A 288,358-nucleotide genomic window follows, 5' to 3' on the forward strand; every position below is an offset into this window, starting at 1 on the left:
GATTGAATTTGCATCCTCCAGAATATCAGGAATCACAAGCATGAGGCCCAGTCCCACTTTGAACTCTGAAGCTTGTCTTCTCTCAGAATCTTCCAGACAGCGCCCCATGTCTGGACAGTTTGAGGAGTTAGTTCTCCCCTTCAACGGTGTGGGCTCTGGGGATGTAAAGCTGGGCTTCAGGCTGGGCTGCAAGTGTCTTTATTGGCTGAAACACCTTGCCAGCCCCTTATTTTGTTTTCTTAGTAACTTCTTTTCCTTATAAAGGCGATGTATGTTTTCAAATTTGCATAGGAATGTAATATAATATTTAATTTAAAAAGATGACTCATATGACCTTATAAAGACAGTAAAATTTAACAATCAGAAAGATAAAGTGGGGTAGTTGGCTAAGTCCTATAAAACCAGCCCACAAGGATTATCACTATTTCGAGGCTAACTCGGGTTATATGGCAAGTTCCAGGGCAGCCTGGTTAAACACTGAGACTCTCAAGAGTCCAAATAAACAACAACAAAAGGGGCGGGTGGAAACTCAGGGAAGTCAATGTGACGTGGGCATGGTAGGCCAGCCAGGGAAGGGCAAACTTCCTTCTGTGGTCCAGCTCTCCAGGGGCCGAACAGGAACTTGACACAGGCATGTGGAGAGCTGCGTGGGGAGCACAGGCTTAGTACCTATCAGGCTGAGCCATCCAGAGCCCCGACGTGAGTGCCTCCCCGCTCACTCTCGACTTTCCTCCAACTGACTCTTTGCGGTGCAGAAGCACAGGACCCGCACCGGGGGACTGGAAACACCTTTACTGCGATGAAGGGAACTTCGTGTGACCACCTGCGGCAAGCTCCTCGCAGGGATGCACCCAGAGCCTCTTCGTTCCTTCCCGACCCTGCGGCCCCGCCCTTTCCAGGTCGCTCGCCATTAAGCCCCGCCCCTTCCCTGCACTGCATTTCCCGAGTCCTGAAGCTCCGCCCCTCTCAGCACAAGCTCTCCGAGGCCTCCCCATCCCAGGTCCCCGGGCCGGGCGTGCAGGGACCCCGCTCTTCTCAATTCACGCACCCCATCTCCCAACCACACGTCTTGGGGCCCCGCACCTCCGTTTCTTCATTCCTAAGACCCCCGTGCATTCCAAGCCCGCCCCGCCCTCCTCCCTTGGGCTCCGCCTCTCTCAGCCTTCGCTCCTCAGGGTCCCGCCCCTTAAAGGGCCCCGCCTCTTGCCCATGAAGACCCGCCCTTTCCCTAATCGCCCCGCCCCTCTCCCACTAAGTCACGCCCCCGCCCCGCCTCCCGCCCCCTTGGGCGCTCCGTAGAAGTGACGTGGGCTGCGGGCTGGGCACTCAGCGAGGCTCCGGCCAGCGGGCGGAGACCGATCCGGGATCTGTCCCAGCAGGAAGCGAATCCCAGCGGCCGACGTCTTCGGTGCTCGCTCTCGGCCGCGGCGTCGCGCTCTCCCCTTGCGCCCGCAGCCCGGCATCCTCTCCGCGGCCGCGACCCCTCGCACCTGCCTAGCTGGGTGAGTGTGGGAGCTTGCTCGCCCGCCTGTCCCTGCCGCCTTGGCCTCTGCTCGGCCGAGCGCAGACCTGAGCGCTGGTTTCCCATTCCCGGGACACCGGGGCGCCTGTCATCTGACGCTGCTGCGTCCCCGGTCCCGGGAGTCCCACCCCGACATTGCGAGGTGGTTTTATTTTCTCCTTTGGAAGCACACTGAAAATTCTACATAGACTAGTTTGTTGTCAGAAGTAGAGATCAAATGATGCTATTAATAATTTAGCCGTGTCGAAGACCTTGGTTGCGTTCTGCAGGGCTGGAACTTTAGTCCTTGAGCGGTCTAGTATCTTGAGTGTGAGTTTTAAGGATGGGTTGCTGAAAAAAAAAAAAAAAACTTCGTTAGTTAATTCCAAAACGCTTTAAACTAATTTAAACACGCTAGCTCTGGATTGTATTTTTAAATAGGAAATAATTTGATAAGGCCATTCTTACATTATATATGTCAGGAACACAGAGTTACATTTATCTGGCAAAAAGTATGTTGGGCAGGGATATTTAAATCCTAATGTAGAGATATTGTTGGGGCGCTACCCAAATGCTGTTCCAATTTCATATGTGCTGAATAAAAGCTTCGTTTGCTCTTATGGTACAGTTGTAGGATGTTCGAATATTGTCCCCTTAAGACTTTCAACAGCCCTTGAGGCTCAGCTGTAACTATCTGCACACCATAAAATGTGAGTCTTAATGGTCATGGTACAAAGGTTGACCACCGAACAGCAGCATTTCTGTACAAATTAACTCAGCTTCAAGATGTCTTTGGCTTGTGGTTTCCTAACTGGGAAATGTTTAGTGAAAAAAAGTTACCTCAGTGCCCTCTAGCATTAATTTTAGAAATAGTCACAAATGTTACAAGGGAACCAGAGGAAGAGCCAGGAACAATGCAGCTCTTCAGAATAGCTCATTGACTTTTAAATGTCCGCTCATTTTTGGTGTTTTCCGTTGTGCAGGAGTAAACATGCACAGTGGTAACCAGAAGTCATTTTAGTCTGATGCTCATCTGCCCATAGTGTTTTCATTTTGTGTATGTGATCTGTTACCTGTTTTTTTTCCTTCTTTTCCAGTTATGTAAAGTTACCTGTAAATGACAGGGACCTAATACTACCAATAAGCAAAGATTATTGGGATGAAATGTATAGTTAAAAAGCTATGCAATATAGAATATGCATACGCTCTTTATCACCGAGACACATGAGCAAAAAAAGTGAACAGCTATGATATTTAACGGAAAATACCACAACATATTAAAAACAAAGATGGTAAATTACAGTCCATAGGGGCTTATCTGAAAGGGATTTTCCCCTGTTTATGCGATCAAGTTTTAAAATAACAGTGGCCAGGAAATCTGAGAGAGGCTGAAGGCTCTTCTCTCATCCTGTTGTGGCTTTGCCTGGAGTCTGTGATGGATCATTTATTGTTTAGACAACTGGCCTGTATCTGGGTTCAGAAAAGCAGCCGCCTTTAAACAGTTTTAAAGATTTCCACCACCCAAGGTCTGAATAAATATATAAGCACTCCACATTAAAAAAAAAATTCACTAGTTTTTAACTTTCTCTTGGTACTTAAAGCTTCACTTAGTAAAAAAGTCAGGTTTGGGAGTGTAATTCAGTGGGTAGAACCCTTGTCTAGTGTGTGTGAGGCCCTGGGTACTAAATTTTTTATTTTTCTGTAAAAAACGTTTTAATAAAACATCTTATTTAAACATAAAGGATTGATAAAAGCGTTACAATTTGAGTCAGTCTCACACAGCATAATGGGGATTCCCAGAAAGAGATATTTTGTATCAGTTTCTGAACCAGCAATTTAATATTGGTGTGACACACACAAGCAGAAGGTTTGATTTACAGAATCATTTTCCGGGTTGATGGTCTTGTTCTTTTATAAAAGAGAAAACAGGCTCAGGGAAGGAAATGCTTGCATGTGGCTTTGGAGGGACAAAGTCCGGACTCTGCATATACTTGGTAGTCTTCTGACAGTGAAGTCCCCCGCCCTGTTTTGCCAGAAGTTGCTTTGAATTTCTGTTCACTTGGTGAACCAGTGAGAGACCTTTGTAGAGCTGGTCTGGAGGTTTGAAGATGGTGAGGGTCTGTGCTTGGAGTCTGGAACGAATTGAAAATTCTGTGTCTTCTTTCTCAAGGCCTTGAGCAGTGACCTGGTGCTATGGCATCATTTCTGGTGTAGTTCCAGCATGTAATAAGTATTATGTGCTTTCATCTTGATAGGCTTATAGGAATTAGCACTGCAATCTAATCCTGGATTGATTTCAGTATAGCTGAGCAGTATATGATGTTTCTGTTTAGGATAGAACTTCAGTGTTTTTTTTTTCTTCATGTGAGCTAGATTGTTGCTCTAAAATACAGCGGCTGTCTCTTAAATATTATTCAGTTAACTCTAATCTTAGGGAGGGAAACATGCTTCAGGATTAAGATATCCATGCCTGTGAGTTGGCTTAGCAGGTAAAAAGACTGTCTGCATCCCTGGTGCCCTGAGTTTGAGCTTATGAGAAACAACTTCTGTGAATTGCCCTCTGACTTTCGTACATACGCCATGTCACATAGCCATAAACAAATAATTGTAATTTAGGAAATAAAAAAATAAAGATTAAGACATCCTCCTACCTCCATCTCCTGAATGCTGGGATATATATAGGCTTGCAGCTCAGACTAGATGCTTTTGGTGCTGTTATCAAACCTACCTCCATGCTAGGCAGGAAGCTACATCTTTAGTCCAGGACAAATTTTATTTGTCTGTCTGTCTGTCTGTCTGTCTGTCTGTCTGTTGTTGTGTGTATATAATTTGTGTGTACACATGTGTGGAAGCCAGGGGACAGTTTTGTGGAGTTAGTTTCGGTCAAACTCAGTCATCATGTTTGCATCTCAAGTGTTTTTTATCTGCTGAGTCATCTTGCTATGCCCCCCCCTCCCTTTTGAGGTAGGGTCTTACTAGTAGGTACTAGTCTACTAGGTAGGTACAAGTCTCACTATGTAGCCCTGACTGGTCTGGAACTCACTGTATAGACCTCTAACCCACAGGGACCCATTTATCTCTGCCTCCTGAGTGCTGGAATTAAAGGTGTATGCCATCACACGTAGCTTATTCAACGTTTATTGATCAAGATGATTCGTGGCTTTTTAAAGAAAATTTGTTTTGTGTGTGTGTGTGTGTGTGTGTGTGTGTGTGTGTGTAAGCATAAATAAATATGGATGCATGTAGAGACCAGAAAAGGGTATCACACCGCATGGGCCTGGAGCTAGAGGTGATTGTGAGCTGTCCGTCTTGGGTTCTAGGAACTAAACTTGAGTCCTCTGGAAGAACAGCAAGGGCTTTTAGCCTCTGAGCCATCTCTCATACTCCCCGAACCTCCTTCCTTCCTTCCTTCCTTCCTTCCTTCCTTCCTTCCTTCCTTCCTTCCTTCCTTCCTTCCTCCCTCCCTCCCTCCCTCCCTCCCTCCCTCCCTCCCTCCCTCCCTCCCTCCCTCCTTTTTCCTTTCCTTTCCTTTCCTTTCCTTTCCTTTCCTTTCCTTTCCTTTCCTTTCCTTTCCTTTTTCCTTTCCTTTCCCTCAAGCTTCAAGAGTATCCCTTGAGCTGTATGTAATACACCTTAAAGGGATGAAATGGCAAGATTTTTTTTGGATAGATGTATAGGGAAACAGGGACAGCTGAACTGGGGCCACATGTATAGGGGGTTTTCTTATTGGAACTCTTAGAAATTTGCATCCAAGGATACTAATATTCTAATGTAAATTAAAAATCATCCAATGGTTTAAATATGAATCATTAATGTTTGATTGGTCAAACGCTTTGTTTTTCCTTTGGGAAGAGGTGAGGGTACAGATAATTAAGAACTAATCAGACTTACATAACTTAGTTTTTAAATAACTTAGTATAAAATAGCATATTATTGAGACATTAGATAATGTTTAGAGGTACCAGGAACTTTTGTATTTATAACAGTATGCTTTTATTTGATAGATTTTAGTAGGCAGGTGGAAGCATAAATATTAGTGTAGCAATAACATGAAGGTTTGAAAAATCACCACAAATCCACCAAAATTTTCTCTGTGAGTACCGAAGCCTAGGAAGTAAACCCCACGTACAATTCTGGCATCTTTAGAAATCCTGTTGCTATTAAATAGAGAGGAGATAATTGGCTGTGCAGAAAGCATGCGTCAGGTGAAACCAAAACACCAAAGCACATTCCTTCAGTGTATATTCACATAGGGCGAATACTAATATTCATGCTGACTAATATGCACCAGGGAAGCTCCCGGCAAAGACACAGGCATCTTTTGTGTGTGTCTGTTACGTCACTTGTTATTGTATTTGAAAGTAAACAGGGATTGGAGAGATGGTTCATCGGTTAAGGGCACTTGTTGTTCTTCCAGAGGACCAGAATTCGGTCCCCAACATCCTTGCTGGGTGGCTCACAATGACCTACAAATCCAACTCCAGGGCATTTTGTGTGCCCTCTTCTAACCTCTGCAGACACCCACACATATGTAGCATATACTTACACATATACATATAAACAAATAAAACTTTATTTTTTATTCTAAAGAAAGTAGTCAGCTGATTAACCTTTACAAGGTGAACTCTTTGTTTGGCAGAGTTTTGATGATAATAGATCTTTGGATCTGGGAAATATCAAGATTGGCAGATGTATAGGAATGTACATTGAAATCATACATTTAAAATCTACAAAGAGACCCAGTGGCAGGGCCTGTAGTTCAGGTATATGGGAGACTGATGAGGCAGGAGATAGAACTCGTGGTTTTACAGCCAATCCAGACACTATGACAAGATCCCATCTCAAAGAAAAAAAAAAAAAGTCTAGCATGTATGGAGTCCTGGACCCGATTTCTAGCACTGTGTAATACCAAATATAGTGGTACTTGTCTGTAATCCCAGCACTCAGGAGGCAGAGGCAGGAGGATCCTTGGGAGTTTGAGGTCGGCCTTGAACCCCACCCAGGTTAAAATCTGACGGTGTTAATGTCAAAAGGAATACCTTCCTTTGTGTCAATATCATATGCTGTCTCCCTCCTCCAACACGTATGGAAATAATTTCAAATGCATTTTTCTCTTAAAACAACTTGATAAAACAGGCATAGCAAATTTATTCTTGTTTTGCAGGTATGAAAATTAAGATTCAAAACCTTAAACATTACTTAATGTCCTTTAGAAGCATTTCTGAAGATGGATCATCTCTGTATTCCCAAGGTGGTAGGCTCCCCGGCAGCATTTCTCTACTCCCTAATGTTAGAATTAATCTGTTAGCAAGTAACTTACTTCATGTTGTGATTTTAATCCAGACACTTCGAATTCTGAAAAATCAAAATCAAGGTCACTAAATTTTGTTCCTTTTTTTGATAGAGAGAGAGAGAGAGAGAGAGAGAGAGAGAGAGAGAATCTTGCCATGTAGTCAGGCTGGTCTCTAATTTTCTAATTTACCAATCTCCTGCCACAGTTTCCTTTGGCACCACTAGGCTTTGTGGTTGCAGGCTCTATTGTGTGTGTGTGTGTGTGTGTGTGTGTGTGTTTTGTTTGCCTTTTTGTTTGTTTGGTTTTTGAGAGATAGGGTTTCTCTGTGTAACCCTGGATGTCCTGGAAATTGCTCTGTGGACCAGGCTGTCCTTGAACTCAGAGATCCACCTGCCTCTGCCTCCCAAGGGCTGGGATTAAAGGTATGCGTCACCACTGCCTGGCTCTTTTGTGTGTTTTTAATGGCAAGTAGATGAACACAAAACTTTAATACTTGTGCTATAACTACAGACAGGTTGGTAATGAAATTTGTAGTTAAAGACTTTTTCAGGGAAATAAACAACTGGTTAAACAGAAAGGAGAAAAATGTTCTGGAGAAATTTTGAAAATACCTTTTATTACTTACTGTATTGGTATTGATCTAACAGTTGTCACTCTTTGGGTAAGGAATCTTTGGAGACTGTGTCTGTGTGTGATGGTTCCCATATGCCTTCATTCATTTGACAAGTGTTTGCAGGGCTAGAGAACCTATTCACAAATTCAGAGCACTCACTGGCTGCTTTCTCAGAGGACCCGCATTGGGCAGCTCCTTAAGTCCTTGCAAGTCCAGTTCCAGGAGATCCAGTGCTGTGTTTGGCCTCAGGGCACCTGCACACAAATGACCCCCCCCCCCCCCACACACACCTTAAACATTTGTGTGTTTACTAGCGACCAGGCAGTGCTCTCAGCCCCGGGGATGCGATGACTCTACTAAGGCCAAGTCCTTGTGCTGAGTGACATTTCATTGTTGTTTTGAATTAAGTTAATTATAGACTTTTCATTCCAGTATGTAATCAACAGGGCAGACTCTAAAGTTGGGAAATAGACAGTTGTCAAGGCAGTGTAATTTGAGGGCTACTGAAAGACTTATTTGCCCTAAAATATTCTCCGCCTGGAGACGCCCAGTGCGCCGGATTATAGCAGTTTCATCTCTCTGCACATAAATACCAAGATGCTTCATTGCTCATCATAGTGTCAGGACACAGGGCCCGTGTGTTGGTAGAAGAGGAGCTGGTGTCATTTAAATTGTAGCTGTTGCTTATTGGGCTTAACTGTGTGCCAGGTACTATACCACAAGAGTAATCGAGTCATATTGGTTAGTCACGGTGTCACCATTGGGCTTGGCACCGTGACTCGTTTTACGTATTGGGAAACTGAGACAGAGACACAGAATTTGCTCAAGCTCACAGCCAACATTCAGATCCCCTTAGTGTGCAGTAGGTACTTACGTGGACAGAGTGCTTATACATAGCTCTGGTTCTGTTGTGGCAGAAGGTGGAAAGGAAAAGCCTTGGAGAAGTGGACGAGAGTGGGGAGAGGAGGAAGTGGGGAAAGGTAGGAGGGCATTCCTCGATAACTGCTTGCCCCTTTGGTAGGTTTGTACCTTCCTGTGGAAGCTCTGGGGCCTTTAGACATGAATGTTTATGAGTCTCCTTCACTGGTAAGAGGCCCTAGGCACACCCAAGAGGTTTTTTTTTTTCCTAATCATTAACTCTGTCAAATTAATTTATTTGGGTTTCAGTTTTCTCATTGTAAAATGAAGGCCATGCTCCTTATCTGGAGTGCCTGTTTATTTATTTTTTTTGTTTTGCTTTTTAATTTTTTTTTGTTTTTACATCCCACCAAAATTTCCCCTTCCTCCCTTCTTTCCAATTCCTCCCCCCACCTTCCCTCTTATCCCTCACTCCTCTCCACTCCCTCCTCTACTGTTGCTCCTTAGATACAGGAAGGCCTACCATGGATATCAGCCGGCCAAGGTATATCAAGTTGTACTGAGACGAGGCTCCTCCTCCTTTTCTTCTTCTTAAGATTTTAATTGACTTTGCCTCTGATTCTTCAGTTGCCATCAGTCCAGATACAGAATGGTTCAGAGTGTCCCCGTCTCGACCATCATCTCCCTTTCTTTGGTCATGTGTAATGGGGACTTTTCACCCAAAAGAGTAAGAACGGAATGTGCTAGAGAGTTGGGTAGAATCCTGAAGGTGGCTACTGTTCATTTTGAAATTTAGCTGTGCAACAGAATTACCCTGGGAGCTGGTAAAAACACAAAGAAGGTGAGGGCAGGGCCCAGTGTCAGCTTTTAATAAGCTTGCCTCTGATTTACAGGCATACCAACATTTGAGAAGTGCTGGCTTACAGCTTTTCTTCTCCCTCTTCTTAGGAAGGGCTTCAACAATGAAAACAACTGGTTTGGATTATGCCGGAGATGTGGGGAAGAAGGAAGTGAAATTTCCCCTACCAGAATCCTTTCGCTGATTTTCTTTTTTAAATCTTACTTGAAGCTTCCGGCATTTATATTGGGCCAGAATAATACAGTGTTAAATTTCATAGCTAAATTAAATTATAGTGACTTTTAGCTTTAACTGTTTTTGTTTAGAAGCGAGTTAATATGTCACTCTTCAACTGTCATAAAAATAGCAGGAATAAATATATGCTTGTATAGATCATAAGGAAAAAGTTTTAAAAAAGGTTTAGCTAGATTTCTTTCGCATAAACTGCTCACGAAGCAGAGTCAGTGGTGCTAGTCACAGCAGGCAAAATAGTAATAGGAAAGAGGACTCTCCTTGATGATGCAAATGACAGCGGTGTTTGCAGCAGTTAGGGAGCAAACAAGGGTAGCTAAGCATTGAGGGACTAGCAGCGAAGGTGGCCATTCTCTGGAGATCACCAGAGCTGAGAGCTGGCACTGTGGAGGAGGGCCAGTGGGAGCTGTGACTTTGAGGCAGAGCTAGAGGAAGGGAGGTCCCCTCACTTCTGCCTCGGGCCTTGCCAATGACTTCTATTGACAGAACCCAGCTGGGGAGCCAAGTGACTCTCTGCAGGCTGATCCTCCCCACAGTGACAAGCCGCTGTACAGCTGTGGGAGGGCAGATGGAGAAGAGCTGGGAGATTAATTAGAACCCCTGGGAACTGGAAGCATTCTCTTGGTGAACTTTAAATAACTTGTTAGCATTGTGATAGGTCTGTAAAATGCTTGGGATTATTTGTATATGACATAATAAAGATGTCTTCAGTTCTCATTTAACTAAGCATCTATCTGTCTATCATCTCTCTCTACCTAGCTATCTACACAGATTATATTTCCCAGTGAGAAATATAATCTATGTCTGTTAAAGAATTTTCATTACTATACCATTTTTCATCATTTGGTATTCTTGGTTTAGTTGAATAAATGGGTTTCAGTAAAAATATATTTAAATAACCAAACAAATTATTTGCAAAGTCATTGCACTCTGAAGCTTGTATTTCTTACTTACCAGGCTAGTGTATGTTTGTTTGATGCTGTGGGACAGTGGTCTGTTCTCTGTCACTTGTATTTTAAATAAATGCTGATTGGCCAGTAGCCAGACAGGAAGTATGGGTGGGACAACCAGGCAGGAAGTAGAGGCAGGGAGCCGAGAATTCTGGGAAGAGGAAAGATTCAGTCTGCAGCTGTCATCCAGACACAGAGCCAGCAAGATGTGACTGCCTCATGGAAAAAGGTACCAAGTCACGTGGCTAACAGACAAGAATTATGGGCTAATATAAGGTATAAGAGTTAATAAGAAGCCTGAGCTGCTAGGCCAACAGTTTATAATTAATGTAGACCTCTGTGTGTTACTTTGGGACTAAATGGCTGTGGGACCTGGGGGGACAGAAACCTCTGACATCAGTTTGAGTCAGGGTTTCACTGTGTTGCGGGGACTGTCCTGGAACTTCTGGAGTTTCTCCCTGCTGGTGGAGATCACAGCTGTGAGATGGCTTCACCTGGACTTTTCTGGTAGCAAAACAGTTGATGTAGTAACAGCTACTAGAAGTAAAGCAATGAAAAGTTATCCCTCCTGCTGACTCCAGCTTCACCAGTGTCTATTCTTTGTGTGTCCTGGAGACTGAACCCAGGGCACTTGCTAAGGGCAACCGTTACCCCTAGCCAGTCTTAATCCTAGAAAAGTCTCTTACTTTGGATACATTGACTAGAGGCACTAAAGAAAGTTTGTCTACTTAAAGAGATAGTACAAAGGCTCTGAGGATATAATCAATATTTTCCTCCAAAATAACAGATAGTTCACATTTCCTTTCTTCTCTCAAGGAGTCCACTGACAGAGAAGCTCTGTCCAATAGCTTTCTCAAAAGTGTATTAGATACTTTTCATAAGGCCGTGACAGAATGCCAGACAGAAGCAACTTAAGGGAAGGGTTTATTTTGGCTCACAGTTCGAGGGGAGACATTCCACTGTAGGGAAACTGTGGTGCTGGGAGGATGAGGCAGTTGGCCATGTTGCTTCTGCAGTCAGGAGTAGTGGGATGGGTGTTGGTGCTCAGCTGGCTTCCTCCGCTTCCCCTTTAAATTCTGTCCCAGACTCTTGTTCATGCAGTCATGCTGCCCTGTTTGTAGTGGGTCTTCCTTCTCCATGAAACCTTTTAGAAATGTGTGTATGTGTCTGGGAGACGTGATTATAAAGGAAGTAATAAATTAAAAAAATGTTTTCCTTTACTTTTATGTGTACGTGTATGGGTGTTTTGTCTGCATGTGTTTTTGTACACCACATTCATCGTGTGCACTTGGATCTAGAAGAATGCATTATATCCCCTTGGACTCAGTTTACAGATGGATGTAAGCCACCATGTGGGTGCTGGGAATCGCACCCTGGTTCTCTGGAAGAGCAGCCACTGAGCCGTCTGTCAAGCTCCTGATCCAGTAATTGTTTAATGAAGATTAGCCATCATAGCCAGATTGCCTAGTATTGAGAAAATTTATCAGACATTTGGCTAAAAGAATTTTGCATACAAATAAAGGCTACCTTTGATTGAGGTTTTTAAAAATACTTTTGTCAGCTTTTCTCTTCTTTTTTTAAAACTCTTTTTTCTATGGTCTGTGTGATCAAAAGGAGAAAAAGGTTTGGGATCAGCTCATTACTGGAATATTCAAGTGTTTTCCTTGAATGTGGTTTTCTTTTTTCCATTTTAAAGAAACAATGTCAAGTGTTTGTAACAACCCCTAAAAATCTGCTTTATTTTAAAAAAACATTTTTGCTATTACACTTATTTTGTTTGTGTGTGCAGGAGTGTATATAAATATATGTGTGTGTTTGTATCGGAGGGCAGTTTATGTGTGGGACCCAGGGATCAAACTCAGGTTGTCGGTCTCAGCAGCTGGCACCTTTACTCGCAGTAAGTTTATTTCAATTAGAATTTGATATTCCATTTAGTAATAGATTCTAATTTTGCCCTTCTTCTCTATCCTCCCTCACTACATTCCTTCCTTTTTTTTTCTTTTTTTCCTTCTCTTTTAGCCAGGAAGGCCACATAGATTAGGAATTTAGAAATAAACTGTTTATTTGGCAATTTTAACGAGCTGTTAAAAATAGAGACCATTCATTGCTTGCTGCATGATGTTGCATGGGAATGCAGGCCACTCTTTACTAAAGGCGTGTTTCTGGATCTGGTCCATGATGCATGGACTTTGGTCCTTCGGGATCTTTAGATCCTGGCTCCTTGGCATACCATATTGAAATGGATTTCTATGTGCCTTTGAAACAGAAGAACACAGGAGAGTTATTGCTTACCCAAATGAAAGACTTTTAGGCTCCTGGGTCAGCTTCAGGACTTATAGGCAGCACAATTACACACTGCAGAGTGGACTTCACTGTGCTCGCATTTATTCTTACAGCTGAGCGCTGAGGCCTGATTGACTTGCTGAGGGACAGGAGAAGTGAGGCGTAGAGCTACACATGCCTTCAGCCGATCTGGCTCCAGAATCTTTGTCTAATTACAATCTTAAATTCACCTTTCTTTGTGTTCTTTTAAAGACACAGAACTTTGAAAAATTCTTTAAGTTTTTAAAATTTTTTTTAGAGAGTGTGTCTTACTGTGCAAATCTAGTTGGCCTAGAACTTAATTATTTATCAGCCTGGCTTCCAACTCATAGAGATTCTCCTGTCTCTGTTTCCTGAGTGTTGGAATTAAAGACGTTTGCCCTCTCACCCCCAGGGTTAATTTGTTCTTTACACATACCCAACAAGGGATAATCAAATAGATTCCTGTGGCTGCTGCCCACCTCTCTTAAGTACCCATGTTCCTACTGAATCTGAACTTCCCCTCAGGTTTCCACTGCCTCCCAGCTCCAGCCTCCACTGCCAGCTGGTGAGATAGGGGAGAAGTGGGCGCACAGAAATGGCGCCATTCCTCCCAAGTTATCAGTTTTAATATGTACTTGGTGTATCTCCTTTAAACAGTTGTTTTCTTGTTTCTTGTGTGTAAAGGAAATGAATTGATTTGTGATATTTGCTACTCTGGGAGGAGTCTCATTTATTCCAGGACTCAGCGGGGCTGAAAAGATGGCTCTGCAGAGTGGGAAAATGTGTTTGCTGTGCAAGCCTGGTGACCCGAGTCCCATCCCTGGAACCCATGTGAAGATGGAAGGAGAGGACCCACTCTCCAAGTGCCTTCTGCCTTGCACCTGGCACCTGTATCCACCTTTTAAAAAAGGTGACTTTTTGAAAAGGGACTCAGTGGTGATTTATTTTGTAAGGGGAAGAACCTTTTTGAAAACAAGTCATTGTTTTCTAGACTATACTAATAAAATACATTTTCACACCTTATTTTTGTATAATCACAGTTCTAGCTATATGCGCATTTGGTTTAAATGTGCCAAAATGAAATGAAAAAATATGCTTTTCATATTTTTCTTGAAGAATGGCTGGATGATACTATACACTGAAGCGCACGTCAGTGGGCTTACCTATGGGAAGAAGCCCTCTTTTGAGCAGCAGTGTGAGCTTCAGCATATGACACAGTAGTAAGTTACTTTCCTGTTGTGAACTTCCTGAGTTTTGGGCCTACAGGATGGCTCAGGAGATAAAAGAAAGCCTGACAACCTGAGTTCAAACCTTGGATTCCATTCGGAAAATTGGGTCCCAACAGTTGTCTTCTGACCTCCATATGTTTGAGGACACACACACAAACACAGAGGTTAAATAGGCCGGGCATCATGGTTCTCACCTTTAATCTCAGGAAGCAGAGGCAGGTGGATCTCTGGGAGTTCAAGGCCAGCATCATCTATATAGTGAACTCTGTAACAGTCAGAGCTACATACCAGAGACATTCTGTCTAAATAACAACAACAGTAGTAGTAGTAATAATAATGCCCAAGCAAAAATAATAGACAAAACAAAGTGTTTTTTAAAAAAATTCATAAGGTATAGAGTTCTGCTTTTTCTAAAGCCACTGTTTCCCATGTATGAAATAAATTTTCCGATACTGGATAAGTGTTAGAAAATAATTTATTTGAAGTTATCAGGTTGAAAAGCAAATAAACTGTTGTCTGGAACGCTCTTAGATAGCTGTTGGTAGAATATTCTCTGTACCTAATATCTTGCTAACGAGGCCTTGATCTAAGATTCATTGCAGTCTGTATTCTTCCCTGAACTCTTCACAATGCCTCTCTGTAAGCTGTTAATTAATAAATCCTGTGGCCCCATTGAGACGATTTTTCTTTTGGAGTTCTTTGGTTGTTAAGCAGACTCCCCCTCCTGCCCCCTTGCTGGCCTCTAGCTTTGCCTGTTTCTCCTTCCCAGCCCATTGCTTCTCATCCTCTTGGCAGTCAGCACTTGGCGCTTTGTTCTCTCACCCTCTTCTTGTGGTCGTCATGTTAGCCTCATTGCTCAAACTCTCATCTTTATGTAGAATTTTCAAGAATTTATTTTGGTATCATCTCGACAGTATTTTCAAGCTGATGAGTTTTTAAAACCTTACCCGTTCCCTTCAGGTTACTCTTCTGTTTCTTACATGGCATCGCTCCAGCCCCAGAGCTTCTGTTCAGAACTCACGTTTTACCCCACCCTTCCCATCATCAGTTGGTAGATTTCGTGGTCGCCCAGCACTGTTCTGCCTCTGGGAGATTCACCGTGTAGCCTGATTTTTTCTTTGGACTGTCAGCTCACAAACAACATGGAGACTTATTATTAATTATGAAAGGTTGGCCATAGCTTAGCCTTGTTACTAACCAGCTCTTACAACTTAAATTAACACATTTCTATTAATCTATGAATTGTCACGTGGCTCATGGCTTTACCTGTCCTCCAGCATGTCTTGCTCCCTTTGCATCTCCTGGTGATTCTACCTTCTGCTTCCCAGCATTATCTCTGCCCTGAAAATCCTGCATAGCTATTGGCCATTTAGCTTTTTATTAAACCAATCACAGTGACCTATCTTCACACAATGTAAAGGAATATTCCACAACACCCCTGTTGGTTCTTTCTCTCAGATTGGTTTTATCCTTATGTAGAGGGTTCTACATCTAACAGGAACTGATGATGTCAGTCCCTTCCCCAGTGGCCGCTCATTAACCATCTTCACAATCCAGACTTGGAGGAGCTGGGTGTTGTCATGACTGATCTTGGGTGTCCGTTCCACACATCTGGGAAGAAGGAACTTCAGCTGATTAGTTGCCCACATCAGATTGGCTTATGGTCATCTTATTTGCTAGTAGGTGTAGGATGGCCCAGCCCAGTGGGGCGATACCATCCCTGGACATGTGATAGACTCTATGAAGAAGGCAGCTGAAGGTGAGCCTGGGAGCAGACCAGTAAGCAGAGTCCCTCCGTGGTTTCAAGCTCTGCGCAGTGTCTGCCCTGGGGATGATGGTCTGTTACCTGTACGTTGACGGGAGCCCTGTCTTCCTCAAGTTGTTTATTCCAGCAACAGAAAGCAACAGTAGAACAGATTTCAAACCCTCTTTGTTTCTCCGTGACCCTTGATCTATTGTTCCACCAGAACATGCCTCACACCTCTGCCTGTGTTTGTCCTAAACTCATGGACCTGCTCCCCAGACATGTTGTTTTCTTATTCTTGTTCAAACTGACCCTTTGCATCTTTTAGGACTTGCTTCAATTACTTCTTTCAAAGTAGCCTTTTGGGTTAGTTCAGTGGTAATGTGCCTGCCTAGCGTATATGAGACCATGGGCTAAATACCCAGTATTGAAACCAGGTAGAGCTGGTAGCGTGCACCTTTAATCCCAGCACTTGGGAGGCAGAGGCAGGTGCATCTCTGTGAGTATGAGGACAGCCTGATCTACAAAGCCAGTTCCAGGACAGCCAGAGCTGTTACACAGGGAAAACCAAAATAAAAATGAAAAAAAATGAAGAAAAAAGAAACTCCCCATTATTGATAAAACCCCCCAATATCCTTTAAAAGCTTATGTTTATAAGTATATTATATCATCAGTGACAATTATGTAACATGTATTTCCAATCACTCCCTCACTTACTAGATTGTGACTAGAAGGTGTGAGCCACCTAGGTCTCAGGAATCTTTTCCACTCCTTACAAATTATTGAGGACACCACAAAGCTTGTAGACTGTCTAGTATTTACTGCATAAAAAGCTAAAACTTAGAAAATTTTAGTTTGCTAAAATATCAGTAATAGAGTATATTGATGAAAATAACATTTTAGGAAACATGACCTCTAGGAAATGGAGGCGATGGCCTTGTCTTCCACCTTGGCGAGTCTCTCCGTCTCTCCGTTAGTGTAAGAGAGGCTGCTCAGGCTCTCGGTCGGCTGCAGCGCACTGCTTCTGTGGATGCATTCGATATAAAGGAAATGCAGCCTTACACATGCACACCGCTGGGAAGGGAAGGTTTTCACTTCTTTGGAGAGCTGCTTTCCTTTTGCTCCTTCACCAAAATCTACCCCGTGCTAGCTCGGTCCGTTCCGAGAGGGACTCCCGGAAGCAGCAGTGACCTCTCTGTGCTCACCACAGTACTGCCCACTGGTCCGTTTTGCACTTGGAATGCTCTTTTCCCCCGGGGTCAATTGCGCTGTGGATGCGCATCTGGGAGCACATGTTGTACTGCGGCATGTAGATTTTTCTCAGTTGTCTTGTATGAAAAACTGCTGTTCACTGCCTGGAATGCTTGAATTTGTCATTGCGAGTGAACATAGTCAGCTGTTTTTCTGAAAGTGACAGACTTTACTCAGGACAAAGAGCAGGACAGTGAAAGAATTCTAAGATTGCCAGGTATCAAGGTTGACAGGACTGACTTTCTTTCTTCCTTCCTTCCTTCCTTCCTTCCTTCCTTCCTTCCTTCCTTCCTTCCTTCCTTCCTTTCTTTCTTTCTTTCTTTCTTTTGCTAGTCAGAATGGTGTTTCTTGGTATAAAGAAAGGGCAGTTCCCGACGACTCCAAATATCCGCACAAATCCTTTCCCCAAAGCAGATGCACCTCTGCGTGCTTCCCATTTCAGCCTATGGATTAGCAAGCACAGGTCGGGATGTGACGACAGTTTTCACTGCTTCCCAAGGTCATTCTTAGACAGCATGGTGCTGACCACTGTCACAGTATTACCACCCCAGCTGCTACGTCATTAGTCCAGAAGAAACCCCAGGGAATGAAGACAGTTTGACTTTGCCGACTCCGAGGCAGTTATACACTTGAATGGTGGCTGTGTCCGTGTGTCTGAAGACTAGCTGTGTGGCCCACAACAGTGGGCTATGACCCCTTGCCTCAGAACTCACTTCCTTTCTTCTCAAGACATTGAAACAGAGGCTTACAGTGGCTTGAGGATGGCCAGTCGCCCAGTGGGGAACTCACAATTCATTTGTTTCTGTCAGAATATGTAGTTAAAATACTTTGAGGCAAAATAACCATTGTGGTAGGTCACCTCTGTAATCTCAGTACTTGGGAGGCTGAGGCAGAAGGATTGCTTTTAGTTCAAGGGCAGCCTGAACTGAATTTAGAGGTAACTTCAGACACACTTTTTATGAAGCTGTAGCTAAGACTTCCTTCCTGTGCTGTAAGGTAGCCAGTGTCCAGATCCCTCATGGGGCAGTCTTTTGACTTCTTATCTACAGCTCCAGGGTCAATGTCTACGTTCTTCCCTTCTATCTTGCTGATGTGAACAGCTTGCTGCTTTTAGGTGAAAGATTAAATGATAAGCTTCCGGGATAAATGGACGTTTACTGCATAATGTCTCCTGTAGAAAACATCAGTGTACACCTAGCAAAAGCAAATGCCATCAACTGGGTGTTTAAGAGAGATACGTATGTCAATACATAAAGGTGAAAATTATCTGAAAAAAATTGTTTTTCATGTTAGAGATTTAACTCAGGGACTTGCAGGGCTTAGCACTCTACCAACTTAACCCCCTCACCGAACATTTTAAATAAAGATCTTCTTTTTTGTTGAGGATTTAATTTTATTCATGTGTGTGTACGCATGCATGTGTGTGTGTATGTGTGTGTGCGTTGTGTGTGTGCACACGTGCACTTGGGTGCCTATGGAGGTCAGAAGAGAACACAGGATCCCATGGAGATGTAGTTGTAGGCATTTGTGGGCTGATGTGGGTGCTGAGAATTGAACTCAGATCATCTGGAAAAGCAGCCAGTGACTCTAACCACTGAACCATCTCTCCAACCTCAAGAGAATATTCTCTAAAAAATCATCTTACTGTTGAAAGTTTTTAGTATATTCTGAAAAGGAAAGATGAGGGTATGGCCCGCTGTGTTCTCCTTACTCAGGTTCAAGTTACCAACTTGATACAAGCTTGCTTTATTTTTTTTCTTAAAAAGATTTTTTTTTAATACTTTGTTGCCTGATGATGGCGGTGTACCGCTTTAATTTCAGCACTGGTTGGGCAGAGGCAGACTGAACTCTGGTGTTTGAGGCCAGCCTGTTCTGCAAAGTGAGTTCCAGGACAGCCAGGGCTACACAGAGAAACCTCGCCTCAAAACAAATAAAGTTCTTTGACAGTTTCATTTGTGTAAATAGTGTATTTTGGTCACTTCCACCCCACATTACCCTCTTCGACCCTCTCCCACTGTGGCAGAAACTCTTTTTACCCACAAATCTGCCTTCTACTTTCATATCTTTGTTTCATTTGTGACCCACTGCTGACTGATTGGGATGTTTTCATGAACATGGGTGGGGTTGTTTACTGTACTTGGTACAACTTCCCAGTGGCTACACCACTGAAGATAATGACACCCCCTCTGCCAGCAATTGTTAATTACCAAAAGCTCGTCAAGGAGGGGTGGGGCTCACAAGTCCCTTCCCTATCTCTGATGGAGTGATGGTCCCATCTTGTCCAGGTCTTTGCCTCCCCATTTGTGAAGGAGGAGATGGTCCATCTTGTTCAGGTCTTAGCCTCCCCTGTGATGGAGTGATGGTCCCATCTTGTGCAGGTCATTGCCTACCCCATCTGCGATGGAGGGGATGGTCCCATCTTGTGCAGGTCTTTGCCTCCCCAATCTGTGATGGAGGGGATGGTCCATTTTGTGCAGGTCTTAGCATGTGACCAGAGCTGCTTTGAGTTCAGGAGTTCAATCACCATGCCTCCTTTTTTTTTTTTTTAAAAATAATTATTTGTGCTTCTCATGGATTAATTTGAATCAAATATCAGGTATTATAAAATTTTATCATCCATAAACATTTTTGTTTAGAAGAGGGTATTTAAAATTTCTTCCTGGCTCCTCACTCTTCATTTAAGCTGTTGTGTTTTGGAGTTTCATTGTTAGCTGTCAATGAAGAACTTGGTGCTTCCATTCAAAATTATTGTTTTATTATATACCTTCAGGCTACTGAAATTAGTAGTCAGTAAAAGCTGCGTGTATATTTTATATGTATCTGTGCATATATGTATGCATGTAATCCTAAACTTTGACCATGTACAAAAGGAAGTTATTACGTTATACATATTATTTGACTATTGTAGTATGGAGGCTGCTGGTTAGTTCCCGGCTGCTCAGCCCTGAAATAACTGTACAGAAACTGTATTAATTAAATCACTGCTTGGCCAGTTACTTAAGCATATTGCTAGCTAGCTCTTACATTTAGAATTAATCCATCTCCATTATTTTATATTTTACCATGAGGCTCGTGCCTGCCTGCAAGTTTCCAGTGGCAGCACCATGGCTTCTCCTGACTCCGCCTCCTTTCTCCCAGCATTCAGTTTAGTTTTCCCCATCTAGCTCTGCTCTACCCTATCACAGGCCCAAAACAGCTTCTTTATTAACCAATGGTATTCACAGCGTACAGAGAGGAATCCCATATCAGACTTTAGTGATTAAAATATTAAATTATATGTTTCAGTAGATGAAGGCTCTGACACACTACAAGGCAGAATTAAATAATCAGATGTTATATCTTTTATGTGGAATAATCACAAATGCAGCATCTTCAAATTAGAGAACAAGAGGGGTGTGTCATACTGACCGATCAAACACCGTGATTAGCACTGCTTTGTAGTGTGACTTCTCCAGAATGACAGCGCTTTTGAACCACGTGCAGTTATCTTTCGGTGTTTGTGGACTACATGACTAGAAAAGCAGAGTGCGTTAGAGCAGTGTAAAACATTATGATGTGTGTCCACAGTTAACAGCTGGAGTTACAGGGCCAACTGTCCTCGAGTCTGCTTTTCATTTCCTGTCTATGAATGCTCATGGTATCAGAGTGACTTGAAAGTTTGAGATGAAAAAACAAAAAGTGTTGGACTCTCTCTCAGTTTGGTGTGTTTGCTCATTTGTTTTGGCTAAAATATTTTTATTGAGTTCTCTTCCTCAGTTCATTGTATGACTCTTTCTTTCTTCTTTCCTTTTTTTTTTTGAGATAAAGTCTCATGTACCTCAAGCTGGCCTATGAATCACTGTGTCGTCACGGCTAGCCTTGAACCCCTGATGGTCTTTACTCAATCTGCTGTGCACCGCCATGCTCAGCTATATATTGTGTGGTTCCTCAAGTGAGATAGGGAAACTTTAAATGCTGTGTCAAAATATAGAAAATAAATGAAACAGCAAAAGCTACTTTGCTAATCCTTCTGTAAACAAGAAGCTATTAGTAATATGTACTTTGGGGTTGGAGACACGGCTCAGTGGTTAGGAGCACCTGCTGCTCTTGCACAGGACCTATCTGGGTCTGATTCCCATCACCCACATGCTGGCTCACAGTCACCCCAAACCCACATTCCAGGGATCCAACAGGCATACATGTAATATGCATACATGTGTGCCAGCAAGATAGTCTTATCCATAAAATACATAAATATAAACAACTTAATTAGTATGTCGTTCATTTTTAGTGCATAACTTTGGTTTTAGAAAATCCCAGCGTACAGCCTGGTAAAAAGAGGCATCATCCATTGGAGATGGAAGAAGGATGCACAGAGTTATACACGAAAGCAGAGACTAATTGAAAGAGAATAACGTGATTTACAAGTTCCATCCTTAAACAACTGATGGAAATGTTTTTCATCTTAAAGAGTGAATTTACTAGGAAAATCCTAGTTTACTTTCTCAGACATGCTACTGTCAGCGTTTATCTGTTGATAATATATATCAACCATATATAGCCATATTTCAGCCTTCTGTTGTTTGTTTTTGAGACAGGGTCACGTTATGTACTCCTGGCCGACATAGAACTTTTGTGGAGACTGGACTGGTCAGGCTGGCCTCATAGAGATGCATCCACTTCTGCCTACTGAGTGCTGGGACTAAAGTTGTGCTTAGCTTTTTTTTTCTTTTTAATCTGTGGTTTTTAGAATATATGGTTTCACTAATCTGGTCTAGTTAGATATGAATTTGAATATGAGAGGTTTTCTTCATTTTGCAAAGTAGTCTCTTTCCAACTACAAAAAAACTACTTTTAGATTGTCAAAGGATTGAGTTTGGTAGTGAGCAAGGTGGGGAAGCAAACTATCTCATAAAACGTATGACTTGCTTTGCCATGAATGCTGTAGAGAGATATGCATTTCAAGACAGATAATTCTCTACTCTTTCATGATGGTAAAGGTTTATGTATTTTTGTCTGAATTTCATAATTTAACTTCTAAAGTACACATGCTTTGAGTTTTATAAGGAGTTTTAGTAACTCTTCGTAGTTTTGAAAGGTGGATGTTTTTGATGGTTTGACTTTACTGATTGTTGTCAAACTAGCAAGTTAGCTGAGTCTTGAGGCATGATAAAGATTTTTGTGTTGTTCACAAGGTAGTATAGATGCCATTCCTTAGGAAATAAACGGAGAGCAGGCATAGTGGTGCACACCTTTAATCCTAGCACTTGGGAGGTAGAAGCAGGCCAATTTCTGTGTGATTCAGGCCAACCTGAACTACATAGTGAGACTTTAACTCAGAAAACCAAAGAAACCCAAAAAACAAAAACAAACAAACAAACAAACAAACAAAAAATGAAAAAAAATCAATGTAAATATGAAGTTATAAAACACATGCATTTATGCCAGCAGTGCTTTCCCTTGCAGACGTTTTTTGTAGAAGAAGTCTTCTAAGGGAGCCTGATTTCAGGAGTCCGTAAGGTCTGTAAATATGCTGGTGTGTCTCCTCCATTGTCCCCATTTTCTTTGGCAACTTTGGGTGGATCCAGCAGCTGTGGCCTGTTCATTTGAACCTTTGACAGATACACTTTCTCCGTATGTTTTGCATTTTTAACTTATTTTGTATCTTTACTTATTCCTCCAATGTAAAAGAATTTGGAATGACTTTCCAAATAATCACCATACAAATGTAAGCGCAATAGAATTAACCTTTTCTGCTGCTATCAGTCAGAGAACAAGACTCGGTTGTCATGGGTGCTCTGTAGGCTGACTCCTGGATCCCAGTTCTCCGAGGATGAGCGCTTCCGTGTTAGCACTTCCTTAAATGGCCTCACGTGATTTCAGCATGTGGGGCAGTTGTTTCCCTCCCTGTCTCCTGCTCGGTGCCTGGCTCTTGCCTTCACTGATGATGTGACCAGGAACCTGTGCATACCAACGGAGTGTTGTGTCATGTATGGCAGCTCTCCCCAGCCCTGGTGGTGCCACCACCACCATGGGGGTGCCAGTCTCGTGTTCTGCCTTGTGCTGTACCCCAAGCTCCTACTGCTGTTTTATAAAAATCTGTGTAAATAAAACTTCCTGTTAAGTATTAAGAAAACCATTGGTGACCTGAATGTTTAAAAAAATTCAATTTTTGTAGATAGCTCATATTCCAAATCTTATAATCCATTATTTCCACACCTCTGAAATCATAAATTCAAACCATTTTTGGGCATAACATGTCTGAGAAATGTAACAAACCTTCAATGATAACTGGTAATTATCAAAAATGTGTGTTGTCTGCTGGAAGAGTTAAACATAGACCGTATTTCACATTGGAGATGAAAGAATTACTAAAATTCTTCAGATGGTACACTCAGAACAAAACATTAGAGTAGATGCTCACCCTGGCAGTGTGGCTCAGAATGACCTTGAACTCCTGTCCCCACTGCATGCACAGCTGGCATGACAGCCTTGTGCCTCCACACTTGGTTTCTGGTTTTCACGCCCCATCTCTTTCTGGAGACTTTATAGGATTGCAGGTTTGGAACCTGAAATGTAGATTGGGATGCCCTCAAACTCACAGGGATCTGCCTACTTCCCCCTCCTGAGTTCTGGTATTTGAAAGTGTGAGCCACCATGCCCGGGTAGCTCCGCCATTCTTTCAATTTTTAAGTGGTATTTTACCTTCTAAGATTTGCTTCTTTTGCCTTCTGTGTTTGAAGGCATTGCCTGTATATGTCTCTGTGCATCAGATACATGCCTAGTGCCCTCAGGTTAGAAACAGTGTAGGATTTCCTGGAACTGCTGCCATGGTTGTGAACCACTATGTGGATGCTGGGAACTGAACCCAGGTTCAAGGTCATTAAAGTATTCTTCACTGCGGAGCCTCCTCCCTGCTTCTGCTGTTCTTATCTGGAGCTCCTGATGTGATTTTTCTGTAACTTCCTTTTAATGCCTGTTCATAAAGTTCTTCATGACTGATCTGCAGATGTGGACTACTTGACCATTATTGAACACATACAGTCAGACCTGACCCTATGTGACCAAACATGTTTTAAGTAATTTAAATAAATTAAAATTGCATTTATGATTAATTAGTTAATTAATTAATTAATGTGTGTGTGTGCATGCATCCATGAGTGTTATGGTGCATGGTGCCAATATGGAGCTCAGAGGACATTTTACGGGAGTCAATTCTCTCCTACTGTGTGGATCCTGGGGATTGTACTCCCATCAGCAGGCTTCGCTAAGTACCTTTACCTACTGATCTCACATTTTAAAGTTCTTATTCACATATTTATTGATGGAAATTATTGCTTTTCTTGCATCAATAACCTCATTGAGATACTCATTATCCATCTATAAAAAAATCTCCATTTGATTTTTTTTTGATCTTTGAGGTAGGGGTTCTCTGTGTCTCCCTGACTGTCTCAGAACTCTCTTGTATACCAGGATGGTCTTGTGTTCACAGAGATCTGCCTGCCTCTGCCTTCCAAGTCCTGGGATTGAAGATGTGCACCACCACGCCAGGCCCAGCTGCTTAGATTTTACTATAAAGAAACATAGTTTTAAGAAGGTTTTTCTAACCTTACCAACAAGTGCTTAATTAGTACTTACTACTCAGTGAGAAGTGCTGTCCAGGAAATGACTGAAGCAAGTTCCTATGGCATAGCTCATCTCTAATCCAGATGGACAGGAAACAGAATCCAGGACGGGAGTGGGAATAAGTTTTGAAGAAGTTTTGGGGTCAGTCATCTTTGGATAGGTCAAGTTACACCTGTCTTTTCAGTAGGAGATGTTGTAGGAGGCCCGCTTGTTTGTTTCCGCTGCCCAGACTCCTGAAATAATCACACAGAAACTTTATTATTTAAATCACTTCTTGGCCCATTAGTTCTAGCTTCTTATTTGTTAACTCTTACATCTTAATTTAACCCATCTCCACTAATCTGTGCATCACCATGAGGTCGTGGCCTACCAGCAAAGTTTCAATGCATCTCCATGGCTTCTCCCCTAACTCTGCCTTCCCAGCATTCAGTTTAGTTTTTCCCATCTAGCTCTGTTCTACTCTATCAGGCCAAGCCAATTTCTTTATTAACCAATGGTATTCATAGCATACAGAAGGGAATCCCACATCAAGGAGAGGTAGAGAGTCAAGGGATCTTTTGCTTGATTACATTTTTTTTTTTTCTATCAAGTAGGCACTGGGACACCATGAGTTTTAAAGGGACAGATATTGTATCGGGACCTTTAAAGAAGTGCTGGAAGTTTGTGCTGTTGTTTTGGGTGGTTCTGGCATTGGAATCCAGGACCATATTTACCTGTCTGTCTGTCTGTCTATCTATCTATCTATCTATATGCTTTCCTCTTAGTTGTCCCTATCACTGGTATGTTTCATTTGTGCATTAGGTACAGTAGAGGTTAATAATAATAAAATTGGTGAACTGTTGCAGTACACTGTAGTAAGATTGCCAGCATCTCTAAGCTTGTATTTTGGACTATTATGAAGAGCCACACAGGTCCTGTGATGGCCACACAGGTCACCTGTTAACTGGCATGGCTGCTAAGGGACCAGCAAGCAGGTTTATGCACAGGTCACAGGCAGGCTCATCATACTCTGTGTGATGGAGCATTATGGAATGAGAGTCCATCATCATCATTTTCCATTATCAGAAAGATGTGAAATTGCAAACTTGTGAATTCCTTAATTCCAGTGCTGTCCCTCAGACATTTTCAGATTACAGTTAGTAACTAGTAACTGAAGCTATGAAAGCTGTCAACATGGATAGTGAGTGACCACTGTACAATAAACATGTGTTTAGTAGTCACTTTTTGGGCTTGGACTCAGGGTTTGGCATATACTAGACAAATGTTCTTTTCTGAACTACGACTGAAGAGTTTAACAGTAGCATAAAATTAATTATAATGACATATATGTATGAAAATATCGCAATGAAACCCATTACTTTGCATGCTAACTTAAAAATGAATCTTCACTTAAAAATACAAAGAAAGGGACTAAGTGCCAAAATTATGGCATCAAGTCCATTAGAAACATAGTAATATAGTTGGCACAAGTACTGCACTTGTTACAGCGATGGTGAGAATGGAACGGTGCTAGTAATGTGGAATTTCATTTTAGAAAGGCAGCCTTTACCTGTGAGGTGTTTACAAATGATTGATTTCCAGTTAACTTTTGTAAGAGTATGAATATGCCTCCAGTTATAATTATGAGGAAGTCAGAGTCGGTATGTTTAGCATAACACTGAACTCTAGAGCTGAACCGTTATAGAGGAAGAGAGTTCAGAGAACAGAGAGCAGAGGTTAGTAGCCTCAGAAGCTGGTTTCCTCTGAGGTGGTTTAGACTCCCTTTTCCATATAGAAGGGACTTGCCATAGGTCAGTTTTTGTTTGTTTCCTTTTGAAGTCAGAAGAAAATCTTAGTGCTGAGCTGTATTCTGAGAGTGCCGTTCACTTCAAACCATTTGCACATAATATAGAGCATTGACTCTCAACCTGTAGGTTGCGACCCCTTTGGGGTCCAGAGACCCTTTTACCGGGCTCACATTTCAGATATCCTGCTTATGAGCTATTTAGATTATGATTCATAACAGTAGCAAAATTATAGTTATAAAGTAGCAATGAAATAATTTCCTGTTCGGGAGGTCACCACAACATGAGGATTGTATTAAAGGGTCACAACATTAGGAAGGTTGAGAACAACTACTGTAGAGGAACCATACTGAGTCTAGAGATGGATTTGTAACCATCATAGGGGTAATTCTGTCACCCACCTTGTTTCCGTGAGAGAGCCAGGCATCAGAAGCTATCACACGGTGAGACCTTGAAGGGAAGCCCTGTGAGATTCCGAGAGCATGTGGTGAAGAATGGCATACATGTGTGATAAAACATTAGAAGGACTTAAGAACACTTTAAAAAATTCTCTCTGTACCATAGCATTGACTTTTGCTGTTGTTCTTGTGGAGACTCATTATAACCCAAAATGAAGTGAATATTTGTGGTCAGCGAGATAGCTCAGCAGGTTCTGGTGCTTGCTGCCAAGATGGATAACTGAGTTTTATCCTGAGACCCACGTGTTGGAAGGTGAGAACTGACTCCCAGAAATTGTTCTTGGACTTCTGTATGCTTGCCATGGCATGTGTGTCCACACACAAGCATACATATATGCATACTGTTCTGGCTGTTTTTTTTTTTTTTAATGTTAACTAGCTAGAGTCATTTTGGAAGAGGGAGCCTCAACTGAGAAAATGCTACTAGGTTGGCCTATGGTCCATAATCTTGATTGATGTGGGAGGTCCTCCTCCTGTGCTGGTGGTCTGTGTGCAATAAGAAAGCAGCAAGTTGTGAGGGGACCACCAGTGAGCAGAGTCATTTTGTAGCCCCAGCTTCATTCCTGCCTTCAGGTTCTTGTGTTGAGTTCCTGCCATATTCTGGCCTGGCAGCAAGAGCCTTTTCCTGCTGAGTCAGCTCTCTGGCTTCCATTCTCTATTGATATTTTTCTTTGATAATTTCATACATGTAGAGAATACACTTGACTTTTGACCCTCTCTATCCTCTTCCCATTCCTTGTCCCCGCTCTTCTCCCACCAAGTCCCCAGCTTGGTGGACTCTTTCTTTTCTCCCTTTTTTCATTGTTTTTACTTTGTGAACCACTGGGTTTTGATAAAAGTTACTTGTTTAGGCATAGGCGTGGAGCTATTTACCGGTACAGGAGTAGTTCACCAGTGACTAATCACTCAAGGCAACGAATAACTTCCTTTATCCTCACAGCTCTGAACTGCCCGTTGCTCCTATGGGCTGAGTGGGACCTCATGAGCCTCTCCTCTTCTATGACTGAATATTGCTGGCTTTGCCTTGTGTAAGCCATATGTAGGCTACTGCAGCTGTTATGAATTCATGGATGCCTTGGCCACGCCATGTAGATAAAGCAGTATTTCACAGCCTTCTCTGTCTTTGGGCTTTTACATTCTTTCTTCCCCCTCTTCCCTGAGCCTTGGAAGGGGTGATATAGGTGTCCTTTTTAATGCTGAGCACCCAGCAGTCACTTGTTCTCAGCTCCTTGGGCAACCACGAGGCTCTGCATTAACCACTGTTTGCTGCAAAGAGAAGCTTTGATCGAGGTCGAGGACAGCACTAGTCTATGAGCATCAATATTTAAGAGGCAGTTTGACAATACATCCACTTAGCAGAGCTATGGTATTAGGTTCACCTCTAATGCCTAGAACCTTGCCGGCCACAGGCCTTTGATCAGGTCTGTAGGACTAGGCATGAACTCTCCTATAGAGAGGCTCTCACGTCTAACGACAAACCAGTGGTTACCTGGTGATGTGTCCCTATCACACATTAGCAAGTTGATATTGTAACGTGCAAGGCTCGAGCTGGGAAGGACCACTGCTAACTTCTCTCCCCTAACTGCCTGTATAAAGGCTTCCGTCCGCATGGAGGTTAGCCAACAGGACAGAAGTTTCTAGCTTCGAAGAAATTACTGACCCTCTTAGTTTCCACTGGACTTCCACCCCACCTCTGTCAGAGAATGGATGTAGTTTCATGTGACCTTTTATTTTATTTTATTGAGGAAAAAAGATGCAACCCTGGCTGGTCAGGAACTTGCTTTGTAGGCCAGGCTGTCCTCAAAGAGAGCTGCCTGTCTCTGCCTTCTGATTCTCTGCTGGGATTACATCAGTTCAACTGGGTTCTTAAGCAATATTTACAATTTTATGTAATTTATATAAAATTACATATATTTTAATATAAATAATATATAATATTATTACATATTATATATTATAATATAATAAATATATTACAATATATTTATATTTCTTAGAAACTTTCCTTAGGAAAACCATGAAAATCAAGTCTCATAATCTTTTAACCCCTCCATAGAGTTATTTGTCTTCTATCCAAGACCATACTTTGATATTATTGTTTCCATACTGTGAAGAAGGCCCTGCTCTTGCATGGCGTAGCCATATCCCTGCAGACCTTCTGCTGAATATGATCCCCTTTCAGAACTCGAGGCTGCGGTGGCTGTGCTGCCACTGGTAAGGTTAGAGTCTGCTTAGTAACTGGGCTCCATTTCTTTTGTGTCTAGTAACAGGTGTGGGAGAAAGATCGCAGGTCACCTCTGGGTCTCGGGAACACAAGGTGCTGCTGCATTGGCTCCAGCCTGGGGTGCTGGGCTGGCCCTTGTCCCTGGGTGCTTTGTGTGAGGCACATTGGCGGGTGTCCAGATTGGAAATACGCTCTCTCAGGTTGCAGGGGTAGCTGGGCCTGTCTGAGGGCAGTGTATGGAATAGCAGCGCCCGCGTGCTTGTTTGCTGAGAGATCGGTCTCCAGCCTTGAGAGCCTGGTGCTTCTCGGTTGACAGGCGGGGAGCAGGCTGCCAGACGTGAGTCAGGCTGTTTGCAGACTATCAGCAGAATTCTTACCTCTCCCAATGAGGCCATTCAAATCTCGAGTTTTTTTCAGATGTTTGTTTAATATTATGTCATTGTTACTAATTTTGGTGCCTAGCCATTAGTGTATTGGAGAAAATAAGGGCCAAGTCAGTGGTCATAATGTTCTTTTAAAGGAACGGACAGTAGCTTTTTAGTGGAGGTGGCTGGGAGAATTAGGAACACTTGCAAGGTAGTTTGAATCCTGACATGCAAAAATACAGTGTTTTATATTCACGGAATGTGTAGCCTGTCATGGCTTTATGAATTCACTGTACTAATCAGTACTCAATCGAGAGCAATTCCTTTGCCATCTGTCTGGGTCCTGTGTTCCCTGCGCCCAGCATGAGTACTTTGTGTGAGCATTTTAGATTTTATTTTATTATTTTATGTTTTTGAGTAAGAGTGTTTTGCCTACATGTATGTATATGCACCGTGTGTGTGCAGTGCCTGTGGAGGTCAGAAGAGGGCGTCTGATCCATCCACTGAGACTGGGGATACATGGTTGTGAGTCACCATGAGGGTGCTGAGAATTGAATCTGGATCTTCTGAAAAGCAGTAAGTGGCCTTAACTGTGAAGCCACCTTCCTGTTTCTGCATCAGCATTTTAAATGGTACCATCCACACTGCAGTGAGCTTGTTCTTTGGCTTGTAAAGCTTTTGTTCTTGTGCCTTTGGGGCCTAGTACTTTGCCATGCTCGAAAGGATGCTCAGTAAATGTTGACCCAGTAAATGATCTTGTCAGAAATTCAGTTGTGATCATAGTGTCAGTTTGTTTAAAAATAGAATGTCTTCTTCAAATATAAATTCTGGACCAGGCTAGGGCAGTTAAAGCAGACAGCTGTCTACCAGGTTGTAGGTGCTACAGGGTGCTCTGGAGTCCAGATGCAGTGCAGTTGTTAAACCCCTTAGATAGCTTCTGCCTTTTCCTTTTAGCTGTGTGGTAATGGAGGTGCTGGTGTCCAGGCCTCACCAGTCTTTGTTCCTAAGAGCAAGAAAAACTCAGTGTGATCACAGTCATTTGGTTCTTATTATTATAGTGGGAGAAAAAAGTATTGAATTGTTACAGTGAATTTTTATAAATAATATCTTTCATAAGGCAAATATCAGAATTTAATAAAAAAGATGGATGAAGCCTAGTTGGGGCATAGTCTTTACATAGACCTTGTTGGTTCTTTTAAAGCAGATTTTATATTGGAAAGGTTCAAGATAAAGTTGTTTTGTGATGTTTATGAAGAAATACTTGATTCCCTCCCCCAAATCATCTCAGTTTTAATTAGACTTATCTAATAAAATTAACCGAGTAATTCAGAGGAAAAGAATTCAATGCTCTTCAGTTTGCAGAATCAGAAAACTTGAAGGCTGAGGCCTTGGAGGAACATTCTGAAACTTGATAAAACAATTTGTTTAATGAAATATGGAACAAAGACACCGTTTTACGGTTCTGAGTCATTAGTTTTTTGTAGAAGTACAAGTTCCAAAGCTTTGGGGAAAGCTGGCAAACGTTGGATTAAGTAGAACTCAGAGACACATGGGAGTGTATCTGCTTCGGGCTTAAGAGTTGTGCATTTGTGTGTATAGTTTGAAGCGTCTTGATGCTGGTCTGGGTTTATCTTGTTTCTCTCTCATCTTTTACCTCTGTGTACAAGGTTATTTTGTCCTCCCACAAAGCTTTTATTTTTTTCTATAATTAGCTACTAGTGAAAGTAGAAGAGATGAATGTTTTTCCTCACTAGTAGGACTCTCCACTACCTACACTTTGCCTGCTGCCCTTGGTGCATTGCCTGAGAACCTTGTGGCTTCCTAACCTGTTGCTGGTCTGGCTGGTACACTTTCATCCTGGGCACAAGTGTTCCATCCCGATATTCACATCACCTTCCTCCTCCGCTTTTCTCTTTCTGGCTGTTTCCGCCTTTGCTTCTTTCTGTGCCCATATTGGTTATTTTTTGTGCTTAGGATTTCTTAAACTGAAACCAAATTCTCTGTTTGGCCAGGAATTCTGCCTTCATGGACCTCTCTGAAATCCACCCACTGCAAATTTAGCTTTTCACCAGGGAACAGACAATAGTCTTTGATATCCCCAGATAGCTTTTAGGCCACCTTCTTCAGCTTTCCGAGCTTTCTTCTAAGGTTCTTATTTTCTACATCCTGGCAGGCATAAGGTCTTGTTTTGGTTTTGGGTGGGAAGTGTTACAGGAATCACATGGTTGGGCTGCTCCAGAAACCCAACTGGTAAAATTAGGACCAGCTCATTAATTGGAAACTCCAGCATTCTTCTCTGTATGCAGGTGAGAGCTTCTAGGGTGCAGTTATTTATTGTAGTGATGAATTATTTTATAGAGGTGTTGGGTGATTTTTACCTCTAAGGTGGGAATTGGAGCATTTTTAGGAGTCAATCAATTGATTGTTTCGACAACGAAGTCAAGATCCCTTTGCCAATATCCTGCTCATCTCTTGTGGTCATCCAATGTTTTCTCTTATTAGAAGGGTTAGAATTGTATCATTTAAATAGAAACACAGATATTATTTTTGCTTTTATTATGACTCTTGAACAAGTAGGGTTCTAAGGCAAAATATATGCTGAGTTTTAGAGATAAGTCTGATTTCTGCCTGGTTGGATATACTTTTTACTATTTTAAAATTTATGTGTATGGGTGTTTTGTCTATATGTGTGCCTGTGCACCATGTGTGTGCACTGCCCAAAGAGTCCAGAAGAAACATCACAGTCTCTGGAGCTTTAGACAGGCTGTGTGGGTCACCGTACAGGTACTAGGAAAGGAACTCTGGTCTTCCGGGATAGCAGCACATGCTCTTAACCACTGTGTCATCTCCACAGCACGTATACCATTCCTTGTTGCTTGCTTGCTTTGTCTGTCTGCCTGTCTGTCTATCTATCTATCTATCTATCTATCTATCTATCTATCTATCTATCTATCTATCTATCTTTGAGACGTGGTCTCACTGGTTGTCTGGAACTTGTGGACCAGGCTAGCTTTGAACTCAACAAGGGATTCACCTGCCTCTTTCTCTTGAGTGCTGTGATATAGGCGTAAGCTCTTGGATAGACTTATTCTTCAGAGTTTGTTTTCAAAGTACTCATGGGATGGCCTTAGAGAGACTATGAAGTGGCCGAGTGTGGGAAGGGAAGTTTGAAATAACCAGAATTGCACACAAAGCAGGACACAAGCAGCTGCCTGTTCTTTGGAATGGAACCAGGTTGCAAAAGCTGAACAGACCGTTTATCATGGCAGCTGAGTGGAGCAGATCAGAGTGGAAGGGAGATTTATATCTGAGCACAGGAAAAGGAGAGTAGCGCAGTGGAGCAGAGACGAGGGCTGCCTCTGCTTCCAGCCCTGCTGCATGCCAGCGGGAAGTCACTTGCCTCATTCACTGTAATCCCTGCAATTAGCAGATAAGGCCCTGTGCAGTGGGGGCAAGGGGCCACTTGGTAATTCAGTCATATTTAAAAGGCACACCTTCTATTTCTTTCAGCTTTATAGGCTTATTCTGCGTACTCTGCTTTTCATGACGTACTTGAGCCATGCATTCACTGGGTGCTTAATTGGGTGCCAACTCCATGTGAGTCTCTGGATGCAGGAGCAGGGATTGTGTTGTAGTTCACATAGACACGGGAATGCGTCCAGCATGTTACGTCGTTGCAGTGGTTCATATGAGAGTTTCCCCAGGTTGATGGCTCTAAGCACAAAGCAACAAGCTTTCTCATCTCAAAGAAGTTATGTCGGCAAGCAGACTTTAAGTGAAGCTGGCATTTCTGCCGGGGTGCATTCCAGTGGGAAAAGCAGTGTATAAATAAAAACACAGCACCAAATTTATCAGTTTAATATATTCTCCCCCGCTACTTTCCATCCCTCTCATACCCCTACCCCTTGACCTGTGTGTTTTTTTCTTTTTTAGGTTTCTAAGACAGGATTTTCCTGTATAGTTCAGACTGGCAGTTTCAACTACACAGTCCTCTTGCTTTAGGTTGCTTGTACTGGGATCAGAGGCATGAGTCCATACCCTGTTTTGAATTTCCTCTCTTTTTCTCTCCTCTTCTCCTTCCCTCCCTTTTTCTTGTAAATTGACATACACTTTTAGTTCTTGAATGGATGGTATGATGAGATGATTTAATACACATGCACAGGCATGGTTAGCATTTCCCCTTTTTAGATAGAATTATTTCTGTGTGTTGGGAGACTTTGGATTCTCTAGTTATTTTGGGATGTTTAGTTTGTAGTCTCCTGTTATTCCATTGTGCTGTGGAATTGTTTGAACCGATGCCTCCCGTTTCACCGTCTTTGGATCCCTGTTCAATCTCTCACTCCTTCCATACTTCCTGAATCTCTAGGGTTAGGAGTTTGTTCTATACTCCCATGTGATTATTTTTATCGAAAGATGAGTGAGAACATGCATGATCAGTGTCTCTGTAGTCGACTCATCTCCCTACACACGCCCACACTGCCATAGTGACAGGATTTCCCTTTCTTTCCACGCTCTACACTGCCCCATTGTGTTAATGTGCCACTTAAAAAAAGTGACATTAACTGAGCGAAGGAAGACGCTCCATGATGACGGTTCCTTGCAGGTGTATAATGTTCTTCAGTCTCTCGCTGCTCACCCTTTCCACCTGTCTTCCTCCTGTCCCACACCTTTCCCCTCTCCCTGAGGACGTGCCATGCTAGTATTAGTGAAACTGGCTTTTTCATTCACTGCGATAATCTCCAGTTACGCATACTTTCCTGCAGTGACATGATTTTATTTTTCTTTATGGATGACTAAAGCTTAATGCACATTTTTCATCAGTTAGTCTACTGATGGGCACCTAGGATGGCTACTGTGACTGCAGCAGCGAGAAATGTGGGCAGGGCTAGGGTTTCCTCTGAGTCTGTGCCCATGCCCAGCTCTGGAATACTGTGAGCATATATAGAAGTTTTGCTTAGAGTGGGTTTTTTCCTAATCATCACTCAGCATTTGTTATTTTATTTTATTATTTAATTTTTACTGTAGTCATACAAAGTGAGTGAATGAACTATTACAAGACAACAGACTCTTCAGACACTGATATAAGGAAAGCTTCTTCTGGACAAAACCCTCCCACAGCACAGGAAGGAATGAAATAACATCAACCAAACAGCTTCTGCTCAGCACAGGAATCAACCGCCAGAGTAAAGAGACAGCCGAGAGAATGGAGAAAACACTGGCTGGCTGTTGTTCACAGGGGACTAATATTCAACAGTGGAAAGTCAAATAAAATTGCTAACAAATAGATAAAATGTCCCAGACAGACATTTTTCAGAAGAAAACACACACATGATGACCAAGTATATAAAAACTCTACTCGCTCCTAGGAACATACATCCAAGAGCTTCAGAGATTTGTGAATTACTTTTCTCTTTGTGGATAATGTTGTTTTAGATTCTGCTTTAATCTCTCCAGTTTGAAGTCATAAATGTAATGTTCTGTATGGATTTATGGAGGCTTTAACTGTCTTTTTTTCTCCCGTGTAGGCTTATAAATCATCTGTATAACTGCTGGATGCAGTTATATGACGTGGGGCTCACATTTGTTGTCTTTCTATCAAACTCATATCCCATTTTCTTGGCAGCATTTGATGGCGAGTTTATCTTCTTTCATTATCATGTATTGCCTGTTTCTGTTGTCAAGCAGTCAGAAAGTCTCTGTGTGTGGATCCTGTTTGGTAGGTCTGTCTGAACATCATCAGCACACTGTCTTATTATTAACACTTTACAGTATATCTTAGCTTACTGTCCAGTTGTTCTCTAAAGACATATTGACTATTGTTGACCCTGCATGTCTGCATACATTTTTAGAACTTTTATGTTTCTAAAACAAAACAAAACAAAACAAAATCAGTTTGGAATTGCTTTGAAGCTAGGAATCACTTTGGAAGATGCTGACATACATTTAAATTTTAAAATAATAATTTTAAAATGTTTAAAGGTTCGAGAAATTCTCCTGATTCAGCCTCCAAGGTAACAGACCGTAGGTATTTGCTGCCATGCCTTCACAAGCTGCTTTGAGAGATTATAAGCTGGGTGGGTTTGTAATTTAGACATTTTACTCTGTTGCTATGGACAGTCTCTTGTCTATATGTATTCAGGTCTGCATACATACCACCAAGTTTCACTATGGCAGTCTCATGTCTATATGCCCTCAGATTTGATACAGTGTCTTTCCATCCACTATCCTCTCCAATGAGAAATGTCTATTTTTTTGACCAAATCTTTTTTTTCTTTACCCCTAAGTCAGATTCCTTGGTAAAGGACAACTATAAAAAAATGTGATTCTGGGGGCTGGAGAGATGGCTCAGAGGTTAAGAGCACTGACTGCTTTTCCAGAGGTCCTGAGTTCAATTCCCAGCAACAACATGGTGGCTCATAACCATCTGTAATGAGATCTGGTGCCCTCTTCATGTCCAGCAAGCATACAGACAGACAGAACATTGTATACATAATAAATAATGAATCTTTTTAAAAAAAGTGATTCTTCAATCAACTCCTTTGCTATATATTACCTAAGGCTACTTGAAGATTTTTCATGAAAAACAATATGCATAAATTAATTAATAGTAATAAATTACTATTTAATTGTTAGTTTCAATGTTTGTTTTGTCAGATAAAATACTTCCAATATCAGTCTCAAAAGTTCAGACTTTTCATAATTGCAAACTATTTTAGTAGAAATACAAGATAATTTTATAGCAGACTTTAAGAAACTCCTATTTTCATATTATATACAACAGAATGGTATATTAGAGTAGTATTAGTTACTTAGCCATTCTCTTTTGGAAATATATTGGCCAATATATACATATAAAGATTAGTAATGTTCACACTTTCTGGAGGAAGCATATAGGACCTAGCAAGTGTTTCTCTGCCAGTATCTTTTCCTGCGCGTGTGTGGCTCACTCTCTGTCCACTGGGTCATGTGGTGCTGTGTCATTGGCTTAAGGATGTATGCAGGTTCAGACCTCCTCATGGCCAGGCCACTTCTGTGTAGTGGGAAGATCGTGGTTAGGCAGCAGCAGCAGCAGCAGCAGCAGCAGCAGCAGCAGCAGCAGCAGCAGCAGCAGCAGCATCTTCTGGGTGGATATGTGCCATAGAGAGGGAGGAAAGGTGAGAAAGGGTGTCGAGGGGGAGATCTGGCTGGCCCACGAGAAGCTTGGGGAAAACTGTTGCCAGAGCTGGTTTGGGGAGTGATGTTGTCAGTGGAAGTCATCTCAAGATAATTGGGATAGCCTGTTGTGGTTAAGACTGGGGAAAGTGTGGACTTCAGAAGAAGGGGGTGATGTGGGAGAATTGTCTGTATTCTGTCAATCATATTTTAATAAAATGCTGATTGGCCAGGCAGGCAGTATAGGCGGGAAAACCAGGCAGGAAGTAGAGGTGATGCAATGAGAACAGGAAAATTCTGGGAAGCAGGGAGGTTCTTCAGCCATTCCTGTGCAGACCACCGAAGAGGCAGCATGTAACTTGCCCAGCTGAGAAAGGTACGGAGTCATGTGGCTAACGTAGATAAGGATAATGGGGTAACATAAGTTATAAGAGCTAATAAGTAGCCTGAACTAATGGGCCAATCAGTTTATAACCTTATGGAGTCCTGTGTGTGATTTCTCTTTGGGATTTGCCGGTTGTGGGGTACCAGGCGGGTCGGAAACCCCAACAAGCCGGCCCCCTCATGTTACATATGGCACCCAACGTGGGGCGCCAGATGAAGGCGTAAGTCACAGACAATCCCACACCAGTTTGGAATTATGATTAATAGAATGGTTATTTATTCAAAGGGGAAAAAACTTACAGATTACCGTCCCAGACAACAGCCCCTCTGCGCGAACAGGAAAGGGGTCTAGGAGCCAGAAGCAAAGCCGGAAGCCAGAGAGGGAGAGGAAGACAACCACTGCTTTTTTTAAAGAGAGAGAGACCACGCCCCAATGGGCTGGTAACTCAGCGGTGATTGGCTGAAGGAGCGGAAGGAGCTCCCGCAGCATCTCCCCCTTTTGTTTAAGTAAGAGAGTTCTAAGCCTACTACTGTGACGCGCTCCCTGACCAGCAGGAATGGACGGTCACAAAATCAAGAATCCTTCTCAATCACAATTTATTAGAGCTCCTTGCTTGAAAGGGGGAATGGGGAACAGGGATGACGAGAGAGAGCGAAAAATCCAAAGACAGCCGCTTTTCTAGGGTGAGAGGCTCGAATGCTGATTGGTTGATGCCATTCTACTAGGATCCAAGGCCACGGGACAGGTCAGGAGACCGAGTCTCTTGAAATGCAAAACAAGGCTCCAGCACACCGGCCTAAGGCGGCAACATCAAAGGATATGTATACCTCCAGGCTGTAGGAGTGCTGGCACTATCTGGCCAAGGCCACATCCAGGCGGCTCCCTACAGCTCCTCCTTTTATTGTCTTTTAGAGCAATAAGGCAAAACTATTTTCCAATCTGGTCCCCACCTCATGATGTGTGGACTGATTAAAGAAAAGAAAAGCAAGACACACCCTTCCCGTGCAATGGGACAATTACTTCCCTGGGAGTGCTAGGGCTGTGTCTGCACACCCTCCGCCTATGCATACCTTCCTCTGTGCCGTGGGACTATCTGGTCCCTAGAGGGTGCAAAGGCTATGCATGGCTAATTGCCTGTGAGCTCTTTTGAGGCTGAGAGCCAAACCTGGGGTGAGGATACACATTCCAAGACTGCCAAGGCTTGTGCCACAAAGACCTTGTCCCTCCTCACTTGGGCTAGCAGGTAGCACACCAATCAAAGACATACAGCACTTCCACCTAGACACAGCATGCCAAGGATATCTCTGCTCCCACCCATCCCCAAGGAGGGAGAAAGGCAGAATAGAGTCAGTCAGAAAATTGTTAAGAGATAAGAGGTTGCACAGGGTGCTGCTCAAGGTGATAACGTGAAACAGTTGCTCTTGACACCGCCCAGAGTGTCATCTCTGCTGCCTCCGCACGAATCTTCCACAGCAGGACACTCAGCATCCACTGGATCATCTTTCTTCTTTATTTCTCTTGTCAGTCTCGTTGGCACCCAGATTGGATCTTCACGATTCTGAGGGAAAATGCAAATTGCTCCCCTGGATCTGGTAATTACCTGATCCGGTCCACACCATTTATTAATCAATACATCCTTCCACATGACCAAATCTCGCTCTGTAGAGCTTTCAAACAGGGCATGCCTGTCTGCTGCTGTTTTTCCAGCAATATTTTGAATTAAAAAATTAAGTGTAAAGAGTGCAAGAGAAATCCTTTCTCTGGGGGAAGCTGCTATAGCTATTCCCCCTTTTTGCTTTCGCAAAATTTCCTTTAAATTTCTATTTGCTCTTTCTACGATACCCTGGCTTTGAGGATTGTATGGTAGGCCAGTGGTATGTTCAACTTGTAATTGCTTGCAAAAGGCTTTAAAGCCCTGTGAGGCATATGCTGGGCCATTGTCGGTTTTTAAACGACTTGGCTTTCCCCAAGCTGCCCAGGCCTCTAAGCAATGCATTTTTACATGAGTTACCTTTTCCCCTGCCAGTGGGGTGGCATGAATTATTCCAGAGCATGTGTCCACCGACACATGAACATACTTTTGTCTGCCAAACTCCGAGATGTGAGTCACATCCATTTGCCAGAGTGAGTTTGGCTTTAACCCCCTGGGATTTACCCCAATATGTGGGGGATGTAACATGGTCACGCAGGAGGGACAGGCTTTTACTATCCTCCTGGCATTTTCCCTAGAGATCTTAAACTTTAAGCGAAGTGTATTCGCTGGAACATGATAAAGCTGATGGAAATCTCTAGCTAGCTGGAGTGAATCTGTAGCCACAAGGGCGAGTGCTCGAGTAGCACCATCAGCTTGAGCATTAGCCTCTGCCATAGGTCCTGGCAAGAGAGAATGGGCTCGAATATGAGCAACATAAAAGGGATTTTCTCTTTTTAAAATATGTTTTTGTATTTGTAAAAGAATATTAGACACTGTACTTGAGCTGCGAATTGAGGCTGCAACCTCAAGAGAGGCCACAGCATTGACCACATATTGTGAATCTGAAATTAAATTAAATGGCTCAAGAAATCTCTGAAACACCTCCAAAACCACCAAGCACTCAGTGACTTGGGGGGAATCAGGCCGAAATTGAAAGACCACAGGTTTAGCATTTCCTGCCACCAGAGCCCCTTTTCCGGTCTTTGAGCCATCTGTATAGATAGTTAAGGCTCCTTCTAATGGGTGGGGTGAGGTAATCCTGGGAAAATACACCAAATTTTTCTCCACAAAATTTATTAAGGGGTGCCTTGGCACATGATTGTCAATAACATTAGGGAATGCACAAAGCAGGATAGCCCAGCCATCTACTGTGGCTGTCAAAACTTCTACCTGTTCCCTTGTATAGGGAATTATCAACTTGTCAGGCATTCTCGCAAAGTGGGCTAAGCAAAGCTTTATTCCCATTAATGCTTGGCCAGCCACCAATTCTGGATAATATTGAACAGATCTTGCTCCTATGGAATTTCCATGCATCCACCAGAGGGGTCCATCTTGCCATAACACTCCAGTGGGATAATTTTTTGTTTTGAGAATGCATAGCAAAATTGGTAAGGATGGATTCACTCGCTGTAATTGAGCTGTAGTAATAGCAGATTCTACCCTCTTAAGGGTCTGCATTGCAGCCGGGGTCATGGCTCTAGGTGAACAGATATCAGGATTGCCTTCTAAGATGGAAAATAAAGGCAAGAGCTCAGATCGAGGTATATTTAGATATCCTCTAATCCAATTTATATCTCCCAGCAACTGCTGGAAATCATTAAGAGTTTTAAGGTGATGGGTGCGAATAAGCACTTTCTGAGGCCTGATGCTTTCAGGGGTGATTATAGTCCCCAAAAATTTCACCATCGAAGATGTTTGTACTTTATTTGAGGCTATGTGGAGTCCTTGCTCCTCCAAAAGGGATGTAACCTTTTGGAAAACTTCCTTCAGGGTTTCCTGATGTGGGGCAGATAATAATAAATCATCCATGTAGTGAACAATTTTTACCGTAGGAAATTGTCTCCTAACAGGACTCAATGCTGCATCTACATATAACTGACATATGAGGGCGCTATTGGCCATTCCCTGAGGCAAAGTTTTCCATTGAAACCGAGCATTGGGTTGCTCATTGTTAACAGATGGAAGAGTAAATGCAAACCTTTCCCGGTCCTGGGGACACACGGGAATTGAAAAGAAACAGTCCTTGATGTCCAAGGAAATTACAGGCCAATTCTTTGGTATTGCTGAAAGCAATGGAAGACCCTGCTGGGCTGGGCCCATGACCTGCATCTGAGCATTGACTGCCCTAAGGTCATGCAGTAACCTCCAACCTCCAGAAGCCTTTTTAATCACAAAAATAGGCGTATTCCAACGCGATACAGAATGTTCTAAATGTCCTAGTTCTAACTGTTCTTGTACTAATTGTCTTGCAGCTTCCAGCTTTTCCAAGGAAAGGGGCCACTGAGGGACCCATACCGGCTTATCTACTAGCCAAGGGATGGGCATTGTCTTTTGTGTGGAAGCTACAGCTTCAGTGGCCCCTATGAAAAACCCAAGCCTTTTCTATCTAACTTGGAGACAGTCTCAATAGGATTCTGTCTACCTTGGAGACATTTACCAAGTCCCTTATTGGGAACATAGCCCTGACGTGCCATCATTTGCTTACTGGTATCAGAATAATCATTTGTAAGTCTCAATCTCATTTGAGACTGCACATCCCTGCCCCATAGGTTGATGGGCAAATCAACCACAAAAGGCTGAAAAGTCCCTCTCTGATCTTCTGTTCTCCAGACTAACTCCTTAGCACTTATATGCGGTGTTTGTGCATACCCCAGCCCTTGAAGGGACTGGGAGGCCTGTTGTAAGGGCCAGCGTTTTGGCCATGCTTGGGATCTGATGATACTTTTATCTGCTCCAGTATCCACTAGGCCTGAAAAAATCTTTCCTTCTATTTCTAAATTTAAGATTGGTCGCTGATCAAGCTCCAAGGATAAACAAGCCAAATCTACTCCCATGGGAGCAAGGCTTTTGTCCTTTAAGACAAGCCCCTCCGCTGGAAGCTTATTACGCCCTGAAGGCAGAACTAAGAGTTGAGCTATTCTGTCTCCTGGGGCGATGGAAACTACCCCGTATGGAGAATGGCAAAGAATTTTAATGCAACCTTCATAGGCAGGGTCTATGACTCCAGGATGGACTATCAGGCCTTTCATAATTGAGGATGAATGTCCCAAGACTATGCCAACAGTATCTTTTTCTAATGGCCCAAACACGTCAGTTTCTATGACCTGAACTCCCATATCCTGAGTTAATAGCAGTTTGGAGGTGGCACAGAGGTCCAGCCCTCCGGAGCCTTTGGCTGTCCTTCTTGTTGGGACGATGGAGTCATCTCGGGGACTGCCATCGTGTTCTGAATTGCCCCAAATATTTTTGGGCCCTGGGTGCATGGGCCCCTCAATCCGTTTTTTGACAATGACTGAATAGGCATAGGAATAAGTTGTCCATTTATATCCCTAGCTGATCTGCACTCATTAGCCCAATGTTTCCCTTTCTTGCATCTGGGACAAATGTCTGGCTGCCTCTGCGATGTTGCAGCTGAGAGCCCTGAAGAATCTGAGGCATTATGACTATTGGGACATTGTTTTTTGAAATGCCCCAACTGTCCACATTTAAAGCATGCCTTTCCCTTATCTCCTCTGACACCTCTGGCAGCAGCAAGCACAGCAGCCGCCAGCCCTGCATTGGTTAGAGGCCCCCCAACTTCACGGCAGGCTTTGATCCAGGCTTCTAATCCCTTTCCCTTTACTGGACCTATTGCTCTTTGACATTCCTTGGTGCTCTGCTCAAATATTATTTGCTGGACAAAAGGCAATGAAATATCTAAATTCCCAAACATTCTTTCAGCTGCCTCTGTCATCCTAGCCACATAATCAGAGAATGGCTCTGCAGCACCTTGAATAATCTTGGTTAAGTTACCAGCTGTTTCACCTTTATTAGGGAGTGATTTCCATGCTCTATAATGAATCTCACTAACCTGCCTATAAACCTCCCAAGGATAATGATTCTGATTTCCAGCAAATGCCCCCTGTCCAAGAAGCATATCAGCCGTCCACTCTGGGTGGCCACTTTGTATGTTAATGCGCTCTTGGGTCTGAGCCTTGTCCTGGACTATAGATTTAAAATCCAGGAACTGCCCTGCTGGAAGAGCTGCTCTTGCAATCTCCTGCCAGTCTGTAGGAGTCAGTGCTACTGTAACAATCCTTCTCAATAATGCGATTGTATAACTGGCATTTGCTCCATAATTTCTCGCAGCTTCAACCAAATCCTTCAGCTGTCTGTATGGGATTGGTTCATACCACCTATTGTAATTCTGTGGCTCCTCAAAAACAGGAAAGGCAGCAGCCAGTTGCGACCAAGTTTGCCTTCCTATGAAGCTGTGACCTTCTGTAGCTACCTGCTGGTACATGGGTGGAGGGGCGGATGGGGGGAGGGCAGCAGGAACTGGCGCCTCGTCTCTTCTGCCCTTTGTAGTAAACACATCAACATCGCCCCGCCTCCGGCTACCTTGCTGCTCTTTCTCGGATTTAGCAGCCGTTCCCTCTAGTTGTTCTTCCTCCTCTGATAAATCTAAATCTACAAATTCTTTCACTACTAAAGCTATGGGGCTTCTCTTCCCCTTTTCTCCTTTTTTTATTTCCGGATCCTTATCTTTTAATTTTTCCTTTTTCTTTCTAGGCCTACACTCTTGTTCCTCCTTCTGATCTGATTCTGAAAAGCTGTCCTGATGTTTCTGTAATGCCTTGCGACCCTGTTTTAATATCTCTATATTACGTTCTTCCTTCAAGCAGTCCCGCACCATCCTCCAAAAAGGAAGTGTGCCTCTCCCAATATTTCCTTCTGCTTGTTCCAAATCCCTGCCTAGCTTATTCCAAGATGGTAAAGTTAGGTCACCTGAAGCTGCAAACCAAGGTGAGACATCAATAATGTCTTTTACAATGTTAGCGACAGTGCTAGAAGAGATCTTTAAATCACGCTGTCGCAAAAGTGCCTGGATTGAGCGATAAATCTCCCTGGGGTTCGAACTGGCTCCATAAGAATTGCCCATGATGCGCACTTACCCCCTGGGCTAAAGAAAAAAACCTCCTTTTTACTTACAAGGAAGTCCTTTTAGAAAAATGCCGCTTGATCTACTGCGGACTTATTTTTACTTTTGACTAGAGCTGTAGTCGCAGCAGCAACAAAGGCACTCACCACCTGGTTAATCACAGCGCAACCCAAAGCAACAGAGAAGAACAAATGCACACATTACCACTCTGGACCAGCCTTAGCAATCAGCTTACATCTGGAGGATTTCCTGACGTCAGTCACCGCTCTTTGTGTTGAGTTCTGAATTCTGCTCCCTCCTTGGCTTGTTCAAATCCGGCGTCCCGGTTTTCAGCACCAAAATGTGACGCGCTCCCTGACCAGCAGGAATGGACGGTCACAAAATCAAGAATCCTTCTCAATCACAATTTATTAGAGCTCCTTGCTTGAAAGGGGGAATGGGGAACAGGGATGACGAGAGAGAGCGAAAAATCCAAAGACAGCCGCTTTTCTAGGGTGAGAGGCTCGAATGCTGATTGGTTGATGCCATTCTACTAGGATCCAAGGCCACGGGACAGGTCAGGAGACCGAGTCTCTTGAAATGCAAAACAAGGCTCCAGCACACCGGCCTAAGGCGGCAACATCAAAGGATATGTATACCTCCAGGCTGTAGGAGTGCTGGCACTATCTGGCCAAGGCCACATCCAGGCGGCTCCCTACATACTACGAAATTATATACAATAAGTACAAACCTATGAAATTATATAATGATAAATAACCTATAAAATGATGCGGGAGAATTGTCTGTATTCTGTCAATCATATTTTAATAAAATGCTGATTGGCCAGACAGGCAGTATGGGAGGGAAAACCAGACAGGAAGTAGAGGTGATGCAGTGAGAACAGGAGAATTCTGGGAAGCAGGGAGGTTCCTCTGCCAGTTCTGCCCAGACCACCGGAGATGAAAGATATAAGCTGCCCCGCTGGAAAAGGTACTGAGCCATGTGGTAACGTAGATAAGGATAATGGGGTAACATAAGTTATAAGAGCTAATAAGTAGCCTGACCTAATGGGCCAGTCAGCTTTATAACCTATAGAGATCTCTGTGTGATTGATTTTCTGGGACTTGCCGGTTGTGGGGTACTGAGCGGGACAGAAACCCCAACAAGCCGGCCCTCATGTTACATATGGTGCCCAGACGTGGATAACTGAATCCACAGAAAGCCTGAGAAAGCTTGGGAAAGAATAGAGTAAAGCATGTTTTCTTGGTGGCAGCAACTTCTCTGGTCTGCTCTGCTTGCTAGAGGCAAGCAAATGCTCTCATCTAAGAGAGGCTTCCTGACTCAGCTTTAGCTGCAAAACCCTGCAGCTCATTAAGAGGTCCTGCCACGAAACACTTACATGGTGTTGGTGAAAAGCTGAATGCATGCTTTTCGGTTTTCAGACGTAGCAGGAAAAAAGCTGCGCTGTTTTAAAATGTCGGCTTTCTGGGCTGTCCTGCCAGGGCAAACTCTGACTCTTTTAGGCAGGCAGTCCGACTGAGTGTGGTCTGTGAGCAGAATACTACAGCTTGCTTGCTAGCAAGGACCTTGAAACGCCATAGGGTTGTGGCAGTGAACTGCAGCTCTGGCTGGTATCTCAGCCATGAGGCTGAAAAGCTAAGGAATGAGCTGGATCTAGCCGTCAAAGCCACGGCTCTCCATATTGCTTAGTAAATTAAAGGCTTATGTAGTGAGAAAAAGAGAGATATACAGTAAAGAGAGATTCAAAGAGGAATAAAACCTCTAACTGGTTTACAGTATGTTAAAAATATATGCAGGCTAAAGGTTAAAGTCATTAAAAATAAAAAAGAAGAAAAGGGAGACATAGGGTGTGGTGGTACACACCTTTAATCCCATTGCCTGGGAGGCAGAGGTAGATTTACCTCTGTGACCTCAAGGTGTGGTAGTACACGCCTTTAATCCCAATGCCTGGGAGGCAGAGACAGATTTCTGTGAGTTCAAGGTGTGGTAGCACATGCCTTTAATCCCAGCACTGGGGAGATAGAGACAGGTGGCTCTCTGTGAGTTCAAGGACAGCCTGGTCTATAGAGTTATTCCAGGACAAAGATATACAGAGAACCTGTATCAAAAAGTAAAAGTAAAATTAAAAGAAATAGAGGTTGAAATAAAGCCACATAAAGATGGAAAATACACAGAGACTCTTGATACTGTGTGTTATTATGTTGTCTTTGAATTGTTTGAATGCTGAGGAAGGAGAAACAGCTGCTAAAACATTTTTGTTTATAAATATTGCTGAACTAACCCAAGATAGGTTTTTTGAAAATACCTTGGCTTCAAAATTGAAGTCAAAAGGTATGCTACTTTAGAGAAGAGATTGTGTTTTTGTTTCCACAGAAAATGAGAGGTTGTGGATTCATTCTGAGTTAAGAAAAATCAAGTATGATCAAGGAAGGCCACCTGAGAAATCTCCGACAGGAACAGATGGCCCAGATGTCTGAGTTCTTCATCCAGAACAGGTTCAAGACTGCTGCCTGAGATGATCAAGACTCACAGGATACTCCAGTCAGGACTTGATGATAATTCTAAATTTTCTTTAGGTCCCCATAAGATTGTCAGTGCCCCCAACCAGCAGGAAGTAGCTTGAAATACTATGCCCACATTCCCAACAAATGGACTATGAGTATTTTCCTTTGTTTAAAAAAAAAAAGAGGGAAATGATGCGGGAGAATTGTCTGTATTCTGTCAATCATATTTTAATAAAACGCTGATTGGCCAGGCAGGCAGTATAGGCGGGAAAACCAGACAGGAAGTAGAGGTGATGCAGTGAGAACAGGAGAATTCTGGGAAGCAGGGAGGTTCCTCTGCCAGTTCTGCCCAGACCACCGGAGATGAAAGATATAAGCTGCCCCGCTGGAAAAGATACTGAGCCATGTGGTAACGTAGATAAGGATAATGGGGTAACATAAGTTATAAGAGCTAATAAGTAGCCTGACCTAATGGACCAGTCAGCTTTATAACCTATAGAGATCTCTGTGTGATTGATTTTCTGGGACTTGCCGGTTGTGGGGTACTGAGCGGGACAGAAACCCCAACAAGCCGGCCCTCATGTTACAAGGGGGAAAGGTATAAGCGTGCTATTACATGATTTTTAAAAAGGCTGGGACTGGTGAAATGACTCAGTGGGCAGAAGTGCTTGATGCCAAGCCTGAGGACTTGAGTTCAATCCCCAGGACTCACCGTGTAGAAGGACTCACCTGCTGATGGGGGCGAGTTTCCTCTGCTTCACACACTCTTTCCCCAAACACATTTGTAAGTGTAACAATTAAACAAACAAAAATTCAGGGTTGGGTATGGCGACACAAAACTAGAACTCAGGATCTTGAGTCAGGAGGAATTGAATTTTAGGCCACCTTGCGCTATAGAATGACCCCCTATGGAAAGGGGACAATATGATATTATGTGCTGTTCTTCATATGCAACCTATACCTTAACTAAAAATGATAATGCTATTCTGACCTTTGCAAGTAGGCACAACTGGTGGAGTAAAGGGAGATGCTGAGGAGTCTCCAGCTGACTCTCTCAGTCACTCCTGCAGGTCCCCGTCTGCCAACTGTTCTGTGATGGTTCCCTCGGTCCACTGCCACATTCCACTGCGTCCAGACACTGTCAACACTCAGGTTGCACAGTTATGTGCTTCTAGGAGAAAGAATCACTGCCAGTCAGCTGTTAAATGCAACCTAATTTTAAACATATTAGCATGGAAAAACACACAGCTGAATAGCTGAGACAGGTGGTGGCTCCTTCTCCCCCAGTTTTGTGTAGGGGTTGCCTGCCCTATATCCTGGCTTTTCAATGTGGTGCTTACTAATGAAACCTTTTATTTTTGATTCTTCAAATCTGAATTTCTTGGTACTTTAGGTTTTTGTTTTTTTCTTTTTGTGTTTTGAGACAGGGTCTCACAATGTAGCCCTAGCTGGCTTGGAACTAACTCTCTGTGTAGAACAGGCTGACTTGGAACTCACAGAGATCCTCTTGCCTCTGTCTCCCAAGTGCTGGGATTAAAGACATGTGCCACCCCAGCTGGGTGACAGTTTGCTTTCCAAGCTGTTTTTCCAGATCACATTTCATGACTATGCTTTTATTAGCAATAAATACTGAAATATGTTTTTCTAATTCTATAGGCAAAAAGTATCTCAATTTTAATAATTAGTTAGATTGGACACTTGATGACAGTAATTTTTAGAGGAGTCTGTCATTGCTGCATGATTATCTGGCACTTTTTATGGATAAAAGTAAGCAGTAAATTCATTGTAGATGTAATTATGTAACTGTTATGACAACTTTAATTACTAGATTAACTTTTTTCTCTTACAGTTGCTTAATAGATTTTTAAAAAGTGTTTTGAGACAGGCCCTTACTATTCATGTATATGTATGTGTTCTGGGTGTGTGGTGCATATGTAGAGGTCGGGGGTTTGGGGCATGGCCCTCAGGTTGTCAGGCTTGACAGAAGTATCTTTATCCTGGACCCTGGGGGAAGCATTGCCAAAGGTCACTTTTGAGCTAACGAATTCCAATTTCATATCATTTTCTAAAATATGTATTGTAGCCTGTGGTATTTGAATCACCTTTCTATGACACAGGGTCTCATTTATCACAGGCTGACCTTGAACTCGCTGTCAGGATGATTGAGTCCTGATTTTCTAGTTTCCTATTCTTGAATCTGGGATTTTAGGTAGGTACTACCTTCCTGGGTTTTATCTTGTACTGAGGATTCTATGTAGCTATGTGAAAACGTTCCATAATCTTTTATTTATAGCTTAGTACTTATGGATTACCCAAATAAAGCAAAAATAATAAAATTAAACAAGAATGGGATTTAAGTCATGTGTTGGATGTTAACATGTTCGGAATTATGGACAGCCATGGTTTTGATAGTTTTGTGTCCTTTTCCATTATTGTGCCCTTTTGTTTTTGATGTCTCTGCACATCTTTTCTAATCTGTCTGTGAAACGATTTTTATCTCAAGAACCTGTGCGGAAAGAGGAAGGACCACATATCTTAACAGTTGGGAGCTTCTGAACAATGTCACAGGCCCTGCTCAGTTACCTGAGCGTGGAGTCATTCAGCTGTATTGTAGTAAGCGGGATGGGAGTGGCAAACTATGTATGCTGGGGGATGCCTTCCCAGCAAGGGGAACACATAGGCAGTAATAACTGATAGTCAGGAGGAAGCATACCAGAGAGGAAAATTGAACGTGTGATCACAGAAGTAAACTATTAAAATAGAAGATTAGAAAGCCAAGTGGAAGACATTGCCGGCAAGGTTCGAATAAAAAGATAAACTGGATAATAGAAAAGAGAAAAAATAAAAAAAAATAAGTCATACATATGAAACACAGATACTGAGTTATCAGACTTTCAGAGAGAACAGAAAATATAAGATAAAAGAAAAGAAATAATATGAAGACATTTCTCAACTGCATGGGTGTGCTTCCATACTGACTGAGCCCCCAGAGTGAGTCAGGATGATGGTGTAATCTATAATCCTAGCAAATCTGTCTGAAAACTCCAAGGGAAAGCAAAACAAAGCAGTGTGTGCCACAATGAAGTCCAGCAGTGACGACTGAGCTGTGTTATCATGGGAGCTGCGAACACCCAAGATCAAGACTGGACCCTTCAAGGTCCTCCCAGCTTCTCAGTCTCAGGGCAGAGACAGGCGATGCGAAGGATGGAACCTACAGGCGTGGTAACTCAGCATGCCACAAATCCTCGAATATGCCCTCAAAATCCTGAAGAAAAGTATCTTTCAGCCCGGAGTAAATTGTACATTTAATAAATGTGTGCATTTGTGTTTACTCTATCGTCTCAGTGAGAAGTAGGAGAAGGAACCTGTTGGCCATACAGGGTCTTAAATATGTGTTTAGTAGAGAGCAGTGAAGACCGGTCCCAGCAGCTCCAGAGTGCATCAGGGAAGGAGGGCGCAGCACTGTGTCTGCTTAGACAAGCTTTAAAGATTGGTACCCTTGAATTGTTAAAAAAAAAAAAATAAAGTATGTTCCTTTACTGACTTAATACAAGACTGGTGTGATATTGCAGCTTTAAAGGGCCCCATCAGCATGAAAGGTTCTTGTAAGGGAGTTGGGGATGCGAATTAACTAAGCTGCAGAAACACAGGCTCCAGCACCGAATGAAAATGTCGTCTTTCAGAAAGAGTTAGCAGTTCTAGCAGTCTATTCCAGGGTGGTAAGTTCTGTGAATTGAGGCCAAACTGTAGCTGAGTTGAATTTTAATTGTTGAGGTATCATTGTGTAAATACCTCTAAGAATGGCGGAGATGTGAAACTGTAACTAAGTCATTGAACTGGTCTGATTCAGTGTTTGATTTAGCTCACCTCTATAACTAGGAGCTTTAAGTAAAGTTGCTAACGTAAGGAATCCAGTTGGACTTTGGTGTGTGTGAGAGGGAACTGCTCTAAAGGAAGTCGGGCACAGCCGGATTGGCAGTTAGAAGTGAAGGCAAAGTGCCCACAGCACGGCCGGGGAAGTTTTCACTGGGAATGCGCTGAAGGAAACGGCAAGTAGGCCCCTTGCTTTTGACTGGGTTTGGGGAACTTGAAGCCCATTAAGCCTTCGTACAGCTTTCCATTTAGCTGTTGCTGTGTACTGTGTGCTAGGAAGTCAGGAGTTGACCATATAATCAGTTTTTGTATTTTACTGGGATAATTTCTCTTTTTAAGAACTTACTATCTTAACAACTTTGCGATTTGATGAAACTATCATGGTTTCCTAAGAACTCGCTGTTAGGGAGGATCAGAATGATATATACATTGTGCATGTGTTGAGCTTTGTTCTAAGGAAGTCAGACATCCAGGCAGGTTATTCCGCTCATGGAAATTCCTATGGTAGTGCTTGGCTCTCTTCGCATAGAATTGGAGGTGTGGATAAGTCTATTGGAAAACAGAGCAAAGCCTAAGAACTTACCTAATGTTAGACTCAGGTTTGTGTTTTTATGTGTTTTTAGAATCTCTTATTATACTTATTTCCTTAATTTTTTAATTCAACACATTAATGGGAAATGTTACGTTGACTAACAAGCAATGAGTGAGTTTGACTTGAAGGGTATTTGAATTTTAGTTTATTTTTAAAGTGTGTGTGTGTTTGTATGTGTATGTATGTGTTTGTGTGTGTGCTGTGGAAGCAGTAGAGAGCTGGGCTTCTCTGCATAACTTACTGGCATCTGAGAGTCTCCTCCCAAAGCAGCTCTCTACCGCCTCCACAGCCTCAGGAAGAGGCCTTTGTGGCTCTTGTTAAGGTTCAGCTTTCCCAGATGGATGAAGTTTGTTTACTTCCTTGTTTCACGAGACTTTCCCACTTGCTGGCGAGACTTTCCCACTTGCTGTTGGACAGAATGGTGCTACATAACAACAGGATCTGTTACATGGAATCTTACATGCAAAGTCACGTGCCACATGGGCGTCTCCTCCCACAGCTGAGTGGTTTAGGATTGTGATGAGCTGTGGATGATTCTTTGCACTTTTCCCTGCTGCTCACGGTCAGGCTTGGTGTAGATTTCCAGGTGTCCTCTTTGTTAATTTTTCAAGGTTTTGTGTAAGCCACCGTCCTCCCCAACATACACTCTTGGCTCAGTCCTTCTGTGGAGCTGAGAGGTGGTGACGATCCTCTGTAATCACGGCAGTCTGCTGAGGAGCGCAGCCTTTGTCTGAGGACCTCCTGACCCGTCTGGCAGCAGGAAAGGCAGATTCGGTCACCTAACAGGGAGTGGCTAGAATGGCTGTAGCACAAGGAGCTTGTTTTGGAGTTCGCTGTCTGCTTGTGTTGACCTCCAAACATCATTTCTTTCTGAGCTTTAGGTGTGCTCCCTCTGGCATTGCTGTTAGCATTTTCAGTACCTTCAGGTATTGTATACAGCTACCCTCATCATTTTAACTTCGGAGTTTTAGAGTCAGGTCCCTTGGGCTATTAAAAGGAATACCGATGGGCATATAAAGGTGTGTACCACCACCTGGCTAATTTAAATTTTTTTTTAAAAAGTGTGTTTGCATATGCTGCGTGTGTGCAGGTGCCCAGGGAGGCCAGAGGAGGACATCAGACTCCCTGGAGCTGGAGTTAACCGGTAGTTGATTTTGAACCCACTGATGTGAGTGCTGGGAACTGAACTCAGGTCCTCTGCAGGAACCGTACAGGCTTTTAGGTGCTGAACCATCTCTCCAGCTGCTTTGAAGTCTTTTGAAAGTTTTGATCTGTGAACAGCATTGTCTCTAAGATGTTCTTGAGGCTTTGGAGACTCAGAAGGCAGAACTTTTAATCTAGTGAATAACCCACTGGGTTCTTCTATCTGGGTGGGACCAGCTTCTACATACCGTGAAAAAGTGTCAACAAACACCATCGAGTGGAGTCTTATTGTCTGTCCCTTTCTCTGAATGTGCCTGTCTTTGTGCTAGGTCATGGGACGATGGTGGCTCAGTTCTACCTGCGGGATCATCATAGAGAGAGAACAAATGGGCCTGAAAGCCTTTTGAATTGTGGATGTCAAAGTCCTTTCTTTCCTTGACTAAGACAGAAGTTAGCAGAACGAAACAGTTAATGTCTGTCTTTTGCAGAGCCATGAAGTCCTTGAATATTCTTTTATAAATCTGCTTTGTACAAGAGTATCTAGGCTGCCCTATGTACCAGCCATCTCAGTCTGCACCTCTGTGGGTGGCCTGCTCTTGTGGAAGAGGCTTATGTTTAACTGTGGGCCCACTCAGCACAGCCAGCTTCAGAGTTGTGGGTGGGTAACCCTCATTTAGGTGGATTCCGTCCTCGGAGAGGGGTAAAGCCCTGCTTTTATAGAACTCCACTGAGAGCAGTTCTTGCCTTGTGGCCTGATCCCCTGCAGCTGTGGCTGGCATTCTTTAGAATTCTGTCTTGTCTCCCTGACTTCTCTCAGGTGGCAAGTCAAAGTATTATCCCTCAAGGCCGAGGCTGTCAGCTGGCATTTACTTATTCATTCGTTTGTTTGTTTGCTTATTATAATCACGTTTCCCTTGGTATTTTGGTCTATATTTTGTTTCTATTGTTGAGAACTCTACAAGGTAGATTTAAAAGATTACTTGAAGTTTCTGGAGTCCTGCTTCTTTCTTCTCTAACATCCCCCTAATGTTTGGACCATGCTGACTTATTAAATAAGTATCTAGCAGTATCTGACTATAAGATTTGTAAAATAACATTCAGTTACAATACACTTGATCATACACATATGTGCACCACACAGGTATACACACACACACACACACACACACACACACACACACACGCTCACCTCCCCTACACTCACATACCTATGCAGCATCTTTTTAAATGTTTTGTCTTTTCTAAACTTTATTATGCTTAGACCTGTGATAATGCCTAAGCCTGGCTTTATCCTCACTTCTTTCTGTCTCCATTTTGGAGCAATCCCTTACTTTTGGATAAAGGTAATATATCAGCTAAAATTTGCTACCTAAAAAGTGTTTTATTTTCTCTTTCAACCTTTCTAAATTCAATATATTTTGTGCCTATAATTCCTGTAAAGGGTTTATATTTGAAACACAGGTAAAACATGTCATTATCCCTCACGGTATTTCTACTTGTTCTTCAAGCAAACCTGGTGCCCCTGCCCTTATTTTATGTTTGTGTCCTTTCCTTCACTTACATAAAAGCAACATAGGGAAGAAAAGGTTTATTTGCTATGAATTTCGGGGAAGTCAAGGCAGGAACTTGAAGTATTACACCCATAGTTAAGGGCAGAGAGAATATTAAACACATGGTTGCTTGCTTTTCAGCTGGGTTTGCTCTCTTCTACAGTTCAGAGCACAGCCCGTGTTGCCACCCACATTCCTGGTGGGTCTTTCTACCCCAATTAACCAACAAGGCAACCTCCCAGGGACATGCCCAAAGGCTAAAATGTCTTCATAATTCCTCATTATAACTATGTTTCCTAGGTAATTCTGGGCTGTGTCAAGTTGATAGTTAAAATTAGCTATCACACAGAAAAGACGAAGATTAACTATTGCCTAAATGCAGTGTAAAAGAGACCTGGATCTAAATTATGTTTCTGACAGAATGAAATGTATTAGTACCACCTGCCCATGTGATATATTTTCTAAACTTCTAAGTAGGCTGATCGGAAGCAAGGACTTGGTTCTAAAATGGCCACTTTTTGATTCTTTTGTCCCAAACCTTTACAGTTAGATCTTAAATGTCTGCATCTTAGTTAGATATGGCCACGATAAATTGTTTAAAGAGGCAGTAGTGGTGTGTGCGCGTGCGCTTTGGGTGAGGCTGAGACCATTTGAAGAAAGGCAATAGCTTCTACACATCGCATCACTGAGTTAAAATTTACCCTATAAATGTCTACATTTAGATACACAGACATTTTAAGTTGAGCTTGCCAAGAATAGTAACTTAGCTTACAATAATCTAAAATATGTAAATGTGAAGTAAGTAGTCACAGATTTTGCGGCCCCATTATGTTTGGAAATTCTAAGGTTGGGCTGAGTTTTGCTCCGTGCTGTTTTGGAAACAGACAAAATGATACAATAAAAAAAATACAAAAGCAATTTTTGTGAACACACATACTATAGAATTAAATTCAAGTGTCCTCAGCAGAAACCAAGTAGAAAGTTCACATCTGTATGTCTTTGAGGTGTAAGAAAGACCCAGTGAAAGCCAAATTGCCAGGAGATGAAGCTTTATTTTCCTTTTCCCATTTGAGATATGCATGGCAGAGAACTGCTAGCCCAGCTCAGCCTCACCTTCCAGAGGCTTCAGCTAGCCTGCTGTAAACAGGACAGGATTTTTCCATTCTTCCTTGAGTAACTGTTTTGATCTTATCATCGCAGGTTTCTTTCTTTTGTAAATATTTAATTACATTTATTTATTATTTGTGTTGGGGGGGATGGGGAGGTGCATATGTGCCATGCATGGCGCACGTGTGGAGGTCAGGGGACAGCTTTCAGGGGGTGTTCGCTCCCTCCTACAGTGTGGGTCTCGGGGATTGAACTCAGGTTGTCGGACTTGGCAGCAAATGGCCTTTACTGCAAATGCAAGTCTTCATTGTTCTGAGGAAGCTTGTCACTGTGAACCTAGTCTTCAGGTCTCTGCTGGTGTGTTATAATCCCTTGGAAAGATCTGCAGAAGGTAAGGAGCAGACTGTGTTGGTATCATCAGGCATAGGCTAACTTTCCATGGAAGAGCTCTGGAGAGGGTGCACTGCTGTGTTCAGGGAGCAACAAGCAGCCATCATGGGTGAAGCTCAGGAGAAGCCACAAACATCAGAGGAGTTATGAACAAGAGGCATCGTATGTGAAAGGTGTGTGGACCACGGCAGAGTTAGGCTTTTATGTGAGTAGCATTGTGGAAGGAGTAAAAGCAAAATGTGATGTGACTTAGGTGATGAAGGAGTCAAAACTGACCAATGTTCTCAGGGCTGGCTGTGAAAAGCTAAGGGAGGAAGCAGGGAAACCAGGCAGAGCCATTCTTATTATCTTGGAGAGGATTTATGGCCAGGCACGAATTGGTTATACTGAAATTAAGTCAGGTTCTGGGTCAAATTGGAAGACAGAGGCAACAGCGTTTGCTCAGAGACTGGATGTAGATGATGCAGGAGGAAGTCAAGATGGTTTTAGAGTTTTTGACATGTGCAGCTGGGTGAAACGAACGAGCAGTCTTCATCTACAAAATGACGCCCGAACGTTTGGCAATGTACTTCCTTATAAAGCCTAAGAAAGCTTAAAAAGAACGCTTCTAGATCCACAGAAACTGGAGCCAAGGGCAGCTTCTTGGTAGCCGCATTATTTTCAGAAAGGCTCTGTTTGCTGGCCGCAAGCAGAGGTGCGGCTCCTTTAAAAAAAAAAAAAAAACAACAGCTTCCTGGTTTGTACTGGACCAACTCTGACTCGAGGTCTGGCTGTGGAGCACTTAAATGGGGTCTGTGAGCAGAGTGCTACTACTTGCTTACTGGCAACATAGACCTGCTGCGTTCCTGGAGCTGTTGTGGTAAGCATGGCTCGCAGAGCTGGGTGAGCATTCCTCCGCCTTGTATGAACATTCCTTCACCACGTTGGACAGGGCAGAGTGAACAGCAGGGCCACAGAGCTGATCTTAGCTATGCTCACTTAGCATTTTTTTAAAAGCTCTCTTAGTCAGAAAATGATTACAGATATGCAATAAAGACAGATTCAGACAAAAAGAAGATATCTGAATGGGTCACAGTGTTGAATAAATGCACGTGGGCTTATGAGGGAGAAGAAAGAGTACAGAGAGTCATAGATTAAAGGAGTAAAGATAATTAAATATTAAAAAGTAATAGAGTTAAAAAAGTAAGCCACGTAAAAGTGGGAAATACACAGAGTCTGGATTATGTATATTATTGTATTTTCTTTGAAATTTTTGACTTTGGAGAGACATTTGATTCTGAAGGCTGCTAAGCTAAAACAACATATATATTTTAAAGGTGTCTTGTCTTCAAAATTTGGGTCTAAGGATATGTTGTTTTGGAAAAGAGGTTCTGTCTTTGTTTCCACAGAGGGTAGAAAGTTGCGGATTTCTTACTGACTAATATAATTTGATCAAACCAGACCCCCTGAAGCAATAGCCTAGATGGTCCAACATCCATGACAGCTTCAGGACTGCTGGCCGAGGTGGACCTACCACACAGGATACCCCATAAAAGACCTGATTAACAATGCCCCAATCAGCAGGAAGTATCTAGAAAACAAGTGGGCTGGTATCTCAAAGGCTATTGACTGAAGGAGTTCCCACAGCATGCAGCTGTGAGCTAAAGCTGTCACTTTATGAGAAGAGGAGGACTGAGAGGAGAACAGATTTAAAGATAGAAGTCAGGCTGTACGGTAGGGTGAGTTAGAGATGGCTATTGTCTAGTAGTGATTTTGAGCAGCCTATGAATTCTAGTTCACCTGAGAGGATTCTGTTCTGGCTAGAAACTTGGGCATTAGTAATGTGTTTAAAAAAGATTTTTAATATGTGTGTGTGTGTGTGTGTGTGTGTGTGTCTGAGTTTATGTGTGCACTAAATGTGAGTGTTAGCACTCAGAGGTTAGAAGGGGGCATTGGATTCCCTGGAACTAGAATTTGGGTCCTAAAAATAGAATCTGTGTCTTTTGCAAGAGCAGCAAATGTTTTTAACTGTAAGCCATCTCCCTAGTACCATTATTAGATATATTTAATACTATTAGTGCTGTTATTGGTCAGAAGGTTCAACGTTTTAAGACTAGATGGGATTTTTAAAGTAAAAAATGAGAGTGGATGAAAGAAAAGTCCCAAGAATTCAGTCTTAACGAGTTCTGACTTGAGTAGATCAAGAAGACCAGGAAGAGAGGAACAGATAAGGAATGAAGGAAGATTTCAGGCAAGGAAACCAAAGAAAGGAGTTGAAGTCGAGTAGGAATAAAACCTGAAGAGTCAAGTAAATGATAACCTGCTTCAAGGAGAGTAGTAGTCAGCTTGTCAGGTAATACCTCATATTCATGAGCCTCATATTCAAGATCAAAACTTGACCATGTGATTAAGCAATGGTCATTGGTCATCTTGAGAGGCTGAAGTGTACATTGGACAGGAATGGGTTTAAGAGAAGATGATGAGTGAGAAAATAGGGATAGTGGTATAGCAGATAATGGAACAGCCTGATAGTAGAGGGAAAGATTGATCATGTGATGTTGGACAAGAGGAAAGGAGGAGAAAAAAGGGAAAGGAGAAGGGGAAGCATGAGATTGACTGGTATGGATTGAGGTTTCCCTTTGTGACTGGAAGGTGGTAGGTTAAGTAGAGTGGATGAAGAGATGGGGTCTTAGAAGGATCTCTAAGAATGACTTGGCTCTAGTAATAGAACAGAAGTTTGAATATATGGGCATACATCTATGCTAATGAGTATATAGTGTTATGAGAGCTTGAGGAATATTTAATTATTTTTAAAGCAGAAAATTCACAGTTTTAGACCTTGCTTAGTATTGTTTCAATGGATGCTATATAGTGGAGTTAAAAATAATTCAAAGGGCCTCTGAAAAAAATTTGAAAAGATAGTTTAAGTTTCTCATTTTGTACAGGATCTGAACACATTGTGATATTATGACATAGGACATACATGATACACATTCATATTACACATGTGTATATGTTGTATGTACTTTGGTTTTTATGTAGACAATAGGAGCCAGATTTCTCTTCTTCTAGGGGTAATACCCTCATCCAGGGCTTCCTGCCCTGTATCCTGCAAGGCAGAACACTATATAAGAGGCCAGGTGAATGCAGCAGCCAGCTGGCCCTGCTGAGGTTCTCCAGTTAGTCCCTTAGCTTGGGTCACATCCTTCAGTCTAATCATGTTTTTATTGAATGTCTAACTGCAGTCATGCTGATGGTAAGCCTCTAAAAAAGCCCAAAGGACTCTCACACCTCACCTGATATCTCATTTTATCAGTGTCCATACTCTATGCCTGACGGTGGGATATATGTGTATTAAGGTGTGCTTGTGAGGTCCATATCATCATGCTTTACCTTTATTTTCTAATTAATTAATTAATTAATCAATGATAAAATCTGTCACTGAGCCTGGGACTCTCAAGTTTGACAAGACTGACTGACCAGAGAGTTCCAGAAATCTCCCTACTTTCCTCATCTCCCATTTCCAGAACTGGGGTTATACTTGTGAACCTCCACTCCAAGCTTTTCCATGGGTACTGGGAATCCAAACTGAGTTCATTCTTGAGCAGTGGGCACTTTGCCCTCTGAATCATTTTATCAACCCTCTGTAACATATTTTATAAAGCCTCATGTGTAATTCAGTACTCTCTTGGGTTATGTGAACTGATGAGTAAATTAAGAACTCAAGGGTGTTTTGGGAACTCCACTTTATAGCCAGAATGTTAGAAGCATCATCTATACAATCTAGGGCAAATGGCATCTCAAGTAACTCTAGGCAGGCAGGGTCAGAAGTGAATGGAACTTGTGGGTATCCAGCAGGTGTCCACTGCTGCAGAATTGATAGCCTTGCTGTCTGGTGGCGTGAGTTTCAGCACCTTTTTAGGTCACAGGAGTCTTTTGTGTTGAATGTGATGTAAGAACAAGGGCAGGCACTGCCACCTGATGGAGTCAGTGAACCCAGAGGCAGAGTGACCACGGAAGGAAGGACTTTATTGACAACAAGCTGGCTGTTGGGATATGCAGGCTCTTGTCTTCCAGCAAGCATCTTGCCCTTTGCCCTGAGGGAGAATATTTTGTAGGGAATTTTAAAGGAAGATGTGGGAGTTCCAGACAGGTGGGCTGCCATAGATGTCCATTGTTCCTAAACAAGCCTCCGGAGGACGAGCTCCACACATCCCCTCTTGCTCACTTAGGTCAGTCACTGTGTTGGCAACAGAGGCTTGTGTCTGGTTGTCTTGGTGCCTCTGGCAGCATACTTCTGGGCGTAACCTTCTCTGCTAACTTGGGACCAGGTTCTGCTCAGGAAGAGAAGGTCTGTCTCTGTTCTCGTTGACTTCAGTGTGCTGTAAATCAATAAAAAGACAGGCTTTAACAAACATTAATCCTCTGGAGCTAGGGTAGATGGGAATGAGGAGAAACTCCTTATAGTTGGAACTTGACATGAAAAGCTGTTGTGGGCTTTCACAGGCAGTTCATTGTTTTCTGACACAGTACTTGTATATTTTTTGTTGTTATGATTTAAACTAGGGAACAATGTTCTATTACATAAATAAATCTTTTTCAATAAATAAATCTTTACATTAACCACTGATGCAGACAGGAAGCTCCCTTAAATGACGCCATGTACTACAATGCCCTTTCCCATAATCTCTTCTGCCCTTTCCCATAATCCCCACACTTCCAATTTTCTCAGGAGATCTTGTCTTTTTCTACTTCCCATGTAGATTAGATCCATGTATGTCTCTCTTAGGTTCCTCATTGTTGTCTAGGTTCTCTGGGATTGTGAATTGTAGGCTGGTTTTTCCTTTGCTTTATGTCTAAAAACCACTTATGAGTGAGTACATATTATATTTAGATTCCTTTGTTGAGAGTTCTCTGTTTAGGTCTGTACTCCATTTTTTAAATTGAATTATTTGTTCTTTTGATGACCAATTTCTTGAGTTTTGAATTTTGAAGATCATACCTCTGTCTGATGTGGGGTTAGTGAAGATCTTTTCCCAATCTGTAGGCTGTCGTTTTGTCTTGTTGACCATGTCCTTTGCTTTACAGAAGCTTTTCAGTTTCAGAAGGTCCCATTTATTAATTGTTTCTCCGAGTGTCTGTGCTGCTGGGATTATATTTAGGAAGTGGTCTCCTGTGCCAATGAGTTCAAACGTACTTCCCACTTTCTCTTCTATGAGGTTCAGTGTGGTAATCACTTTTAGATTAGATCTAAGGCACAATCTGTGAGATTAAATTTATATTTGACACTGCTAAAGTGATCAAGGACCTTGAGACTAGGTAGGTCATAGGCCTGGGGGAGAACCTAATATTATTATTCTGCTAAAGGAACATAGCAATAAAACGACTCCTAATGACAGATTGCTATACTCTAGAGAAGTGCTCAACCTTCATCAGAGAAACTTCTTATAGTAAATGGGAATTACCAGAGATTCACAAGTGAACCATGTGCAGAGGTGGAGAGACTCTGGAGTACTTCACTGTAAATGGGATGACTTCATCAAATCCCTCCTTTTGGAGCTCAGTTCAGAATAGGAGACAGAAACCTTGTAAGAGTTAGAGGTAGTGAATGACTCCAGAGAAATAGTGTCTTCCAAATACAGGAGGACTAATGCTCATATAAACTTATACAGCTTATATAACTGGGCCAGCACCTACAAAACCTGCACAGGTTCAAGACAGACAAAATCCAGCACTAAAAGGTGGAAGTGGATACAGAATCCTTCCCTAACCAAGAAACTATTTGCAATTGATACTTGCTAGGAGAGGGAAAAGCAATGTTTTTCCAATGGAGTGTACTGGGTACATCAGCCCTACTCCAAGACAGGCCTCATGCCCAGGAGTAGCTAGCCAACACAAAACACATTCTCTCCCTCTCCCTCTCTCTCCTCTCTCTGGTGTGTGTGTGTGTGTGTGTGTGTGTGTGTGTGTGTGTGTGTGTGTGTGAACTTTTTCTTTTGTTTTAGCATTTTTTCATACTGTTTTTATTGCGATAGAGGGTGTAAAAGAGCATGAAGTTGGGAGGTTAGGGAAGTAGGGAGGGTCTAGGAGGAGTAGAGGGAGAAGGAAAGTGATGTATGAAAGAGTTAAAAGAGTGTTCAATGTATCTTAATGTAATGTCTAGGATGTGGTGCAGGGTTCATGATGCATGTGATTCAGTTTTCTCTAATTATCTAGATGCCAGTTGTGAGGAAAAAGTTGTTTTATTTCCTGTGTTTATCTGCTGTGTGCGTGCAAACCCATACTCAAACCCATGTTAGTAGAGTTGAAAAGCATCTTAATGTTATGAGTTATGAGAAAACTTGGCTGCTGTCTGACTTCAGACCTGTTTGTGGTAGCAATTCATGCAGGAGTTTATATCTAAAATATGACTTGTGATTTTGTCATATTTTGTCATATTTGTGAAAATCGGTAAGAAAAATCCAATAACCAATGTTAATAATTAAGGTTGTATAGTATTTGTAGTGGTTTTTAAATTAGTGTCAGTTAGCCTTGGTCAGCAGCTTTATGCATGAAGTGGTCACAGACTTTAGACATTGAGTGATGCTCTGCAGAGTCTCAGTGGGCAGTCACCTGGACCAATATATACCATTGCCAGCAGACCTGTTGTACACGAAGACTGTTGTAGATCTTTCTCTCTTTTTCTGTCTCACACTGAAAAACAGTTGGCCTCTGTATTTCCATCATAACCTAAAGTAGTGGCTCATACATAGTAGGTGTTTGATACATGTTTATGAGAAATATGAATAAATGAGTAAAAGTTCAAATTCTTAATTCAATTGATGTCATTTTTGGAGCTTGTTAATCTTGAAATATTTTTCTATTTTTTTGTTCTTATCTGGATTTAATAGTGTTTTCTATCTATGATTTTTATTTTGCAAACCAATGTGTTTGTAATAAATGTCAACATTATGTTTAATTAATTTATAATATCATATTATAATAATAAGAAACCCCATATTTACCATAACTAACTGAAGAAGAATAACCTGAAAATACGTTTAGAAAGATATTTTCGGAGGCAGTTTAGTAAGAAAGGGAATCTTACTTAAATGTATTAAGAATTTTGGTGTACAAATAATTGCTTGTGGGACAGAAGTGCCTGGTGGAAGACAGCATTGGGTGCCTGCAACCCACACCAGCTGTGGCCAACTGTTAGCCAGTGCCCAGTTTTCTCACGGTGTCTGGGCACCAGGAAGCTAATAGCCCTGGAGTACACTGATACAGGTGAGAAGCAGCCAGTGGGCAGCTTTGTACCAAAGGTGTGTGCCAGGGGCTACCAGATAAAGAGTAATCTCTTCAAATTGCAAATTTGATACATTTGTCTTCTCTTCCCACTGCCCCCACCAAGGTCGGCTACGCACTGTTGTACCCTCTTGATTATCTTTCTTCCCCGTGGTCATTTTCTCTGCTAGCGATTCCCTGAGGCCAGACGTTGTCCTTCTTGTTCACTGTTCTAGTCTGAGCACCTAGCTGTCTGTGACACATAGTAGGTTCTTAAAGAAACAGAAAAAAATGAAAGTGTAAGCAGGCCTAGGGGTTTCTGTTTGTTCTGCTTAATTCTTCTCTCTTCCTTTTTAGTTATTTGTTTTTTCAGTCCAACCTCAAAATACTTTTGTAGCTGCTGCTTAACGTGTAATGACTAGCTAAGAAAACACAGATGTTGCTGTGCCTCCCAGCTTGACTCTTGGGGATCATTTGGAAGGTACTGGTGCATGCAGACAGTGGCTCACATTTTGTAGCATGAATCTGCCCACTTTGCATGGCACACGGACACTGTTGGAGACATCACTAGTCCAGAGGAAGACGAATGTGGATGTGTTCTTGTTTCTGATTCCTAATGTACAGTAAGTTGTTTCCTAGGGAGTCCCCAGGTGATGCCTTATTTGCCTTCAATGAAGAAAGGCCAGGAGTGCCTCCTGCAGCTCCTTCCTGCTTCTGTGCATTGCGTCTAGTGTTCCTGGCTTGCTTTCTTAAGAGATACAGCTCAGACTGGGGACCCAGCTGAGTGGAGGATTTGCGTAGACAGTGTGAGGTCCTGGGCTTGATCCCAGTATGGTCTTCATAACTACATGGTTTTCAGCTACTAGTGGCGTTTCCCAACAGTGACTTTGGGGATGCTGACAACTTTCAGCTTTTGCAGTGAATTCCCAGCAAAGCCCAGTGACTTCTTTTTTGCTCAGTATTTCTGCAGCCAGCCTACCATGGAGTTCAAGGCATGTAGTGGTAGTCCTGGGGACTGAGGCTGCCCTTTAATGGCTCACTTTGTAGAGTGTTTTGTTTGTTTGTTTGTTTATTTTATTTTATTGAGAAAGGTCTCGTTACGTAGCTCAGACTGGATGTGAGCTTGTGGCAGTTGTCCCGCCTCAGCCCCTGAGTGCTGGGATTGTAGCTGTGAGCCACCTTGCCTGGCGTACAATGCCTTGAGGTACTCTGCATATGTGGACATGCTTGGTAAGAATGAGGGAAACCCTGATGGGAAGGGTTTCCTGAAAGAGTTTCTCTTACACCTCTTTATTTATTCATTTACTGTGTATGTAGTCTGTCTGTGCATGCACATACATGTGCCACAGCCTGCATGTGGAGGTCAGAGGACATTTTTCAGAACTCGGGTCTCACCTTCTTCCCCAATGTGGGTTCTGAGAGTTGAACTGTGATTGTCACCTTTGGTAGCAAGCACCTTTACTTACTGGGCCGTCTCAACAGCCCTGACAGATTTTCTGAGAATGACTTTGTTGTAGATTTAGGGCTGTGCTGAGGAAGCAAGGTTAGATGTGTACCTTAAACTTTGCCCATTTCATTGAAAAGTTGCACTGCATGGTTTAAATTGAGAAAGTGATTGGATAGTTTGATTTACCATTCTTCTTCTTCTTCTTCTTCTTCTTCTTCTTCTTCTTCTTCTTCTTCTTCTTCTTCTTCTTCTTCTTCTTCTTCTTCTTCTTCTTTAGATGGGGAGGTTGTGCTTTGCTGTGTGATTTTGACATTTTCAGCATTTTTAAAAGGATGATTATTCCCTAAACGATCACTACTGTCTATTTCTCTTTGTGTGTAGAAGATTGCCATCAAATTATTAGTGGTTTCAATGAAAGGATGCCGGGGATGGGGAGAGGTGTGACTAGGGTCTATTAGAGCGGTGATCTCAGTTTTATGTCACTTAATCTCCATGGCAATTCTGTAAGGTAAGTGAGACTATCCCACCACTGAGATAAAGGTAAAGATACAATCAGGGAGTCAACCTGCTCAGAGCAGTCAATGGTGGGGCAGAGTTTCAAGCCTTGGTTTTAAGAGAATCCAACTCGTTCCAGTCTGTCGTCTCTGTTTACTCCCCAGGACGGTGTGAGCAGTTCATTCATGCACCAGGGACTGTCACTTGTGTATGTCGTGCTAGGCCTTAGGAGCAAGCAGGAAATACGGGGTCTGTGCCCGATGGATAACAGTGGTACGATGGGATGGATGTTTTAGCTGGATTAGTGCTGATCTGAAGATCGGCAAGAGTAGAAGCAGGCATGTAAGACATTGTGGAAGCCTTGGACTGAGATAGCAGAGGAGATGCAGAAGAGTGGGTGGATATGAGGTCTCTGTAGGGAGAGCTGGGAAAGTTAAGGGGTGATGAGAATTCGGAAGGAGCCTGAAGAGTTACGGACGACTCCAGGTGGGATTTGAACTGAGTGATGTTGCCTTTACTAATGCAGGGAAGAACAAGACGGGGTGCAGACCAGGATGATGATGACGATGTCTCTGACAATGTGTTAGGTTCCAGCAGGGAGGTAAACATCTGGGAATTCCATGGGGATCTGGGATGATGAGAGAAGCTTGAGTATCCCTCACACAGATGGTATGTGAAGCCAGGAGAGTGGCTGCCATTATCTAGGGAAAGCAGGCATGCATATGTGGCAGTGGAAGCCTAAAGCAGAGTTACCGATTTACTGTTTATGGAGAATCTTTGTTTCATTTGTTAACTTAGAATTGCATGTAAATGTGAGAGCTGTGTAGAGAAGGTAGATCATTCTGCAACCACTGCATAGGAAAGATTAGCCACCAAACACACTGCAAGATGCCAGCATGTGAGCAGCTTCCAACTGAAGTGTGTGTCTCTGTGTGACTCTTGTGAGGGACTGCATCTCAGAGTCCTGAGATCATGGGATCTTCAGTGGAGTCCCCAGGCCTGCAAAACAACCAGTATGTTACATAAACCACCTGCTCTTTAAGTACAGGTGAATAGTGGAAGAATTAGGTTCCCATTGAGATACTGAAAGTAGAGTATTCAGGTTCAACTTGCTGGCAGATTGAGTCACACATTCGTCTTACAGCATAGAAGCTCCTTTAAAAAAGCATTTTGGATAGCTTGTGCCCTTTTGGTTGCTCAGTAGACAGAATTATAGATGTTAACGTTTCAGAATAACAAGCGTGAAAGCCTCATAGGTACAGTTGAAAATGGGATGTCTTCAGTGGGCACTACCTGGAAACCATTCAAATGCGAGACAACAGGTAAACAGTTCGTTGTTCAGTAGACCCACACAGCAATATGGTTGACTGGGCTGAATATAGAAATGCTTTTTAAATAAAGAAAGCCAGACACAAAAGAATGCGGATGGTATGATCTCATTTGTATGAAGTTCAAGAACAGGCAAAAACTGAGGACAGCAGAGATGACAGGGAGGCGTGGGAACCGGAGGGGGACAGAGATGCTCTGTGAACCGAGGAGGGTGCTTCTTAGATGGTGCAGTCATCTGTCCAGATTCATTAACGCGCATATTTAGGTTTGTTCACTTCACTGTGAGTTTCAAATAAGCAGCAAGATAAGAAAGTGGAAACATACGCTGAGCAGTTGTGTGGGAATGAGCCTGCGGAGTACATGGCTGCTATCTCAGACTCAGGAAGCCCACAGGAAAGACCCCCCCGCCCCGCAACCCTTCAGGTCCAAAATGAGTCCTTTTTACACTCTGTTAACTTTGCACCATAGATGTCTATTCCTACAAGATGAATGAGCCACTCAGATTCCTTTAGGCAGAATTCTAAATTGCTTTCAAATGAAAGGTATGAACTGTTAGCATTTCTATTCCCAAACTGTACTCTGGTATGCTCACGGCTGAAGCAGGGAGGTTCAGGAATTACCTGAGGGTGGAGCAGCCTCTGCCTTCGTTACCTAAGGTAGACAGAGGGCAAGAGGTAGCAGGATGTGGAGGAGAGGGAGCAGGTGTTTTTATGACTTGAGATTTATATACGTGGGTAAAGGAGAAACAATTTGAAGACCCCTCCACAGTTATTCATGTTGCTTTATTTGTTCCTTTGAACAGGAGATAGTGGAGAACCTCCTTCAAAATGGAAGATGGAAAGCCCGTTTGGGCACCCCACCCCACAGATGGATTTCAGATGGGCAACATTGTGGATATTGGCCCTGACAGCCTAACTATTGAACCCTTGAACCAAAAAGGCAAGGTGAGTTTCTTGTAGAGATTTTGAAATCTGATCTCTTTCATACACACACACACACACACACACACACACACATATATATACGTCCCCCATGGAAGGTGAAAATGAAGTAGACATTCCTGCTGTAGTGATGGAAACAAATGCCCGGCAATGCAATCAAAGTTTTGGGCTGACGTCCTTGTCTAGCTGGGAAGTGCGTACTATGAGGAAGTAGGATCCTGTGATTCAGAATCAACATTTTTAGTTGTGTGATAAAATGCACTCAGTGGCAGCATTTTTATCCCATATGTCACACAGTTAATGGTATGGCTGTGATGGAGTCGGTGTGTTACCAAGTAAACGTGGACGATGTGGGTGCTGTTCTTAGGTCAAGTTCTGCTTGGAGCTTCAGCTTCATCATCACCTTTTCCTTTTTTTTTTCTATTTTGTTTACTTAAACTTACTTATTTAAACTTATATAGTGTGGAATTTGGGTAAATATTTTTCTATTAAGTAAAGATATTTGATTCTTAAAGCTCCCATATAGTATTATTTTATGATAATAGTGTACAATATACTTTGATTCTGTGCATATATTATTTACTTGCTTTCCTGAGTGGACCTTGGGGAGAGTGACCAGGAGTTGTGATTTACTTACAGCCAGGGCCTCCAGGATAGACGTGTGTGTTCAGCCTTTTAGTACCACGTTTTCACAGTTTTAGGTTTAACAAATAATTCTACTAAACATTTTTTTCTGACTAAATATGTGAATATAATTTCTGTTTACTTCAAGCTCTGCAAATATCCATGAATAATTTACATTTACTGCTACATGGTTAGCTATTGCCATATGACTGCCATCCTTCTGGGAACCGTAGAAAAACAAGGTGGATCTCTCATGAGGTCTTTTCAGAGAGAAGACTCTTCTGTTACTGTAAACAACCCAGGAACCAGAATGCCTAATATATATTGTGCCACCTTAGTGGAGGCCAATTAAAGATGCCTTCAGGAAAGGAAAGATGAAGTGTTCTCATTTTCCCTCATTAGCAGTACCTGTGTGTGCTTTTGGCCACACCGCCTTTTTAAAAAGTGGGTTTTTAAAAGTTCACATACAATAAATTTTAGTAGCTTTTGCCTTTTGTTTGGCATGTTTCATAAGCTCAGTAGGCTAAAGGCCGAAGTGAGGGCTGTATGTCCTGAGTCTGTTCCGCTGAGGTCTGTCATATCTGTAGGTGACAGAATAGAAGACTAAATTCAGTTCAAGAATAAAAGGAACTTGATTTAAGGGGATGTGCTTTTGCAAAAATATTTTACTTATTTCAGAGTGTTTGAACTATGTCATATTAGTGTTCATAAGGTGTATTTGTATGTATCTAGAACCAATAGAAGTGCAGTTTAGTTCAATCATTTTGGGGGCATTTGTTTATTTGTTTTGTGTGTGTGTGTGTGTGTGTGTGTGTGTTTGTGTGCACATGTGCATATGTACATGTAAAAGTCAGAGGCTAACTTGAGAGTATTGGTTCTCTCCTTCCACCATGTGAGTTCTAGGGATTGAGCTCAAGATCTCAATCTTCATGGCTGAGTCATCTTGCCAGCCGAGGCTTAGTTTAAATTCTGGAATCACATAAATTTTATAGATCTACAAATATTGAAGTCTAATTTTCTAAAAATATTATGAAGGCTTAAGTCACTACCTTAACATAAAGTTATTTTTAGTGTGTGTGTGTGTGTGTGTGTGTGTGTGTGTTGTACACAATCCTTTTGAGTAGAGATCAGTGGACAATCCGTGGGAAACGGTCTCTTTCTTCATTACATGGGTCCTAGGAGGTTGAGCTCAGGTCCCCAGGCTTAATGGTGGGTGCCGTTATCTACTGAGCCATCTTGCTGGGTCCTGGTTTTCTTCTGATAATGGAAAAGCTTCCCTAACATAAAAATAAAAACTTTTTGATGGAATGTTTTTTTTAACTTAAACATTTTGTTTTATTGAGGGTAGAGAAAATAGAGGCTGCTTGTTAACTTGGGGGTCTGAAGGAAGAGGGAGAGAGACTTCTGGACTGGTCTTAGCTTGCTGTTAACCTTATTTAAGGAGCTCAGTTGCTCCTCCCCTGCAGCATTCATTTCTCATCTGGAGTCTTTTTCACTGGCTATAGTTCCTGCCAGGTTAGGACCATGCCCTCTGTTGCCATGGCTGCGACAAGTCTATATACAGTTCTGTAGTATTAGCAGCTATTGCAGAACGGATTTTCCTACACAACCATTGCTATGAATTGATTGCTTTCTGCTGTCTTCTTCTACATACTGTTCACTGTTTGGTTCATACTGATCCAAGTTCACTTTTGAAAGAATAGCCTCCAAACCATCCAAATTTATGACATTGAGAGCATATGTATTAGATTGCAAAAAAAAAAATAGCTTTCTGAGTGTTGAGTTTAACAGTCTTTTAAGTTGGGTATGACGTTGTTGTTGTTCTTTTGTGTTCACGGCACTAGAGATCAGGGCATCGCATATTTTACCCAAGAGCTTTACTACTGAACTATCCCCGCACCACCAACTTGGTTATACCTTTAAATTGGAATCGTCTGTGAAGCCTGGATTTTACGACATAAACTATGATCACCTTATTGTATACAGCATCCTTGCACACATAGAGTTTCAAACTGTTTTCAGTTTCGGTACTGGAGATCAGGTCCAGGCCTTTGCACATGCTGAGCATAAACGCTACCACCGAGCTAACCCTCCAGCCCTGCGGGTGTTGGTACTATTGTAAAAGAACCAGGCCATTTTTTTGAAGAGTTTAATTTGGTATTGTTGGACATGTCAACTAGAAGAGTTAATTGCAATTATTTAGAGGTATAAATTTATAAATAACTGTTAAGATAGCATGGATTAAAATTTAATTCTCTTTAGATGTAATTTGAGACCATTTGTTCTCTGTTACAAGATGCTATCTTAATTCTGCAGTGTCTCACATAGCATTTTAAGCGATGAAAGAATGCAAGTCTCTTTTTGGGTTAATTCTTTGTTGAGACAGAGTCTAATGTAGCTTTGCCTGGTTTTAATCATTATGTTCTCAAGCTTGACCTTGAATTCCTGATTCCCCCTCCTTGCCCCTCCCAAGTGCTGGGATTGCAGGCATGTGCCACCACACCCAGTTTTTTTGTGGGTGCTTTTAACTATATGGATCAGATATTTTTATATTTTTGACATATTTTTATGTAGAAATTGATATCAAATATATTTCTCAAATAACAGTATTAGTTTGTTTATGCTACATGTAAATGATTATGAATGTTTCTGTTTCAAAACAATACAATTGTTTACATGCAAACATTAAAGTGCTTTTGATTTTTGGTAATTAGCATGTCTCTAAGCAGAAATTTGGGATTGGTGTGTTTGTTACTTTGTTAGGATTAGTGTGTTTGTTATTTTGTCTCTCTGTGGGTGTGAGAACCTGGGATGCTTATTTGGTAATTGCTGTTGTTGATTCATGTCTACAGTGGAAGTGGACACAGTTTTTGTGGAAGTTATTGTCTTTTGAAAGAGTTCTTAGTTAAGTAGTCGAATCTGTGTTATTCTCTAACAGAGAATGTATCACTGCTATCATTACAATGGATGCAACCAGTTGAACTCCTTGTCTTTTTTTACTATCTATATTTACAATTTTTTATTTGTTTGCTAGACATTTTTGGCTCCTATAAACCAAGTGTTCCCTGCAGAAGAGGACAGTAAGAAGGATGTGGAAGATAACTGTAAGTATGAACTTCAAAGTTATCTCTCCCTCCATAGAAGTATCTGCTTGCAGAAAGTCTGTTAGTGCTTGTGTTACTAGCACAGGAGACTAGGTCAGAGCACACAGGCTTGATAAGAGCTCCTGGGAGCTTGGAAGGCCGAAGTTCATTCCTAATCCCATGTGCAGTCTGTGAGGGGCTCTTGAGTGTCTCCTTTAGTTGTGTGGACAGGGTGATGACGTAGTGTGAAGTTTCAACTGAAGGCTCATCTTAGTTGTCTCTAAAGTTATTCCAAACCTTGTAGTGGGGGATGAATTCGTACTAATTTGAAAGCTGACAGCAAGAGTCATTTAATATCACTCTTTGGATATGGCAAACCACTGTTAAACAAAGCAAACAACATTGCTGAATAATTTAGAATTAAAACATTTATTTAAGAGCATTATGTTAAAACATAGTATTGATTTGCTTTATAGATACCTTAAAATACTTGGTGAAAACTTGTTTGTTCATTAAACAAGGCATATTTATTTTCTATTTTCAGCAGTAAGAGGTAATCACATTTCAGTTGTTTTGAGTCTTCATCACTGTAACAAAATATCTGAATTAATTGTAAAGGGAGGGGGAACCCTGTTTTGGTTTATAGATTGGGAGGTTTCTGTCTTTGGTTATCTGACACCTCCATTTGTGCCTTTGGTGAGTGCAATGCATTATGGCAGGAAGTCACTTACTCCACTGAAGCCAGGAAGCAAAGACAGAGCTAAGAAAATACCCTGTCCCTATCATTCCTTTAAGGCACACCCCAGTGCCAGCCTCACCTCTTAAAGTTCCCACCATCTTCCAATAGCCCCAAGTGAAGCTCCAGACCTTATCAGTGGGGTCTTTGGAGAACATTCTAGATGCAAACTGTTGTGGGGGTAAGGGTGGTGTGTGAGGATCATTTCTAGTTACCATGAGTTTTCTTAGAAGTATCTGACTTAGTATTCTTCCAGAAGAGAGGACAAGAGAAAAATACAGGTTTGTTCTTACTGTTTTTCACTGGGGTTGACAATTGAGTAAGCCTAAAGACCCCATATGTAGATACAGGTGTTGTGAATAGTGCTGGTGTTGAGGGCACTGTGGGCTGATGGGGAGACAGCCATGGGCCACATTGCTCCTCTTTTGTGAAGTTCATCTGCAAAGCAGGAGTAGTTGTGTGCATTGTGTGCTTAGAGGGGATGCGTTCAAGATGTTGGCAGAACACCTGACTTCCACAGACTCAGTAAACAAAAGCTGCTATTATTAGGTGTAAAGACACCATTTTTCTTCCTTCCCCAAGTTGCTGGAGAGTTTCTCTGATGAAACAATGCAGCTTTGATCAATAACCAAAGCAAACTAGAAAGAAAACTATATCATGCTGAAAATAACAGACAATACCTTTCTGTTAAAGTTTTCTGGGGGGGGGCAGTGAGATGGCCTAGTGGGTATCGGTACTTTCTGTAAGCTCCAGGACCCGAATTTGATCCTCAGGAGCCACAGGCAGAAGAAGAAGACTTTTTCCCACACACCATGCCTTACACTGCCACTCCCCACAACACATATAAATGTAGCAAAAATTTACTAGGGTATATAATGTAACAGTTAATCTTCATGTAGTAACATGTTTTTCTTAGAGATAGATCCACCTGTAGCTAAGCAGAATAGGTTTGAATTTTCCATCTGCTATTATTTGAATGCATATTTTCAAACTCTGCTGTTTCCTTTGCTGGGGCATGCTTCACCACTGTTGACTTTCCCTGGCCCCAGTAGGGTTCTCTGCTTCCCTAGCTCTCACTGATGGTCGCAAGTGGTAGCCATGGTGCCATGTGGAAGCTAACTGTTCTCACTGTGCAGTAGCCTGTCCTGACTTGAGGTCCCTTTCCTGAAGTCCTGTCATTTAAGCAGTTTTGGTTGTTGATTTTATGACACAGTTTTTTAGCTGAAGTTGTTCCCTCACTCAGACTTCTCATCATTACACTGACCTTTTCAAATGCAGCCTGCCTTCTTTCCCATATCACCCCGTATTCTGTATAATAGAGATAATGATTAAATGCCCACTCTCTGTAGTGTAGTGTGAATCATGTGGTAAAGTTCATTGAAAGCAAAGGTATAGAGACGGTCATGGTGCTGTAACCTGTAGTCCCAGCACTTAGGAGGCGGAGGCAGGAGGACCCCAGATTCACAAGCTCTGGGTAGCAGGACCTTGCCTTGAAACAAACCAACCAACAAGCTAATACCCAGAGGTATTTGTTATCTTTTAAAGCAAAACTCATTGCCTGTTTTTAGCTTTAAGTTTCATGTGTAAGTGTTTTATATGTAGAGATCAATACATTACTTTTGTATTTTTGCTTGATTCTTGGCATTGATATCAGAATAGAAAACTAATTCAGTTAAATTCAACAGTTAAACAGAAGACATTAACACAATGGCATGTTGAATTTAAGGCACTATTATTTACATTGCCTGTAACATTCCTCATAAATATTATAGTCACCTGTCAAATGTTGAGAATAAGTACAGAGTGTAAAATCAGAAAGAATTCTCAAAGTTGCCCCTTTAGTCTCAGTGATGAGATGTCTTCTACAACAATATACACCTATTGCTGATGGGTCCCACTATGTTGAAAGTGTTTGTGGGTTCCCCTTTTTCTCTCTGTCACAGAACTAGAGCTGTAGTCAATAAAGAGGATCTGGAATATTCAGATAGTCTCTAGTCATTATTGTAAATTTAATGAAGCCACAGGTGTTCTTCATTAAACATTTTTGTTGGGTATATGTTTATATCACCAAAGTATGTTGAAGGGAATAATTGTGTTTATATTTCTATGATGTCTTTTAAAAATCTATTGACTAGCATGCCTGAAGCCCTGGTTCACTCCCCAGTGCTTCCAAAAAGGAAAAAAAGTTGACAAAAAATAGCTTAGAGCTTTCGGGCCAGTGACATGGCTCAGCTGGTAAAGGTGCCTACAGTGCAAGCGTGGCATCATGAATTCCATTTCCCTGGTCCATGTAAAGGTGGATGCTGAGGACAGTTCCACAGAGCTGTCCTCTGACCCACTCAGTGCCATGCCATGCATGCTCTATCATGCATGCATGTGTACATGCACTAAAAAAAATGTTCTTCGAGGTGTGATGGTGCTCACCTTTAATCATAGCTGTTGGAAAGTGGAAACAGGCAAATCTCTGTGAGTTCAAGGCCAGTCAGAGATGCATAGTGAGACCCTGTCTCAAAAAAAATTGTTGTTCTTTTGACTATAGTTAAATCTCTAAGTACTTAGACAATAAAAGTAAGCAGTTCATATAAAGTATTACATGTAAATAGCCAAGCTAAGTAACTATAGGGCTGGCTACCAGAAGGGGGTGGGATGAAACTAGGTGTTTCTGGGACCCTTGTGAACATTGCTGGATCACACTACTAGGGAGGTGGTTGAGACTTAACCTTCCCCACTTTGACAAACAGCGATTTTTTTCCCCATGAAAATGGAATATCCTGATCAGTGTGACTGAAGGTCCTCCTGCCTTCGACAGATCTTGTGCCTGTTAGGAGTTTATTTGGCTGAATGAACAGATATCTTTGAGAAGGCAGGTGGGGAGTAAGGACTGAGGTGAGGAGAATAGAGTTAGCAGCCATCCACATGTCAGTATAGGGTTACATGGCTGGCGTTGACAGGGTGTGCATGCCGTGCTATCAGGGATTCTCCCTTAGAGGGAGCAGATGCTAGTGCATAGGCAGGTGTTCAGAGAAAAGGGAGATGTGGGGAGAGGCTCAGCAGAATGCTTTGAATAGAGAAGGAGCAACGTGTAGATCGGGCTTGTAGGGAACGAGGGTGGGAGAAGAGCAGGAATGAAGGGGGCTGGATAACCAGAGGCACCTCTGCTGCTTGAGCCCTTCCGAATCCTTCCTCAGTTCAAAGGGAAGCTACAGCTCAACTGTGAAGAGCCCCACCCTACTTCTTACTCTCCCGCTCTGCTCTCGGTGGCCCCAGAAAGCAGTGAGGCCCTTAGAAAGTGAGCTGACTTCATTGTCTAAGTGCAGAAACATGGCTGTTCTTTGCCAGGACGGTCTAGCAAGAGGCTCTTGTAGGCACTGTTGACTTGTATACTGGGGATACAGGTACTGAACATGTACTCCGTCTTAAGTGAGGACCCATAAAACAAGTGAAGTATGCAGCATCTCACCCTCAACTATTTGGTTTAGTACCTGAAACCAGAAGTATAAAATTATCATCCTAATCTGAAAGAAGAGACTAGCTCTGGAGGTGGTGAGGTTGGAGAAGTATCATTTTGAGATAAGTCTGTATCTATCTCAAAGTATCATTTTGAGAAGTATCTTTAAATATATGGAGAGGATGTTGTAGGAAGAGACAGTGTATGAATAGATTGTGGTTTGTGTACAAGTTACATATTTGTAGCGAATTAGGTTGGTATGATAAATAACCAGGCCAGCTCAAGAATAACAATTATATTTTAGTGGTTAAAAGGGGAAAACTCACACTACAAGAGTGGGAGGTCTGACTTCCTATCTGTCCAGCAGGCACCGCGCAGAGAGAGAGACAGACGCACCTGGGTCTTCCTAGTTTTTCTTTCTGGAGTCAAGGTTGCCACACCTTAATTAGATGTGATTGGTTTACAGAGTTTCCCCATTAGATATTAAAACAGGTTATAGAAAATCATAAAAATGACCATTTGAATGCATGTTTAAAAACAGCTTTCAATTGAGGTTAAAGTGAATGTTTGCAGTTGAGCCCCAGCAGTGTTCTCTGAGATGGAGAGAGATTTAGTTAATGCTCTAGTCTACTTAATCCACTCCGCAGTCTGGACTAGAAGGATAGAGATGAAAGCAGTAGACAAATAGAAGTCACTCTAATGACGAAAGAGGTAGGGTGACCTTCACGGTTATCCTGCACAGCAGTGGGACTGCAGACAAGGAGGGAGAGACAAGCCAGGGATTCAGGTTGTGTTAACATTAGGATATTTACCATGAACCTGGCAGTGGGTTGTATCTTCCTTTATGTGATGCGAAGATTTAGAAACTGACTTCAAGTGGGAGGACAAGAAGAGCTAGCTCTGATGTTGACTACTGTTTTCAGTTTGGATAATTGATAAATTATGGTCGCAACAGCAAGCCGATGAGCGTACCTTCTGCTCTAGCTTGTCGTGGAAATGAAGCAGATGGGAATACATAGGGACTAGGTAGGGAAGAGCTTGGGATGGATCGCTACAACAGAACAGAAAAACAAGGTGTTTATTCTGATTTTGTACCTAACTCATAAATATGTTGGATGCATGAAATCTCTTGGTCCTGACTCTCCTTTTATCAGTGATCATGAGAACTATCCAAATGACCTAATGGTCCCTTATTCTAAATCTGTATGGTCTCTCTTTTATCGGTAAGCTTCTAGCATTGAACTGGATTAGTATCTCACTTTGTAGGGTCCTAAATGGCTACAATAGTTCTTTCCACTGGATTGATAGTTGACATTTAAGCCTGACCTCAGCAGAATGCATCACTGGTACTCACTATATGTAACTCCCGTAGCTGGAATGTATCATCTATAGTTCTTACAGATGTAAGTAACCAAGATTTATTTTAGGCAAGTGTTGACCAATGCAATGTACCCCAGATGGATTTGTTTTATACTAGTCCATGGAGTTTATGTGTACCTGTATTCTAAAAAAAACATGGTATTAAATCTACCCTAACAAGTGAATTTTAAACGGGAATCAGAGAGATTATGTGTAATGAACATTATTTTTAATCTTTATTTCAACTCTCTTAAATTTTCTCTTAGGTTCACTGATGTACTTAAATGAAGCCACACTCCTCCATAATGTCAAAGTGCGGTACAGTAAAGACAGAATCTATGTAAGTATTTGACCAATGACTTTAGTTTTTGTGTAAAATTGTCTCATATGGCACATTTACTTTTTCCCCGTGTGGTCTGAGTGTACATGAGAGTTCTAATGCATGCTCTCCAAACAGAGCTCCCATAAGCCTGGAACACAGTGGGTACTTAATAAAATCTGCAGAGGGGCTGGAGAGATGGCTCAATGGTTAAGAGCACTTGCTGCTCTTCCAGAAGACGAGGGTTCAATTCCCAGCACCCACATGGCAGCTCACAACTGTCTGTAACTCCAGTTCCAGAGGATCTGACACCTTCACATACAATAAAGTTAAATACATCATTTAAAAAAAATAAAATCTGCAGAATAAGGTAATGAATTTGGAGAACCAATTAACCTACTTCAGACTTACAAAGGTCCAATTTGAGTGGTTAAAACTATTTTGGAGTTTATTTTTGGTATATGTTTACACATCTGTTTAATTTCACTTTTCACACTGTGTAGAGAATTTAAGGCGACCTCTATGTACTGAAGTTAAAAAGAAAGCTAAATGAGGAAACTTAAGTAAGTTAGAGTAGAAGGCAATAGCTGAAGAAGTATCAGATAGACAAGATGCTGATCATGGAGCCTAAATAACAGTAGGATTTCATTATTCCTTTCCTTCTGGTTCTGAAATGTGCAGATCATTAAACACAAAGAAAGACAGTGCTTTTGTTGTTAGTAGTTAGTCTCAGATAATTCAGATGGATATTTAGCTACTGTGTTTTAATTATCATTATTCATTGGGCACAGATGAGATTTTATAATACTCTGACCTGGTCGTAGATTCTTCTGTTGGCTGGAGATGGATTACCACACTCTGGTATCCTGTTATAAAGATGGGCTTCATTATTTTTGAACGAAGGACGCACATGGCTTCTTTGACACTCACAAGATCAAATGACAGTCTTAATCTTTTATATCACTATCAATTTGCCTAATTGTACTTACTTAATTCTGACTAAATTACATCTAGTCTTTGCCATCTGTCCAAGTAGTGACAGCTTGGAAATAGAAATAGGTCTCTCCCAAAGAATCTGCTTGTCTCCTGGATGTGCATGCTGATAAGACTCCACTTCTTTCCATTTACCCCATACGTTCAATTGAGTAAAGTCAGTTTAGGTGTGAATATAGGTGTTCTTGGGTAGAAGCATTTTCAGAGGGGAAGTTTATTCTGTTTATAACTTGTGATTGAACAGACTCTAACATTCACTGAGTGTTGTTTTAGATATTGAAGTAGCAAAGTTTTAAAGCCTGTTGAAACGGTTTAACTTGTAAATCAGTGAAAATCAATTTGGATATAACTGGGGACTGCCTCTTCTGAGTAGAGCATAAAGACCAGGTTGTCAGGTTGCCTGAAGTCAGGAGTGGCGTGTTCTCTTCTCCCTACCAGTTAGGCCTTTTAGTTATAAAGTCATGAGATGGTGGGCAACCCATAAATGAATCTGTTATTAATATAAAATCTAAATAAATGTATCAATTGCTATTTATACAGATGCATACTCATGGGAAGGAAGCACTTTAGAGTAATAATTTAAGCTTTTTTTGTAGTTAGATTTGATTAAAACAATAGATGAGCCTCATTTAACATTTTCATATTACTGAAATCTCTGATCGTTTACTTTTTTGTTCTCATTTTCAGGGATTTATTTCTTTTATGTGTTTGTGTGTTTTGTGTGATTGTATGTATGTGCAGCCTGTATGTGACTAGTGCCTGTGGAGGTCCAAAGAGGCTTCTGGGAGCCAAACCTGGCTCTGGCTCCTTTGTTGGAGCAGACAGTGCTGAGGCACCTCTCCAGTCCCTTCTATTCTCGTCACCACTCTCCTCCAGGAAGCGTCTTTGGGGACTTTGTGTGCATTTAGCAGATTGAGAGTGCAGGATTTTACAGTACTTCTCTTCCACCGTTGGAAAGAAAGGAGAGAAGTATGGCCTTGTATTCTTTCAGTACATTAATATGGCCTTTAAAAACCAAATTAAATTTCAAATTTAAAAGGAACTTGAAGTTGCTCATGAAACAGTTACTCGGCAGTGGTTCGCGTGTGGTGTTCTGCAGAACTCCCATGACCACGTGGTCACATCAGAGCTGTTTCACTCCTGAGCGTTCATTGACAGAGGAGGCTCAGACTGAGCTACAAGATCATTTAAATGCTTTAGTGGAGTGGTGAATAGTCTGAGGATACCTGTGACCTGAGATGAGCTGTGGGACCCAGCTTGGTGACTCTAGGTAGAGTCAATATGTGGTGAAGCCGTTACCCGGGAGAATGATGGGAAGGGATTTCTTATTTTTTAATGAGTCACAGGGACATGGTAAAGTATGATCTTGTTTTTTTTTTTTTTAAGGTGTTGACTTTGAAATGACTGTGGAATGACAGCATAAGAACATATATTTCAAAATAAGTATTTAATAAGTATTTCTTTGGAACTTGAGAAATGGTGGGCTCTGTAAAATCAGAAAATATTTAAGTTAGGGCTAGAAATGTAGATTGTGAAGTCTTGTTTGTATGAGAATTGAAGGTTTCTGTCCATTGAATATTTCTCCTGTTTGCCTTGCTTAGCGTTGAAGGAAATTAATAAATGGAAATTTCCCTTTTCTGCTTTTCTATTTAGACATATGTCGCCAACATTCTGATTGCAGTGAATCCATACTTTGATATACCTAAAATATATTCTTCAGATACAATAAAGTCATATCAAGGAAAATCTCTTGGTACGATGCCACCTCATGTCTTTGCAATTGGTAAGTTATATTTTTAATTCTTGTCTTTCCTTATATCATACAAATTTAACTGATTTTTAAGTTGTTTTGAGTCCCTCAAAAGATTCATTGTACATGTTACTGTGCTATATCAGGATGTTTTTATGCAGCTGGTTACTGTTTATTGAATATATGCACCCTTCCTCCACCCTCCCTCACACCCTGCACTCGCTCCTTCTCTACCCTCCTCCTTTTGTTAGTCCACTTTGTTCCCCAGAGAACTTCACCTCTACTTTGATATAAATCTGCCTATGTGATTTTATGTATCTGTTTAACATATAGGAGCTGCATAGGAGAGAAAACACGAGACTGCCTCCGTTTTGCTTACTTTGCTATTCTCCAGTTAAATTTGTTTTCCTGAAAATGATGTAATTTTGTCTTTATTTTTATGGCTGGAAAATGTTCTATAGCACATTTTCCTTATCTATTCTATGTTGTAGAACAACTAGGTTAGTAGAAGAACTTAGGTGCTGTGAATTGTGCTGTGGTAAATACTGGTGTGCAAGCATCTCTGTGATCTCTTGACTTGGAGTCCCTTGGGTAAATACCCAGGATTGGTAAATCTACTGTTGTTTTTAATTTTAAAAAACTGTGTGTGTGTGTATGTGTGTGCACGCACGCGCTCAGGTGCACACATGCACATGCATGGTTGCATGTAGCAAGGTGCATGTGTGGAGGTCAGAGGATAACTTGGAGTGGGTCATGTGTGGAGATCAAACTCAGGTTTGCTGGACTTGCATGGCAAATACATTACTGAGCGATGGTAACAGCTTTACTTATTGATTTTTTATGTTTTCGAGGAACTGTTCTACTGATTTCCATAGAGGCTGTACTAGTTGACATTCCCACCAGCAGTATATAAGTGTTTCCTTTTTGTTTGCATATATTAAGTGTACATAAAGTTTTCACTGTGACATTTTCATATATGTGTGCATAATGCATTTTGATGACTCTCACCTATGACAACTCCCACTAATCTTCTTCCTGTTCTAACCTCACCCTTTCTACTTTCATCTTTTTTGTGTGTGACCCAATGGATTTAATTAGTTTTGTTTATAGGAGCATGGGCACCTTATCATGGCTATATTACTAGAAAAAATGTCTCTGCCTCCCTAGCAGCTATTGACTGTGTATAAATCCTTAGGAAGAGGTGGATCTCTGTGAGCCTTTTCCTTTCCATGACAGGGTGTTTTTAACAGCCCTCATGTTGTGCAGTTAATCATGACTGGTATGGGTTCAGGATTGGGACAGCCATGTCCTTCATGCCCGGCAGTCGATATTCCACTTTTCTCCCCATCCCTTTTCCTGGCTCTCACGTTCTTTCTGCCCCCCCTTCCTTGAAACCTTTGTGTATTCTATTATTTGTTAGACATCTAGCTGGAAAAGATCCCACACCACTGTGTAGGCAGTCTCTTCATCTAACCAGTGTTTCCTTTGACATGTACAAGAAGCTCATTGATCTCATGGGATCATATTTGCCAGTTGTTGGCATTACTTCCGGAGTGACTGGAAACCGCTTCGGGACCACTCAGAAAGCCTCTGCCTGTGCCATATCTTGTGTTTGGGTGACCTTTTCCTCTAACAGCTTCAGGCTTTCAGGTCTCACACTAAGAGTTTTCATATATTTAGACCTGATGTTTGAATGGGGTGAGAAATAAGGATTGGGCTTCATTCTTCTACATGTGAATGAGAGACTGTCTTTTCTCCAGGGTTTATTTTTGGCACCTTTATAAAAAATAACAAGGTGGTTTGTATCTGGGCTCTGCATTCTATCCTATTGATCTATGTGCCTGTACTATGCTGTCTTTTGTTATTATTATTATTAGTCTGTAATACAACTTGAAATCAAATATGATGGTCTCAACTATTGTTCTTGCCTAAGATTGCTTTGTTTTATCTGGGATGTTTTGTATTTCCATATGAATTTTAAGATTTCTTTTCTACTTATGCGAAGAATGACATTTTATAATATTGCTTTTAATCTGTTAATTGATTTTGGTAGTATAGCCGTATTCATAATACTGATTGTTACCATCTGTGAGCATGGGAGGTCTTTCCACTCTTCTGGTATCTTTTTCAATGTCTTCTCAGGTTTGAAAGTTTTCACTGTAGAGTCTTTCACTACCTTAGTTAGGTTTGTTCTAGGCATTTTATTTTATTCTTCAAGGCAATTACATAGGGAATTATTTCCTTGATTTATTTCTCAACATGCTTGTTATTGGCGTGTGAAAAGGTTACTGAGTTTTGTGTGTTTAATTTGTGTCCTGTCACATTTCTGAAAGTGTGTCTTAGCCCCAGGAGTTTTCTGCGGCATGCTCTAGGGTTTTATATACTGTCATATCATTTGTTAATGCTGACTAATATTTCTATTTGTGTTTCTTTCTCTTGTGTTATTTCTATAACCAAGATTTGAAGCACTATGTTGATAAAAGTGGAGAAAGTGGAAACTCTTGCCTTAGTCTTGATTGTAGCAGAAATGTTTGCAGGGTAAGGGAGCTGGCTTACAGGTAGAATGAAAAGAGAGAGGGGAATACAGCTATCAAATAACCTAAAAGAGTTCCGGCTGAAGGTGGCTGAGACATGGAGACCCACACACTATGCTAGCACATGGTCTGTGGGAAAGACAATCGGAAGGAAAACAAAAAAGGGAAAGGGATGGATAAAGTAAAACAGAAGAAGAGAAGGGGAGGAGAGGGAGATGGAAAGAGATGGGAAAGATAAGAGAGCAGAGCTGTTTGAGTTTAGTGGCTGCTAAATAGAGAAGGACAGACACCAAGGGCAGAGAACTGGGTGGGGATAAAGTCTGAGGGTACGCTCCCTAGTCTTGGTGCAGTGTTTCTTCCCAGGCTCTCAGATTCCTGGCACACCCCTGGGTAGTCCTTCATGGGTCAGGTCACAGACACTGGTCACATGCCTAGCCAGTCCTTCAGGTGCCAGGTTGCAAATGCTGTTCTCCTAGTTGGTTTATTATTTTAATAAAAGATACCATGCATTGAATACACATTTTGCAAGACCTGTATGCCTTTTTTGGTGTATTAGTGTTGTTAGGAGCGTGTATCCTAACCAGGGAGGATCTAATACTTTTGTAGGCAACTCATGGGCTAGCCATGCATTATTTATTAAATGCCTGTGGCCTCTGAGGCGTGTCTGACCCATTGAAAGTAGGCATAATAGAAGACAACTTAATAGTGCTTTTTTTTTCTGAGAGAGAGAGAGAGAGAGAGAGAGAGAGAGAGAGAGAGAGAGAGAGAGAGAGAGATACACCAGGCTAGCTTTGAAATCCTGATCTCCCTGTTTCTCCCTTCTGAGCTCTGAGGTTGCCGGTGTGTCATCAGGCCTGGTTCTGATGGTATGTTTCAATCCTATGATCAAATGCATCTCCAAGGCCGTCACTTTTACAGCTCTGAGACAAGGCTTCCTCCTGTCTTAGCTTGGGCATCACTCATAAATATGTTACCTGAGCCAGACTGGAACTAGGGTGTTTTGCTTGTTTGTTTGTTTTGTTTTTGTTTTTGTTCTTTTTTGACACAAGTGTTTTTCTGTGTAACAGCCTTGGCTGTCCTGGAACTCACTCTGTAGACCAGGCTGGCCTTGAACTCAGAGATCTGCCTATTTCTGCCTCACGAATGCTGGGATTAAAGGCATGGGCCACCCTGGCATGACAAGACTCGAAGAGCTGTTATAACAGGCTTCTTCTTTGCATTATCTTGCTCCATAGCTTTTTATATAAAATTGCAATATTTCTTATGACTGAGGAGCCTAAGTGGAAAAGCAATAGCGTCTGTTTGTACTTTCTCAGCCTCTCATCCTGAAGACCCTGGTTCGATGGCTCAGAGGGGTGGAGCGACTGGTCAGAAATTAGAGTTTACGTTCTACTTGTATCCTGACAAATTCAGGATATGTTGGCAAAGCCTTTGCAGTCAGTGTTTGGGTTCATGTGAAGTCCCACAAAAAGACCACCAGACACGTATGCAATAATCGCATCAGGAGCGATTATTTATTTTCCCATGCATGGAAGGGATCGAACAGCAAATAAACAAATGACGACCCCGAGAGAAGCTTGCAGACTCCTTTTAAGCAAGATTAGGGGAATTCCTCAGAGTATGTCTCTAGTTACCCAAGAGCCTTGTACCTTGACCAATTGTGGCAATCTGTGTTAATCATCATCAAATGCCAAAAGAAACTTCTTAAGCTGGGGAGATAGACCAGTGGTTAAGAACCTTGCTGAGGGACTGGAGAGATGGCTTAGAGGTTAAGAGCACTGATTGCTCTTCCGGAGGTCCTGAATTTAATTCCCAGCAACCACATGGTGGCTCACAACCATCTGTAATGAGATCTGGTGCCCTCTTTTGGCTTGCAGGCATACATGTAGGTTAAACACTGTGTACATAACAAACAAACAAACAAATAAATAACCTTGCTGACCCATGTTTGTCTCCAAGCACCCACATGGTAGCTCACAAACACCTGTAAACTATTGTTCCAGAGGGATCTGATGCCCGCTTCTGGTCTCTGTGGGCATATACATATGCGGCACACAACATAGATCTGGTCAAAACATCAATACACATAAAATAAAAATAAATAGATCTTAAAAAAAAGAACCTTTTCTCATGAAGCTTGAGAGCTGCAGTAATCTATGGGTATAATGAGAAGTAGTTAGGGGTTGGTTTAATATTATATATTATTAGCAGAGTAACAGGAGTAGATTACTCGCTAGGTCCTATGATCTGTATATAGCCACAGGTTCTTGGCCCTGATAATTGTGCCAGCTATGGGTGTCATCTGGTGCTGAGAGCCTTTAGGTCCAAGCAGAAAGTGGTTTGTTACTCCTATGACTTCCGTGCCACTGCTGCACCAGTGGGCCTGTCTTGCCAGGCACATTGTTGTTGAAGATTGCAGGGTTCATATCTGGATAAGCTTGGATTCCTTTTCTCCTCTGGTAGCATGCACAGCACCTCCCAGAACTAGGAATGTTAGCCAATAGGGATGAAACTTTCATCCAAGTCAGTACCAGCTTGATTTCTTCATATTTTCTGATTCAGGTATGTGATAAGGGTCTTACTGTCAAGTTCTGGAGTAATGACAATTTGCAGGCAATATTTGGAGTCTCTGGGACTTCAATGGCCAACAATGGGGTAACATATCCTGACATTGGGCTTTTTATTTGTTAGCCTACTGTATCTAATAGGGCATTGTTGCCCCATTAGAGGGTAACTCCATTTAAGCCATTTAAGCTCTTCTTATATGTGTATGTTTATATTCTAGGAAGCTTCTGCAGTAGTAGATTTTCATGACTGCTTTTAGAATGTCTTTAGTGTGTTATCTCTCCTTATATTCCCTCCTTTACCCTGCCCCCCCACTCCCTACCCCTCTCCCCTATTCCCACTTTTATCCTCCCTCCCATTCCTTACCCCCATTTAACTATCCTTGTTCCATTATTCCCCTTTAAGTTACTGCATCCTATTTTCCCTCCTATGAAAGCCCCACTTTCTGATGATTCCCTACTAACTTTTTGACTTCTATGGTTATTGCAAATGAGAGTCAAGGCTAACACCCACAAATGAGAGAAATTGTGATGTTCTTTCTGGGTCTGAGTTTCCTCACTCAGCTGTGAATGAAAATGCATCTATAAAATTTTCAGATCAGTGGTTGGAGTTGAAAATATCATTCCCTAGATTTATTTTTCAGTTGTTTTTCTCTCTCACAATGGGTTCAGTTGCCAAATTTCTAATTGGAAGCTCATTCCTTTTTGCTTTTCACTGGAGACCTCATTAGCTATGTGCACTGAGCATTTCCTGTCTCTCTGCAGATCTACTCTGGCATTTGAGCTGAGCCAAAACTCAATGTGGAGACAATCTAGCACAATCTTGAGATGTTTTGATTTCCTATTACTTAGCTGTTGGGAACCTTGCAAGTAAATACTTAGAGGAACCTTTTGGATGACTTTATCTTTGAACACACATTCATGACTTCTTTAGGAGTAAAGGCCCCTAGAGTAAATTCTTGCCAATAACTTAGCTTGCTATATTACTGTGTTGCTTTGCCTGCAGCTGATAAGGCTTTTCGAGACATGAAAGTGCTCAAGATGAGCCAGTCTATCATTGTGTCTGGAGAATCAGGAGCTGGCAAAACAGAAAATACAAAGTTTGTTCTAAGGTGAGTATTTAGCTAATCTGCAGTATTTTGAGCAGTCTGACATTATTTTCATGGTAAAAAATGTGTAACACTGAGTTTGCCAAGTACCCGTTTTGAAATTCAGCAGCATGAGGGACATTCATGCCGTCTTCCATGTCATTATGTTGTTTATGTTTCTCATCTCACAAAACTGGGAGCTGCACTCATTAAATAGTACGTAAATAAAATAGCACTCCCCAGATGCTGTACTCATTATAAATAGTATATAAATAAAATAGTACTCCCCAGATGCTGTACTCATTATAAATAGTACATCAATAAAATAGTACTCCCCCAGAACCATTGTTCACTTTTGGGTTTCTATGCATTTCTCTAAGTCCTTGGTTTAAGTGGCATCATATAGTATTAATCTTTCAGTGACTTCCTTATTTCATTTAGTTCAATATGTGTTTCACTCATGTTTGAGCTGGTTATAGTGACATGTGCCTGCCTATATGACTACATACATACACACACACGCACACACTCAGCTTCTTGGGAGATTGAAGCAGGAAGATCACTTTCGTTTCAATGTGATGGGAGCCAAGAAAACTTAGTAAGACCCTGACTCTTACTATATATATATATATATATATATATATATATATATATATATATATATATATATAAACTAACCCATGTTATAGTATGTGTCCTATGTTATAGTATGCATTAGAATTTCCTTCATGAATTTTAGGGCTGAATAAATTTCATTGCAGGGAACTATTGTATTTGCTGAATTTGTACATGTGTTGATAGGCAGTTGGGTTGTTTCTGTTACTTGGCTATTGTGAATAGTGCAGTTTTGAGAGAGAGAGCGAGAGAAAGAGTCAGTAGGGGGGTAGTGACAGGGTATTTAAGCAGATTGACTTTTAATACCATTGCATTCCTTATGGAATAGTTTGGAAGAAATAAACACATTATATGGAAGGCAATCTCTATGTTGTAGGAAGCTGTCTGTGGTGTGTTATGCTTTGGAGGATTCTCTAAAAAGTTAGTGCTAGCTAGGCAGTGAGAAACCGAGGAGTATTCCTGCAGAATCCAAGTGGACATTCTATTCTCAATGTTGATGCTATGAAATATTTTGAAACAACTTTTTGTTTAGACTTTCTCTTATACCTTCTCTCATCAGATCCCCCTTTCTACCATCATATTAAACTCTTAACATTTGGTGTACAATCATAACATTTTAAGAGAGGAGGGAGCGTTACCTCAGGACTATGGTTTCATTCTTTCAATTTAACTACTGTAAATCATCTCATTGCTGTGACAAAAAATCAGATGAGAAGGAGTTAAGAGAAGAAAAGTTCCTGTTGGTTCATGGCTCAAGGGTTAAAATACACCATGGTGGAGAAGGCATGCTGGCAGAAGCTGGTCACATTGCATCCACAGTCGGGGAGCAGGGAGGGATGAGTGAGTGCTATGCCTAGCCTTTTAGATCTTCTCCGTGTGGTCCAGGATCCCAGCACATGGAATGCTGTCACTCACGTCCAGAGTGGGTCTTCCCACTTCAGGTATCTAACCAATCCATCCCTCACAGACATGGCCATGGGCCTGCCTTCTAGATGACTCCAGGTCCTATGGAGTTGGTGATCAATGTCTATCACCATACAAAGTCAAGAAAGTTAAATTTAGTGGTGAAGATACTGCTAGAACCAGCACATCCTGAATTGTTTTTTATCAATGTTATTTCTAATCTATTACAGTTCTTAGTTTTTTCATGGTGGGTATGAAAGTTTCTATTTGTTATGGAAATATATATAGTTATTAAGTTAAATAGTTAATTAAGATACTTATGTAAACCTAGTTGAAAATTTGTTAAAAATCAGAATATTTCCAAACATCTTAAAAATATAATTCCATGACCTGCATATGCCCACACAAGACACATATAGAAACATAAATGAAAATGTAATAAAAATTAAAAATATTACTAAACAGTTACAATGATGACCCATGTTTCAGTTTGGTATGTATTAAATAGTAAATTTATAAATATATTGTAATCAATATTATTCAAGTTTTTTTTTAAATCTTGTATTTTAAATAGATACCTGACAGAATCTTATGGGACTGGTCAAGATATTGATGAGAGAATTGTTGAAGGTATTGTTGATTTTAATTTTTTAATTAGGTATATCAGAAGTTAACTTAGAAGAATCTTCTTATCTGTGGTCTACAGTGCTTTTCTCCTAGAGGTGGAAGAGACTTTCCATCTCCTATAAGTCTTTGCTCATACTGTCTTCATACTGATCTAGTAACCAACCTCTTGTCTTTCTCTGTGCCAGAGGCTTGTCTCCTAGGTGACCCTAGATCCTGTCCACTTGTCAATCAAAAGTAAAACCAGGACGGTGGGCAAACACTTAACACTTGTGGAATTTGACATTACTTGATAATTCTTCCATATTAATATTTCTGAAAGCATTTATTCCATCATTTCCCCCCAATTTTTCCCCTGTGGAGATGTAATATATATGTTGCTCCATAGTTTTTCTTCATGCCTTTCTTGTGATGTTTTTGATGAAATATTTTCTTTTCTTTTTTGATAGCTAACCCACTGTTGGAAGCTTTTGGAAATGCAAAGACTGTTCGTAACAATAACAGCAGTCGATTTGGAAAATTTGTGGAAATTCATTTCAATGAAAAGGTAAATGAAAGTTGCTTGTGGAATACATTTGGGAAATGTTTGTGGCAAGTGTAAGGGTCTTATTAGAATTGGAATTAGTACAGCCCTTTCTGAGATTATTATTATTGTAATTATTATTATGTGTGTATTTACAATGACTTCAGAATTTCTATCAGTTTAAAATCAAAATGTTGGATTTGGCTGCATTATTAATCATAGCTTTGTAGTTAATTTTTTTCATATTTGAGCCTTTTGTTGTTTTGATAACGTGATAATATATGTGTTCATGGGGTGCAGCATGATAATAGTGATATGTGTATTTGTGGGTGCGTGTGGTCTGTAACGATGACGTCAGGGCAGTTAGTGTCTTCTCAGCATGAGGTGAGGGTGATTCAATATGAGAACCTTCGGCACCCATCTGTGGGCCCACCACAAAGTCAGTTCTGATGCTGCAGAGGCTCCAAAGCTTGAAAGGATCAGTGTGAAGACTGGATAACAGTGTTTAAAATGAAGGATGAACTGTAGAAATACTCAAAGCTTACACTTTAGATATTTCTTTGCAGTATTTGCTAAATATTTTAACTTCTTTGATAAGCAAATGTTTATTAGAAAAAGATAAAATGAACATCAAGTTGTATTTCAATCCCATAAATGCAAGAATCTATTTTCTCTTTTGTCTTTTAGAGTTCAGTTGTTGGAGGATTTGTTTCTCACTATCTCCTAGAGAAGTCTAGGATCTGTGTTCAAGGCAAGGAGGAGCGCAATTACCATATATTTTACAGGTTGTGCGCTGGGGCTTCAGAAGACATTAGGGAGAAGCTTCACTTGAGTTCCCCAGATAATTTTCGGGTAAGTTGAAGGAAAATAAATTTTGCATGAAGTTTGTGAATTGTTTACCCTCTCAGTGCCAAAACTCACTGTATTTTGATACCTAGTTGTATTTGTACATAACTTACAGTAAATCAAATACAGTGCAGATTATACATTTTAGGCTTAACTAATCATGAATTGAAAATACTTGGGATGATAAAGAATACATCTATACTGAGCTTGTATTAGTTCCCTATTATTCTTGTTTTACTAAACAACAAGGGACAGTATTCCTTCACAGAGCATTTATATTGCAGTAAGGATTATAAACAATTTTCATGTAATTTTAAGGTTTTGGTAGGCTGTATATGTAGATCATGTAGAAGTGTGATGCTGTTTTAAAGGGTTTGTAAACTTTGGTATCTAGTATCCAAAAGGGCCCAAGACATCGATTCTATGCATCTCCCATAGATACCTGAGATGTAACTAATGATGTGTTAGAACTATAGTCTTGCCAATGAGATCTCTGTTGAGATTTGGAAGTCTATCATGAGTTCAGTATCTCTGATATGAAACCCCCAAATCTCAAGCACTGGTCTTTGTAGTCTTAGATTTGTGATGCTCAGTTGGAAAATGAAAGCTTATGCAAATACACTGAAATGTAAGCAACTCTGAAATCTCAATCACTTTTCACAATACTTGAGATAAGTGATTCTCAACATGTATAACAGTATATGAGAAGGTATGTAATTCAGTAGGTAAAAGGACAGATGTTTAAAACCTTATTAATTTAAACCCAATTAAAAATTTATAAGGTTCTGTAATTCTAGCCTTAAAATTATCTTTAATGTAGCTGTAAAAGCTGAGATCACTGAACCAATGTTAATAAAGAATGCATCATTATACCCCTTAGTACAATTCAACAATAAATACTTATTGCTGATTATTGGGTGCTAGACATTGTGCCAGGATTAAAAGATAAACAAGGCATTATCCTGTCCCTGGGCAAATTAGAATGTGGTGGAAATGCACACATTGTCTGACTGTTATGATGGGTGGTAAGAAACTATACATGCCTGCCCCACCCCCAATGCTGTGATAATTATGGGTTTGAAAATCCTGGTGGAAGAATTGATGCTTGATAGTATGGTGGTGGGGGGCTGGAGAGGCTGCACCACAGTTAGGAGCACTGACTGCTGTTGCAAAGGACCTGGGTTCAGCTCTCAGCCTCCACATGATGGCTTACAACCATCTGTAATGCCAGTCTGAGGGGATTTCACATCCTTCCTCTTCTGATCTCTGATTCTCAACATAATTGGAATTTGAAGTTAATTGCTTATCATATCTTCATGAAAACAGACGAGGCATTTTTTTGATTTTTTTTTAAAAAATACAAGTTGCTAGAAATCCCATGAATTATGATATATGTCTAGATTTTGCCAACACTTAGCTGGCCAGAAAGTCAAGTGATGACTACGACTTTAATGCAGTATTTTTTTTTGTGTGGAGGCTTGGGAGCGTACCATTTCGGGATCAGAAGTTACAGCCTTTCCTTGCACAGGGAGGGCATTCTACAAGGGCAGCTACCAAAAGCAACCAAAGATTTTCCTGCCTTTGTGGTATGGACCACCAGGATGGATTTCATTTCCTCTAGGCAGTCCCAGTGATGGCAGGTGTCATGTTACAACAACCATACCTTTATCCCATTCCCCAAATATATATTCACTGTAAATTATATGAAGGTGTTTTAATAATTTCATCAGATTTTTTTAAAAAAAATACTCTGTCCTTATAATTTACTGATTAAATTATAAACACAAAGGCATATAGCACGAATGCTTTCAAAATGGCTGAACTTTTTTTGTCATTACTTTATCCAAACAGACTCATAATTTAGAGATTTACTGGCTTAACATATTTGTATTAACTATGCATGGATCCTGCAAAATAAAGTTAAAAATGCTCAACATTATTATAAATCTAAAAATACTTTTATGTACTTTTTGGAACCATTTGGTGCAATCAGGCAAAACTGGAATATTAAGAAAGTTGGCATAGAATGACAATAGATGGCAAGGATAGGTACCCACTCTTGCCATTGCAAAGCTAGAAGAAATTGTCTCTTCCCTAGATCTTCACGTTTTTGCAGTTCTTGAGATTAATCCCAGGGCCTTCTGCTTCATAGTAGGTTAATCCTGATTTGCTAAATTTCACCTTCTGGTCTCTAGTTTTTGTTTGTTTCCTCAAGGTAGAGGTTTATTATGTAGCCCAGGCTGACCTTGAATTCACTATGTAGCCCTGTTCTTTCCCAGTGGATCCCATGTTAATTGTACCATCAATTCTTTGTCTTAGTATTTAAACCGAGGCTGCACTAGGTACTTCGCTAACAAAGAAACTGACAAGCAGATTTTACAGAACCGAAAAAGTCCTGAGGTACAGTAAATTATTTTTTAATTAAAATATTTAATGTAAAAATATTTGCTAATGAACTTCTTGCTTTCGGGTTTATGGTTTAAAACTGTACGGTGATCCAAGTCTCTCTTGTGGTGTGACGCTCCAATCCTCTGTCATATATAGAACAGCACACTCCCGTTCTCTTTGGGCCAAAATGCATTGCTTTCCTCATGTTCTTTTTTTGAATTTCTATACTATGAAATTTCCTAGAAATCACCATATTTTAGCAACCTACTCTGATATTACTATTGCTAAGTAAGAATATTTATATGTAAGCTTTCTACTATTGTGACAAAATATATGAGCAAATTATCTTAAAGTGGGAAAGATTTATTTTTGCTCTTGATTTTGTATTTCAGTCCATGACTAATTTTAATAGACTTTCTTTGGGCCACCAACCAGCTCCCAAACCATGACACAAAGACTTAATATTAGTTGTGAGTTGTTGGCCTTAGCTTGTGCTTGTTCCACTTGCTCTTTTAACTTAGATCAACCTGTATCTCTTCATTTATGTTTTGCCTTGGTGCTTTTACCTTTCTTTCATTCTCTGTGTCCTACTTTCCTGCTTCCTCCATGTCTGTCTGTCTGCTGCCTGGATGTCTGGCCCCAAGTGTGTCCCTTTCTTTCTTTTTCGATTTCTTTTCTCCGTCTTCTCCAGGGCCTAGATTGCTCCTACATTTCTGTCTTCCCTCTAGCCCTGTGTATCCCTCTATTGCCTAGCTATTGGCCATTCAGTTTTTTATTAGCCCACTCAGGTGCCTTAGGCAGGCAAGGTGAAACAGCAACACATCTTTACATAATTAAACAAATGCGACATAAAACAGTGTAACACACCTGTACATAATTAAAGTATTATTCTACAACAAGTTAGTGATCACCATGATTCTAGGCCATGGTGAGGCAGAATTCACAATAAAGGGTAGGTGGTTAGGTAAAACTGCTCACTTCGTGGTGGCCAAAAGTGAATGGGAGGTGAGGTAGAGGAAAGGAAAGAGAGAGAGTGTTTGTCAGGGGCAAGGTAAAGACCACAAGACCTCTCGTTCAGTCAGCCAAGTTTAGCCCATCACGTTTTGAGCCCACCAATGGCTTAATCTCCTGGCGAGGACATAGTCTTTATGATCTAGTCGCTTTCCCAGAGCCATCCTCTGAATACTGCTGCATTGGGAACCAAGTCTTCACACATGAGCCTTTGCAGGAACATCCCAATAGAAAGCATAAAGTATGCTTTTTAATTTATTGTCTACAGAAGAAAGAGTTGAAATAGTAAATACCTTAAGCATTCTTGTGAAAGGCTGTTCACATATTATAGTTTTGTTGTATCAACCACATATTTTGGTCTCACTAAATAATCTAAGAATTATGTAATTATTATTTTAAAAACATTAAATGTTTAAGAATTTTAAACTTTTATACATTTTCACCCACAAATTCAAGTAGTCAGTTGTATTGGGTCTGAACCATGCACTTAAGTTATGAAAACTAAATCAGGATTGGTTATTGTACTAGTTAATCTTGACTCTATTATTTTTAAAAATATTTATGTCAGCTGAGTATCTTTTTACTATTACCAGTTTTTAATGGTTCTACACTTGCCAATCAGATGTTTTGACTTTACTCAGGCTGGGTAAGATAAATTATGTGTAAAATACATTAATATAAATGTATAGAAAGAAAATACAATTCTCATTTCAAATTATGAACACATGAAACTGTAGTTAATACTTGTTTAGTTTAATACTTGACATGTTATTTTAGACATAGATATCTGAGTAAACTTTATGTTATAGCATGGCTGAGACTTTTGGAAGCAACATCAACATTTATTACAGCATTTATTTTACTGAATCGTAAGAGACTATGTTTTTATAGATGCCATCAAGATATATAAGTTATAGTCTTTCTACTAAGATAATCAAAACACATTGAGGACAATTGTCGTGGTCCTGCAGGGAAAACAAATAAAAATGCTAAGGCATAGGAAAAAGCAGTAGAGAGAAGAGAAAGCTGCTTACCCTCCAGAGAGTAGAAGGCACTCTGCAAGGAGGAAAACGTCATTCTTCCATGTTTTAGAGTGGGAATGCTTTATCAGAAATCTTACATCACTGAAAGAGAATGTACATGTGTATAATATATAAAGGTGAACAGTGTATTAATATATCTAAATTACTTTTTATGTCTTCTTTGTCAGGAGGACGAGGTGATCATTTTGACTAATTAAACGCTTTGCTTCATTCTGTCTGGGTGTCTTTGTGCTGTGTGCAAATTTTAGGAGAATGCAGGATTTTCAGTCTGCCGTGAAGTCAATATGTTCATGAAGACTTGATTAGAAAACAGTATTTAAATGATGCAGATGCTCAGCTGCAAGACTAAAAATTCTGCATGATAGTGTTTCTTTAAACTTTGCATGCGGTTGTTGCTTTTGCTTCTTTTAAAGAATGAAATAGAATTTCCTTTTCTAGACATTTTCCAGAAATCTGGTGCACAATCAGACATTTAAAGCACCGTGTGAAAAGCAGGCAGACTGTTAACTCGAGAAATAGTTGCATGCTGGGACACGAGAAGCAGTTGCATGCTGGGAGAAGAAAACATCAGACAGCTTTAATCCTCATTAATTCTGATGCTGAGTTTCCTTATTTTAGTGTTAGCTTTTAATGCCCAAGTTCTGGAAAATTCCTAGATCAGTTTTTCTGTGTCTAGTAACTTCTCTTTTGGTTAATCTTTTTGCTTTGCAGGCCTAAGTTTCTTCGTTCTCTGTTTGAGTTTGCTAGATCCTAACATATGAATACAAATTATTTTTAGGAGAGAAAACAGATTTCTCTCTCTCTCTCTCTCTCTCTCTCTCTCTCTCTCTCTCTCTCTCTCTCTCTTTCAGAGAGCCATTCCATGGATTCCTGGAATTAACTCACCTCATCTCATACATACAATATAGAAAAATTACAGGACTATTTTTTCAGGCCATGGAGATGCTGTTGTCTTGTCTCGATTTGCCTGTTTATATGATATAATTGTCAGTAGTTAGCATAGTGCCATGCTTATTGGCACATTAAATTATTTGTTATAATTCTTTTCACTTGCCCTATTTTTCATATTTATTTTTAATTGGTGAAATTGCATATATTTATAACCTACATAATAACATGGGTTATCATGGAACATTTTCTCATTGTGTAAATTGTGGATTAACAGAGACAGATGAGTGAGCATATTTATTACTATTTTCTTTCTTTTTTTTGATCTGAGGCTGTTGCTTCATTTCAGCCAGCATTCTCTCCCTTTTCACTAATTTGTGTTTATCTCATATCCTCAACTTACAATACGTTAGTCTTAGCATCTTACTTTAGCTGCAGAGCATCTTATTCCATCGAAAAAAGTTGTAGGTTCACATCAAGATTTCAGAAATAGTACAGAGAGCTCTTGCATACCCTTTATATACCATTCTGTTTTTGAACGTGTTCAAATGCTTACAATTTTCTGTTGACAGATTTTATTTTTGCATGTTGTATATTGCATTAACAGACCTTCTGTTGTAGCTTGTAGTTTACCTGAATCACGTAAAGACCAGTCAGTTGATACCCTCTTGCTTTATAGTATGTTAAGGCAGGTTCCCTGAAAGACCCTCTGTTAGATGACCATGGAGATTTTATTAGGATGTGCACAGCCATGAAAAAGATTGGTTTGGATGATGAAGAAAAACTTGATCTGTTCCGAGTCGTAGCTGGTGTCCTGCACCTTGGAAATATTGATTTTGAGGAAGCCGGAAGCACTTCAGGTTGTTTCTTTACATTTTTAACTAAGGAATAAAATTGAGTATAATGTTTGTCATTTCCTAGCCATATGAATGTTTTGTCATTTGTGTATAGGTTTGCTAAAATTAGAACAAATTTCTGGGCCATCCTCTGTTGTGTGGTGATCTGGCAGATGGAGAAATTGTTTTGAACAAATTAGAAGCTATTATGTGATTTGTACTTAAAAAATTTCCAGCTAATATTGTACTTTTCATACTTAATGGAATATTTTTTTATCTGTTAATATATGTTTTTACTCTCTCTGTTTCATAGATCTAAGCTTGAATAAGTTAATTGGGGTAATTTAATATACAGCAGCCTATTCTTTAGTCGCAGATAAAAATAAAAGTTTATTCTTATGGAAGCTCAAAAGTATTTAAATTCAACCAAGATAGTAACTTTTTAGTTTTAATGTTTTCATTTCTATAGAAACAAGTTTGATACCTGAATATAGAATATATAATTACAAGTTTGATACCTGACTATAGAATATATAATTACAAGTTTGATACCTGAATGTAGAATTGACAAATCATGCCCATCATTTGTTTTTGTAAGTAAAATTTTAGTGGGATATGGCTCCTCCCATTGCCTATGTATTGTCTGTGCCAGCATGCGTGCTCCAGGGCAAAGCTGTGCTCCTTGGAGATTTTGCCATAGGAAGCCAAAACACTTACGACTTTCTCCCATAGAGTAAAACATTTACTAGCCCTGCATGAATATATTTTGCTCGAAACTTACACCAAGGATGCCTTAAGAGCCTGAAGCATCACTTAACACAGCAGCCAATACTATGGGCTTTGGTGTCAGATCCCACAGCTGTATTCATTTGCAAAATGAGATAATCCATAAGTGCTTTTTAAAAAGTACAATTTCTAGTAATAGTATACATATAGAAAGGGGGCCTCAGAGAAAGCAGGGAAGACCATTAAAGAAACAATGTGTTGGACTCATGATTACCTCACTGTAGATGGAGTACTTCCCCAGCCCTCACCTTTTTCTATCTCTCCCTATTTTTAAAATTTGAAGTGGGTTTTTTTTCTGAAATGTATGAGTGTATATGTACTACACATGTGCCTGGTACCTATAGGAGCTATAAGAGGGTGATAGATCCTATGGAACTGGAATTACAGGCAGTTGTGAGCCACTTTGTGGGTGCTGGAAACTGAACCTGGGTTCTCTACAAGAGCAGAAAGTGCTCTTAATCACTGAGCTGTCTCTCCAGCAACCTTTCTCCCCCTTTTGGAGACAGGTCTCATATAGCCTAGGCTGACCTCAAAGTGCTTGTCTAGCCTCCACCTCCCACGTTCTGGGGTAACAAGTATGTGCCATGATACCCAGCTTTCTTAGCCTTTGTGAGGCCCTAAGTGTGATCCCAAACACTTGGGGGGAAGATATCTTCTGTGCGTAAGATCCTTCATAATCATAATTGAAACATATAAAAATGATGAGATAAGAGGTGACTCCATTTTGCAGATATGGAACCTGCACAGTGGTACTGAGCATGACTACTAATGAAGTAATAGATTGGAAAGCCTGGTTGTATTCATGTCTGACTGGCTCGGGAGATGGTCATAATTGTCTCTCATTACCTTGGGGCCACTGAGCCTTGCTGCCCCTGAGTGAGCAGACTAAGATACACAGTCTTCAATGACTTTCAGATCTATTGTCCTGTGATCTGTGAAGTCAATAATGTTAGACACAGCATGGTGTAATGGCTGGGCACATGGCCATCAATCGAATTTTTTCATCATGTGCTATGTGCTTTTATGACCTTGTCCATTCCGGGTCTTTGTTTCCTCACTATAAAGAGATAGTAGCCACCAAGTCACACTGTCAAGAGAAGTCAATGAGATAAGTATTTACAAGATGTTTGAATATTGGTGTTTGGTAGATAGTCAGTGAATAAATCCAATAATGTACAGATGATTAGTCACTGAAATGAAGATGCATTAAAAATTAGGTACTTGGAACATGTATGAATAACCTTTAGAGTTTTTTTAAAGAGAGGAATTGGAAAATTTCCTTTGAAAAATATCTTGTATCATATATTTTGTTTGTATTTTAGCATTGTTTCAGGAAGGGAGCTGTGGGAGAGGCTAAATAATACACAAAAATTAAGTGTAGAATAGTCGATGTACATGGGAATGTTAGAAGTGGGGTAAGTGGCACTTTCCTATCTTGTCACTGCCCCGAGGAAGAACATGTAGTTACATAGACTATCCCAAGCATCGTGTGACCAGCTGGAGCATGCTAAGTGACCAGAAGGGACACAGTATGTGCTTGTTTTCTCTCCTACTTAAAAAAGAAAATCCTTTCTGTTGTGAGAGAAAACAGAGAATACAGGGGCGATTGGGGTGAGAGAAACATTAGATCATTTTTATTTTCATAGCTAAACCTTTGTTGTATTAATCCTCATTTTTTTCTGTGACTTCCCTTGGATCTAAATCATTTGTTGCTAATTAAAAATGAGGTGTTCTTTTTGTCTTTCCTTTTAGAAAATTCAGTGTAGGATTGTATTAGTGATTTGCGCAGAAACTCAGCACTTTCATAATGGTTTTACCATAAAGTTCATTTTCCAATAAATGTTTGTAAAGCTCCCCAATGTTAGAAAACTGTTTTGTTTAGTGGAAGAATAGAAAATTCCTGTTAGGACTGCCTATGTTTTAAAAATCCCATGTAACAAGTTTGTTATAACAGTAACAATGTCACAATAAGCAACATAGCAGTAATAAAAACATTTCGAGAATGTTTTTAGGGAGTGACATGAATGCTCTGTATTATTTTATATTTTTTGCATTTCCAAGATTAAAAAAGGATTTCTTATGTTAACTACTTAGTTCTTGTAAAAATGCTGTAATATGGTAAAAAAAAGAGAAACAATTAAGCAAACTAATGGATGGACAAGTGGTGTCCACTTGTCAGAGAAAGGGATTATAGACCTGGCAGAATAGCTGGAGATTCTGTGTCACTGTTCAGAAGAATGCACAAGTTAAAACTTAGGAATTGTTTATTTCTGGACATTTCCAGAGTAGCTTTGCCTCAAGATGGCAGCAGGTGGCAGAAATGGTGGGTGACTCTGATGGCAGGAAGGGTCTCTCACTGTGGCTTTGCCCCAGGTTAGGATTTTCTATTTATCTTGTTGGTAGTGGCATCTAACAAGTATGAAAAAAAAGTCAGCCGTGTTTGAAAGTTTGGAGTAAGCCTCGTCTATCCCACAATATTACAGAAGTGAATAAAATCCTAAGAAATGAGTCTAGGTAATCTTGTTTCTTTAGTGCTTATTAATTTCACACTGAAACATTCCCATTAGGTGGCTGTAATCTGAAGAACAAATCCGCCCCGTCCTTGGAATATTGTGCTGAACTGCTGGGGTTGGACCAGGATGATCTGCGAGTCAGTTTAACCACGAGAGTCATGCTCACCACAGCAGGGGGCACCAAAGGAACGGTTATAAAGTGAGTTCTACCACACTGCTCCTGCCTTGTGACTTGTCAAGGGAAAACGTGTGTGTTTTGTAAACACTGAGATGTAAGGTCCATGTTTATGCATCATCCATTCTTCCCATTCTAATGTTCAAGCTGTGCTCGATGGATCAAAATTCTGTGCCGCCAGCTACTGCAGTTCAGCACACCCATAAGTGGGGGTTTGCACAGCGTGGAGCTGTTTCTGGCAGACATTCTGCAGGACACAGATATGGAATTGATTAGGCAGGGGAGGTTTGCTTTGGCACAGCTGGAAAATGTGAGTCAGCTTTAAAATATCTGATTGTTTGAGGCAAGAGATCATTTTCTTCAGAAGTGGTTTCCCATGCAAATGGTGTGTGCTTGCACTCCTCCTAAGTGTACCTCGCCTGTGGAGTGTCCAGGAAGCTGCACTTTGCACTTAGTTAGGTTGCAAATGAAAGAAATAAGGCTCTAGCCAAGCTTTTGTTTTAGTTTCTTGTCCCCTAGGAAGCATTTATTCAGTTGTGTTATGTGTGAGTGTGATGTTTGCACACATGAGGGCGGCTGTGTACAGAGTTTGTACACTTGGTACCTGTGTACTTGTGTGTGTGTGGAGGCTAGAGGCTGGCGCGGGTATCCTTCTCAATCATTCTCTACCTCATCTTTTGGGGCACGGTTTCTCATTAAACCTAGAGCTCATCAATTGGGCTAGGCTCACTGAGGCCTAGAGACTCTGTCCGCAGTGGGGTCGCGGATGCAGTCACCACACCTGTGCATGCTGCTCACTGAGGCCTAGAGACTCTGTCCACAGTGGGGTCGCGGATGCAGCCACCACACCCAGCCTGGACATGCATGCTGGTCATCCCAGATAGCCCCCTGCTAAGATTTTTTAAAAACTTCAGATTGTGCACAATTATACAGTTTTGGCTTACTAACATATATTTTATGAATTTTAGTTTTGGATACTGTAGAATAAAATTGATATTTAGGCTTACCATTCTCAGGTACTGTAATGCGAGGTCTGTATTTCTGAGGAAAAAGCCAAGTCCCTATCCTTTTTTTAATACAACAGCAATGAGCTCAAGTGACTTACTCAGAAAAATATTTATCAGTTAAATCAAAGCCAGGCAGGGAGACACAAGCCTGTAATCCTAGCATTTGGCGGGTCGAGACAGGAAGATGACATCAAGTTCGAGGCTAGCCTGATCCATAGAAAGACCCTGTCTCAAAACCCAACAACAATCAAAAATTATGAAACATTTTTTTCTTGAGATACAATATCCTAAATTAATGAATTAGCCAATTAATTAAGTTTTAACATCACTGCCATTTAGGGTGGGTCTTCCTGCTTTAAACAATCTCACCAATAAAATCCCCAGTGGGTGCCCCACAGCTCATGCTGTTGGTGACTCCAGATGCGGGCGAACTGACAGCTCTGATTATCCAGATGCTTTGTCTGATTTTTTTATTTTATTTATTTTGTGTGTAGTGGGGAGAGATGAGAAGTACGTGTGCCATGGGACATGTGTGGAGGTCAGAGGACAACTCTGACCAGGGAAGCTTACTCTATAGACCAGGCTGGCCTCGAATTCACAGAGATTCTGAGTGCTGGGATTAAAGGTGTGTGCCACCACTGCCAAGGTCGTACTTGAATACTTTTTAAAGATACTAAAAATTGCACATTTTGTGTGTTTTCCCAGTACTCACTTGGTATTTAGGATCTAGCACAGCATTTGGGAATTCTCCTCTATGATACTCTTGTTTTATTGTGCTCTAATTTTATTGAGGAAAATAGTTTGCACGTGTGTCTACAGTGTCGAATATCATCATCCATAGAGCTACAACATACAGTAGTAATTAGAAAATTCAAAATTTAAGATTCAGTATTTTTTTTTGTTAAATAAGTTACCAAGCTTTAAAGTGTCCCTAAATTATACATAATCTGTTTCATGTTTTAGAAAAGTGAAATATGAACATTATTTTTCTAAATAATTTTCACATATTCAGTATATAAGGTGGGGTGTAGATGAAGGTTTAAATGATTTTTTAGGGCGTTTTTTGCCCAATAGTATATTTTAGTCTAGTTTTAGTTTGTCTCTTTGTAATTTTGTCCTTATTTTAGCTCTACCTGTTCACCTGAAGCTTGGCAGCTGTTTCTCACAGCCAGTGTGTCAGATACACTTTGACTTTATGTGTCTGGCATTATTGTCACAGTCTGTCACTTTACGGACTTTTCATTGGAATATTCCTTCCCCCCAGGGTTCCTCTGAAAGTGGAGCAAGCAAACAATGCCCGTGATGCTCTGGCAAAGACTGTCTACAGCCATCTTTTTGATCACGTGGTCAACAGAGTGAATCAGTGTTTTCCTTTTGAAACATCGTCCTATTTTATTGGAGTCCTGGATATTGCTGGCTTTGGTAAGTATCGTTTCCTTTTTTAACTTGTATGTCAGGACCTTCACTCCGATCCCCCGATTTCAGGTCCCACGTTGAGGCAACACCTGTTGTGTCCCGCCTGACGGGTCTCTATGTTCCAGAGGAGGGGAATGTGAATTGAGAAACTAAATAGACAAGAGACAAGAGATAGAGTCGGAAGGGCTTCCAGTAAATATTGTGGCCGAAAACAAAAAGCTGAAAAAGCCAAAAAAGCCCCAAGTTTATTAATCTCAGTCTTTATATACCCATAACAGAAGGGGAGGGCACAAGACTCCCATGATGCAAAGAGACAGCAAGTGTAAATTGTAATTACCTCTTTACTTCTCGGAACACCTGGTAACCACTCCCTAAATCAAAACATCCTGTTGACTGGCCTTTGAAGAGTAAGGCATCCAGTAGCCACACCTTTGGTTGAACATCTTGTTCAACCTTGTGGAGCAAGAATAGGTGTGTATTCTCTGACCTATAGCCAAGATGGAACAGATTCAAAACTGTGGGCTCTCATATTTGACTTTGATATTTTTTACAAATATAAAAATGTTTTCTCTAAAACTGTTGTGCTAGCCTTTCCCATTGCTATGACCCAATACCAGGGAGAAGCAAAAGAAGGCAGTATTTATCCTGGCTTCAGGGTTCAGAGTTTTCAGCACACCGTGGTGGAACAGAGATGCTCCCCATCTGAAGGCCAGGAGGGGAGGAAGAAGAAGAGGGTAAAGGGGAGGAGAAGGAGGATATGACTATATTTGGTAGATTTGTGATCTCCTCCGCCCGGTTGCACTTGTTGTCTTGTGGATTTTAGACATAATCCAACCCTTAACTTGAAGAAAAATTATGATCATAACATTATTGGGTAATCGATTAAGCAGGAATAATATCTCCTAGCACACAGGATTTTAATCACATTTATACTTTAGGTTGTTTTAGTACCTGTGCTGTAGAAATTTGTTAGAGAGAGGTGACTTCTCACGTTTTAATTTTTCACTATAGAACATCTGTGTCATCAGACATGCTTTTGTTCTCACAGAACAAGGTATTTCTGAGTTAGTACATAACAAACTATGTCTTGAGTTAAGGACATCTTTGGGGACTGACACAGAACAAAGAATTTTATGTATTTTGCAAACCCAATTTTAAATCAAAGCGTTGACACTACTGTTCCTACACTTTATCCTGGGATAAGTTAGTGAGCGTCGTTGTTGGGTGGTGACAACTCTGCTCTGGTTTTATGTTTTCAGAGTACTTTGAGCACAACAGCTTTGAACAGTTCTGTATTAACTATTGCAATGAGAAACTCCAACAGTTTTTTAACGAAAGGATCCTGAAGGAGGTGAGTACTGTCATCACTTAGGTTAAGACCTGCATTAAGCTGTCTAAAACTCAAGGAAGACAGTCATGCTGCAATTACCCTGACTGATGGGGTCTGGTGTGAAGTGGCCTGGTGGTCCAGCAGGCGCTAGCAGCTCAGCTGAAGTTTGGGGTCTTTGGAAGAATTAGTGGGAATCTTTGCAGAATTGGGTGTCTGTGATTTCTTACCAGTGACTTTCTCTAGTGAGCCCAGTTTGTGTTTTTTCTCCTGATTTGCTGTCTATATTCCTGCCCCTGCTAAACCGCTGCCTGCTCTCATCTCTGGCCTTGGCCTTTGCTGTTCTCTCAGTGTCTGCTTCTGTTGGCTCTGCCACTTGTTTGTCCTCCCCCTATGCACCACACAGCCACCAGTCAGGAGATTCTGAGCAGCCACTGACCAGGGTTACCTCTGGATAGCACTTCTCCTTCTGTGGGCTGTCTTTGACTGGCCGCCATTTTTTCTCCAGGAAGAAACTTCCTTCCTCTGCCCTCAGTATGTAACTCTGGGCATGGCTGATGTTCAGAATAGACTAGCAAAAGTTGTTTTGTTACTGAGTTTTTTGTCCTGCCCAGTTTTCAAAGTCATTAAGTCACAAAGAAATCACACAGAGGTCTATATTAGTTATAAACTGATTGGCCCATTAGCTCAGGTTTTTTTTATTAACTGTTATAACTTATATTAGCCCATTATTTTTGTCTATATTAGCCACATGGCTCGGTACTTTTTTTTTTAGCAAGGCAGTTACATCTTGGTTTCTTGTGTGTGTGTGTGTGTGTGTATGTGTGTGTGTGTGTGTATGTATGGATTAGGATTGGAGAGAAATGGACTTTTCTCTTTTCAGAATTTTTCTGTTCTCATTGACCCACCTCTACTTCCTGTCTGGTTGTCCTGATTATACTTCCTGCCTGGCTACTGACCAATCAGCGTTTATTTAAAATATAATTGACAGAATACAAACAATGATCCACACCATTATTTTATGATTCTTTACAGTTTACTCAAGCAAAGTTAGCTTTGGATAGATTGATTTGTTCCAAGGCTCATTATTTTCTCCCTTTAAACTTGAGTTCTCCAATCTTTTATACCAATGCCTTTGTTTTCCTCCCTCTGTACCATCTGAGACAGGCTGTGCTGATTGAAGATGCTAGAAGAGAGGGACTAGAAAGTTTCTCCAAGGCAGCCCTACATTGTTCAGATGAAGAAGGCGGGTCTGGGGGCATTTCCCAGCTTCTCTAGGCTTGAATCTCCTTCACTGGCTGTTGGCCCACACCCTGGACTTTGCAACAGCATTGTCATTCCTCGTATCTGAGCTGAGAAATGTAGTTTTGTTTTTTCCCCTCATTCCAATCTCAACTGTTTTTCCTCAAAATTTTATTGTTTTTGTCTTTGCAGGTTCTTTGTCACATTGCAACTTTTGTCCATTTTTAAGTAGGCTGTAGTTAATCAGTCACAGCATAAGCAAATGAGTAAAGCAAGTATTTCCCTGTAGGACAGTGTTTACGATCTATTCAGCTGCGTTAATGCTTCCTTTGTGGTACAACCACACTTGCTTGCATTGTTTTTAATATGCCATATGCTCCCTTTCCATACCAACCCAGCTCTCACTCTATGTAGAAATAGGAACCATGTAAACAGGGTGCACTATCTTTATGCTTGCTTTTATTACAGTCCTTTACGTATACACATTAATTTTAAATTCAGATTGGGTCCAAGTTGATAGTGCTTTCTAGAATGCGAGGAAACTCCTCTGGTATAGGTTGTGAGAAGAAATATTTAACCATTGAAGGAAAAAAAATATTATAACTTAGCTTAAGTTCAATGTATAGGCTACCCATTGCTGTAGGGAAAGTGGGGCCCTTTGTTTGTTCCGGCTGCCTGGCTAGCTTAGCCCCGAAATAATCACACAGAAATTGTATTAATTAAAACATTGCCTGACCTGTTAGTTCTAGTCTCTTATTGGCTAACTCTCACATCTTGATTCAACCTATTTCTAATAATCTGTATGTCACCACAAGGTCGTGGCTTACTGGGAAAGATTTAGCATGTCTGATCTGGTGTCTCCATGGCAGCTCTCTCTCTGCCCTTCTTCCTAGCATTCACTTCTGTCTACTCCACCTACCTAAGTGTTGCTTTAACAAAAAGGCCAAGGCAGTTTCTTTATTCAACCAATGAAAGCAACACATAGAAGGACCTGCTATACCAACCCATATGATAAAAAAATATTCAAAAATTATTTTAAAAAGATACTGACCTTACATATAGAGAATATATTTTCATTGAGATATTATTGATATAACATTCTTCTGAATTATTTATGTTATTTTACTGTGGAGTCTCTGCATCCATTTATAGTTATGTGCTATTTTCCTGATTTTGGTTTTGGCTACAAGCATTCAAACTTGGTTTTATTTTCAGCAAGCCATTTAGGGCTATACCTGTGGGTAAAACTTTTATATTTTAACCAGTAACTGTTGGGTAGAAATTACACCAGTGACATTTTACATTGCACAGTATTTCCATGTTGATGACTATAACATTTGATTTACAGGAGCAAGAACTCTATCAGAAAGAGGGCCTTGGTGTTAATGAAGTGCATTACGTGGACAATCAGGACTGCATAGGTACGGGTACTGTTATTCTGCCTTTGGGAGGTATGGGAGAGACCATGAATGCATTTCCTGCGAACATCTCTGTGTTCTGTGGTCTAGACACTAGTTATAGGATTTGGGACTGTGGCCTTGGGGAGGTCAACTTTTTTAGTACTCTTCCTGGAAAGACACTTTTATCAGCTTTGTTGAAAGTTTTCTTAAAAATCTCTGTTTATTGTGATATGCATTTTACTAGTTAGAAGGTTGTTTTGTGAACTGGGTAAGAGGAGCTCCAGGGAGCAAGCTGACAGCTATGTCAGCTCCTATTATGAAGTACCTAGTTTGGTGAGGTTTGTCTGGGTCTCTTGGTTCTGTCTTCTTCTGTGGACTGGCTGATTCTCTCACTGGTTGCAAGTTGGCTTTAGACATTCCATGTTAAATCTAGATACTATTGTGTCACAGCAGAACAGGACCTCTGCTTTTCTTTGAGTTTGTCAAGGAAGAAACCTTACCCCATTGCCTTCCAGCTACCCCTTTGTCTGTTATTTATTTATTTATATTTATTTGCATGGATATTTTGCCTGTTCGTATGTCTGTGAACCATATTCATGCCAAGATGATAAACTTCTTTCTTTATTTTTGTTATACATGTACATCTACACACACACACACACACACACACACACACACACACACACACACACACAACCCGCTAGTCCATTTTGTTGTTTGTATGTATTATATTGTTTCAAGGCTGACTACTTTTCATTGGGCAATGAATAAGGGGACTTACTTCTGGGAGAGGCTAATTCTCCTTCCAGAACTCATTAGCGGTCTGTAGTTCTTTGTCTAGCAGTGGAACCACACAAAATTTTCCCCATCTACATTAATATATCTGCTTATATTGCTACTGTTCTAGTCTTGTTTATGCAGCTATTTCTAGGAGAGACAGCTTCACAGCAGACTTGCTGGCATTCTGACTGTTACAGTCCCTCACCCCCTTCTGTGACTTTCTTGGGACCATAGATACAGGACCTGAATAGTCACTTTCTTTGTGAAGTTGTTTTTCCAAAACTTGTATTAAAACTATTATATTACCTTTAAATAAATGGTTCTATTTGAAATGAAAACTCTGCCAATTCTAGACTCAATAGAATATGTTCATCATTCACTCTTACCTTGTTTCCAAATACTTTTTGAAGTGGAGTAAATATTTTTTAAAATATTGATCCACACTATGAATGTTTTGATATCTTGAAATAGATTTAATTGAAGTGAAATTAGTGGGAATCCTGGATATTCTAGATGAAGAAAATCGTCTTCCCCAGCCAAGTGACCAGCACTTCACATCTGCGGTTCATCAGAAGCACAAGGACCATTTCCGACTCTCTGTGAGTTTGCCATTCCAAAATGGAGCTTCTTCTGGGGAAAGAAATTGTTAAGCAAACAACAGCACTAGATTTCAGATACTGCCAACAGCTAGAGTCAAAAGTTACCCAACAACTAGAGCAAGTAGGGTATAACCAGCAAACATTTCCTATAGATGGCCATAAAGTATGTGTGCGTGCACACATGTGGCCCACACACATATTTGAGAGTAAAGCTTTAGCTCAGTGCAGTAGCTCATGCACCCAGAGAGGGAAATGCTGCTGCATTGGTAGGAAGATCAGGTTGTGTAGAGGGAAGAGGAGACATAAGTGTAACATGAGGGCCTGCTTGTTGGGTTTTCTGTCCTGTCCGGTTCCTGCAGGTGGTAAGCCCCAAAGAAAATCACACAGAGGTCTCCATAAGTTCTAAACTGATTGGCCCATTAGCTCAGGCTTCGTATTAGCTCTTATAACTTATATTAACCCATTATTCTTATCTGTGTTAGTCACATGGCTCAGTACCTTTTTCACTGGGGCAAGTTACATCCTGCTTCTTCGGTGTCTGGACAGGACTGCGGAGGAATGGACTTCCTCCTTCCTAGAATTCTCCTGTTCTCATTGTCCCACCTCTACTTCCTGACTGGATGTCCCACCTATACTTTCTGCCTGGCTACTGGCCAATCAGCGTTTATTTAAACCATAATTGACAGAATATAGACAATTCTCCCGCACCACATAAGTGCCCAGATTGCTGAGCTGCTATTGGCTCTTAAGTCCTTTTGGAGTAAAAGTGGAGCTGTTCTCTGTGGCTGTTTAGACAGTGTTCTGTGTTCCTCCAATTCTGTTCTTGTCCCTCCACTCAGCCATCGTCTCCTGAGGCAGTGCAGACGTAGCCTCACCCTGAGTGCACAAAGTCCGACCAGCACAGAAATGCTGACTTGAGTTCCAGTTGGGAAGGTAGATGCTGCTTTGTGGCAGGGAGAAGAGCAGCAGGGCTCTCCCCACTTCCCTCAAAAGAAGACAGAAAAAGAAACAAGAGAAGCTACGTAGAGTTGCTTAGGGCTTAGGGTACAAGTTGGCAAGTGCCTCCCCTAACCGTGTGTGTTTTGAAGTTGTGAAATAGTGTAGTGGTCACTGCTACTGATGAGTCAAGCTGCTTAAATGAATGGCAACAAAGATGCTCATTTGTGTTCCTTATTAACAAAATGACAGTGCATACACACACCACATGTTACTACAGACCCATTAATACGTTAAAAGAGAGGCAAAGACAATTTAAAATCCAATAAAAAGACTGACAAAACATCAGTGGGGTATAGATTCAGTGGCTTACTGGATAAACTCGTGTTCAGGTCCTCAGACCACCTATTCTATTAGCCCACAGTTCTTACATGCCCCCAGGGGTTAGTGTAGTGGGCAGCCTGCTTCTAGTACTTTAGTGGGAAAATGCAGAAAAATATGTCTTCTTTACAAAACTTCTGCTAATATTGAAGCTGCATAACCAGTCTTGCTTGTTTAATGGCTGTTTGATGTGCGGCCTATGATGCATGGTTGCCTCACAAAGAGCGCTGATCTCAGTCAATATAACTGTGCCCAGAGAAATCCCAGAGGTGTGTAAGTTAAAGACAGCAAACTCAAGCATCAGGAATGAGGCCCGGCTGCTTTTCTCAGGGAGAACAAGAAAGAAAAAAGCAATAAATCCTGATTTACATAGGCCATTAGTTTTGCTGTTTTTTTTTAATAACTAAGTGTGATGGCCTTTTATGGAACACTATGCATTGCCCCAGTGCTTTTACTTGAATGACTTTATTTAATCCTATTAGTATCCTTATGCTACAGATGAGAGACAGACAGGGGAGGTGGATAGCATGCATTGACGGCATGTGAGGCTTGATGGCTTTGGAGGCAGGCAAGGTGGTATGGCAGCAGAACCTCCGTTCTGGCTCCTGAGTGATTGCCTGTTCTCTGTTCTAAGAGCTCAGACCTTGGGTCCCACCGCTTAGTCTGTCCATTTTTAATGGTACAGTCTCCTTCCCCTTGGGTTAGTTTTAGAGACAGATGTGATCACATATGTGGAAGTACTTTGGAAAGTTTAAATAATTCAAATATGCGATACTGTAGTTAAATGTTGCCACCCTAAAATGGCATAGTTTACTTGAAGTAGTTCTAGGCTCACTGTGTAGAGTGTTAGAATGGTTGGTTTGAGGCACCAGACATGTCCTGTGCTGATCTCGTGGTTTTCTTCCTGGCCACACTTCAGAATCAGCCTATCTAAATACCATGGGGTAAGGGAGTTTTAAATCCTCTGAGTGATTCTGATGAGTATGAAGACTAAGCTTTAGAAGCAGGTGGTTAATTTTAGAAAATTTGCAATTCTGTTTGGTGTTTGCTTTCAAATAAACTTTTACTTTTAAAAAGATTTTATTTTTATATGTGTCCCTGGGTGAATACGTGCGCATCAGGGTAGTTCCTGCAGAGTCCAGAAAAAGATGTCAGGTCATATAGAGATGCAGTGGTTTTGGGCTGCCAGACATGGGTGCTGAAAGCCACACTCAAGTCCTCTGGAAGGATAGGAAGCACCCTTAACCAAGTTTTTGTGTGTGGCAGCCATGAATGTGTATTTGTTTTGTATGTGCATTCATCCATATGTATATATTTTGTGTGTGGCATTCATGCATGAATATGTTTTGTGTGTGGCACGTGTGTATGTTTTTTGTGTGGCAGGTGTGTGTTTATGTTTTATGGGTGGCATTCATACATGTATGTATGTTTTGTGTGTGACAGGCATGCATGTGTATATGTTTTGTGTGTGGCAGGTATGCATGTGTGTATACTTATTGTATGGCAGGTATGTGAGTGTATATTTTGTGTGTAGGAGGTATGCATATGTATATGTTTTCTTGTGTTGCAGGCATGTGTACATATATTTTATGTGTATGTGTATATGTTTTGCATGTAGGAGTTTTACATACACATTTTATGTGTGGCATGTGTCTATGTTTTAATGTGACAGGCATGTGTAAATGTTTCCTCTAGAGCAGGTGTACATATTTGTATTTTTTGGTTTTTTAACAATTTTTTTTTCACTAAGGCATAAGTAACTGTTGGTTAAATCCCACAAGTACTTTAAAGTGTATTTGTCGTTTAAAAGTAGTGTAATTATGAAAAATGTAAAATTCTTTTATTACTTTCATTACTCTGTATCTGGCATTGTCTAAGGAATGTGACTGACTGTTTTGGTGAGGCGGTGACTTCCGTCTGTACTTTTTCCTTAGATTCCCAGGAAGTCTAAGCTGGCGGTCCACAGGAACCTGAGAGACGACGAGGGTTTCATCATCCGGCACTTCGCAGGGGCAGTGTGCTACGAGACGGTGAGTGCAGCATTGCCATTGCTCGGGAGAAAGCAGGTGACGCTGAGCCACACTGCCCTGCATTTAAACCTGAACAGTTTCAGAAATTCAGTTCCTTGATGCGCCAGTCACCCTCAAAGTGCAAAATACTCACATTGACGTGGTGGGCTCTCATGGTCAGTAGGGAAAGAGAATAGTTACGTTTTCTTAGAAAATTCCAAGGACAGAACTTGATTAGGGGATGTTTATCACAAGGCAGATGGAAGCATTTTATTTGATTTTTTTTTTCAGACCCAGTTTGTGGAGAAAAATAATGACGCACTACATATGTCTCTTGAATCCTTGATTTGCGAATCTAGGGATAAGTTTATACGGGCCTTATTCGAATCATCCACAAATAACAGCAAAGATACAAAGCAAAAGGCAGGAAAACTCAGCTTCATCAGTGTGGGAAACAAGTTTAAGGTATTTGTGCTAAATAATTAATTGAAGGGTTTTTGGTTTTTGTGGTATGTTTGGGCTGTATTTGAAATAAAAACCATTGTTTTATATTGTGAAGTGGATAACGTTGGTCATGGAAGTGCCCCAGGCATGTCTCACGAGAAGACCCTGCCTTATCAACGCTTGTATGTACGATCTAACTGTGGTTGTAGTAGCAGAGTATACAGAAATGCTTATATTTTCAGACTGTGTTGCACACAGCCTATCTGATTAATCTTCCTAATGTTCTTACTTCTGCATACTGCCTGGGTGACCTTCAAACCTTCTCTTTCCCATGTGTTCTCTGTTTCCTTCCTCATTCAACAGTTTTGTTTAGCTGCAGTAGTTCAGCTCGGGATGGCTAGAGAGGACTAGTTGAGTTGAGAGGAAAAGCAGGCACATCCCGGGGCTGCAGGTAAATGATCTCCTTCACAGACTTCTGTGCACAGCATGGCTACTATGTTAAAGCGCCTGTCTCAAGTCCACGGTTCAGCTTGTGATTCATTGTCAATGCATTTCCTCTCACGGCATCATGGGCATGTGTGTTACAGTAAACTGTGGTTAAGGCTTTGATAACTTCTAGAAAAGAGAAGTGCTCTGGGGTGGGAGACGCTTAAATTCACTTATTTCATGTTAAAGAATAATTTATTTTATTAATTTTGAATCAGAAATTAATTTTTTAAAATCTAACAAGGAATGTTTTAAAACAAGGTGTGTGTTAGTGATAGAATGCTACTAATTGTTTGTAATTATTGTTCAATATTGCTTATATTTATTACATAGATGTAAAAATTAAAACCCTTTAATAAATAATTGTAATATATGGAACAAAGAAATATAATCAAATTTTCTATATATTTTCAGTAACTATCATTGTATTTCCTATAAAACTACATTTTGCCTTTTGTGTAACATGAGGGGAGCCTGCTTGTTTGGGGGTTTCTTTCCCGCCCTGCCCCCAAGCTGTTTAGTCCCAGAGAAAAATCACACTGAGATCTCTATAAGTTATAATGCTGATTGGCCCATTAGGTCAGGCTACTTATTAGCTAACTCCTACATCTTGATTAACCCATTTATCTGATCTATTTTAGCCATGTGGCTCTGTACCTTTTTCAGTGGGGCAGCTCACATCCTGCTGCTTTGGTGGCCTGGGCAGGAGTGAGAGGAATCAACTTCCTCCTCCCCAGAAGTCTCCTGCTCTCCTTGCATCATTTCCACTTCCTGTCTGGTTTTCCCACCTACACCTCCTGCCTGGCCAATCAGCATTTATTTAAACATGATTGACAGAATATAGACAATTCTCCCACACCACTTTTGAATTGCATACTTTTAATATTAAAAATGATATAATTAAGAAGAGTATTTATATAAAGCAGTGGCTTTCAACCTTCCTAATGCTCTGACCCTTTACTACAGTTCCTCATGTGTGGTGAACCTAAACATAAAATTATTTTCCTTGCTACTTCATAACTGTAATTTTGCTACTGTTATGAATCATAATGTAAATATATGCTATGCAGGCTATCTGATATGCGACCCCTGTGAAAGGGTCACTCAACCGCAGAGGATCGTAACCTACAGGCTGAGAACTGCTCATGTGAAGAGCACTGTGGTGCTGACTAGTAGCGCAGACTTCCTCAAATCCGTTCTGGGTTGAAATGGGCCCTAACCTGGGCTTGGTGACACATTCCTGTAACCCCAGACCTGGGGAATTAGGACTAGGAGGATCAGGAGTTCAAGGCTAGTCTCTGGTAGCTGGATCAAGATCAGCTCAAGCTGTGTGAGACCCTGTCTCAAAGCCAAAACCAAACCAGACAAACAAAACAAACAGCAAAAACAAAGAAAAAAAAGAGGAAGAATTGGCATGAATCCCGCATCTCTAACTTGATATCTACAAGCTAAGTTTCTTTATAAAGCTTTCAAAATATAAATATTGAAGAATCTAAAACATTTTTAGGTAGCTGAATTTGAAGGTTTGAATTTTGTTTAAGATATATTAATTATAGAAGTTCTTGATTTACTCAGTGAGCAATATTTTTACCTGGTATTTTTCCATTCCAGATTAAGCATTTTATAGCCTAATTGGTTTGAAAATAGCACATGGGCTAGATGTGGTGTCATGGCTCCTATGGTCCCAGGTGACTCAGGAGGCTGACAAAGGAGGATCACTTGAGCCTGGGCATTCAGGGCCAGGCTGGGTAACATAACCATCTGACCCCTCCTCAGAAAACAAAACACAGCATCTCATATGAATATACTGTTATTGCTAGTAAAAGCATATTTAAAATTATAGGCAGTATAAATAACCTTTAACTGGAGGAATTTAATATCTTGTAACTGTTTATCCATAACAATGTCTACTTTTTACATTGACTGCAAAAACTCTGAGTGATAGGAATAAAATATTCCACATATGTTTTTCTGCGATATGCTTTAAAATGAAGTCTTTTTATTATCATTTTTATTTTGAAACAGGGTCTCATTATGTAGCTCTGACTGATCTGGAATTCACAATATATACCAGGCTATCCTTGAACTCAACAAAAATCTGCATGCCTCTGCCTCCTGAGTGCTGGGCTTAAAGGCATGTGTTGTCATTCTGGGGTGGTATGAAATCTTAAAAGGACTCAACTTTAAACATACTTCAATAGTTCATTAAATTAAAAATGAGTTGTGTAAGACAAACACAAAGCAGACTCCATTTCAGTAGTGCTTCAGTTTTCCAGCCTCCAGCTCAGCAGCACTTCAGTTATCCACACTCCATTTCAGTACCACTTTAGTTAGCCAGTGTATGGGGACCAAACATGTTCCACCACTTACTGGTAGTAAGTGGTGCTATAGGAAGAGTAATATTTTTTTGTGGAAATCTTATTTGATTATAAACATAAATATTTGCATCTTTAAAAATAAAATATAAAGGGTTAGAGAAATAGCTGAGAGGCTGAGTGTGTACTACTCTTGCAGAGGATCCAAGTTCTGTTCCCAGCACCCACATTGGGTGATATACGTGCCCATGTAACTCTACTTCCAGGGGATCTTAAGACTCTGGCCTCTGAGGGTAACTGCAACATGCACACACGTATAATTAACATCAAATCTAAAAGCAATTAAATAAAAACCAATGTGAAGCCTGATTTGCCAAGGGTGCTTCCTGCCCCGTCTTTGGCTTGTGTTAATGGACATTCTTTTCTGTTTGCTCAGCTGTTGTGCTTTAATTTTTCCTTCTTCTCTTCTGACTTATGCCCATTTTTTTTTTTTTGGAGCAAAACAGTAAGCTCTGTCTCTGGATTAAAAGGAGGGGATTTATAACTGTTGCTTTCTTTCCAAAGAGGCTGTTGATGTGCTTTTCAGTTGTCTGGGGTACAGGCCGAGGCTGGCTTCTGTCAGCTAGTTTTGGACTTGTGACTGTAGTCTTCAGTCAGTGCCATGATAAGTTTTTAAAATTCTAGTGACAAGTTTACTCACAGCAAGAGAAAGAATGTTGACCTCAGGGATTCGCCATTACTAGCTCCGTGTTCTCAGACCCATCAGTTTTTATCCCTAGGTCTTAACACCTGCATCACAGGCTAATAATCTATCCTTGATTAGGTTCATCGTGCTGTATTATTCATTGGATCCAATATAACAATGCTCATGAAAAGCTTTCCTTGAGCATTGCCCCGCTCACGGGAGAGCATTCAGCAAAGCCTCCATGTTGCTATTAATTATAGCTATGCTGAACACAATATGTTAATGTAAGAATTAACATCTTAATTTGTATTTTCCAAGTAACATAATAAGCATTTCAGTGTAAAATTGCTTTGCAGACTAGCAAAACAAACATAATTTAAGCACACTGAGCCAGGGTAAATTATAATCAGCATTGTGAAACTAGGGAAGCATGGTAACTGTACTCACTGCGGAAAATACTTTCAGGAAACTGTTCGAGTTCTAAAAGCACTTGAAATATGTAACATTTTAAACCAGGGAAGAGAGTTTCTGAAGCTAGATAAAACAGTTTTGTTTTGCTGTGCTACATGAACTAATTAATCCTGATGTACAAATCGTGCTCACGTTAAACATCTCAGCCTTCACAGCATGTGACACGGCGGTGCCTTGTTTGCCACATGCTCAGATACTGTACTGCAGCTTCAATGCTGAGTACACCCCCAGTATCGTCACATGCGCTCACTCATGGCTTGTGTAATTTCCCTTATTCATCTTATTTGTTAATGTGTTGCTCATTTCCAGCCTTAATTATATGAGTTCTGTGTTAGCAATGTAAGTTATTTTGTCCTTGACATTTCATTAGCCATTTTGCATGATGCTGCCTGTTACAGAATTTGTGTGCCTGGAGATTATTATAATATGTTACATGTGGATGTTTTTGCATGTTATTTTAGTTTCATATTGGAGAGTTAATATTAACTCATTTCCATTGTGCATTTTGACTTTTTTGAAATAATCTCATCTTCTTTCTTTTCTAGACACAGTTAAATTTGCTTCTGGATAAACTCCGAAGTACTGTGAGTATACTTAATAAGAAAGCAGGTTTTTTTTTTTAACTTTTTATTGTTTTTATTGAGCTATATATTTTTCTCTGCTCCCCTCTCTTCTTTCCCTTTCGCTACTACCTTCTTCCATGATCCTCACGCTCCCAATTTATTCGGGAGATCTTGTCTTTTTCTACTTCCCATGTAGATTAGATCCATGTATGTAGCATGGGGGTTGGCTTGTTGGGGTTTCTGTCCCGCCCAGTACCCCACAACCAGCAAGTCCCCAAGAAAATCACACACAGGACTCCATAAGATTATAAACTGATTGGCCCATTAGGTCAGGCTACTTATTAGCTCTTATCATTTATGTTACCCCATTAACCTTATCTATGTTAGCCACACGGCTCAGTACCTTTCTCAGCTGGGCAGGTTGCATCCTGCCTTTTCGGTGGTCTGCACAGGAATGGCAGAGGGAGCTTCCTGCTTCCCATAATATTCCTGTTCTCATCACCCACCTCTACTTCCTGTCTGGTTGACCCACCTATACTTCCTGCCTGGCCAATCAGCGTTTTATTAAAATACATGATTGACAGAATACAGGTAATTCTCCCGCACCACATGTATGTCTCTCTTAGGGGCTTCATTGTTGTCTAGGTTCTCTGCGGTTGTGAATTGTAGGCTGGTGTTTCTTTGCTTTATGTCTAAAAGCCACTTATGAGTGAGTATATATGATATTTGTCTTTCTTGGTCTGGGTTACCTCACTCAATATGCTGTTTTCTAGATGCATCTGTTTGCCCACAAATTTCAAGATGTCATTTTTTTTCCCTCACTGTGTAGTCTCCATTGTGTAAATGTATCACATCTTATTTATCCATTCTTCGGTTGAGGGGTATTTCGATTTTTTTCCAGGTTCTGACTATGATAAACAATGCTGCTATCAACATAGTTGAGCACATGTCCTTGTTGTATGATTGAGCATTCTTTGGGTATATATCCAAAAGGGATATTGTTGGGTCTTGAGGAAGGTTGCTTCCTAATTTTCTAAGAAATAGCCATACTGATTTCCAAAGGGGCTGTACCAGTTTGCACTCCCACTAGTAATGCAGAAGTGTTCCTTTTATCCCACATTCTCTCCATCATAAGTTGTCATCAGTGTTTTTGATCTTGGCCATTCTTACAGGTGGAATCTCAGAGTTGGTTTGATTTGCATTTCTCTGATGGCTAAGGATGTTGAACATTTCTTTAAGTGTCTTTCAGCCATTTTAGATTCCTCTGTTGACAGTTCTCTATTTAGGCCTGTACCCCATTTTTTTATTGGATTATTTGAAGAAAGTAGGTTTTTAAAATGGTCTTCTGAAATGATTATTAGTGGTTATCTAAGTAAGCACAGTAACCCTGGGATAATGAGAGGTATCTTTTAAACCACATTCTCTTTCAAAAAGAAGTTGATTTTTAGAGGGCCGAAATTTAGCTCAGTGGTAGACTTTTACCTGGTAATCATGATGTTTGGGATACCAGCCCCAGTACACACCCACAGCAACACCCAGTCACACCCACACCCCAACCCCCCCCACCACAGCCGTACCACACAGCCACAACCTTACAAAGATACCCATCCACACAGTCAGCTTTTGAGATGGTAAGATGTTTATTATTAGTTTTTTTTAAATAAAGGCCAGGTATGCATGTGAAGTGAAATTATTTGGAAGTTTTTGTTATTAATAAATGAATATTTCACAAAAGTAAAAATAGTAATTATAAAAAAGAACAAATATTTTAATATTAAAGATAAGACATATAATTTATTATAGTAACACTCTTCAGACAGGGCAGTGTGCTGCAGACAAAAATGAACTTGATATTTTCTGTCCTTTATAAATGATAAATGTCAAACTTACTACAAGTTCATCTTCTAACTACATTTTGTTGATTCACCTTGATATTGTTTTCTAGTTGTTTTTTGGTGGTGTTGGCATTGAACCTAGGATCTTGCACACCTTATACAAATGCTCTGCCACTAAGCTGTACAACTGGCCCTTGGCTGTTTTTTTTTTCTTACATTTTTAGGCAGGGTCTCCTCATATAGTTCAGGCTGGCCCTGAACTTACAATTAGCCTGTCTTTGCCACAGTGACCCAGGGAATACAGGCGTGACTCACTATACCCGGGTTCACCCCAGTGTTTGAACTGAAAAATAAAACCCACATAGAGAGAAGTCCTAATTGCTGAGTGTGGTAGCACATTCCTGGCAATCCCAGAATTTGGGAAGTTGAGGCAGGAGGCTCTTAAGTTTGAGGCCAGCTTGGCTTGCATAGTAAGAGCCTGCCTTATAACGCAAAATGGAAAAGAAAGACAGTGGATATGTGGGTTATAGAAAAAAATGTAATTCCAAGGAAAGGCTTATTTTTTTATACAAACCACAGAGTTCAACTTCATGATTTTCCCTTTAAGGACCAGTCATTTCCAACAGCCAAATGTTCAGTCTGTCCCACAGTTACTGCTTTACTTGTTGATGAGTTTGTCTTTGGAACCATCCAGAAAATTGTGAAGTTTCTGAGTCTAAAATATTTGACTCCTGAGAGCTAAGCATTTTGTAAAAAATACAATAATTTTTCTATGAGAATTTTGTACAAGTGTATCATGTATTTCCTGGAATTCTTTCTCACTGTTCCTCACGAGCCAGGCATCTTTAAATGCCGTCTGGTAGGGTGGCTGCTTTATTTTCACTTCCAAAGACTGGGCTGCTCTAAAGTCACGAGGTGGCTGTGGTTTGTAGAAACAGGCCATCCAAGTGTCCGTGGTGGTCATCGTTGTTGAAATAACTGTTCAGGGTTCTATGGTGGCCACTTTGCAGAGAAGCATCTGTTTGGTGGTCTGCTCCCTTATCTTCGTACACAGCACTTGTGCTGTGGTACAAACAGTATTCCTTCTGCCTCGTTCAGAAAAATATGGTCACCGCATGGAAGCCCTTAAGTTTTTAAAAACACTGCTTAACAAGCAGTGCACACAGCGGTGCCTTTTCTTTTTGAAGTTGAATGAAAATAGTGACTTACATTTGTGTTTTGTTTGCTTACATTTTGGCTAAAATTCCCTTCGCAGCCTCTATGGAGGCTTCTTGGTAAGGGATAGGATGTTTGCCTGTGTGTGCAAGGCCTGACCCTGAAAAACAAAAAAGCCAAATCCTCTATGAGAAGATAGTTAAGCCTACAGAGTGCATTGTTTACATGTAATGAAATACTTTGCAGTGAAAGACTTTTTAAAAAATGATTTTTAACAGTCAAAGCTAAAATTTCATCTTGCTAATATTTAGTCATAATATACTCATTAATTTTAAGGTTCAAATTATAGAAATATAATAAAATTCTAAATTCCTAATATTTTGTGTCATTAATGTTAGTGTGCTGTGAAAGCTGGTGGTATTCAAAGATAATAGAAACATATAGATGCTGTATGCACTATCTTAAAAACTGTTTCTTATTCTTTCAGGGAGCGAGCTTCATTCGCTGCATCAAACCCAACTTAAAGATGACAAGCCACCACTTCGAAGGCGCCCAAATTCTGTCTCAACTGCAGTGTTCAGGTATTCCCATAGTTTCAGAGTCTGTCACAATCTCTGTAAGCAGACTGCTCACCATCCCTTAATTCTGAGCAAAGCCCAGGAGGCTGATAACTTGAGCAACACCGACTTCTCCTTTTTGTGAAGTAAAACACATATAAAGAACTTGTTCCTGGCAAACCCGGATCTCCACGCAGTCTGCTTCTGGCAGCAGCAACCCACACTGGTTCCCATCCCCCACACAACTGGGTTAACTGGGGGGTTGGTGTCCTTGCTTCTCCTCCACCACTTGGGCAGGGTGGGGGGGATTAAAACAGGATGAAACCTTTGGGCTCTGTGGCACTTTAATGAACTTGATTAATCGTTCACCTCCAGCCCCGGCCCTGACTTCACCCAGTTGCAGAAGCCTCAGGCACTGACTCTTGGTGCACAAGCATCCCAGTCATGGATGGCTACTGCCCTGCTCTTTCTGCATCCCAGCCATGGCTACTGCCCTGTTCTTTCTGCCATTAGGTTTGGTCCAGCTCAGGCCCTGCTGCCTTTCAAACCCGCTGTTCTCTGACCTCATTCTGGTTCTCTCAGAGGCCTGCACTTAACTTTGTATTGCGGAGTCCTCCTAGATGAGGCAAGCTTCAGTTTGCCTGACGTCAGGATCTAGCTCTAACTTTTCTCTCTAAACTGGAGCTCTCCTCATTTTTACAGGGCCGGTAGACCAGCCAGGTTTGCACCTTTCGGGGCTCTCCAACCTCTCCTGCCTAGTTTCCCTGCTCCACACATTTCTGCAGAGCCAGCCAGCCCCCTGCCCCCAGGGCACTTGCTCCCTTAGCACTCTGCCAGCAGATGGCCTCTTCTCTTACTAAAGCCTCCAAGCTAGTGCCACCTGAATGCTGCCAGATTCTTCTGCTTGTCTGCACCCCCTTCTCCCGCTCCTGACCTGTTAAAAGCAGGAAACTCCGGTCCCTGCTGCAGTCCCTTCCTGCCTCTCCTGAGCCAGCAGTGCTGGTTAAGTGCCGGCCAGGCCCCGTGGGACTCTGCCCCCAATCCACTAAGACCCACTGGGCTCCCTCTGTCACTCACGTGGCTTCTCCTTCACGGATCCCCTTCCTCTCGTTTTTCTCTAGATCTTTTTCTCTGTCACTCTCCTTTGGATTTCTCTGCTTCCTCCTTCTATTCCTTCTGTAACCCCTGGCGCTACCCACTGTGGTAACCAGGCGATTGACACCACCATGCGCTCATAAGCATTTGAAATATGGTGGATGGGACTCCTGTAGAAAGGATTTAAAATTTTTTTTTTAGTACTAAAACGTAAGCAGCTACTTACTGCCTAGTGCCCCTAAGGACCCGTGACTAGAGTGGCTGTCGTGTTGGGTAGTGCAGGACACGTTCTGTCTCGTTCCTGTGATCTCCCACAGTGAATGCTGTTGCTTCCAACTGAAGCCTGACGCCTCTGTCACTTGCTTTCTTGCTGCCATTGTCCGTGTACCCTTGCATCTGCTCAATGCATTGTGCACATGTGTGACATCGTTACTCCACAGTTCAGCTCTGACCAAGTCTTCCTTCTTCCTGCTTACACGCTCTGATGGCTCCCGGTGACCATGGGGTGAAGAGTATAATCCTGGTGCTACACAGACTTGCTCTTAGTGCTTCGTTCCTTCCCATCGCAGGGTCTATGTACATGCTACTTCCTGTCAGGACATCGTTCTTTCATCCTTCATATGCCGGCTTAGTAACTACTTCCTGTCAAAGCCAGCCTTGATCCTGGCTCCAACGGGGGCTTTGTTCATGGTGCTGAGGTCTGGCATCTTTAATTTCACAGCCACAGTTGCAGATTTTGTGTATACTTGTTCTTCATGAGATTGATGAGCTGTCTACTGTGTATCAGTCTACTAGTATAATTATTATATATAATATATATGTAGGTACTTCATATATATAATACATGCATATATTTATTATACAATTATTTAAAGTCTACCTCTAGAAACTGTGCTTTGACTTCCTCAAAGTCCTAGTCTTTCTAGTGTGTATTAAACTAATTCATCATTGAATGGAATACACAGTCTATCAGATACAAAACTTTATTTGTGATTAATATTGAACAAATACTAGAAAGTCAACTAATACATTTCTGCATATAATAATGAGGGACTCGTTTTGCACAGTAACTGCATTTATTTGAAACCCTTTGCATATCCATTACAGATAAGTCCGGTTTCTAGCATGCTCTTCCCCAGGTGGTAATAACAGATAATATTTTGAAAAATGCAGTAGTGATGTATTTTGTATACCGTCTTTAAGGGTGATTTTCATTACCTCGACTTTGACTTTTTTTTCCCTGGATTTTTAGCATAACGTACTTCTCTCCAAGTAAGCGTCTAGCGTGTAAAGCTTGTGTAGCTGCAGTTGTATGTTTAGATTAGCACATGTGAGCTTACTGGCAAGTTGGTGGGATTCCTCCTTCACACAAGAATGTATTTTTAACATGGTCAGCTAGGTTGTAGTTTAACAAGTGACTCCATTTTATTGTCCAGAACTGTGATAGTGCTAACCAAACCTTACTTTTTTTCCTACTAGCAGATCTGAGAACTAAATCTTGTTCTGGCCATTCATGAGTTCAAAATGAGCCTGAACTACATAGCCAAATGCTGGGACTGTAGCTCAGTTCAGTGGTAGAATACTTGTTTTAGCATATGAAAAGCCCTGGTTCAGTCCTCAGAACTGCACAGAAAAAAACAATGGTCTCCATGTTTTGATTTAATCAGTATACATTATGCCTTAGATATATTTTTATGCTGGTTAGATAAATTCCCGATCCCTAATCAATGCATTATTTTATGAGTGTAATACAATTTTGATGAATGGGTCTTTATTTCTGTTTTGTTTTTTTTTTTTTTTTTTTTGCTTGCTTGTTTGTTTTTTTTTTCTGCTGTAAGCAGTGACTGCGGATATCTCCACATGGCTTTGTCTATAAGTGAGAAAATTGTAATTTAGATTTACAAAAGTAGAAATTACATAAAAGATGAATGTTTCCAAGTTGCCATCTAAAGCTATTGCCTTGCCATACTCTCTCACAGAGATTTTATTCTTTTTGCAGTCCAATAGGCCAGTATTCAATCTGTATAGAGGGCTGCCTTCCCTAGATTATGTTACAATTAAAAATACACTTATTGAAAATTGTATCCTATTTTTTACATTTTAATTTGTCTAACTGGAATTCATTTTGGCATGTGAAATAAAGAAAGGGTATATTTTCAGTTTTGTTTTCCACATATTCATATTTTAACACTCCTAATTTCTTTAATATTGATTTAATAACTATAATTTATTTATAGTTATTTAAGTAGTTGCTATTATAGTTAAATAAGCACTCACACTAATGCAATCACTGTTCATTATAGTAATTTTTACGTGGGTTTTGTTTTTGTGGTGTTAGAGCTGGAACCCAAGGCCTCGAGAGCATGAGCTGTGTTCCCTCCCGCTGGGCCACACCCCTGGCTCCCAGCACAGTTGTTTTTATTGACTAGTCCTCCTGCCTGTTGACTTGTGTGACCCTGTGTCTGTGCACCAAGTCTGAGTGTGTGAAAGTGGTTGAAATTTTTTCTCTGTGTGACATTTAAGATATAGATTCTATTTTACCTTTCCATTTAGGCCTTTGGTTTTGTTTGGTTTTTCCTCTTTTGAGGATAATTAATTTAAGACTTTGCTTTCTTTCATCTCACAACCCCGGAGTCAAGCTCCGTCACTGAGGGACGTTAGGACTGGAAGTCAGGGTGGGAACTTGGAGGCAGAAACCAAAGGACAGACTGGAGGAACACGTCACTGGCTTTCTCAGCTACTTACAATCCAAGACCCCAAACCAGCTGCATGGGGTGGCACCACAGTGGGCGGGGCACCCACATCAGTCATTAAGTAAGAAAGTGCCTCACAGATTTGCCCACAGGCCAGTTGAGGCCATTTTATCAACGGATGTTCTCCCTTCTCTGACGACTTAAGTTTATTTCAAGTTGACAAAAACCCACCCAGCACAGAAGCCTTTCTACTAAAATTCCTACCAGGTGAATGTCAGGAGCACAGAGAGATGTTGAAAAAAGGTGGGCTTCCTTCCTCTGTAACTCTGAGCAGAAAAGCTCATGTCAACCTGAGGCTTAGACTGACCATTTTTTAGCATTAAATTAAAATGTAATAGTTTATATTTTAATAATATTTTCTTTTTTGTATTAGTTCTGGGGAAACTATAGAAATGGAGAGAGTGGCCAAATACAGAACTTTGCTTTCTATAAATTGGGAGCATGGGAACCTTGGGGGAGGGTTGAAGGGGAAGGGAGAGGCAGAGGGAGCAGAGAAAAAAAATACTAGCTCAATAAAAATCAATAAAAAATATTGAGCAGCAAAAAAGAAAAAAGACATGATACTGGAACCTTCTAGATGGGATGCCTCTGTGGAATGATCACCGTGCTGATTTTACATGGGATTTCATTGTTGTTTTAAGTGATGAAGAAGTTGAGCGTACTGACTGGAGGTGTGCTTCTTGCCCAGCGTCTCACCGTGATATTCTCTCCCTATAAGTTATCTTTTCATAGACGCTCACTGTAACATAGATGAGTTACCCTGCCCTTCTGTATTGTGACTGGGAATTATCTGTGCTCATGACTCTAGGTATGGTGTCGGTGCTGGACTTAATGCAAGGAGGTTTCCCTTCAAGAGCCTCATTTCACGAACTCTATAATATGTACAAGAAGTACATGCCAGACAAACTTGCAAGATTGGATCCAAGGCTATTTTGTAAGGTATAGATGCTGCTTCAATACAAATTTCTCAGCAACAAACCTTTTCTATTAATTCCTAGTTGGAGCTCATTTTTTTTTTAAAACTTGTTTTTCAGGCTCTTTTTAAAGCTTTGGGATTAAATGAAGTTGACTATAAGTTTGGGCTAACGAAAGTATTTTTCAGACCTGGCAAGGTAAGTCTGTATTTTAAACTTTTGCATATGGTAGTTGGGCTTGGTATGTATTTTCTTGGTTATTAGGGATTGATATTATTACATTACATATAACAATGTGAACTTATGTTTCATTTCCCACAGTTTTCCTGTTTGGGGGGGTTTCATATTCTGAGTTTAGATTTTAGTTTTCATCAGTGTTGGAATCAGAGCATTGTTGATTTTTTTTCTTAAATAGGGAATAACCAAATACCTCTAATATTTAAAATAAGTTGAAAGCATTTCTAGACTATTTTAATTTATGAGCCAGTTAGGTAGCTCAGCATGTAACCGAAACTGGTCTGGATTTGTCTATCTGATTGTCCCAGGCTCCGAAATGCTGGGATTATAAGCATGTGTTGCTTTACATGGTGAAATTTCACAGTATGTCGGAGTCTTCACTCAGAGAGTTTCCCTCGAGTGTGGCAGATATATAAGGCGTATGAAATTGGACTGGAGTTTGTACTGACTGTTGCCAAATTTTCAGTGAAGGAGTATATAAACACCGAATATATTTGGTTGTATTTTTTTTGGCTGACATAGTACTTCATTGAGGTATTTACTGACTGTAAAATACTTCATAGCTAACTGTATTCTGTACACAAACACTTAAGTTAGTTATTATTAACACTGTTCACAAGTTTTAATAATAGCATTTCCACATCCCTAACATTAAATACTGACTTAATTATTGCATCCTTATAATTGTAAATGTAATTGTATTGCAGCTAAATAGCCAATTATACTATCAACTATCTATAGTGTCTTGAGAATAAAGTAATTATAATAAATCTGATTTCACATTTTTGAGCATGAGATGTGTCTTTACATGACTAATAAGGATTTTTTTCTGTCATGTCTTTGTCATAGAAGCCATACCATTTCCTATGAAAAATTAAGAAAAAAAGAAAAGATAGATGTTCTAGTTGGCTTTGCTTTAGTAGTATTTTATCATAAATTCAACATTTCTCCATATTTTAGAGGTATAGTAACTATTTAGTTAATAGCTGGATAGAGAAAGAACTTGGATTATTTACCTCCAGAAAAATAAAAAGGGGTTGTTGAAAGTTTAAAGCAAGCAGATTTGGAGATGTGTAGTCTTGCTATATCTTTAATGTTTTCATGATTAAAAAACTTTAATACTTCAGTGTGATATTTGGTGAAGAATGGGAATAATTCTGGAATTTTGTAGTAAATAGCAGAAATAACACATTTTATTCATTAGTAGCCAAATATTCATTGCTTTTGTGTGTTCTATCTCTTAGTTCAATTTCTTATTCTTGTCTAAAATCAGGGTAGCTGTTGGGAGAGACAATACTTTTGGTGGCTTTTCCGTTATAGATGGCCTTTACTGTCAAGAGCTGTGTGTGTGTCTGAGAATGTAGATGAACTGGTTCAGACACGTTACCCCTTTCAACATTTCCCCTCAAATGTCTTCGTAATTAGTCATTTAAGAGCTTTTCCTATTCATATTTTTGGTGCCTCTTAGGAATAAGTAACCTTCCTAAGCTCCAAAAATTGCTGAAGGACAAAAGAAAAGGGCTATGAAATGTGGCCAAACAAGTTTACGTATTCTCTTTGCCCTGTTGGAGTTGGCTTTTAATGATTTTTCAGGAAGTTAGATCTGGGATTTGACTCCCATGTGTTTTGTTTTCTCTGTTTGAGCATGTTTACTGTTTAATGCTGACACTAAGTTATCTTATTCCTAGTTTGCAGAATTTGATCAGATTATGAAGTCTGACCCTGATCACTTAGCGGAGTTGGTAAAAAGAGTCAATCTTTGGCTAGTCTGTAGTCGCTGGAAGAAAGTTCAGTGGTGTTCCCTGTCGGTCATCAAGTGTGAGTACACTCTCTCTGGCATAGTGCCGCGTTCTTTAATCCCAGCACCTGGCAGGTCCTGTAGAAGAATTGAGTTCACGGCCTCAGGGTTGGGGAGATGACTCAGTGGTGAGGAGCATGGCTGCTTTTCCAGAGGACCTGGGTTTGATTCCCAGCACCCACATAGCAGCTCACAGCGCATGCAGTGCAGGTCCAGGGGATCCGATGCCCTCTTCTGGCCTCTGCAGGCATTGCCTGTATGTGATGCACAGACATAAAGGCAGGCAAAACGTCCACACACAAAGGAAAATTGAAGAAAAAGAAGGCTCAAGGCCTTTCTGGTGTACATAGTGAGACTCTGTATCAGTAACAACCAAATCCAAAGTGCTTACCAAAATGTTTTATTTCACATCAAGATTTGTTACTTTGGCAGTGAGATGGTTTGAGGGATGTTGTGACCTGTCTCATGGATGCTGCAACTTTAGTTCCTGTTGTGTCTGATGGAGTGGTCGCCCAGCACCTCAGTCAGCATTTGTGGACTTAATTTTATTTTTAAAGGTCTGATGTTTACTATCTGAGACATGTTCTAGGAGTGTTAATTTCATCATGTCCTAAGCAATACAGAATTTACTCCCTTCTTTTTCCCCTTTAGCTCGGTGACTCCCAACCCCACCCCATTTCCTCCAGTTGTAACTGAAGCTTTTCTCCTTCTGCCTAAATGGCACCTACATTAGGTATTCTCAGTAGATGATCTGTGTCTTGTCTCTCTCTATCTCTCCCCCCCCCCCAAGTCTGTTTAATTTGAAGTGCTATGTATTGAACTCTGGGCCTTCCAAATGCTAAGCAAGCTACACCCCTGGGTATTGTCTCTTTTCTTATTTGTGGAATCTCATTAGTTATAAAATTATGTGGATTTTTACCTTCAGATAGTATAACCCTTTATCTTCATTGTCAATACCTTAGTATAACCTCTCTTTATCACTACACAATAACTTCATTAGCTCCAAAAATTACTTACTAGCTCCCTGCCCCACTTGTATTTTTAAACCAGGAGACTTTCCTAGCCCTCCTTGAGTAGCCGGCAAGGTTTGAATTCCTAGACTTTCTTTCAAGGCTGTAGCTGGGCTTTCAGTTCAGCTTTGCACCGTCTCTGTCCCTCCCGCTCAAACTCACTCTCGTTACACTGGACCAAGCTGCGTTTGAGTGTAGTTATGCTAGGCTCTAGCAGCTACTTCCTTCTGGTCTAAAACATGAGTGAGTGCAGAGTATTTTGGATTACTTGAAGGTCTATGATGAAAATTTAGTGTTGGAGCTATATGGCAATCAGTAACCATGTCCCCTATGCCAGAACACTTAAAATAGTGCTGTAGATGTGGTAGGATTTAGTAGAGAAATCTTTACTAATGGAAGAGTAAAATATACTTGGTCTAGCACAAAGGAATTAGGCATATTATTCTTAAGATTTTTTTGTTAGACAATAGTGCACATTTATTAAAAAGTATCATAAACAAAATATAAATGTTTCCTGTTGTAGGAGGCCACGTTTTTGTTTCCTGGCTGCCCAGACTCCCAAAATAATCATACAGAAACTATATTATTTAAATCACTGCTTGTCCTATTAGCTCTAGCTTCTTATTGCCTAACTCTTACATATTAATTTAACCCATTTCTATTAATCTATGTATTGCCATGTAGCTGTGGCTTACCGGCTAAAGTTCTGGTGTCTGTCTCTGGCGGGGCTACATGGCTTCTTTCTGACTCCGTCCTGCTTTCTCCCAGCATTCAGTTCAGTTTTCCCCACCTAGCTCTGTTCTACCCTATCAGGCCAAGCCAGTTTCTTTATTAACCAATGGTATTCACAGCATACAGAGAGGAATCGCACATCACAAGTGTGCTAAGAAATTCTAGACACCAGCAACTGAAAGATTCCTTTCCTGTAGGACTCTTAGATACCATACCTTTAATGTTCAATGTGGATTTCCAGAAGGAGGTAAATTGTTTTTCTTAAACTCATTTGGCAGGTTAACTTCTTAAAAGACATAATATTTAATAAAACATTTAATAGAAATAATGACCTAGGACAGTTTGTTAATAGTAGTGTTGTATTCTGCAGAATACATTTGAAATATAATGCTAGCTGCATCAATCATTTCTTAAAATTATTTTTAAGAAGCTAAAGAAACATTAGACTTCCCAAGTTTGATGACCGAAATAACATATTCATCAAGATTTTATGAGAATTATTTTGTGGAAATGAATGCGTTTTAAATTTATATCCTGTTTAAACCAAAATTTTCTGTCATTTTATTTTACTCTTACACATAGTGAAAAACAAAATAAAATATCGAGCTGAAGCGTGCATTAAGATGCAGAAAACCATTCGAATGTGGCTTTGCAAAAGGAGACACAAACCACGGTAAGACGAGCAGTGTCTGCAGATGTCGGCAGCGCTGCGGTGTACGTGGTGACACAGCCGTGATGAAGAGCGCCTGGGCCCTGGTCTGTCTGCAAAGGGCTTGTTTGCTGTGTGTTGGAATCGGCGCGTGCGTTACTTTGCTTGGTGCTCCACCAAAGGTTTGAGTGGCTGGCAGAAGTGTGAGCACTGAGAGGCAGGAACGAAAGACTGAGCGAGACTGCTATTCTGGTTACTGTGTGTTTGAGTTTCTTCATGATGCCAAGTTAGATGCCATTTTGGAAGATGCTCAATAGCCTGATCGTCATTTTTGAGAATGTTCATGAAATGATCTAGTTTTGTTTGTGCATCATTTTGCTGTATGTATTTCCTTTTCATCTTATTTAAAAGCTTGTGTTACCAAGTTACTTTTTAAACTTCAAAAGTTTGAATAGCTGTTGACAACACATCTTTTCATTGAGGTGCTGCGTCCTTTGAATTTGATAATTTGAACCCTGCCTGATTTTTCAGTCTGAACATGGTTCAGACTTGGTTCATGGTTCAGTCTGAACATGGTTCAGCCCTCAATCTTATTGGCAGTCATCAATGCTGTTCATACATTTATTTGATGCTGTTCATATGTGTACTTGGTTCTTTTTATACTTAATGAGAGACCCAAACAGACTCCTAGACAACACTGCAGGCAGAAGTGACCTGCCTGTTTAGCCGCAGTGTTCACTTTCCAGTACCCACGAGAGCCCTCCTAGACCGTTAGCTGGCAGGGACCTATCTGATGATGCCTTCCTGTTGCAGCATTGATGGCCTGGTCAAGGTGGGCACACTGAAGAAACGACTTGACAAGTTCAATGAAGTCGTAAGTGCGCTGAAAGATGGGAAGCCGGAGGTGAACAGGCAGATCAAAGACCTGGAGATTTCCATTGATGCCCTGATGGCCAAAATTAAGGTGGGTCGGTTTAACCCAGCTTCCTTTCTTTTTTGTTATTGGTATTGAACTTGTATAGGAAAATATCATTATTTATTCAAGATATGAAGCATTAGCAAGTGGATACCCACATTAATCTTTTCTCAGTATCTGAAAAATTTTATATTAAAAAGACAACCTTTATGTGATTTTTATCTGTCGCAAAATACTACCCCCTAGAGAGTAACTAAAATACTAAACTTTGTTGTTCAGTTTTTACAGTCATGATTCAGATAGAGTTAATGTGAATTAATTTGTTTTATGCTTTTCTACTTTCCAAAATCAATTTTTATTCCACAGTGTTTATTTTTCATTCTGGTGGTGCTTGGGATTGAGCAAAGTACATTGAGTTTGGCCAGCACATAGTCTTCTACTGGGCTACAGAAATGAAACTGCTAAATTGTAAAAGTAGTGCATCATGGTTGAAAATGGAAAGGAAATCGCCCAACACTCTTTTATACCACCATACTAAGCATTCAGCTAATACATGTTTGTATTTCCCTTCTAATCCTACTTTGTATGCATATGTTTCTCCATCGTTCTCTGTTATAACCATGCTTGTCCTTTTGTCCCACTGCTGTTAGGTTACATGATTTGTTGTGGTTAATACATAATACATTATTATCTTCATAGTTTGCTCAGCTATCTTAAAGGTAGCAATTAATCTTCTTATTTTCAAGGGAAAGTGGGGGCGATTTTGGATTCATTTTCAATTGCTCGATTATTAATGTGACTCAAAATATTATCTATAATGTTTGTTATCGTATTTAATCTCTTTCAGTTTCCTCAATTCTAGCTTAGGTTTTTACAGGCTTTTCTTAGGGAGCACTCAGAAGACAATGCGCTTAGATTAAGCTTTTGTAGTTTCTGCAGACAAGGTAAATATTAGAGGCAGAAAGGAAGAAAAGACATGAGGAAAAGGATGAAAATGCTCCGGTAGACTTAGCTGATTTTACAGATCAGGTGGGACTGGTGTGTGAGGTTGTCATCGTCCGGCAAGTTCAGAGGTAACTTCCCAGCGCTCCTAGGCACTGACTGAATGTTATAAGTAAGGAAAACAGACTTTGGCTAAATGGGATAGTCATTCCATTTGTGAGGCTCCTCAGCTCCATCACTAGGTAAGGCTTACCCTGGGTTATGTGAAATTCTGTTTCAAAAAGAGATAGGAACATGGATTTGTTGGTAAATTTTGCCAGCTGTTTTTATGTTTCTTAGAGTTTTGTTTTTTTTTCTAATGTGGAAACCCACAAAACATTGAATTTACTGTTGTAACCAGTTTAAGGCACGTGGTTCAGACGCGCTAAGCATATCCTAAGTACATGTTTATTGTTTGACTTTTTAAGTCTACCATGATGACGAGGGATCAAATACAGAAAGAGTACGATGCGCTTGTTAAAAGCTCAGAAGACCTCCTCAGTGCCCTGCAGAAGAAGAAGCAGCAGCAGGAGGAGGCAGAGAGGCTGCGGCGCATTCAAGAGGAGATGGAGAAAGAAAGGAAGAGACGCGAAGAAGATGAAAAGCGTCGGCGGAAGGAGGAGGAGGAGAGGCGGATGTAAGGCTTTGTGTTGTTCTGACCAGAAGCCTCCAGGCTGATGGGTGTGGCTGTTCTGAAACTGTTTCCACTCATGTCAGATGATATTTATTGATTCATATTCTTTGTGACAGGGATTCAGAGTGTAGCCCAGGCTGGCCTGGAATGTAGCGCAGGCTGGCCTGGAACTCTCATCTTCCTGCTGCTACAGCCTTCTGAGTGAGCTTTATACTTACACACCAGCATCAAACAATTTTACAAATGAGTTTGAAAAAGAGTTAAGGCTCATTTTATATAGTGACATGAAGTTGTTAACTATAGATTGGATGCTTCTAATCTGCAAATCTGAAAACTGAAAACAAATCTACAGTCTCAACATTTTTTATTACATATATGTGTGAATGTATGTTTGTGCACACGCTACTTCTTTGCCGTGTGTGCATATGGAAATAAGCAACTTGTGGACTGGTTCTCTCACCCTGTGGGTTCTTGGGATTGATGGGGTCAGTCTGGTGGCGAGTGCCCTTACCTTCTAAGCCATCTCGTTCACCCTGAAGTCTTGAGTGGAAACACAACAACTTAATTTAATACAGTTCAGCTTTACTTTATTCCTGGTGGCTTTGGAGACGGTCTTTTAGCCCTGGCTGATCCTCATTTTACTACCTAAATCAGGACGTCCTCAAACTTGTGACAATCTTCTTACCAATGCCTCTTGGTGCTGTGTTTATAGGCATGAGCCAACCTGTCCAGAAAATTTTATTTTCTTTTAAAACATATTAACTGTACCTATTAGTGGGGTTCATATGATACTAACATACATGTGTAGTGTGCATTAGCAATCCACACTCCTTTTCTCTTCCTCCCTGTCTCTTCACCCTGCAAGCGCTCTTCAGCACCGCTGGAAATCAGTGTTGTGCTTTTAGGTAAAGTTCTCTTTTTCCTTAGTTTCCTCGTAAGAGAGAACACATGGTTCCCGTGTTTCCTGGCTTATTTCACTTAACATGACACCCTCCACTTCCATCCATTTTGCTGCAGATGACAGAATTATTCTTTATCCCCTGCTGTACTCCTGGGCTGATTCTCCATCCCAGTTAATTGTGGGTATAATACAGGATGGATTCTGTAACGCAGGATGCTTCTGTAAGCACGGCGTGCATCGCCCTTTTCTACGCCAGCCTCCTTTCCTCCGCCTGTGAACTCATTGTTACCAAGTTTATCCAGAAGTGCTTTACATTATGGAAAACAATGTGTTTGCTTTATTTAGAATTATTTAGCGGGGAGTTAAATTTTATGATAGTTGAACCAAGTCGATGATGCATGTGGCCTGAGACTAGCTTGGGTTCATCCTGTTCTGTGATGCCTGTTAACCTATAGCTCGTTTGTCTTCTGAAGGATTTCTCATAGTTAAAAATTTAAAGAGTTCTCTCTCCCGTTCTCAGGAAACTTGAGATGGAAGCAAAAAGAAAACAAGAAGAGGAGGAAAGGAAGAAGAGGGAAGACGATGAGAAACGGATCCAGGTGTGTGCTCACTGGACTGCATTCCTATCAGACAGAATCCACAAGTCATAAAAAAGCTGAAGCAAAACTCTGCTTTGCCAGAGTATCTGTCACTGGTTTACCCTGGGGTAGAAGGCTGATCCTGAAGGGAGTGTGAGGTGGGGCTTGGTGCTAGGGAAGGGAGTTCAAATCCAGGCTTTGTCACCAACAGAAGTGGTGACATTATATATCACCACGAATTTCTTTGTAGAGTGGGTATAAATAATAGTTTTATTAAATGAGTTGCCACATATTAAAGCTTGCAGAACAGTTCCTAGCTCGGTAATCATTAGTTTTGTTACTCTATTAAGGGGAAATTCAGATTAGCATTCTCTTAAAACATAACTTTGGGAACCAGAAAACCGTGTTATGTGAGGTAATTGAGGGTCAGGAAGACAAGGACATGTGTCCAGGTGGAGTAAGCGTGGCTTCAGGCCAGTGACCAGAAGGGACCATGAGATGTAAAGAAGAGATGTTAAGGGAGAGGGGAGGACAAGGAACAAAGTAGAAGGGAGACTCATGGGGAAAGAGGTGCAGTGGGGAAGGGGGCAGAGAGATGAGGCAGGGATGGAGAAGTCACCCCAAGTGAACTATGTATAAAAATTCCATATAGAGATCTATTACTACATAGTAATACAAGCTAATCAAAGAAAAAGAGAGTATTAATTCAGTTCGAGAGTGGGGGAGACATGGGAGGAGTTAGAAGGAGGGCCATGGGAAGGTCTGGAGGGCGGAAAGGCAAGGGGGAGGTGATGTAATAATATTTAATTAAATATATTTTTAAAATTAGAAACGTCATTTCTTAAAAAACAATTTCAGTTTCTACAGTGTTGTTTTATAACCATAGATACTTGTATGAATGAGTTAGGCTTAAGGTAGTTCTCAACTTCCAGTTTGTTTTATTTGTTTGTTTGATTGTTTTTGTTTTTAAGAAGGGGTTTCCTCTGTGTAGTCCTGGCTGTTCTGGAACTGCTCTGTAGACCAGGCTGGCCTGGAACTCACCGAGTTCTGTTTGCCTCTGCCTATCAAGTATTGGATTAAAGGCGTGTGCTACCACCACCTACCCCCCCCACTCCCACCCCCCCGGTTCCCAGCTTTTAGATTCTTGGCTGAGAAGAATTGGTCATGTTTCTCTTATCTTGCTTTCATAGTATGGACTTGTAAGTCCGTCATCAGCCCTTCATCCACTGCGTATGTGTAGTTGTTAGCGCCCAGATGCTTCTGTGGCGCTGTGATACTCATGCTGTGCTTACGGAATGTTGGAGCCACATCGTGCCTCCCTTCTTTTGGCACTGGGAAAGTGAGGCATTAATGATACTATGTGTGAGGTGGGGCGGGCAGTGCTGGGAGAGTGCGAGACTTGTGTTTAAGCCGTGTCTGTTAGCAGACATTCTGACCCAGGCCTCGAAGCTTTCCTTTCGTTTGAGGTAATAGTTTTGAGAACAAAAAGCTCTTGCTAGGTGTGGCTTTTTGTGCTGCAGGCTGAGGTGGAAGCGCAGCTGGCCCGACAGCGGGAGGAGGAGTCCCAGCAGCAGGCGGTCCTGGCGCAGGAGTGCAGGGACCGGGAGCTGGCCCTGCGCATCGCCCAGAACGAGTCTGAACTCATCAGTGACGAGGCGCAGAGTGACCTGGCGCTCCGAAGGTACTGGTACTGGGTCCGCTATGTCCTGGGCTTTCCTGGGCTTCCGGTTTTTTATGTCTGAAGAGGACTAGGAGAGAGGCGGAGGTTTTTGACATGTTCGAAGTAAAAAAGCATTTTAAAATTAGTTGGATTTGCTTTTGTATTCAAATGAATGAAACAGTTGATTTTCCATTTAGTTATTCAATGGTTAAAACATTAAACCCCAACTTTCAGTTAATGGTTGTTCTGTTAAGAACAAAACTCCACTTGATTGCTGAAATTGTTTAAGGGTATTGTATACTGGGTAGAAATTTAGCTTCTAAATACTTGTTAAATACTGACATAGAAGTTAGTAACTATAATTATAATGCAGCCCAATACATATAAAGCAGGGAGTCTTTAGTTTCCTAACATAAATATGAAACAACTCACCACATTCTTTTTTTATTAATTTATTTATTTGTTTATAAAAATTTCCACTTCCTCCCCTCCTCCCCATACCCTCCCATTCTCCCCACTCCCTCTCCTCCTCCCCCCACTCCCTCCCCTTCTTCCTCTCCAGTCCTAAGAGCAGTCAGGGTTTCCTGCCCTGTGGGAAGTTCAAGTTCCTCCCCTCTCCCTCCAGGTCTAGGAAGGAACTCACCACATTCTTAACAGTTGCAGTGAGGCGCAGTTTGCCCTCCCGTGTTTCAAAATCAGAACGATTCATTTACAAGGAGGAAAACTAATCTTGCAGAAATGTTTTGGTTCCTTAGATTCTGAGTTATGTCTAGATATTATGGTGGAGTTTGGAGCAGTGTGGAAGTTCTTAATATTTGGCACCGAGTTGCAAAAAAGTTAACATTTATCATTTAAGAATACAGAATCAGGTGTTTTTATTATTCATGTAAAAACCCAAAACAAATCGGTGAGGGGTATATGCGTTCTCCATCCGGAGAGGTGTGAATAGACAGACATAGGCAATCTTGGTTTTCCTAAGTGTCAGGGTATATTCAATTTTGACCACAAGATGGTGCTATTTGCTTGTAAAAGGAAAAGGCAGTGCTACCCAGGTGGTTAGTTTATTTAACTGCAAAGACGGGTTTTGCTCATTTGCCGTCACTAGTTTTTCCAGTATGTGGTTATTTGAAAAGCTTTGGAGTCTGAACCGAATATGAAAGTATATGAATTGTGAGTGAGCTGCCCAGGACTGTACATCAGTTAGGTATGATATAATATATGGCTTCTGCTGTACTAAACGTTTCTAAGTTACTTTTTCAGCCCAAGTTCCTGTCCAGCAACTTCTAAGTAAGATTTATTTGCACACATGAAATATGTTTTCCAATATCATTCTAATCCATTGCACTTATGATCCTTGATGCAAACTGATAACTTCAAATCACATGAAATTGTAGAGAAATTCAAATTTCTATTAACACCGAATCTCACAGCATATGAATGTCATGAATGTCTGAATTTTCCAATCTTAATATATTTGCTTTTTAATTTTTTTTTACTAATTCCATTAATTTATTGTTTCTCAATCCTTCTAATGTGTATTTTAAAAGCACATTAAAGTCACAATGATCTTATGTAGATCAAAGACAACTTGTATTTTGAAATCAATAAGTAATTAGAACACAAATTCACACAATTCAGATTTTCACAGTTCAGACCTGGTGGTGACAGTAACCAAATCATATTCTTTTTACAGACCTAATGGAGCAAGACCCCAAATGACACCGTATGTCATTTTTCCTCGTCTCTTTAATTGGGTTTATTTTGTGAGAAGTTGTTCCCTCCTTGAAATAAATTTTAAGTTCCTTCCTTTTATTAAAGACAACAAAATCATTTCCCCCCTTTTTCTTGCCCAGGGGAAGGTTTAAATGCAGCCATGGGAGCTCGGGACTGGCTCCCCTTTCTTCTGTTGTTTCCACTTTAATACCAATTTGTTTTATGTGTTGTAAATTCATTCCTCATAGAAGGTGTGGAGGAGGAAGAATAAGTGTAAGACTTAGTTTTCCGTGGATGTGATGCTTGGTCTGCTAACCCGCGGACTGGGTCTCGTCTGAGGTCTATGTGCAAGGCTTCTTTTACCATCGGTTTCCTCAATGATACTGGGAAACAGCAGGACATACCGTATTCATCTGAGGATAGTTACACAGCCTGAATTTTAGCAGGATTAAGGTAGCTGTCGACTGTCAGACTGTAGCCTCATGAGCAGGTGTGTCGTAACCAGCATGGGCTGTATCAACAGCTCCCCGGGAAATCCATGTAAGGGCAAGGACAGCCATTCATCATGAACCGTCAACTATGGTGCTGCATAGTTGCCATAGAAGGCGCTATCCGTAATCAGATGTTTCTGCTCTGAGAGCCACCATGGATACGATGGCTAGGAGAGCGAGCTGTCAGGAGACTGCCTCACGAGCTCTGATGCCACAGCTTCAACAACAGTGCTTCATCTCCTCTCGTTACACAAGGCTTGCAGCTGCATAAAAGCAGTGTATTAAAAAATAAAGATTGTACATTAAAATTATGTAGAAATATATCATTAACATTGAAAACAATTTACATGTAAAGTGTATATGTGTATGTATGCTTCACTTTTATGTGTCCGGCATACATGTTTATCTAATGTGGGTCGGAGGACAGTTCCTGTTCAGGACACCCAGCATCTCAGCAGCCACCAGGAGCACAAGCTTGCAGCACTGTTACTACCTTAGCACCAAGCAGAAACCTAGAATAGTTGGGGAGAAGCTGCTGTTTACTCTCTTCCATTAGAACAACCACTTTATCATTGTCGTGTGAGTTAAGTAAACACTGCATTGGTGTCTGAGGTGACATTGCAGACATTTGCAGGTAGCTCAGCACAGGCAGAAGTGGAAGCATCTAGATGCAGAGGCCGCTTTGGCCCAGTGAACCTCCTGTAGCTGGTGTAGAATCTGGTGTAGAATATTGGTGAGGGTCAGGGAGGAGAGTGGTTGGTAGAAGTTGTCTCCTGGTGCTGAAACTTCAGACATCTTTATATGACCAGCAGACCAAGTGATGGAGAGCTTGGAGTAGTGATCTGACTCCTTGGGAGCTGCTGTGAGGACAGCGGGGGAAGCTCTTTAAGAGAAGGCCTGGTTAAAAACAGACAGAAACTGAGGCAGGGGGACAATAGAATTGCGAATATTTTAAAAATTATACTTTTAGAAAGTTACAAAATTCTGAAAAGCTGATGCATAAGCAGAGATGGCTAGTCTATTGCCGACAGAATTTTATTAGATTACGCTTGCATAGTTTATTTTGTGGGTTTCATCCGGGCTAGTCAGCTTCCGCAGGTGGAGTTTCTTCTACTGTGCTTGCTTGGGCAACTCTCCAGAAATCCCAAGTGTTGCCAATATATACACACACACATACACATATTGAATTATATATATATTGAATTATATGTATACACACACACACACACACACACACACACAGACACACACACACACAATGCAAACCTCTGCCCCTTAATCAGAGTTCCAGCTGCTTGCCGGCATCTCGGAAACCGTACCCACAGCCCACACATCCATCTTCTTAACTTGTGATTTTTGTTTTTTTACTGAAATGTTTGTGGTTGCTTGAATTGGATGAATAGAACATATGTGAAAACGATTAATTATGAAGAGGAAAAAAAGTAAAGGACAGAGATGAAATGAAATCAAGAAGTGCTGGTTTCTTGAACCCAGTGAAACTGTCACTCTGCTTCACAGAATTAAGCACATGCTGAGGAAAGGGACAGTCTCCCGAGTAATTAAAGAAATAGCACCTCTTGCTTTCAGATGCACGTATCCTTGCAAGGTCACATCAGGCATTGCACTTAACAAGTGCTTTGTATTGATTTTCTTCTTTCCTTTTTTTAAAATATATACTTAGGTTTGGCGCTAAAGATCTCTAGACTGTTATCTGAGCACATCAACCTGGCTTACCACCATGAAGCTTTGTCAGACTAACAAAGATGCACTAAGCATCTTTGCTGCAAAACTCCTTGCACAGCATCTATATCCTGCCAAGTTTCCTGCGTGCAGTTAGAGCATGCTATTTATATTCTGCACATAAAAAATACCACCGAAGCATGGTCCTTATGAAATTTTATCTGAAAATTTTTACACAGTGTTAGAGATGTGCTCAAATAACTTTAAACTCAAAGATCTTGGCATGTTTTATGGGTAGAATTATGGGAAAGTGTGTTATTAATAGATACCTTACAAAGTAAAGAGTTACAGTATTGAAAATATTAAAACTTAATTGTATTTTCATATATTTTAAACAATTTATGTGATGTGCCTTATATATATAATTGTATTATATTATCATTTTTTTTCTTGTAGGGAACAAATGGCCAAAGAAATGTCAGAGATTTTGAGTAGGTTAGTGCAGTGTGTTTACAGAAATGAATATATACTATAAAAATCATACTTTTAAATTCCTTTTGATTATTTGGACTAGAATCTGTTGTATGAATGGCTCACTAACTTCCCATGTAACATTTCTGTATGAGAAATACCATTATAACACAGAAAAAAAAGCAGCTTTCTTCTAACCCATGTTTCTCACTGAGGACACAGCTGGTATTTTGGATGGGGCAAGTCTTCACTGGTGCGGGGTCTCACGCTCAGTCTCATCTCCCCAGGGGCTGGGAGTGCGCTCCCTCATTCGGGAGCCACATCGCCTGGCTGAGGGGGGTGTGGGGTAAGAGTGGATCTTCCACATGAGCACTAGTTCAAAACCACTGGTGTGAGTTGAATTTCTAGATAAAACCTCCTGTTACTATCTAGTTCATATTTCTTTTGGTTGTGATCCTAGCCTTTAATGACTGCACCATCTTCCAGCTTTAGTCCACAATTGTTTAAAAGTACATTTGAATCAATAATATCTTGTCAACTTTAAAGTTTCAGAATTAAAGTGATAAGTTAGTACTTTTAAGTAGGTCTTAAAAAAAACCAAGTAAATTCTATTACTGATTTAATGTTTATATAATTGTCTTTATGATAAGGTTAATCAGTTGATTATACTTTTGTTTAACTATTTTAATAATACAGAGATGGGAAAGGGAACATTTCCATGCATTGAGTTCATTTACTACTTCTAACTCCAAATACATTTTTACCAGGGTTAGTAATATGAATAAAAAGCAGTTGTTATGTTTTATACAATAAAATTTTAATCCAGTGTTATGTTCAGAATGTATCAAAGCATAATATACATGTACACACATATGTATATACTGGTGTCTTATGTATATCTGATTATCAAACTATATATTATGTAAGTTTACTTTATTTTTCAAAACAAAAGAAAACAGAAAAAATAAAATAAAAAAGAAAACAGAAAACTCATTATAATTTTCAATTACTGATAATGTAATATAATAAGATAAAACAAAACAAACAAGCAGAAAGAAATGAGCTCAAGAGAAGGCACGAAAAGGATTCTGTATTCCCAAAGACGATTTTTCAATAATGCTAGTCATATAAAGTGTCTCTATCTTGACTGTTTGCTGGGACTGTTATTCTTTCAAAGTGTAAATGTGAGAGGCTACATGCTTGCTCTCAGGTAGCTTGCCTTCATTGTCCTTTTGAAGAGGGAAGTTTTCCAGGTAGAAGATGACAGGGATGGGGTTGGGCTTTACTTGTGTGATACCCAACAGGCAGGAGTTTAGCTCCTTGGCCTTTATTTACCGTAACACCTTTGTTCCTTCTTTTTATGTTTTGAAATCTGATTTGTTTAACCTCTTTCTTTGTTACATTGAGCTTAAAATAAATCGCGAAGGTTGATTCTGAGTGCCTGCCTCTTGGTCAGTGTATTTCTTGTTTATGTATGTAAAATTTATGATTACAGAGGTCCTGCTGTACAAGCTACCAAGGCAGCTGCTGGCACCAAGAAGCATGATCTCAGTAAATGGAAGTATGCAGAGCTCCGTGATACAATCAATACTTCTTGTGGTAAGTGCATAGAGAAGGTGAAGAAGAGGGGCCCAATACCAATGCTAGTAAGAGAAATACCTAGGTTTGGGGTGGGTGCATGTATGTGTGCATGTGTGCACATATGCGCGTGTCTGCATACATGTGTGTGTGTGTGTGTGTGTGTGTGTGTGTGTGTGTGTACAAAGTCCCCAAGCCCATATATTTGTTATTCTTTGTTCCCTTGAAAATGACGACATAATTTAGTCACGAAATGGAAAGAGAGATATGTATTCTTGTTCCCTTCCTCTTGCTGTGATAAAAGGCCAAAAAGGACACCAGGGGGAAAGGGTCTATTGTAGCTCATCGTTCCTGGCCACAGGCTCTCGGGATGCAGGACAAGGAGGCTAGAGCAGCTGGTCACATCACAGCCACCACCAAGAGCAGAAAGAATAGAGTCACACGTTGTACTTACCTTGCCTGTCCACTCTTCCTTAGTCCTGGTCTCACACAGGGAATGTGGCTGACCATGGTACGCTGTACCTTCTCACTTCAGTTAGCACAGTCAGGACAGTCTCCCACAGATGTCCACAGGTGGGCTAGCCTGATCTAGACAGTGCCTCACTGAGACTCCTTCCCACGGAATTCTACATCACCTTTGGTTGACAATTAAAACGAACCATCCAGCATGATTACTAAATTAGATACATTTTGCTCATTCCTTACATAGGTCATAGAAAAGGAAACAAATACAAATTATGACTTGGGCTATATTAATGACGAGTTCTTCTAATGCTAATCTTAAGAGTTAAATGGTTGGATATCTGGGTTGGATATCTTCTATGACTCCAGAGTAATAAATAGCAATGTATGAGAGACAGCATCCAGAGCCTCCCACAGTTAGGGTCTTGTTTAAACCAGTGTTTACAGTCAGGACACTGCCTAGTGATGGAAGGACCGAGCTGCAGAGTTCTTGCTATGCTCTCGTCCTCGCTGAGTACAGCATCCTGTGTGACAAATGTGCTGCCTTTGACTCTTGCTTGTACTTGAGCAAAACCTTGATTCAATTTCTTCTTCATATAAAAATTACCTATTTAGTCTAGAGTTCTTGAGTTGAGCAGATGATATAGGATAATAATATTATGTGAGTAATAATCTATAATTGTGAAAGACTGTGAAATGCTCACCTTTAGCTTACTTTTCATCCTGTACTTTATGCTAAAATCCCATACATCTCTTTATGCTATGGAATAATTATTTCAGATGAATAATTTAGGGCGTTAATTTTTTCTTCCTATGTGATCAATAGACATCGAGCTCCTGGCCGCGTGCAGAGAAGAATTTCACAGGCGACTGAAAGTGTATCACGCTTGGAAATCCAAGAACAAGAAGCGAAACACGGAAACAGAGCAGCGCGCTCCCAAGTCTGTTACTGATTACGGTAAAAGCAAATCTGTACTTTTCAGTGTTCCAAGTTGATTATATAGCAATGTGTGTAGCTATACATAATTTTTTGGGTAAAATAGTCAACATAAATTTCTCATATTGTGATCTAGTGAACATGATTACCTGTCTTATAAGAAGTTATACAATACTAAGTACATAGTTCCACATATAAACACATACAGATACATTTGTATGTTGTGAGGAAGGCTGATGACATGTTGGGTCCAGTGCTGTTCTCAGCATTGCAAAACCCAAACACAAATAAAAACGGTTACATGTGAAAATGTCAAGGTTACTGTGATCAGCTTACTCTGGATGCTCATGAGTTCACCTATGAAAATTAGCATTTGAATGTTAATAACATTTTAATGTCTTATTTTTATTTTCTAAAATTTATTTTGAATCTCGCTTGGTTTTTAGAGTAGTTCCTCAAATAATGAAATATACTTGTATTTTTAATATGGAGGTATATATCCCTACTGGTGCCTTCATAGAATAAAAGCCTAGGAAAGGAAGGAATTGGTTGTTGTTTCTCTAACACCATGCTGATTGTCCTATTTAAAAAATGTTCAGTGCAGATTTTATTTATAATACTGAGAGTTCGCCTGGATGCAGGAACCCAGTGTTCACTTGAGCCAGAAAGTGGGGCGGGGCAGCCTCACCAGAGCTCAGCAGGCTGTCACAGTGACTCAGAGGACCTGTAATAGGAGCTTCAGTTTTTTTTAAAAAAAATTTTGTGTTTATCTTGTATATGGGTGTTTTCTCTGGATGTATGTGTGTGCACCACAGGTGTATAGGCCAGAAGGCATTGGATTCCCTGGAACTGGAGTTACAGATGGCTGCTGGTTGCTCTGTGTAGGCTGGGTATTGAACCTGGGGCTGCTCAAAGAGCCGCCAGTGTTTTTAACCACTGAGCCATCTCTTCAGTGCCGGATTTTTAAAATTTAAGGCAGTAACTAATTTCATTTGTCACCTTGGCACTTTTATACCATCATAGTTGTTCTTAATTCAGATTAGCATCAAAGTCAACACTTGACCATGTGGCTTTAGCAATGTTTTGAGTTTGAGTTCTTGGGGATAGTTTTAAATTCTTACTACTTTCCAAGGAAATAAACACAATATTTAGCAAAATTCAATTAACTGGTAGGGCCTCAGTGTTTCTCAGTTCTTGCAAGGAGTTATTGAGGTCACTATTGCTTATAAGGGAGACAGTGCTGGTGATTGTTTGGGGTGGTTTTTGGCAAATCTTAATAGCATGAGGGTGTGGGGATCATCTGTAGCTTAGATATTGTAAATTTGGAAAGGCGGAAGCCCCAGTGAGTACTGAGTTCAACAATCTTCTTCAGTGTTTTCTCTGTGTATTGAAAATGACCACATGGCTCTGTGACCTGTTCTTGTTTATGTATTAAGATTTTGCTGCAGAACTTGTTTGTTTTGTATATAAAAAAGCCACCCCCTAAGAAAACAATGGGCTCTTCCTTTAGCTCTCCTATCCTTCGCGGCAAATGTTTTATGATTTCCTTTACCTTGCCAGATTTTCATTGTCTGGTAAAATGTACACATCTGAGTCTGAGCACCACAAAGGAAGGGGGTTTGCTAATACTCCATGGAGTTTTGAATTGAACTTTGATGCTTTTCTTTTTTTTTTAAATTTACTTTTGTTCCCAAATGAAGCAAATAGCATTTTGCTGCTGTAAGCATCAGGTTAGCGAAATTTCTTAGGAGTCCTATCCAGGAGTAAAAACAAACTTAAGAATTTTATGTTAAATACAACCAATATATTAACATTCAGAAAAATTAATTATAAGCTATTTTCAGAACAAAAATCTACTTCTGCCTTTAAAGTATTTGCCTTGCCCTGCCTCCTTGATGCCTGCCTCCATCAGTCTGATGGAGGAATGTGCTGGAAGGGGCGGGAGGCACCCAGATGCTTCATAGGCTAATGAAGAAATTTCTGTGTGGTGTGGTCTTTATATTTAGAAGTATTGGATTCATTTGAAAATATGAAGTGAGGACACTTTATAATTCCCCAAAACAAGACTTGTTGTCACTGAGTACAAGAGTAATAGGTTGATAAACTATGAAGTTTCTGCAGCAGTGAATAAGGAGCTCTAGTCCCTTTCCCTGGGCTGACTGAGCACGCTCTCATCTCATTCATCACACGAAGAGATTTTTGTAAATAATTTTGGATAGTGCAAATCACTCAGTGGATATTTATAGTTTCTTCATACCATGATTTTGGGAATCAGTTAATCCAAGTTTCTAAAATAAAAATGGCACAAGTTTAAGATTTAAGGAATCTGAAGAAATTAGAATATCTTGACTGTCTAAAAACAGTAGCACTTATTATCATGAGTTAGGTTTTTGTGTTCCAAGTATAAATGAAGTATAATGTTTCAGTTTTGGTACTTTTCCTGTGCCTAAATCAGAATTTCCTAAAATATAATTAAAGTACCTTTCCTCCCTCTCTCCCTCCCTCCCTCCCTCCCTTCCTTCCTTTCTTCTATGCTTTCTAAAACCATTTTTAAAATCAAAACACCATGTACTTAAAGACAAGTCTTTGAGCTCTTTGCTACAGACAGAATATTTGCATGCTGGTCACCACCTCAATTGACTGGACAGATTTATAAGTCAGAAAAATGCTCATTTAGCAACATTGGCGTTGTTATCTTCTCTTCAACATACAATATTTGTTCACAGATTTTGCGCCATTTTTGAACAGTTCACGTAAGTCAAGGGTGGTGCCTCTGAGCTAACTGGAAGAGGGGCTAAACTCCTTTATAGCGTACTGACTTTCTGCCAAACAACATTTTGCTCATAGCATACTAACTTTCTGCCAAACACCGTTTTGCTACGTTGTAAGTGGAGTTGCCGTATATTAAAGACACCTGTCTACATTAAGATATATCTTAACTCGAGATATGCTGCATTTTTCTCAGATCAATCCAAAACATGTATGCAGAACAACTATTGAATATACGATGGTATCATCTGCAAAATTTCATGCATTTAAAACTGGGTGTGTACGCTTCTTACTGTAGCGAAACGCTGTCTTCCCTTCCCAGCTGACCTTCTTGGGAAAAAAAAAGAAACAACTCTTAGGTGCTGGTTGCAGATGCTGCGCTGTGATGGTACCTGTGTTTCTGTCCAAGGAGATTTGAGTTCTGTGTAGTAATATGCATAAATTTAATAATGACACCTGCTATCAGGAAGAGGGAGATAACTTCCTGAGATGCCCATTTCCTTCCACATAGAACCTGTGGGTCACCTTGGCCTGTAAGTTCCTAGAGTTGAGAAATTCTATTCATTTGCCAGCTGGTTGGGCCTGGTTTTTCTAAGTGCTTCTCATAATTTATATTTTTGTTTCGTTGTTCAAGGCATTGTCTCACTGTGTAGCTCTCCCAGACTGGCTTCAGCCCTCCAGGGCCAGGGCTCATTTCTTTCCCTCTGACTTTTAAAGTGAACATGGTCGGAGGAAAGCAAGCTGTTGAGAATATTAGTTTCAAGATTTTAATGTTTGATCATTTTAACTTGGTGGAAGTTCTTCGCTCTTTTCAACGAAATTTAAGTCTCATATTACTAGAAAAGGCTACCACAAAGTTTACCTTTATAATTGTACTCAGGGTATTAACTTCGAGAGGCAGTTATTTTAGAAAACAGTGAATGGACTGTCAATGTGCTAGTAAATTTCCAGTCACTCATTCACTACCCAGAAAGGTTGGTGTTTTCAAATTATTTATTTAATTTTTGAGGTGGGGTGTCCCTCTGTCACCCTGGCTGTCCTGAAGCCAGCACTTTTAAACTTCAGGTATGATCACTGAGTTACCAATTACGATGGACGGAACAGAAACAAGAAAAACAAACCCAATCTCCATTTCTATGCTGAAGGCCGTGCGGGCCCTATTGTCTCTAACAAAACTGGCCCCTCATTCTTTCGCAGGTGTGTGCGGCTTCCTCACGTACTTTCTTTGCTTTCTCTGACTTGCACCTAACTAAATCTAACTTTTCATAAGCTGTTGCTGTTTCTCGGGGCAAAATCTAGAGCAGGAATATTTTCATTCTTTTGGTGTTTTTGCAAGTTCTTAGAAAAGCCACATGGCTGTGTGTGGCTTTTCTGTGTTGTGGACTCTCTTTGATCTTCACGTTGAGGTCTTAGAGCTGCAGTGAATTGTTGCTCTACTTTCAAAGCTAAAATATAAAGCCTATGAAAGCTTTGTGTAATTCGTCAGAATTCTGCTGCTCAGGATGTAAACCTTCGCTCTGGGAATGTGTTTACACTCGCACGTTAAATAAAAGCCCAGTGTGAACGGAGCAAGGGTCAGGATTAGTAAAAAGGGAGTTCTTCCTTTCTATCGGCAAGAAAACCTGTATAGGATACACTTTCCGCTGTTTCAGTGGGCTTTTTTGCCAAGAAAAATCTCATTCAAAGTAAATATTTTTGAGGAAAGGGTCATGCTTGCTGTTATAAGTAGGTTTTGGGGGGAGCATGTTTCTCTAAATGCTGTTATCTGTGCTACTTTTGGTTTTTAAAAGCCCAAAGTGGGAAAAAGAAAAAAAAAATTGAATGGGTTTCTCCTTTTGAGGAAAATATAATTAAATGAACAAATCTAATTTTAAAATTACTATTTACTTAATTTTAAGTTGTCAAATATAAGTTATTCAGCTTTAAATTGAAATCCTATTGAAAAAAAACAGTACTAGACTGCTTGCCTGCTATGTGAATTAATTTGGGGTTATTAATAAGTCATTTGTGGTAACCTGGCAAGGGTTTTGTTGCTAGTGGTGGAGGTGGTAGTGGTGGTGGTGGTGGCGGTGGCAACACCTGTGTATGTGTGTGTGTGTTTGTGTGTGTATGTATGTACCATACTTTTGTGTGTGCACAATGCTTTTGCATGTGTACTGTGTGTGTGCACAATGATGAAGGGTGTGTAACATGTATGAGCATCGCTTAAGTGTGTGTATGTATACCATGCATATACATAATGTGTAAATGTGTGTGTACCATGCATATGCAGAATCCTTGAGTATGTGTATGTATACCATTCATGTACATAATGCCTAAATGTGTGTGTGTGTGCTATGTGTGCATAATGCTTGAGGGTGTATGTCTATGTACCATGCATGTGCATAATACTTGAGTACGTGTGTACTGTGCACTGCCCATGCCTGGCTATGTGTGTATATATACCATGTGTGTACATGTGCACAATAATTAAGTATGTGTGTGTGCACTGTGCATAGGCACATGCTTGGGTGTGTCTATGAATATGTGCACATTCATAGTGCCAAGAAACGTCTTTGGGCAAAGACAAGTCTAAGAAATCCCACTCTGAATGTGAGTCACGAATAGGCAGCTAATGCTGGCATTTTAAATGTACTTACTAGTGGGAACCTCTGTTCTCCCCTCCCCCCCTTTAACTTGGTGTATTTTAGGAATGATGTCTGTTTTCTTTTCCCACGGCGGCTGGTGTAACATTGCCTGTTCTGTGTAATAGCTCAGCAGAACCCTGCAGCTCAGCTTCCTGCCAGGCAGCAGGAGCTTGAGATGAACCGACAGCAGCGTTTCTTCCGCATCCCATTCATCCGCCCTGCTGACCAGTACAAAGATCCTCAGAGCAAGAAAAAGGGCTGGTGGTATGCCCATTTTGACGGACCCTGGATTGCTCGGCAGATGGAACTCCACCCTGACAAGCCACCCATCCTTCTTGTAGCTGGTGTGTATAAATTCACAGGAGAAAAAAAATCAAACAAAAAAGGATTGCAAAGCCTTGGATGAAACATTCTAATATATAATGCAATGTAAATAAGTCAGTCACTGCATTTCAGAGTTGAATGACGGAGCTTTGCAATTCAGTTCCATTTCCAGGTGGCGGAAAATTGACTAACTGATTTACAAAGCAAAATTGTTTATATACCTGTTTAGAGAACATAAAAATATGTCCTAAGAAACCTATCATTGGTGTTTAATTCTGTCTGTGGTTTTGTACTAGCCCTGAGGGCACACAGGATTCCTATTAACCCTGATGACTTCTTTGATCTATGGTAGGGTTTAAAAATTTTGAGAATCCTTCGTGGGGGCAAATTTAGGTGATTTCTGGAGAACTTAATACGATTTCCATCTTAGAGAAATAGTTACAGGTTCTCAAAGCTGTGAGACTTGTTGGGCGTTCCCAGAATAGCACGCAGGAAAGTGCGGAGAGATGGTAATTTTGTGACGTCTCCGGTCTGCAGGCAAGGACGACATGGAGATGTGCGAGCTGAATCTCGAGGAGACGGGGCTGACTCGGAAGCGTGGTGCCGAGATCCTGCCCAGGCAGTTCGAAGAGATCTGGGAGCGCTGCGGAGGCATCCAGTACCTTCAGAGCGCCATCGAGAGCAGGCAGGCCCGGCCCACCTATGCCACGGCCATGCTGCAGAACCTGCTCAAGTAGGGTGCAGGCCTCCAGCCTGACCTGGCCAGCTCGGGCAGGGCAGGGAGGCGAGCAGAAGGCTCACCATTTCCTTGCTCCTGGTAGAATGCCTTATGCAAAGTGAACAGATTTTATTAATCATGCGTTTTATTAATTTGTTCAAGGTTAATTAAGGTTGAAGTAGTGGATTAAGGACCTAAAAACAGAATAGTCCTGGTCCCAGCAGTGATACCCCTCCCCTTGTTCTGATGCTTTCAGCCCCCTGAGAGAGTCTGTCCTTCTCAAGGTCTGCACGCTGACTACCTTAAGTCCACGGTGACTATTCTCAAGGACAAGAGCTTTTTTTTTTTTAATTTCAAAGTATTTTATTTTCTTTTTAAAGGATGGCACAGTGCCTTTATAACCGGGATAATGGAATCTTAGCTTATTTGGAGCAAGAATTAAGGTACTTAAAATGATTAAGGAACAGATTATTTTTTTGATCTAAAAAGCTGTATTTTGTCTGCCTTTTCAGAAATCCATAAAAATGGATTTACTCCTTTTTGTAGTGTGGTTAGGCTTGATGAAGCCCAAGTTCTGGGATTCTGGAAAGAGCCTTAATGTATAGGAGGTATTATGTGCAGAAGAGGTAGGTGCTGGGCATATACGGATGGACACAGGGCGCTTTTCTACTGAGCTCTGTTACCCCTGTAATCTCCTCTCCCTAATACATGGTTGAGTAAAGAAAATTCAGATCACTCGGATGGCTGGAAGTTTTGATGTAGCCTTGTTTCCTCTTAGAAGGAACGCGGGGTTGAGGTGGTGCTGTCACTTCACTGGACTGAATTCAAATCCTTCCTCTCTTCATCGCAATTGTGATTTCTCAGTTTAAACCTTGTCCACGTTATTTCATGTGATTTAAGCTGGTGTGCTGCTTCAGACGTCTCTCTTGCCCCCTTCCCAGAAAATCTGTTTTGGTTTTGGAAATGCGGTCGTTGTAGAGCCGTTCTGTAAACTTCGTAACTCGGGCTCTCTTGTGCTTAGGCCGAGCTTGTTCCTGCTGCAGGTGGTTTTTGAAGCACTCCTTCTGTGTGCCCTTATCCCGGTCAGGCGTCGGCTGCTGGAGCTGATGTTTAGGACTTTGCTATTAGGACCTTAGAGACAAAACTACATCAAGGAGTTACGGTGACGCCCAGAGGAGTCTTCGTTTGTATTCTAGAATAAAAGTAGGAAGCAAAATGATTCTCTTCACTCCCTTTGTTTTTAAACACCCTAACCTTTGAAATTTTAGGGTTTTTTCCCCCTTAGACAGATACCTCAGTTAAGAAATCTTTGCCAGCTGGTGAGATTAACGTTTAGAAGCCGCAGAGTCTACTGGCACAGTTGCTCCTCTCAGAATGCTTTAGTACGGAAGTACTTATTTATTATGATACAGTGGGAGTGATGGTTTTGTGATAAGGAAATGAAATGGCCCCACCAATGCTAACAATTGAAAATGTTTGTCTTCCTGCTTACACTCACCTGCTGTCCGGTCGTTTGGTGATTGGTGGCAGAAGGAGTAGTTATTGAAATAAACAACCTGTTGTTTCTCTTTCATCTCTCTCCTTTGATTGGTGTCTTCATTTGTGAAAGATCGAACATAAGCTTTATTTCCTAATTATCAATAAATATAGTCCTTGAAAAAAAATCTAGGGGCCTAATTGTTAGTCACTTGTCTGCTCAGCACTATTTTCTGAAGGACTTTTATGTGTGTTCTGGATCCATGCATAAGCAATAGATGAAAAATTAATCAAAAAGTGGAAATTATTTAATTTAAAGACTTTATAGGAAATATAGGACAGCAAAGCATCTTTGAAAGTCTTTGTGTGTGTGGTTTTTGACTTTGATAATTCTACAGTTAATTGTCAAACCACTTTCTTCCTAATTATGTCACCCAGATTTCCTACAATTTATCTGTTTCAAGTAGTCCCCTGAGTTAATTTTGTCAAGAAGGAGAACTGCCCCAATTCGGGCAGGCCGTGAGCTTTCCACATGTCACAGCATAGTACTTAGATGCTTCCAGGAAAACCTTAGGACATCATTTTTGGGGACACAGCACAAACAGTGTTCTTCAAGACACTGACCCAGCGTCTCATCTGTGTTTTGTGGATTCAGATCCACAAAGGCTGTGCGAGAACTGAGGGTGTCCACAACCTTTTAAAATTATAACTTTAAACCAATACACTAAACACAAAGAACTAATTTCTCTAATGCTTTTCAGTTCTAGTTTCTTCCAGTGTGTGTACATTTTAATAGACTGTACAGCATCGACGGCAGGTGTTTTCCTGTTGAATTCAGCTGTGGCACAAGACCCAGTGCCAGCAGCATAGATGAGATGTGTGTTCCTGGGGAGCTGTGCTCTCAGTGAGAACAGAGAGTGTCTAGGGGCCTGGTATGTTCAGAAGTTGCAGCCCCGTCACTGTCAGGGAGACCACACCTGAACAGGACTATGTAAAGAAGCAAAATAGCCGAGATCAGCCTGTGCTAAAGGTGTTCTAGTGAGACAGGCTCTCTTTACAGGCTTTGAACCCTTTTGTTTCACAAGCAGCCAAGGAAACAGCTCAAGGCAAAACTAGGAGATGCTTGTAAGATTTAGACAGTAGAAAAACATAGGCAAAATAATAATAGTAGTAGATATTTATTCCATGTGATCTTTATGAATTGGGTTGCTTTTTCCATGTTGGGGATTGAGCCCGGGGCTTCCCACAGGTGAGGCTCTGACACAGAGTCACCTCTCTGGCCTTTAGTTAGATACTTTGGAAGATAGTTTTACTCACAGGTTATTAATATGGTTCTCAGGGGGTTCAAATATGTAGACCTTTGGCTTCTTAAAATAGCTTTAAGATACTTGGACCAGCAGAATAGTTATTGAACTAATCAGTCAGTTAATGCTAAGTTCATGGTTATCTTACTTCTTTATATGGAAAAAAGTTGTAGAAAGCCAGGGACATCATGTAATTTACTATCAGACAATGAAAAAGATCTAAATGCCTTTGCTCCAGCTATAGCAAAAAGAGTAAAAACAATGTTTTGTTTGCTCAACCAGTCCTGGAAAACTTGCAAAGGGTTGTTCCTGTACTTCCCCGCTTATCCTTAGCACCGGTAAATAAGGATTGAGTTTTAATTTCTCCCAGAGATACACTAACAGCAGGGGAGGAAGGGGCAGAGGACATTTAACAGTGAGGATAAGGATGGGGTGTGGGAACAGTGGAAGCCATAAGGGCAGAGAAGAGCCGAAGTGCAAGAGAAGGGAAATCGTGCATCCCCTGAAGACTGCACCTCAATTGGGAAACACTTATAGACACTCCTGGGTCCTTGCTGAAGTTTAGGGGGCATTTTGTACAGCTTAAGAACAGAAATTAAGGTTAGTAAACTTGGATGTTGAGTCACCTGGTGTGTAGATCTTAGCAGGTAAGAATGGTGTAGCTGAACTGAAGGTGCCCAGGAAAGACCCTGGCATTCTGTATGCCCCGTGCGAGGTTAGGGAGAGAGTCTGCCTGTGTCAATGCCAGCCACAGCTTTTGATTGTTTGCTGCAACTCAATCAGCGTCTTCTTTCCCCAGCAGTAACCTATGTATGAAGTAATGATTCTTGGAAGTTTCCCAGTACATAATTAGGAAAAATTAATGCACATTGCAAACTGCATAATCTTTAATCTTAATTTTCACCAATATAATAGAGTTATTATGTGGCCACTTTTCTTTTCACTTCTGGAAATTTGTCTATTTGTAATTGTTATTTTTTTCTTCATGAAAAGTGTGTGTCTAATAGTTTCTTAAAATACTGATATTCCGGGAACTCGAATAAATGCCTTCTATGTAGAACATCCTTGTGTATTGTGTGGTGTTAATACAGGGGATGAAATGTCACACTGTGGATAAATCTCAGGGGTGTTGTGTTGGGGACAAAGCCCTTGCTAGGTGGCTACATGGACAGGCAGGCACTCCAGGAGACAGAACTGTGTGTGAGCTACTAAACCCATTTGAGCCTTGGATGTCTCACTCCAGACTCTGACGAATGTATGAGAAGAGAAAGTTTGTAAAATCTGGTGACCCAGAGAAGAATCCTTCCTATGGTTCTGAACACTGGCCTGTATAGCTCTACGAGGAGTGCAGAACCTTCCATGCTCCTCGTGGATCCCGGTCTGTATAGCTCCATGAGGAGTGTGGAATCTTCATGCACCTACTGGGTCTCTCAAAGGGAAGGAGAATAATGTCTGTCCTCACTGCTTTTTTTTTCAGATGCCAAAAGATGGATGATATACAGAGTAAGAAGCATTTAGCCTAAAATGGGACACTTCCTCACATTGTAAAGAATGTTTTACCTACTTAGCTTCTCTATAAAAGCCTGTCCTACATTGCTTAGCATAGGACTGAAATGTGGATAAGCAGGTTAGGCTAGGAAGGGGTAGATAATTCTCCTTCCTTATGTAACTCTTTCTCTTGCTTTTACGGTTCTGTTTGCATTTGGGCTGTTTAGGGTATGGGACGGGTCAGTCTGTCCTAGCCATTATTTTTCACTCTGACCTTGTCACCACTTGGCAATTTGACATCCTTATCCAGGTACACATATTCAGTTGTGGGGCAACTGGAATAGGGAGGGGATGAAAACTCCTCATTTGTGAGGCCACAGGAAGGAAATGGAAAGTCCTGTATCCCTAGTTGCATCCACTTGCCTGCAAATTTCACAATATCATTGCTTTTTACCGCTGAGTATTATTACATTGTGTAAATGTGCCACATTTTCTTTATCCATTCTTCAGTTGAGGGGCATCTAGGTTGTTTCCAGGTTCTGGCTGTTACTAATAATGCTGCTGTGGATGCAGTTGAACAAATGTCCTTGTGGTATGATTGCTCGTCCTTTGGGTATATGCCCAAGAGTGGTATTGTTGGATCTTGAGGTAGATTGATCCCCAGTTTTCTGAGAAACAACCATACTCATTTCCAGAGGGGCTGTATAAGTTTGCACTCCCACCAGCGATGGAGGAGCGTTCCCCTTTCTCCACATCCTCTCCAGCACAAGCTGTCATCAGTGTTTTTGATCTTAACTATTCTGACAGGTGTAAGATGGAATCTCAGAGTTGCTTGATTTGCATTTCCCTGATGGCTATGGATGTTGAACATTTCCTTAAGTGCCTTTCAGCCATTTGAGACTTTTGTTAAGAATTCTCTGCTTAGTTCTGTACCCCATTTTAAATTGGATTATTTGGTAATCCAGACACAGAAAGACAAACATGGTATGTACTCACTCATAAGTGGATATTAGACATAAAGCAAAGGATAATTAGCCTACAGTCCACAACCCCAGCGAAGACAGGAAACAAGGAGAACCCTAAAAGAGACATCCAAGGACTACCCCTGGGAAGGGGAAGTAGACAAGATATCCCTAGTAAATTAGCAGCATGGGGGGAGGGGAGAGGGTATTGGGGAGTGCAGAGTGGAGAAAGGGAGTGGGGAGGAGAACATGAGGGATCAGAAAGGTCAGGTTGGGTGAAGAACAGAGAGGGAGAGCAAGGAAAGAGATACCTTGAAAGAGAGAGCCATTATGGGGTTAGTGAGAAACCAGGCACTAGGGAAATTCCCAGGAATCCACAAGGATGACCCCAGCTAAGAATCTAAGCAATAGTGGAGACAGCTAAGAATCTAAGCAGTAGTGGAGAAGGTACCTAAACTTCCATTCCCCTGCAAGTAGATTGATGACTACCTCAATTGTCATCAAAGGACCTTCATCTAGTAACTGATAGAAGCAGATGTAGAAAGCCACAGCTTAGCCCTGGGTTGAGCTCCTGGAGTCCAGTTGTAGAGAGGGAGGAGTGATAATACGAGCAAAGGGACCAAGACCATCATGGGGAGACCCACAGAAATTGGTGACCCAAGTAAGTGGAAGCTTCCTGACTCTGGACTGACAGCTGGGGAACCTGCCCAATGCCAGTTTAGGCCCCCTGAACGTGGGTGACAGTTGTGTGACTTGGGCAGTCTGTGGGACCACCAGCAGTATTTATCCTTAGTATATGAACTGGCTCTGGTGCCCATTCCCTGTGGAAGGATACTTTGCTCAGTCTAGGTACAGTGGGGAGGACCTTGATCCTGTCTCAAGTGATATAACAGACTTTGTTGACTCCCCATGGGAGACCTCACTTCCTCTGAGGAGTTGATGGGGGAGGGTGGGCTGGGGAGAAGGTAAGGGGAGTGGGAACTGGTATTGCTATGTAAAATAGAATTGTTTTATAAAAAAAGTTAAAAAAAAAAAAGGTCCTGGGTTGGAGAGATGGCTCAGAGGTAAAGAGCACTGGCTGGTCTTCCAGAGGTCCTGAGTTCAATTTCCGGCAACCACATGGTGGCTCACAGCCATTTGTGATGAGGTCTGGTGTCCTCTTCTGGGAGAGTGCCTCTTTTCAAAATACTGTCTTCATTGTGAAGAAACATTTTGATTTTGGTTTGGCAGTTTCTTGTTAAATACTGTTATCAGTGCCTGTTGTTTTGTTGTCTTAGCAGTACTAAAATAACTCACTTAAATCACTTTATCAAATCCATGGAATGATCAATATTATACAGATTCATTTACTATAAATCTATAAGTAAATATAGTACTTATATGATTAAACTTAAGATGTTTCCCCAAATATATCTGACAACTGGACATTTGAAAGAGATGTGGAGATATGAATTTTTCATCAAGTAGCACATTGAATGTTGAATTATATTTCAGTGGTGCCAATATAGATCCATGCGTGACAGTTTGAAGACATCATTCATTGGTGGCAAACAGGCACATTATGTCATAACACATATCCTCACCTCTTCAGCTTCTCATCAGTGGAGTGTTTTCCTTCAAAACCCTGTAAAAGGAACAGCGGGCCGCTTCCCACTGTCAGCCCAGCTAGCTTTACCTGAAATAATTACACGGAAACTGTATTCTTTTAAACACTGCCTGGCCCATTAGCTGTAGTCTCTTATTGGCTAACTCTTACATATTTATTCAACCCATTTCAAATAATCTGTATCTCACCACGAGGTCGTGGCTTACTGGGAAAGATTCAGCATGTCTGACCTGGCAGCTGGCTGCATGGCGTCTGCCTCATTGCCTTCTTCCCAGCATTCTGTTCTGTTTACTCATCTATGTTCTGACCTATCAGGCGAAGCAGTTTCTTTATTAATTAACCAATGAAAGCAACAGAACTACAGAAGACCCACCTACATCAAACCCTCTTTTGGGTGGCAACAAGAAGAGTAAGGTTTTCCCATGATGTGCATAGCTGAGCCTCAGTTTCTCTTTCTTTTGAAGAACAATTCAGAAATCTGCTACACTAGCAAGAATTGCTTAATTAACAAAACCAGAATGCCTAGAAACTAAAAATTGTTTTTATTTAGCTATAACAACAAGTGTTCTTAACCACTGAGTCATCTCTCCAGCCTGCCCTCACCCAAAATTAAAAAAAATAAATGAAATGATGTAGTTATGTGCACATGAATATGAAGGCCAGAAGAGGGTGCTTGGGTTCTCTGGAGCTTGAGCTGCTGGTGTATGTGAGCCACTCAATGTGGTGTTGGGATCTAAATTCAGGTCCTCTGAAAGAGCCGTTTATACTTTTAACCATTTTGCTATCTCTCTAGCCCAAATGACAATCTTTTAAATGTATATTCTAACGTAAAAGAGCCTGCCTGATGCCTGAAACTTTACAACCCACAAAACAAGGTGCACCTGTTGGAAATAAGCTTTAATTAATAATTTAAAGACAGACACCAACCTGTTTTTTGTTCTTTCAATTTGAGTACCATCCAAAAATAGCCAAAATGTGTTCCCTGATTGCTTTGAGTTTTGACTAAAATAATGCCCCCCCCCATTTAATCAGTTATCAAATGCATGACTATTATAGTTGAAGCATGTTGTTTCTCAGTGTTATCTACATGCCTAGCTTTCAATGACCACTGAACATATCTGCCCCCATTTTTCAGGATCTAACAGAATAGATGCACTTCTCTTTAAGGAAGAAAGTTGCCTTCCAACATACTCTAAAATATAATGTATATGTTTTCAGGCTTTAATTTCCTTCCCAATCCTGATGGTCAGATTCTTCAAGTCCTTTAGTAGATAGTTCAGAATTTCTTCTCTTGGCTACCTGGAAAAAAAGAATTGTATTTTAAGAGTCATGCAAGTTCAAGTCAACGGTTAACTTTGGTCCAGCTTTCATAGGTGGGTGAGAGGGTGGGCTTGTCATTTAGGAAATCTTTGAAGGGTCAGAATGGCTTCTGTTTATTATCAACTTTATAATCCTCTGGGACTACATTCCTTCATTTCCAGGATGAGCATCTTTTGGAGCAGAGATGGCAAATAGTCTGTGCATGAATTTCACCCCAGTTCTTCCCATTTACAGAGGACAGCACTAATCTAGTACAGCAATTTTTCCTTAAGGAACACACACGTCCTTCAGCTACCACAATGCTGTAACCTTGGAAAAACAGCATTGATGCTTCATGTTTGTTGTTACTTTTTTTTTTTTTTAACCATGAAAAGTCAGTTTCTTTTTTTCCCTGGGAGCCTTCATTTGACATATGGCCCTTGATGCTCTCTGGTATTTTGAGATTTAATTGGTGTTTGCTTCATCCTGGATGAAACATATTTTTTTTCTCGGTGTTAGCTCTATTCTCAGGAGGTTGACAGTTGAATATAGTTTCCCTTAGGAAAGAAAATCACCTCTCAAAGTAGCATCAAATTTTATCAATATCAGATCTTATATCCTGTCATCATTTTGTGGCGCTTATCAGAACTTGTTATGTTTCTTTAGTTTTCCTGGTTTCAAAAATTCAGATGACACTCCTCATTCCCAGTGTGCAACTGAATAAAAATTATCATTCCTTCTAGTCTTATTGCTCTAGCGTCTTTGATTGCATGTCAGCTGGAAAGCACCGCAGGTGCAGGCCTGAGGAATATGTGTTATTGATTGTCTCTGGTGAGCACTGGTTGCTTCCACTGATTAATATCCAAGACTTTGTATAATTTTTAAAAATAGGTAACTTGGGAATACAAATTTCCAATATCTGTTCCGTCAAAGTTCTTTTATAAAAACGAATGTCCTGTAGATTGTGTATAATCAGATTAGATCACTTTTTTTAAAATAAAATAATATTGGCAAAACATCTTGTGTTTTATAAAAGAGACAAGTTTTGAAGACTTTCTGAAGTTGCTCATGTTTCACAAATAAGGCTGCTTCTACATTTTTTTCTTTTTTTACTTTGGGTGATTGTTATTTCAAATAAAAAGAAAATGAAACCCGCGGTGACTGGGGCGTACCATCCCAGCACTCCAGAGGCTGAGGCAAGAGGATGGAAAGCTAAGACTGACCTGTGCCGTATAGCTTATTTCACAACAGAAAGAAAGGGATGTAAGAATAACTTAGATGAAATTACTCAGTGCCACAAGTATTACTTTGAAAATTTCAGTTTTGCAAAACCACAGTTGATTATCGATAAATTTTATCAAGACAAGAATGGGAATATTATAAAATACTTAGTTTATTCCTGTAATTTCATTCTTTTGTCTGCACATTTCAGTTGATGAGTGTTCTGTCTCTCTCTTTGCACCAGGAAATGCCTCCTCCTACCCACATTAAACTTTGAAAGGCTACCAAATAAAGAATAGGTGCTTTACGTATCTCCACTAAAATTTTTTAAACAAAAGTACAGAACTGGTTCTTTTTTTTTTTTCTCAAAATTCAGACTATTTCAAACCACCATGTAAAAAAGAAAGTACAATTTACCTTGCTTTTCTTACGTAACTTTTTGACGGTAAGTTGGTGGGCTTGATTTGTAAAGTGATCTGGTGGCCTGCAAGAGAAAGCAACAGTTGATTCCCTGCGTCCACAGTGAGATCAGCTACCTTCTGCTGTTTTGGATTTGAAATTGTGATCAGTAAAAATGGCTAGTGCGACCTTGCAGGTTCAGCCACTGGAGTGTTGCCTTACAGATGGCTTCTTTAGGGGGTGCTAGTCTCAGAAGGGTTGACGGAAGTTCATGAGAAAGATAGGTGGATCAGTTCATCATGCAAGGGGCACGTACTCAAGCCCAGCTCTGAACTGTGACTGCTCAGAGCATTTTATTCACAATGTTGTTGAAGAAAGGATTGATTGTAACTACTGTCCATAATTCCAGACTTTATTATATTATGCAATTTCCATTCATAATATATATATTTTCACTTTATATTGTTCATCATAAAATGGGGTACACTATCTGGAGAACATCTTTCTATGTAGGTTCCCTTAAAAAATAGACATTTATTTCTCCTAATCTTTTAAAATACATATATGCTTTGCTTCATTTCTTTATTTTAATTTTTTGACAGTTCATAGCATTGTAGAACAGATTTTTTTTAACTGTCACTGTTTGTTCTCTTGTCCAGGCCCCCCTCCCTTTCTGATGAAACCCCTCTATCCCTAAACAATGATATAAGTTTCCTCACCTTTGGTGAAAATCACGTTTTGATAGTTCTTTTTCAGGTGTGTACCCAGTGTATCTGGGTGTGGAAAACACAGAGGCTGATCTGACCTAAACTTCTTTTGGATGCACATGGGTAAAGCAAAATTGTGTCCTCTGGTACATCTTTAGAGACAATCCCCTCCTTACCATCTTATGTCTATGCATAATTAGATATGCATATGATTAAAATCAGATGTATTATGAGATGGGACATGCATAGTTGGAAAAGTAAATTATATAACCCAATCTTTCAGTCAAAATAGGGAACCACCCAAACTATGCCCCTTAGTTGTCAGCTCTTATCTTGGATCCCATAAGAAGAGGCTCCATGCTATAGCCAGAGAGCCTCGAGTATGCTCATTCTTGCAACCCATTGTCCATTTTAACAGTGTATCCCTCTAATTCACACAGTTGCATTGCCTTCTGTAAGTCCACGTGGACCCTTATTCCCAAATGTTTTGGTAAGAGCCCAAGAACCTAGACGCGCCTGACCCAGACCATAAACACCAATAATGAAAGCAATGATGTAAACATCTGTGAGTACAATTCTTAGTGAACAGGTGCAACTTTAAAAGTAGAGTGCCTGAGCCCTAGAGATGCTGACACGTTTTTCTCGAACAGGGATGTTACTGATGCGCAGGTCCACCAGCAGTGGTGGGCAGGAGCAGTGCTGCCCTCTGCTCCATATTATCTGCGCTGCGTGTCATCACATAGGATCCCAGCTGTGCTTGGCCATCCCTGCCCACAGCAAGACTGAACATCCTCTGGATTCAGTGGTCTTTGGATTTCTTCTGTGATCAGCACTTCTGTATCCATTGCTCATTTTATCATTAGGATGTTTGCCTTCTATTGACACTCTGAGTCCCATTATTATGGAGAGTAGATTGTAGTGTAAGCTATGTTTTTCTTTAATCTTATTTGTCTGTTAATTTCATTTTTGACCCCCCTCCTTGCCTGTCTGCCAGGGAAATATTAATGTCTTCCGGGGTTGGTTTCTAGTTAGCATGGCCTTTAGGTTATAGAAATTTGTTTTGATTTATAGGGAGGGAGTCTGGGAACTAGAATTGACTAGTATTTAACTTGCAGTGGTCCTCTGACTTGGCCTCTGAAGTGCTGCACCACCATACCTGCTTCAAAAGTTATTAAAATCACATTTTCCATGCTTAGATAGCTCTGCTTTTGTAAATGGGAAGCAGCTGTACTTGAGGCCTGAGTGGAGAGTTCATTCCTCCCTTGTTGATCTGTACTGGTTACTAATAGAAACTCCCTGGTGTAAAAGGATCTTTTTGGAAGTTGCCTTTTGTAGAAAGGAGCTGCGGGCAGGCCTGCTTTTCGCCTCACCCGGCTCCCGCACGGCTAGCTTAGTCCCAGAAATAACAACATACAAATTGTATTCATTTAAGTACTGCCTGGCCCATTATCTCTAGAGAGTTAGTTACTAACTAACTCTCATATCTTGATATTAACCCATTTCTAATAATCTGTATCACACCATGAGGTGTGGCTTACCGGGAAAGATTCAGCATGTCTGACCTGGTGGCAGACTCCATGGCTTCTAGCTCATAGCCCTCTTCCCAGCATTTTGTTCTGTTTACTCCGCCTACCTAATTTTCTGTCCTATCAAGGGGCCAAGGCAGTCTCTTTATTGACCAATGAAAATAACACAATAGACAGATAACCCTCCTCCATCATTTCCCCTTTTTCTGTTTAAACAAAAAAGAAAGGCTTTCATTTTAACATAGTAAAATTACACATAACAAAACAGTTATCAAGCAAGAATTACAGTCACAATATTTATAACTAAATCTTTATCATAATAATGGAAAACTATAACTACGACTATCCATTCTTTAACTCCATCAAAGCCTCCAGAAGGATATATTACCTAAGTAAACAAGAAGTAAGCAACTTCCAAAACTCTAGAAATGACAGAGACATCTCGCTGCCTGGACAGTCACCCAAAGTTCCTCTGTATCGTTGGGGCACCCATCTTCAGCCTTCAGGCCCATAATATCCAGAGACATTTTCATGAAGCAGGAAATTTCAAAGGCAATTCAGTCACTATCTGCTGTGTCCTGCAGAATGTCTCGCAGACTCTTTCATGAATCAGGAACTCCGAAATATCATCTCACCTTTAGGCAAGTTCAGCAGTCCTCTCTCTGCAGGTTCTCTGTGTCCAGTTTATACAACAGTCCAGGCAAGAACAGTTTCTTGCCCAAATGACTAACCAACTCCATAAGGAGCCTCTTCGATGCCCATCTTCCTCTTGAAGTAGATTGGTGCTGCCAGGAGCAGACGTGTCTCATTGTCATGAAAAGTCCTAAGTTATTAAAACATTAAATGCCATGTTCTGTAGTCTTTGAAAGATATGAATGTCTATCTGAAATATATCTGTGCACTTCTAGAAAATCAGACTAACATTACTACAAGCTTGACTATTATCGATATTATCCATTAACAATCTATATTTTCTAATTATACATTACATTTTTAAAATGAACTACACAATCACAATACATCAGTCAAGATCAGAAATATATATACATATAACAAAATTGACCTTAAAATCCATACCAATGAAATTATTCATAACTATATCATATCCCCCTTTAATGTAAAAGAACATTTATAAACAATATTTGGGAATATGGACGTAGTTATTTCTCTCCAAACTTCTTCCTGCTGTATAGGGGCGCAGTTAATCAGGTCTTTCATGGTATAACCTGTCTGCCAGGTTCATCTCAGTCGGCAGTTGAGTGAAGAAATTTTTTGAGGGTGTTCACAGAAACCTTTCAGGAGGGCGTGGTCTATCATACCATATTGGGATAGAAGCAATCCACAGGGTCTCATCCTCTGTGAAAACAAAAGAAGGACCTCCTTTCCAAAGCATCATATTCTTAGACCCAAATTCTGAAGTCAAGGTATTTTCAAAATATCTATCTTGGATTAATTCTGCAGCATTTATAAGCAAATGTCTTTTGGCGACTGTTGCTCCTTCCTCAGCATTCAAACAATTCAAAGAGAGCATAACAGTATACAGTATCAAGATTCTCTGTGTATTTTCCATCTTTATGCAGCTTTATTTTAACCTCTATTTCTTTTATTTTTTTCTTTTAACTTTTGGCTTTTTGAGACAGGTTCTCTGTATATATCTTTGTCCTGGAATAACTCTGTAGACCAGGCTGTCCTTGAACTCACAGAGATCCACTTGTCTCCGCCTCCCAAGTGCTGGGCTCAAAGGTATATGCTACCACACCTTGAATTCACAGAGATCTGTCTGTCTCTGCCTCCCAGGCACTGGATTAAAGGTGTGTACTACCACACCTTGAGGTCACAGAGGTCAGTCTACCTCTGCCTCCCTTGTGTTGGGATTAAAGGTGTATACCACCACACCCAACTACTCTCTTTCTTCCTTTTTTTTACCCTAAGAACTTTAACCTTTAGCCTACACATATTTTTAACTCATAGTAAACCATTTAGAGGTTTTCCTTCCTCTTTGACTCTCTTTTTACTGTATATCTCTTTTTCTGACCACATGAGTCTAAAACTGTGGCTTTGATGGCTAGACCCAGTCCATTTCTTAGCTTTCCAGACTCATGGTAGAGGTACCAGCCAGAGCTGTGTTCACTGCCACAACTCTATGGCGTTTCAAGGTCCTTGTCAGCAAGCAAGCTGCAGCATTCTGCTCACAGACCATTCTCAGTCAGACTGCTGGCCTGAAAGAGTCAGAGTTTGCCCTGGCAGGACAGCCCAGAAAGCTGGCATTTTAAAGCAGCACAGCTTTTTCCCTGCTATGGCTGAAAACCGAAAAGCGTGCGTTCAGCTTTTCATCAACGTTTAAGTGTTTCGTGGCAGGACCTCTTAAAAGAGCCACAAAGTTTTGCAGCTAAAGCTGAGTCAGGAAGCCTCTCTTAGATGAAAGCCTTGCTTGCCTCTAGCAAGCAGAGCAGACCCGAGAAATTGCTGCCACCAAGAAAACATGCTTTAGTCCATTCTTTCCCAAACTTTCTCAGGCTTTCTGTGGATGCAGTTATCCACGTGGGCGCCATCTGTAGAAAGGAGCTGCGGGCAGGCCTGCTTTTCGCCTCACCCGGCTCCCGCACGGCTAGCTTAGTCCCAGAAATAACAACATACAAATTGTATTCATTTAAGTACTGCCTGGCCCATTATCTCTAGAGAGTTAGTTACTAACTAACTCTCATATCTTGATATTAACCCATTTCTAATAATCTGTATCACACCATGAGGTGTGGCTTACCGGGAAAGATTCAGCATGTCTGACCTGGTGGCAGACTCCATGGCTTCTAGCTCATAGCCCTCTTCCCAGCATTTTGTTCTGTTTACTCCGCCTACCTAATTTTCTGTCCTATCAAGGGGCCAAGGCAGTCTCTTTATTGACCAATGAAAATAACACAATAGACAGATAACCCTCCTCCATCAGCCTTTGTTCTGGTATCACCCATCTTGGCGTTGCAAATATTGTTTCCTCTCAGTTTGCTCTTCTACAGAGAAACCACACATTACTCTACATTACCATCTTTCTTCTCTTACACGTTCTCATTTCCAAAGGAACTTTAGAAACAGAATGTCAAACCCATAGGAAACGGTGTTTGTGCCTCATCTGTAATAAGCACAGACAGCAATGGAGTATCATCAGCTTCACTTGTATGGATGGATACCCTGCGCTGCCTGTTCTTGGGGGAAAACTTTGTGCTGGCACTTCATGGTCTCAGTAACCTCATGAGTGGTCTCTTTCAGTCTTATCCCCCAACAAGAACGACTTGCATGATCTCTTGACATTTCTAACTCGATTACTAAAGTGCACTCTTAACCATGATCTGACCCCGGGACATTGCTTCCTAGTCAAGTTCATATACTTATTTTAAAAGTGTTGCTGATCCTAATGGAACAGGGTGAGTGTTATTAAAGAAGAGAAGAAGTCTCTCTAGTTTCTTGCAGATGGGCATTAGATGGCCATCTAATTACCTGGTAGCCCTGGTAGCCACTTGAGTGAGCAAGAGGGGAGTGAGGGAACCAGAGCCACCTGCTAGCCGTCTCACACATTGATAGCCAGCATTTAGTTGTGTACCTGGAGGATGTGGTTGAGAAAGGCTGGCTGTGTTCCCGAAAATGGCCTATGACTGGCCCATATGGAAGTCGTTGAGAGCAGAGGTTGCTTCGCAGAGCTTTTCTGGGTATCACTAGATGCCCTTGTGTGTCCTGATTTCTCCTAAACTTACATTGATATCTGATCACATCTCAGTGCCTTCTCATGCCCACTGAAGAGCTTCCTGATGCATTCTGATTCAGGTAGAAATCACATTATAACACTTACAAAGAATGGACTACTGTAATCATCAAAAATGATACTATAGAAAATACCTTATGACAGGAGGAAACACGTGGGGTTAAAAACCAAGATGATTAAATCACACATTAAACCCCACACACTAATAGTGAGACACTTCAACACCACACTCTCACCACTAGACAGATCAGTCAGACCCGGAAAATTAACAGAGAAATAAGGGAACTAACAGATGTTATGACTCAAATGGACTTAACAGACATCTATAGAACATTCCATCCAAACATAAAAGAATATACCCTCTTCTCAGCATTTCATGGAACCTTCTCAAAAATTGACCACATACTAGGTAACAAAGCAAACCTCAACAAAAAAAATTAGAATAATCCCATGTATCTTATCAGATCTTCATGACTTAAAATTAGAATTCAACAGTAATCCTAATTTCAGAAAGCCCACAAATTCATGGAAATTAAACAATGCTCACCTGAATCATCAATGGGTCAAGGGAGAAATAAAGAAAGACTTATAACCATGATTTTTAAAAACTTCCTAAAATTCAATAAAAATGATCACACAATATACCAAAATTTATGGGACACAATGAAAACAGTTTTAAGAGGAAAGTTCATAACACTAAATGTCTACATAAAGAAGCTGGAAAAATCCTACCCTAGTGAGTTAACAGAACACCTGAAAACTCTAGAACAAAAAGATGCAAACTTGCCCAGGAGAACTAGATGGCACGAAATAATCAAATTGAGAGCTGAAATTAACAAAATCTAAACAAAGAAAATAATACAAAGAATCAATGAGACAAAGAGTTGGTTCTTCAAGATAACCAACAAAATATACAAGCCTTTATCCAAACTAACCAAAAGGCAAAGAGAGAATATCCAAATTAACAAAATCAGAAATGAAAAGGCAGATATAACAATAGACATGGAGAAAATCCAGAGAATCATCAGGTCATATTTCAAAAAAATATGCTCTACAAAATTGGAAAACCTAAAGGAAATGCACAGTTTTCTGGATAAATATCACTTACCAAAATTAAATCAAGACAAGATAAGCAAATTAAATAGACCTATAACTGCTAAAGAAATAGAAATAGTCATCAAAAGTCTTTCAACCATAACATCCCCAGAGCCAGATGGTTTCAGCGCAGAATTCTTCAAGATTTTCAAAGAAGAACTAATACCAAATACTCCTCAAATTGTTTCACACAATAGAAACAGAAGGAATATTGCCAAACTTTTTTTATGAGGCTACAATTATCCTCAATCACATAAGACACTACTAAGAAAGAGAAAAACAGGCCAATCTCACTCATGAACATGAATGCAAAAATACTCAATAAAATACTGGCAAACAGAATCTAAGAACACATCAGAAAAATCATCTACCATGATCAAGTCAGAGATGAAGAGATGGCCCAAAATAGGAAAATCAGTCAATGTAAACATAAAAACAAACTGGAAACAAACAAACACACGATCACATTAGATGCTGAAAAAGCTTTAGACAAAATACAACATTCCTTCATGATAAAGGTCTTGAAGAGAGCAGGGATACAAGGAACATACCTAAACATAATAAAGACAATATGCAGCAAGCCAACAATCAACATCATACAAAATGGAGAGAAACTCAAAGCGACCCCACTGAAATCAGAAACAAGACAAGGTTGTCCACTCTCTCCATATCTATTTGATATATATAGTACTTGATGTTCTTGCTAGATCAATGAGACAACAAAAGGAGATCAAGGGGTTACAAATTGAAAAAGAAGAAGTTAAACTGTCACTATTTGGTGATGATATGATAGTTACATAAGTGACCCCAAAAATTCTACTAAGAAACTTCTACAACTTATAAACACCTTCAGTAATGTAGCAGGATACAAGATTAACTAAAAAAAAGCCCTCCTTTACACAGATGATAAATGGGCTGAGAAAGAAATTAGAAAAGCATCTGTTGTAAGAGGCCACTTGTTTGTTCTCAGCTGCTCAGCCCTGAAATAATCACACAGAAACCATATTAATTGCAATACTGTTTGGCCAATAGCTTAAGCATATTTCTGGATAACTCATATCTAAAATTAATCGATCTCCATTAATCTGTGTATTGCCACGAGGCTGTGGCTTACTGGGTAAAGTTCCGGCGTCTGTCTCCGGTGGGGCTACATGGCTTATCTCTGACTTCACCTTCTTTCTTCCAGCATTCAGTTTAGATTTCCCTGCCTACCTCTACTCTGCCTTATCAGGCCAAGCCAGTTTCTTAATTAACCAATGGTATTCACAGCATTACAAATAGGAATCCCATATCCTTCACAAATAGCATAAAATATCTTGGAGTAACTCTAACCAAACAAGTGGAAGAACTGAATGAAAAGAACTTTAAATCTTTGAAGAAAGAAATTAAAGAAGACACCAGAAAATGAAAAGATCTCCCATGCTCTTGGGTAGGTAGAATTAACAGTAAAAATGGCAATCTTACCAAAAGCAATCTACAGATTCACTACACTGCTCATCAAAATCCCAGAAAAATTCTTCAAAGACCTTGAAAGAACAATAATCAACTTTATATGGAAAAACAAAAAATCCAGGATAGCCAAAACAATCCTGTACAATAGAGAAACTTCTGGAGGAATCACAATCCATGACTTTAAACTCTACTACAGAGCTACAGTACTGAAAACAGTCTGGTATTGGCATAAAAACAGACAGCAGGACCAATGGAACTGAATCCGGAGACCTGGATATCAACCCTCATACCTATAAATCCCTGATTTTTGACAAAGAAGAAAAAAGTATAAAAAGGAAAAAAGAAAGCACATTCAACAAATGGTGCTGCCATAACTGGATATCAACATGTAGAAGAGTGAAAATAGATCCATATCTATTGCCATTAACAAAACTCAAGTCCAAATGCATCAAACATATAACCAACCACACTGAACCTCATAGAAGAGAAAGTGGGAAGTATACTTGAATATATTGGCAGAAGAGATCACTTCCTAAATAGAACCCCAGTAGCACAGACACTGAGAACAAAAATTAATAAATGGTACCTCCTAAGACTGAGAAGCATCTGTAAAGCAAAGGACACAGTCAACAAAACAAAATGGCAGCCTACAAAACGGGAAAAGATCTTCACCAACCCCACATCAGACGGAGGGCTGATCTCCAAAATATGCAAAGAACTCAAGAAATTAGTCATCAAAAGAACAAATAAAATGGGATACAGACATAAACAGAGAACTCTCAACAGATAAATTTAAAATGGCTGAAAGATACTTACGGAATTGTTCAACATCCTTAGTAATCAGAGAAATGCAAATCAAAACAGCTCTGAGATTCCATCTTACACCTGTAAGAATGGCCAAGCTCAGAAACACCGATGACAACTTATGCTGGAGAGGATGTGGGGTAAAAGGAACATTCCTGCATTGCTGGCAGATGTGCAAACTGGTACATCAGTTTTAGATATAGTATGACAATTTCTCAGAAAATTAGGAAACAACCTTCCTCAAGACCCAGCAATACGACTTATGGGTATATACCCAAAGGATGCCCAACCATACCACAAGGACATGTGCTCAGCTATGTTCACAGCACCCTTATTTGTCATAGATAGAGCCTGGAAACAACCTAAATTCCCCTTGACAGAGGAATGGATAAGGAAAATGTGGTATATTTATATAATGAAGTACTACACAGCAGAAAAAAATGACATCTTAAAATTTGCAGACAAATGGGTGTATCTAGCAAACATTATATTGAGTGAGGTAACCCAGACTCAGAAAGGCTAATATAATATGTTCTCACTCATAAGTGGCTTTTAGACATAAAGCAAAGAAAAATCAGCCTACAATTTATAATCCTAGAGAACCTAGACAACAAAGAGGACCCTAAGAGAGACATACATAGATCTAATGTACATGAGAAGTAGAAAAAGACAAGATCTCCTGAGTAAATTGGGAGCATGGGGCCCATGTGAGAGGGTAGAAGGGGAGGGGAGAGGAAGAGGGTGTGTGCAGATAAAAATACATAGCTCAATAAAAATAATAAAAATATTAAAAAATAAAAATACAATGTATAGTTAAGAAATATAGATTAATATATAGTCATTTATAATAGTCTAACTTGTAGTCATGTTAGTTAGATTTTCTAGATATACACACAGATGTATTTCGGATGGATAGTTATTCTTCAAACCTTTCAAAGACAACATAATATGTCATTTAAAGTGTTTAAGAAATTAGGACTATTCTTGACAATCAGATACATCTGCTTCTGACAGCACCAATCTACTTCAAGAGAATGATGGGCACCAAAGAGGTTCTTTATGAAGTTAGTTAGCTGTTAGGACAAGAAACTGTTTTTGCCTGGACTGTTTAATGTATGTTTTATTAACTGGATATGCAGAAGCCACAGAAAATGATTGCTGAACTTGCCAAAAGGAGGTGAGGCAGTCCTTTGGGGTTCCTGTTTCATGAAAGAGTCTGCCAAACATTCTGCAGAACACAGAAGAAAGTAATTGACAAACTGCCAATATAGGTGGAACTGTCTTTGAAATTTACTGCTTCATGGAAAAGTCTACTGGATACTATGGGCCTGTAGGCTGAAGACAAATGCCCCAAAGTTACAGAGTTACACTTTGCGTGACTGTCCAGGCAGTGAGATGTCTCTGCCAATTCTAGAGTTTTGTAAGTTTCTTACAATGTACTTCCTGTTAACTTAGGTAATATTAATATTTTATCCTTCTAGGGTCTTTGGTAGATTTGAAAAATAGATAGTTATATAGTTTTCCTTAGTTATGATAAAAGATAAAGAAGATATAAATATTGCAATTGTAATTCTTTCTTGATACCTGTTTTGTTATATGTACTTTTACTATGTTAAATTAAAAACCTTCCTTTAAATTTAGACAGAAAAGAAGAGATGAGGGAGATGATGTGGGATTCCCCTCTTTATGCTATGAATGTATTTTATTACCATTGGTTATTAAAGAAGCTATTTTGGTCAATGACTTAGTAGAGTAAATCCAGGTGGGAAATCAGAACAGAGATATGTAGAGAAAATAGGTGGAGTCCAGGAGACTCCATGTAGCTGCTGAAGGAGAAAGATGCCAGTCGCCAGCCAGAACCTTACGAGTAGGCCACAGCCTTGTGTCGATACACAGATTAATAGAAATGGGTTCATTTAAGATGTAAGAGTTAACTAGAAATATGCCTAAGCTATTGGTCAAACAGTGTTGTAATTAAAAAAAAAACACCAAGCTGATGGGCTGCAGAGGTAACAGTTTACTGTATAAAGTTCTTGTCATGTATGCATGAGGATCTGAGTTCAGATCCCCAGAACCCTTATAAAGCCTGACAGGCAGTGAATGTCTAATCTCAATGATTCTCTGGAGAGATGGAAAGTGATATGAAACTCATGGAAACTTGTATCAAACTAGCCTAGCATATGAAAGAGACCCTGCCTTTTTTTTCTTTTCTGTCTGACATTTTCTTTCTTTTTTTCCTCTTTTTAAAAGGGAGCTATTCACTTTTCTCCATTCCCCTTTATTCTTTCCCCCTCTTCTTTTACCATCTCCTGTGACTTCCATGCTCCCAATTTACTCAGGAGATCTTGTCTTTTTCTCCTTCCTAGGTAGATTCATGTATGAAGAGATCCTGTCTTAATCAAGGTGAGAGGAGAGGAATGACACCCAAGATTGACCTGTGACTTCTACAAGCATTTGGTAACACTTGTACACAGACCACAGACACACATACACACATACACACACACACACACATGAGAGAGACAGAGACAGAGACAGAGAGACAGAGAGAGAACAAGGGGGAGTAATATGACTATAAAACAAGTCAATCTGGTTTCATGTTTTGTTAAAAAATTCTTAAAATAATTCAAGGCACACACATGTACACATACGTGTTGAAGACAGTAAGACAGCTCAGGTCTTTCTTGTTTCCCTGTACAGGGCTCAAGGGTAACACTTGAAATGCAGCCCCAACTGTTCTTGTCTCTGCCCCCACCTCTGAGTCAGAAGCAGGACAGAGAAAGGTGAGAGAAGTATGTTTCCACAAGGCTTCTGATTTCCTTCACCCACAAAACCCGACTCTTCTCTCTCACTAACGGCATGCACAGCCCTACAATAGCATCATTTGGCCTTCTTAAGTGCAATGTATTTATGTTTATGATGAGGGCACATGAAGGAAGCTCTTGGCAAGCAGGATCCCTGCTTTGTTTCATACATGAATAATCTACCTCCAAATATCCAAAAGAAAACCTCTGACCGGTGGCCTAGAGGAGCACGTGAATTTACCCACACGGCAGCTTTCTCATATGAGCAATAGATTCTTCTTGAGTCTGTGGTCTGCTTGCTTGACCTACCTGCAAGGAGCTGCCTGTCCTCGGCTGACCTCGCATGCCTTTCCAGGGGGACAGAGATTCAGGTCTTGGTAGTCCAGGGTCCCTTGGTTCTCATGCCCCTGTCTGCAGCGACACTCTGCTTCCTGTGTCCACTCATTCTTTACACACCAGGCAAATTTGCCGCAGTTCAGGAATCTGCAGGGGTCCGCCTCGTCATCTGCCAGAGACAGGGCAGATTTTGGTAAATGCATGGATATCTAAGTAGCATGGCTAGCAGCAGTTAAAGGCAAGAGACCAGTTGTATTTACCATTGCTCTATTTTGGAGTGGGCTGCACTGTAATGGTAATTAGGCTGGAGGAACATGAGAAACACACTTTGTATCTTTGATAAATGAATCTAGACCAGGGTGATAATGTATTTAGCTTCACTATAATTATGTGTAGACTTTGGAACACAGCAAAGTCATCTGGAGGCCTTGTTCAGAGAGATTCCTTCAGAAGAGGAATTATAAATCAAGAATATCTCAGGAGGCTTCATTCCGGGAGCACACCAGCCCTATCAGCCCGCCCTTTGCTCCTATAGACCTGACCCTGAGCCCACACCAAAACAACAAATGGCCAGAGTCCCCAAATACTGGTCACAGGCAGCATCAGATTGCTGCTCTTTCTCCATCGAAAGGGTTTTCTTTTAATCCTATTACTGTGCCCATTATGTACATGGGCCTAGGGCAGGCAGCCATGTGTAAAACCACTCTTTCCCAAAGTCCTGGAAAATAATTTACACAGTTAATTCTATATAAGAAATCCAATTTGTAGTCCACTATGAGTTTAAACATGAAGATGAATTGGGAGCCAAGTCAACCCCTCAGGATTGGTTTTGACCTGAGGGTTTAAAATGAGGGCCCAGGAGACACTCAGTGAGAAAAGCACCTGCCATGAAGCCCAGTGACCCAAGATCAAGTCCCAAATAGAAAGAACTGACTCTCCTAGGTCTTCAGCTCAACCTCTACATGTGCCACAGCATACATGCCCACATATGCACAGTGTACATACATATAAATAAAATGTTATGGAAAAAAATTAAAACTAGCTTCTCTTGCATATTTATGACTGGGAGAGATGTTCCCATCCGAGACAGCAGGACTGGCAGAGACAGAGAGAGGAGGAGAGCAGGAAACCCAGTTAACAAGGAACAGAGGCTTGTGAGTGGAAGGGATTAGGGTTAAGACAGAGAAGGCGTTTTAACATCATTTCTGAATGCCACACTAAGGTGTCTGGACTTTTTAAGAAACCACTTCCCCATTGCCTCAGTGACCTTAGGCACTTGCATGTTTTAGGCACTTCCTGGTACCCACAGAGGGCTTTTGCCCGAGGGAAGAGTATTGCAGTGTCCGCAGATGTGAATCCGGTGTCACCTTTAAGGTCAGAGAGTTTGAGCTTATTTTTGTTCTTTCAAAGTTGTTGATAACAGGTGTGGCTATAAATAAGAGATCCTGACCTAGGATATGGTTAATTAATATTTTGAGTTTAGAGGTGGATTCACTTCACCTTGATCAAAGGTCAGAGAATTCAAGCCTCTTCCTGCTTTTTCAAGGAGATTGGCAGGGAGTGACTACTTGCAGGGCACTTAGTCTATTCCTTATATTATGTTAATGAAGTTTGTTGCCTCCCCCTCTTCCCTTATGGAGTGGAGTATACAAGCATGTGGAAAATAAACATGGGTGATTCCAGTATTTGCTGACTTTCCCTCTAGATGCTGTTTTGTGTTTTGTCTTTATTTCTCTCATATCTCTGTTACTCTTGCTTAACAATTTTAATCTTCCTGCTCCTACCCTGGGATGTGTGAACTCTGTTGAGAAGGGACCCTGAGAAATGTCACCCCAATGTGTGGTTTACGACAGAGTATGATCAGAAATGCGCTTTGGAATATGAAGAATTCGAACTTTTATGCATGTAAGTGTTATGATGACTTCAGAAACCCTCTGGTCTAATATTTCCCCAGTGGGAACATTTATAGTAACATGTATTGAATCCTGATTCAGCAGGATTCAATATGCTTTATACTAAAAAGAGTCATGCTGGCTAAATAAGTTTTTTAAAAAAGCTATGTGACTATTGATGAGAATGTAAATTTGTGCAGTCATTATGCAAAACAGAATATTGGCAGCCCCCTTTCAATTAAAAATAGAACCATCAATGACCTAGCAATACCATTACTGGGTGTTTGTGTGTGGTAGTTTGAGTAAGACTGGTCTCTACAGGCTTATATATTAAAATGCTTAGTTACCAGGGAGGGGTGATACGGGAGAATTGTCTGTATTCTGTCAATCATATTTTAATAAAACGCTGATTGGCCAGGCAGGCAGTATAGGTGGGAAAACCAGACAGGAAGTAGAGGTGATGCAATGAGAACAGGAGAATTCTGGGAAGCAAGGAGGTTCCTCAGCCACTCCTGTGCAGACCACTGAAGAAGCAACATGTAAGCTGCCCCCGCTGGAAAAGGTACTGAGCCATTATGGCTAACATAGATAATGATAATGGATTAATATAAGTTACAAGGACTAGTAAGAAGCCTGACCCAATGGGCCAATCAGTTTATAACCTTATGGAGTCCTGTGTGTGATTTTCTTTGTTGCTTGCCGGCTGTTGGGGTACCAGGAGGGACAGAAACCCCAACAAGCCGGCCCTCATGTTACAGAGGGGAACTGTTTGAAAGGATTAGAAGGAGTGGGGTGTGGCCTTTTTGGAGTAGGTTGGCCTTGTTGGAGGAAGTGTGTCACTTTGGGTGGGTTTTGAAGTTTCAGGAAAGCCCCCACCAGGCTCAGGGTCTCTCTCTCTCTCTCTGCCTGCTGCCTATGGATCACTGTGTGAAGCTCTCAGTTCCTTCTCTAGCACCATGCTTGCCTACATGCTGCCATATTCCCTGCAATGAAGAGAGAGGACTGAGCCTCTGAAGCTGGGAGCAAGACCTCAGTTAAATGCTTTCTTTTATAAGATTTGCCTTGGTCATGGTGTCTCTTCATTACACTAAGACAGTACCCAAAGAAAATGAACTCAGTATATTGAAGAGACATTGGCAACCCCACATTTATTGCCACCACTATTTACAGTGTGCAACCTAAGTGCCCATCAACTGATGAATAGAGCAGTAACACACACACACACACACACACACACACACACACACACACTCACACTCACACACTCTCACAGACTCACACACACACACACACTCTCTCTCTTTCACACACACACACACACATTCACACATACTCTCTCTCATACACACAGATGGAATACTATTCAGATGTAAAAAACAGATATTAGTCTGGAGAGATGGTTCAGTTCTTAAGAACAAATGCTATTTTTGCAGAGGACCTGAGGTCATTTCCCAATACTGGGTGACTCATCACCACCTGTAACCATAGCTCCAACAGATCTGATGCCCTCTAGTAGCCTCTGTAGGCACCTGCCCTCTTCCTCTCTCTCTCTCTCTCTCTCTCTCTCTCTCTCTCTCTCTTTCTCTCTCTCTCAGTAAAAATCTAAAAAACACACGAAACCCAAGAAATCCTTTCATTTGTAACACATGATCAAAACTGGAGGACATTACGTGAAATAAAATAACCAGGCACAGAAAGACAAATACGGTGTCATCCTACTTACCCATGGGGCTTAAAAGCATTGATCTTGAAAGTAAAGCAACGATCGCCAGATTCTGGGAATAGTAGGTCAGAGGGAGGGGCGGGGAGATATTGGCTCACAGGTGCTAAGTTGCAGTCAGATGAGAGGAGAAGATTCTGTCTAATGACACAGTCCTGTGACTATTTTGTTTCTCAAAATAGCTAAAAGAATATTTCTAATATTCTTGTCATGAATAAACAATAAATGTTTAAGATAACGGATATATTAATTGTCTTGATAAGAATTATATATATATATGTATATGTATATATATATACACACACACACACATACATATGCTGAAACACTACATTGTGTCAGTAAATATGTACAATTACTATATGTCAGCCAAAAATAAAATAGGGATACAGTGGCATACACCTGCACTTCTAACCACTTGTGAGATTCTACTTAAACTCGGGATTTTGAGACCATCCTGGACAACACAGTGAGAAACCCCATCTTAAAAAAAAGCAATAGAATAGAAGTTAAAATAAAAGTATCCTACACAGTAAATAGCAGCCCCTCCCCCCCGTTCTCTTTTATCCTCCTGTACCACCCCTTTCTATTTTTACTTTGTACTTTCTAAACCTCGCAGGTCATTAATAGACTGTGACTGCTGCTAACTGCGACTCCTCGGTAGCTAGCAATTAGCAGAGCAAGAAGCTGTGAAGGTGGGTGGGTTGAGCATCAGGATGCTGTATTCTCTGGGTTCCTGCCTGGCACCCCCTTGTGGTGGGAGGCTCTGAGCGAGGAAGACAAATGTGACCAACCTAGATGTTTGGATAAGAGAATGTCCTTAAAACAAAACAAAACAAAACAAAACATGATTTGGGTCTCTCAGCAAGGCAGACGGCTGAAGTGTGAGGTTGTATGGCTCTGTAGCTTTCAGACACCATGTGCAAACTAGCTTTCCTGTCTGATGCTTCTCAAGGCTAACGTGTTACGGAACGGTGCCACTGTTGAGGCAATATCTCGAGTTCCCACTGACAACCCAGATGATTATACATCCAGGACCTGCTTTAATAAATCACAAGTGCCAGCAACTTTCCATGCATCATGTGCTTGAGAACGGAAGCCAGGGGCGATGGGGAGGGGTCTGGGAGGCGCTACTTCTCTCTCGGCCATAGATATTTAACTTGGAAAGTTGACCAGAAAAGGCATAGGTGCTTCCCCTCTGAGGCCGATAGCACAGGTGATAACCAAAGATTGTGCCTGTAAAAGCAGTATTTCTATTTTTAACCATAATTTCCTTTTGTCCTACCAGGCATAGCCTACGTATCATTAAAGTTGAGGCAGCAGTGGGGCAATGGCTTTAGCCAAATATGGGGTTCCCGAATCAGACATAAAGGAGAAATGAAACCATTGTAAAGATTATTTGGTTATTTATTCAGGACTATTCAATAGAGAGGAAGAGGACTTGAAATCACCAAGCTTAGGTTTTGTTTGCAGTATATACCTTCCTAGATACCGAGATAACACCCATTTTTTTTTGACAAATATCAATGAGGTCTTTCAAAACATTCACACTAAGAATTGGTAGGGATAATTTTCTGTTAATTTGACACAAGTTAAAGTTATCTGAGAGAACCTCAAATAAGAAAATGCCTCCGGAAGATCAGGTTTAGGTAGGACTGCAGGGCATTTTCTTAGTTAGTGATTGATGGGAGAGGGCCCAGCCCATTGTGGGAACAGCCATCCCTGGGCTGGTGGTCCTGGGTTCTATAAGTAAGTGAGCGAGCAAGCCATGAGGAGCAAACCAATAAGTAGCACCCCTCCATGGCCTCTGTATCAACTCCTGACTCTAGGTTCCTGTGTGTTCCTGACTTCCTTCAGTGATACAGTGACATGAAGTGTAAGTCAAACACTCTCCCCTCTCCCCACCTCGCTCCACTACAAGTTTGGCCATGGTGTTTCCATGGTGTTTCAAGGCAGCAATAGAAACCCCAACTGGCACAATAAGCAATTTTTATTTTGTCTGTATAAAACACTTACATCTCAGGTAGAATTTTGAAGACAGAATGTGTGTTAGAGACTTTCTAGACTAAATTGGTCACTTAGCAACCGAAGAAGCCGAGACTCGGTGAAGTTGGATGTTCCTGAGGGCATGCCTGTTTGTGCTGAGGTCTCTAAGTGGTTCTCAATTCTGTCACCTCGTGGACTGTGTGACATGATCCAAGGAAGGGTGCAGCCCCAAGGCGGAGCTGTTGGTGTGTTTGCTCATATGGCAGATGTTGGCAATCACAGTTAATTAGTCTGCTAACCGAAGAGATTGTGCTCACAGGACTAATCTCAGAAGCAATTCTCACAGCTCCTTCCACTGCATCATCTTTAAAGCATTATCCCAAGGATAATCATCCATGTGTAGCGGCAACCTAGAATCCAGTGTCTTCAGGTTGTCCCATGGCTTGAAAAGAGGACAAAGAAGAGCCGAGATCACCAGCAGGCTACAAAGATCAAAGAGATTTCATTTTATAGGGAAATATTTCCCTATAATTGAGTCATAGTTAAACAATATGTGGAGTTGAGGAGCGGCGTTCTCACAAAATGATTTATAAACTGATTGATCCATAACTAATTTAGCTTCTTAGATTTGCTTCGATCTCTTTTAAACAGATTTTTTTTTCTTCTTGAGGAGAATCACAGACTGTAGACCAGGCTGCACTAGAACTCATTGTGTAGTCTGAGTTGTCCTTAAACTTGTGGTAGTCCTCCTGCCTCAGCCTCTGAGTGGTGACCATGCCTGGATATACAGATTATTTTTCTGTTAGCTCTAGAAAGGAGTTTGTCAAGTATGTCCACCATGGTCAACTGATGCTTAGCATAGTCTGTGCCATCCTCTAAGGCTTAGTGTAATTCCTCGATGGCAAAATGCGTTGATAGTCTATCTTCACCCAGTGTGGATGGTTCTTCTGTGCACATATGCTAACCTCTCAACGGAGGCAGTCCAGGTGAGAGTGTCGGTAGCTATGTGTGTGCAGTGAATGGGAGGTTCGGATCCATCAAGGCACCTTGAGGGTTTGACCTAGGGTTTAACATCCCATGTGGATTCTCACCATAGGCCGAGAACACTCAAGCCATTGTTTAAGAACACAGAGATCATGACCCGGAAGCTCTAGCTACCTCAGGAGCAGAAGCATACATTTTTAAGAGGCATAATGGGATTGGCACTGTGCCAAGCACTTTTGACATCTTTATTAATACTTGTAACAACCTTCTCTCTCTCTCTCTCTCTCTCTGTCTCTCTCTCTCTCTCTCTCTCTCTCTCTCTGTGTGTGTGTGTGTGTGTGTGTGTGTCTCCCTCTCACTCAGTCAGATATATATATATATATATATATATGTATATCTGATATTCTCCTCTCTCAATCCCCTCTTTCCCTATGTAGTTCAGGGTTTCATAGAACTGGCAATCCCCCCGCCTGAGCCTCCTGAGTGCCAGGCTTATAGGTGTGACCCATCATGCCTGGCTCTGATACTACTTTCATACTTCAGTCAGCAAGCATGTGCCAAGAGCAAGATCCATCTCTATAACGCTTGGCTTTCTATATTGTTCAAGTGGCTCAAATACAGGGCTTCTGTGACACATGCTTCACGGCCCCACGGAGCTGAGAGAGTTGTGAGAGTGGAGAGAAGCCCCCCTGCATCAGCACCTCCTCTCACTGGTTCATTTGGGCGTTCACGAATCTGTTGAAAAGAGACTCCCCAACTAAACGGTAGCTTGCCAGGCTGCCACACTCTGTCATGAGGCAGACCACTTCTCGTAGGAAGCATGAAAGCTCCATTTTCTTTTCATCTGTTTCGCATGACAGCAATGAACACAGTTTGAATGGGTGCACTGCTGTGCAGGACTTGGAAATATTCCCGTCTTCTGAGCTTGTTGGTTTAAGCATATTTTCTGTATCAGTTTCCTGGATTTGCTTACATAATGTACTTTGTATGCATTTCAAAGATCCTGAAAAGCTCCCCCAACCTGTTTGTTGGGGAAGATGCCTCCTACCTCTTCATTATGCAGGCGAAACCACCTGAATGTTCCCTACTGCCTGGAACACTTTGAAGCATTTTACAGTTTGTGTTTAGAAGATTAAGGATGATAGTGCTGGAGGGCAGTCATTGGTCAGCTGGTAAGAGCACTTGCCACTCTTCCAGAGATCCTGGGTTCAGTTCCCAGTACCTTGTGGTTCACAAGCATCCATTACTCCAGTTTCAAGGGGTCCAATGCCTTCTTCTGACTTCCCTGGACACTAGGTGTGCCATCTGGTACACATTCATATAATGTAAGCCAAACATTCATATTCATAAGATAAATAAACCTAAAACACTTTTAAATTTTAAAAAGCACGGGATATTTGTGTCTTCATGAAGATCACAGGTCTTTAATGGTCCAAGACTCTCTTTTTTCAAGTCCGTTTCTGACCTCAAGTGAGTTCATTCATATTCTTCAGATCTTAAAATTGAGTTTCCCTGCTTCCCCTGGCCTCCGAGGATCTTCCACCACTCAGGCCCCCAGAGGGCTTCCATCGCGTCCTGCCACCTCCAGGACACCCTCTCCACCTTGTTTAGTACTGACCATCTTTCTCTTCCCAGCATTTACAAAAGCACCGCCTTGTCATGGCACTCACATGCTGGGTAAAAAGCAAGGCATCGTCTTTTGGCTAGATTCAATGTAGGGTGAGATTTCAACTGGAAAAATTCAGTCTTTACTAGTACCCCATTACTTTCCTCCCTGGGGAAATGGACAAAACAGGAGGGGGAGCGTAGTGGGGGATGAGAGAGAGAGGTCAATATAGAAAGAAAGGGAGGGAGGGAGGGAAATAACAGTAAGGACATCCTTCATGTAGGTCTGTATGCATACATACAGAGTTTAAATGAAGTCCCTCTTCTCGGGTTTATTTCCCCCAAGAGCCATAGATTTTCTAATAAAACCACACATACCAAGCATGAAGAATCCTTTTTCTAATTGCTGGCTGGGGGGTTCAAGAGACTCCTTCAACAACATGGGCTACTGTTGTTGCTCTTGGTTGCCTCCCAGAAGTTGAAAGTAGTCTCGATTGCTGAAGACACCATGGTCTTTGTGACATGTAATTTGGAGGATCTAAACTGGATCTGCTCTGCAAACCTCGTCCCTAAGGACTAGCTTTCGTAACCCTCGAAGTTCTGTCTAAGCTTCTCTAGGAAAGAACCAACCAACAGTTCTACCCAGCGGTGGCACCTATGAACCACAACAACCAGCACGGCAAGATTCCCATAAGGGTGAAAAAAACGGCGTTCATATCTTGGTGGCAACCAATAGCTCTGATTGGACTCAAAGCCTGCTTACAGAAGGGAAATTGTGCTTGTACTAGACACCAAGTGAACTACACATGGCTAGAGAGGCTGTGGGTCTTAGAGGAGATCCTATTGCTATCACTTCCCTAAATCAATATAACTCCTAAATGCATTCAAAATACCTATCTCTCTGTACACAGATATGTGTATGAAGACATTTTTATTTGCTGGGCTATGGTGGCACAAACCTTTAATCCCAGCACTCAGGAGGCAAAGGTAGGCGGATCTCTGTGATTTCGAGGCCAGTCTGGTCTACAGAGTGAGTTCAAGGACAGCCAGTGCTATTACACAGAGAAACCCATCTCAAAAAACCAAAAGAAAAAAAAGATACACTTATTTTAGCTCTCACCCCTCATCAAAGAAACTCTCCTCTTTGCAGCCGATGGAGACCATTACAAAAGTCCACAAGCAGTCAAAAGAGAACAACTGATTGTCATGTGTCAGCCTTAACGGACACATTTATGACACCATTCCGCATCCAAGGCCGTTATTTTAAAAGGGAACAATTGGGTACATGGATAGAGATGGAGAGATGGAGGGAGGAGAGGTATGAGGAAATGATGCAATTGTATTTTGATTTAAAAAATTAAAAACAATAACAACAAGAAAACCATATAGAAAGAAAGAAAAGAAGGAAGAGACGAAGAGAAGAAAGAAGAAAAAGAAAGAAAGGAAGGAAGTAAGGAAGGAAGGAAGGATGAAAGGAAGGAAGGAAGGAAAGAAGGAAGGAAGGATGGACGAGAGGGAGGGAGGGAGGGAGGGAAGGAGGGAAGAAGGAAGGAAGGAAGGAAGGAAGGAAGGAAGGAAGGAAGGAAGGAAGGACGGGAGGGAGGGAGGGAGATAGGGAGGAAAGAAGGAAGGAAGGAAGGAAGGAAGTGAGAGAGGGAGGGAGGGAGGGAGGGAGGGAGGAAGGAAGGAAGGAAGGAAGGAAGGAAGGAAGGAAGGAAGGAAGGAAGGAAGGAAGGAAGGAAGGAAGGAAGGAGTCAGGCTTCTCTTATACTGGCCTGGTTCATTTTTCTCCCCTCAAAGCCATGAAATACAGTGCTCACTAGATGGCGCTCAAAAGCAAAAGAAGTAAAGAAGTAGTGAAATGGAAGCGACCAAAGTGATTTTTCTCTTTTTAAAAACAGCTCCGCGCGGTGGGGAGCGCGTGGGGTGGCATACCGGCTTCCGGGATGCTTATGGGGTTATTGCTGCTCTGGGATTTCCATGGACACTTGACTCGAAATGCAGTGCACACTCCCTGGGCCATCTTTCCCTGGGTTCCTTGCAGCGTGACCTCCCCAGCCCGGGTCTGGGAGAGCAAGTTCAGACCCAGAGCTTGGAGCCACCTCCAGCTCTAATTGGCACCACCGCAGCCCTCAGTACTTTTGGGATGAACGAAGATAATAATTGTCTTTCAAATCAGAGTAAAACCAATAGACCCGGGACGGATGATATTAAGCTCCAGATCCATGCATTTTTACATGTAATTCTAAAAGTTCTTATTAATTTAGTGTTAATAAAGTCTAAAGGAAATTCTAACGATTTCTCTGTATTCTGTTCCCTTGTCAAAGCTCAGGGCTCAGTGGTTTGTACAGCAGATAGCTCTCTCCGGCTATGGACTGAGATACGGTGGCAGCGTTCCTGCCTCCTGCCACAGGCCCAACTTGAGGACACTGTAGGGCATTCCGTACCTTCGGAGGGCATAGACCTGTTCAGCCTTTCTGGGTTGCAGCGAGAGACCCACGAATCAGGGGAGGGTGGGAGAGCCTATTTTCAGGCCTGACCGAGTTTCGGTGACTTTCTGCTTTAGGGGAAGGGAAAAGGAATGTCATGATGTTCATGAGAGGGTCGGTGTGTGGGACGGGCGGTACAGATTGAAACTGAAGTGGGCTCAGATGTGTCTGGCAGAGAAGACAGTGCCGGGGGTCCAACAGGAAAGAGTTCGGTGGAAAATTACCTCAGGAGACAAGGGACGCACTGCGTGATCCCAAGAAACAGGGTCAAGCGCACAGAAGGCAAGTCCTTTCATAGTAGGGCTCACTAGGTTGTGAATGTGGTTCCCGAGAGTAACCAATGTTTGTTTTCAATCTAAAATTATGGCACAATGCTATGGGGAATTGCATTCGGAGAAGTGTGGGCTTTAGTAGAGTTCACGGAGGATTAGGCGGCAGCATGGTCAGTAGACGACTTTCCAAGAGTCCATTCTGTAGAATAGGCTACCGTCAAAGGGTGCACACGGACTGTCTTTAAATTCCAGCCACTACAGGGACTACGCAATTGGTCATTTTTGTGACAGGCTCTTATTATTTTTCCCCTACACAGTTTCTCCAACAAATAATAAAGGGGTGTAGGGATTATGCCTACTCTGCGTACTTATTAAGACTAAAAAATAGTGCCAATTAGTACATGCGATTAGTATGGGTTTTATTGTCTTTGTTGTGTTGAGTGACAGCTACCTCCTTCTCAGTGGTGACTACTGAACAGGAATCTGGCAAGCAGTGCATTTTACTGGGAGCTGGAGTTTGTTGATCCACAGTTTAGCTGAAAGCATCTTGGATGGCAGCCTGTAATTAATTCTGACATTTGCCATTTGCCAGCCTCGAGGTCTGCCTGTGTGTGAGGAGCCTTCTTAGAAATTCAAGGGGGGAAGTTGTGTGTGGTTTCTGCATTCTTGAGATCTTCAACTGGCACAGTCAGTTGGTATAAAAGCCCTACATGCTTCTGAGGAATTTCATAGCCACCAAAATAAAAGGCGTCTCTCTTTGCTGGAGATGCTAGCAGAATACAGAGCAATCTGTGATTTATTCGGTTTTTCAGTTTATGAATCACAGACCCATTTATTTGGGGAGTTCTCAGAAGGGATTAGCAAGGCCAAACACAGTCATAGGAGTGTTAGCTATGAATTTGGTCTAACGGAATGCCTCTTTTTCAGAGAATGTGGACGTTAAGATACTGATTTGAATATGGAATACTAGCCCCGCGAAAAGCATGTGGGAATCTTCAGGTTGCTGTTGTCTCACTTCATTTAGGTTGGTCTCAAACTCTCTTCGGGAAGGTGGGGAGGTCACTCACTTCAGAGGGAAGAGTAGAAGAACCCCGTGGATGATGTTGATGCTCCCCTTTCCATCAACCTCACCAAAGTTGGGCCTCTGACATGGCCAAACCATTAGCCTGCTTTTGGCAAGTGTTTGGATGACCACTGAGCTGCCCCCTTACATGACCACAGCTGCTGCCACCGCTGCCGCCACCAACAGCATCCCCTGGCTTCCTTCCAGCCTCCCTCCCGCTCTCTTTTGTGTGGTGCTGGACTTGAGGCAGGGGCTGTACCTCCTGCTCTTTCCTTGCTTGTGATCCTCATTGCCTCACCACAGTTTCTCACTGCTCATTGCTAGTTTTCTTTTTCTCTCCTGATTCAGCTACACCTGTTTGCTGGCTCTGCTTCCCAAGTGTGCACTGCCAGGCTGAGCTCTGTCCTGACCCCTAGAGGACGGCTTTCCCTAGGGAGCGGTGGGCTCACCTAATTCCCATTCCTTAGCACTGGAAAACACTCACCCACCCTTTTTTTTTTTTTAAACTTTGCTTCCTTAATCGCAAGGGATCTTATTAGTTTTGTATTTCTTTTTGTATTTAAATTTAAAAATCTCACCGTAGGCACCGCTCTTTGTAGCTGTGTATTTTTATTAAATACTTTCCAAAAATGTAGCATTTTGTGAACGATAAGACTGCCTTTAGCATACTCAGAGGACTGTTTAGTACTTCACAGACATTTTGGGTGTTCCAAAATGTATTAAAGTTTAACTCTAAAAGACTTTATATACTGGGAGAGTCTGGGCAAGAAAAAAATGTACGATTCCAACATGGATTCAAGTCGATCTGACAAGGCTCTGAAGTGACCTGGTTTCTTCACTTTCTGTTCCTTCTAGTCAGAGTCCCCCTTTCTCTCTTCTCTGTACCACAGCTGCCACCATACTGGAGTAGCTAGACATGTCTGCATTTTCCTCCCATCCTTCTGAAATAGTTCCTCCCTCCCTCCTCCGTATGGATCGCTCACATAGCAGAACCCAGCCCCTTTCTATAGTGTGACTATTGATTCCACTCTGTTTCCTTAACCTCTGTAGAGTCGATGTTCTCTCTGTCTCTGTCCTTCATCTTTCTTTGTCCTTCTGCACTGTTAACATCCAGATTATGGTTCCTACCAGGTTCTAGTAACCCTTTTTGTATTTGTTTTTTGTTTCTCTTGGTAGTTAGTTGGCTCTTTGATGGAAGAGTTGGAGTTACTTCCCCTTTAGATCTTGGTCACCATTAAGAGCGTCTGACTCCTGGCAGATAATGTGCAGTTGTTTCTGAGTGTGTGGATGGATAGGAACCCATGCCAAGCTTACAGTAGCATTTCCTTACTTTTCTGTAATAGGCAAGAAAAGGAGGGAGTAAGAGGTTGCATAACTGCTGATGGGTTTGGAAGAGTTACTCAATGTTTGGAAGAAGTGGCAACCCGACCTTCAGGACTGTGTTAGAAGCCAGGCAGAGCTGCCAGGTCCCACTCCATTAGCTATCCGCCTTTGTACAGCCTGCAAGACAGGGATGTTTATTTCTTTAAACATTTCTAAATGGTTAGATTCTGAGTAGTTACGTAAGTACTTACATAATATTTTCAGTTTTTCCTTTTGGCTCGCAAAGCTGAAAGTGTTTACTCTCTGGCTCCTGGAGACAAACTTTGCTAGTGTGTGGAAGACAGTTACTTTGTTTGACTCACTATTTACTATTGATTACGGACCAGACATTTTACAGCTCTGTAAAGTTAGAAGTTAACACACCGAGGACCATAAAGCTACAGTGTTTTACTTTCTACAGTGTTTATAGTTACAGTCTTATTTTCACATTCTCTTTTGTTCTCTGGCTATAGAAAATCTGTTTCAATAGCCTCTCTCCACAAGCCTTGCCAGCCTAATGATTCTTTCCGAAGTTAAATGAAACTTTAGCGCATGCTCCCTATCTGTCTGTGTGGCAATTATGGCTTTTATGTTTTGAAGGAGACTCCTGGTGCAGGTGGGAGAGGCAGGGTGGGTATATCAGGTGATTTTGGAAGCCAGGAGAAACCTTGGCAGGGTGGGAAAGTTTGGCTGTGTATAACACTGGCTTATATATGACTTTTCTCAACAAGATAGTCAGGGAGGGGAAAGGGGATAGAAATTCAGAGACTCAATGTTGCTACAGAGTGTCTGACTGCCTTGCCTCGGAGCAGCTTAGACTCAGAGGATGCCTGTTCTACCTCCCAGTGAATGCTCAAACGATCAAGAATAGAAGCAGAGGGGTCTCCTTTATTTGCCAAAAGCGACCTGGAATCATTAGGGCCTTTGCTTGTCAGTGCTTGCAGGACTCCTTCCCTTCAAGCTCCTGGATGGACACTCTTGCGTGTCAGCTGGCCTTGTCTACCCGAACAGACCACACGAGCAGTCCAGCCAGGTGAGTGGGAATCTGAGCCCCATTTACACTTGTCTTCGTTCAGCAGCATTGTCTGTGAGATAGCCGCAGCTGGGTGTAAGAGGAGGACACTGTGATTTGCTCGCCTGTCAGTCACCAGGACAGCTTCTACTCAAATACATTGCTGAAAGGAGAAAACCTGGCTTAGCTAGTCATTCTGTAAAACTAGGGGCAAAAGTGCTGTCATACTGCTAGATGAGAAGGAAAGTGATTGACAAATTCCACTGCATACTTTCTCTACTCTTTCAAAATGTAGACATTTATTTATTTCTTAATAGAAACGGGAGGGGAATATAACATTGCCTCTGACTTCTGTCCACAGCACTCCAAATTATAATAAATTATAATAAAATTATTTATTTATTTCCCCAAACTAAAACTGCACAGGAGGCTACTGATAAGATGCTTTACTACAATAGAACTGGACTTTTTTTTTTTAAGAACAATGTTTTAGTCTTCATGTTTTATATTTTTATAAGACATACAAATTCATGGAATTAAAAAATTAATGCTTTTCTCAAACAATAGTGTTGAGTTTGGGGTTTTTAGAGAACTATTTCTATGTTCTATATTGAAACAAAACTGCAAACAGGCAGGAGGGGAGGGTCACAGGCGAATGAAGGTGGTCTTTGTGTGTCTGTCAAAGTGTGTACCTAGTTGCCACTTGCTTTTGGCTCTTTCCTAACAGCCACCACCTCCAGTGACAGTCTGTACTCCCGTGTCATTGCAGTGTGGGCCTCCCCAGCCTTGGCCCTCGCTGTTTCCAGCTGCTCAGGCGTGGCTATCAGCCCACTCATTGGCCAGTTTATCAATGTAGAGGCTTCAGAAGTCTCTGTAGTGCATCTAATCCTACATTCCCTCCTGCTCAGGTGGCCGGGTCTCAGTGAGCAGAGATTTAAAAGGAAGCATAGTATTCTTTGTCTGGCACCAAGCCAAGCCCATAGAAACTTGCTTGAAGTCTGCTACATAAGAAAATGACCATTAAAAGGTATGTTTGAACTCAAAAGACCTATTTTTGTTGCCAACATAGTTTAAAGATGTCCTTTCTCCACAGTTCCTTTGGGCAGGAACTGTCAAACATGGACAGGTCACACGAAGGGGGATGGAGCTCACTAGTTCAGAGATGGTGTTCAAGGTCTGGTGAACCACTCAAATGCTCGCTTGCTGGTTCCCTGCGTGAATCTGCTCTTTGCCTGTGACGAGATTGTTGAGGATCCACAGCTATGAGCAAGGGAGTCCACTGGCTCAGGCAGGCCTGGTCCCCCATGGCTGCTCCTGTCTTTGTCCATCTGCATTATCGCTGATGAGAAGGAAAACTTTTAAGTGTTGTTTGGAGCCGTGGCTTCAGCCTGTACACTGCACAGTGAAACTAGAAGCTCTTGTAGTTGAGGAGTGTATATAATTTTTGCTTTATGTAGAAGAAACCATTCTCATTTTTAAAACTTTTATGAAGCCATCTCTAATGTCCTGATCTTCCTGTTTTCAGCTCTTCTGTCTGGAGCATTGCTAATGTTTTAACAGTCTCTCCATAGCCATTTTCTGCCAGACTTCTAACATTAATTAATTTTTGTCCTTCATTCATTATTTCATTATTTTTCTCTGCATTAAAAACAGATTTTCTATCTCTAGGTATTTAGTAAAGAATAGAATATGGAGAACTATTTAACCCCAAAGCTCAGAGTAACAAAACAGTCCAGTAAATTCTGCAAATTATCTCCCTGTGGATACCAAGTGGTCATTCATTCATTCATTCATACAGCAGTTTCATTCATGTTCATTGCTGGACACAGTACGTCTGCCTCTCTGGAAGTTCCTGAGCTGCTCCCAGGGTTGTGGAAAGCAAACAGACCGTCCAGTTGGCCCTCTCTGTCCTTCCCTTATTGAATCTCTCAAGTTGGGTATGCACCCAAGCACACTGGGAAGCTTGGAGGCAATTTAATCTTAGGTATCTCAACATAAATTTGACTCCAGCAGAAGCTATAGCTGATGTCAGTAGCCTCTCACTTCTACCAGCTGCCTAGAAGAAAGGCTACACTGCACAGCGGTTCACAGGGTAACAACAAAAATAGCTTCAGCCCCAATTGCTCCACTAATACCTTGCCATGTTAGTTCTTAATCACTCTTTATGGTACCCTGTTCAGGTCATAAATTAGTAGTCTGGTTAATTATGCCACTGTTGTAATACTAACTATTAACATTTATTAGGCAACTATAATGTGTCAAACACTATGCTGGAGACTAAAAATACCCTTTTTTATTAATTCTCATGCTCTTAGATAGTTCCCTATTGTGGTTCAGGACTGTCCTCCAAACTAAACTGCCATCATCTTTATAAATTTGTCTGTGCCTGTTTGCAAGGATACCATAGCTGAACTTGTTGACTCTTGGTGGTCCCTCACAGAAGGAGGGATGGGAAGGGTCATCGGATCACTGTCTCCTCATTCTTCAGCCATCCCTACCAACCAGTTGCATGCAGTTCTTCCCTAATTTAATGTAACCTCAGATAGAGACTAATGAAGTGAGGTGGCAGAGGACTTGGGAGAGGGCTCCATCTCCATGGCCGCATGGGAGCCATCATTAGTACTGGGCACAGACCTTGCAGTGTGGCTGCTTCAATGACACGCATGTTCCGAGCCATGCCCTCTACTCATTTCTCTGTAAATAAGTCTAATAAATCTAATGGTTCTCCAGAGTTAGTGTTGGTGTATGTGTATCTCAGTTTGTCGCTGGGACCTTAGGTGAAGGGGTAGACATTGTCTCCCTTAGGGAAAGAATTTTAATAACATTTTACTGTGGAAATTGGCTGCTGCTATTAACATACAGGATTCACATTCAGGATTGGGTTCTCGAGGCCATGGGCTATGTTGCGCTTCTTTCAAGCGTCAGCAATGGTCCCCAGCTCAGTCATAACATGACAGTACTAGCCTCCAGTGCCTTTCTAAGGCATTTATCAAGTGGTCTAATGTTGAAACTGTCCTCAGAGGCATACATCCAGCCTTGACCTGGCCCTTCCACGGACTTTTTTATTTTTATTTTTGGACTGAGTGGACTCCGAAGGACTGCCAACTGACTGAGGGGTGAAGGAAGGCAGGGGCCAAGGCTCTCACCTCTCCTGTGCTCCCTAGTTTTCCTGCTACTTCTACCATTCGACTGTAAAGAACAGTCTCAGCTCTGGGTACCTTCTGTGGATAGAGGCAGTCAGTCTTTCCCCGATGTTCAGGTGGTCTTTGATTGCTCAGGGGATCAGGGGATCTCAAAGGTTTCCTTAGGCAGCTCCTGTTTGGAGGTAACTACTCCCCTGCTCGGTGCCCAAGGCCAGGCTGTCTTTTTAATGATGCTGTTTACCAAGGCACTGAAGCAATTTTCGTAGGATTGCTCCAAAGCCTGCTCTGTCAAAGATAAATGTTTCCTACTGAGCTTTTTTGGCTTGCAGTTTTGCCCAAGGCCTTTTCCCTCTGCCTTCATAGTTAGTCCACAGAGAACCAGAGAGAGCATTAAAGATCCACTTCACTAATTCATAGCCAATTAGGAAACTTTGTTTTGAATCTGACTGGAAGGTTGCTTTGGTAGTGGGATAGAGCCCCCTCTGTCCTGCCCTCCAGGGGATTAAAAACCTTCCTGCAGTTAGAGAACAATTTAGAAGTTCATGGTGAAAACAGTCCCCAATACAGGCCCAGCCCATGACAGTGGCATACACTCTTCTGGAGTAAGCATTCGCTTTCTGTTAGACAGTTTCTGGCTACTGTTTTACACACATGGGCACAGCACTAGGGTGTGCAAGTGGGAGAGGGGCATGATTTTCTTGTCTGGTTAATTTCTCCAAGTTTGATTTTTGATCTAATTTCCTCCCTCTTCTCAGGATTTGATCTCAGTTTTATCCCAATTTTTTTTTTTTTTTTTTTTTTTTTTTTTTTTTTTTTTTTTTTTTTTTTTTATGAAAAAGACTCTTCTATAGTTCACCGAGACCACAGGCTTCTGAAGCAGGAGGCTTAGGTTGCTGCAGTTTTTTTTTTTTTTTTTTTTAGAAAGTTCTTTGACCTCCAGCAGAATGAAAATTAACTTGGTTTGGGGCTACATTTAAAAAAGTCTCAGTATAGCAAAAGTTTAGTCCTGTGAGGAAATGAAAGCTATCAGACCGTGCAGTTGGGGTGCCCGTACCCCTTGCTTTTCTATGTAGGAACCCTTGAGTCTGTAGGTTAAAGACCCTCCTTCCTTAATCACAGAGCTCATAGCTTCTAAACGCTTGTCTTGTTACTTGTGACTTCATTTCGTTTTTGTGATCTGACCAGTTGATCAGCATGCTTAAAAGCAAAACAGAATGACCCCAAAGTTCCCCGGGCTTTCATTGTTGGCGTCACCTACCTAGTTCAACGTTGAGAGAGTAGCTGTCAATTTCCAGATTGAGTTGCTGCGCTGCAGTGGCTTGGAGATCCTCCAAGACCCCACGCACCGCCTGGGTGAGGTTGTAGGGGACCACTTTTGCAAAGCGCACTCTGCTGTTCACAATCACACTCCCGTTTCTGAAGCTGAGGATTTCCAGGTGCTTAAACCCTGTAAGGTTGGATCGCAGATACGGAACCAGCTGCAAAAGAAGCAAAAACAAACCAAGATTAGTTTATTCCTAACTCAGTCACTGCCGAGTCTGTTTATGCTCTCTCTCCATTACCTGAGGCACACATTTTCTTTCTTCATTGCTGGTTTTGTTGCTGGGTGTGAGACCAGAACACCCCAACCCTCAGTGATCTGTTTGTAGTAAATATGTCCACATTTCCACCCTTCTGCCTGCATTAAGGTAGATGGATAGGGATTTCTTCATGCCTTGTGAGAACAGATTTTTTTTTTTTAAACTCAAGCCAAGGAATGCCAGCTTACTATTTTTTTAAAAAAAGTTACTATTCCAAATTTGAGTTCAGGAGTCAACCAACCTATGTCTGTGTAAATGGAACTGTGAAATGTGAAGCCTGAAATGACCCACTGAAATCAAAATACCCAAACTTGATGTGTCTCTAGTGAAACTTCATAGCATGCAGAAGGGAAGTGACAATCAGGACATCTGAATGTGGCTACTGAAGCTGGTTCCAACCAGTTGGGTGGCCTTCACTGAGCAATGCAATGCAATACCTTGTGGAACTGTGTGCTTATCTGCCTTGTGAGAGGGCAAAAGTGGCTTCCCAGGGATTTTGTTCCAAACATGATTTAATAATCTCAAAAGCATTCGTAGGCCATGTGTCTCCCTTGTGTTCACACTTGTCTCTTGGCGCCACGGCCATCTTGAAGGTCATTGTCCAGAAACGTTTGCATCTCATTTCCTGACTCTAGGAGGATTCATGAACAACAGCCCTATAAATACGGACAGCACCAGGGTTCAAGCCGCAGGCTTCCAGGCTTGCCTCAGACTTCTTGCGCTTTCTCACCTTGTCTATATGACTAGAATGCTGACCCTGGCCTTGTCTCGCAAGTTGTGCCAGTTTGCTAAGTGAACCGGGCACAAATAGGGGACGAAGGAACCTCAGTTAGGAATAGCCTTCATCAGATTGGTCCATGGTCTGCCTGTGTCTTGTTTTCCTGACTAATGATTGATGTGGGAGGGCCTAGCTTATGGTGGGCTCTGCCACTCTTGACGGCCGCTTCTGGGTTACACAAGAAGACAGGCTGAACAAGTTATGAGGAGCAGTCCTTGTAAGCAACATTCCTCTGGGGTTTCTGCTTCTAGCTTCTGTCTTAAGTTCCTGCCTTGGAGTCCCTGCATGATAAATTGTAATCTGTAAGGTCAGGTAAACCATTTACTTCCCTTGTTGATTTCGGTAATGCTGTTCATCATGGCAACAGTGAAACGTGATATGGGATTCCCCTCTGTATGCTGTGAATACCGTTGGTTAATGAATAAAACTGTTCCTGCCAGTGGCTTAGCAGAAGAGAGCAAGACAGGAATTCCAAGCAGATAGAGAAAGAAAATACACAGAGCCAGAGAGAAGCCATGTAGCTGCTGTAGGAGACAGATGCTGGATACTGGATGGAGCGAGCCTTGCCGGTAGGCCACAACCACCTGGCGATACACAGATTAATAGAAATGGGTAAATTTAAGATATAAGAGTGCTAGAAATATACATAAACTATTGAGCAAATAGTATTGCAAATCATATAGTTTCTGCGTAATTATTTCAGCTTTGGGCATCCGGGAAACGAATGAGCAGCATTTGTCTACAGAAGCCAAGTGGAAGACACCGTTATCTTGAAAAGAAAATGAAATTCTGTATTAGTGTTGGGAGTTTGTTCACTGTGCTCTGTCCTGATTTGCGCTACCTCTCTGCCAAACTCACTCGGGTCAGCACTATGTTGCCTGGGGTAGGAGTCTTCTGTTTTCATCTTGTGCACAGACAATTGTCTGCCTTGTCTCCCCAGTTAATTTCCAGAGTGTGATGGGAAAGAAGACTAATAGTTACAGTTGATAGTTTTCCAGGCTCCGCGTCGGCAGGCCTGGTTGTGTGAGTAGCTCCACCACTCCAGCACGTGCAGGGGACACTGCTGCTCGGTCACCCGTGGACAAACTGCTCTCCCTGGGTCGCTCTCTTCTCACAGGTGACAGCCAGGAGGGGGCAGCTACTGGGCAACAACTCTGCAGAGGAGGAAACATTCTGAGGACCACACGTGGAAGAAATGTGGTCTGCAAGGGGACGCTAGACCATCCCTGCCCACCTCTCAAGAAGAACTAAGCCTGCATCTGATTTCAGGGTTCTTAATACCTTTGCTATGGTAGCCTATCACAAACTCTAAGGAGGACACTGGGGTGAGATAAGGCTCTCTGGGATGTTGTTCCCCAACACAGGCCCAATACTCTCTTCATGGAGTGTGTGTGTATGTGTGTGTGTGTATGCGTGTGCATGTGTGTACATGTGTGTGTGTGTGTGTGTGTGTGTGTCTGTGTAGAGCAGAGAGTCTTACTTGAAAAAAATATTCAAGGTATTTGAAAATTTAACTTAGAAGAAGCATATATATTTTTCTGAGGTTGTCAGAAATCATGTGTGCGATATGCATTTTACAATTTATTTAATCAGACATGGCTGCTAAAGCCATCACAGAATTCAATATTTATGCCTATACATATGTTTCTTATTATACTTGTAGAAATAAATTAAAATGCAAGGTTGAGTGTGTCTGTTATCAAAGTGTATTCATTGTGAAAATCTTCTCACTTTATATGTCAAGGATCAGAGACGACAAGTCGTACAGCCGTTTGCAGTCACATAAGGGGGTTGGGATTGTATCTCAATGCTCTTCCTCATCTGTGCTGGACAGCATGGCTCTGTGCTTTCTCTGGGCAGCTTAGGGAAAGTTAATTTATACGGCCTTTAGATTCCAAGCTCAGTACTGCATGTATCTATATAGAATTTGGGTAGAATTATTTAGGGAGAACTATAATGAGGAGAATTGAAGGATAAACTGATTCCCATGAAGCTGGATGGCAATGTCTTCTCTGATTGCCCAGCGTAGAACTCATTTCCCTGGTTGGATTGAAATCACCTCAAAATTCTAGCTGAACGCCTTCTGCAACAGCACAGCTGCCTCACATGCGCGTCTCTTCCTAACCTGCACTGCACAAGATGAGCAGCAATTATGCTATAATCACAAGGCAACGGCAAAAAAGGAAGAGGAGACGCAGCAGGTGGAGAAAGGCGAGCCGTACTCACTCACCAGGTCTGTGAATTGTTGTTCCAGGGCTCGGTACTCCAGAGAACTCTTGTTGAACAGGTCGTAGGAGAAAGGCATGTTAGCTACTCGAAGACTGAAGAATACCACTAATTCGTGGCCCTGGGTAGCGATGGTCTCAGAGCTGGTGGTGATATACTGTAATGGAATGGGCGTGGTTATCTCAAAAGAATGATCCAGGGCAGGATTATATCCACTCAGTCCTGATACTTCTGGCAAGGGAGGGATGTCAGATGCATCCATTTCCTCTAGGTCTCTGATGGCATCTTGGCTGCTTGCAATCAGCTTGCTGACGCTGGAAGATGCAGGCCAATGTGACATTTCTAGTGGTAACTGGTGGATGGTAGAATAGTCACTCGTGGGAATAGTGAGCCCAGGGACGAGTGTTGCTTGGCCAGTGGTCCTCAGATGGGAGGAGCTTTGATCAGCCGGAGGGATGATGCTGGGCGTGGTAAAAGAAGGTAGATTTTCCGATAGGAAAGTTGAGGCTGTTTCAGGTGGAGACCAGGAGCTGTCTTTGGAGGACATGCCTGACACCGCTTTCATTATGTCCAATTATTTCCACCCGGAGAGAAAATGAAAAAAAAAAGGTGATCAACTTTAATTTTCATCAGCAGTTTCAACCACCATTTTTAAAAAGGAGAGATTGGTATAGAAAGGGCAAACAATGCTGTTTCCAAACCTAAGAAAGCAAAAGGTGGGTCCCTGAGATATTTTTATTCAGACCCCAAATTTTACATATTTGAGATGAAAAGAGTATCAGTTAGTTAGACTTTCTAGAATAACCATCCAGGTAGACTTAGCATACCTGCAGAATAGATAAAAGAATGGCTAGTCATCACTAGACCAGGGTTGCATTCCAAACCCCAGCTGGCATTGGCGTAGACTTAAAACCACACCCTCCCCTGTAACTCTTAGACAACTTGCTGCAGAATGTTGGTTCAGATATATTCACTTTCCAATACTGCAAACTCAGATTTTGCAAAAGTGAACTTTTTGAGGGATTCAATCATCATATTTTGGTAGCTTCATTGTCTAAATTTCAACGGCACTCTTTCAGAACTGGATATTCAGATCGGATAATTTGCAAAATGATACTGAGGATGTAAAAGTGTGGTTGATGTATTCTTTGGGATTTATATTGAACAGTCAACTTGGTAAGTCTTTGGTAATATTTCAAACCATTTCATTGCTTTCACATAGGATCACTGAAGTCCATTCCAGTTTTGATAAAAAAATTAAAAACTGTAAGTATTTATGAACTGAGAAAGTAGCTATACGAACCTTTCAGAGAGGGAGATTGATGGGTTATTAAAGTAGCCCAATAAACCTAAATCCAGAGCCACTGATTACATTAAAGGGAGCAGGCAGACAAAGCTGGCAATTTTCTATGATTACTTCCAGGGGCGCTTTGGCAAATCTGTGGGAAAGTTCTCCTGAAACCTGCATGCTAAGTATGATGAATGGTCTGTCTGGACGCAGATCGAATCTTCGGACTTGCAGTCAGTTAATTTACCACAGCGCAATCACCAAAACTGAAACATAAACATCTCTGAAAAATCTTATCAGCTTTATTACTTTCTTAAAATAAAACTTGGCTGTTGGGGAGTTATGCTTGAATCTAGGAGCGGGACTCTCAGCCCTGTCCCTACTCCAGAGTGCCAAGGTATGTCTAACCCAAATTCACTCAACTGCCTGAGATACCTGCTGATGCCTATGATCTCTGTGCGTATAAACTAAGATTTTTATTCAAATATTCTTTGACTATGAGCTGAATGCTTGTGTACCCCACAAATTCATGTCGAGGACCACTATCCCACAATGTGATATTGTCTGGCGATGAGGCCATTAGGGAGGGAGGGAGGCTGTGAGAGTGAGCCCTTGTTGGATAGGATGGCACTGGACCCTCATCTGGACAGATACGAGAGAGATGATCTGATTTTGCAAAGTGAGACTATAGAAGACTTCCATGTGCAACCCAGAAAAAGTGCCGCCCCCAGGGCCCAACTCCATCAGCAGTAGCTTGGTTTTGGACTTCCCTAACACTAGAACTGCAAAAGTACATTTCTAATGCGTAATTCCCTCAGCACGCTGCAGACTTTTGCGAGCATTTGTGCTAAGACACCCTGTCAGGCACGGGAAGTAACAGGAAAGTGTCTCAGTGCTGTCTGTGGTTTGGTCTGACTTCTTGGTGCCATGCATTTAAATCTGTGCTCCTGGGGTGTGCACTCTGCACTCCTACCAACGATAAGCTTTAGGAACCCAGGCAGTCAGATGTCTCATGTCTGCTCCGGGGCCAGCGTTTCATCACCTCCACCTTTCCCGCTGTATGGACTTTAACCAGCTGAAAACAGGCCGTGCTATATATAAACCATCAGTCAGGGGATTTCCACCCTTCTCCATCTGCGGCATCTTCAGACCAGCTCCTCAGGTCCACAGCAAACCTACCTGGGCAATTTCGTTGGCATAGCAGGTGGCTGTTGATGTGTAGGGCTGCTTGACAGTATATATAGCACCAACTAAAACAACTGAATGCTCAAACATTTACTCTTGTGTTTATGGGAAATTCAAATTTGACTACAATCTTTTATGTTTCATTGCCAAATCTAGGAACTGTATTTAAATGTGCTTTAAAAAATTCTCCTAATCTCAAAAATAAAAGAAAAAAATAAAAATCTTTTATTTTTTGTTTGTTTTTCTTTTTTTTTTTCTTTCTCAAGATTGAAGCTACTGAGGCAGTAGTCAGTTCCTCTGGAAAAGAATTACTCAAGCCTTGCCATGACTTCTAATTTAGATAGTTATGCTTTTATCCGATTCTTATGTAAAAATGAGACATTGGCAGTGACACAGACTATGCTATTATTAAGTTTCAGATGCTACAATAGGAAGTCAAGTGCTAAAAGCCAAGGCCACTCATTTCATCATGGAATGTGAAAAAATAAAAGACTCAAAATAACTACGTTAGAGAGAGTGTGTGGGTCCTACAAAGGTGTAAAGTGTTTGTGCGTGGTGGGGCACCAGCATAAATCCCAGCTCCTAGGCAGAGAGGAAGCGTTCTAGGCAGGAGATCTGCTCAAAGTCAAGGCCACAGTTAAAATAGCCCAACTGGAAGCCAATGAACACAGGGCAGCTGAAGCCCAAAGTGAGAGAAGTCAAGAGCAGAAGTGGAGAATGGTAGGAGTGGGGCGGGCAACCATGCTGGTAGCTGAAAGAAGACAAAGGGGAAGGGAGCAGGCTGAGGGACAGGTGCACGGGACAGGCTGCTAGGGAGGATCATATCTGTCTTGGGGGGGCATAAGCCTCAAGCAGCTGCCCAGTTCATACTGAAGCAGGCTTAGGAGAGGTTTTCTAATACCCTTTAGATCTTCAGTTGGCATAGCCAACACACGTGAGACACCACTCATTAGCTATAATCCTTTTCATATTTTAGAAATAGAATTTTCTTTTATGAATTTGTTCAGTGATTGAACAGATACCAATAGCCTCCCATTTGCTAGTCCAGGTTCTCAGACAAATCAGTGAACAAAAGAGCTGTTAGTCTCCATGTGTGCACTATGGCGTGGAGGAAGCCAGAACTGTAATCGTCTAACACATCAGAAGATACGGAATGTCTGTTGGGGATGGGTGCTCTGGAAACAGAACCAGGCGAGGGAATCAGTCGTGATTCACTCACGCAAAGGAGAAGCACGTAGCAAAAACAGTGTCATGTTCAAGGGACTGCTAGCTTGGGGACAGTGTGACCCACTGAATGCTGCAGTCTGCCAATGGTCATGGCAGTTGAACACATTTTCAAACACAGACATCCTTCCTTAGGATTCTAGAAATTAGCACAGTCTCTCACTGATGAGAGCCTCCATCGTTCTGCTCCTTTAGGGCAGCCACATAAGGCTGGTGGGCTGTCAGAACGGATTTTCTCAAAACTCTCGAAATTGACTAGAAATGGTTAGTTAGTAATCATGGGGATGCTTAATTAAGAAAACCAGGCTGAATCTCGGCGCTCACGGCGGACTGTGTGGCAGTTTTTGCTTTCCCGGTTTCCCTGTGCTTTGTGGCTTGGCGGTAGCCTGGGAAACAGCAGCCCTGATCCTCAGTACCAGGACTTCGCAAGCAGAATGGACCCACCGAAGAGAGAAGAGTAATTATTTGTTTTGCCCTGTCTTTTGACTCCCTGGAAGCCAGACTCAAAAGGCCTGCCTTTCCCCTCCTAGCAGAGCTCTCCTGAGGCTGAAGTGACTGCCAGCGGGGTGCCTGTTGAAACCACACAGGCACAGGTATTAATTGCTGCTGTGTGAGGCCGTGGCACCAGCGGGCAGAACAGCCCACTAGCCAAAAACTTTGGAGAAAAAATGCGGAGGAAGAATTGCTTTGAGGAACAGCTCTGTCCCGTGGAGAAGAAAGTGGAGAAGGTCGCCCACAGGCTCAGGGCTTAGCATGCCTGCTCTGAGAAGGACATAAACTCACAGGGGCTTCGAATCGGGGCTTCTCTAATGCAGGCAGAAAGCCAGACCCCACGCACAGATGCGGCTGCCTTATGTGACAGGGGGTCCCTTCGCAGTGATGAAATAGTTCTGGACTTAACCAGAGGTGCGACTGTACAACACGAATATACTAAAAACCACCGAATTGTCTATTGAAAGATGACTACAGCCCTGAATTTTATTACAGTAAAGGAGATAGTAACACATGAGATCTCAAGTTCCCGTCCCCTCGTGTCTAATGACAATCTTTCCAAATCAGCATACAGTGTCAACTAACACGTTAATATGACAGAAATCACCAATGTTTTAGTTCCAACTTCCCTTTCATCCCCTCCTCAACATTCAGCAACTACTAATTTGTCTTCCGTTTATGTAATTTTTCAGTTTACATAAATCCATTTCACATAAATTGAGTAATTCAGTGTGGTGATAACATTTTTCTGAAAATATCTTTTGGCCCCAAAGAAATAGATTTTTTTCCAGGCTTTACAGCCAAGTTAATAATATGTTTGAGGTCACTTAAGGCTATGTACTTACCCTGCTTCTTCTTCTGTGTACCCAGCTGGTATAGTTTAGCCTGACTTTAAGAGAACAATGCCTGGCAGGAGTGGCACACACCTTGAATCCCAGCACTCAGGAGGCAGAGACAGGTGGATCTCTGTGAGTTCGAGGCTAGCCTGGTCTATAAGAGCTAGTTCCAGGACAGGCTCCCAAGCCACAGAGAAACCCTGTCTCAAAAAACAAAAACAAAAACCAAACAAAAAATACAACAACAACAAAAAACAAAAGAAACAAACAAAAAAAGAGAGAACAATGCAACTAACTTGACTATGTCTTGGATTTCCCATGCAATCAGGTTTTACAACTTCCTCAGAATGCATAGCTTTAATCTTAAGTTATGTCTTCTTTCATACCCCTGACAGAACAGTGTTTGTATATATGTGTGTGTATAAATATATTTAAACGTCACATTATTCATGATAAATGTATGCAGTTCTATTTGCCCATAAAGGCTCTGAGAAGAGCCAGAAGGGCAATATCCTAAAGTCAACTTGATAAGCTCAGGATTTCATCCTAAATCCCGGGGATCTTCGTCTGAACTTTCCCACTCCTTTAGTCAGGTGTCTGTACCTGAAGGACGATGGGGTTGAGACTGGGATGGCAAGAATTGTTGATTTGACCCCCACTGGGTGATAGGTGCTCTACAAATAATTTTGGATCAGTTTTCATTTGTCCTTCGGCATTTTATAAACTTCACACTGATTATAATCTTTGTACTTCTGATGATACAAATTACTTAATTCTTGAAGCATGGATCTCATTGTCTGTTCCCTAAGTGATCGAACAGACAGAGGATGCAGCAATCAACAGGAGAATAAAATACAAGCATACACTTTCTTTCCTTCTTAAAAAACCAGGCTGAATTCTTATTCTTAAATCATCAATCAAAAGTTAATTTTCCCTCATTCCTCTCACTAATAGCAGTGCTGGAGCCTTGAAATCCTGATCAACACTGCCTCATAAAGCGACGGATGCTGCAGAGTCCAGAGCTACAGAACACCTTCTCTTCTGTCTTCAGTCTGGAGACCTTGGTCTCTACCTGTTTTCAGTTTAGAATCAGCCCATATACAGAAACTATGTGCATTTGGAAAAAGAGTCAGCCTATGCCTTTTCCTGATCTGTGGGTGGTCTGATCATTTTTTTCCAGGAAGAAATAAATATTTAGGAATAAATTAAGCAATTGTATCATAGAATTGATCTGTATTGAAGTAATTTTTAAAAATATAGTCATGGTACAACTCTCGTCTGTCCTTTTTTTTTTTTTTAAAAAATTCTTTCTTTTAAAATAATTTTCTTTCTTTTAAAAATATTTACTTGTTTATTTTAATTTTCTGTGTATATGAGTATTTTGTCTGCATATATGTATGTATGTTATTCATGGTGCCCAAGGAGGTGAGAAGAAGGTATTGAATTCCATGGAACTGGAGTTATGGATGATTATGAGCCATCATGTGGGTAATGAGAACCAAACCCAAGTCCTATGTGAGAGCAGCAAATGCTCTTATCCACAGAGCCATTTCTCTAGCCCCCTCTAGCTCTAAGTAAAGTGATCAGACAATTTCTCTCTATTTGTAACTTCATATGCATCTGTAAAAATAATAATGGTTAATATTAAACAAAATCTGAATCCAGTAACATGAAAAGTACAAAAATATTAAAGGGCGGTGTTTTGGAATATTATTTTAAGGTATGCTACATTTGTTTATGTTGCAGAACATTAGTTTTAATGTTGCAAAGATGTGTTGCATTTGTTTAACTCTGTGAAGCTGTGTTACTTGGCCTATCTAAAACACATGGTTGGTCTAATAAAGAGCTGAACAGTCAATATGTAGGCAGGAGAAAGGATAGGTAGGAATGGCAGGCAGAGAGAATAAATAGAAGAGGAAATCTGGGAAGAGGATGAAGGAGCGAGAAAAGAAGGGGCCAGCCTTCCAGCTACACAGCCAGACACAGAATAATAAGGAATGAAAAGATATGCAGGAAAAGAGTAAGATTAAAAGCCCAGAAGCAAAAGGTAGAAGGGATAAGCTAAGAAAAGCTGGCTAGAAATTAGCCAAGCTCAAGCTGGGCATGATAAAGTAAGAATAAGCCTCCATGTGTGGGATCATTTGGGAGTTAGAGTGGAAAAAAAAGGTGGTAGTCAGCTTTCAAGATGGCACTAATGGTCCTTTCCCACGTGGTCCATCCCCCTCCCTCCCTCTTCCACACTTCACAGGAACGATTTCTTAGAAGTCCTACAGAAGTGACACACGGTCCCCAGATTCAGGCATTGTAAGAGATTGAGTTTGTCCTTGACATAAACAAGTAACTGGAAGGAATACTTTCTTTTGGTTTGTGGCTTCTGAGAGTTTAGGGTATGGTCGCTTGTCTCTCTGTAAGGCAGAAGAATGTCATGGCAGCACGAACATGGAGCTGTGGAGAGAGGCAGCCGAGAAAAGGGGAATGCCAGCAGCACCCTGCTTATGACCCTGCTTCCTTTTGTATTCCACCTGGGTCCTTATCCCGAACAATTCTGCTAGCCCACTCACAGGGGCCTCGCCCTGTAGTGGCGTTTCACTTGTATAAAACGGGCCTGAGGACAAGGAAAGTAAAACAGCCACACTGGCCAGCCTTACAGACCAGGCCTCAATAACACACTTTTAATCCTAGTAACTGCACTAGTTGCTATAGAAACGAGGTGTTGTATGCCTTTAATCCCAGTGGTGCACCCCTTGAATCCCAACCCTAGAAAGGAAACAGCTCTCAACACAAAGTCTCATTCTGAGATTCCTGGAGGCAGGATCACCATTTTCTGGACTGAGGTTGAGGTAGAAGTCAGTGGCTGGCTGCTTTGCTTTTCAGATCTTCAGGTTGAACCCCAATTTCTCTGAGTTTTTATTAATGTGCTTCGTTGCTCTGTCAGTTAATTTTCTCAGGACTGTCCTTACAGACTCATAGAGGTCTGCCCCAGCCTGCTTTATGTGTTTAAGGCCAGTTAGGGCAACAACAATAACAACAAATTAATAATTGTAGGTGTAGAAGGTATCAGTCTTTCCATTCATCTCTCTTGGGTCAATAATAACTCTGGATAAAATGAGCTGTCACAGCATGGGAACCCCAAGCTGCCTGGCAGGAGGCATTTGTCTTAGTTAGGGTTTCTATTGCTGCAATGAAACACCATGACCAAAAGGCAAGTTTATTTGGCTTACATTGCTGTTCTTATTGAAGGAAATCAGGACAGGAACTCAAAGGGGGTCAACAAAGTATTGCATATCAAGTTGAGGTAGGACTAAGTTCCTCTCTTCCTATTAAGGCTTGGAAAGGCAACCCAGTATGGGGAATAGATTTCCCAAAGCCTGCCAAAGTGTCAGGGACTCCCTCTCCTGCTGCTAGGAGTCCCACAAGTAGACCAAACGATGCAACTGTCATATGTATGTAGACGGCCTAGGTTGGTCCCATCAAACTCCTTAGCTGTTGGTCCAGTATCTATGAACCCAGGTTAGTTGTCTCTGTGAATTCCCTTGTGATGACCTTGACCCCCCTCGGCTCATACAATCCTTCTTCCTTCTATTCAGCAGGATCCCCGGTTGCTTGGCTGTGACTCTCCACACCTACTTCCATCAGTTACTACACGAAGGCTCTTTGATGACAATTAGAGTAGTCACCAATCTGATTACAGGAGACGGCCAGTTTAGGCTACCTGACTCCAGCTAAGACTCTTGGCTGTTCTTTTAATCACCACTAATTTCTTAGCTCCAGCTGACCAGCGTCAAGTGTCCCAGTAAAACCAAGTTCTGCTTCCGTAGTTCTGGCATCTTGTTTATCACAGCTGGTTCTTCAGCTCCAACTAACCAGAACTATAGGATCTTAATTCACAATAACAAATGGCCCCGAGAGAGTCTTTAAATTTCCCTCTGAAACTTCACAAGCCAGGCATCCATCCTTTGCACTGCTCTCGACATTCTTATTGTCCAAGATCTCACAGAACATCCCATACAGCTCTTAGCACTCAATGGCTCTTCTAGCCCCAAAGTCTTTCTACTACCTCCCCAAACGTGGTCAGGTCTGTCATGGCAATACCTCACTTCACTGATACCAACTTCTGCCTTTAAGGTTTTTACTGCTGTGAAAAGACACCACGACCACAGCAACTCGTATAAAGGAAATCATTTAACTGGGGTGCCTCACTTATGGTTCAGAGGTTCAGTCCATTATTGTGGTGGGCACGGTGGCATGCAGGTCAGTATGGTGCCGTAGAGGTAGCGGAGAGTTCTATATTTTGTGCAGGCAACAGGAAGTGGTCTGTCTCACTGGGCGTGGCTTGAACATATATGAGACCTCAAAGCCCACCTCCACACACTTCCTCCAATAAGATCACACCTACTCCAACAAGGCCACACCTCCTAATAAGGCCACTCCCTTTTGGGGGCCATTTTCTTTCAAACCACCACAGAGGCCATTTGAGAAAGGCCTGAGCCTTTGACTAACTCCAGCTCAGGAAGTCATTTTATCAGTGGTGTCATCAGAGCATACACATCAGGAGAGCATATATATCAAGACTTAAGAGGAGTGCAGCCTTCACTGATATCTTGACATCAAGCCAATGTGAGGCCCTAAGCCAGAACTAGTCACTCCTAGGTTTCTATAGAAACTGAAAGAGATAATTTTTTGTTGTTGTTGTTGCTCTAAGTCATCAAATTCAGAGGCATTTTATGTGCAGTGGGGATAACCATTCCACACAAACACCGTTAAGACCAACGTAAGAGGGCTTTGTGTTGCCAGATTTTGTCTCTGGCTTTTACTATAGTAGAGAAAGAATTTGGCTATGGGTTTAGAATAGTTAATTTGAAACATGCTTATATGATAGGAACACAATAGAATTTATAGACAATATGCTAAAATGGATGACAGCAGCATTCTGAGATCCAGTGGGGATATCAGCTGTCAGCTTCCTGTTTATAGAGAAGCAGGAAATTTGTTTACGTGGAACAGGAAACATGTTCGCATTTATTGCATTCATTAAGTAGGAAGCAAGGCTCCTGCAGGAAGGAGTGTGAGTCCCCATGGAGCTGCCACTCCAGCTTGCACTGACATAATCTCCACACCCGACATTTCCATCCCAATGAACCAGTACTTCCTTTTCATACAAAATATTTTGAAATATTATATACTATCCTGAAATGAGCTTAATCAAGAATATGACCTGATTAATTGACATTTTCAAAATCGGTTATGCAGTGGTACAACATGAAGAAGAAATTAAAGGAAAATAGTTTATAAAAGTACAGTGTCTGTTTTAAAAGGCATTATAATGCCATAAGAAGCAATAAAGTATGCTGACACTTTTCTGTGTGTTTTTGAGACACGGTTTTCTCAGCAGCACAGGGGACCCTGAACCTGCTGTGCTGCCACAGCGAGCCTCAAGCCTCTGGTCCTCCCGGAGTGGCCTGTGTTCCAGGCGTACAGGTCCGCTCTCACATTTGTATGCGATGTGAACATCTTCAGGATCACCATGAACTCCAAAGCTGGGAGTTGTCCTCTTTCAGTGCTGCAGGGCCACAGAAATATCTTGACTCCGTTTGAAGAGAAGTCAATAGCTTTTTGAAATGTTGGTTAACTTTAGTACAAATTCATACAACACAAAGCACGATCTGTCTTTAATTTACCAATCAGCTGTAGTGCTAGAAAATTCAAAGTTAATTAAGAAGTTGTAAAGCATACCTTGCAAACTATACTTAAATTAAAAATGAGCACTGAGAAAGCATGAATGCCTTACCTGTCTTATCTAGGGCATCTTCAAGATAATCTGATTGACAGGTCCTGTGCTTTCTGTTGTCTTTGCAAGGTATCAGTTAAGAAGTCTTGCTGATTATTTTTGTTCATATAATACAGAGGATTTTCATCAAAGGGAATGTAAATCATTATTTCTCTGTAGGTATTGGGAAGTTTAATGTCTATTTGTACATTCATTTCCTCATCTGTGATTGGTAACTGTGTGTTTTAAACTCTCTTTTGAGCTGCTCATAACATCTCACTTCCTTATTAATATGTTAAATGTAACCCTTGGACTATTAATATTTTATTATATGAGAATGACTTTTATTTTTAATATTTTAATAAATTTCTACTTTAAGAGAAGTCTAGGTGTTGACATTTGCAGTTTATGTTTTTGTATATATGAATGTTTGGTAGGCTGCTGTAAAATAGAGGAAACTAACATTTCATCCAACAGCAGCAGAATATGAATTCCTCTCAGTAGCACATGGAATGTCTTCCAGGATAAAGCTACACATTAGACCACAAATCAAAACTCAGTGAATTAAAAAAGTTGAAATAATATTATGTATCTTTTCAGACCACTACAGAACAAAACTAAAATCCTATAAGAACAGATACGCATAGTGTTTAGGCAACATGCTTTGAAATGACCAATGGTTAACCAAACAAATTAGAATGGAATGATGTGCAGTCCTTGAAATAAATGAAAATAAAAATATCAAAATCTGTGCAATACAGAAAAGGCATGTTGAGAGGGAAAGTTATAGTAATAAGTTCATTATCACAAACTAGGGAAATAACATACCTTAGGCCCAGTAAGGCAAACATAAACCTAATCCAAAATTAGAGGGAAAAGCGTAATAACCAGAGCAGAAATATATAAAATTCAAACTGGAAAAGACTTTTTTCTAAGGTAAGCAAAATTGGCAGATCTTTTGGTACACTAACCACATTTTATTTTTTCTCTGGTGTTTGAGTTTTGCCACCATAAATGTATGTGTATCACATGCATGCAGTACCCAAGGAGGCCAGAAGAGGGCATGTGGACATGTGGAACAGGAGTTCCTGAAGGTGTTCAGCCTCTGGTGGATGCTGGGGACTGAATATGCCTGGATCCTTTGCAAGAATAGCTACTGCTTTTAACCCCTGCCCTCCCTTATCTACATCCTTAACTTATCTAAATCAATCATTTATTGAACACCTACTGTGTTTTGGAATAAAATGGTAATTTAAATCAACAGTAGGGTCTATATTTAGAGTTATTGTAGAGACATCTAGCTTAAAGTAGGGCCAAGGAGAAGGGTGAGAACCTGAGAAGACAAATTTTTTCATTTAATCCAGGGTCATTTCTACAGAGACTCAGTGTTTAGAAGTGTGGTAGAGTATTGTTGCTTTTACTTTTCTTTCTAAAATTAAACTTTCTGTACATTCAAGAGAGCATTGAACATAAAACAAAATAAAACACTTGGGCTGTCTGACTCATTTCCTGCCTTTATTGCACTTGGCCATTCATCCATTCATTTGACAACTATGTATTTCCCGGTGACTTTGTGTAGCAGCTGTACTAGATCATACTAATGGCTCTCATTTTTAAGTACTTGGAACATGCGACACACAGTTGTAGTCACTGCACATATTCAACCAGCCTTCCCAGAATCTCTTTGAGATAAGGTACTATCATGACCATTTCAAAGATGGAAAACTGAGGCATGGATCTCAGTTATAGGCCCAGTTTGTAAGCGCTCAAGCTTGGATTTAAATGCCCACCTCCACACTGTGTAACAGGAAGAGCGTTTGTCGTCAGGGACCCTCAAGCTTCAAGCGTTACTCATCTGAGAGCTAGGGTATGAAGTTCTGCAAAAGGGAGTAGATAGGGACTTCGGGGTGCATACGGGAGGACTGTGTGACTGGGAAAGGAAACTGATGGGATGTGCCCAGCTTGCTTTAGAGGATCACTACATAAAGCTGAATACAAGAAAAAGAAATTAAAAGTTTTCGCAAGGGCAGTTCTTTGTGTCTTAAAGAGAGACAAGCTGTGACCAGCTGTAAAAATCAAATGACCTATGTTGGAGGTGCCTTCTGGAAAGTCTCTTCAGAAAGCACCTATGAAGAGTTTGACTATGAACTTCAAAGAGCTAATTAAAAAAAAATCCAAACCTTTTCTACAAATTAGGAAATCATTTACTTCACAAAATGTTTTCATCAAATTATCATGAAAAATATTTAATGCATATTTAATGAGAGTTGCCTTAATTGCAATAAATAATAGCTTTCATGAACATAAAGTTGACTATCCAGCTCTTCAGAGGATAACCAGCAATTTTGATATTTGTGAATTTTTAAAAGTATTTTAATAGTAAATGAAAGAAAATCAATACAAGTAAACATTTTGAATAGTGATGAATTTACTTTTGGAAGATAGGAAGCTGTCAGCTCAGAAACGGGTCAGTCCTCCATGAAACACCTCTGTTGGCTGTGCCCGTTTCAAGCATGTGTGCTGCCCCAGAGCAGAGCCGGGATAGTCTGTGGGTGGCATGTTTCAGTCACTGCAGTGCAGTGTGTCCACTAAGAGCTGTGTTGGGCTGCAAATGAGCTCCACACAGGAGCTAGGGTTCAGTTACTACAGTAGCAGTCAGTCAGTGGTGTGTGCCAAGTTCCCCCAGCAAGCAGAGAAGATGTGTTACAAAGCGAATAGGGGACCTGGCTGCATCCCAAGTGCAGGTAGATCGAAATGAACTCCGATTGGAGTCTGTCTCTGAAGCACCGAAACAGTTAAAGGAGCTTAGTTCATGTCAGGAAAAATTGTGAAAAAAAAATTATGAGTTTAAAAGGTTAGCATCTTCTCGGTGAAGTGCTGAGCAGCATCTGGAAGCTCGATGGGGACCATTTAGCGTCAGAGGGAGCTGGACTTTTAATTGTCTCTGACGGAGCCATTTTATGCCTCCATAATCTGAAGAAAAATAATGGTGATGCAAATACTTCCGGTCCATAGAGATGTGAGGCAACTTTATCTGACGAAGACGACATTATTTTTCCCTGTGAAAGAGTGGTTCTGACACTGCGTTTATTGCATAGATTTTTACTGGTTTTGCATTAATTTGCAGTTGTTTTGTCAGCATTTCTGATTGCCTCAAGGATCTGGTGAAAAGCAAATGATTTTTGAAACTGGCCATCTAGCAAATATCTAATCAAAATAGGCCGTACAGACGCTAGAACCACTACTAAACACACAGTGTGCATGGGAAGACTTGATCGCATTCAATAAAACTTTATTTACGGAGCCTCAAGTTGAGTTGGATATAATTTCTGCAAATATTATCTTTAAAAGTGTTTTCCAGCCATATATAAACATAACAATTCCCTGATCTGCAGAGAGTACAAAGCCAGGCGGCTGTCAGAGTATGAAGACAGAGGTACAGCTCACCAACCCCTTTGGTCTGTTCTACAAATTTCCTTTGAACTGATGGTAGTATCTTCTTACCTAATAAAGCAAATGAAATATTCAACATGAATCCATTTTGTATTTCAATGAGTCATGTCTATGTCTCTTTTAAGAATGATTCTCTTTGCTATGGAAGCGCTTCCGTGGTAGAGTGCTAGCCTAGTGTGGATGAAGTCCAGGATTTGATTCTTAGCATCGCTAATAAAAACCCTTAACATTTCCCAAAGCAAATAAAATCTGCTTGAGATATTTGGAAATGATGATTTAAGACACAGAACTTCAACATTAAAGTCCTGCGGAGTCCTCAGGATTTTTCTATGACATGGGACCTTCTGGGAAAGAACTGAAGCTGGTTAGCAGGAGAGGGACCTTATGTAGGTATGCCTGAAAAGGTTTCCAGATCATTCTAAGGCACTGGAATTCTGGTCCCAAGAAGGTAGCAGTTTTAACTTCTTTTTGATATATTAAAAGTTAATTGTATTTAAAGATATAAAACACGATGATAACATGGACAGAACTACTGACATATTACAAATAATGTGTGGGACACTCTTAGTATAAGGCATCAGGTTAGAAAAAGACAATCTACATAGATTTAATTACGCTTTTGCAATTTTTCTTATCACTTGGCTTCAAGGATATTGCTTGAGAGTTAAGCATACATTTAATTTATTTAAATCTTCCTTCACTATACAAGTCATTTGAGGTGGGTTAAAGATGTAGCAATCCTAATAACAAACCGGAGGGCTTTGATTTTCTGCTTCCTCAGAGCATTCCAGAGTTTTGGATGAGAAGCTGGGAGAAGCAGATTTGCCAATCAGACCCTTCCTCCCCTTCATTTTGTTAGGAAGAGCTTGGAAGCTGAACTCTGAGCATCAACCAAGCAAAGAGTTCAGGGGAGTTCCCCACCCCTTTGCATGATGAAAGCAAAGAGTTCAGGGGAGTCCCCCACCCCTTTGCATGATGAAAGCACTGACTGTAGACATTTCGAGTTAGGGAAAACTGTATTAGGTGCATTTGACACCAGCTAGCCCGGCAATGTAGCAAAAGCCTACTTTATGTCCCTCATAAAATTTCATCACAAAAGCATAATTGTATTTACTAGCAATGAAGTTTATTCAGTAGAGCAGCTCACACTGTTAGACTCCATATCCTGATGGGGCCAGTGCTGAAATTAATGAACCCAGTGGAGAAACCGGAGGACTGAAGAGTGGAGAGCTTGAAAAAGGAGGAGCAGGTTAAATCAACGAGAAAACGGGAATCCAATCCCACTCAGTGCATTGGGAGACTGGAGACTAGTGTCTCACCAGAAGAGCAGCTCTTCCAACTGCACCTAACACGCCTCAGACAGAGTCACATGTATGGAAGGATTGTCTCAAAACATGCACCTCTGAAGGAGAAATTGGATTTGAGAATGCTAAAAGGGGCGGAAGACAACATTCTAGCTGGCTAGTGGGGGCGGGTAAGGGAGAGAACCCATTCTAACTGCTGTACATTAAATTCCAGGAAACATTTTCCTAGAAAAAGTCAATCCCAAGAACAAGGGAATGTCAGAAGGATGTAGGTGGAAGGGCACAGAAGTGAAAAGAGCCAGAACCTATAATACAAAGTAAAGGGGGAAGCCTGGGTGACACCTGGAGCTGAGCGGTGTGAAGGAGTAGCGTCCTGGACAGTGTCTAGGTTTCTGTTGGGGGCACTTTCATTGATGGTGGTTGTAGTAACTGGAACAGGCAATACAGAATGAAAACCCATAGTATTTCTCAGAAATACTCTGCAATGGGAAGAAGAATAACTGTATTTTGTATCTTATAGGTTGATTTGGAAATAGATTAATGAAATTAAACTCACAGAGAAGCTTTGAACTCTTAATGCCGAAATATTCAAAGTACATATTACTGGAAAGCCACGATTTTTCAAGCCTTTCCTCAGATTTCTGTCATGAGTCCGTAAGACATGCGAACTTGCCACGCTCTAGGCATCCAGTGTCTATGATGCTCTGTGAAGATCCCCAGAAGAAATACTGATTCACAGAAAAGTCTGGGAGTAAGGGTAGGAGAATAGTCCTCTAATCCATTGTGGGTAACATCAGTGACTGGAAATCCTTGGTGAGCTCAGCCCCAACCTGACCCCATGGATGATGTAAGACATTTTTCCTGTAAGTCAATCCCCTTTGTTCCTACTTCATGAACAGGCTTCTCTTTATTATATTAAACTGGTAAAGACTTGGGCCAGGAGAGCTGTCCAGATATTTATGTTTAATACAAAAGTCTAGTGAAGCCCACAAAGGGAAAACTGCTCCAGAGGCAAGTTAATTAAAGGGGAAAAAATCAAATTTGAGCAATAGCTTTGTGCTTTGATGAGCAAGAAACAATGTCATCACAATGAGCTGCCTTTAGACACATTCTTCTGTGTGACATTTATAATGACTTTTATATTGACAGATGTCATTTTGGAAAAATAAATGACATTTTCTATGGTATAGCTAAAGAATTCATTAAGAAAATGAAAGTTGAAAAGCGTGTTTGACTTTCTAGTCTGTAGTCAGTCTAACTTGGTTAACATCCATCTTTGCTTACATCTTTCTGGAACATAAGGATATATGTCTTTTAGAAAGATTACTGGTGTGATAGCTTTTTGTGGCTCTTGCCAAGTTATATTTGTGAAAGATATTTGTATTTCAGTCTCCCAAGACAATTATTTCCTGCCTCAAAGGGTTCTGAAATGAAGTTCTGCAAATGCATGGGTATGTTAGTCTGTTTATCTATCTATCTATCTATCTATCTATCTATCTATCTATCTATCTATCTATCTATCTACCAACTATGTAACTATGATTGATTGACCTATATATCTTCATATCTATGTATTTATAATCTATTTATCTATCATCTATTTATATTTATTTACCATCTCTATATATCTATCATCTACCTATGTACCTATTTATCATCTATCTATTATCTACTTGTTTATCTATGCTAAGTATACTATGTCTTATAAATACATATTTTGAAGATATTAATATGGCATAGCAATTCTAGTTGGCAGGGGTCTTTATGTACAAAGAAGGAAAGAATGTAAAATGCTGGTTCTCAAATGCTATTTTTAAAAACTAGTTTCTAAGTGTGAACTTTTCAGGGCTACTGCAACAGTTCCATTTGGAGCTATTTCAACCAGATTTCAAAGCACTGCTCATCTCCAAGTGGTTGGCAGAAGGTTTTGAACTACCTTTGGTACGCTGAATGCTTGATTAATTTCATACATTTGATACTGGTTCACTATTCATAAAATATGGTATTTCATCTTTTATTTTATAAAATATTTCAAAGGGTTTGTAAGATTTATTAAGGAAAATGAACTGTATTAAGGAATCAAAGACTAATCATGCATTAAGTGATAAGAGTTCAAATCTATAGGACAAATCATAGGGTGATGGTGTGTGTGTGTGTGTGTGTGAGTGTGTGGTTATTTCAAAGGCTGAACGCAAAAGCAAAGTGAACACTAAGGAGAAAATGTGACTGATTCAGGCAACAGCTTCTTACTGCCTAGGAAAGAAGATATATCTAAACCACTGTCCTTATCTGCGATGGAGTATGCCCCAATGACAGCTCTCTTTCTGAACAAATCTGTCACTTTAAATAAGGTTTTAAGACGAGATATGACATGGAGGAGGCCCCCATTTTGCAACATGAACACTTTGTGTTCTCAGGTATCACACACACACACACAAAGAACAAGCTCAGGAACGTTTCCATTGTGGAAATAATTATTACAAGTAGCAGCCGCCCATCAGCCATCTCTATCCATCTAACCACACATTTATTCATCCATTCATGCAGCGGTTATCCTCGGGGCAGAGGAGAGCAAGAAAGCGATAAGAATTAGTGTAAAAAGATGGAGTAAAATGACCTCAGTTCAAGGGCAGCTAAGGTGGACAACCACATCAAGCAGACGCTAGCACGAAGTCGGAACGATCTCAGTGGATTACACTATTTATTACTTCATTGAGACGGATAGATGTGGCACGCAGGAGGTATTTCCCCATGGAAAGAAACGATTCTTTAGCTGCTTAATAGAGAGATAGGCGGCCTCTTGCTTTTTAAGACAAACACAGTTAACAGAGTCAGTTCTGAAGCACAGTGACTTTGTGGTTTGCAGCCTCCGCGGTCCTGGAGATTGTGAGCCAGGGTTGCAAGAGCCCAGCGATGCCACGGAAGCCGCGCAGAGTAAGCAGTGTCTTATGTGGGAACTGCTCTGTTCCTGGGCTTAGATTTCCTCTGAGCCACTCCTGCGCTTCCTCTGCTCTGCTGCCCTTCAGGTGGGATGCGTGATGCTTTGCATATTATATTTAACTACTTCTATATAACCTGGATTCTGGATGGGTTTAGCCTGTGTGGAGCACTGGTTGGGAGGATGTTTATCCTCTTTTCTCTGTGTGCCAAGTTGTTATTTTTGGAAAAGTCTCTTTCCTCTGGGGTTCCAGCTCCTGCTGGCTAATTGTTCCAGGCACCCGGCTTCCTTCAGGTGAACTGGCTCTGGACTCCGACACTACTCGATCTTCCTTTGCTACATCTCCCTAGCGTATGGGAGGCAGGAGCATCTCTGCGGTGCGATATTATTTTAAGATGTATTACATTTGTTTATTCCGTGGAATGTTTGTTTTGATGATGCAAAGATGTGCTGCATTCTTTTATGTTGTAATTGTTTAACTCTGTGAAGCTGTGTAACGGCCTGTTTGAAGCACTTGATTGGTTTAATAAAGAGCTGAACTGTCAATAGTGAGGCAGGAGAAGGGATAGGCAGGGCTGGAGGCAGAGAGAATAAATAGGAGGAGACTGTGAAAGGGAGGAGCAAAAAAAGAAGAAGGAGAGGAGGACACCAGGGGCCAGCCACCCAGCTACACAACCAACAACTGAGAGAAAAGGAAGAAAGACATATAGAATAGAGAAAGGGAAAAGCCCAGAGGCAAAAAGTAGAGAGACTAAGCTAAGAAAAGCTGTCTAGAAACAAGCCAAGCTAAGGTCAGGCATTTACAAGTAAAACTAAGCGTCTGTGTGATTATTTGAGAGCTGGGAGGTGTGCCTTCCCTAAAGGGCAAAGAGTCAAAAAAAAAAAAAAAACCCAACAACCCATTCCACACTCTTGTTATCACTTGGTAGCCCTTCTGTCCGTGTAAAAAAAATTATTCACTTATTTCGTGTATATGAGTACTTTGCATGTATGCCCTTATGCCGGATCCCACTACAGATGGTTGTTGAAATACCCACCATGTGGTTGCTGGGAATTGAACTCAGGACCTCTGAAAGAACAGCCGGTGTTCTTAACCTCTGAACCATCTCTTCAGCCTCTCTCTTGGGTTTTTGTCCTTCTCTATCTAAGACTCCTATTTCCCATAGAAGTGGAAAGAAATATTTCTTGTAAATAATTTTTCAACCATTAGAAGTTGCTGAAATTTGACTCTTTTAGACTTTGAAAAATGCCAAATGAACGTTTGAAAAGGTTTCGTTTGTCTGATTATGTTCTGGCTGTTATGGGTCAACTAGGAAAGGGAATTGACATACTAGAAAGGGACTTTCAAATGCTGGTCCAGGCATAGGAATGATGGTGGGCTAGGTCCCCGAGCTGGGCTGATGAGCAAGCCAAGAGATGCAGGCAGAGCCACCTGCCAATGCAGGCAGTGTGCTCACGTCACCAGCATTTTCCAGGTGGGATAGGATTAGACCACAGCCTTCAACAGTCCAATTGAAGACATTACAGAAGAGGAAAAGAGAGCGTCATGGGGACTAATTATATCTCAGTGAATACATGAAAAATTAATACCTTTCTCGCCTAAAATAATGTTTTAGTGACTTATAGTGATAACTTTGCCATCTTCATGAATACAACTTGCAGTGTCATGTGGGACGGTTTAACTTATTAATTCCTTATCAAGCATCAAGTCTCCACTTGGAGAGGACAGATTTTTGGGAACATGACTCAGTTCTGTTTCTATGGAGCCAGTTTATATCCTGAAGCTATCCAGGAAATGTGCACTCCTGTAGACACTTAACAAAATAGCTTTCCACACTTTGAACCCAAAATAAAAAAGTTAATAAAATCTGCACAGTAAGAAAATGGCTATATTTGAATCCCCACGATACCCAATCTGCTTGCTTTCATGACAATCATCATAAGCCTGCCTTCAGGCCCTCGTGGGCCAGAAGCTGAGGGCAGATTGAAAATGACTGTTGCTACTGCAGCAGGACCGTGAAGCAAACAACAGGATATCTGTACCTACAATTTGGCTAGTTCTGTATCATCAATTCTTTGCACTGATTTTAGTTATTTTTGAAATACCACATTTAAATATTATCTTCATTTCTGAATAATTGCATGACACCTCTTAACCGGGACAGTCAAGGTTGCGGGCTCACTCCCAGGGTGCTAACTCAGCTCTACCTCTGGGTGCTTCACACCACACATGGTAGAAGGTATGCCAAAATTTGGGGAGGACAAATGTCAAGAAAAAGAGATGGACAAATCTTTATGAGAAGATTCTGGGGTGTTGAAAAAGAGCTCACTGTAGATTTTATTATATAAAATTTTATTATATAAAATTATATAATGAAGTCTGATAGAAAATTCTAGGTTTGTCCAGTTCTGGGCAAATGGGCCTAGAACGGATGAGGTAACTCAAGGCTCAGACCCAGATGGGGCTCTCGATAGAGAAGCTTCATGGCAGATCATGAGTTTGGAAAGAAAGATTTAGGAAAACAGACTTTAAGTACAGGGGATCAACGGCACAAGACAACCTGTCCTAACCAGGTAGAGGAGTTACCAACAATGAGGGCTGAAACATGCCATTACAAGGATATGACTGCAAAAATGCATAAAATATCAAGGGGGTATCTTGACTAACATATGCAAGTAGAAAAAGTTAACAGCGAGAACAGAAAATGAGACTTCCCAGGGAAAATGAACTGGAAAATATAATAGTTGATGTATGAAGGTGACAAACTTAAAAATCAAACAAGCAGCAACGGGAAATAGGAGATCTATTTTTCGTATACAACAAAACAATAAGAGACATACATTTTATATTTAATGAACAGCAGTCAAATTATTCAATAAATAAAGCATATAACAACTAAATCTCAGGAAAGTGCTTTAGCGGGGAGTTAACGTTGAAGCGTCCATTCCCCATGATGCCAATAAAGACGTAGGGTCAGGAGCAGTGCTGCTGTCCAGGTACCCTTGAATAGTCCTAAGGAACTCTTTTCCCAGCAAGGAAATGATGCCACTAGGCATGGCCTTATAGGACCAGATTCACCTGGGATGTAATGCAGACAAGCCCTACAAAGGTCTCCCACCTTCTTCACCTTGTCACCTCCTGGGGAGACGATGAGGGCCTTTGGACTTCAGCCTGATAATCAAGTCTTGTTGCTTAACTGCTTTCTCTCTAACTTCCCTGGGAAGCCACTTATAGATTCCTAGAGCAACTCTGGAATCACCAGTACAGTTTATGAGATAATTATCAACTCAGAGGTCTATGGAATAGCAGCAGCTAGTCTTGTCCAGTGTGCATTGGGAATGGACTTCCGCTAATGAATTCTGACTTTCCTCCATGACTGAGTGTGTGTTCTTCCATACTTTAGTTTCCAGAGGAAATGTTCTTTGAAGTTGGTTCTCACAGGGAGACTATCAAGTCACAGCCAAGTCATAGCTTCCCTGGTAGGAAATTCCATTCCCAGCATGGATATATCTACAATCTTGGATGTCCTGCTCAGTACTTGGCCTAATTCAGTTCCTTCCTTCCTTCCTTCCTTCCTCCCTCCCTCCCTCCCTCCCTCCCTTCCCTTCCCCTTCCTTCCTTCTTCCCTTCCTTCCTTCCTTCCTTCCTTCCTTCCTTCCTTCCTTCCTTCCTTCCTTCTTCCCTTCCTTCCTTCCTTCCTTCCTTCCTTCCTTCCTTCCTTCCTTCCTTCCTTCCTTCCTTCCTTCCTTCCTCCTTCCCTCCCTCCCTCCCTCCCTCCCTCCCTCCTTCCCTTCCTTCCTTCCTTCCTTCCTTCCTTCCCTCCCTCCCTCCCTCCTTCCCTTCCTTCCTTCTTTCCTTCCTTTCTTCTTTCCCCTCCCCTTCCCTTTCTTTTTCTTCCTAGAGACAGGGTTTCTCTGTGTAATTGTCCCGGAACTTGTTTTGTAGACCATGCTGGCCTCGAACTCATGCTGGCCTCGAACTCATGCTGACCTCGAACTCACAGAGACTCACTTTCATCTTTCTCTTGAGTGCTGGAATTAAAGGCATGTACCACCATGCTCAGGCTTTATTTCCAGTTTCTTTAGCACGTGTGATTTCTCTTCTTCTGCCTCCCACACCCTCTGCTTCTAACATATGCCCCACCATGAAAGATCCTTTGAACTATTCTGTTTTTATTTCCTCTAGTTCACAATCTTTTCCTCTTCTTTCATCTACTGCCTACTTCCTTAAGCATTCCTTTTTTTGGGGGGGGGGACTTGATCACAAGAGGAATTGTGTGCCATGTCCTCTACCTTAATTTGACACACTGAAGATGCTTAAAGGAAAATGGGAATTTTCTTGAGCTCTTTGTGCTGTGAATCTGTCCTCCAAGTATAGCAGCTATCAGGATCGTAATCATAACAGCTATGGCTACGCACTCGAGACCCTTATAAGACGGGGCCGGTCCACATTTTTCCCTCATAGCAAGGGGTGGGAAGAGTCATTAGACTCTCATCTGAGATTTCGGCCACTTCTTTCCACACCTTCCTCCAAGCTCTGTGTCAGCGGTCCTCAACTTGTGGGTGGAGACCCCCGTGTGTATGGAGGCCTTGAAGACTCTTTCACAGGAGTTGCCCAAGACTTTCAGAAAACACAAATATTCACATTATGATTCATAACAGTAGCAAAATTACAGTTATGAAGCAGCAATGAAATCAATTTGGTGGTTGGGGGTCACCACAACATGAGGAACTGGGTTAAAGGGTTGCAGCATTAGGAAGGCTGAGAACCACTGCCCTGTGTAATCCTGCTCCAGCTGCCTGTGGTTTAAGCAGTTGCTAGTATAGAAGCTGTGGAAGCTTGACTGAAGGGTAGGCTTGACTCCATCTATATTTCTTTATCATCATCCATGCCAGGCTGAAGCGTTTTGGCAATATTTTTGGGGGAGGATCATTCCCACTTCACTGAGTACCCTTTCACCTATATTTTTGTAAGTAAGCCCAGTACATTCATTGGTTAACCAAGCTGGACTCTGGTGGAATGGCTACTTCAGTCTCTTGTTGGTACACTATCAAAGGCAAATAGGTGTTTATTGATGATTCAAAAAAAGTTAGTGCACCATTTTGAGATACTCCAGCTTTGAAAAATTGAGGAAATCCACAGAAAGATCATATAAAAATGTGACAAATATACAACCGTGCAGACCTTGCAACCTGTCATGGAAAGCCCCAGATCAGTGGGAAATGTGCCATCCTGTAGAATGATTGATTTAAAAAGCTTAAGAGCTAAATTTTCATAAATTCCAAGCATAGGTAGAGCTTGTGTGCTTATCACACATGTACATAAAACCTAACTCAGTCAGAGGGGAAATGTTAATTAGCTTGCTTAGAGTAATCAGCTGACTATGCTCATGTATGTTAAGAACCATGCTTTGTACCTGAGATATATATGTACCTCTTATTTAACCCCATTCCCGAAACTTATTCCAAGCAAACCAACTTGTAGATACAAACGGTGGTATTTGCTTTTCTCTTTATAGGGCTTTTTTTTTTTTCATTCTATGAATGAAGCCTGGTGAGCTTTGGGAAGGCTGACGTTGGCTGATATTTACCAAGCATTTCATTAAAATCCTGTGGATTAGTACTTGTTTTAACATTTCAAAGAGGATAAAGCCAATAAATATACGGTGGGTTCTGGCAACGCAGATGACTTGCCAGCTAGCAATGGAGAGCTGCTGCTTTTCTGTGCCGTTCTTGCCACGTGAGAAGAGGGAAGCAGCTGAAGTTCAGCTGGCTTGACTCAGTGTTCACAGTGTGCTAACCGCTCTTAGATTAGTGAGATGCGTTGAAAGACAAAGATCTCATTTTTTTCTGACATTTACATTTTGAAAGCCAGGTGGTTGACATGACCCATGACTGGCTTTGGCAAAAGTGTCTATGACATTTGCAGGAAGTTGCTCAGTTGCCTGTGTATAATCTTTCTATAATTAATCACTGTGTATAACTTATAATCTGTAGATACTTACAGAAATGTGTTTTGCTTTTTAAAACTTTAAAAAGAAAGAAAAGCATTCATGAATTTTTTTTTTTTTGGTTCATGTCCCTCAACCTGGCATCAATGCCTTTGTTCTTCCCTTTTTTATAGGACTGCTAAGAGGACACTTGACCTCATGGTAATGCCACCTCTTTGAAGTAAACCATATTGTACATGACCTTATGTAGTTCTCCACAACAGACCCCAAAGCAACTTTGCTTTTCTGTGATCTCTGGTCTTAAACTTATTTTAAGTACATGATTGGTATTTCACAGCCTGAACAAAAGGGGTAAAACAGAAAAAAAAATACCTCCTTTCTCATCTAATCCTGATGTTATATATAATGCTTATCATGCTAAGAGACTCAGGCAGTAACCCTTGTAGATGTGAATGTATGATGTCAGTCACTTGAGAATGGACAGGTGAGGAGCATTGGACTACCCATGAAGTGCCACCTTCGTGGCTTGGCTTTCCTCTGGACAGCTTTCTATTTTCTCACCCTGATGAGAGCATACTTTTTGCCTCTTCTTAGAAAATGACTTTTTTCCCCCATTCCCTAAGTGTTGACCACCTATCTCCATTAATGACAAACATCATTAGCTATGACCAAGGTTGTTCCATCGGGCAAAGTCACTTTTTCCTCTCAGTAGATGAATTGCTGAATTATTACCTGAGTTTTTGTTTGTTCTAATCCTGCCTTTACATCTTTTCTGCGATTGTGATGTACAAACTGTCCTCTGAGTCTTTACTGGCTATGAGCTCATTCAAGACACACTGTGCTGATGAATTTGATGTATCATTTTGATTAGGCCACATTAGCATACACAGGTATTTGGACAATTATTCTAGATGGTTCTGTGAAGATGAAATTAGAGTTTAAATTGATGGACTTTGGAGAAAGATGATTCCTTTCCATCTACTTAGGTTGAATCAACAGAAAGGAGATTGAGGTCCTTGGAGAATGGGATTCTGGCATTAGCAGGCAACAAGTGAAACTCATGCCTAGATTTCCAGCTTGTCAGAGAATTTATTCTTCATTATAATCCATTAAATTTAACCCCAGGGTGGGAAGAAATTTGTTGTCTCACCTTCTACACAGGTGGCCAGATTCTCTCACTCACCCTTACCATCCACCATTATTCAAACTTGTCTTTTCCTTATCCAAACTCTTTGAAAATCAAATATCTTACATCTTTTCTGTCCATGCTTCCACTCAGGGCAAGTGCAGGGCAAGTTTCTCCAGGCTCCTTCATCCACCCACCACATGGTAGCTATCCTAGCTCCCCTAAGCCCCACTGTTACCACTCTCTACATCCTGAAAACCCAAAGCAAACCCCCTTCTCTGCTTTAAGGTTGTGCTTGATCTGAATTCTTCTTCTTATGGTTCTCTGCATTCTGCTCCCTCAGTTCTTTGCGTCCTTGCTCCTCGACTGGTTCTACCTGGCGGCTCCTCTCCGCCTCATCAGCGATGCCTGCCCTCATTTCCAGCCCACTTCTGTGCCTCCATCCTTTTCACTGTATTCTCCTTATTTCCCTCTCTCCTCTCACCTAAGATACTCTGAACACACAGGCTCCGCCTGTATATGTCTTTACATCTCATTGATACAAATCTTACATTGTTCACTATTTCCTGTATGTTAGCCTCCAGTGAAGGCAATGTGTGAAAAGTGCATTGTGTCCAGTTTAACCCAATCTTTCCTTTAATCTTCCTCTGTGACCATTGACCAGCCAGTTGAAGTCTCTGGCATTATTATAATGAAGAGTTCTGTAGCATGAAGTTCTAATTAGTACCCAAATCTGGATCTTGGAAACATTTCAGGCATATGCAACAATGTAATCTACTCTGTAGTTGAGACTGAATCTTTGTTAGATGGCCTGACAGTATACCTGACTGTTTGGCAACATAGCAGAAATGTATTTCTTATAACGCCAGAGGCCATAAGTTCTTGGCATTGTGGAGTGTAATCAGTATCCAGGGAAAACATCCTGATTTGCAGAAGGATGGATGGACGGATGGGTGGAGGGAGGGAGGGAAAGAGAGAGGAGATAGAAAGACACAAAGGGAGGAGGTGGGGTGATGAGAGAGACTACTGACCTGTCTTTATAACCATATTACTTCTGGTTATGTGAACATTTCCTGGGGACACGAACAAACTTATCTACTCATTCCAGATAAGACGTCCAAATCTAGCTTGGTGATTCTGTGAGTTCAATTAGGATCATTTACAGGAGCATGGGCATGGAAAAAAGAAGTAGTCCGTCTCACCCCAGCAACTGTTAACCACTTATATTCTCAGGGAAGGGTATACCCTTCCCTTTAGCATCAATTAGCTGCCTATATGTTCTTGAGGAGGAGTGGAGTCTTGTGAGCACAACCCCTCAATGGGCCCATCTTATGAAGGTCTCCTGTGGCAATCATAGCTACGGAGAGCTTAAGAAGGCAATGGTCATGGCATACTCAGAATTGAGGATATAGCACTCCCCAAAGGACTCTACCTCCAACTTGTCACCATGGAGATTTAATCTTCCAAGTATAAACTTTAGTTGGCTGTAAATATTCAGGCTATAGCAACAGTGATGTAGTTCCTTCAATATTTTCCCCATGTAATAACATGCTAACCTTTCTTCCTTAAGTTTTATGGTAAACCTTAAAATTTTTTCCAATTGGTCAACATGAAATAGCTGTATAGCATGCTTTTAAGCTAAGATTTCTGTTGAAGTTGTCATAATGGTTTAATTTCTGTGATGCATATAAAACTTTATTTATGTAGAGTCACTTCCCTTGTCATGAGTCTGTTCACCAGCAACCATCTCAGCAGGGTTGTTTTAAGTGTTCCAGTGCCCCTAAGTAGGAAAGAAAACGGAGGCTCCCGTGTGGAGAGTGTATGGAGAACCTAATAAGGCCATGCATCCCTCCTGCCTCATGTGCGGAGACCTTGGTAAAGTAACAATGCATCTTCTCGTCTAGTGTGTGGAGAGGTGTCACGTGCTGGAAGTGCATGGTTGTCAGCTAGCGTTAGATGCAAACAAGATTCCTGCAGCATGTTAGCAGTTACTGCAGGAGACTAGAAGGCTAGATTGCAGATGTGAAAGTAAAGGTTAAAAGACAGCAGACATGCAAAATTAAAATGGAAACAGCAAAGCAAGCCCCCCTGGACTGTTAAGCACAATGACTAAATTTGGGTGTTTAGCCAGAGGCAGCCCTACAGTGCTGTAGATTTACAGTAGTTTTGTAAGAGCCTTAGAAAGGCTGTAAAGGGAAAGCCTAGTTTCTAGGTGTCTTTCTGCTCACCCATTCTACTTCTTGTAGTTAATGACTTCTTTTCAGTCTTTGTCAAAAGATGCTAAATTAATCAAAAGCATTACTCAGAATGGGTACTTGTCAATCTTTCTCTTTATGTAAATGTAAACCAATAAACTGGGCACGGAGGTGCATACCTGTAATTCCAACACTCAGGAAGCTGAGTCAAGAGAATAGAGAGGGTAGTTTGGACCTTATAGATAGTAAGACTCTGTCTTCAACCCTCCAAAAACAAACAAATGAACAAGCAATGTAAGCCAACAAAATTGGGTTGATGTGGTGATAATGTTAGACTAGTAAAGGCTGGATTCTCTTAGGATGTACTCAACTGATACATGACTCAAAGGAGGCAGTGGGCATGCACTATACGAATGACCATAGCGCATGGGCAATGGGAAGTGCGCTGGAGTTGAGCAGCAGCTGTTTTTTTAGGTTACTATTTACCACTAATAAGCCCAGAGATGACAACCCATTCAGCTAGCCTGCCTTCTGAGTCCGTTCAAGGTCCAGGACTCTCATAACTGTTTTATCTCACAAATATCACTCAAATCAACTCACTTTTCTTTCCTGCCTTTTATGCAAGTCCTAGACATCAGGACTGCTACCCCGGATGACTGTTTTATCTCACAAATATCACTCACATCAACCCACTTTTCTCTCCTGCCTTTTACACAAGTCTAGACATCAAGATTGCTACCCTGGATGACTGTTAGGACGTTTTCAGTTGACTGTCTACTTTTGCCCACTTCTGGCTCGTTCTCCTCACACAGCCACGAGGTTTTTAAATGCAAATGTGATGTGTCAGCACTTTGCTCCAAACCCTTTAATGCCCCTGGACAGGGCTCACAAGGCTCTGTGTTTCCAGACTTTCATCATTAGCTCACTAATTCTTTCTGACTCCTCTGACTCTCCTCGGTCTCTTTACTCTTTTCAACATGACGCACGCTCTGCCTTCGGCTAGTTAGTTCCCAGTGCCCCAGACACTGTCCACTACTCCTTCAGCCTTACTGCTGCCTTCCTGTTATTTGACCTGACTTTAAGCATTACTGTATTAGCAGCCAGTAGTGATGCAGGCTGATAATGAAGACTATATAGATTTGATTACTTGTAAATTGTATGCAGCTAGTTATCATTTTTTTTCTTTTGAGACAGCGTCTCACTACGTGATGGTGACGATCAGGGAACTGGCAATCCTCCTGCCTCAGCCTTTGGTGTGCCAGCGTTATGGGCATATGCCACCAAGCTTGGCTCTATAAAATTTTTATAATTAATTTTCCTATGCTTCCATATAGCACTTTTTGTTGTTGAGTACATTATGATGTATTAGCACACACGTGCTCAGTTCCAGTGGTCCAGGATGCCTTTCTGTCTTGGTTCCTTTTATTCTGATTCACTTCCCTACCCACTCACAAAGTGTCCTGGGAGCAACTCTGAAATGAACTCGTCACAATGGAATTCTTGTCCTATGGTCTGTTTTCGGGGGAAGCAAACCCTAAGCTATGAGTTCTAACTGCTTTGTTCACTTTTTTCTGTCTGTGCATTCCAAGCACGCTCTTAGGTATGCAAATGAATACTTAATAAATGAATAAAGATAGACAACATCCCAGAATGCTGCTACAAATTAAGTGAAACCATAAAGGTCTCTTTTGTTCTGTTCTTGAGCATTTGTGGCATACAGAGCCTCTGGAATTTACCTGTTATTGACCAGTCTCCTACCCTGCTTGGGAGGAAGAAAAGGGTACTCTACAAGAAGAAAGAAAGAGAATGGTGGCATTAATGAGAGATGAAGTGTCTAAAAATTCCTGCAAACTGTTTGATGCATAGAATCATCTGAATGTGTGCATGCGTGTGTGTGTGTGTGTGTGTGTGTGTGTGTCTCCTAAAGGAGAGTCAATGTGGAAGAAAGAGAAAGGCTAAAGACAGTGGTCTCTAACAGCCTTTGTCCCTGAAGAAGCAGCAGAATTTTGTCCTAAAAATGTGGTCTCTGTTCATCAAGCTTGGAAGGAGAGTGAACAGACCACTACTCTGCAGGATAATGGGCCACAACTTGGAAAATAAATTAGGAGTAGTCATAGGCAGAATCTCAGGGAGTCCGGGCGTGGTACTGTTGGACAGCAAGGAATGGTCAAGATCGTTTGACTAGAGGAAGTTTCTACAGAGGGTGTAGCTGATTAGTTGAGATGGAGCCTTCAGTCTACTAGCAGTGACTTCCTCCTTCCCTTTTCATGCCCACCCACAGAAACATCTTGTACAAAAGATGGTGAGGCATGGTCCGGGAAGCCCAGACTGCTGACCTTCACCCCTGGGGTACACGTGACAGGAGAGCAGAGTCGGAGAGGGAGACGCAGAGTATCAGCTCAGCAGAGGGCAGAGAGCCGCAAAAAGAATTTTCATAGGAAAAGCCAATTTGGGGCAGGCCATTACGTTTTCCACTGATTTTTCCAAGAATATTACTACCTCACTGATATCTAGGTCAAATCTAGAAGTGTGATGTTTGGAAGTTAGAAGAACTTCAATTTACTTCTCATCTTCTGAGCGCTGTGGAGATGGTATCTGGGACCAAAGTGCAATTGCACATGCATGCAGAACGGCAGTCCTTTACTTCCCTCAGACGGCATTTCTCTCACAGACCTCTATGAATCAGGCTTGTTATTTATTTTTGGTGCTTCAGATCAGGCCTATGTCCATGGGCATGCTAAGTATTAATTTTTACCACCGAGTCACAGCCCCAGCTCTGTAAAATTTGTGATAGTCTAGTCATTCAAGAAGACCATACTTTCTGATAGAGAAATGCAAAAATATTGACCTCAGTGGCCTAAAGTTCCACTGAATCTTCTTATGAAAGTTTCAAACCTCCCTATTGTCCTTTCTTTTTAAAGTAGAGCAAGATAAGTGGCACCCTTGCCTGGCCTTTCTAATGGAGCATCAGGATATGTGAATATTTTTTTCCTTTTTTGACTGGGAAAGTGACTTATCACAAATTTGACGCTTTCCATCCACATTCATCAGCACGAGTGTTCTTAAATCGCACGAGATGGAGCTGGTCAGTGGTTTTCAACATTCATATTTGAACAAAAGCGTTTACCAGTAAGGAATGTTGTTCAGTACGTGAGAGGGTCTGTGGCCCTACAAGAGGACTGGCAAAAAGAAGGACTGTCCTTCAGGAGGTGACTGAGACTAACGATGACAGGTCCAATACGGACAGTGATGACGAAGGATCATGAACCCACAGTTCTGTGCGAGACACTGCTTTGCCCAGGAGTCTATAGAAAAGGAGCAAGAACACATCCTTTCGCTCTACGAATTCAGTGTGGGACAGATCCCAGACATGCACCTCAATCACTTTAACACTATGTCTGAGGGGTGAACATGTGACTTTTTGCCGAGGAACCAGGGAGCAGGTGATTTCCATGAACACTCTTCAGGGAACAGCTGCAGGCAGCTCATCAGAGTCCCCATCATTAGGGGACAGACTGCAGGTCATCAGGCAAGGAGAACGGAATGTTATAGGCAGAAAGGGCAAACTCAGGACAATGGGTGACATTTTTAGTGATGGTGAGGTCAGAACTAGGGACAGAATACTGTTTCTTGGTCCAGAGATTTCTCTTTGAGAATCTTGATAGAGATGATTGTTTTATGAGGGTGTGAGCCTTGGTTTTGCTCAGAGCACTCTCTAATTCTTGTGGCTTTCTTTTTTGTTCTCTTCCATGTGTTTCTATGAGTAGGCAGGTTGGGCGTTCTTTTACCAGGAAGGTTGCCTAGCTAGGGGTTCCGTTTCTCCTTAGGGGTTGTCATTGCTAGGCCCAGCTTGGCTGGTGATGAATGTACATGGATTTGTCCTTAATTGGCAACATAAGAATATTTGCACACTGGGCCCGTGTCAGCAAATATAGTTCCTCTTGCTCAATATTAATCAAACGCCCAGTTATGAGATATAATTTTACTTACAGATCATTGACTGAAAGCCAGCCAGTGCACTCCCTCCTCTAGTCCTTCAGAGATCAGTCACTGAATTACGCAGACTGTCAGAATATCTCCCTCTACCCTGCTGTAATGAAGTAGGCTTGGCACTCACTGCAGATCCCCAGCCCAGGCCATGAGGGGAACACCTGAGGCCCGTCTTCCATGCTGGGGAGGTTGATGAAAATAGGACACGGTTCATGAGATCCAGACTGTCTCCTTGACGAGGACTCTCAGGAGAAGACGGTTTCCATGCTGTAAGTGTGCAGATCCAAACTAGGTGATGGATTACGTTTTTCCTCTTGCACAGCTTGCTCAGAAACTTGGCGTCAAATCTATGAACCACCTCAGGCAAATTTAGAGAACTTTATGATGTCCATTTTTTGCTTGATTTTAGCAAGTGTATCATACACCCCAGACTTCCATATCCAGTTATATTACATGCTGGAGAGCAAACCCAGGGCTGTGTGCATACCAGACAAGCCCTTTACCAGCTGAGCCATATTTCAGACAAACATGCTTTCTATTTAAATATGATTTCGTCTACAGTCATCTGACTTCCTTAAAAAGTTATTGAGATTAAGCTCATTATAAATCAACATAAAATCAAGCATTTAACGTGAATATTCAGTTGTGTATAACACACTCACAGTGTACACTTAGTTTCAATGCTTTACCGCCTCAGCAAAAGTGTTAATTTTACATTTTTTTCCTTTTGACTCTTTCAAATAAAACCTGAATTGTGTATGTTTTCAAGTCACCATATGTTTTTAACATTAAACAGGATTTTAATAAATACATAAAATAACATAAAACAAGGTGAGTACAAGAAACCAAGAAGGAGTACAGAACACACACACACACACACACACACAAGTGCAAGGAGCTTCACGGTGATATGGTCCCTGAGAGCCACTTGCTAGCAATGTCTAGTAAAATGAATATGGAAACAAGTCTGCTAGCCTGTGGTCCTGGAGTTATGTTTGCTTCTGTGACATGTTGTCATGGACAAAGCTGTGATGCCTAGCAGGTGACCCAATGGAGATGCAGAAGCCTTGGTTATTTACAAAAATGTACAGAATAGTGAAATAAAGAAAGTACTTAAAATTTTAGGGCAAAGCAAGTTTAAAGATAATTTTTGAAAAGTATTTATTTTAGAATCTACGAAGCAAAGGTTGATTATTTAGAAAGACAAATAAGATTGATAATTCTTAGCTAAACTAACCAAAAGAAAGTGAGAAGACCCAAATTAGTTGAGTTAGAGATGAAAAGGAATATAAAACATGTACTACTCCATTTCATAAAATTACCAGCTCTTATTCTCAAACCATATATTTCATATAACTGGAAAATCTAAAATAAATAAATAAATTTCTAGATACATATGACCTAGTTGTATTAAACCAAGATAAAATAAGCATTTTAAACAGATTTATGACAACCAATAATATTTCAGCAGTCACAAAAAACAAAAACAAAAAACCAAACTTCTACTGGAGAGGTGTCTCAGTGGCTAAGAACATGTGCTACTCTTACAGAGAATTCAAGTTCAAACCCAAAGGCCCATATCGGGTGGTTCACAAATACCTGTAACTTCAGTTCCAAGATGATTTGACAGGGAGCACATGTGCATACACACAAACAAACAAACAAACAAACAAACAAACTCTCAATGATGTGCCTGAGTGATTGCTCAGTGATTAAGAGTGCTTACCCCCATACTGCCAAAGCAACCCAAAGTAAAAATAATACTGTTGGATGAGTCCCCATATCTGATTTTAAATTAATACGGAGCCATAGTAATAAAGACACATTTTCGGCATAAATCCAGACACATCAATCAATGGAACAGACATATATGAACAGAAATGGGTTGATTTAAGTTGTAAGAGCTAGCTAAAAGCAAACCCAAGCTATCAGTCAAGTATTATAATTAATATTAAGTCTCTGTGCATTTATTTGGGAAGTGGCTGGCAGACAGAGCTGATGGGCAGTCTGGATGGAAAACTCCACCTTTAGGTGAGGAGAACAAAAAAGAGAGGGTACTATTTCACTTAATCCAGGCTCTGAGTTAGTACTTTCTGTCACCAAAATTGCTTGCCAATGTTATCTGTTAAAGCTGATTTTTAATAAACTTTGTGAATGTAACAAAACAAAACAAAACAAAACACCTAAACTTTAAATGGATCAAGGACCTCAACACAAGACATTAAACCCTGGAGCTATCATAGGAAGAAGTTTGAAACACATTTTAAGCTACAGACACAGGTAAGGACTTTCTGAATAGGATTCTGATGGCTCAGGAGGGGAAAAAACGACCAACAATTAACAAATGGGATCTCATAAAATTGAAAAACTTTGTGTAACAAAGATAACTGTCAATCAAATGAAGAGACAGTGGAATGGAACAACAAATTTTCCAGCTATATATTTTACAGTAGATTAGTATCTAGAACACAAGAAATTATCAATAAAACAACCCAGTCAAATTTTGTCCCAGTGCACTGGTGCAATAGAACTGTGATGGCTATGTGGGCAGTGGAACATTTTCTGGTCAAACATGAGGCCTGTTTCTCAGGAAGGATTTCATTCATAAGACCATACCTTGGGCAACATCTCATGACTGGTACAACTATAGACCCCTGTGGACTGTTGCTTTGCTAAACGGTCATGCGGTCACTGCCTTCTAAATATTTATGTTTAGAGTCATAGATTGTGTTTCTCTCAACACTGGACAGAGACACTTCTTTTTGAGGGGGTAGTAGTTAACCCAGGGACTCAGAACTGTCAGAGTACTTAGAATAGGAGACTGTTGAGTGCCAAGACTTAACTGGGACATCTGTATCAGCCCTATTCCCAAGGCTCAGGGAACATCACGGAAAATAGGAGGAAAGAAAGCAAGAGCAGGATGCTGGGGAGGATGCTGTGGAATACTGACTTGTGGATATGACTTGGTCATTGTGGTCTTGGATTCACTGCAGCCATGTTACCAGAATAAGACCTGCACAGGATTAAGCCAACAAGCAGTTGGCACTAAGGATAATCAGTAGGATTAAAAAAAGAAAAGGAGAAAAGGAGGATATGAAGGTAAGAGGAGGATTGTGGAAACGTGGTCAGAAGAATGACGCATGGTGAACAATGCCTTGGGGAGCTGTGAGAGAGGCTCCAGGAAGAAAGGCAGAGGCCTTTTACCTCGGGTGCTTTGTTCTTTGACATGATTTCATGCCTCCTGTGACAAACATTTACATCCAATTTATAAGACATGTTTATTCTTGTTGGACACAGAACATAGTGTTTTTTTTTCCTGTTGATTTTAAGGTCAAAATAATGGTTGATATCCATTGTGGCTTGTTGTGGGATAATCTTTTTGTAACTATGAAGAAATGTCACTTGGATTCGTTTAATAAAAATGCTAAACAGCCAATAGCTAGGCAGGATTTTCAAGGCAGGGGGAACACTGGAAAGAAGAAGGGCAGAGTTGTGAGGAGCCAGGTAGATCCAGAACAAGTCAGACACACAGGAAGAGATAGAGGTAAAAGCCACATGGTAGAATGTAGATTAATAAAAATATGTGTTAATTTAAGTTATAAGAGCGAGTTAGGAACAAGCCTGAGCTATGGCTGAGCTTATATAATCAATTATAAGTCTCCATGTGGTTTATTTGGAAGTTGGAGGTTGGAAAGAAAAATCTACCTATAGTGGTTGATTATAAATAGGCCAAAATTCCTTGTTACGTCTTTCATTGACAATTAAAACCTGTATTTTTTACTGCTCGAGTCTCTGTGGTTGCTTGGATATCAGAAGAAGAGAAATGGTGCTGTTCCTGGGCTCACGAGTGATCAGAATACTGCCTCTGTCAACACGACCAGAAAACAGTGAGGAAGCCTGAGCCTCCTTGTGGGGAGGTCCACATACTGGGGAATGGGGTCTCTAGCGAACAGCTCTGGTTAGGCACTGATTCTCCAGTTATGTGCCAAAGTCACCGTTAAAATGGATCTTCCATATCAGTTGATCTTTGCCCGTTGGCACATGTAGAGCAGAGCTGTCTCCACCCACCACTGCCCAAATTTCAGATCTACAGGAAATAAGTGACTCTTCTTAGCCATTTATTTTAGTTATTCGACAGATAGCTGCCATGAAATGAAGATTTCTTGTCAGTAATCACATAAACTATGTTTAGTTTGTACAGCAAGCTCTGCTACCACGGCATACACGTATTCTTGGAAACCTCATCTTTGTGATTATCCACCTACCTGTTGAATACAATTGATGAGGAAAAGAGCACCAAGGAAATAGTTCATAAAGAGTCCTCCCAACTATAGTAGCAACAACACCTTTAGAAAGCCCAGCCATAACACAGCTCCAGAGGCGTTCGCGTTTAGAACTGCAGTGCCAGCTGAGCAACCTCAGACCCAGACTTGTGTCACCAGACAACCTGCAGAGTGGAAAGGAGGCTGCCACATGGCGGAGGCCAGTCTCTATGTATTGGGAGTCAAGGCTCCATAATAAGAACTTGGCTCTAAGTAAATAAAAAAGTAAAAATTAAAAATAAATATTAAAGAAAAAAATCAGTCAATAAGACTTCAGTGTTTGGTGATTTTCTTGTGTAATGCATACTAAAAAGCACACATGAGCTGGGTAGCTCAGGTCTGAAATCCTGGCATTCAGAAGTCTGAGTCACATTGAGAAAGTCTGTCTCAAAAACGAAACACAAGAAAACACTTAAAAGGGAACAGACAGACTATTAGTGGCATGCATGGGTGATGTACTGAAGGGAAGGTTCAACCCTCTGTAGCCACACCCTTGGGTCAAGGATTTGGGCCTCATGAGCTCCTTTGTTTTAGTGGACTCAGTTTCAAAGACTGGAAGAGATTTTTGTAGATGTAGCTTTGGCTTCCGTACCTCTCACTACACCCAGGAAGGGGAGCCAGCATTCCCAGGAGGCTTGGTAACTAGACCTGAGGGAAGGATGTTGGGTTGGAGGGGTTCATGTTTCTCAGAAGTTCCTCAGTGTTGGTGATACTTGTGAGATAAACCTTTTCAGGGTAGAGAAGACTTTTTTAGGGGTTTGAGGAAGAACACTGATGGTCATCAGAGAATGTTGTCATCAAACATTGACTATACGGGAAGAAACTCACCAAGCAGGTCAGGTCCTTCTCTGTCCACTGCCTCGGGTCCAGGTTCACTGGGCAGAAGTTCTAGAGTCAGAGTGGCATCCTGAAGAAGGAATTTAGAAAGACAGATGTCAAGAGGGGATGTTTCTCTGTTCATGTTAAGGGTTATACTTACATCTTTAATACTGTTACTTAAATTTAAGCAAAGAATTTTTGTTGACAACTTGACTTTTCTATGGAACAAAGAAGGCATGGGGCTGACTCAGAATTTCTGCTTATGAACCCTCCAGTAAAATCATAGAACACTGAAATTGATGGAGCTTTAAGTTAAATACAAAAATGACTACTACATCGAATTCTTTTAGTTTCCAATATATTAATTTGCTTTACCACCTCCAACAAATAAAAATGTAGGTAAGCTTGTAGGAATTAAAAATAAACTTATAAGGGTATTCCTGAAAAATAAAAGATAAGTATTATATTTTGCTTTAATTACTCATTTTAGTTCATAAAAATCTTTTATGTGGCTGGCAGATAATTCAGCAGGAACAGGCACTGGCCACTATGCCTGATGGTCTGAGTTCAATCCCTGGGACCCATAGAGTGAAAGGAGAGAGCCAACTTTTGCAGTTTTTCCTCTGACTTCCACGTGTATGCTGTGGCATGCCTGTGTCTCCTCTTCTTCTTCCAGTAAATAAAGGGATGCAAAAATTTAAAAAAAGTCAAAATGTGTCTTATTAAACACAGAGCACAACCGGACTCAAAATGAAGCAAGTATCTAACTGAATCCAAGAAAATTGAATTTTAAAACATTTGAAATGCAATGTGAATCCATTTTTGCTAATGTAGTTATTGGAAATGGGCTCCCAATTACAGACCTAAAAACATAAAGTTCATGTACATAGCTTTATGTACAAAAATACATAGCATTGCAAAGAGTATTTTCTTCTATTCAGTCTGTGAAACTGATTGTTTTGCTGGAGGGCTTTAAACAAAAGGACAGGAAACTCACCTCAGTGATGTTAGCAAGGGGCATGGGCAGCCCTGATTGGACGGCAGGTTTGGAGACTGACAATGGGTCAGCAACTTCTGAGGGGAAAAAAAAATCACAAGGCTAAAATGTTTCTTTTTTTTTCTTTTATGAGTTAGACAATAAACTAGGTAAGCTTCTAAAATCTGGTACTAGTCAATTCTTAATGAGTACTACTACAGCATTAGGACATTGGAGCTACAGACTAATGGTCATTAATCTGAATGACGCACACTGAAGGGCAGATCCAGGGCTGCATCTTGCATGCCTGTGCGAGGGGAATTATTAAGGACAGGATGAAAAAGTGGGAGAGGTTGGGTAATGGGTACAACAATCAGTATAAGTAGACAGAAGGAATAAGTACTGGGATTATATTGCTCAGAGGGGTGATTATAGTTAGCGATAATGTATTGTTTATTTCATAATTGCTTTAAGAGGAGTTTTGAATTTTCTCATCACAAAGAAATGATACAGAATAAAGTGATAGATGTAATAATTACACTGCTTTGATCATTATGTGATATACACATGTATCTAATCATAATTTTATAGCCCAAGAATGTGTGTAATTATGATGTGCCAATAACATAATAAGAACAATTACGAAAGAATAGTAGTTTAGAGATTTTTAGGGTCCCCAGCCTTTGTCTACAGACTCAGATCAAGTAGTCAGGCTGGTTGGCTAGGCAAAGGGGGATAAGAATGTAACTTAGCTGGCAAGGAAAGAAATAGTTAGTATAAACACTGTAAAATAGGGGCATCTGCGGAGTCAAAATCCATCCCTCCTTCTGCTTCTCAGAACACCCCAAGAAAGCTCAACAAAGATACAAGCCCAGAGTAACAAACAAGCTTGGAGACAGTTCTGAAGTTGTTTCCTTGTTGCTTCAGAGGCTCCATAACCTCCCTTCCCAGTTTCCAGAGATAATGATTTGTTGATAGAAATCAGATGGCAGAAGTGCCAGACAGTGGCAGTTTCACGCCATCTTGTGCTAAGATGGCCTTTCCGTTGTCTCTCCTACTAGCTGCAGTATCTTTGAGTTTCAGGCTCCTGGATTCCCCTACAGCCTTCTCTAAAGGTCCCAAGCATGTCGGATTATCCTGTTTATGTCTTTGGATCCCGTTGAAAGTTGACCTATAGGGGTTGTATCAGTGGTTCCTTACCTTCCTCCCTGGGGTCAGTTGCGTCAGTGGGCAACCCTCAGGCATGGAAGTAGCAGGGAGGTCATGCTACTTCTAGCCCTATGAGACTATTCCGTTCCTTTGAGTTAGAGAAATTTTCATGGTCAGTTTCTCTATCTCTTTTCAAACTAGCCTCATTTGAATATGCCATCTGTTTTCCTATGAAACCTGACTAGTTAACTGGATGAGAAGATCTGTGTAAGCGATGACAGATAGATGGGACTCTCCAAATGTTTTCCCCTCCGTGTGGGCCCGACTGACTGAACACGTTAGCCTGACTGAACTGAAACTACAGTGTGCTCTGAGACTTCTCTTTGGTGCAAAGTGATCACCAGGGGCTGATTAGATGAAACGCAGAAGGGAGTGAGGAGAGACAGAAATAGTACTATCCATGATGTACCTGTCATAGCAACAACTGACTTTCCAGGGCCTAAGTTAGAAGGGCATCATCATTCCTAGCTTCTCTGTTAGAATGAGAATAAACTCAGAACCATGGCATCACCAACTGACCATCACTGAACTGAATCATCCCCACATCCAAGGAATGGTCTCCATCTAGTAGCTGGAGGATGAGTTTTTTGAGGTCCATAGTTGGGAGGTAGATTTCTGGTTGCTTGTCTTCTATGGTTCCATGATGGATTCTTTCCCTTTCAATTGTGTTCGAGTCAAGGGTCAGGGGATGACTTCCAGGGCTTTGCACTTCTTTGTGGGCTTTCTTAAAGATGGCCGTGAGTTGTATTTCTGTGGAGCTTGAACTGTGGAGAGTAGAGGACATGCAAATCAATTGTTACAAGGCTAGAGAGTTTCTATGTTGCTATAAGTCTTCAGGAAAATTTAACCTCTTTTCTGATAGGCTCTTAAAAGATATCCAACTTAGAACATTTCAATATTTGCCAGAAATTTAGCATATAGAAAATATTGACAAATACTTCATTTTAATGTAGAATGTCAGCCGGGAGATTAAGTCTAGTTTGAAAAGAGGTTGTGAACTGCTTCCATACATATTTATATTTAAAAAGGGCTAATGGTTCATTGTTAATTGATCAGTGTTCTTGGTGGTCTTAAAGCCATGCAGTGCCAATCAGAAAGAGATGAATTGGCCCCTTTTCTACAAGATACCTTCTTTAAGATCTATGGAAGAGCATGCACAGTGTAGCAGTGGCATGACAGGCTATGTATGCCATGACCAAGTGGAACTTCAGTTCTTAAGGCCTTTTTTCTTCCATTCTTTTCCACAAAGTATTTTATTTTTGCTCTTTCAAGACAGGGTTTCTCTGTGTAACAGCTCTGGCTGACCTGGAATTTGCGTTGTAGACCAGACCGGTCTCAAACTCACCCAGATCCACCTGCCTCTGCCTCCCGAGAGAGAGCTGAGATTAAAGGCACACACCATCCCCATCTGGACACAAAGTATTTTTTAAATTAAAAAAAAAGACAAAAAACTTTAAATGAAATAGAGCAAGGAAACAAAATAATAAAAGACGTAAGAGAAGAGGAAGGAAAGCAGTACACAATGAATGATTAACAACTGTATTTACTACCATATTTATTAATACAGTATCTTTCAGCATGCAACCCCAAAGAAGATTCTTTACAGCTCTGTCCTTGAGAATAAAGTGTTACTTTTTGTTTCATGCCATAAATCTACACAGAGAGGTGTAGAAGTGTTTTTAAAGGCCTCAGAAGCTGATAATGTGTATTCTTGGCAGCTCTTCAGACCACACAATCAGTCAGCGGCTACAGTTCATTATTTCACTAGTCAATTGCAGGAACCAAAGCCAGATTCTCATTACTGATCTCTCCAAGGTGTAGTGGGTCATTTCCCCACCTCAAACTGACCTTGGGGCTGAGGAGCAAATTGGTTTCTCTCCTTTATTCTAGACTTCAGTTGGATGTACTCATGAGTGTGAAGGCAGCCAGCCAATCTCCCATTGCAAGCATATTAGAATTAGTTAAATCCTGATGCTGGCATAAAACATCTGTATTCTCAATTTTTTCTAATTAGAACTGTAGTTTTTTTATAGAACATTTCAGATGGTCAAGTCAATGTTACCTTGCTAATCTCACATAGTAATTTGACTAGAGGGTTTCAAAAATTACTAATGATAATTAATTCCGTTATAAAGAGAGATGCAAAGAGTAAGAAAACCTCTAAATGGTTTACACAGTGTTAAAAATATATGCAGGCTTGAAAAAAAAGGTTTAAAGCCTTAAAATAAAAAAGAAAGAAAGAGAGTAGTTAGGTGTGGTGGTACACACCTTTAATCTCAGCACTGGGGAGGCAGAGACAGACGGATCTCTGGGAGTTCAAGGATAGCCTGGTTTACAGAGGGAATTCCAGGACAAAGATATGCAGAGAACCTGTCTCAAAAAGCCAAAAGTTAAAAGTAAAAATAAAAGAAATAGAGGTTAAAATAAAGCTGCATAAAGATGGAAAACACACAGAGAATCTTGATACTGTATGCTATTATGCTCTCTTTAAATCGTTTGAATGCTGAGGAAGGAGCAACAGCTGCTAAAAGATATTTGCTTATAAATGCTGCAGAATTAATCCAAGAAAGGTATTTTGAAAATACCTTGGCTTCAAAATTGAAGTCAAAAGGTATGTTACTTTGGAGAAGAGATTTTGCTTTTGTTTCCACAGAAAACGAGAGGCTCTGGATTTATTCAGAGTTAAGGAAAATCATCCTTGACCAAGGGAGACCACCTGAGCAATCTCTGGTAGGAACAGATGACCCAAATGTCCGAGTTCTTCATCCAGAACAGGTTCAAGACTGCTGCCTGAGATGATCAAGACTCACCGGATACTTCAGTCAGGACTCGATCATAACTCTAAATTTTCTTTAGGTCCCCATAAGATTATCAGCACCCCCAACCAGCAGGAAGTAGTCTGAAATACTACGCCCACATTCCCAAAAAATGGACTATGGATATTTTCCTTTGTTTTTTTTTTTTTTTTTAAAAAGAGGGGGAAGTGGTGCAGGAGAATTGTTTGTATTCTGTCAATCATGTTTTAAATAAACACAGATTGGCCAGACAGGAGGTATAAGTGGGAAAACCAGACAGGAAGTGGAAATGATGCAAAGAGAGCAGGAGAATTCTGGGGAGGAGAAAGTTGATTCCTCCCACTCCTGTACAGATCACCGAAGCAGCAGGAAGTGACCTGCCCCACTGAAAAAAGTACTGAGCCACATGGCTAAAATAGATCAGAATAATGGGTTAATCAAGATGAGAGAGTTAGCTAATAAGTAGCCTGACCTGATGGGCCAATCAGCTTTATAACTTACGGAGTCCTTTGTGTGATTTTTCTCTGGGACTAAACAGCTGGTAATGCTTGGGACAAGAAATCCAAATAATCAAGGCCCCTCATTCTACACTGTTAAATAAAAATACCAAAACTATTAGCTTATTCAAGATATTACATGTGGAATTATTTTAAAAAAACAACTTATGTTGAATGATAGTGGCACATATCATAGCACTTGGGAGGCAGAGGCAGGCAGATCTCTGAGTTTGAGACTAGCCTGGTCTACAGAGAAATTTCCAAGACAGTCAGGGCTAGATGGAGAAACCATGTATAGAGAAAAATAACAAAACCCAAGCAAAGCAAAAACCAACCAACCAACCAAACAAACAAACAAACAAACAAAAAGCCCTCCTCTCCCACCCTAAAACCAGCTTACACATTTGTGAAAGAAAGCATGCTATATTTTAAAACACAAAATTAATCAAAATTACCCATCTCTTTCTTTCCTTGGTCTTCATGTCACCACACACCATGAAAACATGTAAAGGAGAAAGAATTTTGATGAGATTTATTGAAGCAATCAGTGTATTATACACAAAAATGCTTTTATATTGTCCATGTTTACCTAGAGCTTTGGAGAAGCCTACCAAGTGCTACCAGACTTTGAAGAATCATGGGTCTCAGGATTTCAAATGTAATTACACACAGTTTCTGACCAGGGTTTGAGCCTTAGTCCAAACATTTCTGAGAATTTACTGTCTTCTTTTTAAACTTGTTGATATCCTCAAAGAGGCTGCAAATATATGCTGTGCATCTTATATTTGGGTAGCCACTGCCAGGATGCTTTTAAAAAGTATTTTGCGAACAGGTTCCTTACTTCCTAAATGCCATTGAGGGATTTCTTTATTCTCAGAGGTAACTTGTCAGAGATGGACCTTGGGAACTAGTGTCTTGCTGATTTATTTTTGAATAGCTTTTATCCTTTCAGGGACTGGTTCGATTCACTATGAAAACTTGTGAGAAAAAATAACACCTGTTTGCAGAGAGGGTGCTATGCACCAAGCATTTCAAGTGCATTTTCATTTAATGTTTACTGTAACAGAATCCTCATTTCACGGGCACTACAGCGGCAGAGGGAGACAGAGTCAATTGGACTGAGCAGAGGCAGGATTTGAACTTGGGGTTGTCTCTCCTGAGCCTTGGTTTTATTTTGTCACCTCATCTACTATTGTGTACCTGAGAAAAACACTTTGGCAACCAAAATTACAGACACTGAGAGACCCAGACTCTAGCAGATGCATAGTTCTAGAACAATCCCTGAACACCCTGGCTCTAAATCCAGAGACAGCAAAAGAAACACACCCTGGATCTGGGTCCTGAGCCAGCAAAAGAAACATTTTATCCCTGAATCCAGAGCCAGAGAAAAACACCCTGACCCTGAAACCAGAGTCAAAGGAACACGCTTTGCTCCTAGAACCAGAGCCTGTTAAAGGAATTTTGCTATGACTCTAAAACTAGAACCTAAAAGATAAAAAGGACCAGAGAAACACAGTTTGGCCCTGAAATCAGAGCAATCTCTGCCCCTGACACAAAACTAACCAATCCCGGAGCAGGAAAACCAACCAACCCCTGAGGAAGGAAGTAGTAACCTCTAGTCTAGAGACATGACCTTTCTGATCCTCAATCCAGGGAAATGGTAAAGTAGTAACCTTATCCTAGAGGCAGACTGTGACCTTCTCTGGACCTTAGCCCAGAGAAGTAACTGCCTCTAGTCTAGAGGCATAACCTTTCCCTGACCCCAATGGCTCCTCCCCTTCACGGGAGGAGCCAATCAGAAGCAAGCAACTCCTCACCCAATAGGGAGTATCCAATCACAAGTCTGTAACTGTATAGGTTTGGAATTCCTCCAGCCTTCCCCTCTTTGCCTGGACACTATAAAACCCTCCTCACACTACTTGGGGTCTCCCCTGCTCTGCTTGCTGCCCCTGGGTTAGGCTGCAGCTGCCCCTGGCCACTGCCACCGCTGCTGCTGCTGCTGCTGCTGCTGCTCCTCATCCAGATGTACAGGGAGGCCCGAGTTAACTCGCATTAGAGACTCTTTGCTTTAGCATTAGGTTTAGTCTCTTGGTGATATTTCCAGGTTCAGACTTTAGGTGTAACAACACATTTTAGAATCTTGTTTAGAAGCTATTTGGGTGGAAGTTTCACCTCAACCCTTGGCATCCTTATCCCTAAAGAGTCTGGGATGTTTGGTTGGAAGTTTCATCCCAGCCCCTGGTATCCATATATCCAAAGATTCTGGAATGTTTGGGTAGAAGTTCATCCTAAGATCCCTCCCCTGGGAGTTGCCTCAGTCCAGACTCCACCTTCAAGAAAGCCTGCCAAAGGGTCACCCCTCCCCATAGAGGCTCAAGACCACTTCTATAGGGTATTTAAACTGCCCACCAAAGAAAACACATGGTTTTCTGTCTTCCTTCCCCATATCCTCTCTAGGGGGGTAAGGGGGAACCAGAAAGCCACCCAGGAGCTTTAGTACCCATTAAACCTGGGTTTTTTCTAATTTGGTTTGATTTGATCTGATTTGAATTATTACATTCGCAGAGAGGTTTATAAGGGCCCCAAATCTTTTCAGCTGTATTCAGTGTTCTCTATATTTTGAATGGCAGTTACTAATGAAGACAGTCTATATATGTGGTAGGAATAATGTCACTGGCATTTCTACCTGAACTACAAGTTCATTTCACTTATTGGATACAACACGGTCACAGTGGATATGTCACAGACTTGTTCTTTCTGGAATAATCATTTTGTACACTGTGAATATGTGTCAGTCTGATTGGTTTAATGAAAGCTGAACAGCAAATAGCCTAGGCAGGATTTTGGAAGCAGAGAGAATGTTGGGAGAAAGAAAGCAGAGTAGCCAACAGCCAAGGACAATGGCACTGGGTTTTGATTCTACTGCATGCACTGGCTTTGGAAGAACCTAGTCTGTTTGGATGCTCACCTTCCTAGAACTGGATGGGGGGTGGACCTTGGACTTCCCACAGGGTAGGGAACCCTGACTGCTCTTTGGACTGGAGAGGGAGGGGGAGGGAAATGGAGGGAGAGGAGGAGGTGAAAAATTTTAATAATAATAATAGTAATAATAATAATAATAAAACCTGAAAAAAAAAGAGGTGGAGAAACCAGGAACGCAGTATGGATAGTACAGAGGAGAGGTAATAAAGCCATGAGGTACAAGAAAGTAGATTAATACAAATGGATTGATTTAAGTTATAAGAACTAGTTAGAAACAAGCCTAAGCTATTGGCCAAGCTTTCATAATTAATAAGAAGTCTTTATGTGGTTATTTGGGAACTGGCTGGGACAAAAAAAATCAGCCTACACTTTTTCCCATGCTCCCTTGGAGACAGAGAACCTGCTGTCCTTTGAAGTGGCACTGCTCTGTAAGGAGAGATTACCTCTCTACCAGACATCCATCCAGGGCCTGCCTCTTGCTTCTTTGTAATTCGTAACTCATGAAATCAAGGAAAGAGGCCACACTTCCTGGGCCAATACCTTATTCCTGCCAATTAAAAATTGCTTTGTTGACATTGCCTTGCACAAGCAAATGTAAATCTCAAAGAAAAACTATTTATCACCACAATCAAGGAACGGAGCACATTGGCCATCGTCAACACTGTATCCTGCCTCTTTGTGATCCTTCCCTTTCACACTCTGCTTCACTGTCTCCAAGCAACTGCTGCTATGTTTTCTGTCACTGTAGATGAGTTTCTGTTTTCTGGAATTTAATATAAATAGAACATAATGCACTCTTGTCTGGTCTTTCACTCAGCGCAGTTATTTTGAGGTACATTCATGTTGTCACAAGTGTTATTTCTTTGTCAAGAAAAGTGTCTAGACTGAACACATTCTAGAATTGTCTATCGCTCTGTTGATGGTTGGTTATTGATGGTTCCAGTTAGGGGCTATTAAAGATAAAGATGCTATGGATGTTTATGCACCAGACTGAAGAAACGTACTTTACCACTAGGTCGTGTGACTACTAAGTTTCCCACCCTTGCTCTTCAGGATGAAGCAATAACTCTAAGTCATGATTTAACTGTCAATCCATAAAACCGTAGTAATAATGGGGTCCTAACAATTTTCCAGTTGTGTTGAGAGAATCAGGTGAGGCTGTTCCTATCAAACCATTTGTGAAGTTATAAATAAGCTTTTCTATAAATGGTAAAAAGGAAAGACAATGTATGTGACTGGTAGGGGCTGACTCATCTGTGGGCATCTGGCTCCGGAACAAAAGGAATATCCTTGATAGTAAGTTTATTTGATGATATTCCCAGCATTGGGATCAATGTTCAGAGGTTTGTGCTATTCACAAGCATATTATTTATTGAATTCAGAAACCCACATACTTTCCAGTCCATACTTATGTCCTTATGACAGAGGAAAAATTATTGACAAAAAATGCAACTAAACATATTTTATAAGCATATTTGGCAGAAATAGTAATAAATCCTTACAGAGACAAACACTTGGGGTAAAATTCAGTTTCCAGGCATGCCTCTTTAAAAGTTTTACCTTGGAAAATTTCATTGCCCAACCTTGTGATTTTCCTCTGAAGTAGATTTTTTTTTTGCAATTAGATTTTCATTTGTTGAAAGGAGGAAATAACACACATTTAATCACTCACCAGGAGAAGCATTTCCATAATTTCCTGAAGCTGTAGATTAAAAATTTGTTCTTTAACTGTAGTACTTTATCCTGAAGACCTAGCCATCTCTGCAAAATATGAGCCTATCGGCTTTCATTATCCTCTCATCCATCTGACTGCACGTCACGTACCACAGCGCGGATCTTGACACAGCGCAAAGCCAGTTTGCTTTGGTAAATATTAGGACTTTCATCCTTGATCACTCTCCCTGTCCAGTGTTCCTCTCTGCTGGAGTGATGCAAATCAGAGGAGGCCTGACAGCCCTGGGAGGCAGAGCTGCTCCCATCTCCCAAGCCCTCCTCTCCAGGCAAACTGCTCTTTTCCCAGGTCCTTCTGCTCCAAGACCAGGTAGTGGCAGAGCCAGGAAGACTGCCACAGTGCCTGATCTTGCCGAGTCACCTCCTACCTCCTTAGGCGTGGAAGTTCATCCTGCTTCCACCAGGGCTGCTGTGCGCCCCACAGCGCATGGTTAAATAGTACCAGCTAGTGGTTCTGCCTGAAGATGTTTGAAAGAAGGAGAACTTTAAAAATGAAGCAAGAAAATTCTTGTTCCACCCGTGAACCTGCGTTAAAGTGGTGTGAATGCAGATGGCTACATATGCGCTTCTGCTGGGGTGTGACGCCACCCTGCTTTATTTAGCATGGCATTATTTTATCCGTTTAACATTTCAAGTCATTACGTTTTGAGCCATAGAGCATTGCTTTAGTCCATACACTAATAAAATAAAAAAAAAACCCATATATTTTGTGAAGTATTGCTTTTGCCCCTGTGAATTCCATTCCTTCAATCCCTCCCCCCATAAAAACTACTTTTAAAAAAATTCAAATTCACCTGTGTCTTTTGGCTAACATGATTTATGCCAACAGGCATGGAATTTGACCTTGGTGAGGACATTGAGGCAACCCAGTAGCAGGCAATTAATTGTTACAGGTTTTGATCTGTCTTCACTGAGGTGTTTCTCAGAGATTTGCTAATGACATTGTCAAGGACGACTGCCAGGTGCTCTGGGGAGGGCAGTATTTCCAGCTCCCAGAGGGAGCAGCATCTCAGATCCTAAGCTCTCCCCCCAGCAGCTCGGTTTCCTGTTCTAATTAGGGCTGCATTGTCTCTGAAGTATCCAGTCTATAGGACCAGATTCAGCTAAACAACCGAGGGAAAAGGGACCTTCTAATCCTCAGGATGTCACTTCTAAGGCAGGCCAGGGAGGAAGTGATTCAAAAGATGAGAACAGTCTAATTCTCTTACTTACCCAAAGCCTAACACATGGATTTCTTGGAAGCCTGGAAGTTTCTTAAATATCTTTTGCAACTGCAGAAAGAAAGAAATGTACTCGTTGATCCGTCTGGCTCTGATGTTACCAAATAAACAACAAACAAACGAAACCTCTAAACAATTTTGATGAGTCAGTTAGGGGACATTTGAAACGGAAAGCAGAAATAAAACATGTCCAACCCCCTCTGTTCATAGATATTTCTGAAGCCCACAGAGTATTTTGCTATTAGCTTAAAAGCTATATACGAATAGCTCTGAGATGGTTGAAATATTTATTTTACATAAAATATGTAATAACTTTAAGTTGGCATTTGGAGGGAGCCTTCTTAACTATAGCATTTTCATCTACGTAGAGTAATACCACCTTTTGTCTATGTAGCTAATGAGAAACTAATGATGTTCCCTGAATTGAATTAGAGGATTTGGAAAATACAACACGAAAGGTATTATTGAATGCTGAATGGCTGATCGATTAGATTTGTTCTTAGACCTGTATGAATTTCACAAGTTTCCTCAGTATGTGTTTGTTAGTGAGGCTCGCTCTCAGGAAGGTCTTCCTAGCTCCTCTCTAGGCCCCATCTCGGAGCCCCCAGGTTCCCAGGGACTGGGTGGTTCTCTCTAAATCTTCCTTCACAGTGGCCTTCTTTGGCTGACTTCCTTTTCTTTTCACTCTTCAGTTTTCTTTGCTCTGTCAGATTCCTGTCTTTCTTTAAGAGTTAAAACCCTGCAAGTTCCCAGCCCCAGCCTTCTCAACTCACTTCTTCCATAACCTGACCCAATCCAGCTTTCCTGGGGGAAGGCTACAAGACAGGAGGGTCTGAAAGGAAGGCAAAGTCAGTTATTAAAGGAGATAATAATTGTCCCGCTCGAGTGGGACACTGGGGACAAGCGAGGCTAGCCTTGTCGTCCCATCCCTGCCTCTCTCTGGTCGTCATCCCCACCCTCCGAGGAATTCTGATTTTCTCCCAGGGCTTCGGTGATCCATCAGTCTCCTTATACCCAGTCTTGAGTTCTCCATACAAGGATCATTTTCTTCTTTCAGTCTGCATTGCTTCCGGATTCCCCCATGTCAGACAAGCTTAGGTCCCAACTGAATGCTTTCTTTCATAAGTTGCCTTTGTCATGGTGCCCACAGTGAGAGAAAAGTTAGACACACTCCTTTCTGCTGTTATTTCAGTTACAAGAGGCCTATAGCTGGCCTTCCAGTGAACTGAAGATGACCTCTGACCTTCTCCATTTATAATATGCACTTCTATTTCTCCAAAACTCAATGGATTGTTTTCCCTCGGCCCGCAACACAGCAACTCCCATGTGCTGTTCACTGGATGCTCCCACTGAGCCTTTGTCTACTGAAAAGTGAGAGTTCCAGACTCAGGTGCAGTTTGGAGCATTTCCTCTCTCTGTCAGGCCTCATCTCTCACGTGTACCATCTAAGTTCTAGGAGACCCGTGCCCTTTGGTCTAGGGTTGGAGTCCTCTTTATTTATCTTTATCTCCCTTGCTCTTGGAATGCCCTGAATTGCTATCCACACAGAGTGAATGTCACAGTATTGCTTGATGAGTTGAGTTCATCTCTTCGTTCCCCAGGCTCATCAACATGCCCCTGCTTTGTCACTGTGTCTAAAATCACCGCCACTCTGCAGCTCCAGCACCCAGGGCCTGTAGCAGCGATGCACAGATAGATAATCCCCAATCTCCTCTGGGGCTTTTGGGCTGCATCACGGAATTTTTTTCCAGCAGACTGATTTACCTTCTAATTATATTTTCTTGTGCCAATATTAAAAATAGTTTTCATTTCCTGAACCTATAGGAACTCTGGCGATGAAAGCGGCTTAGTCTGGGTGATAAGAAGATACCGCGCAGGGCTGGGTTTAAATATTGGTGCTATTACTTTCTAGAGCAAACTCCTGAGTTTATTGCTTCATCTGAGTCATGGTCTTTTGATCAAAATGGGACGATATCCATGCCACAGGATACCAGTAAGGGATGAGGGAAAAAAGCAACGCATGCCTGGCCAACAGTTAGTGACTTTTATAATTTGTTATTATTTTTTGTTTTGTACTTTTCCTCCTTGGTTACTAGCTCCCTGAGAGTCTCAGTCCCCATTCCCCTTTACAACCCTCTCCCACCCCCAAGTGTGGATTCAAGAAGGTCAGACCCAGCTTTTAGACAGCTTTTTCAAAAGATTCTCCAGGGGAGGGCAGATGGAGGGTTCCCACTGTGGTATGGGGGAAGGAGGCCTGGGGAAATAAGCGTGTGTGCCTCTCCCCTATTCTGTAAAGAACTTAGCAGAGAAGCAGCATGGGAAAGGAGAGGTTAGGCTCCGCAGAGCTGGGCTTTATTGGGAGCACACAGGAAAGGCCCTTGTACATCCTTCAGGCCTGCACTTGTGTCCTGTGAGAGCAGCTCTGGGTCCACAGTGAATCTGGGGGGTGAAGGCTCAAGTGTGTGCTGCAGTGTTTGGAGCAAGGCACAATGATTCTGAAGTATTTTCCTCACAGAGACTCTAGACTACTGTGCAAGCAGTTAAAGTGTGGAGGCTCCTCAGTACTTCAGAGGACTATCTTCGTTATAACCTGCTGGCCTGGCCTGTCACCTGGGTACCCTGTCCCTTTAAGAGACAAGCCCAGTCCATTCCCAACCCCACCTTCCACTGAGGCAAACATAAGGTCTCTGCCTCCTTTCCAAGCCTATTCTGCCTCTTTCCCTCTCTTCTGAAGAGGTAACTACTGCCTCTCCCCTCCCCTCCTCTCTCTCTCTGCCTCTCTCTCTTCTCCCCGCTTTGTCCTTTCCCCACTTCCTCCTTCCTTTCCCCCTCCATAACCATGAAATAAATTTTATACCCAAACTCTTTTGGCATGGCGTATCTGTCTGTCTCTCACTTGCTGTGGCTGCACTGAATAGGATCGGTTCCCTCACCATCTGTTTATAAATAATAGCAATCTTCCCTCCGCTCTTGGAGTGCCCCACAACAAAGGCATTTATGTAGGAGATGTTTTTGTTGTGTGTGTTCATGCCCTCTTTGTGAACCTGTCTGAGTCTGATTAAGAATCAGCTTTGCATCACAGGGTGTAGATGGTGTCTAGGGACGTGATGACAAAAGCCTTCAGTTAATTCTGCTAAGTAATCTAGTGGGGGCCTTCCCATCATGAAGCACTAGCCACTAAATTGCTAATTAAGTGCCCACTTAACCTTATTAATAATGCTAAATGCACAGGGGTCTCCCTGATTCTGCCAGAATGTATGCTAACGGGCTATAAAAAAAACAGCTACAGCTGAGTTTCACTGATTGTTTGCACAGAAGAAAGCATTCGGACAACAACCAAGTGGTTCCTTTTGACATTTGTATTAAATTGCTCATTAGTTTTATTGTGGAAATTAAATCACTGCAAAGCACTGTCCATTAATTTCTAATTAGGCCCAAATGACTACTAATACAGGCTATGGGTGGAGTGCACTGATTGGGTTTCTAAGGCAGGCCTTGCAGGGGTCCTGCTCAGGAGTCAGTGAGGGGGCAGGAGCTACAGACGACTATGCCATCGGTAATGGCAGGCTTTGCTGAAAGAGTCATCAGTATTGATGCGATAGTCTTTGGAGAAGAGTGTGACAAGACATAGGTTTGTTAGTAAACTTTTCAAGGACTAGAGGGCAACTTGATGATACAGTTATCCTTTTTACATAAACATTCATTGGGAAAATAGAAAGCCTTACAGTAGTGTTGAAGGAGCGAGGCTTGACTACCTAGGTTAGAATCTTTTCTTTGCCAGGTACTGGCTGTGTTGGCTAGGGATGTTAATTTGTCTCCTTGTGCTTCAGTTTCCTCATCCGTTAAATGGGAAATGATGATGTGGGATTTCCCTTTGTGTGCTGTGATTACCATTAATGAATAAAGAAACTGCGTTGGACCTATAGCAGGGCAGAAGTTAGGTGGGCGGGGAAAACTAAGCTGAATGCTGGGAGGAAGGAGGGCGGAGTCAGAGAAAAGTCATGGAGCCACTGCCAGAGACAGATGCTGGGAACTTTACCTGGTAAGCCGCAACCATGTGGCGATACACAGATTAATGGAAACGGGTTAAATTAATATGTAAGAGTTAGGCAATAAGAAGCTAGAGCTAAGGGGCCAAGCAGTGATTTAATTAATATAGTTTCTGTGTGATTATTCCAGGGCTAAGCAGCCAGGAATGAACAAGCAGCCTTCTCCAACAAAATGATACTTACTGTACTGTCTAGTTTTATGTCAACTTGATACAAGCTAGAGTTGTTAGAGAGAAAGGAGCCTCAATTGAGAAAATGTTTTCTTAAGACTGGGCTATAGAATAACCCCAGTAGCACAGACACTGAGAACCAACAACTAATAAATGGGACCTTGTGAAACTGAGAAGCTTCTTTAAAGCAAAGGACACAGTCAACAAGACAAAACGACAGCCTACAGAATGGGAAAAGATCTTCACCAACCTCACACCAGACAGAGGTCTGATCTCCAAAATATACAAAGAACTTAAGAAATTGGTCATCAAAAGAACAAATAATCCAATAAAAAATGAGGTACAGACCTAAACAAAGAACTTTCAATAGATGAATCTCAAATGACTGAAAGACACTTTTAAGTGTCTTTAAAGAAATGCCCAATATCCTTAGCCATGAGAGAAATGCAAATCAAAACAATTTTTGAGATTGCATCTTACATCTGTCAGAATGGCCAATATCAAAAGCTTATGCTGGAGAGGCTTCTGATGGGAGTGCAGACTGGTACAGCCACTTTGGAAATTAGTATAGCGATTTCTTAGAAAGTTAGGAAACTATTTACCTTAAGACCCAGCAATACCCAAAGGATGCTTAATCATACCACAAGGACATGTTCTCAACTATGTTCATAGCAGATTATTTGTAATATCCAGAAACTGGAAACAATCTAGATGCCCCCCCTCTCAACCCAAGAATGGATAAAGATAATATGGTACATTTACACAATGGAGTACTACTCAGTGGCAAAAAATAATGACATCTTGAAATTTGCAGGCAAATGGATGGATATAGAAAAACCTATATGGAGTGAGGTAACCCAGACTCAAAAGAAAAATATAATATTTACTCACTCATAAGTGACTTCTAGACTAAAGCAAAGAAAAAAAAACCTACAGTCCACAATCCCAGACAATCTAGACAACAAAGAGGACCCTAAAAGAGACATGTGCGAATCTACATGAGAAGGAGAAAAAGACAAGACCTCTTGAGTAAACTGAGAGCTTGCGGGTCATGGGAGAGTGTAGAAGAGGAGGGGTAGGAAGAAAGGCGAGCAGATAAAAATGTATAGCTCAATAAAAACAATTAACAAAATGATTGGACTGTAGGCAAACTTGTGGGGCATTTCCTTGACTCTTGATTGACGGGGAAGGGTACAACCCATTGGTGGTGGTGCCGTCCCTGGGCTGTCCTTCCTGGGTCCTTCAGGAAAGCAAGCTGAGCAAGCCATAAGGAACAAAACAGTAAGCAGCACCCCTCTATGGCTTCTGTATTAGTCCTTGCCTCCAGGTTCCTGTTCTACTTGAGTTCCTGTCCTGACTTCCTTCCACGATGAGCAGTGAGTTAGGGTTTGGGTTAAAGTTATGGTTTAGTTAGGGTTAGGGCTAAGTTTATGGTTTGATTAGGGTTAGACTGAGTTTTATAAGATTCTCTATTATGCTCCTTTAGATGCTCATACTATCAATAAGTCAGATGAGAGTCTGTGGCCAACTTCTCTCAGTCTCAGCAAGGTCTCAACTTTTCCTTGAGAGCAGTGGCTCTTTTCTTTCATGTGGTAGTACCTTTTATAAATGTAGCTAAAAACAAAAGGAATATAAGGCTTCATACTTAGAAACCACACTTACAGACAGTCTGGATGCACTCAAACCTTTCACAGCAGGGCCAGGTAAGAAAGGGTCCTTTCTTATTGTTTGATAATTCACTACTCACCTCTCACCTAGAGAGGAGATGTATACATAAAACCTCCTTTACATCCAACCCCACTCATCATCAGCAGTAAGTCAATTAAATATAAAGGATCATCTCTATAAACTGAAAAGCCAAGGATTCTGTAGTGTTCATGAACCATACACCAGTACTTAGACACGGATTATTAAGCAGAATGAGCAAATGATGAGTTTGTAACCTGTTCCATTTGGTATTTAAAACACTCTTCCTAGCAAATTCTTGATACAGTTAGTATATCTTCAGAGGATTTGGACACCATGACAAGACCTGGCCTTCTTTTCAGCCTTGTCTTAAACCCCTTCATTAACACCTCTCTCCTTTTCATTTGAGTTGACATAAATACAAACTATTTTTAACTTTGCTACATTTTTAGTATTCACCATGCTGCCTTCTTGGTCTTGATGGCTTAACACATATATATCTTCTCACTCCACATAAAGAACCCACAACAGACCAGAGAAATGGTTTTTAACAAAGTCCAACTTAGTGAAGCAATAGTGTTTTATTGGAGTTTCATAAAGCAGTATGTGTGAAGAGCTATTTACCGGAGCAGAGGCAACAAAAATGCAGCTGCATCACCAAAAAGCCCACCCCAACACTAGCCATGACTTGGGAGAGCTGCATTCATGGAGCTAGAGAGCAAGACTTGCAGGTAGCTTTGCAAGTTGGGGAATATACTCTCTGCACTCCACTGGTGAGTTTCCCTTCCCCTACAGTTGTTCACTCCTCTTATAACTGTGAGGAAGTACCTTGCTCCTTTCAACACACCCAGAATTGTGCTTCTCAATCCTTCCTGGAGAGAATATTTCAATTCAGAGGAAAGTAATAGTCAACAATGGCCTTCAACATATCTCCCTTTAGGAACTTAAAAAATCAGTAGCCCTCTTATACACAAATGGTAAAGAAGCTGTGAAAGAAATCAGAAACATCACCTTTCACAAATAGCCACAAATAACATAAAATATCTTGGGATAGCTTTAACCAAAGAAGTTAAAGACCTATTTGACAAGAACTTTAAGTCTTTGAAGAAAGAAATTGAAGAAGATACCAGAAAATGGAAAAAATCTCCCATGCTCTTGGATAGGTAGAATCAACATAATAAAAATGACAATCCTATCAAAAGCAATCTATAGATTTAATGCATTCCCCATCAAAATTCCAATATAATTCCTCAGAGACCATGAAAGAACAATAACCAACTTCGTATGGAAAAAAAAAAGAACCCAGGATAGCCAAAACAATCATGTACAATAAAGGAACTTCCCGAGGCATCACTATCCCTGACTTCAAGCTCTATTACAGAGCTACAGTAATGAAAACAGCTAGGTATTGGCATAAAAACAGATAGGTGGATCAATGGAATCAAATCAAAGACCCAGATATTAATCCACACACCTATGAACACCTTATTTTTGACAAAGAAACTAAAATTATACAGTAGAAAAAAGAAAGCATCTTCAACAAATGGTGATGGCATAACTGGATGTCAACATGTAGAAGATTGAAAATAGATCCCTATCTATCCCCATGCACAAAACTCAAGTCCAAATAGATTAAAGACCTAAATATAAATCCGACCACACTGAACCTGATAGAATAAAAAGTGGGAAGTAGCCTTCAATGTATGGGCACAGGAGACCACTTCCTAAATATAACCCCAGTAGTGCAGACATTGAGAGCAACAATAAATAAATGGGACCCCTGAAACTGAGAAGCTTCTGTAAAGCAAAGAACACAGTCAATAATGATGTGGGATTCCACTCTGTATCCTGTGAATACCATTAATTGATAAAGGTTTCGGGCCTGTAGCAGAGCAGGGCAGAACAGAAGTAGACAGGGAAAACTAAACTATATGCTGGGAGAAAGAAGGGATGAGTCAGAGAGAACCCATGTAGCCAACTCCAGAGACAGATGCTGGGAACTTTACCTGGTAAGCCACAGCCACGTGGCAATACACAGATTAATGGAAATAGATTAAATTAATATGTAAGAGTTAGCCAATAAGAAGCTAGAACTAATGGGACAAGCAGTGATTTAATTATATAGTTTCTGTGTGAAACTATATAATTTTGGGGCTAAGCAGCCAGGAACAAACTAGCGACCTCCTTACTACACAATAAGACAACAAGGCAGCCTACTGAATGGGAAAGGATCTTTACAAGCCCCACATCAGACAAAGGACTTATCTCAGAAATATATAAAGAACTCAATAAATTAGACAATAAAATTCCAAATAGCCCAATTAAAAACTGGAGTACAGAACTAAACAGAGTTCAACCATTTCAACAAAAGAATCTCAAATGGCCAAAAGACACTTAAGGAAATGTTCAACATCCTAGCCATCAGGGAAATGAAAACCAAAACAACTCTGAGATATCATCTTACGCCTGTCAGAAAGGCTAAGATCAATGGCTAAGAAAGGCTAAGATCAGAAAGGCAAAGCACCAATGATAGCTTATGCTGGAGAGAATGTGGTGCAAAGGGAACACTCATCCATTGCTGGTGCGAATGCAAACTTGTACAACCACTTTGGAAATCACTGTGGTGTTTTCTCAGAAAATTGGGAATCAACCTCCCTCAGGATCCAGCAATACCACTCTTGGGCTTATACCCAAAAGATGCTCAATCATACCACAAGGACATGTTTTCAAATATGTTCATAGCAGCATTATTTGTAAGAACCAGAACCTGGAAACAACCTAATTGCCCGTCAACTGAAGAATGGATAAAGAAAATGTGGCACATTTACACATTAGAGTACTACTCAGTGGTGAAAAAACAATAACATCTTAAATTTTGTATGCAAAATGGATGGAATTAGAAAATACCTTTTTGAGTGAGGCAATCCAGACCCAAAAAGATGAATATGATTATGTATTCACTCATAAGTGAATACTAGGTATAAACAATGGGTATTGAAGCTATAGTTCATGATCTTAGAGAAGCTAAGTAACAAGGTGAGCCATAAGAAAAACATATATAGATCTACCTGGAAAGTTGAAACAGATAAGATTGGGAGCATGGGAGTAGGAGGGAGAAGGGAATGTAGAAGAGAAAGAGGAGGGGAGAAGCGGGAAGAGGAGAAGAACTTGAGGGAATGGGGTAACCGAGATGGAGGAAGGACAGAGATGAGAGCAAGAAAAGAGATATCTTGATTGAGGGAGCCATTGTGGGGCTATCAAGAAACCTGGCTCTAGAGAAATTCCCAGGAACCCACAAGGATGACCCCAGCTAAGACCCTAAGCAATAGAGGAGAGGGTGCCCAAACTGACCTTGCCCCGTAGCCAGACTGATGAGTATCTTAAATGTCACCATAGAACCTTCACCGAGCAACTGACAGAAACAGAGGCAGAGACCAACATCAGAGCACTGAACTGAGCTCCCAAAGTTTAGTTAAAGAGTGGGAGGAATGAGAATATGAGCAAAGAGGTCAAGACCACGAAGGATTCACCTGCTGAAACAGTCTACCTGAGCTAATGCGAGCTCACCAACTCCAGCTGGACATGGAAGGAAGAAGCGTAGGACAAATTAGTCCCTCTGAATGTGGTTGACAGTTGCAGTTGACTGGAGGAGACTGAGGGGCCGCTGGCAGTGCTATCAGGATTTATTCCTCCTGCATGTACTGGTTTTTTAGGAACCTATTCTCTTTAAATGGATATCTTGCTTAGCCAGACTTAGCAGGGAGGCCCTTGGACCTTCACCAAAGCATTGTGCCTTACCCTCTCTATTGAGTAGATGGGAGGTGAGGTGGGGGGGTGGTATGTGGAAGGAATGGGAGGAGGGGAGGTAGTGGGAACTTGAACTGGTATGTATAATGAAAAAAGATAGTTTGTTTTCTTTTTAAAAAAATATGAATAAAATAACATAAATTAAAAAAAAGAAAGTTCTGTGCATCATTGTGGATTTGGTGTTTCAGTAATGGACTCACTATACCGGGTGTATACTTTGTACCAGCCCTGGTCATGCCTACAACCCTTTTTGTCTCCCCACCCCCTTTCCCATGCTGCTCTTAGCATTCATATTCTACATTCAACAACATAGTTAGATTTATCCTGCAGAGAGTTAAAGATCATTTGAATCCTGCCAAAGACAAAGAGATAAGATAATGCTCAACGACAGAAAAATTATCTTAGGTCAACTCCTGCTCTAGTAATTGATGAATAAACACTATAATTATGTGTACTTAAGGTCATGTGTTTAAATTGCATCAAATTGCAAAGATAGCATTGGTGATGTGGTAGTAAACATAGATTTCTTTCAAATCCAGGAGTGGAAATATTAATAGTAATATAACATTTTGAATTGAAAATTTACATAATTAGATTTTCTAGTTAATGCATAGGAGATCATTTTATTTTAATCTTCTAAAATTTTAATCAGTTTTACTGATATATAATTGACATATAAAAAGACGAAAGCATTTAATATACACCTTGATGAATTTTTGAAAAAGTGTGTACTCATGAGGCATTACCATAATGACAATTTACATATACAGAATATTTATGGATTTTACTTAAATGTGTTAAAAGCTTACTAAAAATCAAAGATAATTTAAACATAAATAACATTGACCAATGAAAAACTGGTCTGGACAATTGCCCGAATATTTTGGAACTTAGTATGTGTTAGTTTTCTTTTTAGTGGTTAACAATGGATGCCTGGTCACAAAAAGTTGGAGCTAATAGCTAAAGGAGGCATAATATTCTGTTGACTCCCAGACAGTGCCATGACTTCGGTGTGGGTATGCAGGCTGGGTTCACTCACCTGCAGTTGGGACTGTTTCGCCAGCTCCTGGTAGTACGGGGACTCAGAGTTGGTGAGCTCTGACTTGAACCTGTGGTTTGGCAGAGAGATGCTGAACTCCACCTTCTCCTCTGGTGAGATTTCAGGCACATGAGTGGGTTCTGTTTTGCTTTTCTAAGTTAATGAAAAAACAAAAAACAAAAACACAAAACCAAAAGCGCCTCTATTAAACCACACACAATCCACTTTATTATATAATATGTGTTGCTATTGCGTCAAGAGTTGACCTGCGAAGGTCCAAGCAGTTTTGGACTAGAAGTCCTGTTAATAAAGAGTTGCTTCTGAATTTTCGTGACAGACAAAGTAAGACACTACTGGAGCTCCATTGGGTTGGTTCTTTATGTACTTATTTGAGACAAGGTCTCACTCCGTAGTCCAGGCTGGCCTTGAATTTCAGTCAGTCCTCAAATTTTATTGTTTTACTTATTTTGAGTCAGAGTCTCATTGTTGCCCAAGCTCTTATTAAACTTGCTATATAGTTAAGTCTGGCCTTGAACCCTTGATCCTCCTGCCTCTGCCCTCCAGTGCTATCATCCAGCTTCAGCATGTGTTCAAATAACACATGATAACTGTCTATACTTATAGAGTACAATGTGATGTGTTGATACTTGTTTATAATCTGGAGAGGTTGTGCCTGGGTTGTTAATATATTCAGCACCTGAATATATTAATTTATTAAATTTATTAAAAAAATTTATTTAATTTATATAAAAAAGTATCTTCTTGGGTGTATGTTGAAAATGTTAGAATCTTTTCTCCTAGCAACTTTGAGGTATATAACGTGGTTTCCCTTGGCAGTTCCGCATTCTATTCAACAGCTCACTGACGATTTCTCAGGTTTTACTGGAATCTGTACCCTTTGGTTCAGTGTTCACATTCTCTCCTCCTTTGGACTCTGAGGAATTGCTCTATTTAGAGTCCACAAGTAAAAAACCAGATTTAAAAATACCTCTCACCTAGTGCCTTCAGAGACTCACTATGACGTGTGGTTAAAACCTAGAGTTTTTCTGCACAATTAATGTTTCCCAGAGTCTTATTCATTTTCATTCTGCAGCACTGATTGCTGGATTAATAAAAGACCACATTCTTCTGCTTTTCTCCTCCAGGAGAGTCTTCTTATAACATTTCCACCTCCATAGCACCACTCTCCCCACCCCTTTCCCCTCTCTCTGTCCCCCCCGCCCCCGCCATATCTCTCTCTCTCTCTCTCTCTCTCTCTCTCTCACACACACACACACACACACACACACACACACACACACACACACATTTTACTCATTCTACGTTTTGTCTGAAATACTATTTCCCCTATCTGGAGTCTAGAAACCTTTGTCTCCCCTGAACATTGATTGGCACTGCAACTCTTGTTTGGTACCTACTCATGTACTTGCCTGTTATCCCCTCTCTATCTGCAAGTCTTGTTGGTCCACATAATTCTCTGCCATACAACCACCCGCCCCAAAGCCAAAACAAGGAGCTGTTTATGTATTAAACTTAAGAAGTGTGCAAGTGTAAGGAATGTACTTCCTACAGCCTGTCCTGGCTTATCATTTCGTCCCAGTCACCCTTAATGGTAGCACTCAGAGTGTTCTGTCATACACAATTGCATACATGTTCTTTGGTGCAGAATCTGTCTTGCTTATCTTGGGATATTTGATGTACATCCCTAGTCTTGGCAAATCAGTGGACTTGAGCTAAATATACCGAGTGAAAGCATGGAGCACAGATACAGACAGTAGAGGCTGCTCGTCAAGGGTATAGCAGATGCCAGATGAAATATGTGTGGATATTTACGCAGAGGGAGGAACCTACACCAGATATTGAAGGAAATGCGACACAGGCAATGTGAAGAAAGAGGAAAGAAAGGCTAGGCATCCTGCAAATTTTGTGCTAAATATTTTGAATTATAAAATATTTTTTTCCAATAGCACTTTGCCTGTTGGTGGGGCAAAAGTTTTCAGAGAAGCACATTATTTTTATTCACAGCAATAGTTCAGCTGTACCTACTGCCATCTTGCCTGAAGGACAAATAGAATAGTCAGCAGGATGCTCATCAGGAATTCTCATGCAGGGCTAGTACGATGGAATTTTTGGCCCTCACTTTGCCTTGTGCTTTGGAGAGAAATGGAAAAGATGGAAGTAGGGGAAAACATTTTATAGATTCCAGGGGAGAGGAGGTGTGGCCACAACACCAGTGAGAAGATGGGGAGTTCTGGCTTGTTTTTCTCTGCACTGCCAAGTCCACTTCTCATGAGCAATGAGGGCAATGTTTCTCTGCTTCAGCACTGTCTGGATCTAGGCTTCTGGGAAGGATCAATGCTTCCCTACGTTGATATTCTAAGCAACTCTCACAGCTGTATCAGCCCACATGGTGACTAGTGAATCTCTTAGCCTTAGGTCACTGTTTCTATTTTCCCTTATCTTGATGTGAAGGATTTGATACATTTGATATACTTGTACTGTACATGTCAGACACTAATACTTGACTCTTGCTACCAACAAGGCTTATATTTTAGTGGAGAGTGAGTGATCGCAATTGATTGATTGATTTTAATGCTTGGGAAACACTATTATCTGTTATGTACTGGTGAGAAGGGTTTTTGCTTGCCTCTTGCAATTCCCCCAATATTATCCTAATCCTCAACCTATTTATTCCCTCAGTCAGTAATAATAGTGAATAGAACAAAGTCACTGAGATTGTAGAGTGATGGAAACACAGTACAAGAATGTTGAGTGTCTGATCCATCCAACCTTTCCCCTTTCACCAAGGCTAGAGATACAACTAACTGTTAAGGGCTTGCTGTTCAAGACTGAGGCTCTGGCTCCCAGAATCCACAGAAAAGTCAAGAGTGCATGGAAGCCTGCCTATAATCCTAGCACATGTGTGCCCACATACATGTGAACATGCATACACATACGTATGCACACCACATACTCATAAATAGGAGAAAAAAATAACAAAAAAGAAAAGACCAGACACATGCATGAAAAATTAACAACTCAGAACTTCTTACTGTTGTGGGCTTCTGGATGTCTTTGAGGGTGTCATTGAGAATCTCATTAAGATGTGTGTCATCAAGAGGGAGTGGGAAGGGCCCCCGCGACATGCTGGCAACATCTGTAGAAATTAGGAAGATTTCAGACACAAAAATAAGACTAACAGAATTTAAATTAGAACAAGGTCAAATTTCCACAATTCCATATGTCAGATAAATGCATTCTGAACTCACTTTTCAAAGATCCCATACGTATGTCTTTGAGCAAACTTTGAAGTCATACTTTCAAGGTCCGTTAAGTTATTCCTTCCGGGAACAAAATTTGGGGTTTCACTATATGTTGTACAGTTAAATGATTTGTCTAATGAGACCTGATTAATGTTTCCCTTTGTGATTATGTAAAGGATGTAAAGACAAGTGTTTATATTGAATCTGTTCTTTTGGACATTATCTGAAAACATTAACCAGGTCTTTAAAGTCTAGATTGCTTTAGCAATCAGTAAATTTTAATGCTTAAAAATTTAGATCATGAACTCCAAGAGAAGAAAGAATATTAAGATGCCATCAATCACCCTTTGAGTTTACTTTTCTTTCTTCCCTTCCCTTTCCTTCCTTCCTTCCTTCCTTCCTTCCTTCCTTCCTTCCTTCCTTCCTTCCTTCCTTTCTTCCTTCCTTCCTTTCTTTTTAAGTTAATTATGTATGTGTGCTTTTGCTCTCAGAGGGTGGAGGAGGACTTTGGACCCTCTGGAACTGGAGTTTCAGAGGGCTGTGGGTTTCCCTGTGAGTGTTACGAACCCAGGCTACTTCCTGTGTCAGAGCAGCACGCGCTCTCAACCACTGAGCTATCTCTCCAACCCCACAAGACACACCCTGGAAAGCATTCCTTTTAAAATGACTATCAGAAACCATTTCAGACCCCTGGGGAAAAATTAAAAACATTTAAAGGTATCAAGTAGTAGAAGTCTAGGTTCTAATCAAGGAGTAAATCATTTTAGCCTATGTGTATTATTATTTTTAGTATAGATTATAATTATTTTTAAGAAATATTCAAGGAAAATAGTGTTATGATTAATTAGTTTATATTTAGTCAGAAATTGCTTTCCTTTTTATTGGGCAGAAAACATAGAATGTATTGCTGTAGTTTTGAGCCTTAGAAAACAGAATATATCAATTTAAAATATTTGTTCTTTCTTCATTCCCCCTTAAGAACTTTTTAAAGTATTCTTTAGCTCTGTGAGATTCTATGAGGTCATTGCACTTAGTGTGGAATTGTGGGTCTTATTGAATTATTTGGAGAAATGACTTAAAGCACACACACACACACACACACACATAGTTTAGATTTATTTGTTTTATTGTTTCATGTGTATTGGTGTTTTGTCTACATGTATGTCCTATGCAATTCATGTGTGACTGGTGCCTGCAGAGGTCACAAGAGGGGAATGGAGTCCCTGGGACTGGAGTTACAGATGGTTGCAGGCCACCATTATGTAATGTCAAATTGTCTACATCTATTTCCTTAAACATTTATCATTTCTTGGTGGGAATCAAAACCATTCTTTTTAAATACACAGTAATTTATGATTAGTTATAGAGTAACCTTACTGTGGGACAGAGTTTGGAAAAGGTGATACTTTTGGTTAAAATTGTCCTTGTCATTTGGTTGATTAGGATCGGGAAGAATGGTATCTCTGATATCTTCCTTTATAGCTATAGCTGAACAGCCTGTTGCAAGCCCTTGAGCTGGAGAAATTCTTCATGGAGCAGGCTTCCTTGGGCCACCAGTCCTCAAAGCATGACATGGAGACTTATTATTAGTTATGAATGCTTAGCCTTAGTTTAGGTTTGTCCCACTAGCTCTTATAACTTAGTTTAACCTGTTTCTGTTCATCTACATTTTTCTTCGGGGTTTTTTGCCTTTCATTCTTCATACCCTACTTCTCCACGTCATGTCTTTCTGTCTGGCGGCTGCCTGCCTGGCTGGACCCGGGCATGTCTCTCTCCCTCATTTTCTCCTCCTGGGCCTAGATTCTTTCTCCTTATTCTCTCTGCCTGCCAGCCTTGCCTATCCCTCTACTGCCTAGCTATTGGCCATTCAGCTTTTTATTAGATAAGTCAGATGTCTAAGGCAGAAAGGGAAAACAGCAACACATCTTTACATAATTAAACAAAGGCAACATAAACAAATACACATATTTACATAGTTAAAGTAATATTCCAAAACATAAACAAATGTAACACATGTTTACATAGCTAAACAAATGCAACAGAAACAAATGGAACACACATTTACATAATTAAGGTAATATTCCATGACGCTCCACCCTGGGAGAACAATTCAACCTACCCAAACTTTATTATTTTATTAAAAATTGGTTATACCTTGATTTCATTCCAATAAAAATAGCTTAGTTATTAAACTAGATTAAAAATGTTCCTATTAGACTGTCCTAGTTTGCTGTCATGAAGAAAAAATATTAGGACTAATAAAACTAGGACAAACTATCAGGTTACAGTCTCATCTTTTAGTACATTTGAAGATGATCCTCTGTTGCTTCACACCTAAGATGCCTGGTAATACTTCTTACCAAATCCTAATCTTTGTGGTAGGTTGGAACTGAAAATGAGAGAAAACATGGTGTTTGTCTCTTTGAAACTATCTTAATTTGTCTAATAAAATTATCTCCAGTTGTATCCATTGTACTACAAATGACCTAGCTTCATTCAATTTTATCAATATTAATTTTGGTCTTCTACTTCTTTTTTTCTGGTTAGTTCAGTTGTCATTCTTCTTAAAAACAATAATGTATATTTAATGAAATAAAGGATACATATATGCAATTAACACACATACTACACACACAAACAGACACACACACATATGTTATTTTTAACAAAATCTCAATTGTCTGTTTTTACCAATAAAGAGTTGGAAGCCAGATGCTGAGTGAAAAACCTGTTAGCTCAGAGAGGCCGAGAATGCGCTCAGCTAATATTCTTCCTCAGCAGATGTCCCAGAACAACTCATTTTCTCCTCCGCTGTTTCAAACAAAACCCATCAAACCGAATGTCCCTGCTTCTACTTCCTGTACAGCCCTCTATCTGGCCTCCCGATTCCCTACTACTCCATATGTTTTTTTCCTCTCAACTGGATGCTTGCTCTATTTCTTAACCTATGGTTGACTTTATTCAATCCTGTATACACCATTCAAGCAGAAAGCTGTTGGATTAAAGATGTGTGATAGAACTGAGCCACACCACAGCTAGAAGCAGGTTTTTCGGTAAAGAACGCAATCTTGGGGTTCACCGTGTGATCAACTATCCCGCAACACACACACACACACACACACACACACACACACACTCTGTAGTTTCTATCAATTTCTAGTTTTATTATTGTGGTCAGATAGCACAATTCATTGTGTTTGTTTGAAGACTTGCTTTGGAATCCTAAAACGTCAGTTTTAGAGAAAGTTTTGTGGCTGCTTAGATGGTTTCCGTAGTGTTTGGTAAAACATCCTGTATATGATTATTAGGTCCATTTGCACTATATGATCTTTTAATTATAATGTTGTTTTTTTGAGTCGTTTGTCTATATAGCCCATTTCTTTATGAGAGCTGGATAGTGGAGTCACACCCTGTAATTGTGTTGAGGCAATCTCACCTTTATATCCAATGATGTTTGTTTTTATAAAATTAGGTATCAGATGTTTTGAGTATATATGCTTGGGATCGTAGTATCATTTTGATGATTCTTTTCTCAATTAGTGAGAAGTGACTTCTTTTATCTCTCTTGACTACTCTTGATGTCTATTTGTTAGATATTTATATATTCACACATGTTTGCTTTCTAGTTCCATTCGCTTCAAATATATTTTTCCATTCTTTCACCCCAAGTCTGGTTTGTCTTTGTGTTTATTACAGACAACAAACGAGAGACCTTGTTTTTAAATTCAGGCTGTTAGCATATGTCTTTTGATTGCAGAATTGAAACTACTAACAAAGATATTATTGAGAGATGGGTATTAATTCCTGTTATTCTGCTGTGTTTGTGGCGCCTTCCCAATCTTCCTTGGCTTATTACTATTACATGTGGTTTAGTTTTTCTATGGACTCGTAGGTCTACTGAGCTCACTGTGCAGTAGTTCTGGAGGGCTGGTGCATGCCCTTAGTTTCTTTAATTTGTGTTTATCATGGAATATTTTTAGTTTTTTCTTCAATTATGAAACACAGTTTTGTGGGATACAGTAATGTGTATGGGCAGCTATTGTCTTTCAGAGCATGGAACACATCACTCCATGCCCTTGGTTTTAGAGTTTCTGCCACTTTCCTGGGTTTGCTTTTCTGTGTGACCTGTTGTTCTTCTCTCTCTGCTTTCTTTCTTTCTGTGTTCTGCAGACTTATTGTTTTAACTCTACTGTTGACATAAGGAGGTTCTTTTCTGGTCTTATCTCTGTCATTCTAATGCCTCCTGTGTCTGGACCATCATCTCTTTCCCTAGATTTAGGCAATTTTCTGCTATAATTGTAATTGGTTGTATTTCCTTGTGCACCTGCACACACACACATACACACTACTTTTCTTGATTCTGTGTTCATGATTCATAAATTTCATCTTTTAATGATGTATCACATGTTCTACTTGTATTCTTTCATTACAACATCTCTCATTGTCTGAATGTTATAATTCATAACTATGCATCCAAGCCTTGATATTCTGCCCCCCCACTTGGTCAGTCTATTGGCAAGACTTTCCACTAAGGTTTTTATTTGATCTTTTGAAAATTTTTAGTTTCATAGTTTCAATTTAATTGTTTTTAAGCTTTCCTTTTCTTTATTGAATCATCCACTCTTATTTTATTTTTAAATTTTTATATGAATTGGTGTTTTGCCTGCGTGAGCATCTGTGTGAAGGTATTGGATCTCCTGGAACTAGAGATATGAACAGTTGTTGTAAGGAGGCCGCTTGTTGGTTCCCGGATGCTTGGCCCCAAAATAATCACACAGAAACTGTATTAATTAAATCACCACTTGTCCCATTAGCTCTAACTTCTTATTGGCTAACTCTTACAATTTAATTTAACCCATCTCCATCAATCTGTGCATCACCACCAGGTTGTGGCCTACCAGCAAAGTTTCAGCACATCTATCTCTGGCAACGGCTCCATGGCTTTTCTTTGACTCTGCCCTCTCTTTCCCAGCATTCAGCTTAGTTTTCACCACCTAGCTCCATTCCCCTATAGCTCTCTGCTATAGATCCAAAGGTGTTTCTTTACTTATCAGTGGTAATTGCAGCATACAGAGGGATATCCTACATCAGATAGTTGTGAGCTACCACGTGTGTGTGTGTGTGTGTGGGAAATTGAACCTAGGTCCTCTGAAAGAGCAGTCACGGCTCTGTGAGCCATCTATCCAGCTCCAAATTCTCTATTCTTATAACCACTATGTGAATTCTTCGGTTGGGTTTCACCTAACTTACTCTTATTAGAATACATTACCATGGAATTGGATATTTTGAGAAAAGACATGGTGCCTTTATTTGACTTTAATTTTAATGGTTGTGTTTCATATGTTTCTTCAGTGAGACACATGCATCTCCAATGCATTAGGTCATTGACTGGATATTTGGATTACTGATAGTCTTCAGCTGAAGTACATGGAGTGTTCAACTGGGATTAGGTTGTAGTGGGGTTGAGGTAGTAGTCCTCTTCATTGGACTGTGTATAGTTCAATAGCTAAACCTCAGCCAAGGTACTCAAGCACTGAGCACTAACTCCAGCAGTACTCTGTGGGTAGATTACTACCTACAGACTCACCCCAAACGAGTCAATAGACTTACTTTCAAAACTAGCCCTTTTTTTATCCTCCTTTCCTCCATAGTAATGAAGTGGCTGTCACTGGTGATGAGGCCTGAAACCTCAGTGATGCCCATGTGGTTCCCACAGGAGTCTGAATACTGCTGATGTTCACCTGCAAATCCCGAGACCCCCAAACCTTAAAAAATGGTTTCAATTTAGTCTTTACTTAATGAATTTAATTTTGCCATGAAGGTTCTTAGCAGATAAAACATCCTGCTTAAAAATCAGAAAAGCAAATTTTAATGCTATTAATTTTATTGTTTTTTTTTACTGTCTAAAAGAAAGTAGCATGAAGTGTTTTTTAACAAATGCTTTCTGTAAACAATACTTTTCCAAATACAACTTGATATTAAGAATCACAGGTCAAACCTCATAATTTATAAGAGGAATTAGCAAACTATACAACTTTGTGGCTTTTTTGTTAAAGAATGTCTTTCATTACTTTTTGTAAGTGAAACTGAACCAGTCTTACTGCATTATTAGCTATGTAAGTCTAGAAATGGTAATTTTGACTTGAAGAAATATAAAAATGAAATCCCAGAAACTTCTCTGAATGTCAAGAAATAAATATGTGAACTTGATTGTCATTGTCTAAAAATCTGCTTTTTAAAGGCACAGATTTAAAGGAACATCCTTCCCCTGATTTTTTTTTGAAAAACAAAATCGAGATAAGATCTTGTATATGAAATTGACTATAGCTTCAAATTTACTGTGTTGCTAAAGATGCTGAACTTTTGACTCTACTGCCTGCATTTTCTGTGCACTGGGATTATAGGCATATACCACCAAATCCAGTGTAAGTGATGTGTGGGCTGAACCTGGAGATTTATGTATGCTAGGGAAGTTCTCTACTGAGCTCCATCCCCCAGCTCCAAAATTTTCTCTTTAAATCCAATCAAATGAGAAAAATACTGTCTAGTTTCAATATAGTTCAATATTGAACTAGAATATAGTTCAATAGTTCTATATACTTGAAAGTATATATAAAATGGGACTAGAGAGATAGCAAGTGATTAAGAGCATTTGATGCTCTTGTAGAGGACTTGGGTTTGGTTCCCAGCCCTCAAATGAGGATCACAACCATCTGTAACTCCAGTCCCAGGTGATCTAATGCCTTATTTTAACCTCTTAATGGCACTGTATACATGTGGTACTTGTCCACAGATGTAGGCAAAAATATTCATGCACATAAATAAATAAACATCTTAAAAGGTATATGATATATATTTTATATTTGGCACACAGTATGGATATGTAATTCAGTCTATCCATGAATTCACTATATAGCCCAGATCATGGCCTCAAACTCACGATCTTTTGGCCTCAATTTCCTGAGTAATGGGATTATTGGCATGTACCATCCATCATCCTCACTAAAAGTATTATTAAATTATGAGGGAAAACGGTCAGACTGTCATAGTAAAATACATGAAATAGAAATTTCAAACATCTAATAAACATAAAATTAATACCTGTCTTCTTTGTAAACATTAAAATTTTATGTTCAGGGCTCAAAAGCTAAAGCTCCTTGCTGTACAGGTCTGACGATCTGTGTGTGATCCCCGGAGCCCACGACAGGGAGAGGAAGGCACCCACTCCACAGTTACTCTCTGACCACCACATGTGCACGCCTGTGCTTGGACATACACACCAACACATTAATAAAATGCTAAAAACTTAAAGCTAAAACTTTATATTCAGTATTTGCAAAGGTGCATTGAGACAGGTGCTTGCTATTTTGACCAGTGACTTATTTAAATTATAATAACATTTCAGGCAGACATTTGGGAAAAATTTATGAAAATAGAAATTCTGTATTATTTTTCCCCTTAGTGCAGAGATTGAATTCAGTGCCTCAAGCTGGGCAAACCTCTCCACTGAGCGATGTCACTAGTGCCAGGAACTAGTTTTCGATTTAGCAACGTCCATCGGGAAATTAGTGATTTGAAAGGTGTTTAGGCTTAAATGTATTGCAAAAACAGTATTTGTTATGTGTATAGATATTCCACAAGAGAACCCGAACTTCTGGAAATGAGAAAGTTAACCATAAATTGTACCAGCTTTTGTCAAGGAGTACTTTGTAAATACTTTTTCCATGATGCTTTGAGTTAACAGTTGGGAGAACATGAAATGAGAACTAAGCTTACCTGTGGATAACAGAGGGGTTTTGGTAGGCTCTGACAGTGTCTCCTCTGGGGCTGTTTCATTTTTTCTATTAGCACAAAAGAAAAGAAAGAAGAGGTAAAAAGTAATTAATGATAGGGAGCCTATATTTGAGATTGCCCACAGTAGATAGACTAAATATTAGAGAAAAAGCATATTTTAGTCTAGGTTTATCTGTTTTTCACTACTGAAGTGATGTTTGAATATATCTCTTTATATATACATCTGTATCTATATTATTGTAGAAAAATTCAAACAACCTTTTGTAATGGTTATGCCTGACTTCTGGTCTTTCTCTCAGCCTCTTGGCTTTGTGTGGTCTCAGGGGAATTTCTACAGTAAGCAAAACTGAACTTCATATGACTCCTACTTCCTATTGTCCCATTGTTCATACACTGATATAAAAAGCAATGGGTGACATAACTGGACATCGGAATACTCTTTCCAAACCTCAGACTCCTGTGAGTATGTTTACCCAACAAAGAATGGCTGGAGTTAAAGGAACGGGAGAGGGTTAGCTTCTGAATAGTGCAGGCGTGTTAAGTCTGTGTTCATTTCACAACGGTAGTGCACAGTGTTATCCAGCCAGAGACTTGGGGGTAAGACTTCAGATCCTTGGATGGCAATGTGGGAGAATATTTAGCGTCAGAGCCAAGGTCTCAGCGGCAGAGCTGTCTGCATATCCAGCATCAACCCTTTCTTGATTGGAAACAGCAGAAAGGAACTGTGAAAGTGATAAGCTTTTGAATCTAACTGAAAGATTTGTTTCTCTAAGTCGTATGTTTTAGCATAATATATAATTTTCTGTGGATCATGTTGACGGAGATGTAAAGAAATGGCCAGTGTTCTGTTCTTAGAGTAATCTGGACTGGACAGAGACAATACCACCAGTGATACACCTCTGCCAGGTCAACAGTTTCCACAATGCTAGGAAGTGTAATGTTTCATATAGTATCAGCTCTTCTGTCATGCCCTCTGACCAATAGAAATAGATATTGGAGCTTGGGAGATGGGTCAGTGGGTAAGCACTTGCTGTGAGAGCATGAGATCTGCTCTTGGACCTCTCCCCTACTCACCCAAGAATCCACATAAAATGTGTATGCAGAGCAATGAGTCTGTAATCCCAGCACTGGGTGTTGGAGACAAGTGGATCTAATGGGCTCACTAGCCTGCCCACTTAGCAGAAACAGAGAACTCCATTTTCAGTGAGACCATGTTTAAAAAGTAAAGGAAAGCAGGGAATGATGGTGGAAGACAATGACGTTGACCTCTAGCCTCTAACATGTATAGTACAGGTGAGCACACCTGCCCACACATGTGCAGATATATACATTCACACACACATGCATGCGCATATAACCTCATGCACACACACGCATGCACATGTGATAGGGAAGTTTAGCCAAATTGATATATTGAATAGTGTATGTGAGTATGCTTCTACTTCTATTTGTATTGATATATATATATATACATATATTTACATTACTACCTCTGATTAAGATAGTTATGTAATGATATACAATGTTTACATTTGGAGGTCATTGTCCTCACTCATTGCACAGTTGTTCATTCTCTTAGTCTTCAAGTTAGATAGATAGAAATCAATAGTCATATATGTCTGTTATATTTATATTTAGGCTAATCAGGTTATTTAGGTGCATAGAGATCATACCTAGTATAGATAGTATAATCTTCAACCTCTTCGAAGAGCTGTAGAAAATGGCCTTTAATCTAACTCACAGTTCTATAGTAGTGAGACACAATCGCTCCTGACATCACCGCTCTACGCCCGAGAGAACGTTGAGCATCAAAGACACTCCACCAGGAGCTTGTCTTCTTCCTGGCAGAACTGGCCTTTGGGCAAAGAAAAAGCCCATACCTCAACCACTGACAGAATTACAAAATATTCGTAAATGGATAAAAGCAGGATTGTCTTATCTTGCCAAGACAGAGTAAGAGAGTCCTAAAAGGTTTCTTGCCTTTAAAACATGGCATGTCAGTTACATCAGGCCTTAGCCAAAGTTGCATACGAGACTTTGGGTGATTGCTCAGGTATTCAGTTGTCTCTTTCATTTGTTGCACAGTTCGGAAGTTTCCCGCTTGTACTTCCGGGCTGCTTGAGTAAAATTATTTCCCTTCTCAGATCTTTGATGGAGTTGAAGATTAGATAGTTGTAGTTACCATCTACATTATTTAGACTCCTTGAAATAGAATGTTTAGTAAAACTTTTGTTATATGTTTCTTGCTTAATATTATTTGTTATTTGTGACTTTATATTTATTATTTGCTTCTATTGTATATAGTTGTATTTGGTTTGGTTCTGTCTTATTTTAGAAAAAAGGGGGAGATGATCGGGGAGTTCAGCCAATCACATTCTGTTCGTGGGGCGTGCCACCCTTAGGCAAAATTTACCTATAAACTTGGCAGGTAAAAGCACCCCTCCTCTCGACCTGGCTTGGATCCAGCGTTCCAGCAGGGTGAGATTTCCTTCTGTTTATTAAAGCTGTATATTTTGTATTAAGCTAGTCTGACAGATCTTTTATTACCGATTGCACTGCACCTCTTCACACATGTGCACACACACATACACACACACATGTACACAGGCACACACACACATACAGTCTATACACACACACACACACACAAAAGCAAAACAGTGGATGTCAGTTGTGGAAATGGATAAGTAGATTGGTAGATCTAGGGCAATATAAACTGTAATTCTACTGGAATTTGAAATCTTACTATTTTTCTGGTATTATGTGTATGTTTAAAAATAGTTTTTATGGAGATACTATTTAAATGTCAAACACTGTGACATTCATGATTTAGACAAATTTTCTTTCCTTTTTATTTTATTGCCCCATGTTCATGCTCAGGCATTCCTGTTAGGACCGCTTTTCTCTCCTTGTTCCATGCTGCCCTGGAAAAAAAAAAAACTAAGCAAGAGGAGGAGAGCTGCGACTATGGTGGTTACTGCTTCGTTACAGATAAGCGTGCCAGTGTGTGCTGCACTTCGGGGCGGCATCTTCATCTTCCACCATCACGGCTGATCTGTCCTCTAGGCTGGCAATCTCAACTACCTGCCAGAAGCTCTGACTGGAAATCTGAGTGTGGTTCCCGATTTTTGTGCTGGGCCTTCTTTTCAAAACAGTCTGAAATCGGCAGAATGATGGGCAGTCAGGGGAGTGATAATTCGCTTTTCTTCTTGGAAAGGTTTTATGTTAAAGAGAAGCTTTCCCTTTCCCGACCCTGGTTTCTAAAGCTGCTTGAATGTAAGTCCCCTCCTCTTTAAAAATGCCATGGGCACAGGCATGGATGGAGAGAGTTTTTCTCTGTGAATGTCTTGTAATTTTTCATGTTTCTTTATCAAGAATTAAAATGTTTGGTGATATCTTTTCATGTGGGTGGCCTCTTCTTAGTTCTAAGGCTTCTTCTGAAAGTAGGAATCAGCCAACTATTGTCCAATATTTAAATTGGCAGAGAGTATTTCTGTGTCTTGTGAACAAAGGCAGCAGTGTAGGCCCAGCCTTTCCCAGGTCATGCCGTCACACCTGGCAATAGCGTGCTGAAGTACATGAGAGTAGCTCAGCGCAATACTTGGTTAAGAAACTGGGAGACAGCACTGCTGTCTCATACAGTGGGTTCGGGTATCACGTCAGTCCTGCTGCCAAGGAAGAAAGCGGGAAAAGGAAGGAAATGCTCAGTCAGAAGGCAGGGGCCAAACGGAGCAGCAAGTTTAAGAAGTTTAAGACAGACTGCATCCTTGAATGGGCTGTGAAGATACCTGGAGTGTGGTGGTTTAAATGAACATGGTCCCCATAGGCTTGTATATTTGAATGCTTGGTTTGCAGTTGGTAGTACTCTTTGGAAGGATTAGCGAAGATGTGTCCTTGTTGGAGGAGGTGTGCCATTGAGGGTGGACTTGGTGGTTTCAAAAGTCAAGGCTAATGTTGATGTTCTCTCTCTCTTTCTCCCTCCCCCCTCCTCTCCCTCTTCCTCTCTTCCTCCCCTCTGCCTCCCTCTCTTCCTCCATCTCTGATTTGTGGTTGTTGCCTCCAGAAGTAAGTGAGCTCTCAGCTGTTGCGCTTTTGCTATGTCTGCCTGCTACAATGCTCCCTACCGTGATGGCCATGGACTCACCCTCTGAAACTCTAAGCCCCTCACCCCCCCACAATGCTTTTAAAAAACAAGTCACCTTGTTCTTGGTGCTCTGCCATAGCAGTAGAATGGTAACTAAGACAACAGCTTGGAAGAGAGGAGTATTGGAATAGGTAGAATGGAGGAGGTAGTTTCTTCCATGGAGGAGAGAAAACCCTCAGGTGAGAGCTCTGGGGGATCAGGGTGTGCAGTGAGAAAAGAAATGGCGTGCAGGCAGCAGTGGGATCATGGGTAATGTGAGGCAAACGGGAAAGGTCAGTGGACAAGAAATACTAGTTAGTTAACATCCCCTTGGCTTCAGTAAAAGTGTCTGGGAAGGAACAAGCAACATCAACAGGAAGGTTATTTAAGCAAGATCTAATAAAGTAATTATTTATTAAATTGTGGAAAAATAGATAAACATATAGTAGTACCATGTGGCTGGTAATAATGGGGTGTATGGAAGCCAGAACAGAAGTCTATGCAAGGAACTGCTGGAGAGGCCAGAATTGAACATGAAGGTGACGGTGTTCAGAGGCTTTCCACAAGTGTGTGTGTTTTTTTTTGGGGGGGGGAGGTAGAATTCAAGGACCCCATTCTGCTCTCTTCATTGGTTTGTCCTACCCAGAGGCCAAGAGACGCCACGGATGCAGTCCTTACCATGCAGCTGCTTGTGTGCAGACTTGGGGTGGAGAGACAGAGAGTGGGGTGTGCTATGAGGGGCAAGGCAGGAATATTTTGAGTGGAATCAAACAGGACTCAACATACAAAAGAAATATTTCAGATTTATTAATCTAAACATAGTTATAAGAGGAAAAAATTAGAGGCGAGGATGTCTACTGGTGGGAGGGTCAGACGTGACATTATCATCTCCCCCTCCCCCGCAGAGTAAACTGACAGCTTTGAAATTGGTTGGTGGCAAAGAGACAAGAAACAAAGCAACAAGCGTGAAAGGCATTTCGAAGTATTTCCTGTAACCTATATGCCGAAATGTGTATGATTTTAATATGTCATCAACTGGGTGTGATTTGTGAGTCCTGAGCTGGGCAGCAGCATCTCTCTTCTTTAATCATTTTAGCTAATGCTCTCTCTTCCTCCCTCCTTCCCTCCCTCTCTCCTTCTCTCTCTCTCTCCCTTCCTCCCTCTCTCCTTCTCTCTCTCTCTGTGTAGCTAAATTTTCTATTTGATATTCAATTCTTGTTGAGGATGTAGCTCAGTGCTTCAGTAATTTAGTCTGGGAACTACTAACACTTTAGAGAATACCAACTGAGAGCTCAAAATTCAGGTTGTTTACTGATCGTGCTACGTATTTTCCTGATGCAACTAACAGTGTGCTGTAAGTTCTAAATATTCAACTTTTAATTGCTGTAGATCCTTTAAGAGAAGACACACAGTAGATGTATACCACACAGGGAAGAATTCCATTGTCCTACAAACATCTATCTCAGTCTGTCAGGTTTCTCTCCTTTTCTTGTGTGTGTGCATTTATCTTCAGTGCAATATATGCAGACATTGTCTATCCGCACAACCTAAACAGATCTTGGTGGCTGACAAATCATTAAGTCACAGTAGCTTAGTTGCACTCTATTATATGATCTTTTGAAAGTCAAGAGCATCCAGAAATCTATTTTGGGTACTTACCTCCCAGGGAAGCTTCTCTGTTTTATTCTCTGGAAAAAAAAAAAGAAAGATAAAAAGTAATTTTACCCAGAGATAATGCCTACTGAGGAGCTAAAGTCTATTTTCATTCCCTCTGACTTCAACTCCACTTCAACCTGCCTGTGCAATATTATTTTGCAGGAATAAAATTCCTGCCTGTCTTATTAGCTTTCTCTAAGTATTTTGTCAAGTCACTTTTATGCCGTGGAAACCATTTTAAAGGGCCAGGAGCTGGAGGCCTGGCTACTGTTGCGGCATTGTGCTGGCTCACCTGCTGAAGTAGATCCAGGTGCTCCTGGGAGCTGCTGAAGCTTTTCCCAATGTCAAAGAGACAGAAGGTCTCCTTCTGGCAGATGCTGACCCAGTCTCGATATTCCGCGGTGTCTGGAATGCGATCCAGAAAGACCCGATAGGCTTCCCACACTATTTCTTGACACACTGTAACACACAGCAGTTAGGGGTACAGAATGGAGAAGCACTTTCCCACAAACGCACAGTCTCATAATAGAGAAAGTGGTTCCAGGCTTACGCTGGCACACCAGTCTGCAGCTGTGATAGTCAGTGCTATTTGTCAACGGACAGCAGGGATCGTCTTGTTTACATCATATTGACCAATGGGCATATCTGTTGGGGGGGTATTTTGATTACGTAATTGAGGTAGGAACGACCCCCTCACCATTCAGTGACTGGGATCCAGTAAAAATGAAGAAGATGAGTATAGTACTAGTGTGCACACATTAATTTATTGCTCTTTCCTCCTGAACATGGACAGAATATTAACAGTTTTCTTAAGTCCTTTTCTGCCGCCATGATTCTCAAATCCATCATCTCTGCCATGATGAACTATGACATAGAATTTAGCCATATAAACCCTTTATCCCTTGTTCTAATTCATTTTTCATTGCTGTGGTAAAGATCATGGCCAAAAGAAATGGGGAGGAAAAGATTTATTTGGCTTATATATCCTGTTCACAGCCCATCACTGAGGGAAGCCAAGGCAGGAACTCAGTCTGGGCAGGAACCTAGAAGCAGGAATTGAACCGAGGCCATAGAGCAGTGCTTGCCTCCCCATGACTTGCTCATCGTACACTTTTATACAACCTAGGATGACCTACTCAAGGGTGGCACTGCCCACAGTGGGCTGAACCCTTCCACATCAACCATTACTCAAGAAAATGCCCCACAGACATGTCCACAGGCCAGTTTGATGGAAGCGTTTCTTAAGTACTCTCTTCCCCGACGACCCTAGCTTCTATCACATTGACGAACAAACAAACAAACAAAACCAAAACCAATGCATAACTTTAAATTGCCCTTATTTGGGTATTTTATCACAATGCCAGGGAAAGAAACTCAGACAACAGACCATGGAAATTAAATCAACTAAACCGTTTGAGTACCTAAGATGTGCTAAGGGGAAGACAATGGGAAACAAGATATGAATGGATGGTCCTCACGTTCACATGGAAACCTGTACCAGGGAGGGCAGGCATCTTACTAAAGCATAAACATAAATTACACAGAGAAGAGATTCAGAGAGATATGCAAAGGAAATGTGGGTGTGTGGAGCAGATGTGGCATTTCCTACTTCTTGAACAGACATTGGCCATGCTTGGCAGGCTCTACCACTGTACCCTACAACCTAATTCAGATTTTGGTTTTCTGAAAACTTACTGTCACCGCTTAACTTCCATCACCTCCCCGCACAGTGCTGGTAATTAAACCCAGAGCTCACCAATGCCAGAGAAGTAGGTAACCACTGAACCACATCCCCAGCACCGCCCTCTCCACGCAGCCACCCTGCTCTTAAGAACAGCTGGTTGATCTATTTGCTAAAAGAACTCAATAATCAGAGGGTGTGGCAGAATCTACTGAACCACAGAATGATCCGACTCTTATTTTAAATATCAACATTTAATATTTAACTCAACAAAAGCAGCAACTTTGTTATTTAAGCTAATGATGGAAGACTGGAGATGTCCACTGAAAAATGTGATGTTAGCATTGGAGGTTAATAAGATACGTCAGTAGATTTTCACTGTCGGTAACATATTTATTTATTAATTATTCACTAATTATTTACTTTTGTCTTAAGAATTGTGGAGAAGTTGACATCATCTGACTTTGTAAAGAAGAATGATTGTGGGAGGAAGAAGGTGTGAAAAAGCCAGTTTGGAATCTTACTCCTGTGTATTACGTCCCACCTCCCAACTCATGCCATGACTGCATTTCTGTATACTTCCTGTTCTCAGAGGCAAAGGGGATTTCAGATCAATGAAAGCCCAGGCCATTAGCCTGCAGCATCTGACCAGAATCTTCAGGGTAGCTGATCTCTTCACAGGAAATCCCAGAGGCGGTAAGAGAGCAGTCCTACTACTCAACACAGCTCGCCTCTCACTCTGAGTGAAGCCGCAGGAAAGCAGGGTGGGAGCCCCACATAGAAAACACACTTTGCAATGTGACCTCTCTACCGCCTGCCAAGACCACAGTGAAGTCCTGACAGCCGCTGCTTGGAGCACGCAGCGGCCTTCATCTCCTTAGCACTCAAGGAAGAAATGCACTAGGAAATTTGCAGATTTGTCCAAACCCTAATAGTTGGAGGTCCAGTCTGCCAAACTGACTGCCCTTGCTGACCTCCTAGCCCCTACATTCCATCTCTCTTTAGAGATGTGTCTGTCCGCTGATGCCTTTCCCCACAGGGTACCTGCTAGTTTAGTTCAACCCCTACCCAACCACCCTCAGAGATGCAATAATCCATAAAAGAAACTGTCATTGCCTTTGAGGCTTAGTATCGGTGCCTTTCAAGGATAATATCCATAAACATCAGGGAAGCCATGATCAGGCTATCATGGAAGTCCCTTTTGATAGATACAGCCTTGGCATGTTGCTTTTGGACATACTGTTTTCATTTTATTTTAGTCCACTTTCAGGTTTGGACTAATTTTTTTTCTGAGTTTATTTTGCAAACTATTTCATGTTGAGCCTAAACTCAAACTTGCACGCTTCTTAGATGTGTATGTGTATGTACGCTATATGTATGCATGTGTGCATTATATATATACACATGCATACATGCCTCTGTGTGTGCATTGTGTGTGTATATTCATTTTTCCGAGTGCTCTGCATTCTCAAGATAGATCTCTGCAGGTAGTGCCCTGTCACCCAGGGAGAATGAGGCCGAATTTTGTTTATGGAATCTGTGTTTTTCTTTTCCTCCCTCTTCCCTTGTTGAACTTTCCCCCATAGCCATCAGTACCTGTTTTTCATAAAGACACCAAGAGAAGAATCATTTATTATTGAAGCACAAGGAAGCTACTTAATGATTTATCTGCCAGGGGCGTTGCAGTTTATAAGGACCATCATATTAAGGATGAAACTCGTGATGTTTAATCATGATTATCAACTTGTCAGGATTCAGAATCACCATGGAAACAAACCTGTAGGCATGTCTGTGAGCTTTTCTAAACTTGATTGAAGTAGAAGACTTTCGCTAAATGTGGACAGCACCGTTTCCTTGGCTCAGGTCTCAGGCTGTGTGAAGGAGGAAAGGACCAGAGAGCACTCTATTTTCTCTGCTTTCCCAACGGGAGAGCAATGTTATCAGGCTCCCCCTGCTTCTACTGCAGCATCTTTCCTGCAGGGATGGACTGTGTCTTTCAAGAGTGAACAAACCCTTCCTGCTTTAAGTTGTCAGGAATTTTATCACAGCCACAAAGAAAGCAACCAGTCAAAAACCAGAGCTAATGAGTTTTTCTTTTGAGGCATGTGTGTGTGTGTGTGTGTGTGTGTGTGTGTGTGTGTGTGTGTGTGTGTATGTGCGCGCATAGATGTGTGGAGGTCAGAAGACAGCTTGTGGCAGTCAGGTCTGTTCTCTCCTTTTACCGTGTGGGTTTTGGAAACATGAATCCCATCCTCAGGCTTAGTGGCAAGTCCTTTTGTCTGCTGAGCTATCTGGAAAGCCCAAACTGTGAGTTGATGTTGGGACTGAGAAAGAGCCAAGAGGGGAAAGAGAAGGAGAGCCTTGGGCTGCAGGGTGGTGGGGAAGATGAGGGTCGGCATCTCCGAGGGAGCGTTGCTTGAGACTGCCAGAAACAAACTCTCCTTGCTTGCATGTGTGCTTCAGGATGGCATCTTAGTGATTCCACACAAAGCTCTACATACTGCACTTGCGGTGCTTTAAGCATTGCAGGGGGGTGGGCAGCTCGCTGTTTCTATTTGATGTCAAAATGGGGAGCTTTCTCCCCCGAGTCTGCTGGAAGATGTCATCAGACCATTTTGTAAAGGCAGCGATGAGGACAGCAAATGGGTCACTCCATCAAAGGAGCACAGCTTTGTGGTTTCTTGTTTCTTTGTGAACCATTTTTTTTAGACTTAAGAAACACACACTGATGAATAGTAAAATTTCATATCACCCAGAGGCAGCCATAAAGATAATGGACTGTCATTTGCTGTGGGGAGAAAAAGAGTGTTTTGTTTTGTTCAGGGGAACAAGAATGAAAGAGGCAAACCTAATCAACAATAAAGAGCTATGCATTAAAATTCAGAACTCAAAATTTGGGCATAGCAATAGTTTATTCCACAAATACCTCTGGTGAATTATATGCCAGTGTTGCAAAAGATTAGATTTTATACAAAAACAGTAAGCAGTAATTTTGTGTGCGTGTGTGTGCGCGTGCACGCGTGCGCAAGCACGCGCTTGCGCCCACATACACGCATGAGCTTCTGTCCATTAACAAATGACATAGAACTTGCTGGCATTGTTATCTGATCAATGTGTAGGCACACCCAGTGTAAATAATTCACACATCACTGTCTTTTCTTTGCATTGCTGATGAATGGGATGTTTGCTTCCCATATCCCTCAGCAGGCATTTTACTAGAAACTTTTGTGAAGAGAATGTGCTAGGATCTTAGAGCTCTCATGTCTATGATTTGGGCCTTCCTTTTAAGTAATTTCCATTTCCCATGGCTAAGATGTCTATCAGAAAGCAAATACCCTTTCACCCTCACACACAATTAGACATGTAGGAACAGAGGGCTTGATGTTTTTGAAGCCCTTAGTTAAAGCCCAATAAGAACTCTTATGTTGAAGATGATGTGGTGTCAGGGGAACACTTCTCCACTGCTAGTGCGAGTGCAAACTTGTACAGCCACTTTGGAAATCAGCATGGTGGTTTCTCAGAAAACTGGGATTCAATCTATCTCAAGACCCAGAGATACCACTCCTGGGCATATACCCGAAGGGTATTTAATCATACCACAAGGACACTAGCTCAACAATGTTCACTGTAGTATTATTCACAGTAGCCAGAGCCTGAAAAGAACCTAGATGCCCCTCAATTGAAGAATGGATAAAGAAAATGTGGCATGTTTACACAATGGAGTATTACTCAGCTGTAAAAGGCAATGACATCATGAAATTTGCAGGGACGTGGAAGGAATAAAGGAAAAAAAAAACATTCTGAGTGAGGTGACCCAGACTCAGGAAGACAAGCACAGTACATGCCAACTTATAAGAGGATAGTAGATGTAAAGCAAAGGATAACCAGATTACAATCTACAACTCCAGAGAAGCTAGGTAAGAAGGAAGACTCTAAGAGGGACACATGGATGACCCAGGGAAGGATAATTAGATGAGATCTCCTGGGTAAATGGGGTGAGGAGGGAGTGGCAAAGAGGAAGGAATCGGACATGGAAACACGAGGAAACTGACTTGTCAAAGGGGAGAGGAATGGAGTGGGAGAGCAATGAAAGAGATAGAGCTACTATGAGATTAGGGAGAAACCTGGTACGAGGGACATTCCCAAGAATCCATAAGGATGACTCCAGCTAAGACTCCTAGCAATAGTGGAGAGGGAACCAGAAATGGCCTTCTCCTGTAATCAGCTTGATGACTATCCCAATTATCAACACAGAACCTTCATTCAGCAACTGACAGAACCAAATGCAGAGATCCACAACCAAGCACCAGGCCGAGCTCTGGGAATTCAACTGAACAGAGGGAGGAGGGACTATATGAGCAAGGGAGGTCAAGATCATGATGGAGAGATCTACAGAGGCAGCTGAATCAAGCTCTTGGAAGCTCATGAACTCTAGACCAACAGCTGTACAACTTCCATGGGACCGTACTTGGTTCTCCATATGTGGGAGACAGTGGTGAAGCTTGGACTATCTTTGAGGCACTTGCTAGTAGCACCAGGGTCTATTCCTGGTGCCTGAGCTAGCTTGTTGGAGCCCATTCCCTATGGTGGGATGCCGTGCTCAGCCTTAATGCAGGTGGGAGAAGCTTGGTCCTGCCCCAACTTAATGGGCCAGACTTTGTTGACTTACCATTTGACTTTTTGACTTGCCACTGACTTTGTTGGGAGGAATGAGTGAAGGGTGAACTGGGAGAAGGGGAGGAAGGGTGGAGAGAGAACTGCGGTTGGAATGTAAAATAAAATAAAATAAAATTAAAACAAAACCCAATAAGAACTCTTAATCTAAATTGAGTTCCAGTGCCCCCTACAGGTGTGTGTAGACATCGAAGAGGTTCTCTGGATGTCAGGATCACAAATTTGTTCTCAACTGTCAGGAGGTCCATCCCAACACAGGCTAGAACTGCACCAGTTGCTCCTGTAACTCAGCTTTCAACAGAGCACGAAGATGCATATTTTGGTATAGAAACTAACAACATCTGGGATTGTAAGGGTGGGAAAAAAGTCCACTCAACTTTGACATGCAAGAAAATCTTAGCCCAGAAAGACAAGATATTTGGCATCTTTTGTAAATATTTAGAGGACAGAATACCAGCTAGAAATCTTTTTTTTTTTTATTTTAAAGGAGAAGCCCTGTGTCTTAGTTAGGGTTTCTATTGCTGTGAAGAGGTACCATGACCATGACACCTTTTACTAAAGAAAAACCTTTAATTGCGGTGGCTTACATTTGCAGAGGTTCCGTTCACTATCGTCATGTCAGTGTGCAGGCAGACATGGTGCTGGCTACACCTTGAGAAGGCAACAAGAAGTGGTCTGAGGCACTGGGCAGTATCTTGAGCCTATATGCGACCTCAAAGCCTGCCTCCACAGTGACGCCCTTCCTCCAACAAGGCCTTACCTACCCCACAAGGTTACACCTCCTAATAGTGCCACTCCCTTCTGGGGCCATTTTCTTTCAAAGTACTTCAGCATGTGATTTCTTAATCCATATTAGGTAAATGAAATGAGCAGGACAGCTGCTGGCAGCTGTTGGTCGATTTAATTCCTTAATGATTTTCAAGAATTGCAAGGCTCCCTGCTATGTTGTCTAAATATAAAATACCGTGGAAGCCATTTGTAATTTTGGTCTCTTTTGTGCCCCTGCCTCCAGGTTTCTAAACTTTCCAAGTATTTTTTTTCCTGGATCAACAATAAGTAAACACACTTATTATTGAAAGAGAAAGGAAATGGCCTGAAATGTCCTTTTGAAGAAAAATCCTAAGTCATAAATCAACTTGCTCAGTTTTCTGAGATTGCAATTGTCCTAGACATTTTACTTCATAAGAACATTAAAACTCAAGAGTGGACTTTGGAAAAAACAAAACATTTAAATCCTGTACAGCAAGGCGTTTTTTAAAAATGATTTTTTTCCTGGGCCCCAATAGTTTCATGTGGCATAATGAATTGATTACTTTAAATCTTAAGTGCTCAGAAACACCACCATTTTGTAGGTTTATGGCCCATTATTCTATCATGTTGATGGGCTGATGTCTACAGTTCTCGTAGAGGAATGAGAGACCTTGAATTGTTTGGGGCTGAAGCTATCTGTGCGTGGGAAGGAGAGACAGGATAAAGAGAACAAAGGGCTAATGGCTCACATTGCTGTCCTTACCTCTCAGTCTATAATAAGCTTGGAGACGTGCTAAAATGTCTTTCAAGGATTCCTGTGGACAGATGCTAACAGCTGGGAAAAGCGTTGATCTTTTGGTTCGAAGCTTTGCCAAATCAAATATTCGTTTCATGGCTGATGCTCTGTGCATTTTTGTTGGGCTTTCAATTGTTCTGATTCCTGGTGTTTTGTCTGTGATTTTAGCTTCAGATCTGTATATTTGAATGGATGTATCTGTAAGAGAAAAGTGGATTTCATGGTGAATATATACACTCTAGTGTACATGTTCCATATGTGGATAGATGAATGAAATAAACAAAAGCCCTCTGGTTTATGGCCTTTCTGTTTGTACAGCTGACAACTTCAATACCTTTTTCTGGACCACTTTCTGGACTTTCTCTACCATGTCTGAATTGCCGGTATCACCACACTTGCACTCTTGGGCTTTATTAAGTGAAATAAGTGCTATTTGAGCATGAACTCTGGAATACTGCAACAGTCAAGAGTCACTGATTGAAGGGTAGGTCGTGTACATATGCAGCGTGGATACTCATGACGCACAAATGCTTGGCATCCTCGGCACAATACAGCAGGACGGATGGAGTAAGGTTCTTTTGTGTGCACATACCAAAACTTTGAAATTGTTTCCAAAGTTACACATCTGCTCGTTTAAACACAGTGAACTGGTTGATGGGACACTGAAATCTTAGAAAGCCAAACCATGGATAAGGGAGGCCTAGAGCATATCGAGATACAGTGTTGTAAAACACAGCCCCTGTGACCACTTCTTAGGGTTGGATGTTGATATCTGCTGAAGGAAGAGCTAAGACTTAGCATGGAAGGATGGGTTCTGCTTGAACTGGGAGATTCTCATGAAATGAATGAAAATGTTTGGGTGGGGAAGGAGAACAGCATGCCCACAGTCCCAGCAAACTAAGGAGAGTGATCAACATGGAGGCTTCAGAAGAGGTTTTTCTTCTCTCTGGCTACTCTGTTCTGTCCTAGACCAAATTTTTCAAACCAATGTGGCTATGGTATACTTGGAAGATTGTAAATATATAGAAAGATAAATCAAAGAATCAATCAATAAACATAAACGATGACTTTAAACATTACTTTATTGCAGGGGCATTTGACCTTTTGGTTTTTTTTATTTTTTGTTTCCTTTTTATAATTAAGTTTGAGTTACACAAATATATCTCTTCCTAATGTAAAGGAAACCCTGAAACCAAGGGCATCTTTTCCAATGCAGAATTTAGATGAATGCCATGTGACCTCAAGGTTGATCAGTATCCTTGGATTTAGTTATAATTTTCTTTGGGCTGCTAACCAGTTCTCAAATAAAAACATGGAGACCTATTATTAATTATGAATGCCTAACCTTAGCTTAAGCTTGTCCCAATAACTCTTTAAACTTAATATAAATTGTTTCTGTTCATCTACATTCTACCTCAGGGCTTTTTACCTTTCTTTCATTCTGTGTGTACTATTTTCCTGTTTCTTCCATGTCTGACTGTCTGGCCCCTGTTGTCTCCTTTTCTTTCTTTCCCAAGCCTAAATTTCTCCTCCTACTTTTCTGCCTACAAGTCCTGCCTAGACGTCTTCCCTAGCTATTGGCTGTTCAGCTTTTTTATTAGACCAATCAGGGGCCTCAGGCAGCAAGTTAAAACAGCAACACATCTTTATATAGTTAAACAATTGCAACACATCTTTACATAGTTAATCAAAGGCAACACATCTTTGCAAAGTTAAACAAATATTTCTCAACATCTGGAGTCCATGATAGCCTTTGTCATTTTCCTGTCACTGAAGGACTCATTTCCCCACTTCCTACAGAATGTTGGTTTTCAGTTACTGCTGACAAATTTTCTTTTCAGGTTCTGGGTTGCCTACAGAATAGTATCTTCCTTGATTAGATGTTCAAAAGTATTCAATAGTACATAGGGATTTTGAGAAATATTGTTTTTTCTATAGGAACTCTCTCCAATTGAGTTGCACAAGTGTGTGTACTAGCTAATATGAAGGCCTGTGGGCTACTCCTTACTAAACTTTTCTAGAGAAATGCTTTTAGCTGTCCATTTCTCCAGGCTTCTGCTATAGGCTTGTTTTATACATACAGAGGCAGCGCAGACAACAGGAGTAGGAGAGTGGGGCTTTTGCAGCTGCCTTGTAATGAAAACAGCAACCGCTTACACTTAGCAAACCCATTATGCTTCCCTTGGGGAAAAGCACAGTGTCTTAATGAATAAACTAATGGGAGTTGAGATAAAATTTCCTGGAATTTATACAGAACATAGTCTCTGTTTGAAGAACAGAACTCCACAGAGATAAAGCTGATGACAGTTCAGGCCTAAAGCAGTAATGGGAAGGTTTTAGAAAGAAAGTCACTAAAAAGAGTGAGGGGCTTCAGGCTTTATAAAATACCAGACTTGGTTTTTTGTAATCCATTTTATCTAGGTCATGTTCCTAAATTAGTAGATTCTTAATCACATAACCAAATTTCCAAAGAGCAAAGGCAGTTAAATATATATCATGTTCAAAATACCTGGTTATGTATCATCAAATTAGACAGATGTCTCAACATTGAACACTGTTTTCTGGATGGTCATGTAGAGAATTAAGGCTTCTACAATTTTCTGTGTCCTCTGTTCTCCCACATCCAGTTTCCAATAGCCCTATACAATGCCAGTCCTGCTCTGAGACCTGAGTGTCAAAATATATGGGAATAAATGACAGAATAGAAGAATGATAGAAGTTAAGGAAGCATCCAGTTATTTCCTTTAATATGGAATATTTTATATGGGGTAACTAAGCATTTACAGCTGTCAGCATGCAGGCAGATTATCAATGATGCACGGCAGAGATGCTGCCTTAGTTCCCCCGTGACACTTGGGAAAATGTCATGGCAACCTTTCTCACTGTTGAAACTGGCATCAAATGCGCTTTCCACTGACTCTCTTTCAAAGAATCAGAGGGATTGCAATATCTTTCTCTTTATTATAGAATTAGGTTTATCTATTAACTTGCTGTGTCATTAGGAAAGTGGTCAGGACATCAGAAGACAATGATTTTCTCTCTGTACACGTACCTGTTTCAAGTCTCTGTTTTACCCCACTGCACTTTAAGAGAAAGGGAGAAACAGTTCTCTAAGTGAGATGCTGGGAATCCTGAGGTGTAAAGCCAAAGGTCCTAAAATCATACCATGCTAGTAACTGGGCAGGAACAGAACCGAAGTCGGAGCAAGCAAGTGGTAGAAAGAAGAAAGGCAGCTTTCTCTTTGTGTCTAGAAGGCGTGAGACTTTGTCCAGGTCTACTCACCAGGGGTTTGTCTGATTCACGACTAGAAATGAAGCAGCAGACATTTCAGACGTCTCTGTCACAACTGGATTTCTAGAATGAAATGTGTGAGAGCTCTCTAGTACCATAGTAGGGGGAGAAGGCTGGGTGCATTGGGAATGCCAGGGCTGTTCCCAAAGTTCACTGACACCTCTGAGCCCTGAAAAAGGATGAAATCACTCCGGAGGCACTTGTCATTGAGCGTGGTGACAGATGAAGTACATAGCTGGCTTCCTCTGAGGTCTTGTAAAATACAACCTTTGGCTGAGGTCTGCACGCACGCACACACGCACGCACGCACGCACATATGCATGCACATGGCTTCCAGCTCAGGCGCTGAAGTGAACCTCTAGGAACTGGGAATGCCTTTGACTCTCAAGTAAGGGCACATCTATTCTAAAGGAGGCAATACTGTGTTAGAAGTCACATAGCCTCATTGTGCTGCTTCTTCATGGAGTGAATGTTAAATCTACTCAAGTATTTTAGCAGACGTTGTAAGATATTTTCTTCATATGACTGCATAATTTTTCGTATGACTGCATGTACAAGCTTGAAAAACAGTCTTTCTGGTTACACATGAGCCAGTATGGAAGACTACAGAATGGGGTACCACTATCCAGTACAGATTGCAGATGCTTTACTCTGAAAAGTGATGAAAGGAGTTGGCTTAATGCTGGGGCTGAGATGAAGTAAACAGAGAGGTCAAGTAAGGCTAGGAACATGGTAAAACTGCCAGCTAGCTGAGTGAATGTTTCACACATGGCTGGCTAGTGTTTTGAAGGTGACTGTTGGAATCCTGGGCTTCTTATATCAGCTGGGTTTTTTTTTGACATTCTTTAAAACATCCGTATATCTTCTCATACAATGCTGGCTCCCTCTGCGCACTTACTATAATATCAATGATTAGAAGCTTGGACCAACAGTGGCTTCAGAAAGCGGGAAGGAGACCCAGCAGTAGGTACAACAAAGAGAAATTGTGGAATCACTCTAGTCTGTCTTTGCTCATAATTACTTTCATTAAAAATGACAGATAGTCTGACTAGCTAATTATCCAACTGTATATATCATTTTTGTATTATCTCTTTAGTTTACTTATGTGTAGACATTTATTAGTGGGCTTTCAGGAAGTGGCTAAGTGTTTGAGTGTCACCCGACTAACTTGAGGGACTACTTCAAATTAATTCTGTGTGAAAAACTCCTAGACTAGAGATGGAGAAGTCACCAAAACCACAAGCCCCTATTTTGTGCATTCAAACTCTCTGAAACTTTGGTGGGGCAACTTTAGACAAAAAAAAAACAAAAAACAAAAAAAAAAACAAAAAAAAAAAACAAAAAAAAAAACTTGGGAAAAATTAGAGAAGGGAAAAAGCATGATCAAAATATATTGTATGAATTTTTTTATAAATAAAAATGAAAGACAGAATACAGGGTTCTAACATGATGTCATTAGATGTTTCTTGTTGGACTGCTGTGACCAGCTTGGACTTTCTAAAACGATATCAAAGAAGAAGCCTTGAAGACGATTTGAGGTGGATTCATCTTTTCTCTGTTCCTGGTCTTTCATCCCCAAGTGAAAAATGTAGGAACTAAGTGGGAGAAGCCATCAGAAGTTTTGGTAGTCAGAATTGGGAAGAGTAAGTGAAATGAACAGACCATAGAGTGTTCAGAAAGAGCTCCTTTTGTCATCAAAGCTTTCACCAGGCTGCGATGTCTGTGTGAAGGTGACATGTGACATGAAGATGATGGCTTGGATGATGTGCTCTTTGTTCTCAGACCAGTACATGCAGAGGCTGAAATCTTCAGTCTTCCTTTAGAATATATCACCCAGAAAGATGCTGCATTCAGTGGTGTGGATGGTGGGTGGCGGGGGGGGGGGGACGATTCTTGGGAATTGTCATTTTAGGTACCACATAAGGAATTTAAGAAGCTAAATCATTAATTATTTCTTTGTAGTGTGTAAAAGGGGTGTCTAAAATGAAAAATATACCCCAAATCTTGTGAGTTATTATCAACTATTTATTCAGTCATATTCCAATGTAGATCACTCTCCAGTTATGATGGAAGTCATAATTCATAAGGGGCTCAATTGCAGGTAATGGAATTAGCAGACTACTTTAAAAAATGATAACTGACAATAACTCTATCTTTTTAATTAAAGAAAAAAAACAGTCCTCAGGCAGAGCCAGCAATACCTTTAACACTTAGAAAGTAGAAAATATTTTTAATTGTATTACTAATCTTCTTTTTTTTTTGAGATGTACTTGTATGCATCACATATGTGCAGGAGCCCAATAGGCCTGAGAGGACATTGCTCTCCCAGACTGGAGCTACAGGTGGTTGTGAGTCACCTGATGTGAGTGCTTGGAACCAAATCCAGGTCCTTTGTAAAAGCAATACAGGCTCTAGCACCATCTCTCCATCTCTAGAAAATCCTTTTATTAGAAGATGAGACTACTACATCATAAAACCTGCAGGTTGAAGTAATGTCTAAAGGTATCACAGGGATGTCTATTTAAGAGCTACCATCAAGAGACGCTTAAACACTTCCATAGAAAGAAAGCCAAGCGAAAAATATGCTCTTCAGAATGCATGAGTTAGAAGTTTGTGCTAACTACAGCAATGTTGTTTTAGACCAGGGTAGTAACCTGCATTGGATAGCTTAGGCAGACACACAGTGACAGATGAGACAGAGAGCAGAGACAAGAGCAGACACTTCCCAATGTATGAGGCTAAGACAAATGACTATGAACATCAAACATTATTTTACTTTGCATCAGTCTGTGGGCATGTACACACACACACACACACACACACACACACACACACAGAGAGAGAGAGAGAGAGAGAGAGAGAGAGAGAGAGAGAGAGAGAGAGAGAATGAGTTAAGCACCGTCTCTTAAACGAGGAAGACAAACTATATGGGTGTTTTGCCTGCATGTACGTCTGTACATCAATTATGTGCCTGGTACCTGTGGAGGTGAGAAAGAGGGTATTAGATTCCTTGGGACTGGAGTTACAAATAGTGTAAACAACCATTTGGATGTGCTGGAAATTAAACTCAGGTCTTCTGACAGAGCAGCCAGTCCTCTTGACCACTGAACCATCACTTCAGCCTTTATACAACTTTCTAAGAAAATATTGGAGAGTAATTTTGTGACTTTATAACCAAAGCAACACCAAACAAAACAACACCTCAAACATAAAATTAAAAAGCTTTTTAATTCTTATGTGTTTGCTCATGAAAGAATATCCTTCAGAGAGTAGAAAGAAATGCCACAAACTGAGGTAATGTTTGAAAGATAAGTAATTATAAAGGAATGTTAAAAGAATTCCTCAATAAAAAAAAGACAGGCTGGAGAGATGGTTCAATGCTTAAGAAAAATGGCTGTTCTTGCAAGGGACCTGGATTCAACTTTCCAGCACCCACATATTGGCTCACAATAGTCTGTAGCTCTACAGGGGATCCACAGTTAAACATAGAGGACCTTACATACATGCAGGCAAACAGCAAAACATATAAAATTAAAATAAATAGATATTTTTTAAAAAGACAAACAACCCAAACATCCTAGTTAAAAATGGGCAGGTACTTCCTCAGTGAGGACAAACAACAGAGCCAGTTCATGAAAACATGCTGGATCTCATCAGTAACCAGAAAAGCAAACTTAAAGAATCAGAGAAGCAGCATTTACACGACTTCATCCCCTCACATTAGTTTGAATAAAATAAGACATTTTATTTGTTAAAATTTAAAATAAACCAGGCAGTTCCAAATGTGGACGGGAATTTGGAACAAAAAGAACTCTTGGCCCTGCAACTGGGCTTATAAATGGTACAGATTTAGGAAAACAGTCTGGCTTTCACTACAGAATTGAAACTATACAGATCTATGTCCCAGAAGCTCTTTTCCCAGGGACACATTGCAGAGAGAGGCTTTGCCTGTGTAAGGGAACACAGACAATGGAGTTTGTGCCAGTGTTGTGTATAACAGTGAATCTCATCAATAGAAGAATGAACATGCAGTATATTCATGCCAAGCAAAATTATGTCTGGTACTCCTCTAAGAACATCTTTGTCATGCATTATTTATTGCTTTATATATTAACATTATTTAGATTTACCCATATTTACTGCTTGTTGCTTATTATTTTCTTTTCCACTATAAATAATTAAGAGGCAAAATGTAAATGTTATGCATATATATAATGCAGTTATTATTACAGTCAAGAAAAAGAAAATATTCATTTTTTCCAGAGTTATTATTTAATTTTTTGCTTTGTGCTAAGAATATATAAAATGTATTCATAAATAAAGTTTTATATAATACAAAATTATTAACTACTTTATCTTATTGTGTATTAGACCTCTGGCCCAATTCGTACCATAGAACTGCAATTTTGTGTGTTTTGAGTCTTTCCTCTGACTCTGGAAACCACCAATATTTTTTGCATCTGACATACATCCTAGTGGTTCTCTAAATTCATTCATGTTGTAAATGGTAGGTTCTTATTTTAAAGGTTGTGTGTATATATGCATATGCATTTACATAAACTTGTGACACAATGTGATACACATCTTCCATGTTTTCCTTATTAATTCCTTTATTCATCTGTGGATGGACACTTAACTTGTGCCCACGCCTTAGCTATTGTGGATAATTGGATTACAGCAATTCTGTTTTTTCTCATTGCCTGACCTCTGTACTTTTTTTTCTCATGGATGGTACCAGTTTACCCTTCTACCAGGGTCTCTTTTCTCCACATCCTCACAAGAACTTGTTATGTCTTTTTTTTTTTTTAACCGTTACAGGACTTGTATAGGGTATATTATCTCACTGAGATGTTGGCCTCTTCCTCATGATGGTCATTTAAATGACTCTGGAAATATTTCCGTTCAGACATTTTCCTTTTTTAAAATTAGGCTGAATGTTTTTAAATTTTTTGCTAATGAGTTATATAAGTTCATTAACAACTTTAAATATTTATCTATTTTTATAATAAGGTTTGTTAATACTTTTTCTTAGTTCATAGGCTAATCTCTTGTTCCTTTTGCTTTCCAAATTGATGTAATCCCATCTGTTTTCTAAGTCAATGTTGAAATATGGTCCCTTCCAAATCAGAATCTTATGCTCCTCTTATGATTTCTTCCAATAATTTTGTACTTCAGATCTTTTAAGTTTTTAGCACCTTTGAGTTGACTTTTGTGTGCTATGAGATGAAGATCAGCTACCTCTTGAGTACAATCTCAGCTTGTGGGACTAGCTCTTCATTGGCTTTGACCCCACTGTAGAAGACACAAATACCATAGCTCCTTTTAATTCACTATTCGATCTTGTTTATCTTGTTCTAGAATGTTGTTTTTGTGCCAAGAACTCTAATTATTCATGGGTAAGCACACTGGAAGTGCAAGATAAACTATTAATGTTCTTTGGAAAAACCTTTGAGTAGATTTCTTGGACTTCACTTCAGCCTTTCCCCTCATGGACAATCTTGTAGGTCTGTGGTCTCTCTGAGGATGGTTGTGTGATATTAACATTCATTTGAACTTTTAGAAAGGCATCTTAGGAGTAGTCAACCAATGCCTGGTTCAACTTGAGGCCTTTGCCATGAAAAGGACAATGCCCAGATGGCCAGGAACCAGAGGCAGTGCAGCCCAGAGACCCAGGATAGAATCCCCTGCCCAAAGTCAATGAAATGATTCTTAATGATATTCTGCTATACTCATCAGGTCAGTGTTCATATCATCAGAGAGGCATCATTTGTCAGCTGATGGGGGCAGATGCAGAGAGCTACAGCCAAGCACTAGGTGGAGCCAGGGGAACCTCACAGAAGAAGGGAGGAAGGATTGTAGGAATCAGAGAGTTGGAGGACACTACGAGAATATGGGCCACAGAATCAACTAAACAGGGCTCATAGGGGCTCACAGAAACTGAAGAGGCAACCATGGAGCCTGGATGGATCTGAACTAGCTCATCTACATGTATTTTATGGTTGTATAGTTTGGTGTTCTTATGGAATTCCTAACAGTGTGAGTGGGGATTGTCTCTGACTCTTTTGCCTATGCTCAGGACCCTTTTCCCTCCTCCTAGGTTGTCTTGTTCAGCATTGATATGATGGTTTGTGCCTAATCTCATTGTAGATTGTTATGTTGTGTTTGATTGATGTCCCTGGGAGGCCTGGTCTTTTCTGAAAAAAAGAAAAGAGATGAAGTGGATCTGGGGGAGAAGAGGTTGAAGGAGAGAGACTAGGAGCAGAGGAGGGAGGGGAAACTGCAGTCTTTATGTAATGTATGAGAAAAGAGTAAGTGAAAAAGAAAGGAAGGAAGGAAGGAAGGAAAGAAGGAAGGAAGGAAGAAGACAGGAAAGAAAGGCATTTATTTCTACTTTGCTGTTCATTTTCTACTTTTTTTTGTTTCTGGTTTCCTGAGAATATTCTTTCCAAGAAAGAGGGTTGACCCATATGGAGACACTTATGGATGGCACACAAATAAATATGAAAATGATTTATGTAACCTTAATGTGGGTTTCTCAATAAGAAGACCTAGATAAAACAATGACTCTAGCAGGAACTCATATTGCCTATGTAGGACTAGAAAGGAAGAAGGAGGCCTAACATAAAGTGTTCAGATGACATATTGGGGATTTATTTCTCAGTTACATTTGTTATTAATTTCAAACTGACAGTTAAAACTGTATTTGTCATATACAATGTGGTAATTTGGGGATTATATGCTGTGGAATGACTAAATATTGGTAACTCATAATACAATACATAGTTACCATTTAGACCTATCTCTAGCATTTTTCAGAATAGTTTATCTTAACTTTAGTCACATACTATGTCTCCCAAATATATTCCTTATATCTAACAGAAAATTTATGTCCTGCCCATGAATAATATCTCCTTTTACCCTGATCTCTCCAAATGTCTCAGTCTCTGGTTACTGCTGTTTTGCACCTACCTTTGGGTTTCACACAGATCACTAAATGTATACACTTCAAGGCCTGGATTGTTTCATTTAGCACAATGTTCTCCAGAGTCATCCCTGTGGGTGCAAATGTCATGGTTTTCCTCTTTGTACAGATGAATAGTATTCTGTCATGTGCTCATCTACTGATGGACACATAGGTTGTTTTTATTTTTATTTTTCATTTCCTGACTACAAGGGATAGTGCTGATAAATGAGGGAATGCGGATGACATGGATAACATGGTCATGTTAGTTTCTCTCATAGTATTTATTCTTTATGCCTTGCAAAGGCTTTGGAAGTTCTTTCTTTTCTTTCTTTCTTTTTTTTTTTTTAAATCTGAAGCTGGAGAAGGTAGTATGTCACGAATAGCAAAGCCATAAGATATAATTGATAAAAAACAGCAGATTTTTTTATGTGCTTGTCCCTTCAGAAAACCATTAAGCCATGCTTCTTAAACTTGGCTGTATAGGTGAAACCACCCAGATAGCTTGAACAATTATTCCATCTTAGAGCCTACCTTGAACCAGTGAAATCGGAACCTTCAAAGCTTGAGGCTGGCATTGGTCTTATTTCTTTCTCCACTACTGAAAACCATTAGATGAGCAGGAAAGGGAGGATGTCAGGGTAAGGCCCTGAGGGAATTGGAGTTAATCACAGGGAGTAGGCAAGAATAACATTAGCGAAACCTGGAAATGACTGAATTTTGCCTGAAACAAAAGAGAAAGGAAGGTGTTCGGTAGATTCAGAGGCACTTTGAAGTAGGAAGAGACAGGTCAAAAGACATCAGTCCTCTCACCAGGTAGGAGGGGTGATGATGTAAGGGGGTAGTCATCAAAGTGGTTTTGAGAATTCGTCTTCAGTGAGTGTTGCTGCGGCAGATGCTGCGCTAAAAGCTTTTGCGCCTGGAGGCGGACCCTGCAGTCATTGCTCCTATTTTGTAGGAGGAGGAAACTGTAAAAGTGAGTAACCCACAACCCTGAGCAGTTTTCCTGGGTCATGGAGTGAGCAACAGAGCTGGTCTGGGAAGAGTCACATTCTGCTTCAGGGACTCTGCTCTTAACTGATCTGTGACCTCAGCTTCTGAGGAAGAGGGGCAGCAGGCTGTGGGTTCAGGGTAAGAGGGAGGATTGAACATAATTGGGCTAGGGCTGTGAGTCACAACCTTCCTAATGCTGTAACCCATTAATACAGGTCCTCATGTTGTGGTGATCCCCCAACCATAAAATTATTTCACTGCCACTTCGTAAGTGTAGTTTTGCTACTGTAATGAATTGTAAGGTAAATAACTGTGATTTCTGATGGTTTTAGGTGACTCCCGTGAAAGGGTCATTTGATTTCAAAAGGATTATGACTTACAAGTTGAGAACTGCTGGTCTAAGGGCTGTCAGGGAATCAGAAGCAGCATGAAAATGAGATAGGGTAATAGCGCATGCATGTACTTCGTGGAAGTCCTCTGCATTGTGGGTCTCTCTACTAACAACGGCCAGTTGGAGAAGGAGAACATGTTTTCCCAGGTGAGGTAATGAAGCAAATGAATTTGAAGGTCAGAGTAAGTTTCCCTTTCATGAACAAGACTGTTGAGGATTCAAGGGCATGGATTCAAGGATTCAAAGGCATTCTAGAGCATGTTGGGTTCATGTGAAGCACACTGATAAACTCCAGCAGAGAGAAAGAAATTACTAAAAAGAAATACATCAGAATTTCATATCTCCAGAAGTAAAACTACACTGTAAACCTGGAGAAGTTTTCGCATTCTGAAAGAGGGATCCTGTTCTTTTGAGTTTTAAAGAATTGTTTCCATTGTGTTAATACCTCCAGGCAAGTCACCACCTTTAGCTCCATGGCACAATTTAAGTAAGTCACATAGCACTAGTTGAGACTTTATTGTAAGCATTTAAAATAGAACTATGAACTGTTCTTGAGGAATTCAAAACATTGCAATTCTTTAAAAAGAATAAGAGTCCCAAGGTAGGATCTTTCATGTTCAGGGTGAATCTGAAGTATAGTGCAGTCAGGATGGGCTTGAAGGATGTGCCCATCAGGGTGGGCCTGAGGGATGTGACCATCCTTTTAAGATTAGTTGTATAAACAGATGACAGAAATGGCACAGAACCACCTGTTCATTTTAACAGAGAAAATTCAGCTTTTGAATTAATAATAAAAAACACATTAGTTCCACTCTTCATGTTGTGGCATAGCAATCACTGAACTAAATGGATACAAGAGAGGACAGGTCACAGCTCCGATCTTTCTTACATCAGATGAGTTTAGGAATATTGCTTAGCATCCGTCTTAGGTTCCCAGCTGCAAATGAGTACATTGCCTGGTACCCACTGAACTCCTAAGAAGTAAGACTAATTAAGACCACTGTGAGTTGTTAGACAATAATTCCGCAAGGCTAAGTCACAGCTAACATTTATTAGTGTGGTTACTGTCAGCAAAGTGTTTGGATCAGGCCTGAACTGATCTGAGCAAGCCTTAAGTGAATTACAGTCAGTCTATCTTGTAGTTCAGCCTTACTGAGTGAATGGAAATTGTTTGTAAATGCCGCAGGGCAAGCCTGAAGACAGGCACATTTGCCCAACGCATGGCATGTGTGAAATTAAAGCTCTTCTGAAGTGAAACTTTTCATGAATTTGAGGTTTGGACTTCTCGTCCCCAAAATTTCTTTTCCTTTAGCTTTGCTTAATTCTTCTGGGACAATTAGGGAACGAGATAGTGGCCGTGCTGAAGAAACTGGAGGAGGATAAACAAAGATAACCACGTGGGAATGAGCTAAGGTGGATTTGCAAAGGCGCACCGAAAGACGTTGTTTTCTCCAAATTGATTTACCATAAATGGGGAGCTACCTGGCTGTGTGTGCAAGGCCATGCTTAGAAGCAGCCTTACTGTTCTTAGCTCTTCCATGTTCTTCCTGTCTTCATTGTGCTTGGCAGTAAAGGACAGAGCTAAGAGCTTTCTCGGTAAAGGACGATGGCAGTGCCTGCTGCAGTTGCAAGGGCCATTGCAGCTCGCCACGTGTGAATGAATTCTCATTACCATGACTATGCCAGTCATGCCTGCCAGCTCACTGTGACATGTGCTTTGTGTGCAGGTTGCCTCAGGCCTAGAGCAAAGAACATGCCGCCATCTTCCCTTATCCGTCTAGTCTCACTTGACTGGGCACTCCTGTTTTGTGAGGCTAGAATTTAGTCTTGGGTGAAGAACTCTTAGCCTGAGGCTACATGGTTGCTGAGGCTGTCCGTTTTGGAAGGGTAAACCTCACATTCTGGTTGGAAGCTTTTCTTCCTTTCATCAACAAAAAACAAACAAACAAACAAACAAAAAACCCCACAAATACCCACAACAAACAAAAAACCCCCAAACAAAACAAAAGCAAGCAAAAACAACCAACCAACCAAAAACAATAATAATGAAAACCAAAAGACTGGTTTGTATTCATTCTTCTGAGGGTTTGAAATCTCAGTTCCTTTTCCACAATTGCACAAACATCTGCCCCATCCTTAAGCCAGAAGAGGCAGTGTGGGTGAGACCTGTCACTCAGCAGTCTGAGACATCATTGTACAACAATGAGGTCAGTCCTTTTCTTGTGCTTATTGCAAACACAGCTACTGAAGTATAATGGAAACGTAGAAACTGTCCCGAGAAAGCAAACTTTGTTTCTGACGTGAATCATTTGACAGCAGCATAAAACTTGTGAAAATGATCACGACAGAAGAGTTCATAGCATCTGAGTCTCTGGGGCTGATTAGCCTGTGAACAGAATGGATGTTTACAGACAATGACCCCAAAACAGCAGGTGGTGTCGGCTCTAATTAGCTTCCCCATACAACGGTTCTCTAGTGTGATCAGTGGTTCAAAAGTAAGGGGCCAGCCAGCAGCTATTGCCTTATATTTTTAAAGCAAGCGTATCATCTTGTAAACAGTTTCAAAGGTGCCACCATTGTTGGGTCAATTGGCCCTCAGCACCTCAGCTTACACAACCTTGATTGTAGGGACAGTAAGCAAGTCTACCTGGAAACTTTTTGAGTTCCACTGTCC

General features: G+C 41.0%; 2 protein-coding genes across 7 annotated transcripts; one reads left to right on the forward strand and one right to left on the reverse strand.

Moving 5' to 3' along the window:
- The first annotated feature begins 1,330 nt into the window (after positions 1–1,330).
- On the forward strand, positions 1,331–147,491 carry Myo6 (myosin VI). Of its 6 annotated transcripts, none has more exons than XM_048435729.3 (36): positions 1,331–1,502; positions 65,895–66,036; positions 69,692–69,761; positions 75,550–75,623; positions 78,249–78,378; positions 84,450–84,555; positions 86,624–86,679; positions 87,123–87,220; positions 87,884–88,048; positions 90,362–90,442; positions 94,052–94,232; positions 97,562–97,706; positions 99,954–100,111; positions 101,365–101,456; positions 104,023–104,095; positions 105,326–105,453; positions 108,705–108,800; positions 109,071–109,244; positions 113,726–113,764; positions 117,221–117,314; positions 121,947–122,077; positions 122,173–122,250; positions 123,978–124,107; positions 126,412–126,502; positions 127,292–127,442; positions 128,804–129,012; positions 130,431–130,509; positions 132,009–132,169; positions 133,409–133,435; positions 133,842–133,871; positions 136,489–136,527; positions 137,999–138,102; positions 139,370–139,501; positions 142,207–142,233; positions 145,002–145,220; positions 145,738–147,491. In XM_048435729.3, the coding sequence occupies exons 2-36, from the start codon at positions 65,920–65,922 to the stop codon at positions 145,935–145,937; spliced, it is 3,885 nt and encodes a 1,294-aa protein (XP_048291686.3). In that variant the 5' UTR covers positions 1,331–1,502; positions 65,895–65,919; the 3' UTR covers positions 145,938–147,491. The 6 variants fall into 6 exon arrangements, with proteins under 6 accessions (XP_048291686.3, XP_048291688.3, XP_048291689.3 ...); XM_085689452.2 differs by lacking the exon at positions 1,331–1,502 and adding an exon at positions 49,838–49,973; XM_048435730.3 differs by lacking the exon at positions 142,207–142,233 and having other exon boundaries at positions 1,332–1,502.
- Positions 147,492–153,111: 5,620 nt separating this feature from the next.
- Impg1 (interphotoreceptor matrix proteoglycan 1) lies at positions 153,112–274,160 on the reverse strand. Its single transcript, XM_048435693.3, has 16 exons — positions 274,016–274,160; positions 266,440–266,606; positions 266,151–266,179; positions 260,351–260,415; positions 252,365–252,468; positions 249,312–249,464; positions 238,553–238,611; positions 233,083–233,103; positions 229,855–230,099; positions 228,148–228,224; positions 227,160–227,238; positions 190,265–190,809; positions 186,935–187,154; positions 168,122–168,317; positions 155,692–155,758; positions 153,112–154,053 (listed from the first exon to the last, which is right to left on the reverse strand). Exons 1-16 carry the CDS (start codon positions 274,143–274,145, stop codon positions 153,976–153,978), a joined length of 2,235 nt encoding a protein of 744 aa, XP_048291650.3. The 5' UTR covers positions 274,146–274,160; the 3' UTR covers positions 153,112–153,975.
- Positions 274,161–288,358: the final 14,198 nt, after the last annotated feature.

The sequence above is a fragment of the Myodes glareolus genome, chromosome 4, assembly GCF_982192425.1.
Source record: "Myodes glareolus chromosome 4, mMyoGla1.1, whole genome shotgun sequence".
In the NCBI taxonomy this organism is placed as follows: Eukaryota; Metazoa; Chordata; class Mammalia; order Rodentia; family Cricetidae; genus Myodes; species Myodes glareolus.

Coding starts and splice junctions, on each gene's coding strand:
- Myo6 (XM_048435729.3), top strand. CDS start 65,920: ATGGAAGATGGAAAGCCCGTTTGGGCACCCCACCCCACAGATGGATTT. Junction 84,556..86,623: donor AATACAAAGTTTGTTCTAAG/GTGAGTATTTAG, acceptor TATTTTAAATAG/ATACCTGACAGAATCTTATG. Junction 108,801..109,070: donor GGGCAGTGTGCTACGAGACG/GTGAGTGCAGCA, acceptor TTTTTTTTTCAG/ACCCAGTTTGTGGAGAAAAA.
- Impg1 (XM_048435693.3), bottom strand. CDS start 274,145: ATGAAACGAATATTTGATTTGGCAAAGCTTCGAACCAAAAGATCAACG. Junction 233,104..238,552: donor ATCCATGTGTTAGGCTTTGG/GTAAGTAAGAGA, acceptor GGTGACATGAAG/ACCAAGGAAAGAAAGAGATG. Junction 168,318..186,934: donor CTCTCTCAACGTTGAACTAG/GTAGGTGACGCC, acceptor TGTCTCTGGCAG/ATGACGAGGCGGACCCCTGC.